Below are 254,545 nucleotides of genomic sequence, written 5' to 3' on the forward strand. Positions count from 1 at the left end.
CAAACAACTCAGTTCTCATCCTTTTTACGTCATTATGCTGACCTATAGATAACAGGTTACACAGAATACATATTATTTTGGGGAAGGGGATACAAGAGACATCTGTTGTGGATACATTTGTCATTTTGAAGGGAGAACAAGGTACATCCCTTGACCCTTTGCACTAAATACCTTGGGGATATATGGGAAAGCAACTGCAAACTAACTATCTCTCTCTGTTCCCTCCTCCTTATCTCTATTATTTCTGCTAGTGTGAGTGAAACTGCAGCCATCTGCCAGAAACGTTGACCAATACATTTCTGCTTCAGCCTGCTACAGATCCTGTAAAGCAGTTAGCACAGAAGTAGATGAGAGTTCACAAGATGGAGTCTGGAGGTTTCAGATAGGCCCAGAGCAAAAGAGTTTCATCGGCACTTTGGCTTTCCACTCTCCCGAGTTACCTGGTAGCTATGCCTAGTGGATCCCAACGCTATCTTTCAGGTATTCTCTGTGGAAGTCTTCCACCTGCACCCTCATTCCTCTATCACTGGTTCTGTCCTTTCGTCTTTTAAAAAAAAATTTGCTTTTTCCATCTCAGACCTAAACATTCTGTGAGTTCCAGTTCCTCTTCAGATTAACAAAAGTATCTGCTCTCGTTTTCAGTCTGATTTCCTTGTTGAAATAGCGGGAGGTCTCTTCTGGATGCCAGATCCCTCTCTTGACCTGTGATGGCTTTGGTGTTGTAGTTCACATCAAAACCAGGCTTATTAATGATACAAACAACCCTTGGAATAACAAAGAGTATGATTTAAAAGCAAATATTCTTGTGTACTTGGGGATATAAACCAACACGATCTTAAATTCAAAATACAGTTGGAGAGGAGGTTTGCATTAATGGCTGAGTGGGAACAATGAGTGCAGAAGTGGGGAGGGTTGGTGAGTAGCATGCAGGACAATAAAAATTACACATTGTAGATGACAAGCATCTCAACCATCTCTGTGCTGCGAGTTCCATAAAGGGAAAGGAAGGCAATGTCACACTTCTATAAATGGAGTTTCAGAATGAATAGGTTTCACTGTATTTTGAAATTGAAAGCAAATAGAAACTGTCCAGGAAACCGAGGTTCCTTCTTTCTTTGTGATTTCTGATGCAGCTCTAATATTGGGAATTTCAAATGCATAAACTGTTAATGTGGTATTATTTTAGGGTTATTGACTGGTTTTTTTTCCAGATGATGTGGCGGAAGCAAGAAGTGCATTAATGTAATTCAGTTTTACTGAATCACTGTGGAATTCAACTATACTTTCTGGAGCCTGAAGCAGATTTCCTCCCAGATTGACAATGGTGTTTTGCTTTCTCTTTTTGTGTTGATTTTTTGCCTGGGAGTATTTTTGCCCTTCTCAGAATCAGGTTTTTTAAAATAGCTTTATCTAAAAGCTTAAATTTTGAGAAATTATGTAACAGACTGCAGGATTATGGCCAATCCATTCCAGATGTTAAAGGCCCTTGGGCAGTGTCTAGTTCTTCACTATGATTTATCTGTATTGTGACTAGTCCATCGGGAGCTTCTTGTAGAATATTAGCCAGAACAATAGCATCTTGATTTTGCTGAATAGCAAAAGCATAAGTAATTCTGGAGACAGAAATTAAACTTATTGCTCTAAATGTCTTTTGTAACAAGTACTGTATAGTGCTGATTCCACTCCAAAATCTTAATAGTTTTTCAGATATTTAACTTTCTTGGTTTTTGACTGTTTGTTTTTTTGGGGAGCAAAATGCAGAAATACATGTTTTAAGACTGAACCGTCAGAGAATTCAGGGAACATTAATGAAAACGGAAAGCAAGGGGATTGGACAAGAAGTTTTAAACTCATCTAACTCCTAAAATGCAAGACATTATGAGGTAAGCTTCTTTTAACTGTTTTGCTTAATCCAGAGGAAAGGAATGTGAAAGTGCAGAGACACGTCTAAAATAAGTAAGTCAATTTAGTGCTCTGGCTGGAAGAGACTGGGAACACGAGATTCCTCATTCTCCAGTAGTAAATAATGTTTAGAGTGATCTTAATAGCTACTCTAGTTAAAATGAGAATTAATTAACATAAAGAGGACTAGCAAGTGTTGTATTAAATCCTATTTATACCTGTATCTGTGCCTCTAAAGAGTGATGCCTACATCTTTAGGAAAAAGAACAGGAGTACTTGTGGCACCTTAGAGACTAACAAATTTATTAGAGCATAAGCTTTCGTGGACTACAGCCCACTTCTTCGGATGCATATAGAATGGAACATATATTGGGGAGATATATATACACACATACAGAGAGCATAAACAGGTGGGAGTTGTCTTACCAACTCTGAGAGGCCAATTAATTAAGAGAAAAAAAACTTTTGAAGTGATAATCAAGATAGCCCAGTACAGACAGTTTGATAAGAAGTGTGAGCATACTTACAAGGGCAGATAGATTCAATGTTTGTAATGGCTCAGCCATTCCCAGTCCTTATTCAAACCGGAGTTGATTGTGTCTAGTTTGCATATCAATTCCAGCTCAGCAGTCTCTCGTTGGAGTCTGTTTTTGAAGTTTTTCTGTTGTAATATAGCCACCCGCAGGTCTGTCACTGAATGACCAGACAGGTTAAAGTGTTCTCCCACTGGTTTTTGAGTATTTTGATTCCTGATGTCAGATTTGTGTCCATTAATTCTTTTGCGTAGAGACTGTCCGGTTTGGCCAATGTACATGGCAGAGGGGCATTGCTGGCACATGATGGCATATATCACATTGGTAGATGTGCAGGTAAAAGTACATCTTTAGGGTTAAACCTGCTGTTGTATAGGCATGTTAAATGGCATGCATCTCTAGTGTTTATTCTTTGCAGGTCTCCCACAGAAAATACTTGACTGATACAATAGTAGACAAATGTTTCCTATCTTCACGTTCCTCTCCCTCACTCTTTGCCATGACTATCTTCTCTTTTCAGTTACTCTGATTCAATACTAGCCAAAAGATATCACATATCTAGTTTGTTCAATAAAACAATTGCTGGTTTTGTATTTTCATTATCTTCTCCTTCAGATGCCCATATGACTAACATGACGTCCTAACCTCCTGCTGCCATTAACCTCTGCTTGAATCTATTTGACCTTTGCAAGACAGCAGTGCTCGCTCTGCAGTTTTCTTCAAACAGATTGGTGTATGGCATGCCTCGCTTTGGCTGGTTATTTGACCACTTCTTTACATACTGCCCCCAAATCCGTTTCAAAATACTGCCAGTTGTTCAAAGCTGAGAATTCTAAACTGAAAGGAAACGGCAATCTTCATATTATAATTTGCCCTCATCTCCTCAAGAGAATTGCAGAAATAATCCCTAATACTTCAATTCATAGCCTTGGGCAGGAAGCTTTTTGTAAACTTTTAGTTAAAAATGAATTCAGATACGTGCTGTCACTTTTTTGTTCAAGCAAATCTATACAGTAAGACCAGAGGCACCAACTTAATCCTAAAATATCCTTCAGGCCTCAGGGAGAAGGGGCAGTGCAGGGACAGGGCCTTGGTTTGGGTGTGGATGGCCCCCCGCCATTTTTAGGAAGCATCTGACGCTCCTGGATTGAACACATAAGCAGAGTGTACTATAATGGCAGCAGATGTTGTGTTAGTTCCACAATATTTTTTGTGTGTGGTCTCCATTAGAAGGAGGTAAATTAAATGGAAAGAAAAGTGAAGGAAGGGACATGGAAGGAAAGGGGAATAGGCGGGATGGGACAGAAGTGGAATGAAGCAGAGGTGAAGAGAGTGTAATGGAGGGAGAGGATTGGAGCAAACAACTGATCAGCACAGGGCAGTCTATTTTTTTTTTAATCTGTTCTTATACTGTTCTCAACTCCGTAGAATCTAAGCACCTTCCAGTAACTTCTGCCTTAAATAACAAGACAATACATCTGTCATGTTGTGGTGGGTCTCTAATCCTCTCCCCAGAGAGAGAAGCATGTACAACAAAGTGTGTTGTTTTGGTAGGGTTTTAGGTTTGTTTGTTTGTTTTTTGTTGGAGAAGACATGGTCAAAGAAATGTGTCTTGCACTTGAAGCAGAAGGTCCTTGGTTGCTGAAGGAGTTCATTCCACAGGCTTGGCGCAGCCCCTGAGAAAGTTCTATCTCTTGCACAGAGAAGCTTTACCCATAGTGTAGAGAGTTCCATTGTGACAGAAAAGTGTAGTTGTCAAACACTGTCTTCACCTCTGATCATCATCTTTAGATCTTTCAGATATCCTGGGCCCAGGCCATAGAGCTCCTAAAGATAAGGATTAAGACCTTGAACTTGATTGAAAATTCTATAGGGAGCCAGTAGAGAGTGTAGAATAGGTATGATGTGCTTGCTGTAGCCTTTGTTGATGAGATGTGCTTCCCCATCTGTACTAGCTGGAGTTTATTAAGCGCTGAAGGCTTCATGCCCAGCTACACTGCATTGCTGTACTCCCACCAAAAAGTGCCAAAAGGTGTGAACAGGCCAAGTCACCATGATGGGATGTAGTCTCTTAGGGTGACCAGATGTCCCAATTTTATAGGGACAGTCCCGATTTTTGGGTCTTTTTCTTATATAGGCTCCTATTACCCCCCACCCCCGTCCTGATTTTTCACATTTGCTGTCTGGTCACCCTATAGTCTCTTAGCCAACCAGAGATGATAGCCGCTTCTGCAAGTAATGCTTTCTATGTCAGAACTTAGTGTTGGCGAAGAATCCAAGTGTGCTCCTAAACTGCAGCCCAAATTGATTGATTGTAGGTACTGTATATATCCTCAACCAAAGGAGAGTGCACTGTACCTGCAAACTCTTCAAGTCCAGTCAAAACTGTAGAAAGTTTTCTAGATGTCGGCTTTGGTTGCTCCTGTAGCTGCTTGTACCAGCTAGACTCTAGTTGGATCTTCTGCAGTTTTTCCCCAAGGCCACATGGCAGGGGTTCACCACCTGGTCCTAGTTTCTCCACAATGGAGGGTGGGTCTCCACTGCAGTTTTGGTTCTTGGAGGATCCTGGCTGTTTCCATTTTATCCCCTCATCCCCAGTGCAACATCCTTGCTGCTATGTTAATGCTTGGCTTACCTCCTGTTACATCAAACCCCAGTCTTTATGCTGTATGTCTTGGTGGTGGTGGTGAACTTTTTGAAGATAGTACTTTTAGACAAAATAATTTAGACAAAATGTCTATCAGGGATGGTCTAGACAGTATTTGGTCCTGCCATGCGGGCAGGGGACTGGACTCGATGACCTCTCGAGGTCCCTTCCAGTCCTATAATCTATGATTCTATGATTCTATGATTTCAATATAAAGTGTAACTTGCCAATTTCTTTTCTATGGCATTGTTCTGAGGAAGGCAATCACAACCTCTTGTGCACTCTAGTCTTTTATAGTTGTTAGCCAAATGGGCTCGTTTTCCCCCTGGAGCTGCCCAATTACCCCAAGGAGGCACGGGAGTCTAGAAGACGGCTTCAAGTCCTTTATTGATCAGTCAGCTGAGCGGGTGTCCCCCTCGACTCATGCCAGAGGGAGGAACACACCTTACAAGCACAACTGGGCTTCTTTTATACAGAGAGACAAACAACTTAGCGTGTCTAAATTCTGCTAACCTATGCATTGTTTGAATTCAGTTCTAGTAGTAATCAGGATACATCTGTTTAGCTTCCCGTCCTTCACATTCCTTTCCCAGGGTCCGTCCAACCCCCTCCCCTTTTCCATATATCTTCTATACATCCTGTATACGTGCAGCTTCATGCATGGGAAACGACAGTGAGAACTGAGATAAGCATGTTTACTGGGATAACAAGCAGAAGCCGAGATAAACATGTTTTTCGGTTTTTGGGCCTAACATAGTCAATGTCTCTACTTGCTCCTGATTGTACCAACCCTCAAAGGCAATGGTCTTCTGATACTCCGTGTCACAACTACCTGTGCTAAGACTCAATTCATTTAGTCGTTAGACTATTTTACTGACAATTTTTGGAGAGATTATAAACAAACTTGCCTAGAGGAATGTTATAGACAGCACCACCGGGCTTCCCTAAACCTAATTATGGTACTGGCATATGTAGCTGGTGCCTCTATTGATTTCTCTGAGCCTTTGGCCAAGGCTTGAGGTCTTTGTCTATGTCCCACGTGCAACCATTAGTGTTACCCATTCAGTGAATCAGACTAATATAAACCCCGGGCCTAGAAAGGCACCATTTGTTCCAGGCAGGGGTAACTGGGAGGAAAGGGTTGGATGCTCCTCTAGGATTTCGGAGAGAGGGGTTTGCGTCCAGCTTTGTCAGAGGCTTGCTGTATGACCTTGGTCAAGTCCTTTATTCGGTTTTCCAGCTGTGCAAGCGGGCTAACAGCACTTCTCTGCCTCAGAGGGGTGTTGTGACCCTCTGAGGATAAATGTATTAAAGACACACCAATACTCTGGTAACGGGAACCACACAAGCACCGTAAATAGGCCCCTGTGGACTTTGCAGTGGTGGCTGGCTCCCAAAGCCCCTCTTTACACTAGGTCTGTGCACCCCACGTTTGAAGACCCTTGCTCACAGGAGCTTTGTTTGCACAAGGGGACCCCACTACATTGTTCCCCTACTACAGCTGACAGCACAGGGCTGGCTGTGTTTAACTTTGCTTGCGGCCTATATCGAGGGTGGGTATCCGTGTAGTGATGGACGGCGGTGGGAGAGAATGAGGCTGCTCATGGGACGGGGCAGTCTGAGGGACTGGGGCACTGGGTCTGGGCCCCTCAGAAGGGGGGGGGGAAAGGGGGCTGACTGGAAAAGGCAGCAGGCTGGGCTGTCAGGGCAGGGCCCAAGCAGCGACTGAGCCGGCGCGGGGGTAACTCCCCTCACCCAAGGACGGAGCCTCGCCCTCGCCCTCGCCCCAATCGCTTTGTGAGGCACAGACGACGCTTCGCGCGCGCAACAAAGGGAGCGGGGCGAACTTTTCCCGCGCGCAGTGCACGGACCAATGGGAAAGGGGGAGGCAGCACGGGGCGGGGTCGCCAGACCTCTTCCCTCCCCCCCCCCTCCATCCGTCGAGAGGCGGAGCCGGGGGAGGAGGCTCCCGCTCAGCGCCGCTCCCCCGCGCTTACAGCCTAGCGGCCAATCGGTCTCTTGCCCCCCCCCATGCATCTTGAGAGCCAATGGGAGAGGTCGCGCTTGCCCATGAAGCCAATCAGAGCCCCGCACGCAGGAGGGGCGGTGCCGGCAGCGGCGTCGCTCACGGCTGGGCGGTGCTATGGGGAAGGGCGCGGGCGCGGGCGCGGCCCTGGTTTCCTCTGGCGCCTGGACGGAGGCCTCCGTGCAGCCGGAGCCATGACCCGGCACCTCGGCGCTGGCTCCTCCGCGCAGGGCTCGCCCGGCCGCCATTTGAAGCCGGCGGCCGCAGGGCGAGAGGGCGCCCGAGACTGCAGGTACCGCCGGGCAGGGCAGGGACATGGCTCTGGGGCGGGGAAGCAGGTGTCGGCAAAGGTCCTGGCCCGCCCCCTGCCGGCGGGGGGTGACACCCCCGGGAGACCGCAGCGCCCAGCGTGCCCTGGGGGTGTGTGGCGCCCCCCCCCCGGGAGACCGCAGCGCCCAGCGTGCCCTGGGGGTGTGTAGCGCCTCCCCCCCCCCGGGGAGACCACAGCGCCCAGCGTGCCCTGGGGGTGTGTGCCCCCCCCCCCCGGGAGACCGCAGCGCCCAGCGTGCCCTGGGGGTGTGTAGCGCCTCCCCCCCCCCCCCCGGGGAGACCACAGCGCCCAGCGTGCCCTGGGGGTGTGTAGCGCCTCCCCCCCCCCCCCGGGGAGACCACAGCGCCCAGCGTGCCCTGGGGGTGTGTAGCGCCTCCCCCCCCCCCGGGGAGACCACAGCGCCCAGCGTGCCCTGGGGGTGTGTAGCGCCTCCCCCCCCCCCCCGGGGAGACCACAGCGCCCAGCGTGCCCTGGGGGTGTGTAGCGCCTCCCCCCCCCGGGAGACCGCAGCGCCCAGCGTGCCCTGGGGGTGTGTAGCGCCTCCCGCCCCCCCGGGAGACCACAGCGCCCAGCGTGCCCTGGGGGTGTGTAGCGCCTCCCCCTCCCCCCCGGGAGACCGCAGCGCCCTGCGTGCCCTGGGGGTGTGTAGCGCCTCCCCCCCCCCCCGGGAGACCGCAGCGCCCTGCGTGCCCTGGGGGCGTGTGACGCCCCCCCCGGGAGACCGCAGCGCCCAGGGTGCCCTGGGGGGGGGGTGCCTCCCCCCCCCCCGGGAGACCGCAGCGCCCAGGGTGCCCTGGGGGGGGGGGTGTGCCTCCTCCCCCCCCCCCGGGAGACCGCAGCGCCCAGGGTGCCCTGGGGGGGGGTGTGTGCCTCCTCCCCCCCCCCCCGGGAGACCGCAGCGCCCAGGGTGCCCTGGGGGGGGGGGTGTGCCTCCTCCCCCCCCCCCCGGGAGACCGCAGCGCCCAGGGTGCCCTGGGGGGGGGGTGTGCCTCCTCCCCCCCCCCCGGGAGACCGCAGCGCCCAGGGTGCCCTGGGGGGGGGGGGTGTGTGCCCCCCCCCCCCCGGGAGACCGCAGCGCCCAGGGTGCCCTGTGGGTGTGTAGCGCCCCCCCCCCCCCAGGGAGACCGCAGCGCCCAGCGTGCCCTGGTGGGGGGGTGTCATCCCCCAGGGAGACCACAGCGCCCAGCGTGCCCTGGTGGGGGGTGTCATCCCCCAGGGAGACCGCAGCACCCAGCGTGCCCTGGGGGTGTGTGGCGCCCCCTCCCCTCCCGGGAGACCGCAGCGCCCAACGTGCCCTGGGGGTGTGTGGCGCCTCCCTCCCCCCCCCCCCAGGGAGACCGCAGCGCCCAGGGTGCCCTGTGGGGGGTGTCGTCCCCACAAGGAGACCGCAGCGCCCAGGGTGCCCTGGGGGTGTGTAGCGCCTCCCCCCCCCCCCCCCCCCCCGGGAGACCGCAGCGCCCAGCGTGCCCTGGGGGTGTGTAGCGCCTCCCCCCCCCCCCGGGAGACCGCAGTGCCCAGCGTGCCCTGGGGGTGTGTGGCGCGCCCCCCCCCCCCCCCGGGAGACCGCAGCGCCCAGCGTGCCCTGGTGGGGGGGGTTGTCATCCCCCAGGGAGACCGCAGCGCCCAGCGTGCCCTGGGGGTGTGTGGCGCCCCCCTCCAGTCCCGGGAGACCGCAGCGCCCAACGTGCCCTGGGGGTGTGTGGCGCCTCCCTCCCCCCCCCCCCCCAGGGAGACCGCAGCGCCCAGGGTGCCCTGGGGGGGGTGTCGTCCCCACAAGGAGACCGCAGTGCCCTGGGGGGGGGGTGTCGTCCCCACTAGGAGACCGCAGCGCCCTCCACCTCCTAGGGAGACACCAGAACTCAGTATGTGCTGCTGCATCTCAGTTTTTCTAGGAGGATTCGCCCGTATATACATTTGCAAGTGCCCAACTCAGAGGAAAATAAGTACTGTAGTGTGCTACTCTCCTAAGTTCCACCCACTTGAGACTGTCAGACAGGTGCCTTCTGGGCTTGGTTTGGCCTTCGTGGGGTGCAAAGTATTTCTTGTGGTTTAGGAGGGTTGTTGGACTCGCCTCTATGGCGCTCCTGGTTGTTGCTTATGCAGTTCCTGTGTTCATGTGCGTGTTGGTGCTGCTGTTTGTTTTTCTCACAAGCAGGTGAAGAATTGATAGTGTTGTGTTGCTTAATAACAGGTGCTGATGGCAAATTGATCTCTCCACTCTTTGGAGAGTTGTAGGTCGGGGTAGGCAACCTATGGCACATGTGCCAAAGGCGGCATGTAAGCTGTTTTTCGGCGGCACTCACACTGGCCACCGGCCCGGGGGGCTCTGCATTTTAATTTAATTTTAAATGAAGCTTCTTAAACATTTTAAAAACCTTATTTACTTTACATACAACAATAGTTTAGTTATATATTATAGACTTATAGAAAGAGACCTTCTAAAAACATTAAAATGTATTACTGGCATGCAAAACCCTAAATTAGAGTGAATAAATGAAGACTTGGCACACACTCTATATGCATCCGAAGAAGTGGGCTGTAGTCCACGAAAGCTTATGCTCTAATAAATTTGTTAGTCTCTAAGGTGCCACAAGTACTCCTGTAATTTTTGCGGATACAGACTAACACGGCTGCTACTCTGAAACACTTCTGAAAGGTTGCTGACCCCTGTTGTAGGTGATGGGCTAGCTCTTTCTTTACTTTTATTTGGTGCCAGTGGTTCTGATAACAGTAGATGGCTGAATGGCAGACTTGGGAGCAAATTGAAAATGGTGGCTGACCCAAAAAGTACTAATTCAGCAAGTCAGTCATACTGGAGTCCTACCCATGTGTGCAGAGGTTGCAGCTCTCAATATGTACTAGTCTGTTTTGAGTCCAGCAAGAACTGTAGCTAATTTGAGAGAACTGGTTTTAAGAGCTCAGATCAAAAGAGAGAACTTCTGTTTATCTTTAACTCTAGTTGGCCTGTCCCAGATATGATTAATACCAGCTCATGATATTGAAATCAAATCAACGTGAGGGTGGCACCAAATGACATTTTTTTATATCATCTGGGTTCATCTGTCCAGCTGTTCATGTAACCCATGCTTGCTTGGTGTGGTGCTGTGTCCTCCTCTAGTGGCACCTAGCCCAACTAGAGATTGATGAGTCAGCTACAGTCTTAGGTAAGAGCCATATGGCTTTTAGCTCATGCAGTAGAATCTCGTACACTAAGCTTCAGAGGTCTCGGGTTCAGTCCTGACCACCGATGACCAGATTCTATTGGTGTTACACTTGCAATCAGATGAATTCTGCTGATGACTTGGTCAGCTCCATCCCAAACTTTCTGTATGTGACAGGAGGCTTTCTCCTACATAGTGGAACACCTTATTTTGCCCTTCTATTTCCTTTGTTTTTCCTCCATCTTAATATTACCTGTTCTGGAATGGAAACCGGTATGGTTTCATTGTCCTCTCTGTACGACTTCCTATTTGGGAAAGTGAAACTGATCTGTGTGGCTTTTGTTCTTTGTGAAGCGTTCAGATGAAAGTGGTTATTTTGAAAATGTCTGTTGGCCAACTTGCATCCTGGTACTTTGCAGACTTTGAAAAGACTGTCATGAGATGGTAGATATTAAAAAGCTTCCAGAGGGACAAAACAAAGTCATCACTCCTGTAGATATATTAGTTTGAGATGCTATTGTGGCAAGGGCAGATATGTTTGGTACCCTGCTCCCATTTTGTGTAACTGCTTTGTTTGATGGACTAGAAATATTGGTGCTGCTGCAGATTTCTTTAAAGATTAAACATGGATCTGAAGAAGATGGATATAGATAATAAACACTTTGGAAGGACTGTGGGCCCTTATGTTCTTAGGGTATTAAACAGATTAGTTTCAGTGGTTAAAAGTACTTCTTTATAAGGAGCTTTTATTAAAAATAGGCTTGTACTGTTATTTCCTGTTTTATGAGATACAAAGAAAGCTTGAAAAGTGTGTTAGATGGGTTGTTTGCTCTTTTTTTTTTTTTTTTTTTTATTTGAAGGATTTTGTTTGCTGCTTGTCTTATTATCAGGAATGTCGAGTAAGATCATCCCAGTTGTGTGTGGGGTCCCCCTGAGTCCTTTTTGGTGGTCTCGGATGTATTGTGTACTCGCACATTATTTGAAAGATTTAGTAAAGGCTTTTTTTCCCCCTTTAAAATGTTTTTGTCAACATCTTCCTCAATTTACGTTTTCAAGTCTGACTGAAAATCTTTCCCCTCTCAATTACTTACTTTCATTCTTTTAATTGTTGTGACACTGTCACTTCACTAGTTCTCCATCTTCCAGGGCTGATGGCCTGGATTTTCAATTATCAGAGGGTAGCCGTGTTAGTCTGTATCCACAAAAACAACAAGGAGTCCGGTGGCACCTTAAAGATTAACAGATTTATTTGGGCATAAACTTTCGAGGGTAAAAAAGGTGCCACCGGATTCCTTGTTGTTTTTGTGGATTTTCAATGTTTGTTTTTAAAGGGGAGGCAAAAATGCACTGCTTCCCAAAATACACACAAACCTATGCATCCTTTTAGGTTTTTACCCCTACAGAGTTATTTGTCTGTGTTGTGTTTGCCTTTATCTGAAGTATCTAATACCCTCTCTCAGACAATGGAGTATATTAGTCTTGAGTGATCATTGACCTATTAATAGGACAGCTACTATCGCCCATGGTTACAAAAGGCAATGTGTCTTTAAGGTCTGTCCTTCTACCCTTTCTGTTCTAAATTTTACAGTGACATTAAAAAAACAAAAATTGATGGAAAGAGCAAATATCAAATAAAATTGCATACCATTTACTATTTTAACCCTGAAAGAAAGGCATATATACTCAGGTTTTTCTGTCCCTTCTTTTGGACTGAAGTTTCTGACCACTGTTGCTTCAGAGTGCAAGGGCTGGGAAGATCCTACTGCTGTGGGCCTGCTGGGAGAAGGCTGGAGAATAGAGCTTCCTCCAAGAGCCTTTCTTCTCCTGCTGGGTGAGGCAAAGGTGGAAGATATTTAATTATCACAATAATGATGATCAGGGCTTTTTATGTACTATTCATGACTTGTCTATCTTGATAATATGTAAAATGATTTTCTCCTAAATATGGATTTTCCCCCAAGTGTGGCTGTGATGTTACATCTACCCTAGATGTTAACAAGAATACATAGTTAGTTTTTATATGGTCATATAGTCTGGTCACAGCACACGTTTGTTGCAATTTTGAGTATACTCTGAAATTCAAATTTTAATTTAACCCATTTAAATTAACATTAGGTGCAGGAAATTTCCTGTGTGTGTGCGCCTTAAAAGCAAGGCAATCAAAACTTAGTGTTGTTTTTTTTTAAAGATAAGGTTTCTCCTCCAGTCTTTTTTTTTTAAATCAAATATAAAAATTAATATATTAGTACTCTTAAAAAGTGACTGAAAAGTGCTTCAAACTCAAGCCTCAGTTCAGCAGGGTACTTAAGTTTGTTCCTAACTCTAAATATGTGAGTACTGTAGTCACATTGACTTTCTGGAGGCATGTGCTTAAGTCCCTGAATTGAGGCATTTGCTGGACTTCTAGATACAGCGCTAACCGTCCTTTTCAGGCTCAGAGCTAAAAGTTTTGTAACATGTCTCTCATAGCTTGTTTTATTGGAATTAAGTAATCACTTTAATCTGTAAAAGCATAACCAAAATATGGGTAATTGGAGATCTTAGACAGTCCTCAACAAATAAAGCTGGTCTTTGTAATCTTCTGCTTTTCATCTGCATACTAATTCAGCTTGACTAGAGTGTTAGAAAAAGTACACTCTGGTTACATCACCCTTAGGAAACTATTTTAATTAACATGCATCCAATGAAGTGGGCATTCACCCACAAAAGCTTATGCTCCAATACATCTGTTAGTCTTAAAGGTGCCACAGGACTCTGTTGCTTATTTTAATAAAGACCATTCGCCGTACATCAGACTCCTCCTTTCAACATCATCTGTTTGGAACCTAAAGAAACTTCCACAAATAAAAATAGGAACCATCATGCGAGTCAGCAATAAATTCCTTCTCTTCTGGGAAGAGAGTGTAGATGGTGCTCGTTCCATTACTTTTGAGTTACTGTTATGGGTTCTGCCTCCAGTGGCAGGACTTCAGGAGACCGACTGTGGGGCTTCTGGCCCCCCAGCTCTGGCTGCTGGCCCCTGGCTCTGATCCCAGGCTCCTGCTGCTGACTTCCTGGTCCCGGCTGCATAGCAGTGGGCTCCAACCCCCGGCTTCAGCTGTGCAGACCCTGCTCTGACGATGCAGCAGTGTGCGCTGACCCCCGGCTCCGGCCATTCAGGCTCAACCCTGCCCTTGCCCCCATTGCCCTGGGCCCTCGCTGCCTTTCCCCTCTGACCTCCCCATCCAGGGCTTAATTTTCCTGGGGCTTGCTGAGAAAAGTAATATTAACAAACACTTTTCACAGCAGACTTACTAACTAGCTGGGAGGCTGTGGTAAGTGGTACTTATATGTTGTTAGTATCACATATCATTTATCACAGCCTCCCAGCTAGCTACTAAGTGTGCTGTGAAAAGTGATATTGACAAACATACAGATATCAGCAAAAACAACGAGGAGTCCTTATGGTACCTTAGAGGCAAATTTATTTGGGCATAAGCTTTTGTGGGCTATAACCCATGTCATCAGATGCATGGAGTGGAAAATACAGTAGGCAGGTATAAATACACAACACATGAAAAGATGGGAGTTGCCTTACCGAGTGGGGGGGTCAATGCTAATGAGGCCAATTCAATTAGGATGTGGATGTGACCCATTTCCAACAGTTAACAAAAAGGGGTGAATATCAACAGAGAAAATTACTTTTTGTAGTGCTGACGAGGCCAATTCAATCATGGTAGATATGGCCCATTCTCAACAGTTGACAAGAAGGTGTGAGTATCAACAGAGGGAAAATTATTTTTTGTAGTGACCCAGCCACTCCCAGTCTCTATTCAGGCCTAATTTGATGGTGTCAAGTTTGCAAATTAATTCTAGTTCTGCAGTTTCTCGTTGAAGTCTGCTTTTGAAGTTTTTTTTGGTTGAAGAATTGCCACTTTTAAGTCTGTTGTTGTGTCAAAGGAGATTGAAGTGTTCTCCTACTGGTTTTTGAATGTTACAATTCTTGATGTCTGATTTGTGTCCATTTAGTCTTTTGCGTAGAGACTGTCCGGTTTGGCCAATATACATGGCAGAGGGGCATTGCTGGCACATGATGGCATATATCGCATGGGTAGATATGCAGCTGAACGAGCCCCTGATGGTGTGGCTGATGTGGTTAGGTCCTATGATGGTGTTCTTTGAATAGATATGCGGACAGAGTTGGCAATGCAGTTTGTTGCAGGGATTGATTCCTGGGTTAGTGTTTCAGTTCTGTGGTGTGTAGTTGCTGGTGAGTATTTGCTTCAGGTTGGGGGGCTGTCTGTAAGCGAGGATTGGCCTGTCTCCCAAGGTCTGTGAGAGTGAGGGGTCATCCTCCAGGATAGGTTGTAGATCCTTGATGATGCGCTGGAGAGGTTTTAGTTGGGGGCTGTAGGTGATGGCTAGTGGCGTTCTGTTACTTTCTTTGGGCCTGTTCTGTAGTAGGTGACTTCCACTAAGGGCAGGTCTACACTTAAAACAGTGCGACGGCGCAGCTGCAGCGCTTAAGTGAAGATGCTTCTATGCCAGTCAGTGTAGTTAATCCACCTCCTTGAGAGGCAGTGGCTATGTTGATGCAAGAAGCTCTCCTTCCAACGTAGCACTGTTTACACTGGGGGTTTGGTCGATAGAACTATGTTGCTCAGGGGTGTGGGTTTTTCCCACCCCTGCGTGACCTAGTTATACTGATATAAGTGTAGTGTAGACCTTGCCTAACAGTAATATGTCACTAATTTTTATATCCTGCTTTACAAGACACTCTTTGGCTAAATGTTCTGACAAGTGTGTTGGGTGCGCCCTATGCCAGTTGGCACAAAGGGGCTATTAGGGTCAGAGGTCTCAGTCCAAATGGAGCCCCATTGAGCTAGGTTCTGTACAATGACATGTTAAGAGAAAGTCCCTGCTCCAAAAGATTACAATTTAGGTAGATGAAGGAAGGGGTAGAATGCGAAACAGACAGTATGTGACTTGTCTAAGATCACAGAGCAGGTCACTATCAGGGCTGGGACAGGAACTCAGTTCTCCTGAATCTAATCCATTGTTTTATCCATTAGACCACACTGCTTCTCGTTTTACTATCATATTTTTTTTTCCTGATTAGTGGCTAAGATTTCTGTTTCAATTAAAGGATTTAATCCTTGATCAGGGTAGAAAGCGTTGCTTGACTGGCTCCTTTCTGAAAGGACGCAGAAGTTAGAGCTGGCCAACTTGCCTATCTTGAGTCTCTCTTGTGTGGGTTTTCACAAGATTTAATTGTCACCCCTTTTGATAGATAGGTAGTTGGGTGATTAATGCAGCAAAAGCAACACTCTCTCATCACTGCACTGACATTGAGTTTTATGTCATCTGATCCAAAAGGGGAGTCTTTCTGCTTCTGTACTGTCTAACTGAGTTTGGAGTCTGAAAAAGGGCTACGTGGCTAAAGCACAATCCACAGAAGATGGAGGTGATACTGGATGATTTGGAGTGACCTCTAGAGAAAATGGTAGAGTTTTTATCTATCCTCTTGAAGGTGGTTTGGTTTTGGTTTTGCCAGCTTCTTATAGTAAGATATACAACATATAGTTCATGTTGGATTGCAGTTGTTGCACATAATGTCAAATAGCAGCAGTGCCCAAACATTTGCTTTTGAGGGAAAGGGTGCGTACATTTGGCAAAGAGATTCCCCTTGAATGTATACCTGGTCAGATAGAGACAAGGTGGGTGAGGGAATATCTTTTATAGGACCAACTTCTGTTGGTGAAAGTGATCAGTTTTTGAGGTTATTCAGAGCTTTTCTTTCTGGGAAACTTACTCAGGCCAGGACTACACTATAGACCTATATTGGTATAACTAGGTTGCTCAGAGGTCTGAAAAATCCACACCCCTGAGCGATGTAATTATACCAACCTAACCCCCTGTGTAGATAGCGCTATGTCAGTGGGAGAGCTTCTCCTATCAACATAGCTACCGCACGTTGGAGAGGTGGATTAACTACACTGAATGGAGAAGCTCTCCCATCAGTGTAGTAGTGTCTTCAGTAAAGTGGTGCAGCTAAGCTGTAGTGCTGTACATGAAGGCAAGCCCTCAGGGCGGGTCTACACTTAAAATGCTGCATCTGATACAGTTCTACATGGGAAATTATTGATGATGGGAATTAATATGAAAATTGAAAGGTGGATAAGGAACTGGCTGAAGGTAAGACTACAGTGGGTCATACTGAAAGGTGAACTGTCAAGCTGGAGGGAAGTTACTAATGGAGTTCCTCAGGGATTGGTCTTGGGACAAATTTTCATTAACATTTTTATTAATGACCGTGGCACAAAAAGTGGGAGTGTGCTAATAAAATTTGCAAATGAGACAAAGTTGGGAGGTATTGTCCGTACGGAAGAGGACCAGAATATCATACAAGAAGATCTGGAGGACTTTGAAAAGTCTAACAACAAGAATTTTTGCTGTAAGCTGGGGACCGATCATTTGGAAGAGACAGAGGCGGAGAAAGACCTGGATGTATTGGTTGATCACAGGATGACTATGCCAATGTGATACAGCCATGAAAAAGGCTAATGCAGTCCTAGGATGCATCAGGCGAGGTATTCCAGTAGAGATAGAGAAGTATTAGTACCATTATACAAGGCACTGGTGAGACTTCATCTGGAACATTCTGTGCAATTCTGGTCTCCCATGTTGAAGAAAGATTAATTCAAACTGGAACAGGTGCAGAGAAGAGCTACTAGGATGAACTGAGGAATAGAAAACCTACCTTATAAGAGGAGACTCAAAGAGCTTTGCTTGATTAGCTTAACCAAAAGAAGGCTGAGGGGAGGTATGATTGTCGTCTATAAATACATCAGAGGGATAAATACCGGGGGGGAGAGGAGTTATGTAAGTTATGTCGCCAATGTAGACACAAGAACAAATGAATATAAACTGGCCATCAATAAGTTTAGGCTTGACATTAGGCAAAGGTTTCTAACCATCAAAGGAGTGAAGTTCTGGAACAGTCTCCCAAGGGGAACAGTGGGGGCAAAAAACCTGACTGGCTTCCAGACTGACCTTGATAAGTTTATGAAGGGGATGTTCTGTTGAGACTGCCTACAGTGGCATGTGACCCATCTGCGACTGCTAGCAGCAGATATCTCCAATGGTTGGTGATGGGACACAAGATGGGGAGGGCTCTGAGTTGTGACCGAGAATTCTTTCCCATGTGTCTGGCTGGTGGGTCTTGTCCACATGTTCAGGGTCTATCTGATTGCCATATTTGGGATTGGGAAGGAATTTTCCCTCTGGTCAGATTGGGAGAGACCCTAGGGGTTTTTCTCCTTCCTGCGTAGCATGGGGCATAGATCAATTGCAGGTTTAAACTAGTGTACGTGGTGGATTCTTTGTCACTTGAAGTCTTTAAATCATGCCTTGAGGACTTCAGTAGCTCAGCCAGAGGTTAGTGGTCTATGACAGAAATAGGTGTGTGAGGCTTTATGGCCTGCAATGTGCAGGAGGTCAGATTAGATGATCACGATGGTCCCTTCTGGCCTTAAAGTCTGAGTCTGAGAAGCATCGCTGTAGCGCTTAAGTGAAGATGCTCCTGTGCCGATGGGAGAGACCTCTCTGGTCGGTGTAGTTAATCCACCTCCCTGAGAGGCAGTAGCTACGTCGATGGGAGACGCTCTCCTGTACATTGTTTTGTGTGTGTATAGTCAAGGTGAAGTGGCTTGAAGTGGCATTACCACCGCTCTAGTTATAGGGAGGAAAAGAAGCCGGGGGGGGGGGAAGCAACTTGGGGGGAGGGGGGGTTGTTAGTGGATTATAGATTGTTGTAATAAGCCATAAATCCAGTGTATCTATTGAGTCCATGATTTTTAGTGTATAGCAAAAATTTTAATTTATGCTCCCAGGCTATCTTTTGAAAGCGGCGTGCTGGTTTCCTTTGACGATTAAGACTGATAGGTCAGAGATAGTGATCGCTTTGTGAAAAGCGTTCACCCACATGTGATGTAATGTTTTTTGTCTCTTATCACTTCCCTGTGTGAGTACATTTGACAGCGTAGTGATTGTCTGGTTTCACCCACATAGTTGCTATTGGGGCATTTAGTGCATTGGATGAGGAACACCACATATTGTGCTAGGCATGTGTAGGAACAACGGATCTTGAAAGGTGTGTTGTGCGGGTGTTGATCATTTTACAGTAGAAATAGATTATTGGATAACAAAGAGCAAAGGCAGTGTGTTCAGAGAGGAGGAGGTTGCAATTGTAAATCCGGGATGTTTTAAAAACTATACCTAAGTATCTCCAGAGCTTGATCAGCAAGACTGGTTAATTGAGATTTTCAGAGTCGAATGCAGGGGTTTTAGCCACACAGGTTCAGTCAAAATTAATAGAAGCAGTGTGGCTAAATCCCCTCATCAGCTTTGAAAATCTCACCCTTAAAAAATGACCACTTAGTACCAGTGTTCCCTCGAATTTTTCCCACCCATGTGCGGAATGAATTTTGTTATGTGCACCATTATAGACGTGATGTGTGGCACATCACCTTCATATCGGTGCACATAACAAAATCCATATTGTGGGGTGGGGCCAAGAAGTTCGGAGTGTGCGAGGGGGCTCTGCTGGGGCAGAGGGATGGGGTGCAGGGGAGTGAGGGCTCTGGCTGGGGGTGCAGGCTCTGGGGTGGGGCCAGGGATGAGGGGCTCAGGGCTGGGGCAGAGGGTTGGGGTCCAGGGATGTGAGGGCTCTGGTGGTGCAGACTCTGAGGTGGAGCCGTGTATGAGGGGTTTGGGGTGCAGGAGGGGGCTACGGTGGGGAGAGAGAGGACTCCCTCCCCCCCCAGCTCTTTCTCCCCACAGCAGCACCTGGGCTGGGCGGGGGCACTTCTCCCTGCCGCAGCAGCTCCGGGGCTGGGGCCACAAGATAGGTGCCCCTCCCCTGGCCCCCACAGGTCTGGCTGGGGCTGGGTTTGGGGAGGGGGTTCCCCACGACAAGTCCAGACTGGGGCCAGGCCGTGCTGTGCTTCGCTGGCCGCAGCTGGGGCCGGGCCGTGCTGCCCCACCCAGGCCCCGGCATATTTGGGGCTGGGGGGCCACGCCGGCCACGGCAGGTCTGGGCCTGTGGCATAGTTGGGGCCGGGGGCTGCCCCGGCTGTGGTAGGTTGGGGGCCAGGCTAGGTTGGGGCGCCCCCTCTCCCGGTCGTGGCAGGTCAGTGAGTAGGTTCCCTGAGTGCCTGCACAGCGCTAAATAGACTGCTGCGCGGCCGCACAGCTTACAGAGAACTTAGCTTACTACTTTTTATAGTTTCTCATACCATTCGGAGTAGGAAAAGGAATTCTGTCATCTGCTTGTTTTTTCAAGGCTTTATACTGGACAGAATGCTATTGGAACTTAGTTTTAACACTTACAAAATTTTCTGTAACAAATGGGTAAAATATTACAGGATTTCAGTTTTATCTGTATTTCCTACAGCAGCATTGATATTGTGAAAACTGTATATTTAGGCTATAATACTTCTGTTTCCTTTTCAGAAATCAGTCTATTACAGATTTCTTCAAACCAGCTCCAAAACAAGGTAAGTTAATCATTGTTATGGAAGATCTTTCATACATGAGTTTTCCTAAATTATACAAGTGCAGAAATCTAACTAAACTTATTTCCAGTTGTGAAACTTCTAACCTATAGAAGACCTTAGCTGTATAACCAGATGTTTAAGAAATGTTGCTGATCAGTTTCATTTTTATGTTTTGGGCATGAAAATACTGTTTGAAATAATTTACATAGTGCAAGTGAACATTGAATTGCTTAATAGTCTGTTTGGCTGGTGAGAGAGAAAGATGGAGTAAGAAAAGGTGTGTTCTTAATTCGGGTTCGTTAACTAAGCTAGCAGTAAAGAGACAGCAACTCAGTTTTTAACTCTGGTTAGCAGGTTGAGTTAGTCTCTAGGGGCATGATGTTGAACTCAAGCTGCTAATCCAAATTAGTTTTTAACTTGAGTTAACAGCTTGAGTTCAACCCCACATTCCCATAGAGGCTTTAACTCAAGCTGCTAAACAGAGTTAAAAGCTGAGTTGCTGTGTCTTCACTGCCATATTACCCAGAGTTGGCTAACTCTGGTTAGTTAACCTGAATTAAGGACATAACTTTTCTTTATTTGACAGTAGGTTCTGCATTGTTACTTCATATTTTGTGTCTAAAAGCTTCTTTATTTCTCTTTGTAATAGTGTGGTGACTAAATTATGCATAATTAATTTTTATATTTTGTATCTTTTTAAATTTGGCAATAAAGACAGAATTGTATTGTGTTCTCCGGACAAAAGAAATGTAAAAAATGGGGATGTTGAACTGTCGGTCATACGTACAGAACGATTTGAAAAGAAAATATCATCTCAGAAGAAAACTAGAAGGGAAAAGATTCCAGTCCAATCACCAAACAAGAGTCCTGTAATGGATGACTTATTGAGAGGAGCTAACAGAGAGAAAAAAGACAGTCCAAAAGTTTTAGAGAACAATAGAGCATGCCCGGTGCTAAGCACAAAGTATCCGAAGGTTGTGGTTCGAAAACTCCTTATGTCTGCAGGCCCTCCCAACTATTCCTTGACAAAAAAGGATACGACCAGTAAGAGAGAACCGGGGAGGAATGAAAAGTGTCCAATTAAAACAAGAACACAGTTGTTTTATGAAAATGGTAGGGAACAGCGGATTGACTGTATGGATCTAGAGGAGGCCAGTTCAGATGCCAGCAAATGGGTTTCAACATCAGAAGCTGATGTCTTAAAAAACTATGCCAGAAGTAATGGTAATGTGAACAATAAGCCTTTGTGCCAAAAAGCCGGGCATTCCACAAAGCTCCAGTACAGCCCTGGTGAGTCTCAATATTGGTTACCACTGGAAACTTACTGCAAAGAAGGAGAGCAGAAGAGACACAGAATGGAACAGTCTAAACTGCAGCCCTTCAGTCCAGTAAAGGTATTCTTAGGAACAGGTATATCAAACCAGGTATGTCTGCAAGTGTCAATAAGGGCCAAACCTCTGACCAATATTTTAGGTGAATGTGATTACGTAGGGCATATATTACATAGTATTGTCTTTTTAAGCAAAGCATTGATAAACTGATTAATAGCTATTTTTAGGTTAGTCAGAAATAACTAGCTTAAAAGTTATCTGCTCAAAACACAAGACTACCCAAGCTAGGTAGAAGTTTACTTTAACACACCAAACCTTGAGGACCCATCTGATAATTCATAACCTTAAGTCATAACCATTGAGCAATAGGAAGGGACGTTAGCTCTCTTCCTGGAAGCAGTGGTCTCCTTTCATTCTCAATTTTCAGTGTAAACAGTGCTTTGATGGAAATTGCAGTCCGCCTCCCAGTGGTAAACTTAAATGCAAAGGCAGATGTACTGATGCTGGAAACCAGTACAAGTATGCAAAAATAATATAAAGTGAAGATATTGATTTAACTGATGGCATTTTATTTAAAAAAAAAAGCTTGTTTTGACAAGGTAATTTTAGGTGAAGCAGTGATCCTCTCTCCCTGTATGCCGCTTTTTAGGTATTTACAACTTTAGAATTAAGGCAGCGGTTCTCAGACTGGGTGGGGACCAAAGTGGTCATGACCCCATTTTAATAGGGTCACCAGTGCTGGCGTTAGACTTGCTGGGGCCTGGGGCTTCATCCCTGGGCGGTGGGGCTCTGGCTTCGGCTTTAGCCCTGGGCGGCGGGGCTCAGGTTACAGGCCTCCCGCCCGGGGCTGAAGCCCTTGGGATTGGGCTTTGTCCCCCCACCTGGGGTGGCAGGGCTCGTGCGCACCCAGGCTTTGGTTCCCCCTCCTGGGGTCATGTAGTAATTTTTGTTTTCAGAAGGGGGTCACGATGCAATGAGGTTTGAGAACCCCTGAGTTAGATGTGAACCTTACACTCAACAGAAACAAAAAGTAGTTTTAAATAAATGGAAAAGGCATTGGTGTGTTTTTTCTAAAATTTAATACGGCATTTATTTCACCAACCAACGAGACCTGTTTAAAACCACTGTCAGGCTCAAACAAGTAACTTCTTTTTCATCTTATTAACAGGGCAATGGATGTCTCTTAAGAAAAAGATCAAGCTCTGCTTCATGGGAGACTGCCTCAGGTAGAAACAGTGCTAATGATGTAGAATTAGTTGGAGCAAACAGGTTACCTCATTTTAATGATTAATAAATGAGAATGGCTAGATTCCTTTTGAAGTTTGAATACTGCTTGTATGTGCATGGAGATGAATTGAGACTCATAATTTCATAGAGGCTCATCAGTAACTAAGAAACTAAACCTGAAACTTTACCACAAATATTTTTTTTTTTTTAAGTAATATCAATTAAACAAACCTAACTGTTTCAGTATTGCAATGGTTTGGTCTGTTGTGGCAAAGTTTAAAAATGACTTGGAGCTGATGAAAATATTAAAATACAGTGTATAATTAAATGGTGCTGTAGCCATGTTGGTCCCAGGATATTAGAGAGATGAGGGCTTTTGTAAACTTGAAAGCTTGTCTCTCTCTCTCCAACAGAACTTGGTCCAATAAAAGATATTACCTAACCCACCTGGTCTTTCTCTAGTAGATAATTAAATCAGGCTATGATGTTGCAGAAATGACCCGTGTTATCAGTTTGCTATAAAAGGATTAAGTGTGAATTCCTAAAACTTTTAAACATAGAAACCACAATACTGATTCAAGACTAATTTGGAAATGCCACCTTTACTGTTGTTGTTTTACAATTTTTGTCTTTTCAATATTTAGGGAAAAAAAGTGGTTTTACTTTTTAATTAGGGCTGTCGATTAATCGCAGTTAACTCACGCATTTAACTCAAAAAAATTAACTGGGATTAAAAAAACTAATCGCGATTCATTGCACTATTAAACGATAGAAGAATACCAATTGAAATTTATTAAATAGTTTTGGATGTTTTTCTACTTTTTCTAATATATTGATTCTATTACAACACAAAATACAAAGTATACAGTGCTCACTTTATATTTTTTATTACAAATATTTGCACTGTAAAAATGATAAACAAAAAATGGTATGTTTCAGTTAACCTCATACAAGTACTGTAGTGCAGTCTCTTTGTCGTAAAAGTGTAACTTACAAATGTAGATTTTTTTTTTTTGTTTTTGTTTTTAGTAACAAAAAACAATGTAAAACTTTAGGACCTACAAGTCCACTCAGTCCTACTTCTTGTTCAGCCAATTGCTAAGACAAACAAGTTTGTTTACGTTTACAGGAGATACTTCTGACTGCTTCTTATTTACAATGTCACCTGAAAGTGAGAACGGGCCTTCACATGGCACTTTTGTAGCGGCATTGCAAGGTATTTATATGCCTGATATGTTAAACATTCATATGCCCCTTCATGCTTCGGCCACCAGTCCAGAGGACATGCTTCCATGCTGATAATGCTCGTTAAAAAAATAGTGCATTAATTACATTTGTGACTGAACTCCTTGGTGGAGAATTGCATGTCTCCTGTTCTGTTTTACCTGCATTCTGCCATATATTTCATGTTATAGCAGTCTTGGATGATGACCCAGCACATGTTCGTTTTAAGAACACTTTCACAGCAGATTTGACAAAACGCAAAGAAGATACCAATGTGAGATTTCTAAGGATAGATACAGCACTTGACCCAAGGTAGAAGAATCTGAAGTGCCTTCCAAACTCTGAGAGGGACAAGGTGTGGAGAATGCTTTCAGATGTCTTAAAGGAGCAACATGCCGATGAGGAAACTACAGAACCCGAATCACCAAAAAAGAAAATCAACCTTCTGCTGGTGGCATCTGACTCAGATGATGAAAGTGAACATGCGTCGGTCTGCACTGCTTTGGATCATTATTGAGCAGAATCCGTCATTAGCATGTCTTCTGGAATGGTGGTTGAAGCATGAAGGGACATATGAATCTTTAGCGCATCTGGCATGTAAATATCTTGTGATGCCAGCTACAACAGTGCCATGGGAACACCTGTTCTCACTTTCAGGTGACATAACCAAGAAATGGGCACCATTATCTTCTGCAAATTGCAACCAAACTTGTTTGTCTGAGCGATTGGCTGATCAAGAAGTAGGACTGAGTGGACTTGCATTTTCTAAAGTTTTATATTGTTTTATTTTTGAATGCAGTTATTTTTTGTACATAATTCTACATTTGTAAGTTCAACTTTCATTATAAAGAGATTGCACTACAGTATTTAGGTGAAATGAAATACTATTTCTTTTGTTTTTTACAGTGCAAACATTTGTCATAAAAAAAAAATATAAAGTGAGCACTGTACACTTTGTATTCTGGGTTGTAACTGAAATCCATATATTTGAAAATGTAGAAAACATCCAAAATATTTAAATGGTATTTTATTATTGTTTAACAGTGCGATTAATTACAATAATTTTTTTTAATATATTGCTTTCTTTTTAAACCATAATTTTGTACTATTCAGTATACAGAAATTGCATAAACTGAATTAAAAAAAGATGATTAAACCAAATCAGTAAATCCTAAAGTGATTCCATTGAAGTCAGTGGAATTATTTTGAGTTTACGTTAGAATTAAGGCTGCGAGTCTGTCACAGGTCACGAAGTCACAGATTCCATGACTTTCCATGACCTACGTGACTTCTGCAACCTGTGCTACAGTTTGGGTGTGTGGGAGGGGGCAGGGGGTTGGGTGGTGTGGGGGCCACTTACCTGGGGGTAGGGTGCTCCCCGGCTCCCACTGGCGTGGCCCTGTAGCCCCTAGGCAGAGGAGGGGCCAGGCACCAGGCGGCTCTGCTTGTTGCCCGTGCCCGCAGGCCCCGCCTCCGCAGCTCCCATTGGCTGTGGTTTCTGGGCAATGGGAGCTACGTAGCCAGCGCTTGTGGTGGGACTGGGATCAGCACACGGAGCCCTCTGCCGCCTAGGAGCTACAGGGACTCACGGAGCTGGGTAGGGAGCCCCCGCCAGCCCTGCAAAAAACCCCAGCACACCCCTCCTCCTCCCCCCATGAATTTTTGTTTACTGCCTGTGACCTGTCCATGACTTTTACTAAAAATACCCATGACTAAAATGTAGCCTTAATTAGAATAAATAAGAGCATAATTTCGTTCACTTTGTGCGTAGGTCACATCACTTGATCTGTTTTTTAAAATGCAGAGATTCATACTTACCTAAAAAGTGAACATCACAAAATTAATTCATAGTTGACCATGTGAGATATTGTCTGTTTACTAAATATCAAAATATAGCAAAATACACAGTTCATGTTAGAGCACCAGTTTACAAAATAACAGTGCTTTTGCCCAGCTCTCTGTCTCAGGTGTCAAACTTAGCTTTAGAAGAAGACATCCTTGGGTCTCTTTTGAAGTTGGATGGACTTACCGCAAATAGCTTTATATATGGTAGCATTTTCTAATCTCTTCTCTTCTTCCCCTCCCTCCCTCGCCCCCCCGGCTGCCAGAGGTGATAATGCTTAATTAGAAAGTTGGAATTGGACCAGGAGCCAGAAGATCAGTACCTATATTTTAAGAGAATCTTTATCCAAAAGGGAATGGGATTTGTTAAGTGTGTGTGTTACTGTCATACTTTTAATTCTGTTATTTTCAAAATCAGTTTTCAGAAACCCCGATATAAATAAATGTATTTAAAATAAACTACTTCAGACTTATGGAAACTTTCCTCTGTTCTCAGACATGATCCCTCTTCCCTTAGTCTGGGCTACTATCAGTCCAACATATTTTAATTCTAGCATATGGAGCAGGTGCCCCAATATGATACTGAGCTCCTTTCTTAAAAGAAACTGTTCTTATTTCATTGCCAAATTAGTTACAAGTAGTAATGCAACTGTATAATCTCAACTGATCTTAGCCTGAATACTGTGCACTAAGTGAGAGAGTTGCACTTTGTGCCCAAACATTTTGTCAGTTATGTCATTAATGAGGAACTAACAGTTGTCTTAGTACTTTTTAAAAGACTGTTGAGACAGTTTCACATGATACACTGAAATTTTTACAAAATATGAAACTTTTTTCAAACTTTTTCCACAGATGATTCATCTCAATCAAAGCAGGTTTCAAAACCTGAAGTTTCTTCTCCAGTTCTATCAAGATGGTCATCTGAAAAGGCTGTTAATATATGGAAAGATCAGTCATTCCGCTTTAACTCAAAAATTTCTTCAGCACTGTCCAAACAAAAAGACTTTACTGGAAAAAGAAAAAGGATATCTATGAATAGGGACTTGAAAAGTTCAGGAAAACCTGTGGTACAAATTTTGAATGAACCTCATTTCAGCAGGTCATCTGAAAAATGCAAAAATAGAAAGTCTGAGTTCATTAAACATGTTGTAGTAGTCTCTCCACGTGATGGTGTTCTGCAACTAGAGGATGCTGCTATGTCACGTAGAGAAGACTTGTCTCTTTCACAGGAATATTTTGACATAAGCCACAAAAAGGAAAAAGATAAACCCACATATGTGGGTTTATCACCTTTATATTCTGGACACTGTGCTAATAAAAATGACCAAATCTATGTTGCAGATACCAAAGAAAATCCGTTGCAAGCAACCTGCTCACGTTTCCTCTTAGAAAAGCCAACATCTCTTTCTCAGGAAAAAGCTACTGTAAAGACTAAAACTCAGTCAAACACAGTGTGCACAGAAGAAATGAAATGCTTACATTCTTCTTCCCACATTCAAAGTGCTAGTTTATCTCAGGTATTAGAAACTAAGAGAGAGCAAAACAGAGTGAGACAGACTGAACCTATCTTTTGTAAAGATGATAATGTACAGCTTCCCTCAGATTCTCACAAGAATTTTACTAAATCAAAAGAGAACACTGGAAAGACTTCAGAAGATAATTCTAACTTGCCTTCAGTGGAAATTTTTGAGAAGCCTGTATTTTCAGTAAAGATTGGCAAAGTTGTTGCACGTTCACTGTATTTTGAAGATGGATGTTCAGCTAATAGCACTAGTTCTTCACAGATTTCAGATGAGTTGAACATTGAAAGCTCCAAGATAACTTCCGTGTTGAATAGAAAATTAAGCAACAGTTCTGATAGTGAAGATGAGAGTTTTGACTGTAATCTGGACAGCGATGAAGAAGAAATGCTCTTGCCACTGCAAGATATCCTGTCCTCAAGTTCAAAATCACATGTTGGAATTCCAGAGGGAACTTGTCTTAAGGATCTTTCACAGGACACCTTGACTCCATCACCCAAACTTCCTGTAAGTGGCTAAAAAATTTTTCATCTGAGTCAAATTTGTCAATGTTTCTGTTTCTTCTGACACTTCAGTGTTTCCTATAAAAGAAGAATCTCTTCTAAAGTCTTCAGAGTAACAGCCGTGTTAGTCTGTATCCGCAAAAAGAAGAACAGGAGTACTTGTGGCACCTTAGAGACTAACAAATTTATTAGAGCATAAGCTTTCGTGGACTACAGCCCACTTCTTCAGATGCATATAGAATGGAACATATAATGAGGAGATATATATACACACATACAGAGAGCATAAACAGGTGGGAGTTGTCTTACCAACTCTGAGAGGCCAATTAATTAAGAGAGAGAAAAAAAAAAAAAAAAAAAAAAACTTTTGAAGTGATAATCAAGCTAGCCGAGTACAGACAGTGTGATAAGAAGTGTGAGAGTACTTACAAGGGGAGATAGTCAATGTTTGTAATGGCTCAGCCATTCCCAGTCCTTATTCAAACCGGAGTTGATTGTGTCTAGTTTGCATATCAATTCTAGCTCTGCAGTCTCTCTTTGGAGTCTGTTTTTGAACTTCAAAAACAGACTCCAAAGAGAGACTGCAGAGCTAGAATTGATATGCAAACTAGACACAATCAACTCCGGTTTGAATAAGGACTGGGAATGGCTGAGCCATTACAAACATTGACTATCTCCCCTTGTAAGTACTCTCACACTTCTTATCACACTGTCTGTACTGGGCTAGCTTGATTATCACTTCAAAAGTTTTTTTTCTCTTAATTAATTGGCCTCTCAGAGTTGGTAAGACAACTCCCACCTGTTTATGCTCTCTGTATGTGTGTATATATATCTCCTCATTATATGTTCCATTCTATATGCATCCGAAGAAGTGGGCTGTAGTCCACGAAAGCTTATGCTCTAATAAATTTGTTAGTCTCTAAGGTGCCACAAGTACTCCTGTTCTTCTTTTTTCTAAAGTCTTGTGTCTTTGGGTGTAAAACTGGGTAGTCAGTTCTGATCCTATACCTTCCTTCTATTGTGTATTATACCACACTCATACCTATGCTATCTGAGCATTTGCGGAGATTACATAAAGTAAATAAGCTCCTTTGGCTCTCTTCCACTAGAGCATATTAGAGGTTTCAGGAACTTTGTTTTCCACTTACCCTTCCTGTTAAAACAGAAATAGGCTTTACATTTTTCCTGTTGTCTTGAATGTGGCAAGATCCTTCCTTGGTCAACTTCAATTCTTTTGGGAGTTCAGTATTTGTTGGGCTGGCTGCTGAGTAAGCTGTGCCCCAGTCTCAAGAAGTTCATCCACCTTGATGAATTTAAAAGGAGTTGCGGTGTTCCCTCTAATTTTTCCCACGCATGTGCGGAATTAATTTTATGTGCACCAATATGGAGGTGATGTGTGCCCTATTGGTGCACATAACAAAATTCATGTGGCGGGAGTGGGGCCGAGGGGTTTGGAGTGTGGGAGGGGGCTCTCAGGGCTGGTGCAGAGGGTTGGGGTGCAGGGGGTGAAGGCTCGGGGTGGGGCTTGGGATGAGGGGCTTGGGGTGCAGTCTGCCCTGGGCTACAGTGGGGAGAGGACTCCCCGCAGCAGCGCCTGGGTTGGGTGGGAGAGGCACCTCTCCCCTTCCCGGCTGTGGCAGGTCCCGGGCTGGGTTGGGGCCGGGGTTGGGGCCTGGGGAGGGACACCTATCCCCTGGCCATGGCAGGTCTGGGACTGGGGGAGAGGCATCTCTCCCCACCGCAGCCCTGAGAACCTGCGCAGTGCTTAATAGGCTGCTGAGCAGCCACGCAGCTTAGAGGGAACTTGGTTAGTGAGCTCTGAAGGCTCAGGAGGTTGACCTGTGAGCAGGAGGTGTTCTTTGAAGTGTATCAGACCATCCTATTGAGGGAGCCTAAATTTCAAGGAAGCTGAGAATACTTGGCAACTTGCAAGAGGGGCCAGGACTCGTCCTGCAGTCACTTCTCCTTTTTTCCTTAGTCTGTCCGTTAGGATGAATCCCATCTTACAATTTACATGGGTATAATGGGGATAATTTTACAAATTATTTGTTCAGTAGCACAGCCTGGCAAAAAAGCTGCTTTTTTTTTTTTAATTTAAAATTTTATAATAAAATATAAAGGGGGGTTAACTTTAAGCACTTCTAGCGTAAGACTTTCCTAATGTAGTGCTCCTAACAGAAGGCTAATTACCTTGAAAACAGCTGATTTTTTTTAAAACCTTATTTATAAGGCAACTTTGACTATCATGACTACATAAAAAATTTTATTCTGTTTCTAACTCTTGAAATAATGGGGGGAGGGGAGGAGTGTGCTGTTTGCCTTTTTTCCTGAAAAAACACAAATATAATACATGTAATGACCATTAATTAGAGGCACATACTAGATCAGATGTTTGGTTGCATACATTTACTGCAAACATTTTTCCTAGTATGTGTCTGTAGAATTAAATGGACACTACAGATAAATTGTATGTTACTCAGGAATTGCCATGACCATATCTTTTGTGGGATAGTCTCCTGTTTTGTTTTGTTTTGTTTTTTTAAAAGGGTGCGCACACAATACAGAACAAAAATCAGAAGAGGGGGAAAAAAAAAGGCTCCTGAATTGTGCTAAAGCTATCTCAGGCCAAATTTCTAAATGCTAATCAAATGCAGGATCTGGTAAAAATGCGTCTTCGTTCCCCACCAAAATGTTCCTTTGAGCTTCTGTGATTGGACCCACCTAGCTCTGCACCCTGTGCCCAGTGTTTTAGACTCCTCTGTTTTATTGACTAGCCTTAATTCTCTTCAGCCCTTATTTGGTAAAACCTGGCATCGCTTCCTTAAGGAGTGAGCAAGTGTATTTGCTTAACTTTTATATGGTGGTGTTCACTGCAGTATCTGACGTGCATTTTACATATCGGTTAAATGAGGCTTAGAGGTTGTGATTTTTTTGCCCAGTATCACCATAGGAAGCTTGTAGTAGAGCTGAAAACAGAACCAAGATCTGAGATGGTAAGACCAATGTTTCATCTGCTGGTCGGTGCTGTCTGTTGGAGAGAAAACGTTTCTGCTCTTTGCAATTAGTTGTGTAATCTGTCAAATGGGGCTCTTTGGCTTAGATTTTATTTTTCAGGATCTCCTGTATGTTTCTAAATGCAAATTCATATAGTATGTCTTCTTGAGCAGATGGATTAAATTGTCTAGCCGTGAATCCTCTTAAGAAGACTGTTTCCCCTTTTATAAAAAAAACTTCATACTACTTCATTACAGCTTTCTAAGATTCCTGTTGTGAGTCAAGTGTCTTATGTGAACAGCCTAGAGCATCTCTTGAAGGAGAAGGAAGAATCCAAAAGGTTAGCATGTTTATTATTTTAAGGTAAATCTAATAATACTTGTGAAAAATGCTAAACTTGCTTGTGGAATCATAGGTTCTTTATTCCTCCCAGAACTGGCACAGCATGAGCAGTGGCAAGTTCAGATTTGGCTACTGCTGCCAATGTGCCTCCCTCTGTACCTAGAGGAACCACCTGAATGTGTGTTAATGAGACTGTCAGTAAAGGGACATAGTGTTAGTTGTGGCTTTTGTGATGTTTACTTGTCCTTAGTCTCATTCAAGTTCCTATCAACTCCCTTATTGTAGGCCATCAAACAGCTGCTAGGCAGGCATGAAATAAAATTACTTGCATAGACTTTTTACTGTAGCTGCTTCTTAGCTGGTTGCTGTTATAGAGGCCGGCCTATCAGACTCTCAAATCTTTCTTGCTGCCTACTAAGATCACAGCAGCCAGTTTGGTGGGTGCAGTCAATTAGCATCCTTCCAAGATGTCCTTAAGGCAAAGGCTGGAATGTGTAGTGATGCTAGTTTGTAATGATGGGAGGGGGTACTATTGACAGTCTAGCTAGTAACGAACTTGCTCCTAGAAGTAAATTCAAAAGCTGATTAAAGTAACAGAGTATTCTTCCCATTGATCTTTTACCTGTCAGTAATAATTTCTCGATATTATTTACAAATAGGATCATACAGCTATAGTAGTCTTCATCAAATTTTTGTTTTAAACTGATATACTCAGAAGAGTATATTCAGCAAGTTTTATCACATTATAATGTGCTTCACGTGATGCTTTAATCCAAGAACTGAACTCTAATCTACAACGGAACATACTTGTTTGTTGTAAAAATGGACTAGCAATAATACAGTGTTCTGCTCTTGCCTCCACTGCAGGGTAGATGAACTAGAGAAGCAACTACAGGAAGACATACAGGAAATTGGACTAAATTCGTCAACTGGAGAGGAAGAGCAAGAAAACTCTGATGAAGATAGAGATCTGTCAGAAGAACACAGGTTTTTCCTCTTTAATATCACCTAAATCTGTTCTTTAGTTTCTTTAGTCTCCCACATGGGCATGCATACTCAGTGTAATGTTATTTATGTCAGTGGTTCTCAGCCTGGGGTCTGGGCCTTCTGTGGGGCTGCAAGCAGGTTTTAGGGGGGTCCACCAAGCAGGGCCAACATTAGACTCACTGGGGCCCAGGACAGAAAGCCAAAGCCCTGGGCTCTGAGCCCTGACATCCAGGGCTAACGCCGAAGCCTCAGCAACTTAGCTTTGTGGGGCCCCCTGTGGCGTGGGGCCTTGGGCAGTTGCCCTGCTTGCTATCCCCTGACGCTGACCCTGCTTTTTATATGCAAAAAAACCAGTTGTTGTGTGGCACAGGGGGGCCGTGGAGTTTTTATAGCATGTTGGGGGTGACTCGGAAAGAAAAAGGTTGAGAACCCCTGATTTATGTGGCTGCTGTCACCTTATCCCTGTTACCTCTTTGTTTTTTAAAATGCAAGCTCCCTCTTTGTCTTCAGGGTCCTCCATAATTACTTGGCAATAACTGTATTGAATCTAGGCTAAAGAGGCTTTTCAGTTTAAGGCTGAAATGTTCATCAGCCAAGGATTAAATTTTCTTAGACAGTAAGTACCAGTTATCTAAGTTCACAAGAATAATTGTGTGTATTACAGGGCATTTATAAAGAGGTTTTCGGTAGTATCTGATGCCATTCCTGATTATCATCCCGGAGAAGAAATATTTCACTTATCAAATTCTGGGGAAATCTTCAATCAGCATAACCTTGATTTGAGGAATTCTGGTTTCATCCCTCAAAATCCTATAGAAAAACTTCTTCTTAGGTAAGGATATCTTTTTTCTATGTTGTTGCCCTTTATTTGGAAGGCTGTCATAATGGCTAACTCTTTCTGAAGAGTAAAAAAAATACCTTTGGATGTAAGTGAGTTCTGCTTTAACTTGGAAAACAGTGCTAACCTCTTTATTTGGAACTGAGGTTTTCCCAGAGGGCTTTACAAAACAATTGTACCACTGCTTGAAAGGAAGCTTTGCTGTTTCCTCCTGTAGGTGGGAACCTGGGTCTCCTGCCTAGTGGTTAGGGCTCCAGGTGGCAGCTCCACCTCGTGGGCACAGTTCCCGAGTGGCAGCCCTACCTTGATGCAGTTCTCAAATGGGGTAGGGAACCCCAGGCCCCCCCACTTCACTGGGTTCTGATCCAGGGCCCAGGCGGTTGGTTTGGCTTCACTCACCTGGTAGTGCCTTGCATCAACCTCAAGCCAGCTTGGGTCACTTCCTACCTCGCTCTGCATCCTCGTTGGCTGTCCCTGGGGAGTGCTGCCTTCTGGCAATTCTTCTGACTTCTTGCTCTAGTCCGAGTCTATGGGTGCTAGGGTGCCGTGGCTACTCTGTTCCTTGACTTGGTGCGGTATTGGGTCACCTCCTTCCCTAGAGCTCCTAGAGTATATCCTTCTCCGTGGCCTGCCAGCCCCAACTATGCTGTCTGGCTGCCTTTTCAATCCCATCTCCGACCCAAGAATGCTGGGCACAGGCAGAGGTGCAGGGCCTCCTAAGCCCAGAGTTGCTCCTTAACCCCGCCTGTCTAGTGAGGGGTTTATAAACCCAGTCACACCTCCTCAAGGCTCATTGAACAACCTACCTCCATTTTTCATTAGCATGGATGAAGGATTCAAGATGGAGGGCTTCCCCCTGTTTTTGTTGGCTCTTGGAATCCTTGGCCCATGGAATCCTTCACAAGCTTGACAGTTTGCCAAGGCAGAACTGAACAATACAATACAATGAATGAAGAAAGTTAGCTGCTTGGGTATGGGAAGACCAAGAAGATAGGGTCTCATAAAATGGACTCTGAGCTGTAGTACTTGTTGCACACGTTTGTAGAAAGATTTCCATGCTAAGGAGGATTTAAACAAAATTTTTACAACTTAATCATTATGTTCTGGGATGACATGAAACCTAGAATCCTTCGTGTATCTAATCACGCAGCCCATCAGAACTAGTTGAGTCTCATTGACAAAAACCCTAGGACTGATTTAAGCCTATGGGTGTGTCTTGTCATGAGAAAATTTGGAAGAAATGGTAAGTCAGTCATGGCAAACTTCTTTCATTCTCTTTCCCTTACAGGGAGGTGGCACTTTATTCTTTATTTGTTTTACATTAGCGTTTAGAGGCCCCAACTGGATCTGAAACCTAGTTGTGTCAAGCACTGCACAAAGATCTAATGGGGACAGTCCATGCCAAGGAGAGCTTGACATCTCGATAGACAAAACAAACCATGTTGTAAGGGAAATAGAGGCACAAAGAGGTGAAGTGGCCTGTCTTAGGTCACATAACACATCAGCTGCAAAAAGAACCCAATTCTTCTGACTTCTAATCCAGTTCCCTATCCACTGGACCATACTGCCTTCCAGAGGAAGGGGAGGGAAACCAAGGCTCCAGCAGCTTCTCTTCATTCCCTTTTGGGGAAATAAACAGAAGTGGTTTCTCTTCACCTACCCTCAGAGGATAAAATTAATAGGGACCTAAAAAAGTTACAATCTATGGCATCCCTATCCCTGTTATCAAGGCTTAATCATAGAACTAAGATCCTTTGTATGCCTGTGTAACCCACAAGAGCAAAATTTCCTCATACTTTAAATGGTTTCGTACACATCACAAAAGCCACAGCTGACACTATGCCCCTTTGATAGTTCAATAAAGGTCAAAACTCAGAATTTTAAAATTCTAACGTTTCATTATGCATTTCTCTTAGCTTGGGCGGGAAATTAGACTATGCTGCTGTCTTTTTTTATTCTTTTTTAAAGTTAGTTTCATTTCCAGAATCTCTTGTTTTATGATGCTGTGGTATTTGGCTTGTAACCACTGTAGGAAAATATTGGAATGCAAGTAGTTGTCAATCTTTTCTGTGTGTTTTTTTTTTTTTTTTTTTTTTAATTTTATGAAACCATTTCCAGAATAGAGGCTGAGATGATTGGCCCTTTCAGTTTAGAGAAGGGATATGGATAGATATATATATAGATATATAGATATAGATATAGATATAGATATATATATATTGGGGGGAGGGATAGCTCAGTGGTTTGAGCATTGGTCTGCTAAACCCAGGGTTGTGAGTTCAATCCTTGAGGGGGCCATTTAGGGATCTGGGGCAAAATCAGTACTTGGTCCTGCTAGTGAAGGCAGGGGGCTGGACTCGATGACCTTTCAAGGTCCCTTCCAGTTCTAGGAGATGGGATATCTCCATATATTTTAAATTTTTTAAATTTTTTTTTAAATATAAAATGACAGAGGTATACAAAATGATGATTTGGACATAGGATAAATAAGAGCATCTAGTTTTTCTTCTTTCTCATAATATAGGAACAAAAGATTCAATAGGATTGTAATTCCACAAGTATAAAACTGATGAAAGGAAATACTACTATGCATAATTAACCTGTGAAACTCTTACCACAAGTTGTTATAATTGAGGCCAATGATTCAGCAAATTAGACACTGATGATAAAAAATACATGGTTATATTAGATGGTTGCTTAGAAGGGGTAAAAACACACATGCTTCAAGGTATAAGCCAGTATCTAATTAGGAAAACACTTCATCTATGGGCTTATTTCACAAGTGTTCACTATAAAATTTCTTCTGTTTTTCCACTAAAGGAACTGGTAGCACTGACTTTCAGAGGCAGGGTACTGGACTAGAGAGGCCACTGGTTTGATCCAGATTAGCAGTGCATATATTTGGTTATAAAAATAGAATCCAAATTAGTTTTAGAATTTGTTTCTTTATTAATAGAGCTAGTACACTGTTTAAAAAGTAGTGCTTTAAAACAGCCATATCTTAACAATTTTGCCTTTTAATGAAGACAAGTGAATATTTGAAAGCAAATTATTCTTTGTTAATCTTAAAATTTTCAATGTATATTATGACAATTGAGAGAAGACTAATTGCTTTAACATTTGTCAACTGCATTTGAAAAGTTTTTTATTATGAATAAGGCTTTGTCTAAACTGCACAGTTTTGTCAACAAAAGTCAGCAAAACAGTAGCAGTATACACACTGAAATGTTTCTCCTGCTGATGTAATTCCCCTGCTATGCTGACATAATAAAACCACCTTGAGGAGCGATATTATTGCGATGTAGTTAGAGGGATGTAGCGTCACTTGATTATGTCTCCCTAATTTGCCTCCAGGAGGTGTTTCACAATGCCCCTCATGACTGCTCGGGTCACCAGTTTGAAGGTACACAGGTATGCACCCCTCCCCCGTTTAAAGGCCCAGGAATTTTTGATATCCCCCATTTACTTGGTGTGCATCATCCCAGCTGACCATGCTGGCTTTATGCAGCAGATGCGTTCCTGCGTGGAGCACGCAGGAGCTGTTAAATCTGCTGAATATATGGGGAGAGGAGGTTGTGCGGTCGCAGCTTCGCACCAGCCGTAGGAATTTCAGTACCTATGGGCTGATTGCTGATGACATGCAGGAGAAGGGGCACGAAAGGGACATGCAGCAGTGTCATGCTAAAATAAAGTGCCTGAAGCAGGCGTACCAGAAGGCAAGGGAGGCTACCCGTAGCTCTGGTGCAGCACGGAAGACATGCTGTCAAGGTTCCTGGTGTACGGCTTCATGAGCCATGGGAGCTAAGGGGTATGCGGAGTCTCCAAGGATCACTATGGGCATTTGCACATCCCTCACTGGAATCTTCTGGAAAGAAAGTCCCAGCATGCAGCTGTCTGTTCAGTCCAGTGTTCCGAAAGATCCATGCCTCATGCACCTTCTCTGACCACTCCACATTGATGTCCGTGAAACAGCCCGTGTGGTGCACCAGTGCCTGCAAGACCATGGAGAAGTCGCCCTTTTGGTTGATGTACTCTGTTGCAAGCTGGTCAGGGATCAAAATTGGGATATGCGTTCCATCCATTGCCCCATTGCAGCTAGGGAATCTCATTGCCTCAAAGCCATCAATTATTTCCTGGACATTACCGATAGTCACAGTCCTTCATAGCTGGAGGCAATTAATGGCCCTGCACACTTGCATCACCGCAGCACCTATGGTGGACTTTCCAACTCCAAACTGATGTGTGACTGACCGGTTGCAGTCTGGAGTTGCCAGCTTCCACACAGCAGTTGCCACTCATTTTTTCCACAGTGAGGGCAGCTCTCATTCTTGTGTCAGTCTGGGGCGAGCTCCGCCCAAGGTTCCAAGAAGGTGGCTTTACGCATCTGAAAGTTCTGCAGCCACTGCTTGTCATCCCATACATGCATCACGAGGCGATCCCACTACTCAGTGCTTGTTTCCTGAACCCAGTACCGACAGTCCACCCTGGCAAGCTGTTCCGTGAATGCCAGCAGCAATCTTGAATAATTTGTTTCCATGGCAGACTGCAGGGCGGGCATCACCGATTCACTCTGTTCTGCAGCTCATGAAATACTGCAGGACCAACTGCATTGTGTTCGTAATGCTCATCACCACAATGGTCAACAGCTGAGGATCCATGCTGTCAGGAACAGGTGGTAGGCACGCCGTTTACAAGGGCTATTGAAAAATCGTGGGAAACGAAGTAGGAAATCCATGGAATGATGGGACAGAGAGAATTGCATCACAGGATGGCGAGCACATCCCCATGATGCACTACAATCCATTTCCAGAGCTCCCAGCAGCAGAGGGTGACAAAGGGTGGTGAGTTGCACAGTGGAACAGCTATCCACAATGCATTGACTGTGGACATGCTCAGCTGACACAAGTAACGTTGCATGGACATGCTCCACCAATGTTATTAAAGCAACTTATGATCGTTGACAAAACTTAAGGTGACTTAACTCTGTAGCATAGACATGGCCTACAACTTGTATTCATCAGGAATGTAGTGAAAAGAATATCTGTAATGGATGTTTCATAAACTCAAATTCTTGTTAAGTGAGATCTTGGAAAAAAATATTGGTTTTATGGTTTTGGAGATATCAATTTTATCACCAAATTGATTCCTGTTCTCTTTCTTATCATTTTCTCAGATCAGAAGTAACACAGCAGCTTTCTTTAACAACTCAGGGTTTCCTCAGTTGTGCTTACAGTTGTACACCGTGCCCCATACCAGTTTTAAAGTGGCTGTTTCAGGTAAAATCATTACTATTTTCCACTTCTCCTATATAATTATATTCATGATTAGTTTATTTGGGGACCAAATGTGATGCGAATGTCATACAGTTAGAATACCCAAGATTCTGAATCTACTAGATCAGTTTCTAATTTTAAACCTAAATCACCCTCTCTTTCTGGATCCTGATCTGTCCTCCAATCTGAAATATTTCAGCTGCATCTCTCTTCCTGCAAACACCAGAGACATTTCAGACATTGTGGGGTTCCGGGGCTTGGCCATGCCACTTCTGTCTTTTCATCTTCCTGGCATTACAAACAGAATAGGACTTCGGCAATCCTGCCTTATTCTTTAGAATCCTAGTGTCTTAAATCTTATTTTAGGGGCAACAGAAAGCTCTCTTCCGTTTTCCCATACCTGCTATCTCTTTTAGGAGATCAAATTTCTTGTACCCAGTCTGTCTAGTCGGACCACCTGCCAAAATTCTTTTTTCTCCTCTTCCCTCCCCAATCAAGGCAGAGCAGGCCAAACAGAGCAAGTGAAAGACCAGTAGGTGCTCCTTCTGTCAGGAGTCGTAGAAGGGTTGGGGAGCTCTGCCACACCTGCTCCCAGTCCATAGAACCTTATGCTGGGGAAGGGGTTCTGACTCTGGACAGCAAATCAGGGTTTCCATTCCCTTGTGACCTTTCCACCATTACCAGCAGGCTTCTGTAGAGACCCTCAACACAGGGGTGGTTCTGTCCTGAAAGAGGCCTAAGGGTGGAATATCTCGTCTAGCATGTGGCTACTGTTGACTTCAGACATGTGGGTACAGGAGTCTGTACAGCATAGATGTTCTCTGGAGCTCCTCCACGCCCTTCATTCCCTCTTTAGACCCAGAGAAATGTTAAACCGACTGAAGGAGACCTTTCACTTCTATAGTTAAGGGCCTTAAAGCCTGTCTTTCGTGATAAAAGATGCTCAAGGCTGTAGTGTATATTCTCCACAGTAAAGAACAGATTATGAAGAGTTTGAGCTGTCTTAGACCTCAAGAGAATGAACAGGTAGATGAAGGCAAAGTTCAAGATTCCAGAAGGCAGGAGCCCACTTACCACATTCCACAGTGGCCTTAGGAAAAGATGTGAACCACCATTTAGGAAATCTTCTTCAGGGTTGTCTTTATACCTTTTAAAAAATAAAAAATAAAAACTTACTCCCCAGTTCTCAGCAACAATATTCAGGAAGATGGTCCCCAAATGGATTATTACAGTACTTCTGGTTTTAGGAAATGCTGCTCTCCCACCTTACCAATTTTTCTTTACTGTTTGCTACATCTCAAATGTTTCTGAGAGAAGAGGTCAAGATTCAGAGAGCAGATCTTACTACTGCATTTCCTTTCTTTTCCCCCAATCTGCCTGACTCAAAATAAGTTCTTCCTCTACAATCGCCTCTTCAAGGGTCATGTATATAGTTAATACATTTGAATAAGGTCTTAAGAGTTTATCTACTGAGAATTCAGTGTTTCAGTACGGTCTTATGGATGCTTATCTGGCCAAGAGTTGAAGTCAAGTCACAACTGCCTTCACTACTGGTTAGAAGAGAGACTCTGTCCAGGTGGCTTGGCTGGGGGAGAAGTCCGTTCCAGAAGGAAAATCCTCATGTGACATATCTCACATTGAGGTTGCCGCTACTAGAATGAATCTTCTCATGGACTGTTGAGACATTGGGATGTAGGATTCTGACCTTATCCTTTGCAAGAATGTAACTTTTTATTAAACATTCACAAGATAAGAACTCTGAATGACGCAAATAGCCTGAATACCTTGTGGTATCATGCCTCACACTGTTCCTTGCTTAGGAGGCTTTGGCATTTATTTATTTTCTGTTACCTGTTTGTTCTCTTAACAAGGATTCAGATTATTTTATTAATAAAACCTCAGTGTAACTAATATGTAACTTAGTTTGTAATGCTTCTTTCAACAGATGATGTCAGTTCATTCAGACTACTATGTTTCAATGCAGATTTTGGATACTCTGATGGAAATAACAATTAAAAATGGTGAGTCTTTAAACAAGAGACAGTTGTGATTGACTGTGGATAATGGTCATTAGGCCCAAATCTAGAAAGAGGAAAAACAGAGAATTCTCTGGTTCTCTGATTACATTGCCACTGTAGATCCGCATTGTGAGTTTAGGTCCCTTCACTGGGTGATATGGCGCACGTTTCATAGCCCCTAGTCTTTCAGTGATTGTGTGCAAGCCATATAGCTGGTCACGATCTCAGTGTACAGCCGCAGAGGCAATACACCAATACAAAGATTACTCTGGTCAATTACCTTCCATCCTTGCCCAAATAGCATTAAAACTAGGACATCTGTCCAGTATATCAAATAGATCAGAAGTCTTTACCTTTTCCTCTGCATTTATTTTGTGAGGTATAGGCAAACAGTCCCTAGACTAAAAACTAGAAGGAAGTGTTGTTTTCAAACGGTTATAACCAGGACCCTAAACAGAAAACGCTGCATGGTTTTCCTTCAGGATTAATAGCAGAAGTGGTAACAGAGGGCCCCATATATGGAAATTGCCTTCGAGCATCTGCCTCTGCTCTCATTTCCTGCTTATCCTCCCCTCTCTCATTTGCAGTCTCAAGGACTTCTGTCTGACCACTCCATATATTCTCCAGCTTTTTTTGTTCATTCAAATCCCTCAAAACTCACTACTAATTGAAGCCTACCAGCTAATTCTTTTAATTAAAAATGCAGTCACTCACCCATTTCATATAAACTTTTACAAAGCTGGTATGGGTTTAGAGTTTCTCTTAACCATCCTATTTATTTTGTACTTGATTTCTGTTGTCTGTTTAGATTGTAAGCTTCCGGGACAGGGAACATGTCCTCCTTGTCTTGTACATCACTGTGTGTATCTTTGTCTCAAATGTTGTTCAATAGGAGTAGGGTTTGATCCTGCCTGGGGCACTCAGTTCCCACTGTTTTCAGTATTCCTCGCAGTAGCATCAACTCCCAGTTTACAAAAACTTAACCCAATTCAGAGCTATAATCCTGATTCTTTTTGTTTTCTGAAAAATTTTGCATCCAGTTTCTATCGTCCCTTCTTAACTTAGCTACCCCTAGACTCTAGAGCATCTTCTACAATTATTGTGTGTGTGTCAGATGGTAAACCAATATCCCCTAGGCTTTGAGCATCATCTCTTTGTTAACTTACTCATGCTTGATGGCAGTTATTACCTGTACAATGCTTTCTGGTTTAGAAATTGTGTCCGTTCTTAGAGCCAGGCATAACCCTTCCAGTGTTGTTATAGTAGGCCCACTGGCAGTTTATGTGATCCTCTGAAAGTAACTCTCACTCCACATATCATGCCCTGGATTGGGCAGCAACTTCAAAAACTCACCTAAATCATAAACTGCTCTCAACTGGACAACCAATACCACCTTTCAGTGTCAAGCTCCACACCTTGGTGCTACAGAATTATCCTGGTGGCTTTGAGGATAACAGGCCTCCACTTCGATGTACAGAAGATCCTCATGTTAGTAGCGCTTAGCACTGGCATCGCATAGGGCCATTACACGTATTCAGATTCTTTAAAAGCAACAAACTAAAATTAACTTTTTAAACATTAATTTCTTGTTTTGTACTTGTAGCTTCCATCAGCGATGCACAGTCTAAAGTGTGGATTCCCTCACTGTCTGATATATCGGCTGTATTTATCAATATGGGAGTGCCTTTTAGATCTTTATTTCCTCTGCAGCATCTACAGCCCACCTTTAGTGAAGATGATATTTTGTAAGTATTTTGCTCTTGCTTTCTCTGTTCTAAACAATAAATATCCTCTCTCGTGCTGGAATGTAGACTAGAAGCTGCTTCCTTGGTTTTCTTCTGTCATGCCCACTCTTAACAGTGTACAACAGCCTGTTAACCATATAGTACATAGAACACATACCACTATAACAATTTCTGCCAATTAAATGTTCAACGAACCAGAGGGTTTATCGGTCCTTGGCTCTTCCTGCTTTAACTTGAGTTTTGCAAAAAGCACAACCTAGGAAATTGGGTCAAACCATTAAGAGTGCTTTAGAACAGTGGTTCTCAACCAGGGACCTGGGGTCCCCTAGGGGGCCTCGAGCAGGTTTCAGGGGGACCTCCAAGCAGGGCCAGCATTAGACTCGCTGGAGCCCAGGGCAGAAAACCGAAGCCCCACTGCATGGGGCTGAAGCCTGGGGCCCTGAGCCCTGCCGCCTGGTGCTGAAGCTGAAGCCTGAGCAATGTAGCTTCGTGAGGGCCCCTGTGGCGTGGGGCCCCAGGCAATTGTCCTGCTTGCTACCCCGTAACTCCAGCCCTGGCTTTTATTTGCAGAAAACCAGTTATTGGGGCACAGGTGGGCCGTGGAGTTTTTATAGCATGTTGGGGGGGCCTCCAAAAGAAAAGGGTTGAGAACCCCTGTTTAGAGAGACCCAGACCTTGTTCCCTATGACGCTTTCTAAGAAACGATGCAAAGTTTTCTTAAATTGAATCAAAATGGTTTTGGAATATCTCTTTCTTTTTTCTGTTAGATCTGAAATGCAAATAACAGTGGGAAAACAAACAAGTGGAGACACCTCTGCAGGTCCTGCTTTTTCTTGTCTGCCAGAAACCAACCTAATGAATGTGGTCAAGGTGAGATTTCCCAGTGCTGTTTTTTTAAGGGAGATCTATGTCTGAGTGTAGTACTGGGTATGTCCTGTGAAGGGAATACTATCCTGGAGAGCTCTTCTGAGTAAAAATTTAAATACAAAATTTTTAACTGGCTTCAAAAATATCTTGTGGAAATACTTTAATTGTCGTAACATATCATTTTGTGTAGGGAAAGCGACAACTTTATTGATAACATTACTGTTTATAGGAAATATTTAGAGCAACATTCCTGAGAAATCCAGAATAATGTGTGTGTCTCAGGATGTCGGTTAAGGAATACATATATTTTCAGAAGAAAGTAAAGTGAGATTAACCCATACAGTAGTACCTGAAAAGTCTATAATTTTGACTAGGTGCTCTCAAGAATTGTTTAGCTGGGACGGTTGTCAGCAACTCACCACCATATATAAACAGGATGAGTGTTCCATGGGGGGTCACCACCACTGCTACAGCACCTTTTCCCAGCCTCTCAAGGGAATATTGTATTGGAATCAGCTGAAAAGACACCCTGTCTGAATGACAGAAAGGAGGGAGTGAACAGCTTAAGAAAAATGTGCGACTGTAAATGAAAGAATTCTCCCTTTCAGTCCCCTTGTATGATAGATGTTGCAAAGGAAATCCGTCAGTTAATACACATTTAATATGCCTGCTGACAAATTTAAGCTCCTACAATATATTTTAAAATACAGCAGAGTCCTGTTTATCTGGTCTCATTGGGACCCCTTGCTAGATCCGATAAAGAATGGGAAAATGCAATGCTGTATCGCCATCTAGTGGCCACAGGCGAGATCACCTGCTGTGGAGTCCTGGTTGTTCCGTAAATGCAGAGAGCCGGTTAAGGAGGGGGTCGGATAAATGGGGTTCTACTGTAGTCATTTAACTAAAATCTCATAATTTAATGTTTGGTTTTTTCCCCCAAAAGTTTCTTGGTTTTTGTACAACTATGTATCCGGATGGTTATGCGGACCAAGAAATATTGCTGCTGCTGTTACTGCTATTTAAAATTAGCCTGGAAAAACTATTGAAGCAAGTTCCATTGATAGATTTTCAGTGCCTGCTGTTAAAACTACTGAAAAATATCCGAGACTGGGATGCCAAGGTAACTTCATAACTAATTGTATAGTGCTAGGTATACAGAGTTACAGCTTGAGTCCAAGGAAATCCTCTCTTGTTTAAACCTTGGCCCATATTTAAGTACATTCACATGGTCATCCTGATTTGTGTGTTTGACTTAGCAAAAAATTTCTTAACGTAAATAACAAAATTGCTGTTGGAAAATTCAGTATAAGCAAGATGAGTTTTGGATCTCTCCATGATTCCAGGGGGCAGTGACTGAGTATGTGGGGGAGCGGGAGAAGTGTAAATATTTCTTTGCCATTGTGCTTGTCTGTCTTTGTCAGTGAGTAGTATATTGACATGTACAAGAATCTGACTCAACAGAATTCTTGTAAATTTAGAATGTCTGCTTGAAAGAATGAAGCAAAGCATTATCCTAAATGTAGCTGGCAAGCGAGATTTTTGGCATACAACCTCGACTGTCCTGCTGTAAATTAATAAACCTGGAATATCCATGGCTGACTAGCTACAAATGCAATGCAGAAAATAGCATTGACATACTCTCCCTTCTTTCTGCACAGCTCCAGGGAGGGAATAATCTTCTGACTGTAGATATGTGGATTTTCTGACAACTTTTCATACATGTGACAGCTGACCATTGTAATATAATCCATTCTTAGTAAATCTTTCCTTTCCTTTTTAAGATGCCTCAGCTCTGTCTGACAATAAGTGAACTTTCCAGTCATCACCATGATCTCCTTTGGTTAGTTCAACTGGTCCCTAGCTGGGTAAAGCGTGGAAGGTAATAAGTGTTGCATTTATTTGATGATAAGTTAACAGTTTATGTAATATCAAAATTGTGTTAAGCACATTAGACATATCTTGAAATACACACAGGTTTAAGGAAAGAATCCTACAAAGAGTGGAGACATTGGAAGAAATTGCTAAGAGAAGTATAAAAGAATAGCATAATCATGTAGGTACTAAATCAAAAAGGCTAAGGCACAAAATGCGTCCCTTCTAGTAAGGGACATAAAAGGCAATACAAAGAGATTCTTTAATTACATTAAGAACAAGAGAAAGACAAAGGAAAAGTGTAGGTCCTTTGCTTAGTGGGCAGGAAAAGATAACTGATGACATCCAGAAGACTGAGGTAGTTTTGCTTCAGTCTTCACTAAAAAGGTACTCCACATAATATCAAGAACAAGGGGGAAGGAAAACAAACCGAAATAGGGAAAATAACAAGTTAAAGAATATTTGGGGAAGTTTGATATCTTCAGGTCAACAGGGCCTGATCAAATTCATCCTCAGTTACTTAAGGAACTAGCTGAAGCAATCTCTGAACGGTTAGCAATGATCTTTGAGAATTCATGAAGGACGGTTGAGGCAAAAGATTGGAGAAGGGCAAACATGTGGAACAAAGAGGACCTTAGGCTGACAGGTCTAGAATTTCCCAATTTCGATACCTGGAAAGATTCAGGAACAAATTATTAAATAATCAAAATTAAATTTATTAAACAGTTTGTAAGCACCTAGAAGATAATAGGATTATAAGGAATAGCCAGCCTGGATTTGTCAAGAACAAATCCTGCCAAACCAACCTGATTTCCTTATTTGACAGGGTTATTGGCCTAGTGGATGTGGGGGAAGCACTCCAACTTTTGACACAGTACCACATGACTTTTTTTCATAAGCAAACTAGGGAAGTGTGGTTTAGATGAAATTCCTGTAAGGTGGGTGCACAACTGGTTGAAAGACCATACTCACAGTAACTACCAGTGGCTCTCTGTCAAACGGTGAGGATGTTTCATAGGGGGGCCGGCAGGCATCAATTCTGGGTCGTGTGTGTGTGTGTGTACGTACACATACACGTACACGTGTATACACACACACACACTCTATTTTCATTAATGACGTGTATGATGGAATGGAGGGTGTATGTATAAAATTGGCAAATGATGCCCAGCTGAGAGGCATTGCAAGCACTTTGGAGGGCAGGATTAGAATTCAAAATGATCTTGACAAATTGGAGAATTGGTCTGAAATCAACAAGATAGAATTCACTAAAGACAAGTGCAAAGTACTTCATTAAGGAAAGAAAAATCAAATGCACAACTGCAAAATGGGGAATAACTGGCTAGGTGATGCTGCTGAAAAGGATTTGGGGGTTATAATGGATCACAAATTGAATGAGTTAACAATGTGATGCAGTCCCAAAAAGGGCTAATATTCTGGGGTGTATTAACAGGATTCTTGTGTGTAAGACCTGGGAGGTAATTGGGTCCCACAGTACTTGGCACTGGTGAGGCCCCAGCTGGAGTACTGTGTCCAGCTTTAGGAAAGATGTGGACAAATTAGAGAGTCCAGAGGAGAGCAACAAAAATGAGGAAAGATTTAGAAAACATGCCCAGCTTTTTTATCTTGAGAAAAGAAGACTGAGGGGGCACCTAATAAATCTTCAAATATGTTGAAGACTGATTAATTGCTCTGTGTCCACTGGAGGTAGAACAAGAAGCGTAATGGGCTTAATCTGCAGCAAGGGAGATTTAGGTTAGATGTTAGGAAAAACGAGCTAACTATAAATGAAGTTAAGCTCTGGAATAAGCTTCCCAGGTTTTTAAAAACAGGTTGGACAAACTCCGGTCTCAAGGATGGTCTAGGTTTACTTGGTCCTGGTTCAGCACATGGGGGCTAGACTTGATGACTTCTCGAGGTCCCTTCCAGCCCTACATTTCTATGATTCAATAATTATATATGTAATTTGTGATTAACTCTTAGACCACAAGCTTAGTTTTAGTACATAGGCTTAAGTACTTGGGCTTGAAACACACTTTAGCTCTATTGCAAGGGCTTAACTACTTGAGATTCTTTCTGACATCAATTTTTCAATCACTCTGATGTCTGAATGCTCTCTGAAAGTAGTAATGTCAGTTTTTTCCCTATTTATTTTTTTAGGAAGTATTAATAGGTTTACAAATCCTTGCCATATAAATATTGGAAACAAAACAATTATTACAACAGTGTTTTTGTTTAGAGAGCTGTTTATACAGTAACACGGTGTTACCATATTGTAGAGTATCAGGGGGTAGCCGTGTTAGTCTGTATCTACAAAAACAACAGGGAGTCTGGTGGCACCTTAAAGACTAACAGATTTATTTGGGCATAAGCTTTCGTGAGTAAAAACCTCACTTCTTTGGATGCATAGCGTATTGTAGAGTGAGCATCATTACAACGCTCATGCCTAAGGCTATTTTTTAGTCATGTGTATTTTTAGTAAGTCATGGACAGGTCACAGGCAGTAAACAAAAATTCACGGGCCGTGAATTGTCCATGACTTGTACAATATACCCCTGATTAAATCTTGGGGAGGAGGGTGACCTGGGGGGTGCCACAGTGGCAGGGAGGCGGTGGCCTGTGGACCCCCCCCCCCCCCCCACTGGTGCTGGGTGGGGGGGGGGGTGTTGGCGGTGCTGGCAGGCTCCCTCCCCGGAAGTGACAACATCCCTCAGCTCCTAGGCAGAGGCGTGAGTGCACAGCTCTGTGTGCTGCCTCCTCCTCGAGCGCCAGCTCCGCAGCTCTTGTTGGCCAGGAACTGTGGCCAATGGGAGCTGAAGGGGCAATGCCTGCAGGCGCAGGCAGTGCGCAGAGACCCCGGCCGCGCCTCCCCCTAGGAGCTGAGCGATGTTGCCACTTCCGGGGAGACCCCGCCCCCCCCCCCCCCGGAGGTAGGCGCCACCCAGAGCCCTCACCCCCTCCCGCGCCCCAGCCGTGAGCCCTCCACCCAAACTCCTGCTGCTGGGAGGGGGAGGGGAGGTTGTGGCTGCTGCTGAAGCCTCGGAGGTCACGGAAAGTCACGGAATCCGGGACCTCTGTGACAAACTCACAGCCTTACTCATGACACATCATTTTTAGTGATTTCATTACATTGAGTCAAGTATCAGGGGGAGCCGTGTTAGTCTGTATCCACAAAACCAACAAGGAGTCCAGTGGCACTTAAAGACTAACAGATTTATTTGGGCATAAGCTTTCGTGGGTAAAAAACCACTTCAGATGCATGGAGTGAAAATTACAGATGCAGGCATTATATAATGACACATGGAGAGCAGGGAGTTACCTCACAAGGGGAGAACCAGTGTTGACAGGGCCAATTCAATCAGGGTGGATGTAGTCCACTCCCAGTAATAGACGAGGAGGTGTCAATTCCAGGAGAGGAAAAGCTGTTTCTGTAATGAGCCAGCCACTCCCAGTCCCTATTCAAGCCCAGATTAATGGTGTTAAATTTGCAAATGAATTTTAGTTCTGCTGTTTCTCTTTGAAGTCTGTTTCTGAAATTTTTTTGTTCAAGTATAGCTACTTTTAAATCTGTTATAGAATGTCCAGGAGGATTGAAGTGTTCTCCTACTGGCTTTTGTATGTTACCATTCCTGATGTCTGATTTGTGTCCATTTATTCTTTTATGTAGGGATTGTCCAGTTTGGCCAATGTACATGGCAAAGGGGCATTGCTGGCACATTATGGCATATATAACATTAGTAGACGTGCAGGTGAATGAGCCTCTGATGGTTTGGCTGATGTGGTTGGGTCCTCTGGTGGTGGTGGTAGAGTAGATATGGGGACAGAGTAGGTAACGAGGTTTGCTACCGGGATTGGTTCCTGGGTTAGTGTTTCTGTGGTGTGGTGTGTAGTTGCTGGTGAGTGTTTGTTTCAGGTTGGGGGGCTGTCTGTAAGCGAGGGCTGGCCTGCCTCCCGAGATCTGTGAGAGTGAGTGATCATTTTCCAAGATAGGTTGTAGATTGTTGATTGATGTGCTGAAGAGGTTTTAGCTGGGAGTTGTACGTGATGGCCAGTGGTGTTCTGTTGTTTTCCTTGTTGGGCCTGTCCTGTAGTAGGTGATTTCTGGGTACCCATCTTGCTCGGTCAATCTGTTTCCTCACTTCCCCAGGTGGGTATTGTAGTTTTAAGAATGCTTGATAAAAATCTTGTAGGTGTGTCTCTGTCTGAGGGATTGGAGCAAATTTGATTGTATCTTATTGAATTGAGTGAGATCTGTCAGTATTTTAATGTCTCAACTAGCCAAGGATCCATAAATAGAAGCTGGTATAACATTCCTGGAGAGAGAGGGCCTGTGTCCTGCACTGTGGGCTTAGAGGCAAGCCTCTGAGATGACATCGACATGTGCATGAGCAGGATTGCAGCAGCAGGAGGGAAACTCCTGACAGATGTTTACCCACTTGTTTATTTTGGGGCCTTTTACCCTTATTTAGTGAAGCTGGAAGATCTGCACTAGCTATGCAAAAAAGCACATGCTAAAATACTTTAGGGAAATCATATTTTGCCCAATATGCAATGTAAAAAGCACTTACTTGAGATGTTCCTTTTTTTAAAAAATCTTCTCTTTCAGACAAATAAGACGACACCTTAGCCTAACGATAATTTCAAAGCTTCTTAACAAAAAGTATACAAGTTTACCTGTTACCAGTGACCTGCAGGTACGGTATACATACCTTTTGTTAAAATTGTGTGTGTGTATGTTTGTGGGTTTTGTTTCATTTTGCCATTTAGTGATTAACTGGGTTTAATTTACATCTTGGTCTTGACTCTCTGAGGCTGATATTTGCTATGTTTTAGGAGCTCTGCAAGATGACAGATTTCTAAAATTCTGTAAATCACTAGTGATGTATGCTGTTAAATATAGCTTTTCATTCCCTGACTTATTCCACAGCTTATCATTGCTTTATTCTGTAATATGTGATTTTTTTTTTTAATATTAACCCCTTAAGATCAATTTTTCTGACAAAAATGGTACCCTGCCCTTTGCAAATTTCTCCTGCTTATTGCTTCTCATGCAAAAATCAGCCCTTGGTTACTAACATAGTGTTGGCTTAATGGTGGAAACACACAAGAATTAACTTGTTGTTTTGTGAATAGAGTAAAATTGCCTATTATTTTAGATGTTGTTTTCATTTCAGTGGACAAAATAATCTCCGACTGGTGGTGGTCTGTTGTTTATACTGTATTGAGCTGTGCAATGTCAGTAAACTATACTAATTCCTAGAATGTTTGTTTGCTCTTATATAGATGTCTCTTCTGTATCAGTATCTGGTGCAGATGAAGCCTTCTAACTTGTTAAAGAAAAAGATAGAAGCAAGAAAGGAGCAGCAGGATGACCTCACTGGAGAGTGCGATCATACAGAACTAGAGCAGCAGGTATATGTGTAGGACTAGTGATTTGCATTCCTCCTCCACATTTATTTTGTAATTTGGAACATGCTGACTTTCATAATTTTAGAGTTGAGGGGTTCTGTGTATGGAATGCCTTGCAGCATCTTGCCCATAGTATTTTTATCCATTCATTTGAGCTATTTATTTATTTATTTATTTATTTTTCAAGTTATGGTAGTGCTTAGAGGCCAGATGAGGTTGGGTTTGTATTTGCATGAAAAATGCTTTGCACATAATAAGGCACTTTGCACCCCAAAGAGCTTACATAAAAGTTGACTACTCTGCATTAATATTATTCTTTGCCTATATTGGAAGACTAGAGATTGCGTAGGATGGCTTTGTCTGAAAGCCATTCCTTCAGGATCTTGGTATACGTGTTTGTTGTTGTTGGGTGGGTAAGAGGAGAGAGAAACATAGCTACCCATTTTATGCATCCAGTTTGTTTTAATTATAATTGGAAATACAGAAGACCTTTCAGGTCATGTAGGGACCCATGTAAAATTGTTCCTAAATTGTATTTTCCAGTGCTCCTGCTCATACTGTTTCAAATTATTTATTTAGGCAAACTTTCAGATATACATGTTTGATGATCTGGCTTTCTTGAGGGCTTAAAACTAGATATTATAGCGCTAAAATAAAATGATCCTAAAATCAGTTATCAGTGGTGTAGTTTCAGAGGAGGGTGGCTGCACTCTGAATTTAACAAAGATTCAAGTTCATACTTGTAATATTAAAAGTATTAATTATGTTGGCTTCTTTCTAGGCATACTACCTGACCTACAGTCTTCTTCACTTGGTCAGTGAAGTTAGTTGTTTTGACGTTGTGAATTCTAATCAAAGGGTAAGTAACTGGCTCAAGTGATTGGCTGCTTATGATGGTGTTTTTTTGTATAGGGACACAGTTTAAATTCTGTTAAATATTAGAGGAAAACATTTCTTACTTGTGTAAGAGATCAGTGGAGCTGGCTGGAGAACAATTGTGTTTTTTCATTCCAAAGTAGAACAGAGGCAATACGACTTTGGAATTGGTGCATCACCAACAACGTAGAGATATCTGCATCCTATCTTCCTGGACGTCAGAATACAATAGCGGATGTACTAAGCAGGGATTTCTCACAAACCCACGAATGGGAGATGGATCCTGGAATTCTCAAGTCCATATTCAAACTATGGGGATTCTCCACCATAGATCTATCCAGATGTGCTACCAAAACAAAAATGTACCATCTCCAGTGGGAGTTCGTACACACTCCACCAGAGCACTGGCAGCATCTGTGACCTATCACTGACATTTGTAGAGCAGCTACCTGGGCGTCAGTCCATACTCTCACTAAAAACTATGCTTTAGAACAACAATCAGCATCAGATGCTCACTTTGGATTTAAGATGTTATCCAGCATCAATAGACCAACTCTGAAGCCTCTCCCGTCCATTGAGGGGCACTGCTCAACAGTCACCTAAAGTGGAGCACCCACAGGAACACTCCTCGGAGGAGGAGGAGGTTGTTACTCACCTTGTGCAGTAATGGAGGTTCTTCGAGATGGTTGTCCCTGTGGATGCTCCACTATCCTCCCTCCTCCCCTCTACTTCGGAGTTTCATGCGGATTCTCAGGGGTAGAAAAGAAACAGAGGGACGTTTGGCTACGCACCACTATGTAACCACTCGGAACAGCGTGAGACGGCTACAGCACGTGTGCGGCCCAGCCAGGCACTGCTACCACAAATCTCCAATTCCAAGCGCAGGGCATCAAGACACCTAAAGTGGAGCATACATAGGGACAACCTTCTCGAAAAACCTCCGTTACTGCACAGGGTGACAGGTTTCAGTGGTAGCCATGTTAGTCTGTATCAGCAAAAAAACCAAGGAGTCCTTGTGGCACTTTACAGACTAACAAATTTATTTGGGCATAAGCTTTTGTGGGCTAGAACCCACTTCATCAGATGCATGAAGTAAAAAATACAGGAGCATGTATAAATACATGAAAGGATGGGGGTGCTTTACCAAGTGTTAGGTCAGTCTAACAAGATAAATCAATTAACAGCAGGATACCAAGGGAGGAATAACCCTCTCTTTCAAACACTTTCACGAAACAGAATTGTGTATGTCTGTTTTCGGATGAAAAAGGTTAGATTTTTGTTTCAGGTCTCTGTAAGTGACGTGACAGTCCACCTGGACCTCGGAAACCTTCGCGCCAAACCCTTTTTGAAATCGATACATCTTAGCAAAAGTTTCAGCTCTGAAAAGGCACATTTTGACAAATAAATATTTAGTCAAAAATGTTTTGACCCACTCTAGATATTGCAAAGTATTTAACAGAGCAGAGTTAAGTACGGGAGTGCAGCAACTGCAGGCTAATAGAGCAGCCCTTATAGGCTCAGTAGCAATAGCTCTTTTGGCCTAGGAGGTTAGAATCCACTTATTGAGGGGATATTGACCAGGAGACATCAGTTATCCTATACAGTAATTTGGTCTTTCTTTATTCCTTCCCATTGAATTGCTTACTGTAAAGTATCTGAACAGTCTTATTGCTGATGCCGTTGCCACTCCGTGGATCTTCCACATGGTCGCTAAAGAAATCTGACTATCACGTGACTCCCTTAAGACGGAGAATGTCATTCTTGTGTCTGCTCCAATCTCTTGCTAATATTTGTATGATTGTGCCAACTACATAGGATTGTGTGATATCTTTGTGATACTAGTGAATGTCCCTGAGCAGTGGTTCTTTACTGTGGATCAGCAGTGGTCCACAGAATGAAACTTTTTGATAGCGATGCACTGGGAGATTGAGGACAGAAGTCTCTTATGAAGTGGTCCACAAAATGGAAAAAAGGTCGGGGTACTACTGCTGTGGAGAATAGGATGTTGTCAGCCTGCTTCACTTCTGATGACCTTGAGTCAGAGATTGGAATATGCAGTTTCTAGAAGTGAAAGGCCTGTGCATAACCCACTAGTATGTTTTGCATTTAAATTATCTACCTTGAGATTCAGACCTTTCTTGGTTTTTCCATTTTTATTAATCAAAAATAAAAGGTCCATGCTTCAAGGTGCAAGCTTCCCTCCTCCAAGCACACAATTCCAGCCTCCACAGAGGAAAGTCAAGTTCTGTTTTTTTGAAGACTTGTTTAGGAAGGAAACAGAATTCTCCAGTGAAGCATCTGTTGGATATGGGAACCAGCTCTCATTGTCCAAAACTCCTGTAAAATAGGATCCTAGTTCATATTTAGCAAAAGGATGTTGCCAGAAGATTAATCATCTTCTAGGAGAGCTGCCACAAAAATGAAAAGACCATTAATTCCTCCAGGAAATGCCCCATGATTACCTGACTTGTCTGCTGAAAAATTATATTTTGACTATTGTAGTTTCAATGCTTTCCGTGAACATTTGTTCTGAGTGGCACCTTTGGTCTTATTACTTCTAGGGCATTGAAGACTCAAAAAACTAGCCAGTTAGAATTAATTTTCCATTGCATAATTCTGCTAAATGAATATAACTTTGGAACTACGGTTTTAAAAAATGTTTAGTCATGAGTTAAGTGGTGTTAATGGTGCCTAACAGCAGTGGCCTTATGGTTCTATTAGTAGTACTCCTGGGTCATCCAAATGTGTGTCTTGGAGAAAATGCTTCAAATTAAAAAACAAACAAAAAACAAAACAAAAAACAAAACAAAATGAAAAAGCCCTGCAAAAACTGTAGGTGCTTTTCCTATGTTTGCAATTTTTCTGTTTAGGATTTAGATAAAGTTTAATTTTGAAGTGATGAACTTAAACAGTTTTGAATTTGTGTTTGTTTAGAAGTGCTTACTGAGGCTCTGTGGCGCCTTAGAAAAACATGTGAAGTGTGATATTCGGGAAGATGCAAGACTATTTTATAGAACTAAGGTAAGCGGATGTGTGTCTTTGAAATGTGTTCCATTTCCCTGCTCCAGCTTAGGAGGTTCTAGAAGTACTGATGATTCCCTTACATTTCCTTGCTGGCTTTATATACGTAGGCCCTAATCCTGCCAAGACTTGCACATGTGGTTTAACTCTATGCCCTGCAAATAGTCGCATTTGCTGTCAGAAGGACTCTTTAGTACACGGAGTCAAGCATGTGAGTAAGTCACTGCAAGATCAGGGCCACGTTGCAGCTATCTCTTTTTCTGGCCAAGGATCTCTGGATACTGCTGCATTTTCCTGCCTAGAGACGTCACTGATTGTTGATGGGGGAGGCACTCTTTTGGACTAAGGGAACTAACCAAGCAGCACTTGCAGAGAAACAGAGGACTGGGAAAGTAATCTGATTCTTTTGCACAGTGATCCATAGCTTTTATTTGAATTAACAAGTAACTTACATACATACATAATTAATTAAGACACCAAAAAACCCAAGGTGATGCAGAATTACGCCTAGCTCACCTATTTTAGAATATGTTGTAGTGCTTTACTTATGAGGGTCTCAAGTTTGTTCCTTGAGTACTTGCATGTGCTTTAGTAGCAAGCCACGTCAGAGCAGATGAACGGCATGGCAGTCCTTACCTGTCAAAAGCCTTTTGTTCAGTTAAGTCAAACCTCTATATTTTTATGCTGTTTTGCACCAGCTTAGAGACTTCACTAAATTCCTATCCTTCAAAAAGCCTCTTTATTGACAATTGATTCTATATAGAGGTGTTATTTGGTGCAGTTAATACTGCAGACCCACTTTAACTATATTTCAAGTTTAAACTGCATCCCCACCACCCTACATGTCTTTTTGTGTGCTGCTTTCGCTTACCCTTGAGGTGGGAAGGGGTTATTGTGTTCCTGTTTGACTGCTTCTCCCCACCACTTCTGCTTGTATGTAGTGTCATGAAGTAGCTCTTGGGGGGTACCAGTGTGTTGGGTACTGTACAAGCAGAGTAAGAAATAATGTAAGCTCTTCAGAGCAGAAATTTAAGTGCATACTCAAGATTGGTAGCCATGAAGTATGGCCTTATGTATGAGGAACACCTTTTAGAAGCGGTCTGTGCTGCTGCTTATTGGCCTGAGTAATTACTGTAACAAGATAGTCAATCCAGTGGCAAACTGCAAGACTTGCATTTTACACCCTGCTAACCCAAAAAGAGAGACACTGGTATTATCAGGCAAATGCTTTCACTCTAATCTCTAGCACTGATATTATCCATGTGTTAAATTGAGATAATTAAGTTCATCTTGCTTGTAAAATTGTCTATCACTACAGTATCTGCACATGGAGTATAAGCATTAGATTGAGCTCAAATGCCGTCACCCCAAAGCCCTGCTGTATCACAGCTTTAAAAGGGATCTTCATATGCTGTCTTTATAAGTCTCACGTTTGTTTTTATTTCTATTAAATTGTTAAATGAATTAATTTTTGTTTATAGGTCAAAGACTTAGTTGCTAGGATATATGGCAAGTGGCAGGAAATGATACAAAATTCTCGGCCTACTCAGGTACTGTTAAACCAATTTTTCTTATTGCTAAGTGCATTTTACTAATTTCTGTGTTACTTGAAAGTATAATGTAGCAATTGTAAAAAGCAATTTCTAATTAGTAAATGAGTCAGTAGTAAAGTACACTATCTACTAGCTGTGCTTCTATAATCCTTGGGTGAAATCCTGCCTATGACTTCAGTAGGATTTCAACCTTGTTTTTAACGCATGGCTTGAGTGACCAAGTAAACTATAGTATACTTGGGTTGCATTTTGTAAGTGATATGCCTTCAAGATATGTAGGTGATCTTGTGTGGAATGTACAAATATCCAAGTTGGATATCCAAGATTTGGGGCTATTTCTCTCAATTTCTAGGTTAGTATCTCAGTAGGATGCCATGGTATCGGAGTACCTGTTCTTACTATTTTAATACTAACCAGGGATATAAAAATTATCTTAAAGGGAAGTTTGTTTAACTTAAACCAGTAATCTGAAAGAGGCTTCTTGGATTGAGTTTTAAGCATGTATAAACACTTAAATCTATTTGAAATAATTATTGAATAATTAAACATTGGCATAGTTAGCATCTTGATAACTCTTGCAATCTTGCTGAAAAGTCGACATAATTGTAACATTGGTAAAATGAATGGAATCCCTACGTGTGAGAGAAAATGCCATGAAAGGAAAGGAACTAGAGGGTGATGCACTGAAAAAGCTTTCTATAAATCAGTTTGTGGAAATATCTGATGATGCAATTCTCAAATTGTTTTTTTAATTAGATGTGTTTGCCTGTTGCCTAGGAAACTTGCTTTTCCTTGGTAGGCTTATTGCTTAAAATAAGAAGATTATATGGATTTACAGGTCTAGTTGCAATACAGGTAGCTCAAGCTAACTCATTTATCTACTCACTTTATTACTCTCGAAAATAATGTGTGTTTCTCAATTTTTTCCTGTGGTGTGTTTTTTTTTTTTTTTTTTTTTTTAAGGGGAAGCTGCATGATTTCTGGGAGCCGGATTTGTGAAACATAAGCCAGGTCAGAGAAAACAACGACGAAAGAAATTGAACAAGAACTTCTTTTGCAACTGCGGAAGACTTTCCAAGAGGATTGAAACTCTAGCCTGGCCAAAGAACAGACTGAATCAAAACGTCAGCTTGGTGCAGGCAACTAGAAAAAACATAACCTCTGCAATTGATTTCTGACTTTTTGATAGATGATAGATATACACAGTTTTTCAGGAATGTTATTGTATGTGTGTGCAAGATTTTTAAAAAAACTTCTCCAGTATGTCTATCTGAATCGGCCACTAGTGTTATATCCTATTGAAAGCTGAGAGAGTTTTCTCATTTCCCTTCCCTTGCTAATCACTACAATGTAAAACTATGGTGATATACTTCTTTTGGTCTGTTGCCCAAATGCATCCATAAGTATTGCTGTTGCACAGCTAGAAAACTAATAGCCATGAATTGAGTGCGTGAAGTAGGGAATGGTGGCCCCGCAATGAAAGGGATGCGGGCTGCAGTGTAAATCGTTGTCGCGGCAGATTGATGGTTGAACTTCTCTTTGCTCCATGGCTGTGCTGTACCAATAAACAAAGGAGAATTTAAGAGGTCATTACAGTGATGTATTAGCTTCAATTTAAACTTAATTTTCCTCCTTGATGCTTTACCAAGTCTGTTTAATTTATATATAGTGACAGTGTGCAGAAAATTAACTTGTATGTAAGACCAATATTACAAAGAGAAATCTTGCTGCAACATTAGTATCTGCTGTCACAGTATCCAAAACACACCTTTCACCTGTTGATGTATGTAGTCTGACTTCAGCACCTTTCTGTAAATGGCCAAAATATCAATTTTAAAATGTCAGCTGCGATTTGGGAAAATGAGAACTTATTTGACTTTGCCAGCATGGAAGTAGCTGTAAAAGTCATATTAGACGTGTCCAAAATCATTTGTGCTAAATTTTGCCCTTAGAGGTGTGCTCAGAATTCTTGTTGAAATCTTTGCACTGTATGTAATATTCTAAGGACAAAATACCTTTGTTTTGTGAGCAAATGTTGGCACTCACTACTTACAGTGTGCTTAGCATACCACTTCATCTACGAAATACATGTGCTTAAATAGATATGTTCAAGTATTTGGTAGAAACATCAACAAAGAATCTTTAGCTAATAAAGACTTAAGCTATGTCTATATGGGCTTCCAGTTCAGACTACCAGAATGTGAACTGCAGTATGCACTGCCCCACGTAGATGCTGCTGGTGCAAACTAAAAGGTGTACCTAGTAGGTGTGAACGTAGTCCTCTTTTAAACAGGACTGCATTAATGTGAACTAAGTACCTTTTCGTTCACGCTCCCAGGGTCTATATGGGGAAGTTATAGCATAGCCTACTAGTGTGGGCTGCACGGTTGTGTAGGCAAGCCCAGAGATTCTAGTGATATCAACATAGAATACACACGTCCTCTTTTTTCCCTTTGGTTTGCAAGTATGAATTGTACTTATGGTTGTATAATAAAATTCATATGCCAAACTCTTTCCCAGAAAAAATAGGCAAAAAAGACTCAATTTTAAGGAAAGCTCCCACATGTAAATATGTAGAAGAAACTAATATAAAATTGTGGAGTGACCTATAAGGAGGAGAAAAGTATCCTTACCTGATTTTATTTGCTTTTGACGCTCGCTGCTAAATTGCTTTTAAGTGACTGGTTCTTGTCCTCCATTTCAAGCGGTGTTGTGTGAATTTATTAATAAAGTTGAAAGCCACAGCATCTTTGTGCCTTTCACAAGGCGAAACAGTCTGCATATGTTAGAACAAGATTCATGCTGATGGCACTATTAAAAACAAAGACGAAAAAATCTTAGCCTGTCACCAGGAGTTGGAGAAGTCTACCTCAAGGGTATTTTTTTGTTTGGGTACAGAACTATTTAAGCCTAAACATTACAGTGGTAATGTAGGGTAGGGGACTGCGCTCTCTCTCTCTCTCTCTCTCTCTCTCCAGTTTGTCCTATATAAATGCTTCCTTTAGTGTCAATTGTTATTCTGTGAATATATTATTGTACATACTTTTATTAGTGTTTATATTTTTCTCACATTGTGTAAAGTTTAAAAAAAGTGCCGAATATATTGGTTTTTATTTACTGTAATTAATGTGTATATATTTTCTTACTATGTGAAGAGGAGGCTACTGTCTTGTACATTTCTGAGGAATGGTAGGTGAGGGTTTGGACAGCCAGTCTCGTTTGTATTGCAGTTCAAAGCCCATTGAAACTGCTGATTTTTTCAGATTAAATAGCCTCTTTGATAATTTGCTTTTTTTATTTAATAGCTCCAATGGAAAATAAAGCTAGAATTGTTTTTTAATTAAATGTCTCTGCACATAAAACAGGCAGTCATGCAAATATCAACTTTGTGAAAAATTGCTGCACATCAGATTTCTGTCTTACTGCAATGCCTTACGAGAAGTTTTGAAGTAACAGCACGTGTACGCCTGCACTTTTTTCACTTAATTCCTTTTGCCTTTTTTGTAAACCCTGGCATTTTTCCTTTCTCTTTTAATTTGTACACAATCACTTTCAACTCTCCCGTGTTTGAAGGAACTGCTCACCGGACAGTGGTTCTGTGGGAACCCATCAGTCATTACAGAGATAGTCCCAAAGCTTTGCTTGAGTGTCATGCCAGGAATTCCTTCCATTCCCATCATCTGTTCTGAGCTCAGTACTGCCTCCAGTACTGCTGCCTGTTGCCAACTTTGACCAAACCCGGGGCTGTTGTGCTTTGCTAGCCCATTGTGCTCCTGCTAGCCCCCTATAATGCTAATGCTCCTGTGGAGAAAGGCCAATTGCACAATTAATGTCACACAGCGTCTGCTGTCTTCAAATAAGCACTTTGCACTGAGGCTTATCTTTCAAAACAATGCTAGCTGCACCAAGAGCCACTTTATCTCATTCCGTGGGTAGTTAGGTACACGTTGCTACAGTATCACAGACAGGAAATGAAAGGATGGCTACCCGATGTACATTCAGGCTTCTACACAACATTTATTTTACTGACCAGCATTGTTTGGTTTACAAAACTAGATCAATGAAATGTTTTTAAATTAAGAAAATCTGATGGCACAGTGGCAACACACATTTGTACTCTACTGTCTTGTCCCTACTATTGTGCTTTGGTCTTAGGTATGTGAGTTGGGCTTTTCAGCAATGCCAAAATGATTTGAGTTCAAGTCCCATTGAAAAGTCAATGGGGACTTGCACTCCACAGGTGCGCTTGAAAGCCTCATTCAAGGTGACAGTTGTGAGCACTTTTTGAAGCCTATGAAGGGAATTCAGCTGAGTTGTTGAGTTTAGTGGATCTCAGGTGACTAGAACATCAGGGACATATGGCGCATGTATAACTTGGTTGCATATCTATCAAGATCAGTACAATAGGTGGGTCGTGGAAGTAAACATGTTTTTAACAGAAAATGCTTTTTGATAAAATTATTAACGGGTAGTGCAATTTTAGCTATTCAAGCTCTTATACACTTGGAGTATGGAACTAATGAATCTAGATATTATGTTTTATAGAGGTTCTTATACCATGCTTGTTACTGTAGTATCTGAATGCTTTCATTACCGCATTAAGCAAGGTGACTATAAATCTGCAACATGTGATTTGTTCTCTCCTTGCAAGGAGAGAAATATGTATGCAGTACAGTGCTTGTTTGATAGGGGTTTTTTTAAATGTACATACTGCTCTGTCAGAAGGCAGCTCTAAGTTGTCTTGCACTCTAAGTCGGAAGGTGCTAAGGTTCGTGATGGTCCTTAGTTCTGTGGGAGTTTATTCCACAGTCTTAGACCAGCCCTACTGCACAGATAGGGCTTTATCCTTGTGGTAGAAAATTCTGTTGTACCAGAGGAATAGAGCTCTTTACCACTGTCTTTATTGAAGAGCATTAACCATCTTCTAGGAGCGCTGGGCCCAGGCCACTGAGTACCTTGAAGAGAAGGACTGAGACCTTGAACTTAGTATTCTATGGGAAGTCCATGTAGAGGATGGAGATCAGGCTTGATGTGATTGCAGTAGCCCATGATGCCAAGGTGACATGCTGCAGAGCTCTGTACTAGCTGGAGTTTCCTAAGAGCTGAGGGTTTCGTGCTCTGATGTATTGCATTGCTGCAGTGTGGATAGGCGGTGAAAATAGAGCGTATAACCAAGGGCCCTGCCACTGTCAGGCGGGATGAGAGCGTCTCCTAGACAATTTATATGTTCCTCCCATCTGCCAAGTAGTTAAAAATAGAAATAAAAAGAAGTCTCCCATCTTGCCCAGCCTGTAAGAGAGCTTGGTTAGTTTATAAATTGGTGATTGTTTCTCATTGTGAGAAGAATTTGGATGAGGGGCAGGGTTTGCAGGATCTAAATGCAAAAACTTCCTCTGACTTAATGTAGCTGATTTCTGTTGTCGCTTCCATGGTCTAGGCCTAGCTCCTGAGGATCTTCTGCCTCCAGCACTCATGAACCTCTTGTTTACCACTTTATTTTTCAGTGAAATGTAATAATTGGGGGGGATTCTGGTTGCGGAGGGAGTAGCAACCTCTCAGGAAGCCAAGGCCGATCCCATGGAGGATTTCAAGAACTGCTTGAACTGAAATCCCTTTCTATGGTGAAGGAGTGCAGAGAGCAGAGCGTAGGGGTGATGTGTTCAGTGACGTGTGTTGCTGAACAGATGGGCTCCTGTGTTTTTGTATCCGTGGGAGCTTTTTTAGGCTCTGTGTCTGCATGTCTAGCTAAAAGTTTTTCAGTCAAGCCTGGACGTTATTGTGGCCAGATGTATGCCCAACGTAATGGGATATAAATCTGGTTGGTCACAAATGGAAGTAGGCATGTTCTGCCCCCATGACTCTTGGAGCACCCAGGAGCTCTGTGGCGGTGAAATAATTTGAAGGCAGGTGCCCTTGAAAATGGGGGCTGTTAAAGTTCTCCAAAGTGCTTCCCTCTTCCTACCAGCAATGCTTTAGTCTTGCCTGAGTTCAGCTTTGGGCGTCTCCTCTTCGTCCTCATGGTGAGAAAGTTGAGGGGTGATGCAGAGCTGGGTGTCTGCAAGTTGTTTGGCACTTCGCCCCCATTTGTCTCACTGATTCTTTCGTGACAGGTGTTGAATAGGGACCAGTGGAACTCCCCTGGGTTCAGTGTGGGAGAATAGAGTTGAGGCGTCTCAAGGTGGTTACATTCACCCCTGTCACAAAGAGGTGGATAACCTAATTGCATATCCATGCTGCAGAGAGATCCAGCAGGATGATTATGGCTGTACTTTTTGTCTAGGAATGGGAGGAGGTCAGTCACCAGATCTACAAGTGTTTCATCCCAGGTCCTGGTCTGAAGCTTTACTGAGGGATCCCAGGGGAGGGTTTTTTTGGTTTACTAGTTTCTCTATTTAGCTTGCTTAGAAACGAAAAACTGACTTTTGTGCTCTTGGATTAATGGCAGGTGTTCCAGCTTCTCACCTCAATATATAAACACCATGTTTAGGATGGCAAAGAAAGAACTAGGTAGCAGGTGTTTGAGTAGTCAGGCTTTTGGGGGCAGGTAGAGGGAAGGGGTCAGCAAGCATTGATTTTTCCTGTGTTGGTCAAACTGCAGATTTTGTAAAAGCAGTGTCATTTGTGTTACAGCTGTGAGCTTTTCACAGAGGGCACTGTTCACAATGGTCTTTCTGCCACTATTCTGGTCTATGCACTGAAAGAACAATGTCATTCATATGCTTTGTCTTATGCAAGCTGTGGGGAACAAAATGTCAAGGATTTATTTTGTGACGTTGTATCTTTCGTTTGAATGTCTAGTTCTGTATATTAAACTTGTTTCAGTATTGTGGGCTTTGGTGTTCTGTTTTTTTATAAACTTCAGTGTGATGTGTGTTTCATTCCAATTGACTTTTATATCTCACACGCTCTTGGGCTCTGCTTTTCCCTACAGTACGTTAGCCTCCCCTGCTTGCTGAGAACTGCTTGAATCTAATTCCTATGGTAACTCTTTGGCAGGAGCAGTGAAGGCAGGCACACTCTCTGGAGTTTTCATTTGTTGAGTCAAAACTACAAAGACTCATTAAAATGTAGTTTGTTGCAGCATAGATTGGCATTGGTGGGTCAAGAGGTGGTGGTCTTCCTATTGAATCAGCACAGTGCTATGGAGCTGTTGTGCTCCTGAAGGGGCTGTGGTATGAATGAGACATAAAACAGTTGGTTCATTAGAGCCCATGGAGGTGGATGTTAACCCTGGTGTCGTGCCTAAATTCCAGGTATTGATTGTACTGTAGTGCCTAGGAGCACCAGTCATGGACCAGACCCCATTGTTCTAGGTGCTGTACCGACACAGCAAACAGCAGTTCTCATCTACTCGTAGACTAAGGTCAGAAGGGACCATCATGATCATCTAGTCTGACCTGCACGTTGCAGGCCACAGAACCTCATCCCCCCCACTCCTGTCATAGACCCCTAACCTCGGACTGAGTTACTGAAGTCCTAAAATGATGTAAAGACTTCAAGTTACAGAGAATCCACCATTTACACTAGTTTAAACAGGCAAATTATCCATGCCCCATGCTGCAGAGAGAGGCAAAAAAACCCTCCAGGGTCTCTGCTAATCTGACCTGTGGGAAAATTCCTTCCTGACCCCAAATATGGTGATTAGTTAGACCCACCTGGGCAAGAATTCTCTGTAGTAACTCAGAGCCCTCCCCATCTAGTGTCCCATCACTGGCCGTTGATGCTTTCCTTTTCAAAAGGGGTGGACTTACTTATCCCGATCTGCATCCCATCCCCTTTGTTGTCTATGATAACTTCTCTAGTTGTCTGGTTATGTTATATTTTTGTGAGAAGACTGAAGCAAAGTAGGCACTGAGCCGCTCTGTCTTCAATCATCTTCAATTACTAGCTCGCTGCCTTCATTGAGCAGTGGACCCACACAGTCCTTGATCTTTCCTTTTTTTGTCTGACATATTTGAAGAACCCCTTCCTGTTTGGAACATTTCTGGCCAGCTGTAACTCATTCTTTGAACAGATGAACTCTGAACAGATGTTTTCAGAGAACTATCCACAATTACTCCAAGATCTTTGAGTGGTAACAGCCAATTTAGAATCCATCGTGTGTGTGTGTGTGTGTGTGTGTGTTGGGCTTATTTTTTCCTCTGTGCATTACTTTGCATTAACCCATATTAGACTTCATTTGCTGTTTTCTTGCCCAGTCAACCTGTTCAGTGAGATCCCTTTAATTCTTTGCAATCAGATTTGGACTTAATACAAAATTACTCAAGATAGTTGTCTGCAAATTTTGCCACCTCAACATTCACCCCCTTTTCCAGATCATATATGAATATGTTGAACACCACCGATCCCAATACAGATCCGTGGGGGACATTCATTCTGAAAACTGACAATTTATTCCTACCCTTTCTTTCCTGTCTTTCAACCAGTTACTGATCCATGAGAGGACCCTTCCCTCTTATCCTATGACCACTTACGAGCCTTTGGTGAGGGATCTTATCAAAGGCTTTCTGAAAGTCCACGTACTATATCCATGGGATCAGCCTTGTCCACATGCTTGTTGATACCCTCAAAGAATTCTAACAGATTGGTGAGGCATGATTTCCCTTTACAAAAGCCATGTTGGCTCCTCCCCAACCTATCATATTCATTTGTGTCTGATAATGCTGTTTGTAATAGTTTTAAGCAGTTTGTCTTTTGCTGAAGTTAGACTTACCAGCCTGTAATTGCCAGGATCACCTTTGGAGCCGATTTTAAAAATCAGCATTATATTAGCTATGCTCCAGAAACTTGGTCCAGAGGCTGATTTAAGCGATAGGTTGCCATGCCCCAGTTGATAGCTACAATTTCACATTTGAGTTCCTTCAGAACTCTTGGGTGAATACCATCTGGTCCTGGTGACTTATTACCATTTAATTTATCAATTTGTCCCCAAACCCCCTCTACTAACACCTCAATTTGGGACCGTTCTTCAGATTTGTCCCCTAAATCATTTCCCCCGTATCCTCTTCATTGGAGACTGATGCAAAGAATTAATTTAGCTTTCTGCAACAGCCTTGTCTTCCTTGAACGCTCCTTTAGCCCCTCAATCATCCAGCTGATTAGTTGGCAGGTTTCCTACTTCTGATGTATTTCACTTTTTTCTCCCTTTGATTGAAAACTGCATGTGCACCTGTTTCCAAATCGGCTCTGTAATTCAACGGCACCAATCCACTATGCTGCCATCAATTGTCATGTTAAAGAAGAAGTGGCACAGTAAGTGAGTATTTAATCACAAGCAGATTGCTGGTTGTTCTCTCAGAGCTGCAGTGACTAACTGCCTGCTTCATTCAGAGAGATAAAAACAACAATCTGCAGCGTATTGGCAATGGAATTTCAAAGTGTTCCCCCCCCCCCCTTCATAAATATAACACAGGGAGGGATGTTGGATTTATAGCAAGTCTGAACTCTGTCTAGTGCCAGATCACATATATGGGGCATAGGTGGTTATGGGGCAAACTCTCACACACAGGCCTACTAAGGCAACTCACTGTAGAGCTGGGGCTCCACTTAAAACGCTGCCCCAGTGCAGCTGTAGCCTTTTAATGACGATGCTCTAAGCCAATGGGAGTTAATACCCGCTGGCATAGTTAATCCATCTCTCCGTGAGGCAGTAGCTATGTTGATGGGAGAAGCTCCCCCACCAACTGAGGGCTGTCTACACCCGGAGCTAGATAAGTACAACTCCGTTATTCAGGGGCGTGTGGATTTTTCACACCCCTGAGCAACGTAGTTGTTCTGATGTAGCTCTGTAGCGTAGACCAGATCTAACTCTCTGTGGTTCATTCAGGCCTTGGCCTCTTTGCTGCAAGTGTCAGGGCGGGGCCTAACGGAGTCAGCAGTGAGGGTGTGGACACACGCCCACTAGGAACACAGAAGAGAGAGGCTGTTCATCCCATCACCAAACACCCAATAGGCCTTCTCCCACAAGTCTGTCTCCATAGAAGTGATCTCTGCGATGCGCTCACCCACCATGACTAGCAGTGAAGGGACTTGCCCAGAGTCATACAGCACCTCAGTGGCAGAGCGTACAATGCTGGACTTCCCAATGTCCAAACCCTGCTTTCCTTCCTCTAGACTGGCCCATCTTCCGTAGCCAGGCATATATATTTTAGGCCATCTTACTTCAGCTTTTCCTGGTATGCTTTAAGCTGCTCCAATTTATTTGGGGGAAATTTCCAAAATTGAGATTTTAAAATTGATCTCTTTGAAATGCTGCAAACTCCTTCACTACATGAAGAAGATCATTTAAAAAATGCCCTGAAATAAATCCAAAATGAGGGATTCTCCCTCCAAATGCATGAGATTTGGACAATCTGCATTTTTTTATTGTAAATTGCACTGCCAGCATGACCCGTTTGCAAACCACTCAGGCTGTGCATTACAAGTTTCCTTTAAAAGAAAAATGTTGGTGATCCAATTAACTATGGTTTAATCCCTCTAGTCTGTGATAACATAACCCTTATCGCAGGCAGAATGTGTCCTATCACTGTTAATCTTATTGTATTTATTTGCCTATGCTCCCTTAATCTCCTAGCAATCCATGCATATCAAGATTGGCGTAGTCACACATGGGAACAGAAGCTCCCTTGTAAAAAATCCGACTACATGTAATTTTGCTACATCATCTTTAAGGCAAAGAGATTGTATAACTACTAAAGTCACATGAAGGTCAGGGAGACCCAATGCAATATTACACACCTGGAGCTTTACAGATGTAGTCTCGCTCTAGGGGAACCTTGGGAGTAAATTGATGGAAAATATTCTATGTTAATATTGATTGAGCTTTACTGCCAATAATCTCAAAGCAAGTATTTATTTGAACAGATGAAATTAGTGAGCAATTTTAATTTCAGGCTTAACATTTTTTTTCTTCTGAAGGTATGTGCGCAAACGTATTGCTGATGAAGGATGCTAAATTGGTAGCCCTAGAAATGGAAGTGCGCGCTCTACAGAAGTGGTACAGCATGAGTGATATGTACCAGATTCCACACATTGCCTGGATAGCAGAGATACTCAGTGATACCTAGACCTCAAAAAGAACAGGAGGACTTGTGGCACCTTCGAGATTAACAAATGTATTTGAGCATAAGCTTTCATGGGCTACAGCCCACTTCTCAGTGGTTCAGGAGCCATTCCCTTAAAGAGCCACCGTAGTGTGAATTCATGGATTCATTTACTAGATATGATTCTCACAGCAAAATGACTGACCAAGTATTATTATTTTATCAAGTGCAATTGGTTAATAAGATGGTAAAAGCCTCCTGATTGGTTAATAACTTAGACTGGTCACTAATTAAATCACACTCTGGTTTAATATCACGTGTTGCAAAGAACCCCAGGAGGCACAGGAAGGCGCCGCAGTCTGACTATCGTTGCCGTGGCCCCACTCAGTCTTTGATCTCCCTTCTGAGTCATGCTGCCATTTAGGTTGTTGGTTTTTGTGATGGAAACACCTGTCCACTAGGAACTGGACTAAAATTTATCGACTTGTACCACAACCAGAGGTGAAAGTAAGCCGATACGCCCCGCGACGGTGTATGGGCAAGAGCCGGTGTGCCGTAGCAGGGCAGATCGGCTTCCCCTGGTGGCAATTTAAAGGGCCTGGGGCTCCCAGCAGCGTCTGGAGGCCTGGGCCCTTTAAATTGCCGCCAGAGCCCTGCTGCCAGAGCCCTAGGGAAGCGGCGGCAGTGCTCAGGTGGCTATTTAAAGGGCCCGGGGTGCCTGCCGCAGCTACTGCCCGAGCCCCCGGCTGCTGCTACTCTGGGGCTCCAGGGGCACGGCTTGGGTGGCGATTTAAAGGGCTCGGGGCCTCCCACTGCCGCTACCCTCCGGGGCCCTTTAAATCGCCATCCGAGCCCCGCTGCTGGAGCCCTGGGGTAGCAGCCCTTTAAATCGTCCCCAGAGCCTTGGGGTAGCGGTGGCGGGGTTCCAGCGGCTATTTAAAGGATCTAGGGCTGCGGCAGCCACTACCGCCCTGGCCCTTAAAATAGCCGCTGGAGACCCGCCGCTGCCTCCCCAGGGCTCCGGGCCCTTTAAATCACCGCCCAAGCCCCCCAGTTGCCGCTGCTACTCAGGGGCTCCAGCAGTGCGGCTCAGGTGATGATTTAAAGGGCTCGGGGCTCCCACTGCTGCTACCACAACCCCAGCCCCAGGCCCTTTAAATCCTGATTAAAGTGCTTGGGGATTTAAAGGCCCTGCCTCTTCTGGTAGAGGACACGCCTCTTCTGGTTGAGGCCCCTCCCCCTCCTAAGGACTCTGGCGTACCGGTAAGTCCTTTGTTACTTTCACCCCTGACCACAACCACCCAGTAGCTGGTAACTCTTGCTCTCCACTGACATGGGCTTTGTTTATCTTTCTCAATTAACACATTGGCATTAGTGTATCTGTCCTGATGTTGCTATTTGTTGGTGGGGGGTGGGTTTCCAGCTTACATCTAGCAGCTTCAGGTACCCAACATAAAATATTTTGGGGTACAAATGCTACATTAAATGCTATTCTATGCAAATAGATACTGTAGTCTGAAGTTTCTCTGGTGGTTTTAGCAAAGGTATCACATCACCCTACTACCTGTTACCTTGGTCAGATTCTAAATTAGTTAATATATACAACCATGTACTTTAAAAATGAATCCGGTTTTTGAAAGGTGTAAGCAGACAATCTGCAATCAGACTCTGTCCTTAGATTTCCATACTGGACTGCACTTGGATCCTGGTTTTATAGCACTTCTACTATCACTGGAGTTTGTACATGCAGATTTACAAAGAGCCAGGAGAACTTCTTTGATGTCATGTTCTCACACACCCATGCAGCTACCTAAAAACACCATTAGAAAAGGACAGGGTCCAAGCCAGCACACCAACTGCTGGGTGGAGCCATCGGTCCCATTCCTAGGAGGGCTGACTCAGGTCTTTGTCATTCTGGGTCAGAAAAAATGGAGCTCTTTGCAGATTCCTGTCTCGCTTTAGGATGGGACCTAAAATTCAAGGTCTTCTCTGCTCTGTCGTGGCACTTTCCATAAAAGATTTGTTCCCGTGTACCAGGATTTACCCTGTCCCTACTGTTGTGCAACCCAGTCTGTGCTTGTTGATTCCTGCCCAGGCCATAGTGCAGACAGGCGGATGCCTTTCAGTGGGGCTGCATGGGGATGCTTCAGGGTGAAATGTGAAATGTTAATACTGATAAACTGACCTGCTTACGTGTGGCTCTTTCTACAGTCACCCTCTTCTCCTGTCTTGTAACCAGAAGAGTTGATGGTTTCTTTCGTACGACTCTAGTAATGTTAAACTGCTGGGTCCTAGGACACTTGCAAGGTGAGGGAGAATTACGTTGGTCATGATACTGTACATGTGCCTCGGAGTGTCCTTTCTGCCCCCCAAAGCAAGCATCTCCTAGCACCCCCTAGACCTGGAAGGCCAGTGATCAGTGTAGGGTTACCTAGAGAGGAAAGTTCCATTAATAACACCACAGGGTATTAATTCAGGGCTTTAGCCATCCATAGATTACAATGCCCTTTTAAAAGGTGGGTACTGTCCCCTTTACAGCGAGGGAAGCTGAAGAACGGATAAGTGGAGTGACTCAACAAGGCAGTGAGGCAGAATTGGAGTGGGAAATAACCCTACATCTCTCTCTGAGCTATGCGCAATCTATTAGGGTTCAGCTGTAACAGCCTTTTCTCTTTTCAGAGCGGGGGACAGGCAGCAGGTGCAATGGAATAAGGATGTAGGAACTGGGAGGAGACATTCTGAGACCTTGTCTTGTAATTTTTAAAAGCTTTAGGTAGCATTTCAGCCCCGTCAACCTTGGCTGTGTCCCCTTTTAAGCCTTTCAGCAAATAACATCTATTGCCAAAAATGATCTTGTCTGTTTTGTTCCATTATCAGCTGACTCATTGGGTAAGTGCATATTCAACTCCCTTGTCCTTTGCAGTGACAAAAGCTATACGCTCAGCTGCGGCGGGGGAAGGTTGCCCTCAACAAGCAAATCCTATACAGCAACTTTAGCTGGAAACCAGTGAACTCAGCTCTTAAAATGTGACCTACAAAGGATTTAAAAAAAACCAAAGAAACCGGTCATGTGTCCTTATTTTTGTATCTTCAGGAGGGAAAGAGAAGGGGAAAGGAAGAGGGGTTTGGTTTTTATATTTAAAAATGTTTTTCCTCCGCTTGTTTTTAGAAATCTTAGATGATAACCTAGATAATGTCAGACTTAGAATACAACTAGAGCTATCAAGACTGCCCTCAAATCTGCCTGGGTTATGCTGACTCGTTTGATCCCATGGCAGTTCATCCTAAACTGGGCTCAGCTCGCTGGGCAAGGACTTGCATGAGAAGTCTTTCCGAAATCACCCCATGCTTCAGAAAGAGAAGTTGGAAATGCAGTAGGTCAGTGGTTTCCAACCTGTGGTCTGCAGACCCCTAGGGGTCCGCACACAATGTGTAAGGAGTCCATGAAAGGTTGTCATTACCGTACAACAGTGGTTTTCAACCTGTAGTCCACAGACCCCTGAGGCTCTGCAGACTGTCTAAGATTTCCAAAGGGATCCGTGCCTCCATTCATAATTTTTCAGAGATCCACAAATAAAAAAAGGTTGAAAACCACTGCTGTAGGTGTCCCTCCAAGTCACTAGTGACCCAAGGGCTGATGAGGGAACAACAAAATGAGGCTCTTTTGGATGAGATGTAAAAATTGAGCTTTTGGCCAGTGGTGGGAGACTGCAGTTTGGTTTATTCACATCCTACTGACCTAATTGTTTTCCTCCCTAGAGGTGGCTGCACTGGTGGTAGATAAAATAATCTATACACATGGCCAAGATCTTCGGACCAATTTGAATGAATTCAAATCAGCAGGGCCAGATGCTATTCACCTGAGATGCTGAAGGAATTAGCAGAAGAAATCTCAGAGGCACTGGCGATAATATTTACAAACTCATGGTCACAGGAGAGGTCCCGGAAGCCTGGAGAAGGGCTAACGTAGTGCCTGTCTTTGAAAAGGGGGGAAAGGAGGAGCTGGGGAGCTATAGACCAGTCAGCCTGACTCCGATACCCGGGAAGCTATTAGAGCAATGGATAAAACATTCGATTTGCAATCCCTGGAGGATGAAGGGGTGATCGCAAGCAGCCAGTATGGATTTACCAAGAACAAATCACGCCAAACCAGCTTGATTTCCTTCTTTGACAGGGTAACTGGTTTGGTGGATGAGGGCACGCGGTAGACATAATATACCTGGACTTCAGCAAGGCTTTTGACGCAGTCCCATACACCGGCGCCAGCTTTCCTTGGTGCTGGTGGGTGCTCGCGCCCCCTGGCCCTGCCCCGACTCCGCCCCCTCCCTGCCCCTATTGGACCCCTCCCCAAATCCCCACAAGTGCTGGGAGGGAGAGGGGAGAAGCAGGACTCGGCGGCGCGCTCAGGGGAGGAGGCGGAGGTGGAGGCGGGGCAGAGGTGAGCGGGGGCAGATCGGGGAACTGCCGGTGGGTGCAAAGCACCCACCAATTTTTCCCCATGGGTGCTCCATCCCTGGAGCACCCAGAGAGTCGGTGCCTATGGTCCTACATAACATTCTGATAAATAAGCTGCAGAAATGTGGTCTTGGCAGAACTACCATTGAGTGGACACGTCATTGGTTGAACAACCACTAACAAAGAGTAACTATTAATGGAACGAGGTCAGACTGGGGGGAGGTCTCAAGTGGGATTCCACAGGGATCTGTTCTGGGTCCAGTGTTATTTAACAGCTCTATTGATTACCTGGATGTAGATATACAGAATAGTGATCAAGTCTGCCGGTGACACAAAGCTAGGAGGGGTTGCCAATACTTTGGAGGATAGAACTAAAATTCCGAGGGATCTTGATATGGAGAACTGGGTTATAGACGACAAAATGAAATTCAACAAAGACGAATGTAAGAAGGTGTTACACTTAGGGAAGAAAAACCAAATACACAAATGCAGAATGGGGGATAACTGGCTGGGCAGCAGCACTGCTGGAACACAACCTCGACATGAGTCAGCAATGTGATGTTCGGTTGCATGAACAGAGGCAGAGCATGCAAGTCACGGGAGGTGACGGTACCGCTCTACGCGACGCCGGTTAGGCAGCAGCTGGAGAACTGTGTCCAGTTTTGGTCATCGATGTAGAGAAAGGATGTAGAGAAACTGGGAAGGATCCAGAGATGATCACAGGGATGGAATGCAGCCGTGTGAGCAAAGGCTGAAGGAACTGGGGATGTTTAGCTTGGAAAAGAGGAGATTAAAGGGGGATATGACCGCGGTCTTCAGATACTTGAAAGGCTGCCAGAAAAAAGATGGAGAAAAGTTGTTCTCTTGTTCCAGAGATCAGGACAAAAGGCAACGGGTTCAAACTCCAGCAGAGCAGATTTAGATTAAATCAGAGGAAAAACTTCCCAACTGTAAGACCAGTAGGACAATGGCACAGACGCCTAAGGAGGTTGTGGAAACTCTTTCGCCGGAGGTTTTCAAAAGGAGGCTGGAACCATCTGTCGTGGATGGTTTAGACAGGGCCGTCCTTAGGATTTAGGGGGCCGTACGCCGTATTGTTAAACGGGTGGCCCTATACCCGAATTCCTCTTAGCAACACAAACATAAGCTGACAGGATTGGAAAACTTGCCACATGCACTTTATTAAAAACAGGTTAATTGTGCTGCCTTCATCCCTAACCTCTGCACTTCCCGCCCACCTGTGGCCCCAACTCCAGCCCTGCGCTCCGAGCGTGCCCTGCCATACCGGCCGGCTGAGGGACCACAGGGTCCGGTCGGGGAGAAGCCTGCTGGTCCAGCGCAGGGGAGGGGCCAGAGAGGAGAGGAGTCCGCGCTGCAGCCCGCGAGGGTGGTGCCCCACATTTCCGGGTGCCCTACACAGCCGCATATGCTACGTATGCCTAAGGATGGCCCTGGGCTTGGACACAGCAAATCCTGCATCTTGGCAGGCGGTTAGACTAGATGACCTAGGCGCTGACTCGCTGGATGCTCCAGCCATGGAGCACCCAGGAGAAAAAATGGTGGGCACCCACTGCACCCCCATCAGTGCCTCCCCCAGCACCTCCCGCCCCCCATGGATGAGCTGTTCTGTATCGTATAGGAGGCACGGGGGGGAGGGAGGAGTGAGGGCAGGGTATGCTCAGCAGGGGAGGGGGCAGAATGGGGTGGGAAGAGGTGGGGTGGAGCAGGGCAGGGGTGAGGACTTGGGGGGAAGGGGTGGGGGCAGGGCCTGGGGCAGAGCCTGGAGGGAGCCCCAATCCCCCCCACCCCCGGCATATTAGAAAGTCAGCACCTCTGCTAGGTGACCCTTGCGGTCCCTTCTAACCCCATGGTTCCTTGATTCTGTGTGTGTGACTGATTAGGAAAGGAATAGATAGTAAGACAGTAAATATCATATTGTCACTATATCAATCCAGGGTGCACCCACACCTTGAACACTGTTCTGGTCACTCCATCTCAGAAAGACATCTGAGAATTGCAAAAATGACAGAGAAGGGCAACAAAACCGATCAGAGGGATGGAGCAGCTTCCATAGGAGGTAGGGTGACCAGATGTCCCGATTTTATAGGGACAGTCTTGATTTTGGGGGCTTTTTCTTATAAAGGCTCCTATTGCCCCCCACCCCCTGTCCTGATTTTTTACATTTGCTCTCTGGGTGTGGAGAAAGTAAATCAGGAAGTGTTATTTACCTCACCACATAACACAAGAACCAGGAGTCACCCAATGAAATTGATAAGCAGCAGGTTTAAAACACACACAAGGAAGTATTTCTTCACGCTGCACACAATCAATCTGTGGCACTCCTTGCCATCAAGGCTGAAAGTATAACAGAGTTCAAAAAAGAATTTGCTAAGTTCCTGGAGGCTAGGCCCATCGATGGCTATTAGCCAAGGTGGGCAGAGACGCAGCCCCATGCTCTGAGTGTCCCTAAACCTCTGAGTGTCAGAAGCTGGGACTGGACAACAGGGGATGGACCACTTGGAATTGCCCTGTTCTGTTCAGTCCCTCTGGGACACGTGGCATTGGCCACGGTCAGAGACAGGACACTGGGCTAGATGGACCATTGCTCTGACCCAGTGTGGCCGCTCTTACGTCTGTATGTAAAGTTTTGCTGGGGAAGGCGGGGGATGGGAATCTAAAGCAGAGGGAGGACGGTTCGAAGACATTAGCTTGGTCCTGGGAGACCTGAGTCAGTTGCCTGCTCTGCCACAGACGGCCTGTGTGACCTTGAGCATATCACTTAGTCTCTCCATGCCTCAGCTCCCTGCCTGGGAAACGGGGATAAAAGCCCTGGCCTGTGTTGTGAAGAGGAACACATCAGAGAGTGGGAGGTGCTCGGATATGCTGCTCACGTGGCCCATAGAAGGAATACAGGTAGAAAGTGAGAAGAGAAGTTCCGCTGCTTTTAAAAACGATTTCTGTCCCTCTGACGTGGCCAGTTTGAAGCCAGCCGACATTTCCCTCGCTTCACCTGGAGCAAGCAGCAGGAGGGGAGTGTTATGGAGGGGAGAACACAGAGGGCTTCCCATATGATAATTCAGTGCCAGAGTTTGTTGCTGCTTTGGCCAGCTGACAGAGACAACCCACTGCTTCCTTGAGTAAGGCTGAAGGTAAACTCGAGCAATTCCTAACACCTGCTAATCCCATTCACCTGTGGTTCTCAATGTGCTTTGTACATGCACCATTAATCCCCATGGGAAGTAAATAAGTCTCACGATCCCTGTTTTTAAGGCCACGGAGAGAGGTTTAAGGACAGGCTCAGGGTCACACCGCAAATCAGTGGCGAAGCTGGGAATAGATTCCAGTGTTGTGTTCTGACCACCATACCACAACCCCCCCACCCCCCACCCCGCACACACACACTTGGGACGGAAAGGCAGCCTGCACACTGCTCACAAGGCTGTTTCTCATCCAGCCGGCAGTTTTAATGTGTCTGGGGGGAAAGGCTACTGTCCTGATTTACCACAGCTTTGTGATTGCAGTATCACCCACAGGCCAGCCAGGTCCGGGCTCCTTTGTGTTAGGTGCTGGACAGACATGGCCACTGGCAGTCTCTGACTTGAAGGACGATAAGGTGTTCTTTGCAAGGTGAATGACGGTGTCCTATGCCTATCACGTGGCAGCGATTGCTGCTTTTCGTCCCGGTGCATCTGAAGGAGAGGGGAGAATTGAGATTTAGGGCCACTTAGGATTTCAGCCTGGCAGCTGCACAGGGTAAGTGCAGGAGAGGACCCAGCCCTGTATATCTGTTTATCAAAGCAATCGCAACTCCCATTTCCTGCAGCAATGACACATCCTGAGCCAGGGAAGTTAGTCACATTATAATGCAGATCTAGGTTCTGAAAAAGGTAACGAACCAACCAGGCTCCCGATCCAAACTCCTGTCCTCCGTGAGCCCCGAGCTTAATTTACACGTGGGAACAAATCATACGCTGCCATGAATCACCCTCCTGAGAAAATCCAGGCTGGCCTGGCATCGCACTGCACGGCTGAGAGTCACACGGCAGGAGCCTGGGTGAATGATCAGCCTGAGGCAGAAAATCCCAATTTTCACCACCAAATGGGGCCAGCGGAGAAATACAGCGTGTGATCAAGAAGCTGGGTGAAAGTACGGCTGCGTTATGTAACTCGGGGAAGTGACTACAGTTGTTATTGAGCATTAGGCGCTAGCGATTCAGCACTTCGCAAGAGGAAATGAAAACCGAGTCCATTACAGCAGCTACAAAGAGGGTGTGCTTTAGGGGTGAGCCCCAGGTTCTAATCTGACCTCCCCTTGTCAGCTGGTTATAAGTTTCTCCTCCACACATTCCGCTGGAACTCAAATTTTCCCTGCTGGCTCTCGGCCAAGAGTTAGTTATTTTGAAAGTTAGCTTCAGCCTTTCCAATAAACCAAAAAACTCTTTCAGCCAGAAACGGTGCTTGGTTTGCTTTGTAGATCTCACTGAGATCTAAAGAAATAAGCCATGGTTGATGAAAATCGGTTCAGCAGCTTGAAAGTAATGAGCATTTCTATGGGGACCTTTTGCACGTGTGCTTTGTTATCGATCTGCTTGTTAGCATTTTATGAAATGTTCCATTGCTGACAAGCCTGGATCAACTGGCCACTGCGCAGGAATAAAAGGTCTAACTCACTTGGAGTGAGCTGTGGTTCGTTACAGCAGATAATGCTGAAATCCCTGTAAAGTATGTTGCCATAAAGCCCTGGAAAAAGATTTGCAAAAACATCTAGGGGTTTTAGGTGCCTTGATTTTTGTGGTAGCCAATCTGACTCCGAAAGGAGGTCTGATGGTCAGGAAGTGCTGAAAACCAGGTCCCTTTGAAACTGGGTCTCCAACATCACTAGCCACTTTTGAAAATCTTGGTGTGATGGGGGGAAACCCCCACGCCAGCACTGAAGAGGTTAAGAGGCGCTAGAAAGCCCAATAAGTGCATCTAGTTGCACCTGGATGAGGGGTCAGGCGCAATTTGTGATGAGACCCACCTGGCGAGGACTGCGTGGCTACTCCAAGTGTAGAAGAGGGGAGGCAGCCCTGGGAGTGTTTGCTGAGAGGAAGCTCTGGGAAAAGGTCAGGAAAGCTGGGCTGAAGGGGAAGTGACCGGGACTGGGACCATCCCTGGGCAGCAGGCAGGACTGGGCCAGGGCTTTGAAAAGGGAGCTGAGCCCTGAGAGAAGGGCCAGGCTCGAGAAAAAGAGTCTGCGGAGGGAAACGGGCTGGGAACAGCGCGTGCCAGTCCCCGAAGGGCGGCCTGGCGGCCTGCGGGGGAACGGAGTCGATGGAAGATTTTAAAGATGTTCTAACCCTGAAAGGAGCCAAGCGCTAGAGAGAGTCTGTCTGGAGGCTCAGGGGAAAGTCTGAATAGGCGTTATCCTCCCAAAAGGGGCGGACACAAACCATGAGGTGTGGGGAGGGTGGAGGCATGAGAAGACCGAGACCATGGCAGGACTGCAGCGGCCATTGGCAGGGCAGGGCAGAGGAGAGGAGGCCTGCTACCCCTGGCCACACCGGAGTGCCGGCAGCGAGCGAACGCCTCCACGCTCGGCAGGATGGCGACTGGCTGTGAGCACGGCGCTGACATGCGGACTCTGCTCTGGGCTGTTTCATGGAGCAGCTGACAAAGAAGCCCACGTGCAAACCCTGCAGAGTGCCCGGCATTCTGGGAAGTGCGGGTGGGCCATGCTGAGTATTCCCACTGTTTGGTTCTGGAGACGTACTTGCTGCTCGTTCACCCTGACGAGCGATTCCAGCAGGGGAGGGGAAGGGATTGGAATCGATTTCAACCCATGGGCTGCCCCAGTATGTTTCCCAACAGGATCATTCAGCTATTTAAAAGTCAGTGTCGGAGACCAGGATGTGGGCGGTCGTGCCTCGTGGTTGGCACAGGAGGCACTGGGCACTGTCGGAGGACAGGATACTGGGTTAGATGGACCTTTGGTCTGACCTAATATGGCCGTTCTTATGTCCTTGGGGTGAGAAACCTCGTGCCATCTAGGATAACAACACGTGGGGTGCATCTCGCCCGTTCACAGTGCCGTTACCCAGCATGACCTTTGCAGAACGGTGAGACGTTTAAGGACCTGGTTTAATGCCTTTCAGGAGATGTGGGCTCTCATCTGGCAGGGCTGCCACAGGTTGCAACGAGTCTGGGGGTGGCAGCTGGTTTCCTTCGGGGGCTGATGCACGTCCCAAAGCTACCATTGAAATCTGGCATTCTTCAGCTTGACAGTCTGGGCGGTGGGGGTGCCCAGCCAGTTAGTCTAGCAGCCGTGTGTCCACCCAGGGTTGAGGGGCCTTGGCAGGGCAGACAATGAGATGCTTCTAGGGCTGGAATAAGAGGCGGGGCTGCAGATGAAGAGGAGATGCATTGGCATAGAGGTGTGCATGGAGTCCCAGGGGCTGCTGTGGGTGGGATTGAGGGGCATCAGCAGAGGTTCGTGGGGTTGGGGGTCTGCCAGGGAGGGGACCTGAGTTCTGCCGGCCGGAGGTGCTTCCTAGGCAGGAGTAGATCAATGTGGAGGAGGTCTCTTGCCTCGGTGCAGGGGGCAGGAATTAAACGCAAGTGAGGGCATGTACTCCAAGCGGCTCGCGTTGCCAGAAGGAGGGGAAGCTGCCCTGGGTCTGCTCTTGGCTGGAGGATGATGATGGGGAGCCGGAAGGAAAATTCGAGTCATAGAGGCCAAGACCAGAAGGGACCATTGTGATCATCTCGTGTGGCACAGGCCAGAGAAGGGTCCCAAAGCAATTCCTAGAGCAGATCTCTTCGAAAAACAGCCCATCTCAATTGAAAAACAGTCAGCGATGGAGAATCCAGCATGGCCCTCTTCCCCCAAGGCCCCGCCCTCGCTCTGCCTTTTCCCTCCCCCACCCCAGGCCCCCACCTGCTCGCTGCTCTGCCCTCCCCCAGCCGCCCAATCATCTAATCGGGGGCGCCACCAAACACCAGTGGCTGGTGGGTGCTGAGCCCCCCCTATTTTTTTTTCCTGTGGGTGCTCCCAGGAGCCTATGCCATGGGCTGTTTGTGGATTTGGGGCCAAGCCCAGAGCGGGTGTAGGGACGTAGGCTTGTTTATACCAACTGAGGCTCTGACTTGCAATGTTTCCCTCCTCGGGAAGTGCAGAGAGATGCTCCTGTCTGCCTAGACAAAGCCAGGCCGTCTGCACAGTCCCGCTCTGCTGACATGGCAACGCTCTTTGGAGAGACGTTCGTTGAGGGAGAGCTCGGCCCTGGAGCGGGGGAGCCCGGGGCTGGCACACGAGGGGTCGGGGCAGGGCTGAGGCAGCGTGGGTAACTGAGAGCGAAGGCTCCTCTCATCTGGGCATGAAGAGCCCTCGTAAACGCAGGCGGACTAATGACGCAGCATGAGCCTGGCTCTTCCTCCTGCACCGTGCAGCCAAACAATGGAGTTACTCACGCTGCCTTGATACCAGAGAACCTGCCTTTTGTGCTCGTGTACCGGGCTGTCGTCCCACTTCTCCGGGGCTAAAAGTGCCTGGTTTGTCATTACCGGGGCAATCGCAGAGGTGGAAAGGCTTGTTTGACGTCGTTCATTTGCACTTGTCATTGTCCACAATGCACTTCCAAATGCCTGAGCTGTGGGGACGCTCCCGAAGGGCCGGACTGCGATGGGGTGGGCGTGGGCACGTGCCATTTGCATGTGAGCTTTGCAGAAACCTTTCCCCACTTTTCGTTCCCAGACCTTCGCCCCTGTAGTCACCGGACCAGGGCTTGGTTGAGGAGCGAGTGTTATTCATTTCTCTCTGGTCCGATCCTGTATTGCTTTGCACACCCAAAAATCTACTTGAGTCAATGGGAGTTTTGGGGGTGCAAGGAATGAGGACCTCATGCTTGATAGCCACCCCATAAAAACTCCAGGGCTGGAGCTACAGAGGCCCAGAGCTTGGGATCTACCAGCCCGCACACTCAGAGGACAATGCTAGCTCTGCAGACTCGGAGACTTCCCTTCCTCTGCAATCAGCCAGGGATGGGCAACCCCTGTGCGCTTTGACATAGGGGGCTTTCTTTTAGGGGTTGAATGGTGCAAAACCCAGCGGTGGTTCTGATGGAGCTGAGCTGCTGGGGAGCCCCGGGGGAGGAAAAGGGGACCTTGGTGTCAGTGCAAATTTCAGGGGCTCTGAAGTGGAGCCAGCCTGCTGCCACAGAAAAGGTAACAAAATTTTGGGGGAGATTTATATAAAGCAGCGTCCGTGACCTCTCAGGCTGACGTGGGTTTGCTGGCAGTTGACTCCGATGTCAGTGGGTCTGTGGGTGGGTCGGGAGCTCAGATGGGCCGAGGGAGGTGACAAGTCTCATTCAGATTTGTTTCTTGGGGACAATTGACTTCTTGGGACCTCAGCTGTATTTCCCAGAGATGGTTTGGTTTCTCTCTTAGTAGCCACATAGCATGGCCCTAAATCCATTGATACATAGCTCACAAAGGCCTTCACACACTTGCCTAGCCCTAGGGTTAGGGATAACTTTCCCCATCCACCCCCACAGACAAATTTAGGGTCCTTTCTATTTTCCTCAGTAGGATTTAACGTCCAATTTTTAAAGGATGTCTTTTTGTCTCTGACTCTTTGACTCTGTTTAGCCATGGTGGCATTTTATTTTTTGGTCCTCTTGCTGTTTTTATTTGGGGTATACATTTAGTTTGAACCTCTGTTGTGGTGTTTTTAAAACATTTCCATGCAGTTTGCAGGCATTTCACTCTGGTGACGGCTCCTTTTTTTCTTCCATTTCACTAGCCTCCTCATTTTTGTGTAGTTCCCCGTTTTGAAGTTAAATTATGCTGTGGTGGGTTTCTTTGATATCTTCCCTCAGTCTCGGCCATTGGCGCGGGGGGCAGCCTCACTTCCTGCAGCTTCCCTGGCTGTGTCCCCCCATCCAGGTAGTGATCAGGTCCATACCTGCTGGGGGCGTGACATCTGAGGAGCTGTCCAGCCCCGACAGTCACTGCTCAGCTTAATTTTCCCCAGAGGCAGCGCTTCCAACAGCAGCTCTCCCATCTGCTCTCCAGAGACGCCGCTCCCACTCCAGCCATGGGCACGGGAACGCGGAGCTCCCCACGGCTGCTTTTTGCATAACTACGCAAGTGACTCTCTAACTACACGGCCAGCTTAGTTTCAATTGAATGCGGCTGGTTATTTGATCCCGCTAAGCCTCTTACTGTTTGTGTTTACACTGCTGACATCTGCAATTAAAACTTCCTCCCGTCTAAATAAATGTACCAGCTCCCACCTCTGTGGGGCAGCAGGGCTGAGCTCCGTGCTGCTGGAGAGTGCCTGGCACAGAAATCTAGTGGGGCGGGGCATTGCTCTATACAGGAAACAATTCTCTGACCTGCTTCTCTGGCTCCTGCCCCTGAAGCACCTGAGCAAAGCACAATCAGTGACGCATTTACCCCATGACACCTCTATGAGCCAGGGCTGGGCTGTTGTGCCCATTGTACAGATGGGGAACTGAGGCAGAGCGGGTTAAACACAGAGCCTCAGTGGTATTTAGGCTCCTAATGTCCTCTGGAGTTAGGAGCCTACGCTGGGCCCTGGGTCACCCAGGAAGGCTGGGGCAGAGTAGAGCAATAGAGCCGGGCCAGGGCCATGGTCTCAAACCCAGGGCTGATGGCTCCTTGGGAAGCAGCCTAGGCCATTGTGCCTCGCTGACTCATCCCATCACTAGGGGATTCACAGACATGGGTAGGCCAGCTTCCAGGGTTCTGCCACCGGCTTCCTGATTGGCCACATGGGCTTGACCCTGATTGGCTGGTGACCATATATATATATAACGTCCCACTTCCTATCTGGCCTTGTCTGAGCAACAAGCTGTTGCCTGCTAGTCGCTACCTGGACCCTGCCGCAGGCCCTGCTGGCCGGAACTTCGCGCAGCGCCCAGCTTCACAGGCTCCCCCAGTGGAAACCCAGCCTGAACTTCCCGCTGGCAATGCAAAAGTGTTGGCAGCCTAGAACCCCCCTGGCCCCAGATTCTTATACCGGCTCACACTGCTTCTGTCTGCTTTGGGATTCCTTGCCCTCTCTCACAGCCGGCTGTGGCCAAATCGTCCTGGGAAGCAGCTGGGGAGGTTGTGATGCCTCCTGAGGGAACCCAGGGTTGCGAGGCACCTCACTACCCCCTGCCCTTCATGTGAGGAAGCTTTGTCAGTGGCCACGAGGCATCAGCTCCACTAGCAACGCAAACCCTTCCCTTCAGGCCCCAATGACACTCTAAGGTTAGCGATTTGCACACCCCGACCTCCTTGCCCTCCGAGAATCTCCACGGAGTGTTTAGCCCTGGGACGCTGGCACTATTCACCAATCCGTTGGTTCCAAAGACCCCAGCTTACCAATTCCCCCCGCGGATCACCAGTCTGCTGAACACACAGCACTGAGATAGTGAAATCACGTACAAAGCATGGAGGTTCAAGTGAGCTGCCAAGTAGACGTATTGGAAGCACACGGTTACATAGAGAATCAAATCATAACACGCATCCTAGAGCCTAGAGTTAATTAACAAGATACTCATCTGTCTAACCAAGTATTGCTCACCCCAAATCCTTGCAGTGCTTTACAGCTGGGCTGGCTGGAACCCTTCTTCCATGAGGATGAGTTCTGTCAGTTTGCCTCTACGTGAAGGATTCAGTGTGTCCCATTGCACTCCAAGATATTCCAGGGTAATCTGATGTCTTTATTTATAAATAGGACACCCCCTGCTCTTTGTGTCTTCCTATAGATTTACTCTCTCAAGGAGATAAGTCTTAGTTATTTCCTGCCTGAAAGGAACACTTCTGAGGTATGCCACTGCCTGGTGACCTGCCTTAACTCCAAGATCTTAAGAGCATAATTTTTAGTGTGGAGACATAATTCCTTAATGATTATCGATACATACATTTCTCAGTGATTATGCTCATGGTGGAGACCTCACGTGCCACACTTGGGTGAACTATTATGCAATATTTGACCCAGGGATCCCTCTTAAACCATATGCATGCCCTGTGCCCACTGCCAATTGGCACCAATGCGTCCCTGGGTCACAGAGATGTTATACAAAAATGATTATACTGGCATCTGCTTCCCATCCACAGAAACTGCCGGGGGATAGCTCAGGGGTCTTTCTCGATGACTGAATCTCAATTCACAATGAGGATCCATTTAGTCTCAGACGCTGCATAGCCAGGAGAGAAGGGCCCCTTTCTCGTATATATCACAACCAAATAGAAACAACTGGCAAGCCAACCAATATGGCCAGATTGAATGTCTCCATTCTGATTGGCTGAGATAGATTTGTTTGCATGGGCACGCATAAAGAAATGTCCTGGTTTTAATGAAAAATTCATCCCCCCACAGATTCCTTGCAATTAGAACCAATGTGTGTGTACGTCCGCGTAACCCAGGCCTGCTGGGTGTGGTGCTCTGTCCCCACCTAGTGGCACCTGGACCACTTAGAGATTAATGAGTCTGCTACAGTGAGACTGCACTCTCAGCAAGTTTGCAGATGACACTAAACTGGGAGGAGAGGTAGATACGCTGGAGGGTAGGGATAGGATACAGATAAATTAGAGGATTGGGCCAAAAGAAACCTGATGAGGTTCAACAAGGACAAGTGCAGAGTCCTGTACTTAGGACGGAAGAATCCCATGCACTGCTACAGACTAGGGACCGAATAGCTAGGTAGCAGTTCTGCAGAAAAGGACCTAGGGGTTACAGTGGTCGAGAAGCTGGATATGAGTCAACGGTCTGCCCTTGTTGCCAAGAAGGCTAACGGCATTCTGGGCTGTATAAGTAGGGGCATTGCCAGCAGATGGAGAGACGTGATCATTCCTCTCTATTCGACATTGGTGAGGCCTCATCTGGAGTACTGTGTCCAATTTTGGGCCCCAGACTACAAGAAGGATGTGGAAAAATTGGAAAGAGTCCAGTGGAGGGCAATGCAAATGATTAGGGGTCTGGAGCACATGACTTATGAGGAGAGGCTGAGGGAACTGGGATTGGTTAGTTTGCAGAAGAGAAGAGTGAGGGGGGATTTGATAGCTGCTTTCAACTACCTGAAAGGGGGTTCCAAAGAGGATGGATCTAGACTGTTCTCAGTGGTGGCAGATGACAGAACACAGAGTAATGGTCTCAAGTTGCAGTGGGGGAGGTTTAGATTGGATATTAGGAAACACTATTTCACTAGGAGGGTGGTGAAGCACTGGAATGGGTTACCTAGGGAGGTGGTGGAATCTCCTTCCTTAGAGGCTTTTAAGGCCCGGCTTGACAAAGCCCTGGCTGGGATGATTTAGTTGGGGTTGGTCCTGCTTTGATCAGGGGGTGGGACTAGATACCTCCTGAGGTCCCTTCCAACCCTGATATTCTATGATTCTATGAAGAGTCACGTGGCTTTTAGCTCATGCTGTAGAGCAGGGATTGGCAACCTTTCAGAAGTGGTGTGCCGAGTCTTCATTTATTCACTCTGATTTAAGCTTTCACGTGCCAGTAATACATTTTAACGTTTTTAGAAGGTCTCTTTCTATGAGTCTATAATATATAACTAAACTATTGTTGTATGTAAAGTAAATAAGGTTTTTAAAATGTTTAAGAAGCTTCATTTAAAATTAAATTAAAATGCAGAGCCCCCTGGACTGGTGGCCAGGACCCGGGCAGTGTGAGTGCCACTGAAAATCAGCTCGCGTGCCGCCTTCGTCACACGTGCCGTAGGTTGCCTACCCCTGCTGTAGAGGCTCATACACTAAGCTTCGGAGATCCCAGGGTCAGTCCTGCCTGCCGACGCCCAGGGTCTGTCTGTGTTACACACGCGTGTGCTAATGCCAACAAAAGGACCTCTGCAGCATTACAGCTTAACTAACAGACAACTCTCTGCTTTCTACTTTTGGCCACGGTAACTCTGGAAAGGGAAAGGAGCCTGAAATGTGTGCACCTTCGGCCGCCTTGTTCCTGTCGAGAATCATACCAGACGGAGGCAGCTTTGCCTGCTGGCTTTTACTTTTAATGAGCATCTTTGTTTCTTTTTTTAAACCAACCTTGGCATCGTGTGATCCCCCGGTGCGATGAACCCTGCTCAGGGCAAGCCCTGTCCCTGCTTTTGAAACAACGCCGAAGCGCATCCGTACGCAGGAGAACATCAGGCAAGGGCTGGACCAATCAGTCAGTGTTCTTATTTATAGAAGAGCTGATCCCATTTTCATCCCATTAATATTTCTCTGGCTGGCATCGCTAATTGCCTTGATAGAGCTTAGCTGCCTCTGCAGTTCGGAGTCGCAACAGTCTCGCTGCGCCACCAAAGTGTGATAATTACACACTTCATCTAGCACACCAGCCGGGGAGAAAAAGCATCTATTGGTGATTGAAATGTTTGAATGGAGCTGGGTTTAACCTAGATTTCTGGTATCAGAGGGGGAGCCGTGTTAGTCTGAATCTGTAAAAAGCAACAGAGGGTCCTGTGGCACCTTTGAGACTAACAGAAGTACTGGGAGCATAAGCTTTCGTGGGTAAGAACCTCACTTCTTCAGATGCAAGAAGAAGTGAGGTTCTTACCCACGAAAGCTTATGCTCCCAATACTTCTGTTAGTCTAGATTTCGGTGTCTGAAAGGCAAACCGGCCTCGTTCCGTGTGTAAATAGAACAGGAGTGCTTCGTACGTCACACGCTGAATGACGTTTTGCACTTGCTGGATGTTGCAGATTTCAGCAGAGGATCTCAGAGCCCCCCCCCCGCAGACAATCAAAGGCCTGATCCTGCGCGGTCCTGAACACCCTCACTGCCCATCGCCTCCATTTGATGTTGGGAGTGTACGAGGGCTGCCCTTTCGGCCGACACACCAGGGCTTGAACCAGGCACCTCCAGCGCTAAAAGCAGCAGCAGTTACGAGCTTGAACTAAAGCTCTGTAACGAGGGCCTTAGAGCAGGCTCCTCCCCCTGTAGATCAGGCCCAGAGAGGGAGTCCCATAAAACTCACTCCCCAGTGGTCACAAGTGCTCATTGTCTAACAGGGACAGGTGCAAGCCCCCAGTGAGGCAGCCGGGGCAAGGATTACTTGGGGATTTTCTGTCCAGTGTGTACTGCATGGGACCCCAGCCCCTGTTCTGTTCTATTCGATGTGGGTTCTTACATCATGCCTACCCCTGTTGTATCTGTGGTTTGGGGCCCTGGGGGCTCGGCTACACAGGACATTTATACCGGTGGAAGCTACAGGAGGAATGTAAGTCAGTACCTTCCTATGGGGATCACTCCCTGTGTGAACACTCTTATTCTGGTATAAGAATGGCCTTTTGTTAGGGTACATCTACACTACAGGGGGGAGTCGATTTAAGATACGCAAATTCAGCTACGTGAATAGCGTAGCTGAATTCGACGTATCGCAGCCGACTTACCCCGTTGTGAGGACGGCGGCAAAATCGACTTCTGCGGCTTTTTGTCGGCGGCGCTTACTACCACCTCCGCTGGTGGAGTTAGAGCGCCGATTCGGGGATCGATTGTCGCATCCCAACGGGACGCGATAAATCGATCCCCGAGAGGTCGATTTCTACCCGCCGATTCAGGCGGGTAGTATAGACCAGACCTTAGTGTTGCTTACGTCACTGTGGAAGGGATTTAAGGTAAACTGAAAAAGCCGGCACATCTTCACTACCCGCCGGATCGGCAGGTAGCAATCGATCTATTGGGGATCGACTTATCGCGTCTAGTGAAGACGCGATAAAATCGATCCCCGATGGCTCTGCTGTCGACTCCGGAAATCCACCGCGGCAAGAGGCGGAAGTGGAGTCGACGGTGGTGTGGCAGCGGTCGACTCGCCGCCGTCCTCACAGCCAGGTAAGTCGTCCTAAAATATGCAACTTCAGCTACGCTATTCACGTAGCTGAAGTTGCATATCTTAGGTCGACCCCCTCTCCTCCCCCGTAGTGTAGACCTAGCCTAAGGCTGGGTCTACACTACCCGCCTGAATCGGCGGGTAGAAATCGACCTCTCGGGGATCGATTTATCGCGTCCCGACGGGACGCGACAATCGATCCCCGAATTGATGCTCTTACTCCACCAGCGGAGGTGGGAGTAAGCGCCGTCGACGGGAAGCCGCAGAGGTCGATTTTGCCGCCGTCCTCACAGCGGGGTAAGTCGGCTGCGATACGTCGAATTCAGCTATGCTATTCACGTAGCTGAATTTGCGTATCTTAAATCGACTCCCCCCTGTAGTGTAGATGTAGCCTAAGAGTGTCCACACGGGGTATAATTATACTGGTATAACTTTCCCATGTAGACACACCCTTAGTATCTGGCACAGGGTATCCTGGCCCACCACTGTTTACCGCTCTCCATTCTGAAAACTGACCATTTATTCCTACCCTTTGTTTCAGGAGCGCCACCAGCTTTTTTGCCGCCCTAGGCGGCGGAAGGTCCCGCCCCGAAATGCCGCCCCCCACAGAGGCAGCGGAAGGTCCCGCCGCCGAAATACCGCCCCGGTCCGCTGCCCCCCAAATTGTAGTGCCCTAGGCAACCGCCTAGGTTGCCTAATGGGTTGCGCCGGTGCTGCTTTGGTTCCTATCTTTTAACCAGTTACCGATCCAGGAGAGGACCTTCCCTCTTATCCCATGACAGCTTACTTTGCTTAAGAGCCTTTGGTGAGGGACCTTGTCAAAGGCTTTCTGAAAATCTAAATACACTGGATCCCCCTTGTCCACATGCATCTTGACCCCCCTCAAAGATCCCACTAAGTTCTTGGCCTCGTCAGTGGCAAAGAGTATGTTAGATTCGTCAATGAAAATGATACGGTCATCTTAAAAAAACCGGTACGTTGTACACTAGTGCAATGTATTTCTCTAGCTCACTGACTCCATCTTAGGCCAGATCTACAGTGGAGACTTCTGCTGGCATGCCAGTCGGGAGTGTGAGGATATGCTTTCTGACTGATACAGCCTGAGTGGCAGAAGTCGCTAGTGTAGACAGAGTTATACCGGCAAAATTGCACTATTGTTGTTTTGTCCCACGATAATCAGATTAGGCCATGGGGTTCAAGAATGAATTTGGCAGCTCATCCAGGGTCCTTTGTAAAGGTTTGCTCCAAGGTGTCCAATCTGAAAAGCTTCACTTTCCTTACAATATTACATTCAAAAGCGTGGGCCGGTGTCAAAGCCAGCTCCCAACACATCATGCAGAGATGGTCTTGGTCCCATCTCTGTTGGTTTTCAGTCCTGCAGTGTGCCCTGTCCTCAGGCTCACAACAGTGGAAGTTATTTTCTGAGATGCTTTGATATCAGTCGGAGGAGCTTCCATCTTGTGACCATTTATTTCAGCTAATATTTCCCTTTTAAGGGTGTCAATATCCTCAACCATTGTCATTTCAGCTGTGTTTCCAATCTTCCAGTTTTGGCCATCAGCTACTTCGTAGACTCACAGACTTTAAGGCCAGAAGGGCCCTATACATTCCCATATGCATCAAATTATGATGGAATCCATTGAAAAGTCAACATATTGCCTTGCTTTCCGAGTCCTTTGATGAACTGCGTTGTCGTTGGGATTCTGGTTTCTCCAAAAGGAACCAAGGATTGCCACCTGCAAGTTAACAAACATCACGACATCCACCTCTATTTCTGCTCTGTGTATTTCTTGCAGTGCAGTGAAGAAAGCTTTCAGTTGGGCCATATAGTTCAAGCTGCTATGTCCTGAACTTGGTCTCCTTCCAATAGGCCACTGCATGAAGACACCACAACCACCATTCTTGAAGGATTTATCAGATGTGCCATCAGTGTGCACACGAATCTGTTTGCCTTGTGACTGATGCTGTTGGATGGGCTTTTCTACAATATCCCTTACTGTGGCCAAGTCTGCGTGTCCCTTGGAGCAAGGTTCCAAAGGAGGAAGACATTTACTAAAGCAAATAGGTTAATGTGGAGGAATTACTGGGCATACAAACTTCTTCACACACTCTACCTTCCTAGTATCAGGGCCATCCTTTAGGCATACACAGTATACGCACCTGCAAAAATTTGGGGCACCACTGGGACCATAGGCACCGACTTCTCATCTTGTTGCGGGGGTGCTCAACACCCCCACTCCACTCCAGGCCCCACCCCCACTCCACCTCTTCCCCCAAACCCCCACCCCACCTCTTTCCGTCCCTGCTCCACCCCTGCCCCGCCTCCTCCCCCGAGCCCACCCCGTCCCCACTCCTCCCCCTCCCTCCCAGAGCTTGAATGCCGCGAATCAGCTGTTTGCGGTGCTCTGGAAGCGCTGGGAGGGAGGGGGAGGAGTTGGTAAGCGCAGGGCCACTGATGCGTGAGAGGCAATTTAGTGGGTGCAGAGCACCCACTGGCGCCAAGCTCCCCTCCTCTACCCCCCTCCCTCTCATGTGCGATGCGTGAGAGAGAGGGGGCAAGGGGGTAGAGGCGGGGAGCTTAGCACCAGTGGGTAAATTTTCCCCGTGGGTGCTCCAGCCCCGAAGCACCGTCCCACGGAGTCTGCACCTATGACCAGGACAGCAGGTAAGAGCGGGTCAGCTCTGGCACACACAGCATGTGCTGCAGTCTCCTTACTAGGCAGAAGGTATTCACAGAGCCGAATGCGCCGGCACGGCCCATGCTGCGTGGGGGAGAGAGTACGGGGGTCGGGTCTCTGTGGGGAACTGTGACTCTCCGCATCATTCTGTCAATAAATCAGAATTTTTTTTATAGCGCTACTTCTTTAGTGCAAGCGGAGTCCATCAACATTACACTGGCTTCGTTTGTTTCAACTGTTTTTAATCACGTGCATGTGGCAAGTTTTCCAATGCTGTGAGCTTATGTCTGTGTTGCTAAGAGCAAGTCAGGCATAGGGGAGCAGTTTAATAATACTGCGTAGGGCCCCATAAACCCTAAGGACAGCCCTGTCTAGCATCACCAGGAGCTTCTGTTTCTTCAGTAGCCTTTACCCACCTTTCAGAGCAAGATGAGCTTTTTGGCCTTGGTTTGGTTTTTCCAATTTCTGAATAACGCTGACATTCAGGTCGAGAACAAACACTATTTCCAGACCAAATGAGCTGCGCCTTCCTACGCGCCTCAAGAGGTTGAACATCAGACCCTTGTTCACAAACGTCTGTGTTCGCTGGTAGATGTTGTTTCACGTGGGGAGGGGGCCCTTTACAGAGTGCAGCTTTTATGGGACAGCTCCAGCCACACGAGGCGTGCTTTGCTGGTGTAGTTGACGGGTATTCCTGGGCCGTACAGCACTCCTACTAGAGACATTGCCTGTGATTAACAGGGAAAACATTCAGAATCCAAGGAGGAAATGTTCCCCATCATTGTCCCGCTCCTGGTACAGGCCTTTGTTGGAAACAAAATATTGGACACAGGAGGGGCAGAAGCTTCCTAAAAGTGGGGGGGCCACCGGCACCCAAACCGTGGCCCCGCCTCCACCCCTGAGGTCCTGCCCCCAAGTTGCCCCTTCTCCCAAGGCCCCGCCCCCACGCCACCTCTTACCCCAAGACCCCGCCCCTGCTCACTCCTCTCTCTCCCCTCCTCCCCATCACCCTTATAGCCGCTCACCCTTACAGCCACTAAAAAGTTGCAGGACATAGCCCTCCCGCTTTATAGCCTCCCCTGGACCCCCTGTTCTGGCGCCCCTGATTGGACAAGATGGATGGTGAGACTGATCCAGTCTGGCGGTTCCTCTCTCCCGTTATCCTTGATGCTGGAAATGCTCTTTAGTTACTTTTATTTCTCTGGCCTTGGACAATGACAATCATTTTTGTTGCTAAGTCCCTGTCAGGTTCTTGGCCCTGCAGTCTCGGTGTTTCAGCCCCTGTGGGGGAGAGTTTGTTGTTATATAAATGGCTGGTTTTACTGGAATGTTTTAAAAAACGTGTTGCTTTTGGCTTTTATAAAAGCATTTCTTTTCCGAAATGATGGGAGCTGAATTTAAGTGGATGGTGTCTCTTTAAATTCTCTCCCTTGGACCAGTCTAAGTGGCTGTTAGTAAAAGAGGCAAGGGCTTTTCAACTACTGGATATAATCTCACACCTGACAACGTCTCTTTAATTAAACCGCTCCATTTTTGGCTTGTGAATGTGCAGCGTTTAATGCACAAGGTTGTGATCTCTCTTCTCTTATGTGATAATTATTTCATTACAGGGTATGTCGTTAATGAAGCTAAATCCATGAAGAGTCCAGTTTTTAAGCCAGAGAGGTAGCTGGCATGAGGAGTGTGGTACGAAGTCATACCAATTACTAAGTAAGGGCTGAGCCTGCAATTGACTGCACCTGCTTGGGGCCTGCGATTCCAGACCACACGCAGCCCATGTGGTCACACCAGTGAGCAGGTTATGGTGTGTGTGTGGTCCCCCTCTAACTGGCTAAGATCATTTCCATGGTAGCTGTAACATGCACTTCACCCTGACCGGTTTTAGAGAGCAAATTGATTTTTGCAGTGGAGGAAGGTTACCCAGATCGGCATGCGATGAACAGCTGTGATTCCCTGCCCAGACCTCCTCCGGGCTTCATTCACTAGCTCTGTCTGCAGCAAACAGGTGTTCCTTCACAGCCATGGCCAGGTAACGTCTGGGTTCCCCTGTTGCCCAGCATATTGTTTCTCAGGCCAGAGGCAGCTGCAGGTGAGAGCGGGGGCTGGGTGTATGTGCGCCCCCATGATCCAGGCTGTTTCAGAGTCGGGGGCAAGGGGCTCTCTTGACGCTGCAAGAGAGGGGCCGGTCCTGCCAGGTGGGCTGGATTTGGTGATGTCAGCCCCTGTCCACAGAGAACTGGGCAGAGACCCACCAAACTCATCACACACGAGGCCAGCCATTGCATTCAGGGCCGGCTCCAGGCACCAGGCAACCAAGCACATGCTTGGGGCGGCACCTGGTAAGGGGCGGCCAATCTTGGGGTGGTGGTGGGGGGCAGTGCGGCACGGCATTCTGCGGGGGGGGGGTGTGCTCCGGCAGCGCGCGGCGCTCGGGGGGGGGTTCTGGCGGCTTGGCGGGGGGCGGGCTCCGGCAGTGCGGCGGGGGGGCGGGCTCCAGCGGCGTGGTGCTCGGCGGGGGGGCGGCGCGGGGCGCGGCGGCGCTTTTTTTTGCTGCTTGGGGCAGCAAAAAAGTTAGAGCCGGCCCTGATTGCATTGCCAGCTGAGCAGCGCGTGGGTCATTTCCATTTCCTCCCTCCCACCCCCGTTCCTCTGGGGTCTCTCTGAAGCACCTGACACTGCAGCAAACCAAGAATGCTGCTTAATGGCTGCTTGGATGGGAACAGCGATGCGTAAAACGCCCTTCCCACGCAGGCCTTCTCCAGGAACAGCGAGGTGGCAAAGCAATCCAGTGAAAACAAACTTCCCAGGGATGAGAACTAATTAGAGCAGCAGATGGCAGAGAGAGAGAGAGAGAGAAAGCGACCCCAGCAGGGGGGCGAGAAGGCAGCATCCAAGGGGGTTGTCTCAAAAGAACCAGGCCTGAAAAGGGTGACATTTTACATGGATTTGTTCAAGGTAACATTAGTAGAACACGAGAGGCAGTGTGACCTAGTGGGTAGAGCACTGGTCTGGGGTGCAGGAGACCGGGCTCTGTTCCTGGCTCTGACACTGGGCTGCTGCATGATTGTGGACACGTCCCATCGCCTTTTGCCTCAGTTTTCCCTTCTGTAAAATGGGGCCAGTGAGCCGGGCCCACCTTTGTAAAGCGCTTTGAGATCGACTGGCGAGAAGCGCCACGGAGAGGTTGCTACGGAACTCGCCCCTGGTACGATTATGCAGGAGGGGTGGGACTGCAAAGCTCCAAGAGCATCCGTAAGTGATCACACACGGCTGCTAATCTCCCCCCCCCCGCCCCATTTCTCCATAGCTCAGGGTCAGCAACTCCTTCTTCATGAGCTTCCTTCCCAGGGTGACTTCCCTCTGGGGCGCTGTCACAGGCACAGGTGCAGCAGGCATCCCGGGGCAATCTTTTACCCTCCATTCTGATGCATTATCTTCATGCTTGGTTTTGGCGCCCTTTTTGTAGTGTCCCATTTTCGATTGGTTAATGTAATCCTGCCCAGCAACTGAGCAAAGGCGGGAAACTCAGACAAAAAGAGCGGGAAAGGGTCACGTGGTCCTAAGTAATCCGCCTGGTAACAGGACAGGATATAAGGGACTGACGTAATGTGACAGGTTGCTGTCTGCCCGGGAGGCAGCCCGTGTTCCTATGTTCGGGTCGCGCGGTTCTTCAGGAGAACATCAACCACCTGCCTGCAATCCTCCCGGCGATTGTGACCCGCTCCAGACATCTGCGGGTCCTGATCCCTTGGTGGCGTGGTCCTGGAGTTTCCCCGGACTCTGGTCGTCTAACTGTAACATTCAGACTATTCGTTCAGTAGCCAATTTATTCTCGTTGGGGGTCTGGCTTAATGCCCATTTGTTTGGTAAACCACCGAGCTGTTTTATATCGGTGTATACCTGGTTTATATCTGTATATCTTCTTTGTTAATAAATCCTTTTAGTTCACCCTTTAAATATCTTGTTTTACTGCCACTATAGATGATAGACCTTAATTCAGGGAAATCGAACTTGCTTTAGAAGCAGGGATCCTTAAACTTCTCTCTTAAGTATTCTTCTGGTAACATCAGGATTGTGGAGCACAGTTGCCTATGGGGGTGAAGGAACAAACCCCACCACCAACAAAACAACCCTCTAATGTGTCCTCCTGACTCCATGTGCAGCAGAGATGGTGTGTCTGGGGGCTCAGACCTTCCTAAGAACGGCCGGGCTGGTCCATCTAGCCCAGTAGCCTGTCTCTGACAGTGACCAGTACCAGAGCTTCAGGGGGAGTGTACAAAACCGCGCAGTTGGAGTCATCCACCCCTGGCTTCCCCTCCTGGCTTCTGGCAGTCAGAGGTTTAGTGTCGCCCCAAGCATGGAGTTGCATTCCTGATCATCTTGGCTAATAGCCATTCATGGACCTATCCTCCATGAACCTACCTTGTTCTTTTTTTAACCCAGTTATACTTTTGGCCATCACAACATCCCCACGGCAATGAGTTCCAAGGTTCACTGAGTGATGTGTGAAAAAGTACGTCCTCTTGTTTGTATTAACCCAGCTGCCTATTCATTTCATCAGGTGCCCCTTGGCTTTTTGTGTTGTGAGACTGGGTAAATAACACTTCTCTATTCTTTCTCCACACCATTCATGATTTTATAGAACTCTACCATATCCTCCTAAATCATCTCTTTTGTAAGCTGAAAAGCCCTAATCTTTCTAGCCTCTCCTTATATCAAAGCCGTTCCGTACCCGTGATCATCTTTGCTGCCCTTCTTTGTACCTTTGCCGGTTCTACTACATCCTTTTTGAGATGGGGTGACCAGAGCTGAACACAGTATTCAAGGTGTGGGTGCACCCTGGGTTTCTATAGTGGCATTAGGATATTTTCTGTCTTACGTTTTATCCCTTTCCTAATAGTTTTTAACATTCTGTTAGCTTTTCTGACTGCTGTTGTTCATTGAGCAGATGTTTTCAGAGAATTATTCACAGTGACTCCAAGATCTTTTTCTTGAGTGGTAACAGCTAATTCCAAACCCATCATTATATACCTGTAGCTGGGGTTATTTTTTCCAACGTGCATGACTTCGCACTTATCGATGTTGAATTTCATCTGCCTTTTTGTTGCCCAGTCACTCAGTTTTATGAGATCCCTTTGCAACTCTTTGACAGTCAGCTTTGGACTTAACTAGCTTGCGTCATTTTGTATCTTCTGCAAACTTGGCCACGTCTCTGTTCATTCCCTTTTCCAGATCATTAACGAAGATGTTGAACAGCACAGACACCCTGTCTCTCTCTCTATATAGCTATTTCGTCAGCAAGCTTTGGAAGCTCTGCCATCTAATTTCCAGCTAATAAGTTTTTTCTTTAAGGGAGTTCAGTGATTATGCAGGGGGTGTTTCCAGCCTTATGGACGGACATCTTCTAACTATCTCCCAGAGCAGGTATGCTATACAAAGCTGTAGAACAAGCATTCCCCACCTCACTCCCCCTCCCCAGCTACTGGGCCATCGGCCTGGCCAGGAAAGACCAACCCTTGGAGTAAGAGGAAGGTTTATTCTCCATGGACCCCTTGGTCATAGATTTTAAGGCTAGAAGGAACCATTATGACCATGTAATCTGACCTCCTGCATAACACAGGTCCGAGAACCCCACCCAATAATTCCGGCCTCTATCTATACTTCCTGGTCTCCGTCCCCATGGGACTCTCCCAGTCCCAGCTTAGCACGATGACAATTGCTGGTATAGCTAGAGCCTCTCTTGTAGGCAGATATCCAATCCCTGTGGTAGACAATCCATTGCCGCTGTTGGGAATCTGTCAACAAGGGAACCAGCGCACTGTGAAATGGCCTTAAATCCATCCACCAAGAGAACACTGTATTCCCCTCTCCATCCCTATCTCCTTTGATCCCTGCAGAGAAGCTACCATGATTATTTTGAGACAGCCATTTCCATGGCAAAAACCGGATGCAGTAAATATAGATGTAGCTACAGGATGGAGAAGGAGGAGCACCAGGGGGTGGGAAACTACACAGGAGATGAAGGGGAAAAGCCGTCCCCATGGTGCAGGATATTCTGAGCACCAGCGAGGTCAGCAGCAGCCGGAGCGGAGTTAGAAGAAGGCTGAGAATGGGGAGATCGCTGGTGAGCAATGGGAGACACGACATCTCCTTAAAGCAAATGCCTGAGGTCAAAGCACCATTTTCAAACGCACTGGTTGGAATAAACTCTAGTCCTGGTGCATAACTGCAGGGCTGACAGGCTTAAACAAGCCCTGCATTGTTGTTGGTGTCAAAGGAGTGACGGGAACGCTGGGGCAACAGGCTAAGGGAAATGGACACGTCGTGGGAATTCAATTTACCATCTCGGCCCCGAAGTATATTCGTGCTATGTGACGTTGGTGCCTAAACCTGGCATTAGGGGGCGCTGTTCTTCTGGAGGTGCTGTCTTTTGGATGAAATGTACAAGGGAGCTTCTGGCCCGGTGTGGTCATTAAAGAACCTACCATGCATGTTTGCAAGGGTGTTGGGTTGTTAGGCCGGGCATCCTGGCCAAACTGCATGCTGGGTAATCATGTCCCACCTCCCTCCATTCTCCCTGCAGTGGGAGGAGCTGCGGCTATTAAAGGTTGCACAACTGTTTTCATTCCACTCTCCTGCTGTTTTCAGTCGCTCACAGCGTCTACCTTTTGGGCTGATGTTTTTCAGGCTCCATCTCTGCCTGAAAGTGGCTTGTATTTGGAAAGTTTGGGCAGACAGGGAGGGGTCAGCCATCTGGGAACAGGAGGAATCAAATGGTCTAATAGTGCCTAGCTCAGCGGGGTGAGGATGGCTGGAGTGTGCTCTGTATCCAGAGGCGTGCTAAGCATTAGACGCAGACAAGTCTTAACAGGGCCCTGCATCAAACACTTTGCTCTCTCGTCTGAGTTCAGACGTCAAGTAGCTGGCTCCACATTCCTTTCCCCTCCTAGTGAAAGTGGCTCGGAAAGAACACCACTCACTCATCCTGCTTAAAGCTACCGTCCCAGCAATTCAGGAGGCAGGAGTGCATTTCAGTGGTTCTTATGGAACAGGTAGGGTGACCAGACAGCAAATGTGAAAAATCAGCACAGGGGGTGGGGGGTGGGGGGGGTAATAGGAGCCTATATTAAAAAAAGACCCCAAAATCGGGACTGTCCCTATAAAATTGGGACATCTGGTAACAGGTTGCCTATAGGCGTACATTCGTCTCGGTCTTTGTAGGCTCCTTCCTGAAGGCTTGCCACAATGTCAATGACTGGTCAATTTAGAACAAAAAAGGGATAATATTTTCTCACACAACCTGTGCAACTCACTGCTGCAGGAGACATTGGCTCAAATGTGGTGGCTGGGTTTTGTCAGGGGATGGATAGTCTCACGACCCATAATAACAAGCAGCTTAAGAGCCAAATCCTTGCTCACGTGAGTTGTGGCACTGACTGAAAGCATTGGAGAAGGGCTCTTCCACTGTGCAGCCGCAATTCCCCAACCCCTAGTCCTGCTGCCCCACCTCCCATCTGGAGTGACGGCCTCTAGGACCACTCTAGTCCAATCAGCGTCTCCCCTGAGTCTGTCACTTAGGGATCAAGTTAATGCCGACATTTCCCAAATCCCTCCCAAAACAGCCTTTTGATTGCAGCCACTGTCAAGGGTACAAAAGGTGTTTCAGGTGCCCAACTCCCATAGGAAGTCAGTGGAAGTTGTGCGCCTCCCACTCCTATCTGTGCCTTTGGAAAACTTCCCCTCCGCCATTGTGCCCTGGGTCTGGGTTGCAGCCAGCAACTTAGAGGTGGAAGGCTCTGTATCTCATTACCAAGGCCCTGGGCCATCCGTGTGAACAGAGTTTCTCCTAATCCCCATTGTGTTTGCTTCCCTGTGAAGCCGGCTGCTTGATCTAACCTGTTGTTCCAAACAGCTGAAATCCTGTTTGAAGTTGTTCTGTTTCCCTTAAAACAGACCTTCCCTGCCCTTTGCCCCGCCTCCCCTGGCTCCCAAGAAGAAGGGTGTTGTTAGCCCAGGTGGATTTATGCGCGTGATTTATTTTGGGGGAGCCGTCCCCCTTTGCCAGGCCCACGTCCCAGTCTGCGTTGTGGGATTGTGTGGGCTAGAACAAGTCAAAGGGAAGGAGGAATGGCCTTGGTGGAACATCAGGACCCAGCACGTGGTAATCCTGACCCCTTCAAGTCAAGGAGAGTTTTGACGTTGGCTTAGTGGGCACCATGAAGTTGGGAGGCTCTGGGACCAGTTACTGGTCAGGAATAGAGTGAATGGGAACCTCCAGCCCAACTCTGCCTTGACGCCACATGTGCTTTGGGGCTGGAGGCCAGGTTTGAACCCATGCTGGTTCTGAGGTGAGCCCAAACACAGAAGGGGCCTGTTTTCCGGATCCAGCTCAAGATGACAGCCATCTCCCAGGAGCTGATCTCCTGGGATATCTGCTACTCAGGGTGGTGAGAAATCTTTGTGGGACTGCAAACCCTGGCCTACACCTTGATCTAAACATCCCTGGCTCCACCATCTGCAGTCAGAAGCTCCAGCAGTGGCACGTAGACTCCTAGTCTGGAAGCAGGCGACAACTGCCCAGCTGACTTGGCTGTCCAGGTAATGGGCTGGTTCGTTGGCCTTGGACTGAGGAGCCCTGAGCCATCAAGAGACATAACCAGGCCCCTTTCTGCCTTAATGAAGATGTGAAAGGCTCACGGTTGTGTGTATCAGAGAAGCAGCACTATACTCAGTGTTCCACAACGCGCTCCCCGAGGGCCATGCACTCCAGCCTACAATGGATCGGCTCCTCTCAGCTCACCAACGGCACGTTGGCTGCTCCCCGGAGATCCGTGTTTGGATTCTTCCATTGGTAACGTTGACAACGAGGTCTGCGGAGCAGGATGGGTTCTGTTATGGGGCGAGGTTGAGGGGAGGGCATCTCTGGTGTGGAACTCTGCAAGCACCTGGGATATTTTGTCTGAGAACTTTGGGAACAGGGAAGCCAGTGTTGGCCCTCAACTGAGGGTTCTCATGCTGGGGGTTATGAACAGGCATCAGGGGGTAACGATGACGCTGCCCTCCCTACATATCTGAACGGACGGGCAGTCCGAGCTCCATCCTGGCGAAATGGGAGGGAAATCCCAATCTGGAAATGTTGAGAATGAGCCACCTCCTTCCCCACCTGCATCCCAGTGATCCATGAGTCCTGTGAATGTGCCACGCTCTCCCAATAGCAAATCTCCGCTTTGGGGGGCTCCGGGGAAGGGATTGAACTGGGGGAGCAAATACGGCATCTCCTGCCAAGAGGCTGGTACACGCAGGCCGCTCCAGATCTCCAGTGATGTCAATAGGTACAAGCTCAGGTGCCGTAGGTCATGCTCCCAAACACGCAGCATAGTCTGCCGGACCCATAGACCGGGTGTTGGCCTCCTCCGGTAGCTCTATCGGCTCCTAGCAGTGGTTGCAGCGCCCAGCCCTGCCGGTGGGGGACGGCGCCGACGCGCTGCTGCCACTTAGCTCTGCGCAAAACATGACCCTGGACAGTCTGCCAGTGTCTATGTTGTCACCGAAGGAGAAAATGGGAGATTTTGTGCCATCCCGACTCCTCGCTCCCTCAACTCCCCATCTGAACTCAGAGCCGCAGTATATAGGAATTGGGTCGTATCCGCCCCTTTACAAGGTTTGGGAGCTCTAGTGGGCCTGGAGCCACCAGAGCCCTCCCAGAGCGGCTGTGTGCATAGGTAGCTAGGCCTGGTATATTTTATGGTATACCCGGTCTAGCTACCTAGAGACTGTAGCAATAGAAGACAAAGAGGGCTCCCAAACTATTTAAAGGGACACGACCCAATTTCTATACACTGAGAGTTGGCCCTAATTGACAAAGTCTTCAGCAGGCTCCCTTATGGCCCACACACTTATCACCCACGACCACGGTGCTGCCCGGGGCTGATGGGCCTGGGAGCCTCGGCGTTAGGCTCTCCGGAGGCAGCATCTTCTCAGCAGCAGGGCGCCGGCCAGGGAAACCCTTCCTGGGAGAGATCAGATTGGCTGAGCACAGGCGAGGCCTAGAGTGACCAGAGGTCCCGATTTTATAGGAACAGTCCCAATTTTGGGTCTTTTTCTTACATAGGCTCCTATTACCCCCCACCCCCATCCCGATTTTTCACATTTGCTGTCGGGTCACCCTAGCAAGGCCCTGCCTCATCAGCAAAGCGTCCCCCCAAGTGGCGTGGAGCGCCGCAGGGTGATCTAGTGGAGAGGGAGCTGGAGTGGGTGTCAGGAGCCCTGGATTCTGCTGAGTGACTTTAGGCAGGTCTTTGAGCCTTTCTGTGCCTCGGTTTCCCCTCCCACTCTTTATCTGTCAGATCTCCAGGGCACCGGCTGTCTTGCTATGTGTTTGTACCGCGTTTAGTCCTGCTCTCAATGGGGGCTGCTGAAAGAACAGTCTGGGTTAGGCTAAACCTTGTTGAAAGGGGTGGGTATAACCGCCACCCTTCATTTGGAATAAATGCAAGATGCAGCTCCACTCCTTTATGGAGCGAGGGAGCTGAAACAACAGCAGCCTCCACCAAGACAAAGGCACGTGTGGGCGGAAGGTTTCGCTGGCCATTGTTTTGTGAAGGTTTGTGTGTGTCTGTAAGAGAGGCAGAAAGACCGGAGAAGTAGAGAGAGGAGGAAGCACCAGACACAGCCACAGAAACACTGGTCGTGTGACCCTGAGGAAAAGCTGAAAGCGAGAGCTTTTGGGTTGTGTGCTGGCTAGAAAGGGGCTTGGAATTGTGAGCAAGTAAACCGTCGCCTGCTGTTCGATTCCTCCTGTGCTCAGAGAAACAGGAATTTGTGCATTCTTGGTAAACAAACAGGAGTGCATCAAAGAATTACCTGATTCCACCATCAATTTCTCCTCCTAACCGAAATAACCTGCAACACCCTGAATTTTGGCTAATTCCTTGGGTCAAAAAAGAGTGTGACCAAGTTCCTCCTCTACCTTGGTGGGTCCTGCGCTTATTGGCGGATTTGCTCCTTCACAGATTCACCCTGTGGGTCAGGAAACAGTCCAGAGACCTTCCTCTCTAGTAGAAGCTATAGTCCAAGTCAATTCCTCTTGTGTTTGATCAGGAGTTGGGAGGTTTGGGGGGAACCCGGGCCCGCCCTCTACTCCGGGTTCCAGCCCAGGGCCTTGTGGACTGCAGCTGTCTAGAGTGCCTCCTGGTACAGTTGCACGACACCTACAACTCCCTGGGCTACTTCCCCATGGCCTCCTCCCAACACCTTCTTTGTCCTCACCACCGGACCTTCCTCCTGATGTCTGATAACGCTTGTAGTTCTCAGTCCTCCAGCAGTACGCCTACTCACTCTCAGCTTCTTGTACACCTCTTGCTCCCAGTTCCTCACACGCACTTCCTCTCCCCTAACTTCTTCTGGCCTGACTGGAGTGAGCCCTTTTATAGCATCAGAGGGGCCTTAATTAGTGTCAGGTGCTTAACTGCCTCACCTGACTCTTAGCAGGTTAATTGGAGTCAGGTGGTCTATTAGCCTGGAGCAGCCCCTGCTCTGGTCACTCAGGGAACAGAAAACTGCTTATCCAGTGGCCAGTATATCTCCCTTCTGCTACTCTGCTGTTCCCAACTGGCCTGGGTCTATCACATATCCCTCCTCCCTGCTCAACACCAAGGGACTGGGCAGCTTGGGACGCCAGACAGTGCACACGTGATAAGCCATCGGTGTTGCCATGGCGACTCCCTGCTCTGTGCTGTATGCGGAACTGGAAAGGTTGGAGGGATAAGAACCACCTGGTCACCCTTGTGTTCTTCTCCTTGTTCCGCTGCATCCATTGAAGAGGGGCATGGTCAGTCACGAGGACAAATCTGCGCCCCAGCAGGTAGTAACGCAGCGTTTCCATGGCCCATTTTACGGCGAGGCATTCTCTCTCTACCACTGCGTATTTTTGTTCCCTCGAAAGGAGTTTCCTGCTGAGGTAGAGAATTGGGTGTTCCTCTTCCCCAGCCATCTGCGACAGGACAGCCCCTAGCCCCACCTCGGATGCATCTGTCTGAAGGATGAATTCCTTGGTGAAATCCGGGGCTATCAATAGGGGGTTACTGCAGAGGGCAGGCCGTAGATCTGCAAATGCCCTCTCTGCTGTGTCGGACCATCTGACTGGATCCAGACCACGGGCCTTCACTAAGTCCATTAGGGGACTTGCCCTTGTGGCAAAATGGGGAATGAAACGCCGGTAATACCCCACCACCCCTAGGAATGCTCGGACCTGCTTCTTACTACTTGGTCGTGGCCAATTTTGGATGGCCTCTAACTTGTTCAGTTGAGGTTTCACCAGACCTTTTCCTACCACGTAGCCAAGATATTTGGCCTCTGTGAACCCCACAGCACACTTAACAGGGTTTGCCGTAAGGCCAGCTCGCCTGAAGGTATCAAGGACCGCCCCCACCTTCTTCAAGTGGGTTTCCCAGTCTGGGGTATGAATCACCACGTCATCCAAGTAGGCCGCAGCATGGGGGCGTAATAACTTGTCCATGAGGCGCTGAAAGGTAGCTGGGGCCCCATGTAGTCCAAAAGGAAGGACCGTATACTGGAAAAGACCCTCTGGTGTAGAGAACGCCATCTTCTCCTTTGCATCTTCAGCTGGGGGAATCTGCCAGTACCCCTTTGTCAAGTCTAGGGTCGTTAAGTACCGGGCATTCCCCAGACGGTCTACTAATTCGTCTATACTGGGTATAGGGTAGGCATCAAACTGGGATATCTCATTTAGTCGCCGGAAGTGACTGCAGAACCTCGTGGTGCCATCAGGTTTGGGCACCAACGCTATTGGGCTGGACCACTGACTGTGAGATTCTTCAATGATCCCCATCTCCAGCATTTTCCTGACTTCTGCTTTTATTTCCTCCCTTTTGGATGCAGGCACCCGGTAGGGCCTCATTGTTACTCTGGCCCCAGGGTTCGTGATGATGTGATGATATGTCCCAGTTGTGCGACCCGGCTTTGTTGAGAATACATCTTGATATTGGGCGATCATCTCAGTTACCTCTTTCTTCTGGGCTGTCGTTAGATCGGGAGACACCCTCACCTGTCCAGGGTTTTTGTTCCCTGGGTGTAGGTCTTCCCGAACCACTGTGCACGCTTCTCGGGTATGCCAGGGTTTCAGAAGGTTGACATGATATATCTGTTCTAGTTTTCGACGCCCCAGTTGTCGCACATTGTAATTTACTTCCCCTACGGGTTCAACTATTTCATAGGGCCCTTGCCACTGGGCCAACAGCTTACTTTCGGCCGTGGGTACCAGTACCATTACTCGGTCACCGGGCTGAAACTGACGAACCTTGGCTTGATGATTATAGTAGGTTTGCTGGGCCTCTTGGGCCTTTTCTAGGTGCTCCCTCACTATGGGAGTGACCCAGGCTATCCAGTCCATCCTCGGTAGCACATGCTCTATTATGTTCTTCCCCTCACTGGGTTCCTCCTCCCAAATTTCCTTGGCTATGTCCAGGATGCCTCGGGGGTGACACCCATATAATAACTCGAAGGGGGAAAACCCAGTTGAGGCCTGAGGTACCTCGCAGATAGCGAACATAAGGTAGGGTAGTAGGGTGTCCCAGTCCTTCCCGTCCCAACTTACCACCTTCCTTATCATAGCCTTGAGGGTTCAGTTAAACCTTTCTACCAACCCATCAGTCTGCGGATGATAGACTGAAGTTCTCAGGGTATGTATATGGAGCAGCGTACATAGGTCTTTCATTAGCTTCGACATAAATGGGCTTCCTTGGTCTGTTAATATCTCCTTTGGTAGCCCCACTCGGGCAAAGATCCCCACCAACTCCTTAGCTATCGTTTTAGAGGCCGTGTTTCTCAGGGGGATGGCTTCTGGGTAGCGAGTAGCATAATCCAGAATGACAAGTATATATTGGTGGCCCCGGGCTGTCTTCTCCAGGGGTCCCACTAGGTCCATGGCTATTTGCTCAAAGGGGACCTCTATGATGGGAGGGGGTACTAAAGGTGCCCTCAAGTGGGGACGGGGACTGTGCAGCTGACACTCCGGGCAGGACGCACAGTACCTCCACACTTCTTCATGTACTCCGGGCCAGAAGAACCGTCATAGGACCCTGGCCAGGGTCTTCTCTACCCCCAAATGCCCCCCCAGAAAGATGACTATGGGCAAGACTTCATACAGCATTCTGGTGTTTTTGAGATACTAGGATCTGCTGTACCTTCTGCCCCTGTACTGGTGCAACCCGGTATAAGAGATCCTTCTTCATTATGAAGTAGGGTCCTGGTCCCTGGGTTTTCCCTTCCACGGGGACCCCATCTATTTCAGTCACCTCCTTCCTAATGTTGTCGTATGTTGGGTCTTCTGCCTGGTCCCATCCAAAATTTCCTCTCCCGGGGCTAATCTGCCCGAGATCTAGGGGGCCAGTCTCTGTTGCCTCTACTGGTTCAGAAGTGTTAGGGTGGGGGTCAGACTCCGGTGCTTCTCCCTCCTGGGTGGCCTCCTTTTTAGCTGCTCGGGTCCGCCTACCTACGAGAGCGATTCTCTGCTTTGGGTCAGTATTTGGGTTTCCAAGGCCTTAGCTGCCCTCCTTTCCCTTTTTGTCTTTCTACCCTGTCTGGGAGTGGAGAACAAATCTGGGGATATTTCAGAGAAGATTGGGGGTTGCCAGTCTACTGTGGATGCCTCACTAACTTCAGAGTTTCCCCCTTTCTCCAATCCCCTTACCGGGAGTAAGTCTCCAAACCCTGGGAAGTCCCTCCCTATGAGCACCGGGTATGGGAGTTTAGGGACTACACCTGCTGCTACCTCAGTAGTGTTCCCCTGAATCTCGATTTTTACTGGGATGGTAGGGTAATAACCAACTGATCCATGGACACAGGTTATCCCCGTATGCTTAGCCCACAGCAGCTGACTACGCTTCACGAGCTTCCCCGAGACAAGCGTGATAGCACTCTCCGAATCAACCAGTGCCGTGTTCCCTACCCCATTTAGTTTCACTGGTCTGGTATACATATGTGGGGTTAGTGAGACCCCCACAAGGTGGATTAGGGAACACGGATCTGCCCAGTTCCCCAGGTTACCCTGCATAGGCTCCTCAGCATTGGGACACTGTGCAGCTATGTGTCCCCACTCCCCGCAGGCATAACATCTGTATGGAGCCCTAGGCGTTCCCCGGTCTCTTGGTTTGGGCAGTCTAACATCCCGATCCTCTTCTCCCTCAGTGCTCCGACTCTTTGTGGCCTCTAGTGGGCCTTCAGCCCCTCTCTTTTTCCACCTGGGCCCTCTTGGTGGCCCAGTCACCCGAGCTTTGGGGCTTGGTGCTGCTAATTTAACCCGGGGTGCCTCTTCCTTAACTGGTCGGGTCAGCTCCCTCGCCGTCCTTCGCCTCTCTACCAATGCGACGACCTCGTCGTAGGTGCAGGGTTCGTTCTGGCTTACCCAGGCGCGAAGGTCTGGCGGTAGTCCCCTCATGTATTGGTCAATGACCAGAACCTCTAGTATCTCTTCCAGATTCCGGATCACTCAGGGAACAGAAAACTACTTATCCAGTGGCCAGTATATCTCCCTTCTGCTACTCTGCTGTTCCCAACTGGCCTGGGTCTATCACAAGAGTAATAACACACACTGATCTGCATCCACCGAGAGAAGAAACCCCTTTGTGTCTTGTCAGGAGCTTTTTCTGTACCAGTGCTCGGGCACTTAGATATCAACATAATATGTGCCTCCTCTCCCCAGTGCCAGTCTGTGTTTGCAGGAGAAATCCCTGATTTTCCATCTGTCCTATTTTACTCTTAAAAAGCAGGGTCTGGTTTCACGTCTAACGAGCAGGAAAGTTGCTTTCAGGCTCTCTCTGGTCTTCATGTCTTGACAGGCCAGGAGGAACTTTTATTGCAGCAAACTCACGTCAGGGAGGATGTGCAGGCCGGTGCAGACTTGCCAGCCAAGCTAGGGAGCACGGTCGTGAGGCTTCTGGTATGGACAGAGGAGATGAAGCTGTGGAATGGGCAATGAACTAGCCTTGGCTGGTCAAACCTCCTGGTATTTGAACATAGAATGAATGATGCAAAGAGCCTGGCCTTCCAGTAACTCTACCAACTCCCTGGCTCTGCTCCCGGCTGGCTACCAGATGGCTAGCTCCTTGCCTTTCCTTCCAGGGCCCCACCTCCTGAGAGAGCTGAACATAGAGTTAACCCTTTGCCTGCTGGGAAGCACAGGGGTTGGGTCTGCCACTTCCATCTTTCCCCAGTTGAATCAGAACCTGCAACCAGAGGAGGGTAGGAGTTAAGCAGCTCGGGCCCCGTCCTGCAGGGCCCTCTGTGCATGCGGAAGCCTGTAGCCAAACACTTCAGAGTGGAAAGAGCACCTGGCTCCCTCTGTTGGTGGAAAGGGAAAAGCATGGCTATAGAGCACCTCATTTACATATGTTACATACCCACAATCCACCAGTAGCACTTGGCTCTCACCCTAACAATACCACTCTTAGGTTATATCTGCACTTGCAATTGAACAACAAAACTTTTGTCTTTCAGAGATGTTAAAATCCAACCCCCCACTGAAAGACAAAAGTTTTGCCATGACAAGTGCCAGTGTGAACAGCGCATTGTCTGCAGGAGCGTTCTCCTGCTGACAATGCAAATGCAGCTCGTTGGGGGTGGAAGTTTTTTGTTGGCAGGAGAAGTAGGACTGGAAGGCACCTTGATGGAGACTGGATGAGGATGAGATCTCCAAGCAAAGGGATTGGCCTTTGAAATATCCAGATATCTGGCCCAGTTGGGCCTGGGTTTTGTTTCTGTGGGTTTTTTTTATTTTAATGTAACAAACTTCCTCAGCAGCCTTTGCAATCCAAATACAACTCCAGGGGTAGGCAACCTATGGCACGTGTGCCGAAGGCGGCACGTGAGCTGATTTTCAGTGGCACTCACACTGCCCAGGTCCTGGCCATCGGTCCGGGGGTTCTGCATTTTAATTTAATTTTAAATGAAGCTTCTTAAACATTTTGAAACCTTATTTACTTTACACACAACAATAGTTTAGTTATATATTATAGACTTCTAGAAAGAGACCTTCTAAAATGGTTAAAATGTATGACTGGCACGCAAAACCTTAAATCAGAGTGAATAAATGAAGACTCGGCACACCACTTCTGAAAGGTTGCTGACCCTGGGTTAGTCTAAGGCAGGAGAACCAGAATGTGAAACTGACCAGAGACAGAGAATGAAACTGACCAGTCTAGTATCACTGCCGGAGTGAGTCCAGGAGGGCTTGCACATATCAGTGGCTCTATCTCCATCGCCAGGCGATGATGAACGATGCAGTGGAACAAAGTCACCTCCTACAAGATGGAAGAACAGTTTGGATGATGCGTGAGCCTAAGTGAGGGATAAATCCAGGGCTTTGACAGACAGCAGGCTCTGCACGTGGACAGGAGTTAACCATGCCCTCTGTTCTCCTGGGGACCCCCTTGGCACAATCACACTGGGTTGCTGAATTGATCTGCACTGCCCATGCCTGCCACAGCAGAATGCCAGCCTTGGAATATAACCACGAGTTAGTCACGTGATTTATTTTTTCTTTTTGCATGGTCTGACTACTGGCTGCATTGTGGGGGGAAACTCTCTTATCAAATGAATGAAGATCCTGGCGGTTATGTGTTGACAAATAACAGGCTAGAGGAATAATGAAGAGGCAGCACTGGACTGGGACGCAGGAGGTGTGGGTTCGATTCCTGGCTCTGGCAGGAATGGGAGGTAGAGGATCTGGGCCATAATGCGCTGCAAACAGGTGAAAGTGGGGTTAAAGCCTCACCTTGGGGAATTAACGGGTAAGCCACCATTCCTGGAGATCAAACCTATGATCAGCCCTCAGGCTCAGAGCAGTAAGCCCCCCTTTCCTGCTAAATGTATGTTCATAGATTATCTATATCGAATCCTGCTTCTTGAGGCCTCAATTCTGCCCTCACTGAAATAAAAGACAAAACTCTCCTTGACTTGAAAGGAGCAGCGTCAGGTCTAAGTGAGAGTAAAGAAATGCTTGTTTAAATCTATGGTTAAGATCTATGCTTTAAACCCGACCCCCTGGAAGATGCTGCTGTTTCCATGGCGATCAACTGCCCTTTGCCTCTTCTGCAGAGGCTTTAACTAAAGGGGAGATTTGCAGAGGCGCTAAGGTTTGGCTTAGAGAGCAGGAGTCTGTAATTACCTACCCCTGAGTCACAGACAATCAGTGGGCTCTGGAGGAGAGCCGGGCGCCCCCGCCTCTGAGAGTCAGAGGATGATGACCACAGGCAGTTGCCTAGAGAGCGGAATCTTGTGGTTAGTGGTTTCTGGAGCAAGTGTTGATTTTCATCATTATACTGACCCGTAGGGCTGGGGATGGAAGGCCGCAGAGCCCCTGACATGACCTGTCACTGGGCTGGCTCGGTCGATCAGTTGTTATTGGCACCGGCATCTAGGAACCTCAGCTGAGACGGGGGACCTAGAGTGCCAGGCACCGGCCAGACTCCTGGTAAGAGTTAGTTCCTACCCTTAAGAGCTTACAGTCTGAGTAAACGAGACAGAGGAATCATGTCTTGGGGGAGAGCTCTTCCTAGTACTCAGAAATGCTGTCCACACAAAACTGCGCAGTGAAAGGGTTTCCGCTGGCTACTGAATCAGTTTGGTAATGGACACTGAGTAGGCTCACCACTGCCCTCTACTGGCTAGATTCAGAACTGCTCATCTGTGTGTCCCAAGCCCTAGACTGCCTTTGGCTTCAGAGGGCCTTTTGGAGAAGAGGAAAATGGCTCCGAAGGCTGGGGAACTTACAAAGCTGTTGATTAAACTCATGTGAACGGTTTATTTCAGTGTAATGGCATTGTTACAGCATAGCTAGTCTCCTGCCCTGCCTTTCCTACCTGGTCAGACCTGGCCTGGGTTTCCTTTGCTGCACCACTCAGCACTCCAGTTACGAGCCCAACTACATCTTCGGCTCTTCTACAATGTGCTGGTTGGAAAAGTGATCAGGGGACCAACCCAACAAGGGGCTGAGTGCAATTGGCCCCCACTGATGTCGCTGTGTGCTCAGTGCCTGGTGGGACCTGGGGTTTGCTCACCTGGCTCTATCTGCGTGGCAGAGTGTCTTATGAGAATGCCGTTTCCTTTGGAGTCTGTGTCTGTGCCGTGGTTTTGTGAACAAGGCTCAAGCATCCCGTGTAACAAACCAGGACGCCTTTTATGCAATGCCGGCTGGGCCCCTGCTCTGATTGCAACACGCTTTCCTTGAACTCTGCTCACCCAATAAGGTGATTCAATGGGGGAGCTGAATGCCACCTGTCTGACATAGGAGGCTGCAATCTCTCGTGTGTTTACCTTTGCCTTGAACTAGTCACGTGGCTGGGTCACTGTGTAATCTGCAGATGAGGGGGAGAGGTCAGCCACGTGATAAGAGGGGGAGGAATTGCACAAAACTTCTTCCTCATTAAACTGAATAACCTTGGTGGAAAAGGCAGAGCAGCTCCCCCACCTTGCTGGGGATGGGCTGTGCTACCAGCTGAATCGGCACAGCTGGTGCAAAAGCAAAGGAAATCTGCACACTCCAGGGAAATGACCCGAGTCAGGTTGGACTCCCGCCCCAGCCCTGGAGCCTTCACCAGGGCTGTTCCCAATTGCCAGGCGGAGGCCCTGTGAATCTGGGCCAAGTGCTAATCTGCTGCAGCGCAGAGGATGCCTGGCACGGATACCCGTCCGGCTGGCATGAGCCAAGCCGCATCAGGCTATGTGGTGCAATGGGGTTCGAGCCATGGACTGGGAGCTGATCTAAAGAGAACAGATGTGGATCCAGAGGCAGACGCTTTGCCGATCAAGGAGAGTCCCTGGTGGCTCGGTGGCTGCTTCACACTGAGATCCCCTTCCAGTTCCATACTGCCTGGGGCGCCCTCCAAGAGCGTCCATTATCCCAAAGCACTGTGCACATTCGAGAGGAATGGATTCTCCCGTTACTAAAATGCAGCCACCGCTGGGGTAGAAAATTGCACTCTGCTTTAAACAGCTGCCTAGAACAAATGACGATTGAGGTGAAGTCCAAATTTCTGTGCTAACTTCCCCACTAGCCAGACACAGGCATTCTTAGCCCAGAAAAGTGTCTCATGTCGTCAAGATTAAAAAAAAAAAAGAAGTATTTCTTATGTCACTGAAGGTGTCCTAGCCTGCGTCGCCCGGTGACATTGCAAATGCAGTGAAATGCAACACCGCTTCTGGTGACTGGCGTCCCATTCCAGGATATTTACGGTGAGCTAGGAAATGCCAAGGGAGGATTTCACAGAGGGGGGAGAGGACTTTTATTTTATTATTTTTACTTCTCCCTCACCGTGGCCTGGCTAATGGGGATATTCAGCCCAGCAATCTACACATTTGCCAGCTCCTCTTTCCACCTGGATGGGTCAGACATGGAGCAAGTTATACCAGCCAGATGGAGAGAAGATTTTTCAGGCCAGAAGGGATCATTATGATAATCTATCCTGACCTACTGCATAGCACAGGCCAGAGACTATCGCCCGCTGATTCCTGTATTGAGACTAACAGCCGGGACTTGGTCATTCCAGTTTGACCCTGTTCATGTTTGATTCTTTAGCTGAATCTCTAAGCCCTTGCATCAGCCTGTAGTGTGTAGGTGTCGTACTTCCTGGCTTCCAGTGGAGTGGGAGGGAAGGCAGGTACACTCAGTCTAGCTCAACAGGAAATGCTAATCTGCCCTTGAAATGGAGGGGAATTTTGGGAGCCAGAATGCAGCCACCCAGGAGAATAGGACTAACATCCTCTGTGGCTGACCTCCTTACTCTCCTGAAAAATGCTGCGGGCTCTCCAATGATCTCGTGGCTGGAGATCTCAGATCTATGGCACCTCCAGCAGCGGGGGGCACCCTGGCACTGAGCTCGGCACTGGCTCAGGAATCCATCCGGGGGACGCTAACCAGTTGCAAGAACCAGTGAAAGAGCAAATCTCGTTTGCGTGAGGCCAAAGGCGCCCGGCGCCAGGATCTGAGAACTCGGCGTGATGGAGACAATGCTGCTGGTTAGGCCGGGGGGAATGGACCAGCCTTGCCACGAGGTGGCTGGCAAAGAACAGTTGCTTTGCCGGGTCTGGAGGGCAGCAGGATGTGTGACGCCTTCCTGCAGTTGAACAGCCCCATAACAATTGAGCGTTGGTCGGTCTCCCTCACTCGTGGTGATGGCTGGACTCTAGGATCTTAAATACCAGTGAAGAGCGGTCAGGACTCCATGTCTAGAACCGAACCAGAGAAATAACCGATCCGTCCAGAGTCCAGAAGATGTTTGCTGATTCTAATTGAAACGGCACCAGCAGCCCGGAGAGGCAGAACTGCAATTCTCCTGCGTCCACAGCAGCTCTGCCTGCAGAATTTTTAAATGTGGGCTTTGGCCAAGCGTGCCATCACAAATGCCAACTCTGCCCATCCTCTGAGAGCAGGGCACTGCCGCTAGCTGCCTGGTGCTTGCAGGAGATGCAGAAAACTCCCGCTAAGGAACAGCTGCGGTTGGATTGTTTAGAGTTAGGAAGAGCCCCATTCTGAAGGGCCATCCCAGTGCTCCTGTAATGCCTGCGTAGTAAATACACCACAGCAGGGCTGCTCCCAGAGCTCTAACTCCCATCGCCTGTAAACCAACGGGGGAAATAGCCATAAGGGTCCAGAAAGGAACAGCAGGGTTTGACAAAGGAGAGGAACCTTTAGAGCAGTCGTCAGCTGCCAGCCAAACCTGGCCGTTCCCTCCGATAGGATTCACAAGACTGCTAGCTGAGGGGGAAGCGGGCGATCTGAGGCTAGTTAAGCATTGGAACAGGGCGGTTATGGAATCCCCATCCTTGGAGAACAGGTTCAACGAATGCCTGCAAGGATGATCTAGGTCTAGGACAGGCAGTAAGGGATGGATTAGATGGTCTCTTGAGGTCCCTACATTTCCATGATCCCATGGCATTCTGTACCTGCACTTGATACAGTATCTCAGTCTTACACGTGAGATTAATTCAACTGAATTTGGCTATGAACATGGTAATCAAACCGAGCTTTTGTTTATGATCTGTGAGTTGACTTCCAGTGCCTGGAACGAAGGGTGGGGTCTAGGTGCAGCAGGGATCTGGGCTGGGTTGGATTTGATTAAATAATTGGGACGAGGAAGTAAACCTAGGAATGAAACTAGCAACTGATATTAAACAGGGAGGAGCTGCAAATGCCACTGAGGACAAAGATAGGCTAGTAAGAGCTCCAGAGAGACTGGAAACATGGCCAGGTACTGAAAGAAACAAGATTCCCTCTAGAACCACAGAGAAGTAGGACTGGAAGGTACCTCTCCAGGTCATCTAGTCCGACCCCTTTAGGGTAAATGCACAATAATCTGACGTTCAGCTATTTAGTAGGCAGGTAAAGTGGAAAGCAGAGATGCTGAACGAGACCTAGGGGTGGTAGCAGACAGCAAGTTGAACCCAAGTTTGCAATGTGATATGGCAGCAAGAAGGGGCCGATACAACTGGGTCTTGGGGGGAGTCTATGCAGAGGCATTGCAGGATGGGGAATGAACAGACCCATCTCTATGGGCACGGCTACAAGCCCGCAGCACCGAGGCGACGTTGACACTAGCATGGAGCGTCTACAGGGGAGGTCTTACAGCTGCAGAGGTACAGCTGTGCTGCTGTTAAGAGCTCTAGTGTAGACATGGCCTGAGTCTCAGAGCCCAGCTCAATTGACTCGAGCGTGCAGTGCAGGGGAATGTCTCCATTGCTATTTTATAGCCCTGCAACCTGAGCCCCGCAAGCCCGAGTCAGGTGACCTGAGCTAGCCGTGGCCACGCTGCAGGGCTTTTCGTGCAGTGTAGTGCATAACCTATATGGCTCTGGTGCAACTGCACCTGGCTAGGCTGGTCACGGCAGGCCCTCAGTTACCAGAAATGCATGGACAGACCGGAGGGAATTCAGAGCAGATGAACAAAACTGGCTAAGAGGGCTGCGGGACTGGTCTCCGGGGGATGATTGAGAGGGAACAGGAGGTGAATCAATTCAACACCTGGCTTTCTAGCTGCAAACTTCCTCTTGCTTTATAGTTGCAAGTGAGGATGGCCACTAAACTCGCAAAAAGAGGCACAAAGGTATCAGCCTTGTTCGCCAAGACCTGGATGGGCCATCCAGTCTGAACCCCCCTTTTACCCCCCTACCCAGACACATGCTGGCTGGGGCTTGTGCTGCCGGCATTGGGGGCATTCTCAGGAGGCCAGACAAAAGGATCAGGATGGTTCCTTCTGGCCTTAGATCTCTGGACTGTACCTGCTCCAGGGATGAATGGAGGGTAGGCCGCCGTAGCGGGTTCCTTCTCCCCAAATAGTAGAGCAGGGTGAAATGTTTTGCCTGAAACTCCTTTCGGTGAAAAATGCAGATTCGGTAACACCAAAACATTCGCCAAGTCAGTCATTGGGAAGGGAAAATCAAAGTTTTGCTTTGCCAGCTTGAAGTGACATTTTATCGTGAAATTCCCTTTACTTTTATTTTTTTAAAAATCCCCAAATGGTCATAAAAAAACGCTCTTCATTTTGGCTGAAAGGGTGAGGGGGGAATTCCTGCCACTGCAATAAACCCATGTGCCCAGTCTGGAGGGGAGGGGGGACCTTGGCATGGATGCATTGCATGCCCATGGCCTCATGGTCCTGCCCCATCATCAGCCTCCAGGCAGGGGGACAACCCCCATCCTCATCCCCCCGGCCAGTCCCCACGGGGACCCCAACTACTCCAGCGTCTGTGGGAATCCCAGCCCCCCTTCAGTGGGAGCTCTGACTCCCCTCCTTGCCCACTCCAGCCCCATCAGGGAGCCCCATAGCCAGAAGAATCTCAGCCTCCCAGCATCAGTGGGCCCCCTCCTCAGTTCCCCAGGGCCAGATCCACATGTGGGAGTCCCCCAGCCCCCACAGCCAGGGGCCCCAGGGCCCAAGGACCCCCAACCTCAATAGCCAGGAATGCTTGGGCTCCCAAGCTCCCTATATGTCCCCCACTCCTCCACTGCCAGGAGCACCTGGGCCCCCACCCCATCAGCCCCTCCAAACCCCACAGCCAGGCCCTCCATGAAGTCCCCCACCCCCCCCTGCCAGGAGCCCATCAGCCCCCTGAACCCCACAGCCAACCCCCCATGGGGCCTCCACCCCCCATTCCCAGGAGCCCCTTAGCCCCCTGAACTCCACAGCCAGCCCCCCATGGGGCCTCCACCCCCCATTCCCAGGAGCCCCTTAGCCCCCTGAACCCCACAGCCAGCCCCCCATGGGGCCTCCACCCCCCATTCCCAGGACCCCCTTAGCCCCCTGAACCCCACAGCCAGCCCCTCCATGAAGCCCCCCACCTCCCATTCCCAGGAGCTCCTCAGCCCCCCCCGAGCCCCACAGCCAGCCCCCCATGGGCCCTCCACCCCCCCATTCCCAGGAACTCCTCAGCCCCCCCTCGAGCCCCACAGCCAGCCCCCCATGGGGCCTCCACCCCCCATTCCCAGGAGCTCCTCAGCCCCCCCCCCCCCGAGCCCCACAGCCAGCCCCCCCCATGACCGGGGACCCCCGGATCCCCGCCCGCAGCCCGTGCCCGGCAGCGGCCGCTAGGTGGCGGCGCGGTGCCCCGCTGGTGCCCGGCTCCGCGGCGCTCGGCAGCGGCTGCGGCTCACTCGGCTCCGGCAGAAGGAACCTGCGCCGGCCCCGCCGCCCGGCCCCGGTGCGCAGCGACCCCCGCCAGCCCCGAGCCGGCACCGCGGGCAGCGCCACAGGCAAGTGCGGCAGAGCCGGGGCCGGGGGGCAGCACCGGGGACTCGGGCGGGTTGGGGGGCAGGGTTGGGGGGGTGGGGTACGGGGGAGGCTCTGGGGGTTGGGGGACAGTTTCGGGGGGTGGGGTATGGCCCGGGATCCGGGGAGCTATGGGGTCTGGGGGGCAGGATTGGGGGCTGGGGGTATGGGCAAGGATCTGGGAGGCAGGAGTGGGGGGCAGGGTATAGGGAAGATCTGCGGAGCTTCGGGCCATGGGGACTGGGGGGCAGCTCAGTGGCCAGGGGAAGGATCTGGGGAGCTATGGAGATCTGGGGGGCAGGATTAGTGGGTGGGGTGCAGGGGGACGATCTGGAGAGCTACGGCGCCATGGAGTTGGGGGGCAGGATCGGGGGTGGGGTATGGCCCGGGATTTGGGGAGCTGGGGGGGCTGGGGGGCATTATTAGGGGGTGGGGTGTAGGGGGATGATCTGGAGAGCTATGGGGGTTGGGGGGCAGGATTGGGGGCTGGGGGTATGGGCAAGGATCTGGGAGGCAGGTGTGGGGGGCAGGGTATAGGGAAGATCTGCGGGGCTTCGGGCCTGGGGGGCAGGCTCAGTGGCCAGGGGAAGGATCTGGGGAGCTATGGAGATCTGGGGGGCAGGATTAGGGGATGGGGTACAGGGCGAGGATCTGGAGGGCCACGGTGCCATGGGGGTTGGGGGGCAGGATCGGGGGTGGGACTATAGGGGGAGGATCTGGGGAGCAGGATTGGAGAGTGGGGGTGTGTGTGAGGATCTGAGAGGCTACAGGACCATGGGGGCTGGGGGGGCGGGATATAGGGAGAATCTGGGGGACTATGGGGCCATGGGGATTGGGGGGGAGGCAGGATCAGTGGCCAGGGGAATAGGGGAAGGATCTGGGGAGCTATGGGAGTCTGTGGGGCAGGATTGGAGCGTGAGGGTATTCAGGGCAGATCTGTGGGGTTATGGGACCGAGGTAACATCCATGGGGATCTGGGGGGCAGGATCCAGGGGGCAGAGATATAGGGGGAGGATGGAGGGTATGGGGCAGGAGTGACATCCATGGCGAACTGGGAGACAGGATGGGGGCTGGTATAGCCGGAAGATCCAGGGTGTACAGGGCAGAGGTAATATCCTGGGGGTGAGAGGTATAAGATGGTGTCTGGGGGGAATTTGGTGGGCAGAGGTCTGGAAGAGTGATATGTTGGGGGCTGTGGGTGGGGCTGGATTTAGGGGAACAGGGGTGACGTGCTGGAGGCCAGGATCTTGGGGGTGCATGATGTGGGAGTGGGTTTAGAGGTGCAGGGGGGAGTAGGAGACATACTGTAAAGTGTGAGACGCCGGTGTCTGGTCCTGGGGGCATGGTGGGGTGAGGGGTGCCTCGGGGCGGGGGCGTTTGTGTATGTTGGGAGCTATGGGTCAGGGAGTGTGGTGGATGGGGATGGGCTGGGAGGCAGGGGTTACGTATGGGGATGGCCAGGTTTTGGTGTCGGTAGCTCAGGGAACGTTCAGTGCGTGGGTGAAATCCAATGGAATATTGATGCCTTCTTCGCCTCCGCACCCACATGAGTGCCCTCATGGACGGGGGAGGGGGGGCATGGGGAGTCACCTGGATTGAAGACTAGAGCCCCTTAGGGGGGCTGGCTGTGAGGCTTGGGGGTTTCAGGTTCATAACCAATTGCAGGCCAGTGACACTTGGGCTGGGGGCTGGAGGGGGATGCAGCTGATTGGGATTGTGATGCTGGAATGCAGTTGTTTTTCTCTGCCAGCTGGGCACTTTCCCTTCTCCCCCTTCCCTGAGTGCTGGGCTGTGTGTGATGCAGGGATCTTTTACATGTGCAGGACAATCTTCCTTCGCTGGCCCCCTCCTCGTCTCCACTGAGCCCTGCGCCTTGGCTTGGCCTTTCAGAACGCGAGCTTGAAAGTGGGGTAACGAGGAGACGCCTCTTCTGCTGCTGACAAAAATAGTCTTGCAAGACAAAGAAACTGTCCAACAAGGCTGAGGAGCGCAGGTTCCCCCAGAGGCAGGGAAATTATTATTAACAACGATGCCATTTTTCTGTGCTCGTTGGAAAGTGGCTACCCTCCCAGACCGGCTCCTTTATGTCCCCCCTTCACCCTCCCTTAACCAGGAGCTTAAGGGTTGCCCTGAATAAAGGCCCAACTCTTAGTGACTTCGGTGGGACTTAAACTTGAGCGTGGGCTGAAGTGCTTTGCTGAATCAGGGCTGTGGGGTTCTGGTGTGGCCACATTTCCCTCTGGTTTGTTACGGAGCCATGTTTAACACAGTGGATCTCTGCTCATCTTGGCCTGGTTGCTCTGGGGAGGGCAGAAAACCAGTGTTTGTTGTGGTCCTGAATTTCGGTTTAATGACTTAGGGGCTTCTCGTGTCTGGAAAACGTGTTTCTAGCCCGTTGGAAATGAGGGATTTATGAGCGCTGAGGTTTTTTTTTGAAGTCCATTCGAATCGTTTCCTCCCTTCCCTTTAGGAATGTAATGGGTTCTTGTAGCTGTGAGATTTATTCAGCGATTGTGGCAGATTGAATGGAGGGAAAAACAACCAGGAGCACTTGGAATAATTGATGTCTAGTCTGTGCTCTGGAGGGGAATAGCTGCTTATAGGTGCATTACCTTACTTCATAACTATGCATGGAGCATCTGTATTAGCAGCTCAGGTGAGGATCTGAGCACGGGAGCTGGTGTTAAGATAATTACAAAGCTGAATGGGATGGGGTGTGTGAGGGGTGGGGAGGGAGAAGCTCTCCCCTGGGTTTCTGGAGTTTACCAGGGAGGCTGAAATTGACAGTTTGATGCAACTTGTTGTGTAGCAGCTGTAGCTTAAGGTACAGGGAAGAACGGTTTATATCACTAATGCTTTGTAAAGCTGTTTGAGCTGACGGAGTGAAAGCTGCCGTAGAATTCAAATAGCAGAGGTGTGCTGAGAGTCCCCCAAAAGACTTGGTATCTGCTTAAACGATCAGAGAGTGCGTGTGTCTATCCAGCCCCCGTGGATAAAATAGTCAGGGGAGAAGGCTGAGTTTGGCTTCCCTTTGCTTTGCTGCCCTTCCTCTTGTGTTGAAAACCCTGTGTAAAATATTAGGGGGGGGGGTGTTTGGCTTGAAGGTAGGGTGATGCTTGCTGGTGCCTCTTCGCCCTGTTACTTGCTTTGGAAATCCGTGTGATTAGAATTTCTGTTTTTGTTACTCTCGCTGCTTTGCGACCCCTCGTCACATTTTACCAGTGCTGGGACGCTGCTGTAACCAGGTCATGGCGAAATCCTCGGCATGTGAATTTTCTGAATAAACTCTCTTTCCCCCCGTGGCCCTCCCAGTCCCAACCCTGCAGCTAACATGAAAATAAAACCTTCAAGCGGAGCATTCAGGCAGCCTTGTAATAAGATGAAATCAGAACAGAAATCAGCTATTAGACTTAGGCTTTGCTCTAGTTTGTCTCTTAAAAAAGAAAGAGAGCGAGAGAGAGAAAGGACTTTAGCAGAATTAAAATATCTGATGTGCCTTCTGGGGGCAAGCAGGACTGTGCTTTTAATGTAGGTCCTATACAAAGCTGTGTATGTGCAAATAACTTTGGATGGGACAAAGTGCTGTGCAGCGCTAGTATTCTTTTATCCAAGGCAGAAGTAATTTTCTTCTAATATTCATCTTGAAAGCTGAGTTAAAGGGGACATCAGCTTAAAGTTAAGCTATGGGGAAAACATAAACCAGGTTTTATTCAACTTGAAGCCAATAAAAATGCTTCTAACAACTGTTTTAATTGGATTTCTTAAAGAAAATGTATCTTTGAATAAATAAAGGGGAGATGATTCAGTCTTGGGGTTAAAGCACTGGATTGAGACAGTTTGGTTCAATTCCTGGCACTGCCACACACTTCTTGTGGGACCTTGAACGAGTCACTTGGCCTTTCTGAGCCTCAGTTTCCCATCTGTAAAATGGGGCAAGTACAGCCTACCTCACAGTGCTGTTGCGAGGATAAATCCACTCCTGTTTGTGAGGCGCTCTGGTAGTGTGGTGATGGGGGGCCCACGTAAGCAGGTTGCCAGTAAGGGTTTTTGAAACCCAAACCTTGTGGCACAAAGAAACCAGAAGTAAAACTGGCACAAAACACACACGAAACTGACTTAAATGGTCTTTCATTGTTCGAGCCCAGTGAAATGCAAACCGTCACAAAGAGCACTAGGGACAAGCAGATTGGATCTATAAATAGTGGAAAACTCTTGAAGTCTGCGGTATTGCTAACAACAGCAGGGGAACTTGTCAATGTAAATAACGTGTAAAGAGTCTCTCTCCATTTGGGGCCCCTTTTTCTTCTCAGGGTAACTCTAAAATTACACTTCTGCTTCTAACCTGAAAATAAAGCCCTTGCACCACAAAGCCTGTTAAGGTTTAACTGCAGGTCACATGCAGCACGTTATGTTGACCCGTACGGCTTTGTTTGAAAGAGAAGACAAATGCGTGCTGCTGGGAAACTTTGACTTAGCACTGTCAGCCTGGAGTTAGCTCCTGCGTAGATGTCCTGTGGCAATGTTCATTTCCCAGCCCCACGCATGAGCTTTCCAAACGGACTTAACATTTGAGGGGTTGGTTGTTTCCTTTCCTTGTGAATGTTATCTCCAACCCCCTGGTGCTGGCTCTAAAGGGAGAGCATGCCCCTCTGAGCAGGGTTTGGAGGGGCTGGAATCTGACTCAGTGTGGGGGGATTGTTGGTACTGTATATTTATGCCCTGTTCTTGATCTCTAAGGTAATGGGGCAGAGACGTAGAGCTGCTTGGGGAAATGGACCTACACCGATGGGTCTGTCTTCACTGCAGAGTTCACTCGATCTTTATGGTTGTTGCCCCTCAGCCCATGCAAAACTCTCACCTGAGCTTGGCGATTTAAACCCTGGCTAGCTGGGGGAGCGGGGTTAGAGCCCAGGTCCCACTTTCAGTGGGGCTGGTTATCTGCCCACTTTGCAGCGAGCACACAGGCTAAACCATCCCCGGGCTGCTAGTCCTCCAGTGCCTGCCCACAGTTCCCGCCGTGTGCCCAGGAGGTCAGACAAGTTCTCCCACGATTTGGTGGGAAGGAATCAGAGCGGCTCATCTCACCGCAGCTCAGAGCACCCTGGGATGGGCCCCCAGAAGTCCTAGCGATACACACAGGGGAGCGCAGCGCAGCACAAGTGAGGACACGGTCACATGTGCTGGCTTTGCCACGTGGCTTCTTGCAGGCTCAACTTGGCTGGTCGGCACCTGTGTCTAACTCTGTGCAGCGAAGACATCCCTGGTGTGTACATTGCAACATAAGGAAAATAACCAGCCAAAGCATTTGAGGGGAAAACTGGGGAGCAGTATGGGGAGAACACCCCTCCTGTGAAGGAAAACTCTCATGATAAAAATTGCATTTCTTTGGGTTACCCAGAACCTTGGATTATGAAAACTGAGCTCTGTAATCGCCTCTCACATAAGCTCTTGAAGCTGGACGATTTCCCTGGGGGTGAGATCCGAATCAAGCACTCCACTTGCCAGTTTCACTTTCAGGTTCTCATATGCCCTAGCATGCCTCTCCTTTTGTCCTTTCTGGTAAAAGGTCCTCCCCCCACCCCCGGCCGTCTGGCGTGTCACTGTGCGGCCCTAAGGTAGGAAGGCTCCGCAGATCGCTGGTGGTCCTCAGACCACAGAACTAGCACCGGGCTGCTTTGTTTGGGTTTCTGATGAATAAATAAAAGAGAAGATTCGTGGAAATTGCTTGCACGTGTTCTTTCACGGGAGTCTCAGAGGTGGTAAGACAACTCCCACCTGTTCATGCTCTCTGTATGTGTGTATATATATCTCCTCAATATATGTTTCACTCTATATGCATCCGAAGAAGTGGGCTGTAGCCCACGAAAGCTTATGCTCTAATAAATTTGTTAGTCTCTAAGAACAGGACTCCTGTTCTTTTTCATGGGAGTGTCTTGCAAAGCTAAATGTCTTCCAGCAAACCCTCCGTTGTGCGGCTAACTGATGCGAATTGTCTTGGCGAGGTGTAGGGGTGTTTTACCCCGGAGTTGAGGGACAGGAGCCAGGTAGACTTGGCTTCTGGCTTCCCCTGCTGAATGAATGGGAGCCTGCCTGTCTCTCCCCACGAGTTCTGAAAGAGGGATCACTCCCCACCCACATCCCTGAGTCCTTCAGGATGGTGCTGCTTTCCGGTTGCGTGGCAGGAAATCCCACATGCTCACCGCCTCCGTTCTGAGCTAGCTACCTGCTGCTGCCTCCCAGGGAGAGGCAGGGGCCAGTTACACTGTGCAGGCTGGTGGAGAGACTCCTGGTGTATCAATACTAACTTCTTCCACAGCACCCCGCCCTCCTGCCTCTCCTTGTGCCCCCTTCTGTCAAGCCCAGAGCCCCCTTGAGGTTTGCCCTGAAGGAGTCAAAATCAAATCCCTACCACCAGAGGAGTGAGGGGGCAGAAGTCGGGGGGGATTTGTGTCCCGTACCTGTGTTCTGGGAGCACCAATTGTGTCTCAGGTGTCCCCAGGCTTGTCATCACTTGTTGTGCATCTGCGTTCAAGCCCTGAGCTGAACATGTTCCTCTTTCTAGCATGTCCCATCAGCTGTTGCTCTGTAGTCCTCTGAGGTGTGACTGGCTCTGGAGGGGGGCTACGTTTGCTGGCAGGAAGGAGTCTGTGGGCCCCATTGTCTGGGCCGGGGGATGTTGCAAGTTGGTTGTTAGTTATTAACTTATTGGAGTGATGGAGCGAGAGCTGCTGGAAACTAGACAGCTGAACAAACAGAACCAGCGGACCCATGCGGCTCTTCTTCCGCTCCGTAGCAGTCGGAGAGGAGCTCCAGCCAGGGGGGTTTGAGCATGTCAAATCCTGAAGTGTGTGTGGGGGGGAAACAGGGATACAGCAGAAGCCAGTTTATAGCCTGGAGTGCACAATATGCTGTCCCCAGCTCCCATTAATGTCCCTGGACAATTCTCAGCCATGGGACTAGGAATACGCTTGGAGCTGCTGAGGGCAGATAACGCGACGCTCTGGAGATTGGCCTCTGAGTATGACTCTGTACATTTCACTTTCTGAGCCTGATGCATTGGCATGAGATGTTCTTCCTGATTCTAGCAATTCACTCATTTATTCCCTCTCCAGATTAGGGAGGTAACGAGCTAGATCAGCTTTTGGCCCTAAATCTAGCAGATATTTCAGCCCTCTTTTGATAGCATCTGTTTGACTAATGACCAGTGCGGAAGAGTACCAGTTTTCCCTAGAGGAGTGGAGATGCGGGTCTTTGGGCCTGTGTCCCAGTGAACGGGGTGCCCTTTCCGAGTGTGTGTAGGTGTAGGGGAAATCTAACAACTGCCTGGGAGGGCTAAAAATCAGCTGATGTGAACTACCAAGGGAACTGATCTAATGTGATCCCTTCTGAACTTAAACATTGTGAAACTGTAACGAGTGTGTGAGGCACAGATGTAATCAGTTATGATAACCTCACGTAGCGTAACCCTCCCCGTTTAACGTCTGCGACCCATACCTAAAACCAGGAAATTCACTTGAGAACCAAGCTGTCTCCACTACAGACTGATGGCCAGTGGCTAATGTAGTTACTGTCCATAAGCCAAAGACTGGTGCTCTGGGGAGAAAGTCCCAGCAGACCAAGTGTCTCTAAATGGATGAAGAACGCTCGTCTGAAGTTCACCGTTAGTCAGCACCCCATGCTGGAGAAGCCTTGAGACACTGAGGCATTGCCAGTACACAGCCGATGGAGAATGTTTCTACACTCCAAGAGCTTGTTATTAAAACTGTCTAAAAGTGGAATGGAATTTCATCTAGTTCTACTGTCCAAACTGAGTGAGATGCAAAAAGCAACCAGGACGAAGAGTGGAGAGAGACCGTTACGCAAAACATGGTTTTATCAGTAATCAGTTTTGCCAAGTGCATGTGTTTGAAAAGCATGAATCAGGGCCCCAAAATCAGGAGATTGTCTTGAAAATCAGGAGATTTTCAAAGAGCAATCTGGGCTTTATTTGCTTTTGGATTTTGAACCATTAAAGTTTCACAGGTTCATGCTTTTCTCTGCAACTGTGAGGGCTAGAAAAAATATGTTTTAAAAATGAAAGCAGTGATTCTAATGGAATAACGCGACTCCAGCAGCTGGGGATTCAAAAAATGTATTGTGAGATTGGTAATAAAACCACAAGAGTGGACAGTGCTGAGTAACAAAGGGAAGGAAGAGTTTTATTGGTCGACAGTGTCCCTTTGTTGTTACCATTTCTGAGTGTGATCCTTCAGCTAGAAATCGTACGGCTTTACTTCTCCCTTTTTTGGACGCAATACATATTAATCCATCCCTTGGTTCTTGTTGGCTTTTTTAAATGGGAATGCTGCGAGATCTGTTTTGAAGTACTGAGTGCCTGTGCTGTCATCCATCACTTTGTTTTTCTGTTTCCCAGTAAGTTCACCTCCCTCCCCCTTCTTCTCTCCTGACGTGTGCAGGATCAGAACATGAGACGCTGTTTGCACTCCGGACGTGCCTGTTCTGAGGGGGCAGGTTAAAGGGACACTACACAAATACACAACCCAGATTAGATTTTGAATTTGTTCCCCATTCTTAACAATCAAAGGGGGTGTTACATGGGCAACTCCTGGTTTTAAAGCTTTCAAGCTCCCCACAGCAGCCAGGTCTCGGCTCGGGTGCTGATTTTGATGCAGTAGACCGCTCTGGCCTGTTCCTGTTGTACCATCTCCCTGATTAACTGAAGGGCTGATGTGTTGCTCTCTCTCAGGTCACTTCTCCCAGGTTTTGTGCAGGGACGTGGAGAGCAAGGGAGCTGTTTGGAAGGAGTGGCGCTCTGATTTATTGGAAGACGTTCTGTATGTCTCTTTATCTTCTCCTATTTGGCCATCCCTTCCTGAGGTTTTTTTGCATGGCACATTCCAAGCCCTCTGCCAGTTAAGAATGGAGGAAAAGCGTTTCCCCCTCAACCCCAGATGGCTCCTATTGGTGCTTTAATACGTGAGCCGCCCGCTCCTCCCAGTCACCCGCTGACCAGCAACGGTTGGTTGTGGGAGGGTGTGAGTGCGCTCGCCTTTCCCTGCCTATCTGACCGCTGCAAATTTAACACGAGGCTCTGATGACTTCCAAAGAAAACCAGCACCGCAAAGCTCCCACCGGCTCTGCACAAGGGAGGTGTCCTGGGCTCATGTAGTAGAGTTACTCCCTAGGCGTCGTAGAGCTCCTGGCATTAGAACTGGGCAGAAAACCATTTTCTTGTCCTGGGAAATTTTTCACTATTTTGAACCCTTTTCCTGGCTCGAATTAGTCAAAATCTTGCATCTTTTCACAAGCTGCAACACTCCGCCCCCCCCCCCCCCCGAATATTTTGCATGGGATCAATGAAAACGTTTTGATTTCAACCTTTTTAAACGTCTTTTTTTCTATAAATTATCGTACATTTCCAAACGAAAAGCCGCTTGGAGCTGAAGAGAACATTTCGTTTGGAGAAATGCCCAAACAGGATGCGCTGGCAATTTTCACCCCCCCCCCCCCCACTCCCCAAACAGGGAAGTCACCAGACCATGCCCTTTGTTTTTGACAATTCAGCATTTTCCAGTGAAAAAATGGTTTCATTGACGAATTCCCAGTGAGCTCACCTGACAGTGCTGGCTCCGTCTGTGCCCATCCCCCAGAGGCGAGCAAGATCATTGTACGCTCACTGCCCTAGGACGCTCCATAGTAAGCAGCAGGCTTCCTTCTCCCTCCTCCACCCCTCGTCCTTAATATAGTTCCCCCAGCTCTTCTCTTAGGCTGGGATGTGCCATTGGATCCTGAAGCCACCATAGTCCCCCTCTTTCCTTCCTTCCTGCTGCTCTCTCCCCAAAACCAGCCTTTGGGTACCTGCTACGTGGTCACCTTGAGATGAATGAATTGTGGGCCACACACTGTATAGGAAGGCTGCAGTTGTAAATGGTTAATTATATGGTCCATGACGGGGGCTTCTAGGCACTAAAATAATACAGATGACAATAGAAGCATGTTACAGGCGTTAGTTTCTCTTTTTATAAGTCACCTGGAGCAGGCGATTAATAGAAGGCCTATAAATGGGTTAATTTTGTATAAACTATTCAGAAGAACGTTCAGACTGCAAGGTCAGGATGTGGCAGGTTTAAGATGGCCCCCATGCAACCCTAATTCAGCCCCCTCTTGGGCATATGCATTGTGGCATTAAAGATGGTTGAATACTATTCCCTCTACCCCTTTAGTACAGATCTGCTCTAGGGACGAATCAGGGTTGGGGAGCGAAGGAGGCTACCTGTGCAGGACCTGTGCCTCTTTTGCATAAGGCCCCGCGGGTCTAGAACCTGGGTCTGAAGAGCTGCTAGCCAGCTGGACTTTCCGTGGTCCGCTGTGGACACAGACCCTGGGACGTTCCGCCTCAAGGATTTGACAGACAGCAGCCTCGTGGCTTCTGATTGACTCCCTGCCCTATGTAAACCCACGGGGCGTTCCATGAAGTGTCCCACCACCAGTGTGGCTCTCCTGTTGGTGCCATGATTATTCCTGCTCCCGAACGCCTGGCTTTGACCTCAGCTTAATTTGGACTTTGCCTCCTGACCTGGACCCTGAAACCTAACTCGGAGTCTGACCGTTGGTATCTACCCTGGCCTGGAACCTGACTACGAACTCCTCTGCTACTCCTAGGCCCAAGTTTGCCCCTGCTCTGACCCCTGGTCCTGACCGCCCATGTTAGGATCCCGACGGTTTGTTGCAGAAGTTGGAAGGTGTGTAATGAACGAAGATGGTCTCTTGGGTAAGGCAGCTGAATGCTGCCCTGGCAAATTGGATTCTTTTCCTGCCTCTGCCACCGAGTTCTTATGGGGTGCCGGGCAAGTCACAGAAACTCAGCTTTTCCCAGTGGCCACTAACTGTGTGTTCCTCATTTTCTGGGTGCTCAGCACGAAACACATGGGGCTGGATTTGCAGAAGTGCTGAGTGCGCACAGCCGCAGCGGAGGTAGAAGGAGCTGTCCTTTGAACTCGTGCTATGACGGCGCGAAGGACTCTGGAAAACCGTGGCCTTGATGTCCCAGAGTGGGCACCCAAACTTAGTGGGTGCTTGGCCTTAATCTCTGTGCTTCACTTCCCCGTCTTTAACAGAGGGTAATAATCCCACCTACTCTCGGGTGTGGGATGCAAATGAATGCCTGTTTGTAAAGCACTCGGATGCCATGGTGAGAGAGCAGCATAGAAATGCCCCAGGAGGAAGTTAATAATCTTGTACTCAATGCAGGGTTTAGAAGAGCTGTGCTTAAAACAGGCCTCGGGCCACACACTGAAGGAGGAAGATGGAGAAAAAATAGCGAATAACTCTTCAGTTACTGAACGAGGCAGGGTCCTGTCGGGGGGTAATAGTCTGGGATCGTGTAATTAAAGACTGTGTCGTAACGCATGTGCCCAAGGGGGCTGGATCAACCTCAGACCTGGCGGCTTTTAACGTTGGAATGCTGGAACGTTAAGACAGTGTAAATGTGTTAATTCAGGTTTCTTTGTGATTTCCTAAGTTTTATTTTTAAAAGCCCCAAATTCATCTGGAACCATATTGATCCCCAACTTGGTCAAGAGCAGGCTGTGGACCTTTTGATCCACAGCACAGACGTCTGCCACTTGAGCTAATGGAATAATAACAGCAGTAGTAGGCTGTCATCCTCTACGCAGGCTACGTCTACACTACCCGCCTGAATCAGCGGGTAGAAATCGATCTCTCGGGGATCGAATTATCGCGTCTCATTTGGACGCGACAATCGATCCCTGAATCGACGCTTGTACTCCACCAGCGGAGGTAGGAGTAAGCGCCGTCGACGGGGGAGCCGCGGAGGTCGATTTGCCGCCGTCCTCACAGCGGGGTAAGTCGGCTCCGATACATTGAATTCAGCTCCGCTATTTGCGTAGCTGAATTTGCGTATCTAAAATGGACCCGCCCCGTAGTGAGGACGTAGCCGCAGAGTCACCACTAGAGGGGAATGAGACACACACTTTCCGGTGGGCTTTGCAGATGTTTGCTGACAGCAGGGGAATGGAGAGATTCAGGACTCTGGGTACAATTATAGGTTTTGGAGGGGGAATGTGCTGTAGTGGTTCCGCTTCCACCCCAAACCCTGTCTGTGTCCCCCAGCTCTCTCTCCTCCTTCCCACTCCCACCCATCCTGGCTCCTCCTCCCCGACTTCTAGCTCCTTCCTCCCACTTCTTTGTCCTCTGCGTTTGAATCAGGTGCTTCCTCTGTCTCCTCCTTGTTGCCTGGATGCCAGAAGGGGGAGCATGAGAGTAGACAGTCTCCCTTGGCTCAGTTCTGGTGCCCGATGCCACAGTGGCCACCAGCAGCGAGAGGAGCGATTGCAGGGAAAGTCCTGCTCAGCCCCTGCGGCCCTGGGATGGAGCATCTCAGTTGCTCTGTGGGGATGGCGTAGTTGCAGTCCAGTTGCATGTCGGAGCCGTGAGGGGCTAGAGCATGCTCAGTGCAGATGGCATCTTGGGAGAATTTAGCTGCCAAACTTTAACAAGTCTGTCCTAGTGTGTGTGAACTGAGAGTCCATCTGTGGCTCCCTCCCCCCCCGGGCTTATAATTTGGCCAGATTTGGGTGAATTTTCAGAGGGATGGCAAAAGACACGTCCCTGGCGCCAGGGTGACACCTCCCTCCCCGCCGCCAAGTTTCAAGTCCTTGCTCCAAAGCAGAGGCACCAGAGCTTCTCAAGAAAACACGGGGAAGAATTTATTTTTTTGCATGGGCAAAATGTATTTAGCTGCAACTTTCAAACAATAATTCCGCCTGAGGTGCGGATGTAGGACACAGCCTGGAAGCGACTTCTGGGGTCATCAAGACCCCTCCCGTCTCAGGGGCAGGGAGCATATCAGCCCGAAGGATTTAAGTTTAGGAAAGTTACAAGCAACTGAAAACTGGGTCTTATAGTGCAAAGTGTTGGGCAGCTTTAACTAGAGGTGGCACTACCAGCTGTGCGTATGATACCCTGAGTATAAAGTGTGACCAAACTTACGTGAGTGATGGAATGAAAGAAGACGGGACTTGGTTGGCGTACTTTTAGTTTTAGCCATATTAGCGTGCAAGTGTTTTTGAGCACTTGTATGTGGCCGTCTTTGAATGTACTATCTTGTAGTCTCCTGCTATTCTGGTTTGTATTTTGTTAGCGCTTTCACGACTCTTAATACAGAAGAGATGTGCGCATAATTCCAATTTATTTGCTCGCATGTAGTGGAGGATAAAGAGCATTCATCTGTTGACACAGGGAGAAGGCCCGGCAGCGTTTCAAGGGAGTATAATTGCATTTGATTAGTGCAGAGAGCTTGGCAGAGCGGATCTTCTGAGACTTCACCCTGGTGCTGATCTTTCAGAGTCAGAGATCAGGGACACGAGGGAACATCAGAGGCCCGACTCTGCAAATCTTCACACAGTTCTACAATGTAAGTATAATTCCCTGAAATGCTGGGGCGGCTCATTACCTTGCAGCTCGCACTCCAGCTGTGAGTCTAGCATTCGGTGGGTTTGTTAAGGAGGAGCTGAAGGCGCAGAGTGGCACCTCACTGTCCTTCCACATCTTATGTACTTTAAAAAAAAAGTTTAGCCTGTTTTTCTTAACTTAGAAGATGTTGCTCATAGAAAGTCCCTGAAGAATGGATTGAGCCGCTATGTAACACAGAGAATAGAAGATGGGACCTGACGTTTTCCTCTGGACTATCCTCTTTTTTTTTTTAATTAATGCTAAAAAAAGGGGAGCTGGCTCTGGTTTCAAATAAGTCTCCAAGCTGGGTTTGAGAAGCCCTTGAGCTAATTCTCGGGTGCACATTGGCTGAGTTGATATCAGTGGGGATTGGTTGCGGTTGGTCCTGCTTTGAGCAGAGGGTGGGACTAGATGACCTCCTGAGGTCCCTTCCAACCCTGAGATTCTGTGATTCTATGATTAATTGATTCAGTGCTTCTGGCCTCTGAACGTGGGCACGTTTGGGTGTTGGAGTTCCAGTTTGGCTGCCCTCCAAGTAAAAAACCACTTTTACTGGAAAAATGAAGTGAGCTACGCAAGATGGGTCCCGGTGACATCACAGGTAGATGCGAGGTGATTGGTCATCCCTGAACTAGAGCCACATGTGGTGATGTGCTAGGCTCTGGAGCCAATCTGCAAGCCAGGAGCGGGTCTGGTGACTCTCAGGAGAGGTATATAAGCCTTGCAGGAGAGGTAGCAGCTCAGTCTGCCCAGTGTCACTTCCTGGGTTGGACCTGTCCCCGGCCTGATAGTGGTGACAGACTCTGCATGCCTTTGCCCGCTCCAGCCCTACCTATGCCTTGTTCCGACTCTGCTCTTGACTCCTGGCTCCGGCTCCAACCTCTGGTTCCCGGGCTGGCTGCCACCACACTGACCGCTGAGCCGGACTGCCGCTGCTCCAACCGCTCCGCCTGACCCTCCATGTCTCAGGTTCTGGCAGTAGGGTCGCAATCCTACGCATAGAATTACCCATGGTTCCAAGTAACTAGGGGTGAGGGGAAGGTAGATCTACTGGGAATCACCGCAGGTCCAAGGGTAGCCTGGTGATTAAGGCGCTGGAGTGGGATTTAGGAGATTGGGATTCACTTCCACATGTCACTTAATCCTACACCTCCATTTCCCATCTTTGAATGGGATCGTATTCCCTCTGGCTGTTTGGACTGTACGCAAGGACCATCTCCCACTCTGTCTCTACACAGCGCCTAGCCCAATCTCTGAGGCCTCTGGGTGCTACTAGAATATTAATGCTGGTCCCAGCGATATGATGTAGGTCCTCAAGTGTGCATCTAACCTAAACAGCAACTCCAGGGGAGGGAAGTAACTCACGGACTCTACCATTAGACTGGCTTGCTAACGTAGAGGAATGTTCTACCGCCCGCTGATCACTGCGTTATAGACCTGCCATTTTAAAGTGATCTGTGACCATTAGCATTTTAGCCCACAGTGATGGAGTTCTGGGGAATGGAAAAGCCGCTTGGGGCAAGTCTTGCCTGCTTTAGAGTTAATGGAAAAATAAGCTGGTTAGCCTTCGGAATGTAATTCACAGCCCCTTACAGGGCAGCTGTCTTCAGGTATGTATTGTTGCAGTGACTGTCGGAAAGAACAATACAAAGAGTTCCCATTGTGGGCGGACGCGGTGCATGGGCGGATTGTGTTTGAGCTGAGTCAATGTCACATATGCTAATAACAGTGGTGTGGGAGACGGTTTCCAATGGGGAGCATTCACTCTGATTGTAAGAGTTGCGGATATACTTATGAATGAAGCTGCGTAGCTGACTGGCCTTGCAAGGTTTTACACTTGGCTTGATGGCATTTCTCTGCTTGTAATGCAATAACGTTTGAATGCCACATCCAATTAATTCCAAAATTTAAGGGAATGTTCCAGGCATCAATGGCCAGAACTCTAATGACATTTTTGGGGAGGGGAACTGAAAGTGGAAAATGGGGGACATCCGGAGGAGCCTCTGGCATTTAGCTATCAGAGCTATTGGCTTCTGCCACCTCTGTAATTATTGGTTGATGGCAACCATTAGCACATTCCCACATAACAACCTCTCCTTTTAGCCTTGCCGATTCTCCCAATAGAACCTAAAAGTGTTGACACTTGGTTGAAGAGAACGAAAGAAGAATAATATCTAACAAATGGAAGAAAGGGGAATTTGATAGTAAGGAATATAAATCAGAAGTTAGGACTTGTAGAAAATTGATAAGGGAAGCAAAGGCACACAAGGAGAACTCTATGGCCAGCACAGTTAAGGACAATAAGGAGTTTTTTTGAATATATCAGGAACAATAAGAATCCTGACAATGGTATTTGTCCATTACTAGAGGGAAATGGTAGAATTAACAATAATAATGCAGAAAAGGCAGAAGTGTTCAATAAATGTTTCTGTTCTGTATTTGGGGGAAAAACAGATGATATGGTCTCATCCTATGGGGATGATAACACTCTTTCCATTCCAATAGTATCGGTGGAGGATGTTAAACAGAAGCTACTAAAGTCAGACATTTTTAAAGCAATAGGTCCTGATAACTGGCATCCAAGAGTTTTTAAAGAGCTGTCAGAGGAGCTTGTTGGACCATTAATGTTGATTTTCAATAAGTCTTAGAATACCGAGGAAGTTCCAGAAGACTGGGAGAAAGCCAAGGTTGCACCAGTTTTTAGAAAGGGTAAACTGCATGACCCCAGGTAGTTCATGACGTGATAAAAAACCTAGAATGCTGTCAAATTACCATAATACACATTAAATGGATTTAAAACTGGCTGATTGATAGATCTCAAAATGTAATTGTAAATGGGGAATTGTCCGCAAGCAGTGGGGTCTCGCAGGGATTGGTTCTTGGTCCTACGCTATTTAACATTTTTATTAATGACCTAGAAGAAAACATGACATCACTAATAAAGTTTGCAAATGACTCTCAAATTGGGGAAGTGGTAAATAATGAAGAGGACAGGTCATTGATTCAGAGCGATCTGGATCGCTTGATAAACTGGGCGCAAGCAAACTGTGTATTTTAATATGACTAAATGTATACATCTAGGAACAAAGAATGTCGGCCATACTTACAGTATGGGGGACTCTAACCTGGGAAGCCGTGACTCTGAAAAAGATATGGGGGTCGTGGTGGAGAATCAGCTGAACACGGGCTCCCAGTGCGACGCTGTGGCCAAAAGAACTAACGTGACCCTCGGATGCGTAAACGGGGATCTTGAATAGGAGTAAAAAGGTCATTTTACCTTTATATTTGACACTGGTGCTACTGTTCCTGGAAGACTGTGTCCGCTTCTGGTGCCCATAGTTCAAGCAGGATGTTGAGCAATTGGAGAGGGGTCAGAGAAGAGCCATGAGAATGATGAAAGGATTGGAAAACTCACCTTACAGTGAGAGCTTCAAAGAGCTCAATCTATTTAGCTTAACAAAGAGAAGGTTAAGGGTTGACTTGATTAGTCTGTAAGTATCTGCATGGGGAACTAATATTTAATACTGGGTTCTTCAGTCCAGCAGAGAAAGGTGTAGCACAATCCATTGGCTGGAAGTTGAAGCTAAACAAATTCAGACTGGAAATAAAAGGCACGGTGTTAACGGTGAGAGTGACTAACAGTTTACCAAGGGTCATGGTGGGTTCTCCATCACTGGATTTTGAAATCAAGACTGGATGTTTTCCTAAAAGCTCTGCTCTAGGGATTATTCTGGGGCAGGTCTCTGGCCTGTGCCATACCGGGATCAGACTAGATGCTCACACTGGTCTCTTCTGGCCTTGGCATCTATGAGAATAAAAATGGTGGTGGGAAGGGGGCACACAGATCCCCTGGCATGGGGCAGAGCGGGAGGGCTGCAGGGAGTCCCTAAAATAGATGGGGATGAGAGGATGACAACAGGGAACCTGTGTGGGGTGGGATGGGGGAATTGAGGGATGTAAGGAGCCCAGATGGGCTTCTAATGGAACAGGTGACAAATATGGGTTCTCTTAAAAGCTTATTCCATTCCATAGCTCTTAGTGAATAAGAAAGCTGGGTCTAGCGGTTTCTGGACTATCCTTGCCTGTCCCGAGGCAGTACTCTTGTGAGAGTGCCTCGAATCCTCAACCGGATTGGTCTCTGTTCAAACCAAGGTACAAACATGGCAAATGGCCTTCCCTGTCCTACAGCGCTTACACTCCTAGAGTAACACAGAAAGCTACGGTCGGTTAAAAACATTCCCATCCAGCTGGTTGTTCCAGCTAAAGTTATGGTGTGGTGTGAACCAGTCCCAAAACTGAATGCAGGTTTGCTGGGCGAAGTGTAACAAAATACATGAGAAAAATTGAGGGGCCCCTCCCCTTTTGTTTATAATCACGGAGCAAGTTTTAGTTTGATTTCTGATGTCTAAGAACAAAGGAATAGGATTTGATTGAAATTTGGACTCTAAAAAAGCTGCAACATTTGCAACGTATTGTGTCTCTGGCTTGATACCTTTAACTGCTGATATGGTGGCCTATAATGTGGGGAGAGAAATCTATTGATTGTGATTTGAATTTATTTTTCTTAACCAGGGCTTGCAGGTTAGCCAGGCAGAATATTTTCCGTAGAAGGCAGAATATGTATTCCTAAGTATCTGAGTGTTTCTGAATGAGAGAGCAGGATTGTGGGAATGTTCACAGTGAATTTCAGCCTACTGGATTTAAGGAAATAAATGTATACCCCAAAATCGGTGGCGTAGGGGATTTCTGTTGTCCTCCGTGGCAGGAAGAGATCTCAGCTTTTGACACAAGTGCTTTGTTTGACATGCTCAGTCGAAAACTCTTGGGAGCGCTGAGTATATTGCTGGCACAAAGGCTTGTTTGGGAAAGTTTTTGATCTGTGTAAATGCCTTGGAACTCTTTCAAGCCACACAATTTAATAGCCAACAGCAAGCACAAGGGCAAAAACTGGGAGTGGGAGGAGGTGGGGCAGCCTGTGATAACTACAACGCGGTGGAAACAGGGGCTGTTTTTTCCCCAAGCTGGAGTCTAGCTTTCAGAGAGCTAGGTAGTAGTTTCATTTAAGATGTTCCTACACCAGTGCAAGAACAGCCTTCTGCATGCAGGCCCACTCGACGGGATCATAGGCTTTTCCCACATGCAGTCCGGTGATTGTGAGGACAGAAGGAACTCAAATGAGGCTTCCTGGCCCATTAAAATAGGTTATTTTAAGTAAAGCTTTGGACAGTTGGCAGGTGGGACTGTGGCTTCTTGATTAGAATACCGCTCTTTAAATGTAAAAGGCTGTGCGTTGGGCACTGACGTTCCGGTTTGATGCCCACTGATTTGAACAGAGAGTAAAAACTTAAAGCCCCCACACAACTTATTCTGATGTGGAGTGACGCAGGAGTGTCTTGGCTGGCGGAATAGCATGCAGCCCATGTGGACTTAGGGCTGTGTTATGGCTGAGCCACTCTCTGCATTCCCTTCGTGTGCAAAGCTCATCACTTTACGAGAAGTATTTAGATGAGCTCAGTGTTACGAAACTGTGGTCTCCTGGGGTAAAATCTGTTTATGACAATCGGACACAGCAATGGCCAAAGTGCAGAACTACGACTGTTAATTTTTAAAGGAAGTGAACTGAGATGAATGCAAACTGTGTCAAGCTGCAGCTAATCTTCCTGATTCTCCCTTATAACTGAGTTCACACCACTCAGCTTCATGTTTTGCATGGCCCATGGGGACTGATTTTACTGTTTTCCCCCCTAGGAACAGAGACATTGTCATGGCTGGAACAGATCAATGGCCACCTCTAGCCTTGTGTCTTTTCTATCCCTGTGATCCCCCCCAAAATATAGCCAGGCCGGAAAGGAGAGGGTGGTATGAACAATGGCGGCAGGAGAACACAGTCGGACACATCTCATGCGTGGGGGCTGAGTGCACAGCCCTGTATCACACAATACGGGAAACCTGAGCCACTATCACTCGTTAATATCACTAGTAACTGCTTGGATGATAGGGATCAGGGAACAAGTTTTAAAAGTTAACAGACGCTTCGTTTTCCAGCAGAACAATTAAGCGAGGGTTACATCAGTGTAAGAATCGAGAACAACTCCACCGAAGTGAACAGACGCCTGCGTAAGCAAGATCAGAATCAGGCCCCCAGGAGCAGTCAAGGCACATTTCCTGCCTGCTACCCAGGGGGTTCTTTCACGCTGTGATTGGGAAACACCTCAAGTGAGCACTGAGAGGACAGCAGTAAAAAGGCGGGGACCACAGCAGCCAACAGCCCAGGCTCTAAGACCTCATGAGGTGGGACAGTCCCAGACCTCAGGCAGCAGCCCCAGGTGCAATGTCTACACCACAATTAAACAGCCCCTCAGCCGGAGTCCCTCGAGCCCTGGTCAGTTGGCATGGGCCAGCCACGGGTCTCTACTGTCAGGGTATGTCTGCACTGCAGTTAAAGTACTCGTCACAGCTGCATGCCACAACTGGGTTCTTGGGAACACTCCTTTTCCTTCTCAACTCCCAGCAGTTTGACACAAGGTTAAGAGCCCTCTGCGAAGACAGCAAGAGACCCCACTGTGTAAGTGCAGGATCAGAAGACAGATAGGATTTCAGCTCCTGTGTATTGTAAGTCTCCCCATTTTTTTTTTCAAGGAAGCTTTTAAGTTAGAAGCAGAAAAATGTAATTAGGATCAGAAACTAAGCAAGGAGTTTGCCCCGGGAAAAAACAGGCTGACAAGAGGAATAAGCTTTGCTTTAGCCAGGAGTCCTATGCTGCCAGCTTAAAAATGTCAGGTTTAAAAAAAAAATAGCCAAAACACATGCTGCTGCTGAGTGTGTTTTCAGACACTGAGCTATTGGTTATGGTGTGAAGGTCCGTGTAACGGCAGCACCTGGAAATATAATGCCTCTGCACAGGCCCTGGCCAGGAGATTTTCAAAAGTCTGTTCGACGCTAACTTATTTCTCTGCACTATTTTATCTGGAGAGGCCATAATAAGTAGAAAAGTGCATTATTAACATAGCAATGCAATTTCACCACCTAGAGTAAAAGTTAAAGGGGTATCTATTGTCATGCTTCAGGGCACAACCTAGACTTGCGGAGTAGGGTCAGGAAGAAAGTCGCCACAAATACAGCCACATAATGGTATAGTCCAGTTCAGCATTGACTTTTGAAGTGGAACCTTCCCACCTGATGATCCTGCTCTCTGTTGGCAGCGAACTTGATGTGGCTTTGGCGAAGCCCATTTCACAGCAAAGCATTGCCCTGTTTCTCCAGGAATGCTGCAAAACTCCCCCGAAAAAGGGCCCTGTCAAGATAAAAAAATCACATAGGGTCATGCCGTTTGTGTATGGGACTTTCTTAACACCCCTGCATGTTGGAATGAGAGTTATAATGCCCTTGTTTATCTTGTGCTGTCCGTTGACATCTGGGCTCCATGTGATTAGCATGATGGTTCTGGAGACTGGTTAGTTTTGCTCTCCAGTTCTCACGTGTTAGAACAAGACTCTCTGGGTTCCCAGCTTGGCAGGGGAATGCTGGAATGTAAATAAATTGTGTAGAATCTTTTTTTTCCCACGCATTATTTTTTTTTTACTTGAGTAATTTAAATACCAGGGGCTTAGTCTCCTGAGAGCTATTATACTTTGGTCTAATCGTGAACTCTGTGAAGAAAGTGAATCAGGAAGTGTTATTTACCCCTTCCCATAACACAAGAACCAGGAGTCACCCCATGAAATGAATAGGCAGCAGCTTTAAAACAAACAGAAGGAAGTTCTTCTTCACACAACATCCAGTCACCTGTGGAACTCCTTGCCAGGGGATGCTGCGAAGGCCAAAACTAAAATGGGGTTCAAAAATAACTAGATCAGTTCCTGGAGGATAGGTCCATCAATGGCTATTAGCCAGGATGGGCAGGGATGTAACCCCAGGCTCTGGGTGTCCCTAAATCTCTGATGGCTAGAAGCTGGGACTGGACAACAGGGGATCAGACACTCCCCTGTCCATTCCCTGTGAAGCATCTGGTACCAGCTGCTGTTGGAAGACAGGAACCTGGGCTAGATGGACCATTGGTCTGACCCACTCTGGCCATTCTTATGTCTTAATTCCGGTCGTTCGCTTGGTGGCCTGTGATATGCAGGAGGGCAGATGAGATGTTCTGGCGAATCTTTCTGGCCTTGAACTCCGTGGCTCTGGAGAAAAATCTGGGGCAGACCAGGGAGTGCCCAGGTGGCTTTGGGCCTCCCTAATTTTGGCCTTCTCCAGGAACCAGCGCAGCCCCGAAGTGAATTGGATCCAGCTGCCAGTCGGCTGCTCTCCCTCCCGTCCCGACCCCTACGTCAGGTGGGCTGAGTTGGGCTGCTTACGTTGGCCTAGGATGGGGAAAATCTCCAAGGGGCTGTTCCCCCCACCGGGACCCTCTTGCTGAACAGAATTGGATCGATGTTTGGGGTGGCAAGGACCGGCTTATCCGGCTTAGACCGTCTGCTTGGGGCTGCCCAGTGCACCGTAGCTCACATTGTTGTGGCCATTGATAACCGGTTTCTTTCATCCTGTAGCTTGTCCCCTCCCGAGCTGCGGCGTGCGTGGACATCGGTGTTAGAACGCAGGCTGGCACGTTCTGTGGCAGACGCGTCCTGGCTAAGGCCTGAGAGTGACCTGCAGAGCTGAGATACACCTGCCTGGTCAGATCTTGTAGTTCTGTTTGTTTCTCTCTCCCATCATCCCTTTCTGGGATGAAGGGGGATCAGTCCAGGTAGGAGCAGAGGTGGGGGCGTCATGTACAGGCTCAGGGAGGAAGTGCGAGGGGCCTCCCAGGGTATCAAACTTCCAAAACCAGGTGAGTTCTGAGGCTGGGACCGAATCTTGCCTTCCCTCCCCGGGGGAAAGCCATGCACCTGTAGAACCTGCAGAACAAACCCAGCTTCCTCTGGGTGTGAAATGCCAGCCAGCCAGTCCCCTAGTCCGTGTGGGCACTTCCTCCTCACTGCACTGCGAGACTTGTATTGCCCCGGCTTGAACTCCGCCATGTGACTCTCTGATCCTTTGCTGAGGAACCGGGTCGAGTTTCTCCCGCCTTCCCCATGCCGAGGGAAGGCCTCTGAGCACCCGGGTTTGCCAGGGATGAGTTAATGTCCCCTGCTTGCAAAAAAAAAGAAAAAGAAAAGAAATTCAAACCGCAGCAGTTCCTCCTTCTGTATCGACTGGGTAAAAAATTAACCAGCTTTTACAGCTAATTGGATGATTGTCCTACAAGACAAAGCTACCCACTGATCGCAGGCATAGGAGTGCTGGGAAGGAGGTGTAATTACTGATCTGCAAACCCCCCACAAAGCCCTACGTTGGGAAGACGGGCACGCACTGCCATTAGCTTTTGCTTTGCCCTAGCTGGTTACGTTTGAGCAGAGTTTGCTTTGTGATAAAGAAAGGCCCAGCGATCTTTCCCCAGGGCGGGCTTGGCCGGCGGTCTGCCAGCTTGCTAGAGGAGGACATGGCAAGGAAACAAAGTTCAGGGCTTATTTATTTTTGGAAGACAAACTGTGCACGCCTGTCTGTAGCCAGGCAAATGGCATGATTTTTATTGATCTGTTTTTCATCTGGTGCACGGAAGAGAAGTAGCCTTAATATTTACCAGCCCAGATATACAATTGACTTGCACGCCTTTTTGGGGGCGGGGAGCGATCCGCTGGCTCCGGACAAATGATTTCATGTTCTCGCTTCTGCTCGATGCAGCATGGTCCAAGCGGTGCGCAGGGCTCGTACATAGGAGTCCCAGGGATCTGTTGCTTGGGTGCCCGAAGCCGGCTTGCATGAAAGCCCTTTGGTGTCGCGGCCCCTGGCAGCCTGTGACACACCGTGTGGCCGCATATGCCGGTGCTTGCAACGGTACTCAGATAAACGCCACCCTGGTGCTTGCCCTTGGCCTGTGCAGAACTGGGTGCTGTGTCCTCCATTGCTGGCTCAGCGACTGCTCAGTTAGGGGCGGTGCCGGTCCAGTTGGTCCCCCCCAGTGAAATTCCCCGCATCCTGCCCACCCTTCAGGGACTGCTCGGAGCATGGGCCCCGCCTCCTGCCAAGCCCCTCGCTGGCTAGCTGTATGCAGGCCAGAGAACGGTCCTGCCCCACACTTGGGTTGTCCATCGTCCAAAGCAACGAAGAGACACCAGTACAATGACATTTCCACTGCATGAGCAGAAACTCTGTGCATCCCCCTCGGGTTCCTTGCAGCGTTGTTCTGGGAAGCCTCCATTTGGATCCATCCCAGCTTTAGCCCCTCCAGAAAAACCCGAGAGAAGGAAACTTAGCGAAGATCCAAACCCAAATCCTAGAAACAGATTCCAAGGCCCGCAGGGATCATTGTCAGCATGTAGTCCGACAGCCTGTACAGCACAGGTCAGAGACCTGCCCCTAACAATTCCAGGAGCAGAGCTTTCAGAGAAACATCCCATCTTGGTTTAAAAAGCCTCAGTGACGGAGCCTCCACCATGACCCTGGGTAAATTGTTCCCAGGATGACTTATTCTCACCGTTAAAAATGTACACTCAAATGCCAGTCTCTGGTTATGAGCAAGGGTGTGCCAACTGCATGCAGATCTGGCTGCCCCATCTCAAAAATGTCGTATTAGATTTGGAAAAGGTACAGAGAAGGGCAACCAAAATGATCAGGGGGCTGGAACAGCTTCCATAGGAGAGATTAAGAAGACGAACTGTTCAGCTTAGAAAAAAGATGACAGGTGGCAGATGATAGAGGTCTGTAAAATCATGACTGGTGTGGAGAAAGTGAATAAGGAAGTGTTATTTACTCCTTTCCCATAACATAGGAACCAGGGATCAACCAATGACATTAATAGGCAGCAGGTTTAAAACAAACACAAGGAAGTACCTCTTCATACAACCCACAGTCAACCTGTGGAACTCCTTGCCAGGGGATGTTGTGAAGGCCAAAACTGTAACAGGGTTCAAAAAAGAACTAGATAAATTCATGGAGGACAGGTCCATCAATGGCTACTAGCCAGGATGGGCAGGGATGGGGTCCCTAGCCTCTGATTACCAGAAGCTGGGAATGGGTGACAGGGGATGTATCACTTGATGATTCCCTCTGGGGCCTCTGGCATTGGCCATTGTTGGAAAACAGGATATGGGCTAGATGGACCTTTCGTCTGACCCTGGATGGCCGTTCTTATGCAACAGCCCTGCAGGGGGCGCTGACTTGCGTACTGATTGATCACCATGTATGCTGTTGGCTTTGGCCCAGTAGCCAAGTTCAGAGCTGTGGTCTCCGGATCCCCTGAATCCTGCGGTGATGTGTTTCCAAATCTAGACTTTGGAGGGTCTCTTACACCCAGCCCCACCTGTTGGTGGTCTATATAGAGCAGAGGGAAATAAGACTTAAATGGGCGGGAGCCGTTCTGAGAATCAGCCCTGGAGTTGTGCTGCATAGGCCGCCATACAGCAGTCGGATGGCTTGGGCCACTAATCAGCGGGGCTGATTTAAAATCAGTGACTTGGAGGGCGGAGGCTCTGTATACCCTTTTATCAGTCTCCCACGCCAGCCGGTTCTCCCTTTCCTGTGCTGCACCCAGAACTTGCACCGCTCTGGTGAGCTTTAACAGAATGAGCAAACTTTCTGTTGTAAAAACGAAAGGCGGCCGTGTCGGGGGGGGAACGCGGGTTTCAGGCAGGCTGGGAAGCGCACTGGCGTCTCTAAATAGATGTGAGAAAGTTACAAGCCATTAATAAGCGGAGCCGAGATGGGAACGGATCCCACAGGGGCATCTAAGCAAGGCCACTTTCTGTGCGTGCCTCGCAAATGAAAAACAAGTTCATCCGTTTCTCGGTGGGCTGCGGCGGTTTTCGAAATGCTTTGTGGGAAAAGGAATCCAGAGGGGAATATTCGGGCGACTTGTTGTTGCAGGAGGGGAACAGTGACAGCTGCATTCGATATCCACACGCAGAGCTAATGAGGCGCTTTTTAACGGCCGCTGGCGTATAAAGGAATGGGAGGAAGTGGCAAGCCTGAACACTCTGTCGGCAGCTCCTGCCATTTGGGAACGGATTGCTACGGGAGAGGAGGGCCAGCGTGTTACAGCTCCCCCTTGATCCTTTCGAAGCCCTGAATGCAGCATCAGACCCCAGTGGGAGTAGCAAGAACTCAGCATCTCTCGCAATCTCAGGCCAGAGACTTTTGACCCCTGATGCAGCAAAGCACGTTTAAGCACGTGAGTACTCCCGTTGGCTGCTCAGAGAGCCACGGGACTTGAAACAAAGAACGTGCTCTGCTGGGCTGGGTCTGCAAATAGCTCCGCTGATGTAATCGCCGGCCCGGAGCAACGGGCAGCGACACGGGATGGTGTTTTAATTTTCATGGCCATATAGGAAAAACTAAAACGGCTCCCACTGTTAGCTCCGCAAAGGAGGCCAGTGCTGGGGACGGACGGGTGGCGAGCGGCCGTCTGGCTGGTGGGGGTTTCCTCCTGAGAAGCAGGTTGGCCCGTGTAGCGGGGAAGAGAACATCCCATCAGGATGCCTGGGGAACCTGAGCTTGTCAGATCTGTCAGCGCTAAACTCTGCTTTTTTGAGTAGGCTCGTGGAACGGAGCGGAACCCAGACCCCGTGCTGGGGCGAGGGAAGGAATGCCCGGCCAATTTTTGCTCTGATTACTGTTAAATAAACACTTGAGTCAACCAGTAATTAAAAAATGTCTTGCCACTCTAGAGTAAACGGAGAGCTTAGATTCTTCAATGTCTTACCCTGCCCTGTCGGGCTGTCAGCTACAATAGGGGCTTCTGGTTCAGTCCTTCATCTGGTCTTCTACTGGAGAACAGGTTTGTTTCCAGTGACCAACTCTCCTCCTAACGCAGCTGCTATAACACCTTCCTGCTTTACGTGCGCGGTTCCCACCAGTCGCCCGATCCTGAGGATTTGTACCCATCACTCTTGGAGGCTTCGCTTGGGTGTCTCAAGGTAGGCCGATAAGTGCTAGTCCCGGTAGGGTGTGTGCAGAATCGGGCCCTTTACTCTCCGCACCCAGCTCTCCTGAAGGGCTGCGTGCATTGGGCCTGGTTCTCCATTGCCATCCAAGGAATTTCAAACAAAACGAAAACACCTTAGTTCCTTGCAAAATATTTTGTGAAATATACCCCCCCCCCTTACCCTTCCCCCCTAGCTCTGGTGTGCTTCCTCAGAAGCATATTGCATTGGTCCCAGAAAGACACCAGACTAGAGACGCTGCTGGTCTGAAGTAGCTCAGTGATCATGAGGTGGAGGAGTGCTGCCAGTGATGGAGAGCAGAGATCTCTCTTCTTTGTGTAAGTTTAAAACAAAAAATCCACACAAAGATTTTGCTCAACGCGCTTAAAATCCAAACTGCCCCTTTTTGCTCCCAATTGCAGGGGGCAGTCGGTGGCCCAGCAACTCTGATCTCAGAGGTTCCAGTTACCGGAGTTAGAGATGAGTTCCCCCTTTGCACTCCACGCAGTCATTTCCCTCCGTGACCCACGTCTGAGTCAGCCAGGCCCCTGCGCGCCCCTCTGTAACGTGGGAGGGTGCTTGGGGGGAAGACTGCACTCTCGTCTGGGCTTGGGGTAGGGGACAGAACAGGCTTCATTAGCAAAATGATGGTGCCACTCCCAAGAGGTGGCTTAATGTGACCCTTTTTGGGGGGGTGGGGGAGTAGCAAAACTATATAGAAATGTTATACTGAGAGAAAGAGAATAATAGAGAGAATCCACTTAGTGCTATCAAGGATTTAAATCATAGGTATGCACAGAACAGGTCCAGCAGAGGCAGGAGAGGGGCTAGATCCTTCCTTCCTCTCCTATATCCCTCTAGCCCCGTTCACACCTGCCGTGGTAGTGTGCCCCAGCTCGTGTCTGGATAAACTGCACCTCTTGGGATAATTCAACAGCCTCCATGGCTCTCACGGGACTGTCAAGGAAAGGAGAGACAACAGTGGCAGCTCTAATGGCAGGTGTCACCAGGTGGCGCTGTCCGAGTCATCCACGTTCTTAGCATGTGAGCAAGTTTTGACTCTTGGGGAGACATGCTGCCATGTTATGTTTTGGGAAGTTTCTGTGTAGAGGCAGCCTGGGGAGAGAGGTTGCTATGCAAGCAGGAGAGTTTGCTTTCTGCCTTGGTCTCCGATGCCTCAAGGAGGAACAGGGCGCTGCTGTTGGGCCGAGATTCCTGGAAGAAGGGATGGCTTTGCATGCTCCTTTGACCGCCTCTGTTCCAGGACTGGTGTGTGTGTAAAATCAAGGACTTACTCTGGGAGTGTAGCCGGATTCTTTGACTTTAATTTCGCCTCCGCTGGGAAGCTGACCAGCAAGACTCCAGACATTGGTGACTGCTCAGCAGAGATGTTGTAATGGGACGCTGGGCAACACAGCCGTCCTATGGGACTGGCTTTTGATCAGGCCTGTAAAATTCACCCCTCCAGCTTCTCTCTCCAGGCCTGGAATCCCGTTTAGCCTTTTAGAATTTGTTTGTTCTCTGTTTCAGATCTGATGAAATATTTGCTCTTGGGAAACCATCTGCAGCAAGCATGTTTGAACAGTGTTCTAGAGGGCTAGGTAGTCGGTGTGTGTATATATATACACACCATATAAACAATATATGTATAAACAAAATCTTAAGCAAACAAATCCACATTAGTTGCTTTATCAAAAGGTCGTCTATTCAGCGTTCTTGGCCCATCTCTCCTGTTCTCATTAGTTCCTTTTAAAATTAGCAGGCAGCTTCTGCTGGAACGGCTATTCCTGTGACGGGATTGGAACTAAACAGCTTAGAGGAGATGAGGATTTTGTTCATTGGAGCCCAAAGCGGAGGCAGAAACGCGAAAGCGGGCAATAAAGAGACATCGGCTTTAAGGTTTGGTTAATGGCCTTTAAAACCCACCTCCCCAGAGTCTGGCCTGTGCTGCTTTAAAACAGGCCCCAGGGCGACGTCGAGGATTTTTTGGTAAATTACAAAGCTCTCGATACAGATCAGCTTTCTCCACTCGATATTCTGACTTCCCCTGCTTGAGACTGGCAAGCGCTTTGAGAAGTAGCTCAACAGCTTATCCCAGGGCGGCTGCTGCTTCTGTGAACGCCTCTCTGTCCTCTCCCGAAACCGAAGAGCGGAACGAAGGGGGGGGGGGGCAGTGGGAGAGGCTCCGGGGGGGTGTTTAAAGCTGCTCGGTGCAAGCACAGAAGCAATGGAATGAAACTGTGCAAAGAATGGCTGAGTCGTGACCCAGGTGGGCATAGGGAGGCCTTTCCATTGTTTGCTGCTGATCAAACCCTGCGGCTGGAAATCGCTTCTTTGCTCATGACTCTTCATCAGGCGCTGCTCTAATGTTTTGGGTTTTGTGCGGGGGGAGAGAGGGCTTGGTTTCCATTGCTGGGCCCTCCTGGTTTGCAAATGCGCTGGTGTTTGCTAGCCCAGATGTGTCTGTAAAGGTGACGGCGCGGAGTTGGAGGCAGAGCTGTAGCTGTCTGACGTTCGCCCTCTCTGATGCTTTTCCGGTTGTGTTTACTTGAGCCTGTCGCCTCCCGACTGGAAAGGAGAGGCCCGTCCTGCTGTCGGTTACGTGCGTGCACCGCGGTGAGCAGGACTTGGCTGAGTCTCATTCCCACCCCCACGGCCAAAGCACCGTTGCAAATAGTTAATCCTAAAGCTGTGCTTCTAATGAGCTGGCCCACATAAGTGGATCTGAATCGTGGTGAGTTCACTAGGGTCGGGTATTTCCTCCCTCGCTGGCTGTTGGGGGAGATGCTGCATAAGGGGCACCTGACTGTGAGGACAGTCCTAGCCACGGGCCCCCCTTCTCCAGTGCACGTGAGGCCTGGTCCTCTGAACGAACATGCACGAGCCTGGGTGTTATCGGTACGCGCGGCTCTGTCTCGCTGAGCGGCTGCTTCTCCAGCCGTAGCACTGCCAGCTCTGCCGCTCACACACTCAGTCCCAGGCCTTGCCCACCCTCTGCGTTTTGCTCTGGTATCGGCCGGCCTAGGGGGAGACAAGCTGGTGGGTCCCCATCAAGTTTCTGATGCAGCAGCTCGACTAGCCCTCGGGACAGAGGGACCAGGACTGGATGGGCACGCAGGGCGAGTCCGTGCAGGTGCTCTCGTAACAAGGTTGAGGTTGTTGGTGGGGTGGGGAGGGGTAGGCCGGCCCTGGTGCTGGATCTGCCTTGGGATGGCTGGTCTCTGAACGTGGCCCCGTGTGCATGGAGTCCAGGGCCAGGCGTCCAACCCCCTGGAGAACAGGAGCCTTGCATGAATCGTTCGGCACTGTCTCGTGCTGCCAGGGGTCTTACCCTGGGTGTTTCCACGAATGCATCCTCCACTGGCTTATGATCGAGGAGCCGTGTGAGCAGGGAGCATTGTGCTGGCAGAGAACGGAGAAGGGCCTGGGAAACCCATTCACTCAGTCTTCCTCTCCCCCCTCGCCCCGCGCTTCAAGTCTCCAAAGCCCAGCGGCAGTGGGAAGCCAAGCCAGCTGGCACCGTGCCGCTGGGAAATGCTCTTTGCTGGGAATGTCTCTGCTGCCTTCCCGAGAGCCGACGGCTCCAGCCCAGTGCTGGGCTTGCGCCAATGAGGCCGGGGCTGCAGGTAACTCCGCCGAGGAGACTGTCCGGGTCGTACCAGGTGCCAGCACAGGCTGGTGAAAGACGTTCCTGAGAAAGCCGGGGCGACATAGGGGCTGGGGAGCGCAGGGGACTCTCCCAACCAGCTCTCCCTTTCTGGGCAGGCGGGGGTGCTCTGCGACGCCTGACACCGGGCAGTGCCTCTGAGCCTGAGGAGTCAAGCGTAGGACAGTATCCAGTCAAAGCTACGGGGGGGGTGGAACATCAGGGGGCTCCATGGCCCCTCGTCATGCAAAACGTGCCCTGCAATCTTCCAGGACCACGAGTGTTTGGAGTCTGGTTTGCACCCCCGGCGGGATGGCCCAGCCCGGCGCGTTGATTTGTGGCTCCCTCTCAGAGGGGAGGAAAGCCACCAACTGACTCACCGTCCCCACTGCCTGCCGTGTTCTGGCTTCTCCTGGGAGGTCTCTCTCAAACGCTGCCCGGACCTGACCCTGCGTAGCTCAGGCCGCTTCAGCCAGGCGTGGGGTTAGACTCACCCTCGTTTATCAGCAGCGTGGTGCTTGCAGTGTCTCTGAAGCCCTCGGTGTGGGGTTCTGGGGCCCTTTCGTTCTCCCTCCCCAGTGCCCTGCTGGGAAGAGCTGGCCCCAGGCCCTGCAGAAACCATCGGCACAGCTTCCAGTTCACCCAGTATGGAGCAGGATGTGGGGGGACAGCTCTGAGCCCAAACTCAAGCTCAAGGGTTGAGTGGAACAAACATGTTCCCGTATCTCGGCACGTGAGGAGCCCACGTGTCTTTTCCGTAGCGCTGACGGGCAGGGCAGGGCTCATGGGCGTCCAGGCTTCCAAAGCTAACCGTGGCTACTGGGGCGGAAACGGGAGCTGGTCCTCCAGGCAGTCGCCTGCCCTGGGGATGGCTGCGTTGGGCATGTTAGCAAGAGTCTGATTTTAAATCTCTCTCTAAACGGTGGGCGCATCGCAGGGAGGGAAACCCTGGGGAAAAGCAGAGGCTGCAGAGATGACCCGAGAACCCGAGGTGGCTTCCTTGGGTGTGCTTTGCTCGGAGGCATCTGAAAGACTCCAGCTCCCTGAAAGACAGTGCCCTGGCAAAGCCCTGTGGAGAACTCTCCACCCGGGCTCTGCCCCTTGGAAGCCGGGCACTGCAGTGACAGCTCACCTCACCGGCCATCTCTCGGAAAAGCTTTTTGCTCCTTCTGCACTGGGAGCAAAGGAAGTCAGTCATGCCCACAGGCACAGGAAGGGAGTGCGGCTGAGTGGTTAGAGCCAGGCACTGAGCTGGGATGGCTGGGTCCATTCCTGGTTCTGGCAGACTCTCCATATAACCTTGTTCGAGCCACTCTAAACTGGGTCGAACGGCCACCTCACCGGTGGGTGATGCTTGTGCCATGTTTGTGACGCCCCTCGGGCCCGCTGGCTGACGTGTGCTATACGCTGGGACTGCAAAGAAGCTATTAACGTGAGGGTCCGTTTAAAAGGCTGGGAGCTCCCTGCCTGTGTGGTGCAGGGTCAGTGACAGGACTGGGCCCAGTCTCTCTCGGTTTCTCTCTGATGGTGTCTTTTCCCATCAGTCGCGTTGGCCCGACTGGACTTCCAGACGCACCCGGCCGGCGGGGTTCTGAGCTCTCGAAGCTCCAGCCCGTTATTAGGTATCTCCTGGCATTCCCCTCCCCACTGGCCGTGCCCCTGGTGGATATTTAAAGACATCTTTATATCGTGGAGCCAATTTTCTGCTTAACAGGCCCCGGGGATGAAACCAGAAGCTGGTGGTTTATGATGCAACATAGGCACGATCCCGGCCATGGAGCCGATGGAACGAGCTGAGGTTTTGGGGGATTGTCTCGACCAGAGATAATCAGGGTTAGACTTCGCCCCCGTCTATGCTGGGAGAGTCGGGAAGGTTGGAATTGGTTGTGCCACAGCTTGTGTGCGAGGACTAAGGATTCACTAGAGGCCCCTTAGAACACAACATAAGAGCCTCAGAACGGCCAGACTGGGTCAGACCAAAGGTCCATCTAGCCCAGTGTCCTGTCTTCCAACAGTGGCCAGTGCCAGGTGCCCCAGAGGGAATGAACAGAACAGGGAATCATCCAGTGATCCATCCCTGTCGCCCATTCCCGGCTTCTCACAAACAGAGGCTAGGGACACCATCCATCACTCCACATGAGTCTCCGTTAGCACCTTGATCCCCCAGTAACTTGCATCGTCCTGTCTTGGTGAAAGAACTTCATTGTCAGACTCTGGGTCAGACCCCAGACCTTGCCCTTTGCGCCTCTCCCAAGAAAGGAGCTAACAGCTGGCACGATTGTCCGAGATAGCAAATAGAAGGATGGACGGAAGAGCCCCCTAACCTTCAGTCCTGTGTGGGGTTGGGGGGACCCTGTTATTTCACACTGAGCTTCCTATAACCAGAGAAGAGTTGGAGACTCAATGAGGTTCATTGGGCACCTCAAGATGGCAATCTAATTTAACCTGGGAAGTGATCAGACGCCGTGGGTGTGCAGCTGGTGTGCTGAGACCACTGCCTGTTCTGCTGTGTGCTGACCACTAGCACCTGATTGTTTCCTTCTGCTTCCCCTCTTGGAGCAGGGACTGTCTTTCTTCTGTGTTTGTACAGCGCCTAGCACCTTGGTGCCCTGCTCCACAACCACAATACATATACTGACCGTGGTGATGACAGCTATTGCACTCCCTCTAAAGCAGTGGTCCCCAAACTGTGGGGCATGTCCCCCAAGGGGAGCTGAGGAACATTCAGGGGGACATGCAGCGAGGCCCGGGCGTGAGGAAGTGCCACACCCCCAGCCTCGCTCCTCCCCCAGCCCTGTTCAGCCCATGTCCTGCTCAGTCCAAGGCTTGCAGATGGCAGCCCCACTAGGGTTGCTTAGCCTTGAAGTATCCCAGAGAAATAATTATCTAGCTGGGAGCCTCGAGGGCATGTCATATGGGTCAGGCCCTGACCTTTAGTGTGAAAACAAGGGGTCGTGTAGTGCAACACCAGCATCAGACACTTGGGTTGCACAACGTTACGGTGCTGCAACCCGCCTCGCCCCCTTTCCTTGCACGCCGTGCTGTGCTCCCCGCCCCGGCGGCCGGCCGTGTAAGCTCTTCGAGGCAAGCACCTGTGTTTGTAATGTATCTCATGCCCTGAGCACGTCGGGCACCTAATCACATCACCCTAGTTACCACTAAACCGGCTGGAGTTCGCCGCTGCTGCAGGTCAGCAAGTTCAATCTTGTGTGGCTGGATTGTTTTAATCCTCCTGCCTTCTTTGTGGACAGCAGTTCAGGTTTCCCCTTCTCGTGGTGTGTTGAACTCCATACTTCGGGGGTGTAAACTGATCTACTGTGGGAGGCCAGGAAGTGGGCTTTTCCCTACACACCACAAGGCTTAATTGGCTCCCTCCATTATGGTTTTACACCCTCCTCTGAAACACAGGGTATCAGGCACGGCCGGATTAGACGGGTTTGCTGGACCGGATCAGGTCACTGGCATGTTACGTGGGGGTTTGGCCGGAATTTCCTCCCTACTGGAACGGAATCCAAGACAGATGCTGAATTTCCAGGCAACGTATGCTGAAATCTAGTGGAATAATGTTGGGAAACCCGCTCACCCTAGAAACAACTCAGCTAAGGTGCCAAATTGCTCCTGTATTCTCCCGCCGCTCCTTTTTGTTTCTGGTTCTCTCGTTGTGGTAACTGCCTGAAATGGCTTCACCTGAAGGCGCTGTCCGCTCAAGTCTCCCCGCTGTGACTTGCAACTTCAGAGACGCCTTCCCCGTCCCGTCTCAGCACCCCTCCGTAATCTGAAGGCATAGGACACAGCCGCGTCAAAGCTGAACAAGTCTTGTTACGAGACTCCACGTGTTCATTGCAAAGAGGCTGGGGGCCAGTAAAGGATATTGCCTCCCCTTCCCTTGTCTCTCGCATGAATCCAGCTGTACAGGAAAGGGCTGCCTTTGTGAACAGATGCTGCCTCATGAAAGGGGGCGTCCAGCTCCCTCGGGCTGCAGGAGGAGGTAGGGAAATTGAAAACATCTGGATCTTTTCACTCTCTTCCCCACCTGGTCAGGTTTGTTCCTGGCTAGCTTTTCTCGTCCGAAGAGGCTGGCCCAGGCTTTGGTTTTGAAATGTACAATGCAGGGAGCTACACGCCTGGTGACTTGGTTGTCCACTTGCATCACATCCAATAAATCTTTCAGCTGAAGGGGAAAGTGTCCTTCTGGGTTTGGGAACACTTGCTGGGTTCTTTGTCCCTGTCTGGAGAGGAGTCTTAGGGCAGGTCTACACCACGGAATTACTTCGGTGTAACTACGCTGCCCCAGGGTGTGAAAAATCCCCCCCCCCCCCGAGTGACGTAGTTACACCGATCTAAGCGCCCATGTGGACAGCGCTGACATAGCTACCGCCTCTCGGTAGGATTAATTACACTGACAAGAGAGCAGCTTCCTTAAAGCACTACAGCTGCGCCGATGCAGCATTTTAAGTGTAGACCCGCCCTTCGAGTCTGTCTGCACTGCAGTCGGGAGGTGCGATTGCAGCACACGTAGACGTAACCAAGCTACCTTTGGACCCCATAAGCTGGCGACTTGGAGCACCTTCTTGGGCTTCAGAGAGATACTATGACAGCGGAGCCCTGACTCTGACTAGACAGGAGGGAAAATTGCAGAATGAGCCGTATGGGACGAGCGGCAGCCCCCTCTGTCTCTCTCCACCGGACCCAGCTTTGTCATAGCCTGAGGGTTCTCTCTACTTCTCCCTCATGCCATCTTCCATTCAGCAGGGAGATTGGGCCTTCCTGGCTGATGATGCTCTGCCTCTCAGGGAAAGGGCTGAAGCGTTGTCCTGGGGGGGGAGCGGGGTTCCTCCTGCCTCCGCCCACCTCCAAAACCGCTATTAGCTGGCCAAACTGGCCGAAAAGCTCTCCTGCCCCGGGTCCCCTTAGCCCCAATGGCCTGAGCTTCCTCTGCCGCCGGCCAAATGGGCCCTGCCCGTGGATGCATTTCATGGGGCGTCGCTAGAGTTATGTGGGTAAAATGAAAAGTCTCCTCCTCCCCCGTTCTGTTACTGTGGCCCTCCGCCCTGCTCTGCTGCCGACGCCGAGCGTGCCACACACTGCCGGGAAGCGCCTGGGCTGGGGTCTAGAACTAGGGGTTGTGGAGGTGACCTGGTGCGTGTGAAGCACGTGTGCTGTGTTAAATCCGGCCTGCTTGTGTTCCTAGTGCTGCTGGAAATTTATCCTCCGTGCCGTAAGGGACATGGACGGTGGCTCTTCTCCCATTCCAGGGCAGACAGGGAGCAGGGGAGACCTCCTGTCTAAACGCTCCTTCCATCAGGCTGAACAACCTTAACGCGGCTCTTCCCAGGAAAACCCTCCCCTCCGATCCAATTCAGCCACCTGCCTTCCCAGGCCCCGGCAGGATGTGAGAGCGGAGTGGAAAGTGACTAACTGAGCAGGCAGAGATGCACCCAGATTAAAGCTCACATCTCTGTCCTAGATTAGTTCCGTGTGTGTGTGTGTGTGTGTGTGTGTGTGTGTGTCTGTCTGTCTGTCTGCAGCCCTCTCGCCTCTGGAAGTGCCGATCTCTGCATGCAGAGGTGGTGAGCAAATCAGCAGAAATCCCTTCACGTGAGCCGATACCGTTGGCAGTTCAGACACCGCATCAGCTCTAGGCCAGCCAACCACGGCGGATCTGTTCTCCGACTTGCTTCTTTCTTAGGCCAAATGCAGCAGGGAGCAATCTTTGCTGATGTTCTCCGGAAACGGCCTGTTTGTTTTTTTTATCTTTTCATTGGTTTCATTTTCAGAGCCAGCAATTCCCTCCTTTCCCCCTCCAGCTCTGCCGCGGGACTACGATCAATTGTTTCTCCTACACAGTACTCTTCACGCAGATCAGCTGTGCAAAAAATGGCCTGAAGGCAAAGGAAGGAAAAGTTTAGGCCAGACCTTAAAGAAGATAATTCTCAGCCCCCAGAGCCATCAGGCCAGAATGCCTAGGGAAGCTGGCAGAGGTACCGTTGCTGCAGATCAAAGCAACGAGGAATGATGTTGCAAAAGGCGGCTGATCCGAGGGCTGGCAAGCCCCTTCTGCCCTTGCGCACAGCCCGTCACCCCCTCAACTCCCACGGTGCTCTTGGGGTGCGCAAGGAATGTCGGACCAGATGCTACCCTCCCTTGAGTCAGGAAGCAAGGAGAGCAGCCCAAGTTCCTCCAGCCATGAAATAAGCTCTACTTTCCTGAAACGTTGCCAGGTGCAACCTTGGGTCATGGGTGATAACGAATTTGGTGGCTTCTCCTCACTTCTGTGCACATGCGCCACCTGTGTGATGCAGTGTTCCTGGGTGGCCTGGATCTGGACTAGGGTGTGAGGGGGGCCTGTGACTCAGAGTGGAAGTGAATTGTCCTCACCCTGTGTGAGCCCCGGAATGGGAATAACACCAGGAATGCTCTGGACCAGGGCTGGGTGGGAAGGTTGTCCAGGACCTCCCTACCTGGCATGTAACTCAAGCTCCCGTTATGACTGGTACAACGTACTTAACTCCGCCCACTGAAAACACAGCTCGCTGCTGGTTTACCTTCCAGCTGAGCCAGGTGCGTGCTGCTCCGGCCGATCTCCAGTTAGATCCCTCGACGGAGACCAGCCTCCCCGTTATCCCAGGCACGGAGACGTTCTTGCTGTGAAAGTCAGGCCCCTGCGGCGCGGCCCGGAGCTTGTTGTTGCATAAACACGGCCGTTTGTGTTGGTACAGCCTGGCTGTAACGAGCGACAGTCTGCAAATATCCGCCCTCGAACGCCGATGGCTGGGTGGTCTCCAGCACGCACTGGCAGCACGGGGGGCCCGCCAGCGAGACCAGTGCCAAGTGGTGAGTAAGCGGTGGCAGCTGGTCTCCTCCAAAGGAAAGCCGCTGTGTGCGTGTGGGGGAGAGAGAGCCGAGCAGTTCCTGTTCCGCGCTTTCCCCTCTCCGTGAATCCCTTCCAGCAGCCCCGGCTCGAGTGTCACAGAACCATCCTCCATAGAGCCCTAGGGTTAGAAGGGCCCGCGAGGGTCGGCTAGGCTAACCCCCTGCCAAGGCGACTTGGTACTTTCCTGCGGTAGCTCTCGAAGCTGTGGGCACGTAGCCCGGCTTCGGGAAGCAGGGAAAAGGCTCCCGTGGTGAGTCAGTGGTGGAACGGGGAGTAGACCCCAGCCTTGTGCTCCGAGCACGAGAGCCCAGCAGCCTCCACGAAGCAGTTGGGTAGCCACTTACAGGCTGGAGGGGCAAAGCCTCAGGCTTGCTGCCTGCCATAGGGCTAAAGTCAGAATTCCCGTGCACGACGCAGCGGGTACATCTGGCCCCTTGGAACAGGATTGTTACCGTAACCCCCCGTGCACAGGCCAGGTGCCTGTTCCCACAACCGCTGCCTGTACCAATCGGTTGTTTCCCTGTGCTTCCCCTGGCAGTCACTTGTCTCTTACTCAGGTTGTAAGCTGTTTGCGGCAGGGTCAGTCGTTTCAGGGTGTGGGGGATATACAGTGCCTAGCGCAGCAGGGCCTCGATCCAGGATCGGGTCCCTAGATGCTAGTGTAATAGAGATTATCACGTCACCTTCCCACAGCAAAGGGGTTCCCAAACTTTTTGCCGGCACAACCCCATTGTAATGAATTATTTCCTGGCCCCGGCAGCATGGAGGGCACCATCGTGAAGAGCACCAGAGCGTGTGAGGTCACGCTGGGTGGAGCAAAATGGCATCCCCCGTGCACTAGGGCTTGCGGTGATCCCAACAGCGGAGGGCGTGATGTCATTTGGGTGCATGGCCCACGGTTCGGGAACCACTGCCGTAGCACCAGTCATCGGCGGCTCTTGCAAAGCAGCAAGTCTCCCAGTGTGCTGGGCCGTGGCATTGTCCCGGCTTTACCTCGACTTGTTGATGTGCCCAAGGGCAGTTAGTGGCGAAGCTGAGGGTAGGGCCCACGAGTCCGACTCCAAATACCTCCCCTGCTCTGACCACTGAGCCGCCCTTCCCAGGCAGGAGTGGCACCAGTACAGTGACTCACGGCCTGCCATGAAAGGAACCTTGTTGGTGTGGTTTCCAGGGAGCCTGCTGCAGGCAGGGCTGCCCAGAGGATTCAGGGAGCCTGGGGTCTTTGGTGGCGGGGGGCCCCTGCCGCCGAAGACCCGGCACTTCGGCGGTGGGTCCTGGGGCAGAAGGACCCCCCCGCCGCGGGTCTTCGGGGCACTTTGGCGGCGGGTCCCGGGGCAGAAGGACCCCCCACCGCTGAATTGCCGCCGAAGACCCGGAGCGGAAGACACTCCGGGAGCCCGGGCGCCGCGAGAGTTTTCCGGGGCCCCCGGAGCGAGTGAAGGACCCCGCTCCAGGGGCCCTGAAAAACTCTTGTGGGGGCCCCTGTGGGGCCCAGGGCCTGGGGCAAATTGCCCCACTGCCCCCCCCCCCCCCCGGGCGGCCCTGGCTTCAGGGCAGCTCGGAGCAAGGTGCTGCGCTGAGGCACAGAGTTTACGGCCAGAAGGGACCCCAGACCCAAGAGGAAAGCGATACCTTGTAGGGATCAGTCACGGGGAGGGACCTGAAAGCCAAGCCTCTCCTGCTTCCCATTCTGAAGCAGATGGATTCCCAGCCGGTAATGGGAACAAACCCCTCCTGTCCCATGGGCCTCCCCTCTGCTCCAGAGGCTGGTGGCAGGCTGAGAAATCTTTCTCCATAACACTTCTTGCAGGGGGTGAAGGTCTCTAACCTATGCGTAAAATCTCTAGAGACTGTAGGGTCTGGCCGTGCCGCCCTGGTTTGCAAGCAAAAGCAGGGTCCGACCGAGCGTGCCCCAGCCTCCTGGCAGCGGGGGACTATAGACGGGGACAGAAGACTGGACGGCTGAGCATTGTACTGGGAGCCAGGAGCACCCGCCCCGTGGCTTTGGGAGATTGGTGAATCTCTCTGCCGCAGCGTCTCTGTCTGCGAAACAGGGACAGAACCTCCCAGAGGCATGGAGGATTCAGGGCTGAACTGCTCTGAAAGGGGGAAAGCCCTGTGCCTGGGCCAGCGGTGTCCTGATGCTGCCACGGGGCGCTGGGCTGCCGGTGCCATCTGCTGGGCAAAACTTAAACCCAAGCTTCTAACCACGTGCAGCCATGATATATCCCAGTGGGTCTGAACCAGGGATCCGGGACCCCGTGAGCAGGTTTCAGGGGGTCCACCAAGCAGAGCTGACATTAGACTCACCGGGGCCTAGGGCAGAAAGCTGAGACCCAGGTCCCTGACCTCTGCCACCTGCGGCTGAAGCCAAAGCCTGAGCATCTTAGCTTTGTGGGGGTCCCCGTGGCGTGGGGTCCTGCTTGCTGCCCCCTAACGCCGGCCCTGGCTTTTATATGCAGAAAACCAGTTATTGTGGCACAGGTGGGCCGTGGAATTTTTATAGCATGTTGGGGGGCCTCCGAAAGAAAAAGGTTGAGAACCCCTGTTATATCCCACATGGCTACGCAGGAGGCAGGAGTGGTCTGTCCGTGTGTCCTGCCCGAATTCCACCCAGCCAGTCACTTTGTCTCCTTCAAATTCCTTACCAGTGTCAGCTGGAGGTGGCACTTCTCACTTCCTGTCCTAATGTCCTGTGCAGTTGACACAGCTGCTGCATTGTCAGTAGTGGAGGTGTGAATCTCTCTCTCTCTCTCTCTCTCATTTTGAAAGGTGCTGGTGAGAGATTAACCTACATACGGCCAGTGCTTTCGAACCACATAAGCGGAGAGAAAAATGGCCTGGCTACGAGCCAGCGTAGCAGGCCCGTGATGTTCCAGGGGAACGTCTAACGTGCGCTTCCCTCGCTTTGAATCATTAAGTGACCGAGTTCCTGCTGTGACCGGTGGCTCGCAGAGAAGCTAAATGCTAGCTCTGTCTCTTTGTGATCCTTTGGGACGTGTCGGCATTGCTCAGAACTCAAAAGCTGCCACGATAAAAGCGTGGAGAGTCTCGCTGACTTACTCGCCGTGCTGGAGAGCACTGAAAAGCTGGCAGGGATCAGAGGCGACGGCTTTTATTGGAGTCTGAACAGCTCGGAAGCTGTGAAATAAAGAGAACGGAGTCTGGCTGCCCGACTTGGCTACCGCTCCTCTCTGTGCCCACCCCTCCTGGTGTGAAAGAGAACCTGAAATGTTTGCAATCGCTCTCTGCCTCCTACAGTATCTCGGCCTCCCTCTGAGCTCTGCAGCTTCCCGTAAGCGGGTTCGGGGCTGGTCAGTGAGACCTGTAGGGGGAACACTGGGGGCAGCTGCAGGAGGTGCCAGTCAACAGGCCGCAGCCTTCCCTCTGGGCTGCTACTGGACGTATTCCTGCAGCGTGGCAGTAGGGGGCGCCGTCTTTCAGGTGAGACTTAACCCCCAGCCCTCCTATCACAGGATTGTCTTCCATGTGGGGCTCACAGCTGCCACGTCCCCTGCTGCCCCCTGCTCCCGATTTAGCTAGCTAGAAGCTTAAAGCTGGAGCAAACGGCCGGCCCTGCCAAGTCTCTCCTCCCTCCTGCGTGTCTAAGTGGCTTTGCTCTCCCTTGGGACGGCTGGGTAAGTTTCTGGATGATAAGGAAACTGCAGTGCTATATCCTTCCTTTCACGCGGCTGGAGCAATGTGACTGTTCAAGCCGGAGGCATTGGGCAGAGCTGACTCTCTTTGGTGTCACTAGCTGTCTGCTGATCCTTGCTCCCCACATGCTTTCAGCCTGGGCAGGTGCACCGGAGGGCCCTGTTTCTTGCCACAATATTCTGAATTGGAAGAAGACCAGCTGCAGCAAAACTCCAAGGGATCGGGAAGCCGGCGCGCCATGCACGCCCTCTGCTTTGGTGTTGGCAGGAATTCACACCTTTCCCTAGACTTGCTAGAAAACAACACGGCACTTGGGGAGGGCGGGAAGATTTCTGCTGATGGTTTCCACCTCTGGCTTACGGTTTAGCAAATTACTGCAACTGGTTTGGCTTAACGAATGCAGCGTGTTCCGTTAACGACGGCTGCTGTCTGGAAACGGCGTCACATGTCATGAATCAGAGGCATTGCACCTTCAACTCCATGGTGTGGCTGTGATCACAACTTGGAAATGAGCTACCATTGTCAAAGGGGTTTTGCTCTGGTAACCTTGCCTCACCTTGCACAGACGCAGTTGAGGGCTTGTGCAGGAGCCTGGGACCCACCTGGGTTCTCTTCCAGTGACCTCCCCAGAACCTTAGGCAAGTAACTCTGCCTCTAATGAGATCTATACTGTAGATAGATAATAAGACAGAACATATCATATTGTCTCCATAAAAATCCATGGTATGCCCAGATCTTGGGTACTGCCTGCAGATCTGGTCGCCCCATCTCAAAAAGGATCTATTGGAATTGGAAAAGTTACAGAGAAAGGCAACACATATGATTAGGGGAATGTGTGAGGGGAGATTAAAAAGTCTGGGACTGTTCAGCTTGGAAAAGAGACGATTCAGGGGGGCTAGGATAGAGGTCTATAAAATTATGACTGGTGTGGAGAAAGTGAATAAGGAAGTGTTATTAACTCCGTCACATAACGCACAAACCAGGCTCGCCCAAACAAACTAATAGGCAGCGGGTTTAAAACAAATAAAAGGAAGTATTTCTTCACACAAGGCACGGTCAACCTGTGGAACTCTTTGCCAGAGGATGTTGTGAAGGCCAAAAATATAACAGGGTTAAAAAAAAAATTAAATAAGTTCCTGGAGGGTAACTCCATCAATGGCTATTAGCCAGGATGGGCAGGGATGGTGTCCCTAGCCTCTGTTTGGCAGAAGCTGGGAATGGGCGACAGGCTGGATCACTTGAAATTGCCCTGTTCTGTTCATTCCCTCTGGGGCACCTGGCATTGGCCACTGTCGGAGGACAGGATACTGGGCTAGATGGACCTTTCGTCTGACCCAGTCTGGCCGTTGTTATGGTCTTATGTAATTCTCTTTTGCCCCCGTTTGAAATCGGTTATCCGCTACCCATCTCCATAGTGTCTGTGTGCCTCCCGAGCAGTTAAAAATAGACCTCACCCTAACTCTGTCTCTTCCTTCCCTGCCTGTAGAAGCAGTTTGGTTGGTTCCCAGGGTCTCCTGTCTGGGGTGAGCGGGTGGGTGGCATATGGAAAACACTTGCAGGGACAGTTAACTGTAAGAAGCGGGTGAGGTTTTTAGTCAGGGAGGTCTCTTGCAAGAGCGAATGAAAGCACTGAAATTGTCCAGTCCCTGGGTCGATTCTGTCTGCTGCCTTTCTCCCCGCCCCCCGCTGGCGTTGTCATTGTTCCTGTAGTTCAGAGCTGTCCTAGGAGATTGTAGTGGTAGAGGGTGTGCCGATCTCTCTGGGAACCGGCCCAAATGCATGGAGGGATAGCGAGACCTTGAACTGGAATCTATAGTGGGTGAACCTGGCAAATCAGTAAATGCAGTTCACTGGAGGAGTGACTCCCCCTAGTTTGCTGTCTGAAGCATGAAAGCTCAAATGCTCCTCAGCTTAGATAGGTCCAAAGGTTACTAATAAATGCATTGCATCTTCTAAAAACTCAGACCCTGGATCAGGCTTCATGACATCATGCAGCAGGGAGTTCCGCAGGCTGCCCACTCCCTCAAGTGTTTCCTCTTGGATTTTTTTGGCTTTAATTTGGTCCTAGATTAGCTTGTTCTTTCCGGTGGGGCAGATTAGTACAGTAGGAAAACAAGAACTAGCCGAAACGAGACTGAAATATTGGCCCTAAATGTCCAATGCATTCCATAGGACTCTGTGCTGGATGCAGAATGCAAATAGAGACTCTGGTACCACAAGGACGGCTGGAAGTCCCACTTCTTCTTTTTAATTACGTTTATTACCTCGGTTATCTAAACAGAAGTGCTCGGATTGCAAGGTGTAATAAAACACAAAGGATCCCCTCATTCTAGATTTCATTGCATTGTTAAACGTGAAGTGTTTGTTCATCTTGCATAGAAAAAACTGGGGGCGCAGGGATACATCAGTTTATTCCCATGCCGCCTCTTCCGGAAATGGCTGCACCGAGCCTTTCAGACGCTGTATTTATGATGCAGATAGAATGAGTAACTGAGCTGTTACCCAGGTGTACGGCATCTTCCGATTTCTGAACTACGTGGGCCACCGTTTGCCTATGGGAGAATGTAGCGATGTAGATCTTTGTGCGTTTGGATTTAATGAGGATAGCAGGCTTCTGGGGTTTGGTAAGGTGTGATTTCTATTGGAATGTTTTTCCCATAGGCTGTGCATGTTTATTAAATTTAGCAGATTAATACCGTTGAAAGAGGAGAACCTATCAGAACAGAATCCCTAGGCAGAGGGAGTGATATGTAATGGCTAGTGCAGGGGACGCTCAGAGCTATACTTACTTCTATACTTACCCCTGCCACTGACTCATTCTGTGTCTTGGAGTAAATTGTGTCCCCTCTCTTTGCCTCAGTTTCCTCATCTATCAGTAGGGGATAATACTTCTCAGAAACAAACTAGGGAAATGCAACCTAGATGGAGCTACTATAAGGTGGGTGCAGAATTGGTTGGAAAACCGTTCCCAGAGAGTAGTTATCAGTGGTTCACAGTCATGCTGGAAGGGCATAACGAGTGGGGTCCCGCAGGGATCGGTTCTGGGTCTGGTTCTGTTAAATATTTTTATCAATGATTTAGATAATGGCATAGAGAGTACACTTATAACGTTTGCCGCTGATACCAAGCTGGGGAGGGCTTGCAAGCGCTTCGGAGGATAGGAATGAAATTCAAAATGATCTGGAGAAATGATCTGAAGTAAATAGGATGAAATTCAATCAGGACAAATGCAAAGTGCTCCACTTAGGAAGGAACAATCCATTGTACACATACAAAATGGGAAATGACTGCCTAGGAAGGAGTACTGCGGAAAGGGATCTGGGGGTCAGAGTGGATCACAAGCTAAATATGAGTCAACAGTGTAATGCTGTTGCAAAAAAAGCGAACATCATTCTGGGCTGTATTAGCAGGAGTGTTGTAAGCAAGACACAAGAAGTAATTCTTCCGCTCTACCCCGCGCTGATTAGGCCTCAACTGGAGTATTGTGTCCAGTTCTGGGCGCCACATGTCAGGAAAGATGTGGGCAAATTGGAGAAAGCCCAGAGAAGAGAAACACAAATGATGAAAGCAGCAAACAGTCCTGTGGCACCTTATAGACTAACAGACGTATTGGAGACTCCTATATGTCTGTTAGTCTCTAAGGTGCCACAGGACTCTCGGCTGCTTTTACAGATCCAGACTAACACGGCTACCCCTCGGATACAAATGATGAAAGGTCTAGAAAACATGACCTATGAGGGAAGATTGAAAAAATTGGGTTTGTTTAGTCTGGAGAAGAGAAGACTGAGAGGGGACATGAGAACTGTTTTCGGGTACATAAAAGGTTGTTACAAGGAGACGCGAGAAAAATTGTTCTTAACCTCTTAGGACAGGACAAGAAGTAATGGGCTTAAATTGCATCAAGGGCGGTTTAGGTTGGACATTAGGAAAAACTTCCTAACTGTCAGGGTGGTTAAGCACTGGAATAAATTGCCTAGAGAGGTTGTGGAATCTCCATCATTAGAGATTTTTAAGAGCAGGTTGGACAAACACCTGTCAGGGATGGTCTAGATAATACTTAGTCCTGCCATGAGGGCAGGGGACTGGACTAGATGACCTCTCGAGGTCCCTTCCAGTCCTGTGATTCTATGAGTCCCTGTCTCACGGGGCTGTTGTGAAGCTTAATGTTTGGGGAAGTGCTTTGAGATCCTCAGATGAAAGGATCGGCATGTTCCGCTCCTCAGCTTCCACTCTGTATTTCAGGAGCACGATCGTGGTTTGCCGTGAGACACGCAGGAGCTGGTGGGGCTATCTCCAGTGAGCTTGGCTCCCGTCCACTGGTAAAGAGTTTGTCGGCAGACCAACGACCTTGGTCACCCGGGAAGATGAGAAGACGTATGGCCTGGTACCTGTTGGTCCTGTTGGCGGCCGCGACAACGGGCTACCTCTCTCGACGATCCGCCGTGGACTTGGACGCGACCCCAAGGACAACGATCACCTATAAGGGTAAGGAAGCTTGGTTTTACCCCTGCCCCTGAGAGAGCAGCCGGACACCGTGTGTCATTGGTGCATGGTGCCTGCATGGCCGGGCGGATGTGAAGGCCGCCTGGCTACGGGGAGTGGAAGGTCCTGGGCAGAGGTCCTTAGATCTGTGCTTAGCTCCTGCAGTGAGCACTATGCAAAGCCCAGGATGCACAAGAAATGGGGTCTGGTGTGTAACAGCCAGTGCTCTGAGCTCGCGGTGTGCCCCCTCCTCCTCTCTCCGATGGCTCCCTGGGGATGAGGCCGATGATTTCCCCCTCGCCTCTGGTCCCCTTGTGTTTCGGCTGTGAGAGAGGGATGGGGCGTAGGGGGAAGCGGGGAACCTGCTCGGAGAGCCATCAGCCTGCCCTGCGTGCTGTCTGGGAGCTGCTGCCGATTGCTACGTGCCAGATTGGAGCTGTTGGCACAACAGCATCTGCATGTCCGATGACATCAGTGTCTCCGCTTTCCCAGGCTCCTGCGGCACAAGGACATATGGCCGCAGCTCCTCGAGCACAGAGGCTCTTTGGCGAGGCCGCCTGTGCTCAGCCCCCGAATGCTAGAGCTTCCCAGAGCAATTGCATTAGACTGACCTTCCCTGTGACATCCCTACCTGCTTCCTTCCTGGGGGCTTGAAGGGAGGATTTTGTCCCCTCTGCAAAGGGGGGCCAGCCTGGGGTCCACAACCCACCCCACATAAACCCCAATTCAGCTCATAAGGTGGTGCGTAAGCTAGGGTTACCATACGTCCGGATTTTCCCGGACATGTCCGGCTTTTGGGGGCTCAAATCCCCGTCCGGGGGGAAATCCCCAAAAGCCGGGCATGTCCGGGAAAATCGGGAGGTCAGCCGGGCCCGCGGGGAGCCGGTCAGCCGGTCGCCGGTGCCGCGGGGAGCCGGGTCGGCGGGGAGCCGGGCCGACCGGGCCCGCGGGGAGCCGGGCCGGCGGGGAGCCGGGCCGGCCGGGCCCGCGGGGAGCCGGGCCCGCGGGGCCGGGAGGTGCGCCGGGCCGCCGGGGGCCGGCAGTGCTGGGCGGGCCGGGGGTGGTCGGCCGGGGCCGGCACCCCAGGGCCCGAGCCGACCCAGGCTGGAAACGCCGGGGGGCCAGCCTGGGCCGCGCCTCCTCCCCCCACACCCCCCTTACCTGCTTCAGGCTTCCGGCGAATCAAATATTCGCGGGAAGCAGGGGAGGGGGTGGAGACTTTGGGGAGGGGGCGGGGTTGGGCGGGGCTGGGGGCGGGGCCGGGGGCCGTGGAGCGTCCTCCATTTGGAGGCACAAAATATGGTAACCCTACGTAAGCCTTGTCCTGGCCCCTCTGCCTAGGGATGAATTCCGCCTGTGGTGGGCTGGAGGGTGGTCAGATAGGTAGTTCCAGGCCTGCCATGCCATGGCTTTCTTGGCAGGACTGGTTTATCCAGCCTCCTGCGTCATCTTCCCCGGCCCATGGACTGACTCCTGGTTGCACTGTCGGAAAGGAGTGGGAGTCTTGCAGTTGTCTTTGATGGACAGAAGGGAGCTTGGCCTTTGCCCTGCGGGCTGGCTTGGTGACATCTCACCTGAGATGCCGCTAAATACTTCAAGACAGTTTGGAAGTGAAGCCAAGGCCAGAGCCTCTACCGGACAGGGATGATGAGAGGGCTGATTAATTAATGGCTGCACAGTGTTCGCTTAAAGGCTGATGGAGCAAGGAGAATTCAGTTCTCATGGAAAAATGAAACCTTCATGTAACTGCAGCAATTTCTTTGCAACGGCAAAAGTGTTGGCTGAAATATCGCTGCCGAATGCTCAGGAGAAGCCGAGAACTTGGTTAAAAGTTCACATTTGAGATGAGTAGATGTCCCATGAGCGCCGTGAGGGCTAGCGGGTTTAGCTCAGGGCTCGGAGCCAGGAGGTTGGTCCCAGCTTCTTCACACATCCACCGCTGAGGGCATGACTGCTTTGAAAACCAGCGAGCTCTTTATAAACCCTTAGCCACGAAGCAGTTCGGTGTCATTGTTCCATTTTACATAAGAACGGCCATACTGGGTCAGACCAAAGGTCCATCTAGCCCAGTGTCCTGTCCACCGACAGTGGCCAATGCCAGGTGCCCCAGAGGGAATGAACAGAACAGGGAATCATCCAGTGATCCATCCCTGGATGGCTAATAGCCATTGATGGACCCATCCTCCATGAACTTAGCTCGTTCTTTTTTTAACCCAGTTATAGTTTTGGCCCCACAACATCCCTTGGCAACGAGTTCCACAGGTTGACTGGACACTGTGTGAAGAAATACTTTCTTTCTTTGTTTTAAACTTGTTGCCTGTTAGTTTTATTGGGTGATAACTCGTTTGTGTGTGTTATGTGAAGGGGTAAATAACACTTCCTTATTTACTTTCTCCACACCAGTCATGATTTTATAGACCTCTGTCATATCCTCCCTTGGTCGTTTCTTTTCCAAGCTGAACAGTCAGTCTTTTTAATCTCTCCTAATATAGAAGCTGTTCCATCCCCCAGTCGTTTCTGTTGCCATTCTCTGTACCTTTTCCAATTCTCTCATACCATTTTTGAGATGGGGCGACCATATCTGCGCGCAGTATTCAAGATGTGGGCGTAGCAGAGGCAATCTGATATTTTCTGTCTTATTATCTATCCCTTTCTTAATGATTCCCAACATTCGGTTTGCTTTTTTGACTGCTGCTGCACATTGAGTGGATGATTTCAGAGGACTACCCCTCCAAGATCTCTCTCTTGAGTGGTAACAGCTAATTTAGACCCCATCATTTTATATATATAGTTGGGATTATGTTTTCCAATGTGCATTACTTTGCATTTATCAACATTGAATTTCATCTGCCATTTTGTTACCCTGTTTTGTGAGGTCCCTTTGTAACTCTTCCCAGTCAACTTTGGACTTAACTATTTTGAGTAATTTTGTATCGTCTGCAAACTTTGCCACTTCACGGTTTACCGCTTTTTCCAGATCGTTTATGAACATGTTGAACAGCATTGGTCCCAGTACAGATCCCTGGGGGACCCCGCTATTTACCTCTCTCCATTCTGAAAAGTGACCATTTATTCTTACCTTTGTCTCCTGTCTTTTAACTAGATATCGATCCATGAGAGGACCTTCCCTCTTATCCCATGACAGCTTACTTTACTTAAGAAGCTTTGGTGAGGGACCTTGCCAAAGGCTTTCTGAAAATCTAAGTCCACTATATCCACTGGATCCCCCTTGTCCACATGCTTGTTGACCCCCTCAAAGAATTCCAATAGATTGGTGAGGCGTGAGTTCCCTTTACAAAAGCTGTGTAGGCTCTTCCCCAGCATATTGTGTTCATCTCTGTGTGTGAGAATTCTGTTCTTTATTATAGTTTCAACCAGTTTGCCTGGTACTGAAGTTAGGCTCGCTGGCCTGTAATTGCCAGGATCGCCTCTGGAGCCTTTTTTAAAAATCGGTGTTACATTAGCTACCCTCCAGTTATCTGATACAGAGGCTGATTTAAGCGATAGGTTGCAGACCCCTGTCAGTAGTTCTGCAAGTTCATATTCGAGTTCCTTCAGACCTTGGGGGTGAATCCCATCTGGTCCTGGTGATGTAAATTACACAGTAATACCAGTTTGTTCCAAAATCTCCTTTGTTGACACCTCAATCTGGGACAGGCGTTCAGATTTGTCACCAAAAAAGAAGGGCTCAGATACGGGAATCTCGCTCCTATCCTCAGCCGTCAAGACTGATGCAGAGAATTCATTTAGCTTCTCTGCAACGGCCTTGTCTTCCCTGAGTGCTTCTTGGGCAGCCCGATTATGCAGTGGGCCTAATGATTGTTTGGCAGGCTTCTTGCTTCAGATGTACTTTAAAAAATGTCAAGTATCAGAGGGGTAGCCGTGTTAGTCTGGATCTGTAAAAAGCAACAGAGGGTCCTGTGGCACCTTTAAGACTAACAGATCTGTTAGTCTTAAAGGTGCCACAGGACTCTCTGTTGCTTTTTTAAAAATGTGCTGTTAGTTGTGCTAGTTGCTCTTCTGTTCTTTTTGGGCCTGCCTAATTATGCTTTTACACTTGACTTGCCAGAGTTTAGGGTCCTTTCTATTCTCCTCAGTAGGATTTGGCTTCCCGTTTTGATTGGGCTTCTCGTCTTTTTGCTTCTTACCGCCTCTTTTACCCTCTTTAGCTGTGGGGGCGGGTTTTTGGCCCTCTCACCGTTTTTTGGTTTTCTTCGGCGAAGCCTCTGTTATGGCGGTGTTTTAAACGTTGCCAAAAGTTTATTGATGAGGAAATTGAGGCACAGAGAGGGGAAAGGAATAGCTCAAGATGGTATCAAAGCTTAAACCACTACACCCTAAAATCCTTCGCCTCTTCCTGCAGGAGGGGAAGGTGCGGGTGGGGGAGGGCTCCCTTCTGGAGCTGCTGTTAAGAAAAGAAAATCGGAATGCATTATCTCTTACCAAGGCTTCAGCCCAAGTGGGCTGGGCTGCGCCATGCAGGAGCAGGTTGTTCGCTAGATGATGGCGGGGCGCGAGAATGTGCAGGGGTGAAGAATAAGTTCTGTGCCTGCTCAGTGGGTATCGGTGGAGCTTCCGAGCAGAACCTGAACGAGCTCCCTCCCCCTTAGGACATCTGTGCGCTTTGCCTGCCTGGCAGCTGGCGCGACTCGGGGGGAGAGAACACTTCACTGCTGCACGCAGAAGAGTCCTTCCTGGCCAAAGCCCAGGACACCCAGGAGAGCTGGTGAAAAGCCCACGCACCCCAAAGAGCGAGAAACCTGGGGGCTACCTCCACTCCTACCTTTGAAAAGAAATCCTAGGAAATGCAATGCCAAAAACTTTGCTAAGATGGCCCAGGTCGGGTTGCCGGTGACCGGTTTTCGACTGGAAAGTCCGGTCGAAATGGGGACCTGACAATGTCCAGTCAGATCTACTGACCGGGCACCCAAAGTCTGGTTACTGTGGGCAGGGGAGGCACCCAGTTGTCACCTGTGCCATCCCCTACTCAGCTGGGGCTGTCTCCACCTGCATTAGTTACCTGCAGCTCCCAGCCCCGGCTCTGCGGGCGAGTCTCTCCCAACCTGGGGTGGGGTTGACGGTGGAGGGAAAGCAGCAAGCAATGGGGGGAGGGGAAAGAGGAGCGAATGAGGGGTGGGGCCTTGGGGAAAGAGGCGGGGCAAGGATGGGGCCTCAGGAAAGCAGGGCCTCGGGGAAGAGGCGGGGGAAGGGAGGAGCCTATTGGGAAGGGGCGGGGCAGGCAGGTTCCATAGGCGCTGACTTCCCTTCTGCCTGATGGGTGCTCAGCCCCACCCCTGCACCGCCCTCGCCCCGCCCTCATTCCACCCCTTCCCCAAAGTCCCCGCCCCTGCCCTGCCTCTTCTCCGCCTCCTCCCCTGAGTGCGCCGCATCCCCGCTCCTCCCCCCACATCCCGGAAAGTCCTAAGCGCCGCTAAACAGCTGTGAGGCGGCGGGACACGCTGGGAAGGAGGGGGAGGAGCGAGGACGCAGCACACTGGGGGAGCTTGGCTGCCGGTGGGTGTGGAGCACCCGCTCATTTTTCCCCGTGAGTGCTCCAACCCCGGAGCACCCGCGGAGTCGGCGCCTATGGCAGGTTCTGGCATTCCTGCTTGGAGCGTCCAGTTTTTCAATATTACAAAGTTGGCAACCCTAGGCCCAGGGTCCAACAGCAGCACCGACTCTGGCCCCGCTGCGCCCAGCTGCCCCGTAGACATATCCATAGAGGCCCTGAGCTGACGGGCCTGTGTCTCTTGCCCCTGGCAGTAGAGGCGCATGCTTCGCCGCGCGGAATCAGCTGGCGACGTCGTTAAAAGTGGTGGCCCAAGGTCGCCTGTGTGTCGTTTCTGTTTCTTTCCAGCTAGCCGAGCGTTAGTATGTTCCTTGCTAATCTAGGCTGCTGAGTTGATTCTCCTCTCTAGCAGCTGGGAGAGCATCTCTCCATGGCACCGAGACAGCGCGGGCACGTCACACACACAGATTGGCAATTAATAGTGTTTGCATGGAGCTCTGGAGGCTTTTCAACTAAGCCCAGCACACCAGGTGATTAAAATCCACTTAGCGCGGGCCTGTCAGCCCAGCAGAGCCCGGGTCGTGCTTTCATGGTCTGGGCGCAAGCTTGCCAGCTGTGGGCAGTGCTTGGGATACACCAGCGCTCTCTGGAGCTGTGGGGGGTGTTCCTGCCTGTGTGTGTTGTGTTCACAGGTAGCATTGGGCAGTATAGCCTAGTGGGGAGGGCACCGAGACTCAGGAGACCTGGGTATTATTCCTGGCTCTGCCATTGGCCTGCTGGGTAATTGCTGGCAAATCACTGCACTGCTCTCTGCCTCGGTTTCCCCATCTGTGAAATGGGGATAATGCTCCCGCCCTCCTTTGTAAAGCGCTGTGAGATCTGAAGAGGGACAGTGCTATAAGAGCTAGGAATTCTTATTATTAGACAGTCCCCTCCATCGCCTAGGCTTTGAGCAGATGGGCGAGTGTGGGCACGAATTGGAGAGCGGATTCTGGGGCGCTCACCTCACGTCTGAAAGATTGTTCCAAGCGTCCCTGCTTTGTTTGAATTGTTGGTCTCTATGTGGCTCTCAGTCCACCCCGCCCGCCCAGTGAGGTTTTCCTCAGGCTGTCTTAGGGTGACCAGATGTCCCGATTTTATAGGGATATCCCAGATATTTGGGGCTTTTTCTTATATAGGTGCCTATTACCCCCCACCCCATCCCGATTTTTCACACTTTCTATCCGGTCACCCTGGGCTGTCTAGAGATCTCTGTACCTGCCACAACCCCAGAGCAATTGACAAAATCAGGACATTTCCTTCCCAGGGAAGTGTGCGGGGGTGCGTGTGTTTTGGGGTCACTTTTTATTGCAGTAGCCTCTAGAGGCCCCACCGGCGCGAACAGACCAGAATCCGGATATTCCTGGAGCCCCTTTGCCAGTTGGCTTTAAGACAAGGGGAGGGGATGTGACTTGCCCACTCAGGATCACACAGCAGGTCAGTAGCAAAGCTGGGACTGGAATTCAGGTCTCGGTGCAGTGGCCTAACCACTAGGCTACACTGCCTCTCACTGCTCTAGCTTGGCCCTTCCGTTTTTGGTTGTATTTGGCACTCCATGAAATGCAGAACCTGGGGTGGTGGCTGGAGCTAATCGTAGCACAAGCTGCCAAGCACCGCCGGCGCGATCAGAATTCCAGGCCGGTTGAACACGGCCCTTCGGTTTGGTTGGAATAGGCTTTGCCCTGGGCCAGCAGGGGAAGAAGCGTTTCATGGTGCAGGTGACTGCTCCCCTCCCCGCCCAAGGGATGGGAGCAGATAGCTTAGTGGAACCTCTATCCACAGAGGTCACTGTCCCCCCCAGAATGTCACGTCTTATCCGTGTGAAGCATGTCTCTGGGTGTCCCCAGACCGCTGTGAGCGAGGGGACAAAGGGTTCTGGCTGCACACGGGAGCCACGCAGGGGTGGGGGAGGAAAGTGGTGGTTTGTTCCCACACCATGAGACTGCACCTAGATCTTCCTGCCCCGGCCATTCGCCTCCTCCCCTGCATGCTCTACCCAGCGGCGAAACAGAGACAAACAACAGTAACACTGACACATCGGCGCTGTGCGCTGACACCTCGTCTCACTGTACCTGCCGGTGCTGCGTGCTCCAGCTGGCGTCCCTGCTTCCGTTCCCATTTTTGAAGGCTTTTTTGTGTGTGTGACCTGAGCGCTGGAGACAAGACGTTAACTTCCAAAATAAAAGACTGGCTTGGTGAACCGCTGAGGACGGAGCCAGTCCAGTCCCTAGATGTGTATGTGTGATTCCTCCCACACACACCCTGTGTGCGCCTTTGCATGCACACACAGGGGTGGGGGAAGAGACTAAGGGAGGTGCTAAAATATTCTTCACGCTTCTTCAGAACATTCAGCGTCTTAAGATGCAAATCTGCAAACCACGGGTGTGTGTCCCTGTGTCAATTGACGGCCTGTGAATAGCGGTGCTTGTACAGAACATGTATCTGCAGAATATAAACAGCTGGAGATCACACGCTCCCCAGAAACTGCTTGTGTTGGGGTGTTTTGATCTCCCTGTCTTTGCCCTCTCTTTCTGACAGCTGCAGGGGCCACACGGGGAGGGGAACAGTGCGGGGCAGGGCTGAAGCCACCTCATCTTACATGATTTGGTTCTATCCCTGGTGATCTTTGGAATCCCAGAACCACTCCCTGAATCGGAGCACCGTGGCTCCACACTGGCTTGGTGGCGTTTCATGGCGGGATAATGGTTGGCAGCTTTGTACCGGGGCGGCTCCTTACCCCCATACAGGGACCTGGCTAGATGTTGGAATAGCCCATTACTGTGGATTTGTGCATCCATGGCCTCTTGGCCACCCAGGCGTCTTCACACCATCTGGAATCTGCATAATCTCTCTTGAAACAGAAGCCCTGGGGATCGGGGACGTGGTCACTGGGGAGGAGAGAAATCCAGACCCGTTTGGTCCATCTGGGGTTTTTCTCCGTAGTGCGTGTGGAGTGAGTACTTCCTTCCGTGCCCTTTGGGTGCGGGGAACCCGAAATCAGGGCAGAGGGGTGGCTCCTGAAGGAGCTGGGTCATCAGGCAGGAGCACGGGGACCATTCCAGGAGCACTGTGGGTGCGGCCCACAGCACAGCGAGATGCACCGTGCGTCACGAGGGACCTGAGCCTGCTCTCCAGGCTCGGGAACGGTGTAACGAGGGCCTTGAAACAATAACGGGGTCCCGACTCATCTTGGCGGGGTTCCTCTCGTCTCACGACTCTCTCTTTTGGTGCTAGGGCTTCTCTCCTCCGTCTTGTTTGTTCTTCTAAGGTTCCCGGGAATCCACCTTCTCCACCAGGAGGGATCCCCCAGGGCTAGTCAGACCTCTGCTCTCCCTGCTTTTCAGTTTCCTTCTCCTTGCAGCTACTCTATGGTTGTGTGACAGCCGCTCGCACCCGTTGGGAATCTTCCGCCGCAGGCCCAGGCCCCAGCACGGTGTTGCTGCTAGACGGGGCCAGCTCTCCCCAGGCACCGCCAGCGTTCCTGCTGCTTGACTGTTGAAGTGAATTCTGTAACCGCACACAGAGCATAGTGTCTCACACGCGCTGCGTTGAGCAGCAGTATCCCATCGGGGAGACGGGCCAAGGGAGGCACAGAGAGGGGCGTGACTCGAAGTTCACCCAGCGCGGCTGTAAGAGCAGGGACTAGCGCTCCGCTCTGATTCCTAGCCCTGCCTCCCAAGGTGCTGTGTGATGAGCGCATGGTGCCCACACCTGCCCTCCAGGATCTCCCCACCGAGGCGAGTAGCCCCAGGTGGGAGCAGGAAGGCATGAAGCCCTGGGGGGCAGCTGGCCTCCCAGCAGGGTTGGAAGGGATCTCAGCCCCCCGCACCGCCCCTCTTCAGTGGGTGGAAGCGCTGCTGGGGTGGACAGAAGGAGGGTAGTGTGACCATCAGCCACCGAAATAATTACTGCGGTGGCTGTTAATCGACCTAACATCGCTTATAGTGCAGACGTGCCCTGTGACACATAAGGAGTTGCAAGAGACCATTCAGAGGGAAGTGGGCGGATAATCCCTTCTGCCGCCACGGGACAAAGGAGAGTTAGTGAGTTACGGGTTGTTGTGATGAGCCAGGAAACCAGTGTCTCCACTGAGTCCATGGCTTCTGGGGCCTGGCAGAGTTATAAAATTCCATCGACCCAGCCATGGCGCTCAGGGGGGTGAAAATCCACCCCCCTGAGCGAAGCAGTTAAGCCGACTTAAGTCCCCGTCCGGACAGCACTAGGTTGACAGAAGAGTTCTTCCGTCACCCTGGCTCCCTCCTCTCGGGGAGGTGGATGACCTAGGCTGCTGGGAGACTCCCCCCCCCTTCCCCTCACAACCCCGTTGGTGTAGGGAGCATCTCCACTCAGCACCACAGCTGGGCCGCTGTCGCGTTTGAAGTGTGGACGAGGCCTGAGCTCCCCAGCTGGTCTTTAGAAGGTGCTGCACGGGTTTCCTTTGAGGAGAAGGTTGGAGAGAGGGTGTGAAAAGTTAGTTGCCCTCATTCAGGTAAAACCAGTGTATGTGTTTCTTGAGGGTCAGGGGCTTCTGCACCCCACCCCCTTCCTGCCTCCCTGAAGGTTTTGCCCCACTTCCTCCAGGGACGGCTCCATTGTGTAGCCACCAGCTTTCTCGACCCGGCTCTTTGGCGCTGTGCCTTGATGCTCACCAGCATCATCTGAAGCCCCTGAGCTGAGGGTTGAACGTGTCAGTCTCTAAAAACAGCCCCCCCTGGGCTGGCCCCCGTCACCTCTGCACTCTAGAGCAGTTGGACGGGCTTGTTTCAGGCGGGAAGCCCAAGGGGAGGTTGGCAGCTGCAGTCGGAGGGGAAGTGGCTTTCCAGCCCTGTGTTCGGCCAGGAGTCCCCCTGTGACGCAGCTAAGTGTGTTAACAAGCCATGACCCCATCAGGCAGCCTCCCCCAGGGACCAGGAAATACTGGTCTAGACGAAACATCTGGACGCCGCGGCTGGTGCTGCAGATGTGACCAACTCTACGTAAAGTATCCTGTGTTAAACGCAGAGGGGGTCAAGTCATAAATTCTGGTCCAGGAGACGCTGGGATACATCCAGAGTAAATGAATTGAAGTCAGAATTGAGCAATGCTGCGGTAAATTTGTAACAGATCAGAATCTGGGTTATGGGAGGGGAGGGGCTACGTGCGCCTCAGGCACCGGAAATATAGCTGCCCTAGCACGGGTTCAGGGAAGAGTGAGCAAGAGAATGCGTTACCTAGGGAGGTGGTGGAGTCTCCTTCCTTGGAGGTTTTTAAGACCCGGCTTGACAAAGCCCTGGCTGGGATGATTTAGCTGGGAATTGGTCCTGCTTTGAGCAGGGGGTTGGACTAGATGACCTCTTGAGGTCCCTTCCAACTCTGATATTCTATGATTCTATGATTCTAATGCAACACATAAGGAATAATATTCCTGGACTTCCCTGTAGGGTAGGTCTGGCACAGGACTCACGGTTGCTTCTGACTTTTCCCATGGCGTTCAGCTGTGTTGGGCAGAAGGATGGATGGAAAGCAGGGCCCTTTGTTCCATCTGTCCCAAAATGGGCCTCTGTTTGCACCTGCAGTCAAATGCATCAAGTCGGCACGGCAGGACGCTAATGCTTCAGCACCCGGAGTCAAGAATCAACGAGAAAGGAGGCTGAGGGTCACATATACTCTACCTGACCCTGCTGGGTAGGTCACCCATTGCGCACTGGCCTACCTGGTACATGAACCGGTACCCATTCCGCACCAACCTACTTGGTACCCATTGAATGGCTATTAGCTAGGATGGGCAGGGACGGTGTCCCTAGTCTTTGTTTGCCAGAAGCCGGGAATGGGCGACAGGGGATGGATCACTGGATGATTCCCTGTTCTGTTCATTCCCTCTGGGGCACCTGGCATTGGCCACTGTCTGAGGACAGGATACTGGGCTAGATGGACCTTTGGTCTGACCCAGTCTAGCCATCCTTATGTTCTTATTCCACACTGGCCCACCTGGTACTTGGACCGGTACCCATTCTGTGGCCAGTTACATTTTAGGCCTTCACATAACACAAGAACCAGGGGTCACCCAATGAATAGGCAGCAGGTTTAAAACAAACAGAAGTACTTTTTCACACAACGCACAGTCAATCTGTGGAACTCATTGCCAGGGGATGTTGTGAAGGCCTAAAATGTAACTGGGTTCAAAAAAGAATTAGAAAGTTCATGGAGGCTAGGTCGGTCAATGGCTATTAGCCAAGATTGTGCTCTGGGTGTTCCTAAACCTCTGACTTCCAGACGCTGGGATGGGATGACAGGAGCTAGATCACTCAGTAATTTCCGTGTTCTGGTCATTCCCTCTGAAGCGTCTGGCACGGGCCACCATTGGAAGGCAGGATACTGGGCTAGACGGACGATTGGTCTGACCCAGGATGGTCATTCTTATGAAGATCATAGGGACCGGGGGCCAGATCCTCCGCTGGTGGGCATGGTCCCAGCTCCATTGCAGCTGGGCTCTCTTCACCAGCTGTGGTGTCCAAGCCCCCTGGGCAATGACTTGGCGCAGAGTCACCACCTAGCCCCGCTGTGGCGTCTGTCCTGCATCTCTGGCTTGCAGGACCAGCGAAGCCGCCTGCGATGTATGTTTTGGGCCTCCTGCGCCGTCATGGCAGTGCGTCGCCCAGCGCTGCAGCCCAGCTGCCATGTCACCCCCAAGTGCATTGCAGCCGTTGTCTGCCTCTCCTCGACCCCCGTGCTGCCCCTCCTCCCCCCAAAGCATCCGTTCACCCAACGCTTCTCCACTCTCTAAGAACCGGCGTCCTCCCATTGTGTCTCCTATCTCTAAGGACCGGCGTCTTCCCGACACTTCTCCCCTCTCTAAGGACTGGCGTCTTCCCGACGCTTCTCCACCTCTAAAGACTGGCATCTTCCTGTCGCTTCTCCTGTCTCTAAGGACCAGAGTCCTCACGATACTTCTCCCCTTTCTAAGGACCGGGGTCCTCCCGTCATGTCTCCCGTCGCTAAGGACCGGCATCTTCCCGACACGTTTCCAGTGTCTAAAGACCGGCATTTTCCCGACACATCTCCCCTTGCTAAGGACCAGGGTCTTCCTGGCGCGTCTCCCGTCGCTAAGGACTGGGTGTGACGAACTGGGACTGTTCTTACTGTGGTCTGTGAATGCTGACAGGGGAGTGTGGTTAGGATAGTCTGCATTGGGGGATGGGAGACTGACCTACGGAGAATACCTGAGCATGTAACATGAGAACCCAGGAAGGGGTTAGAGGCCAGGTGACACCTCTGACCGGGAGACTGAACAAAGGCTGTGGGAGGGGTCGCTGAAGGAGAGTTTCAGGAGCTGGCTGGGGGGCAGACGGGGCTCTGACCTCCCAAGGGGGCTGGGGCGCCCTGGGACCCCAAGATGGACCTAACCGAGGGGGGTCCTGTTGTCTGTGCCTGCAAGACCTGTCTTGGACTGTGTTCCTGTCGTCTAAATAAACCTTCTGCTTTACTGGCTGGCTGAGAGTCATGGTGAATCGCAGGGCCCTGAGTCCCCCCACACTCCGTGACACTGGGGTCTTCCCGACGCTTCTCCCCTCTCTAAGGACCTGGGTCTTCCCGATGTGTCTCCCGTCTCTAAGGACCGGGGTCTTACTGACACGCCTCCTCTCTCTAAAGACCGGGGTCTTCTGTACGGTCTCCCATCTCTAAAGACCGGGGTCTTCTGTACGGTCTCCCGTCGCTAAGGCCTGACTCTGGCAGAGCCCCCTAGTGTAGATGAACTGCTGGCACAGCTGCCCCCCCGCCCCGAAGTCAGGCCGCTGCTAGAAGTGCTTTTCTGCTGGTCTAGTTACGTCTCCACTGGGGATTTTGCCAGCACAGTTATGGTGGTTCAGGGAGGCATTTTCCACACTCCCGGCCAGCAGACCTATGGCAGCCGAACTCTGTAGCATACACCCGGCCTCAGGTGTGTGACCAGCTACCCGCTGTCCTGGGCAGGGAGGGGCACTGCTCGGCCGCTTTCCAGGACAATAACACTCAAAGGCTCAGCAAACCTGTCGGCTGGGCGAGCTCCTGCGCATGGGATCTGTGCTTCTCCGCTCACTTGGGGCGGCACCATCGTTTGACTCCATCGGCAACTGCGTAAGAATCCTTATCACGGCCACATGCAGAATGTGTGTGTGCCTGGTCGTGCCGGAGCTGCTGCCCCACTGCGCCAGCTCTCTGCGCTGGCACGCAGCCATTACCGAGACCTCGTTTCGCTGCAGAAGGCAAAACTGGGTTAGGCTGGAAGCTGCTGAGAAAAGAGTCCTTGCCGATTCCTCCCTCTTCTCCACTGCTGGAGTGAAAACCTGCTCCGCTTCCCTCCCCTGGGACAGGCACAGCACAGACACACACACACACCCCCCTCCGGGCAAGCTTTCCTCCTTCCCCCATGTCCTAGCACCAGGGGCCAGTCTTTGCAGGGAAGAGGGGACGATAGGCTCCAGGCCTTCTTAGCCATGGTCTCTCTGGGGATCCGTCATGATGGAGCCTTTTGTGCTATGGTCACCCATCCCCCTGGACCCATCATCAACCTGTTTTATCCCCGGCCACAGAGCCTGGCCAACCTGGGGCGGATCCAAGCCAAAGGCTCCATTGTCCAGCTCTGATCTCTGAACCCACTGGGCGTGTTATCAGCAGGCAGACAGGTTCCTGGGATGACAGCTCCTTCCCGGTGCGACCGCCTTGGTACCAGGCCAATGGAGTTGTTAAAAGGCGCGCTCAGATCCGCCAGCAGAGACCGTCATCCCAAGTGGAAAGAAGGTGTCAGTGTTTAATAGTCAGAGTAATTAACCATTGGAGCAATTTACCAAGAGCCGAGGCGGATTCTCCAGGGCTGGCGATTCTCAAATCAGGCCTGGCTGGTTTTAGAACAGAAGCTAGGTTCTAAGAGATCGGCCCTAGGGATTGTTCTGGGGCAGGTCTCTGGCCTGTGCTAGACAGGAGGTCAGACGAGATGCTCACACTGGTCCCTTCTGGCCTCGATAGCTGTGACTCTGCGGCAGGGGGAGGAGGGCTGGGTGCTGCCGTTGGGGTGGCCACAGCAGCTGGGAGGCAGGCAGCGGAGCACAGAAAGGGGGGGACGTGGTTGGGTTTAGATGGCTCTGGGATATTACCCGGGCCGAGCTCCACCCCAGACCTGTACTTCCCCCAGGCAGCACCTGCCCATCCAGCCCTGTCTGCTCCCCTCCCTCCGCGTCCATCTTCCCAGCTCCCAAGGCTGGGGGAGGGCGGGAGGAGGTGAAAACCGTTTCAAAAGCTTCCGCTTAAGAAACGAAACTCGGAGGATCTCACAAAGATCGAAACCTGGGCTCCAGGCGGCCGCTGGGGAATTTATGATGCGAGCGATTTCTGCTCTCCACGCCCACGTGCCAACGGCATCTCTCCCGCCTGTTCCCAGGCCTTTGTGCCAGCACATGTATCCTGCTGTCCGAACCCGGAATCGTACACGGCAGGGCCCCGGGCAGGGAGGACAGAATCAGGGAGCGGAGGGGGCTTGTCCAGCTCTGGGTCCTTGGAGCAGAGCTGGCTGGTTACAGAGTGGGCTGTGGGACTGAAGTAACACAAAACGGGCGGGTGTCGCAGCTTGGGCGCGGAGTGGGGCGAGAGACCTGTGGTTGTGAGTTCCAGGATCTGGCCCCCCAATGGGCCTGGGTCCCCCCAGCTTGGGGAGCGGGGAGGTAAGTGACCATGTGTCTGGCCAGCACCCCCTCCCAGCTCGTTTTCATACTAAAAGTCCCCACATGGGGGCAAGGGGCTTTTTTGAATGCTGGTGAAAGGTACCTGGAGCCCCCCAGCCCCTACTCCTCTGTTCCCCCCCCTCCCCCAACGTTGCTGAGCAGTAGATCCAGGCAGACACCTGCACGTTGGGACCTGGAAGGAGAGAACCCCGCCCTGGTTGGGTTCACACCGGGAGCTGAACTACTGGGATAAGTCTGCATCCTCTCCCAGGCGCCCCCATCCCCGATCCCGTAACTAGCCGAGAGACGATCTGTGTGGTCCCAGCTTCCAGGCAAATCCAGCCAACCCAACCCAGGCCGCGAGCGCAGGAAGCATGTGGGAGGGTCTCGATCCGGAGCGGCCCCATGCTGCCAGCAGTTGGCATCCTTCCATCATGCTGGAGCCTGGAGGGCATCAGGCTGGCTGGGGACGCGCCGTGTTAGAAGAGAAAAATCGCTCCAGGGGAACGCGGTAATGTGACAGTCTCTAAGGCAGGGGTCCCCAACGCGGTCGCCCGCCACACGGAAAGGTTGGGGACCATGGCTCTAAGGCATCGGCAGCAGGTCCTCCTGCCCTGTTCCTCTGGCAGTGCTCCGGCAGAACTCTTGGTGCTTTAACTGGGAGGCTGCCGGAGAGGAGACCTCTGGCTTTGGGCCATTGTCACGATCCACTGGGTGGGAAGCTACGTAGAACTGGGTTCCCCCCGGTTGTTCCCTCAGAGCAGAAGCACACGCCTTGGCAAGGCAATCAAAAGCCAGTCTCTTCCCTGTGCCACGTCAGCCCGACCTTCTCAGATCCGGCCAGGAAGGGTCTGATGCGGGCTCTCCAGGGAAGCAGCGGTTGCCGGGGTGCAGTGGGTTTTGCAATGTATAGCGCTCCAGGGACCTTCGGGGAGAAAATGCCGTTGCCTGGCGCCGCGTGAGGTGCACACAACGCACACGCGGCGACTGCTTGCAAGTGCCTGATTTCCCACGTCGCAGCAGATAGCAGCCGGGGTCCTATGGGTTGGGAAGTCACCTGGTTAATTGCAGCTCTTGGCCTAAGTTACCTTCCCTCCCCACGGCCGGAGCCTAGAACGTCTCGTTCGTTTCCTGGCCGCTTTGGAGAGTCGCTCTGCTGTTGTGCATTACTGAAGCAGCAACGGCATTTCAAAGGCAGGTGCCTGCCAGCTGTTCCCACTCCCCTCAGCTCAGGTTCCAGCACCCTGGAGGTCAAGATCAGATGGTTTGTGCTTTGCTTGGGGGGTTTCCTTTATTTACTCTGCACAGGCCGGTTTGCTCATAAAAGTTTAACGATGCGAATACCTTGCCTGTCTGGATGCCGGGTCGTTTGGGCGGGCGATTGTGCACCTCCATTGTACACACTGTCACCGTGATTGCATGTGTAGTCTGTCAGGCCAGTCATTTCGTGGACTGGAAGCTCTTTGGGGAAGGGACGTATGTACAGCATCGTGCACAATGGGCCCCCCAGTCTTGAGTGGGGCCACTGGGCAGGACTGTACAATCAATATTACATGTGCAAAATAATAATACTGGCGTTTCTAGCAATCTTCAGCAGCAGATCTCAACATGCTTTACAAAGGAGGGTGGTATTATTATCCCGATTTTACAGATGGGGACACTGAGGCAAGGTCATCCAGCAGCCTCGTGACAGAGCTGAAGGATCTCAAACCCCCTCCCAACCATTTCTGGCTTTTCATGTAGGACGGGGACACACACAGACACACACACGTCTCTGTCTAGCATTATCCGCATTGTGCCAACAAAACTGACGCACAGAGAGGTTAACTGACCCGTCTAAAGTCACGCAGTGAGTCCGAGGCAGCGCTGGGGATAGATCTTTGTTCCTTGCTCTGCTGTTTGTTTAGTGTGTTGTTGTTAGGGAGCAGGGCCCCGTGGTGCTAGGGTTGCCCGAGGCTTTTGGTTAGTTACCTTCTTTCTGCAGGCCCCTCAGGATCGGGCCCAGACGCTGTTCCCAGGCAATGGCTCCTTGGGGACCTGTGTGAAATTAGCGTGGCCCAGTCGCCGTGCAGGGAGCGCCCCCGCCCTTGCTGGTGGGCTCCATTGTGCCCCCGGTGAGCAGCTGCAGCGGGGGGGCCATGTCTCGGGTGGGCCACAGAGGCTGAGCCCCACTTTCGGCCCTAGCAACTGACTAAACCCTGGGAAAGCTCCCTCTGGCGTGGACCTGGGCCCCGGGAGCACCGCATCCTGTGTCCCTTCAGTTTCGAATCGCAGCTCCTGTGCGCGTTAGCCCCAGGAGCAAGACACAAATCTCTGGGCACCTGTAGGGAGATGGCACTGCAGTGTGGAAAGGTTTGGCTCTTTTCCCTACAGCCACAGTCAGGTTTCCGTGCGTCCTTCCTTTTGTGTCTGGCTCTATAACTCCTAGACAACACTATTCCTTGATGAATTCCAGCCGTGCTCTGTACACAGCCCTCAGCCGGGCTCTCCGGGGATTCATTTTCTTCTCCTGCCAGCAGTGGAAGGACACCGGTGTCATAAACGGTGTGATTTGTTGGAGCAGGACCCAGACACTAATGGCTCCTGAATCTAAAGAGGGATTTTAATTAGTGGAGAAAACTTTCCAGCAGGAGACTGAAAGCAATTAGGGCCTTTCGCTTTCCACAAGACTGTCCTCTTCATTTATTTCTTTTGTCCTCCTCACTCGTTAGCCGAGCTGTTTAAATACTAATACTTGGTGCACACCTTCAAACACTGGTTAACCTTCACGCCTGGGGCTGCTTTCAATTTCTTCAAATGAAAAGGGGCTTTTTCGGGGTGGAAAAAATCCCAACCTTTTTAAAAATAAAATTGGCCAAAAAAAAAAAAATGGTGTCACGTTTGTATGGCAGTGTTTTGTTTCCCCCAAACCAGGGCTTTGGCCAGTGGAAATGGAATGTTTGGAAGAATGTTTTCAGTAATCTGCGGAGTGCAAAGTGGATAAATGTCACCCACAAAACTTAAAATTGGCTCATTCGAACACTTCTGAATGAAGACCGTTTTTAAGTTGTTCACTAAACAGGTTTCCAGGCGGCTCTGTCCCAGCCCCTTTCCTGGGCTGGGTAAGGACCCCACGGTTCCTCTTCTTAAACCAGAGCAAAGAGAAGGTGACGTGGCAAAGGCCGCAGAGGGAAGCTGTGGCAGAGCCAAGATAAGGCGCTGGGGGTTCCCGGCAGTTAGTCCTTCACCACTACACTAAAACCCTTCCTAGGCCATTGGCTTCGGTTTTAATTTTTCCCACCATGCTGTGAATCTAGTGACCGCACGCATGTGAAATGTCACAGGAAAACATTCACTGCTTTGCCCAGCGACACGTGCTTCCCGCGTCTCGCTCCGTGTGTTGCTGTGAAATGCAGCCAATCGACCCGTCTCGCCGTCTGACTGGAAACGGGCCCCTCTTCCGGCCCACCAGGCCCAATCTTCTGGCTTAAAACCGGCACGATATTGCAGACTCTGGCTCTGTCCGTCTCCAGCTCGTGAGCAGGGAGTGTGGGGAAAGCCCTGGAAATCGCACTGAGGCCTGGGCCCTGAACCGAAGAGGCACCAGTTTAACTAACAGACACAAACACTCATAGGGCTAGCCCAGTGCGACCGCCTGTGTGGAGACCGTTTCATGCAGGTCAGAGGGGCTTAGCCGAACTCAGTGAATGTACACGCGACAGGCCTATCGCCAGTATTGCATCGGGCTGGCTGCCTGCCGCGGGACTAACCAGCTTTAAAGTTAGTTAAACCAGTGCTGGGGAAAAGGTGCCTCATACAGGCCTAGCTTCTCCCCTTTCCTGCGTAGGAACAGCGATAGCGCTGCTGTTAAAGCACTCCGGGTGTAGTTACACTGGTGGTTACAGTCGTACGGCTCCTGTGGCTGTACACCAGGCCGGCAGTGCAGAGCCCCGTCTCCCTGCGGCGTTTGTGACGTCACAGCCGCTTCCCCCGCCACAGCCCGGCAGCCGGACGAGGCTTTCCCACTTCTGCTTACAAAACCCCAGCTGGCCTCGGCCCCCCCCAAGGGAAGCAGCAAGCCGCCAGCCAGCCCCCACTTCCCGTCCATCTGCCTGTCTCTCCCTGCCCCTGGCCATGAGCCAGGCTGGCAGCCCTAAGGGGAACTGAACGTACCACACCATGGTCATGGGCAGCCCTGCCAGCTGGTGCCGCTTGGAAAGGTGCCTCCTCCCAGCCATGTGGGTACTTGGTGCAAACCGATGTGGGGAGGTCCTGTAATGCCCTAAAGCCAGAGGGCAGGGGAGACGCTCTGAGCAGGGACTCGCTTGGTCTGGCTTTGGGCCCATCTGCTGCCTCAGTTTCCCTCTAGGCTCCAAAGTCTCCCTGGTCATTTTTCAGGGCTTCCCCTGGCTTACAGCCTGGCCTGCAGCCTGCCTTGCCTTCCCTCCAGCCACATGACTCTTCGGTGGTCTTCCACGCTGGGGGTTTTCCCCCAGTAGGCTACTGCTCCCTGCATGGCTCTCCCCCTCTCCCCGACCTCAGGCTGCCCTTCTCTTCCCCCTCAGGCCTGGTTTCTAGTTCCCTGCTGCCCCACACCTATTCCGTCCACCTGGGGAGGTGGCTACACCTGGTCTGAGCCCCCAAGCCCCTCAGAGGGCCAGCTCAGCTTGTGAGAAGCTCCCTTTGCCAAGTGGGAATCGAGAAGGTATAACAGTACGAGGATGGGGCTGAGGGCTGGGCTCCTGGGAGTCCCCGATTCCCCGGATCCCCTCTCTAGCTTCCTTCCTTGTTAAGCTCTGGTTGTTCCTGCATGTCTCTGCTCCTGTTCCCTCCTGCTCTCTCTCTCTGCTCCCCCGCTTCACGCTGCCGCCTGTGCCCACGTGCTCTCCCTAAACCGGTCTCCCTCCTGAAACCTCTCCCCTGCCAGGACGCCCCAGGCCCAGCATGCAGGGACCCACTTCTCCACCGACCCCCATCTCTGGGATAGAGGAGCAGCAGCTGTGTCACCGCGCAGTCCGTTGGGCAAAGTCTGGGGGGGAGCCTGCGTCCCCCGCACCAGCACCTTCCCCACCCAACTCCACAGCGGCAGGAGTTTGCTGTTCCCGTCTGGCCGTAGAGCACAGGTTCACGTTTGTTATGGACCCCCTTGAGCCAAGGCAAAGGTCCAGATACGAGCGTGAAATAAACCAGCTGTGCGGCCCGGGGGAGTGACAGCCAAGTGCCTGGTACAGGCAGCGCTCAGAGAGAGGTGAGAGAGCGGGGTTCCCCGGAGCTGGGGGACCTGATACAGCAGCCTAGCAAAGAGCAAGTGCTGAATCAGATGGACCAGCATGGACAGCTGGTGTGCGGCTCGCGGCCTCCAGAGCTGGCTCCGGGGAAGCAGCCTTGTCCATCAGCTCCTCATAAATGCAGCCCGGCAGCAGCAATCGCATCTGCCTGCGTGTGCCCTGGCGCCTCTGCAGAAGGGCATCGGTTCCTCTGCCCGGACTCATCCGGACGCTTGGTTTCCTTTTCCCGCCCCGTGGAGATCGGCTGGGGGATCTCTCAGGGTCCCTTCCAGCCCCGCCTTTGTGTGAGTCTGCGAGATGGCTCCAAAACCCGCGCTGCCGACGCTGAGCGCTGTCCGCAGCTCCTGCCCCGCTTTGCCTGAAGGAGTGACCATTCCGATGCAGTTTAGTTCTGCCAGGCCCCTCGGCGCGCCCACGGCCAACAGAGCCCCAGCTCCGTCCCCTTCTGCGAAGGATTTCCACGTTGTCAGGGCCGGCTCCAGGCACCAGCCCACCAAGCTTGTGCTTGGGGCGGCACCTGAAGCGGGGCGGCGCGGTGCGGCGCTCCGGCTCCGGGGAGAGCGGGGCCACTGCCGGGCTCGCCGCCCTCCCCCCGCGCCCTCCCGTGCTGCACGGGGGAGGGGGGGGGAGTCGGAAGCTTTTTTGCCTGGGGCGGCAAAAAAGCCAGAGCCGGCCCTGCCCGTTGTGCACAGCCAAATCCTGAATCCTTCTCTCCCCTTTGAAATCTCACAATAGCACCCAGGAACCTCCAGCACGGGCCTGGGAAAACGTCCGCTCGTATAGATCTGCGGATACAAGAAGTGGATTTCCCTGCTAATGCCAGGGAAGTTATCCCCACTCCCGTCTCATGCAGGTGCATTAGAGGACAAAGGGCTAGTCCCCGTTTGGAGGGCGAGGACAAAGGGCTAGTCCCAGAGACCTAGATCCCTCTGGGCTGGAGTGGGACCTTGGCCTTCTTGTAGGGGCAAATTTCACCCTAGATGAGCTGAGCCAACTCGCCAAGTGTCCTGTTCTAACACTGCCCTGGGCTTCTCCCCACACAGAGTTGTCCGACGTCCGGCGCTTCAGCAGCCACGCCCTGAACTACACCACCCTGCTGCTGGAGGACGAGAAGGGGATCCTCTATGTGGGAGCGCGAGGGGCCATATTCGCCTTAAACTCCAGCAACATTGCCGACGGCTCCCAGAGGGAGGTGAGCAACGCCCGGCCTGGTCTGGGCTGAGATTCCTGAATGGCCAGTTGATTGGTTTGGGTGCTGAGCGTCAGGCGTCTGCAACTGGCCAAAACCGAGTCGCTGGTCACTTGGAATCTTGGCCTTGGCTCCTAGCTACCTTTTTTTTTTTAAATGACATATAGGGGTCAGATTGGTGGGGGGGGGAGGGCAAGGTGGTGGTACTCTTCTAAGCTCCACCCACAAAAATAAGCTCCGCCCACGTGTCTCCCCAAAACGAGGCCTGGCTCCCAGGACACTGTGCAGATCGGTGACCTTCCCTCTGCTTTCTCCCACGAGCAGTGACAGAATTAACCAGGCTGGTGTTTGCATTGGTGTCCCTGAGTGTCTGAGCTAACCCCTAGCAGAGCTGAAGGAGGCCGTTTTCACCCCTTCTAGCGATTGCCCCAGGCTCTCTGCCTCAGTGACGCTTGTCGAGAGCCTCTTCCTAAGTAGGACAGCTAACGATGTTTTAGTTTGTCGTACAAGCTGAGATTCTGGAGAGCAATTAACAGCTCCAGCTGGATGCCCGTTCGGGCTGGGTGAGACACGGTTTTCTAATCCCAGGAGAATTTTCAGTGTGAAAAATGTTCCTCTCCCAAATTGCGGAAAAAAGTCAAAATGTCAAAACTGTTCAAGAACCAAAGAGCCACTGTCCAGGTCAGTCCGAACGTAACGTTTCGACCCTTTTAGCCTCCCCCACTCCCTTTTGGTAGTGTAAATTTACAGACATTTCTGAACTCAAGTAATTTTGACGACAACCCGAAACGTTCCAGTTCGACAGTCTCTGGTCTCTTTGACCAAAGAGAGTCTGGTGTTTCGTTGATCCTGACCTAGTTTCGTGAACAGTTTCGGTTTCGATACATCGGCTTTTTTTGAGGGGGAAAAACACCTGTTCATCAGAGAGTTCCCAACCTGGCGGCGCAGGGAACGGGGCGCGTACTGGCTGTTTCTGAAACCTGGACTTAACGGGCAGAAATGGGCCGGGTTCCCCTAGCGGTTCCCAAAGCTCCTTGTGTTGCTGCCCACGGCCATTGCTCACAGCACCTGCCCTCTCTCTGGGGCAGGAACGAGAGCTTGGCATGCTAGTGGACGGCTCGAGGCTGACAGCCCCAGAGGGGACGCCCTCTACAGGCGCAGCAGCAGCAGTGCAAGCCGCTCCGCTCCCACCCACAGGGCCAGGCGGCTGAAGGGGGGTGTTCCTTGGCAGAGCAGGCAAAATTGACTCTCAAGTCCATGAGAGAGGGAGGGTGGGCGGGCGGGCAGGCAACTAAAGCACAGGACTGGGACCCAGAGGATCAAGGTTGGTTTCCCAGCTGTGCCTCAGGATCCCCACGTGACCTTGGGCAAGTCACTTCTGTGCCTCAGTTTCCCATCTGCAAAACAGGGCTAGTAATCCTTCCCTTGTTTGCCTGGCTGTGTCTATGGTGAGCTCTTCAGGACAGGGAAGGGACGTTCTCTTGTTATTCACAGCCCCTAGCACCCGGGGGCCCGGATCTCGGCTGGCGCTGCCGTGATTCCAGTCATTAGTATCAACGACCAGGCTCCGTCATCTCTCCGTGACCTCCCTTAGCCGAGCTAGTTCTTGGTACCAAGTGAGTTTGCTCCCAGCATCCCCCTCTGCCTGACCAGGGTGCAGTTTGCTGCTCCTGTCCCCACCTGGGGCCGGTCCATCACCTCACGGCCATTTCAGGTACCGGTAGCTGCACTGGAGCCGTGACTTGCGGCCGCTCCTGCGTATTGGGGTTGGTCCATCTGTCCTCCCAGCTGATGCCCCCAAGTGCTTCTCCCGCAAAGTCTCAGCTGCTTTACCTCCTTCCTTTGGGGTGCATGCCACGCCCCCCGGCAATGCCGGCTGCTGTCCGCTGAGCAAGCCGGGCTGGGGAGAACGCCCTTCCCGCAAATTCCTCCCTGGGCCCTGGCACCCCGCAGCTGAAACCAAACCAAACCCGTGGTGCTATAAAGCCCAGCACGGTCTGGGGGCACAGGTGTTAAGGCGAGAAGGGGCCCCCCAGTAACCTAGCCAGACCTGTTCTCCCGCACCCAGCAAGGAGCCCAGGAATCTGGAGTAGGCCAAAGACCAGGCTGTTTGCCCCAGGCAGAGAGTCGGGGGGGATCGGGGTGCAGGAGGAGGCTGGAGGGACCGGGGCGGGGTGTCCTCAGCAGTCAGCCCTCCCTTGGGGACTCTGCTGTTCCCCAACCCAAGCGCGGCCACTTGGAGGAAGCGCTGCAAGCCGCACTCTCCTCTAGCCCCAGCTGTTCATCCTCCCCTGGCGGCTTCTTACGGCTGAGGCGGACGGGGATTGCGGAGCACTGGTTCCCTGTGCAGCGGCAGAGCCCTTTGCCCATCGCAGCCGCGGGCAGTGCCTCCAGCCGGGACGGCGACGGGCACCAGGCAGCACCTGTGCCCATCTCGGAGAACCCCTTACCCCAAACCCCACGTGGTCAAACACATCTGGCGCCCAGCTCCTCCTCAGAGGTGACCTTTAACCCCCGGGCCCACTGCCTCCCCTCCCCCATGCCATGTTCCTGGGCGCCATTGCAAACACGCTCCATTGAAGTCCCTGCAGCCTCCAGCTGCTAGCTCCCCGGTGCCCCCCTACGGCCAGTTCAGTGTCTCCCCAAAGCTGGACGCCTCACCCCGTCCCAGCTTCTTCTCCGCCCGCAGCTAAGGATACGCGCCCACAGATCAGACCGTTGCAGGGTAGAGTTAAGGTTTTCCAGCCATTAAGTCCTTCCAGATCCTGTTGTCCTGGACACACACACGGTCTTTTGTGTCCCGATTTTAAGATCCCCCCCCCCCCCCCGGCTGACGGGCGCAGCGGATGCGATTTTGCAGCCTGACAAATTGGCTGGTGATGAATGTTGTCTCTGTGCCAGCCTCCGCAGAGCTGTCCTCCCCCGCGAGGGGCCAGTCCAGCCGGAGGTCTTACTGACAGCAAGGCCGTTTCTCTGCCAGCCCCGCTGCATGGGCAGGACGGTGTCGCCGGGCGGTGGAGGGGCATTTTTGCTTCCCGTCTCTGTCTCTCCGAGCCTTTCCCGTGAGGGGCCCTGGGCTTTTGTCACGATGGCAGCAGCGTCCCAGTTGCACGAGCGTTTTATGATGTGTATTATGGTGGCACCGCGAGGCCCCGGTGTGCCGGGCGCTGCACAGGCAGAGGGACCGTCCCCTGCCTCAGAGAGCTTTGAAATAGGTAGGGCGGAGCCTGGGCAGCAGACAAGAAGAATTGTGACCCCAATGGCATGGAGAGATTAAGTGGGTCTCCCAGGGCAGCAGAGAGAGGGTCTGATGGTGCCAATCGCAGCCCCCCCCAGGCGCTACGTCACTCAAAGCTTGGGGGCGGGGGAGAGCAGCTTCAGGCATTGGTGCAAGGTCCTACGCCAGCGGAGAATTCGGCACAGCGGAGTCCTGCCCTCCCTGTCCCTGTCTGGCCCAGGAGGTGGTGGGTTTGGGTCCTACAGCTTCACATCGGTGGGCAGTGCCCCTCGTGGGGCGGATTCTCCAGGGCATAAGCTGTGTGGTTTAAGTTCCTCCGGTTCTGTTCAATATCTTCATCATTGAGTTAGCTAACGGCATCGAGTGTCCACTCATACAGTTTCAGAGTAACAGCCGTGTTAGTCTGTATCCGCAAAAAGAAGAACAGGAGTACTTGTGGCACCTTAGAGACTAACAAATTTATTAGAGCATAAGCTTTCGTGGACTACAGCCCACTTCTTCGGATGCAACTCATACAGTGTGTGGACAATACCCAGCTGGGAGGGGTTGCAAGTGCTTTGGTGGATAGGATTAAAATTCAAACTGATCAGGACAAACTGGAGAAATGGTCTGAAGTAAATAGGATGAAATTCAATCAGGACAAATGCAAAGTACCCCACTTAGGAAGGAACAATCCGTTGTACACGTACAAAATGGGCAATGACTGCCTAGGAAGGAGTACTGCAGAACGGGATCTGGGGGTCATAGTGGATCACAAGCTAAATATGAGTCAACAGTGTAATGCTGTTGCAAAAAAAGTGAACATCATTCTGGGATGTATTAACAGGAGTGTTGTAAGCAAGACACAAGTAATTCTTCCGCTCTACTCTGCGCTGATTGGGCCTCAACTGGAGTATTGTGTCCAGTTCTGGGCGCCACATGTCAGGAAAGATGTGGACAAATTGGAGAGAGTCCGGAGAAGAGCAACATGATTAAGGTCTAGAAAACATGACCCATGATGGAAGATTGAAAAAATTGGGTTGGTTTAGTCTGGAGAAGAGATGACCGAGAGGGGACATGGTAACAGTTCTCAAGTACATAAAAGGTGGTTACAAGGAGGAGGGAGAAAAATTGTTCTTCTTCACCTCTGAGAACAGGACAAGAAGCAATGGGCTTAAATTGCAGCAAGGGCGGGTTAGGTTAGACTTTAAGAAAAACTTCCTAACTGTCAGGGTGGTTAAGCACTGGAATAAATTGCCGAGGGAGGTTGTGGAATCTCCATCATTGGGGATTTTTAAGAGCAGGTTAGACAAACACCTGCCAGGGATGGTCTAGCTAATACTTAGTCCTGTCTCAGTGCAGGGGACTGGACTAGATGATCCCTCGAGGTCCCTTCCAGGCCTGCGATTCTGTAAGTGGGGCCAAGTGAACTGGTCAGGCTGGACGCTCTGCCCCTTTGCTTTGTGCGGGGAAGGCAGGGGAACGCAAAGCAGTAAAAGCCCAGTCTGTGATAGGCATGGTCCAGCGGAGTTGGGCGCTGCTGGTGCTCAGTGGGCCCCAGCCAGGGATTAATAGCCGCCAGGTCCTTATTTGAGTCACGAAGCGTGGAAAGCAAATGGACCCAGGCGTGGGGCTGTTCCTGTGCCATTAGCCTTCACCAGCCGAGCTGGCTCTTTAGGGGCTTGGGTGACATCACTCCGGGGCGTTGCGGGGCAGCTATCGTCTCCACAGCCGGGAGGCACCAGTGAGTAACGACCTTTTGTCCCTTCGCAGATCCAGTGGGAGGCGTCTCCGGAGAAGCAGAACGACTGCCTCCAGAAGGGCAAGAACAACAAGGTATTTGCGGCCGGGTCTCTGCCCGTGCGGGGGATGGGCGGGCGCAGGAGTCGGGCCCCCGTGTGATGCTCTTTCTTCCTCTCTGCAGACCGAGTGCTTCAACCACGTCCGGCTCGTGCAGAGGCTGAACGACACCCACCTGTACGCCTGCGGCACCTACGCCTTCCACCCGCTGTGCGCGGCCATCGTGAGTGCGATCACGGGGGAATTCACGAGGAGGGAGACCCCGGATGGGTGTTGGATGCTCTCTCCATCTTTGTTCATCACTCCATGCTTCCGGCCCCATCACAGGCTTCTGTCGCTCTTCGCTGCTCTCCCTCCTGGCCGGCAATATCTTCCGCAACAAGTTGCCACCAACCCTCGTGGTTGATCCATGGACCGTTCAGCGTGGGGAGCAGGGCATTGTTAGCTGGCAGGGGGTGCTCCAGAGGGCCCTTGTTTGGCAGGGTTACGGGCCTGTCATGCAACCTGAATCCCCCAGCCCAGGCCCCGCCGCACGACAGTCACGAATTAAATGTGGCTTGCAAGGAACGTGGCTGGATCTTGGCCTCCGCCTCAGGCTGCCCCACCCAGTGTAGGGAGTGAAAAAGTCCATTCTGGGCTTTCTGTTCTTCACCTTAGTCACCTCCAGCCTTCGATAACCAGGAGAGGGCACATTTTAAACCAGTGTGTGGGGTTTCAGCTGAAGGTCCCTTCGCTGATGTCAGATGTTGTGGCCACGGGCATATCAAATATATAAAAATAGGCAGGGCTGGTGGAAGGTTGCCTGACACTTCCCATTATAAGACCCTGTTTTCAGTTGCTTATGACCGTGTCTGTCTGGTAGCCGCTTGGTCCGTTAGTTAGCTAGTCTAGCCGTCTGGTTGGAAGAGCCGAGCCCTGGGACCCGCCATACTCCACCGTGTTCCCCAGACCGCCGGTAACAGGGGCACATCCCGGCGGGCTGGCTTCCAGCAGTGACAGCATGGCACGCCCTGAGACTGGCAGGGTGGGTGGGGATGATGGCTCTAGCGCGTGGCCTGCAGGATGAGCTGATGGGCGCTGGAGCTCTGCATCCCTAGGCTGCCAGCTCCTGCCCAGCCCAGGTTGGGCGGCGGCTGACGATCGTAGCCATTTGGGGGCTCTGTGATTTGCATTGGTGGGGGGCGGTCTCTGCCCACTTGCCTGGTCGGGCAGTGCCCACATCCCAGGACATCGGTGTGGTTGTCTGCCCCTGGAGGGGAGTCCTGCCAGCTCACAGCCTGGGGAACCTCACCCAGCAGCTGCCACTCCTGTCCCTGGTCCGTGGCTGCATGGAGGCCCCTGGAGCTGTGGGTGTTGCCTTCATGCCGTCCTGCCCAGCCCAGCGGCTCCTCACCCCCTCGCTCCCTCTCTCTGCAGGATGCCGACAGGTTCGCGCTGCCGCCCCACTTGGAGGAGGGCAAGGAGAAGTGCCCGTACGACCCCGCCCGCGGCTACACCGGCCTCATCGTAGGTAGGTGGGGCCGGAGGCCGACGGGGCCGCTCGCCTGGGGTTCCCCAGGGAGGTCACGGCTTGATCTGGCTCTGGGCTGTCACTGAGCGAGTTGGAGCAGCCCAGGAAGGTTTTCCCCCTGCCCCTGCCCAAATTTCTGTGCACCCCTCAGGGGCTAGAGCCAGCCTTCCCTGCCTCTCCTTTCACAGCCAGTCACCTCCCCACAGTGCCCACCTGCCCCACGGCGTGCCAGTTCCCTTCTATCCCGAACCCTGCCCGAGCCCTACACTGCCTGGCGTGGTGCAGCCGCAGGAAGGAGAAATCCCCCCCACCTCCTGACAGGGTCTCTGCGAGGGTCCAGCCAGGCCCCGATGCGATCAGGGCTGGGGAGCAGTGTCCACGGGCACACGTTACACAGGAATCCCCGAAGTGGGTCCAGCCTGGCCACGTGGCTTCCCCTTCCCCCGCCCTCCTCCCCCGGCCCCGGTGCTAAGTGAGTGGGATGTGGGTTGGGCCACAGGTGGCTAAACAACGGGGGGACCCTGACCTGTCCTTCCCCCCGATCTCAGACGGCGGGTTGTACACGGCCACGCGGTACGAGTTCCGCAGCCTGCCAGACATCAGGCGCAACCTGCACCAGCGGCCCCTGAAGACGGAAGAGTCCCCTGTGCACTGGCTAAACGGTAAGATCCAGCGGCCCCAGGAGAGACCTGACCCTCCCCCTCCTTTGCCAGCTCCGAGCGCCCCTTCAGCCCCTCCGGGCTGAACCCTGCCGTCCTCGGGCAGAATAACGCCCAGGGGACATTGAAACGGGCGGAATAGACTCGTCTGAGTCGGCCCCGCGACACCCGGGTCTGAATCTTGGCTGTACGTTTCATCCGCAGCCTAGCACCTCCTCGCTGCCCATCTGGCAGGGGGCACAATGCGGGGTGCTCGGGGGGGGGGGTGCCTTGCCCACCCCCAGATCAACAGGCCTGGCAGTGGGGCAGAGATACATGTGGCTCTGTGGGGCTGCAAAGTATTTGCACGAACGTGGCCGGCCAAAGGCAGCCGAAAGGGCGTCTCTGCTCCTCATGCCACGCCTTCCCCTGTGCCATGGAGAGGGCAGAAGCCGGGGCCTTCTCCATTAGCAGAGAGCAGGGCACCCATCGCATGATGCACCCAGGACCATCCTCGGAGCCTTGGCACTGATCCTAGCGACCCGCCTCCATGCCCCTTTCCTGGGGAGGGCATGGCACTGGCCACGGAGCGGGCAGCTCTGCTTTGTTCATACGGCTGAGTTCCTTCCTCCTCCTCTTGTTTGTCCCATCAGTCTTTGCCCCCCGCCTCTTTTTGGGGGTGTCCTGGCGTTGATCACTCTCCGAACCTTTTCACACCCTGGCCTCATGTTGAGTGGCAGCCTGTCCCGCTGCACACCCTGGCGAAAACCTACTGCCGGGAATCTGGGTCACTCCGGTGATGGGGCACCCTGAACATCTTGCCATGTCTGGGCGGGCGGGGTGCCCCAGATCACTAAGAGTTGGGGGGTTCGCTAACCAGACCAGCAGTGGGCACAGATGCCAGCTGGAGTGCTCACGGTGGGGGGATGAGACACAGCACGGATCTCAAAGCTCTTGTCAGGCCCTGCAACAACCCTGCAGCAGAGGGGCGGGCGGTATCGTCCGTCCTCATTTCAGGGGAAGGAAGCTGAGGCATCCAGAGGGAAAGGGACGTAGGCAGCGGCAGAGCTGGGTACCGATCAGACCCACCACCCGCCCGGCGGCGGGGCGCGTCTGACGCCGCTGCTGTTTGCAGATGCGGAGTTCGTGGCCTCTGTGCTGGTCCGGGAAAGCGTGCACAGCCCCGTGGGGGACGACGACAAGCTCTACTACTTCTTCATGGAGCGGGCGGCCGAGGAGAGCGCCTCCTTTGACAAGAGCCACGTGGCCAGGGTGGCCAGGGTGGCGCGGGTGTGCAAGGTAAAGAGACACTGCCGATACTCGATCCGCTCCCTCCGCATGAGTGCGGCACATCAATGCCCGCGGGACGGCTCTGCAACAGGGGAACCCCCCAGCGGAGCTAGCCGTCATCTGCAGGGCGTGCGGGGGGCGGGGGAGGGCGCAGAAGGGGCTCTTGAGAGAGCCTCCCAGGTGTGTGCCTGCTGCTGCAGGATGGTGCGAACGCGAGCCGGATTCAACTCACAGCCAGCCCAGAGCCGGCATCAGCCGCCATCAGCCGGCAATGCAGAGTAGCCCCGCCCATGTCCATGCAGGTGAGGATTGGTTTTGTGGCTATCCTGGGAGCCTGAGGCACGGGCCAGGACCCCGAGGTGCTAGGAGCTGTACAGACACAGAACAGAAGGACAAGCCCTGCCCCAGTAGCTTGCAATCGAAAGGCCGGCTGCAATGGGGTTTACGTCTGGGGAGCCCCCTTCCCTGGCCCGTCTGAGGCCCTGAGCAGCTGCAGGGGTCGGGGGGTTGGGAGCACCCCGGTCCCGGGGGGCTCAGAGGCTGTGACGGGGCAGCCCAGGCGACAACCTCGCCCTCTCCCAGCGCTTCCCTTCCCTTCGCAGAGCGACCTGGGCGGGAAGAAGATCCTGCAGCGGAAATGGACGTCGTTCATGAAGGCCCGGCTGGTCTGCTACATCCCCTACTACGAAGTGCTCAAGGGCGTGCACAGCGTGGACGGGGGCAGCTGGCCCAGCACCATCTTCTACGCCACGTTCACCTTGTCGGCTCAGTGGTGAGTGGGATCCTGCGGGGCCCACAGACTCGTCCCCAGAGCAGGGTGCTGGATCCACTGGGGGGTCGTGGGCTGGAGCAGTTCAGCAGGGTCGCCTGGTCCCCTGTGGACGACCCCGAGAGCTGAGAGAACGGCTGATCCCAGGCTGCAGGGCGCCTGCCCCTGGTCAGAACAGCTGGTTCTGCCTCCCCCTTTGCGTCCCGCCGGCCGTCCCCAAACAGGTCCTCTTCCACCCCGGGCTCTCTGTGCTTTGTCCACTGCCGGCGTCTGACCCGTTCCCCCGTCACCACCCTGCTTGGCCAGCCAGGCTGCCGGGCCGGGTCCATGTGCTTTCAGCTCCCTGATCTGTGCCGAGTCCGGCCCTGCCTCTGGCTCTCTCGGCGCGCTCTGGGCGGGCAGATCCTCCTCCTAGCACCCCGCGCTCCAGCTGCCTCAGCCCTGGAACCCCCTTCCTGGAGCTCGAGCCTTGGGGCTCTCTGGGCTACGGTCCACCCCAGCAGGGACACGTGAGAGCCGCAGCGCCCAGCCACAGGCTGGGCAAACAGCATTCCCAAACCAGTCCCTCTTTCCTATAGACAGCACAGAATATACGCAGCTCCGGACAACCCACTAAACCACCCGGATGCCATCCCCTGCCTCAGTTTCCCCCCCACTCTGCAGGATTTGGGTCAGCGTCCTTTCAAGGGTCCTGGACCCCTCTTCCCCTCTCCGTCACTCTGTGTGGGTCTAAAGATTCGGATTGACTCCGGGCCTGTGTTTTCCCCTTCCTGGGGAAATTCCACTGCTCCAAATCCTCCTCGTGGCCAACCACCTGGGGAGTTCGGGTTCCTCCAGCGCAGGCAGCCTCTTTAGCATAACCATTGTCCTGTCACAGCGCAGACGTAAGGTTAACAACTTCCTTGGTTCATTCAGCTGCTTCTTCCAGAGCAGGGGGTGGTGATAGAGTAAGGGGCCCCCCACGGCTGACTCACGCCCCATTGAGCCATTCACTGATACAGCAATTTCACCCAGTGACCCAGACTTCGTGAGTTGTACGTAGCCAGATCCCCCAAAGCGTGTCACCCCCACCCCCCCAAGTGACGATCTACCTTAGCGCGCGCAGATCTGGCCACGCTCCGCAGCACGGGAACGGTACGTGTAGGGACCGTGAGAAAAGCCGAGAGCATCATGCGGTTTTAAACAAGCTCTTCGTTGCGCCGTTGCATGGGGCGGCTCGGGGCTGTTGATGGCCCTGGTGTCACAGCTGACTTGTTCCTGGGAATGGTGCGAACAAGAGGCAGTGTATAAACGTATAACTGGGAAAACCCAGTGCCCGGAGCTCAGGAGGAAGACACAAAGCCCAGGTTACTGGGACCGCAGAGAGAGATGGTGGTTTTCCTAATTTGCTGGATTATTTCCCAACCTCAACACTCCTGCTCCACAGGGAGCTTTCTGCTTTCACCGTCCATTCCAAACGCATCGGGTGTTACAAACGTTTGGGCCCCTGTTTGCAATGCTCCATTTGTGTGCAGAGGGCAAACCTGGACAGCAGGGGATCAATGGGGCACAGAATCATAGAATATCAGGGTTGGAAGAGACCTCAGGAGGTCATCTAGTCCAACCCCCTGCTCAAAGCAGGACCATCCCAGGCAGGGCTTTGTCAAGCCGGGCCTTAAAAACCTCTAAGGATGGAGATTCCACCACCTCCCTAGGGAACCCATTCCAGTGCTTCACCACCCTCCTAGTGAAATAGTGTTTCCTAATATCCAACCTAGACCTCCCCCACTGCAACTTGAGACCATTGCTCCTTGTTCTGTCATCTGCCACCACTGAGATCAGCCGAGCTCCATCCTCTTTGGAACCCCCCTTCAGGTAGTTGAAAGCAGCTATCAAATCCCCCCTCACTCTTCTCTTCTGCAAACTAACCAATCCAGTTCCCTCAACCTCTCCTCGTAAGTCATGTGCCCCACCCCCCTAATCATTTTCATTGCCCTCCACTGGACTCTCCAATTTGTCCACATCCTTTCTGTAGTGGGGGGACCAAAACTGGACGCAATACTCCAGGTGTGGCCTCACCAGTGCCGAATAGAGGGGAATGATCACGTCCCTCGATCTGCTGGCAATCCTACTAATACAGCCCAATATGCTGTTGGCCTTCTTGGCAACAAGGGCACACTGTTGACTCATATCCAGCTTCTTGTCCACTGTAATCCCCAGGTCCTTTTCTGCAGAACTGCTGCTTAGCCAGTCGGTCCCTAGTCTGTAGCAGTGCATGGGATTCTTCCGTCCTAAGTACAGGACTCTGCACTTGTCCTTGTTGAACCTCATCAGGTTTCTTTTGGCCCAATCCTCCAATTTGTCTAGGTCACTCTGGACTCTATCCCTACCCTCCATCGTATCTACCTCTCCCCCCAGCTTAGCGTCATCAGAGAAGCCCGGAGCCCGAAGGCTTCCCACAGAACGGTTAATTGTCGCTGCATGCATTATGTTGCAGGTGGCAGGGGAGGGAGTGGAACAGTTCTGGCAGGCTTCCTATCTCCACCTTATCTGGTGGAAACGCAGCCCAGTTAAACAGGAGGAGGTTTAGCAGGAACCAGAGCTATCAAGGAGCCGGGGCGTATTTCACTTGGGCACATCTGGGCCAAGCTCCAATGGCCGTTTTAATGGAAAGGGGCGTTTCCTGTTGGTTATTGACATTGATGTGAATTCTAATGAATCGCTGCTTGGCTAATTAGCCGGGTCTGTCGCTAGAAGCCTGACACTGATGGTGGCTATTTATAGCACAATGGCACAGGGAGAAGGACTGGGCTTGGATGGTTTCTATAGAGAAATTCATTAATGATCACTCAGGGGACTCGTTAACCCCCCAGGAGTGGGTCAGCCTGGGGAGTGTGCAGGCAGCCGGGAAGAATCCAGGTGTGAGAGGGTTAAATTAAAGGGAAAGCGGCGATGGCACCATAGCCTAGTAGTTAGTGCACTCCCAGGCAGGGGTCCTGATCCACTCTCCAGGGCACCAGCCTTCCTCGCACGGCCGGTAAGGGGGAGGGTGAAGATGAGCGGGGAAGGGAGGGAGCCTCTCGAGGCGGCAGCAGCAAGCAGTAATCCATCCCGCTCCTGATGACCAGGGAACCGGAAACCACCTCCTGAGCCGGGTCTCACCCAGACACCCCCCCAGGGCCAGCTTCTCGCATTGAGCGCACCGGGCGAGGAAGGGGCAGCAGCCCAGGGCAAGTGTCTCCAGGGATCACAGGGCCACCCCGCTACCAAGCACGGAGCCGGGCGTTCACCCTCCCACCTCCCAGCTGTACTGTAAGCTGGGCAGAGGGCGCTGGGCCGGGGCTTAGACCTCCTCTGTGACCTTGGGGAGGTCAGCGACTGGGAGGTGGGAATAGTGCCGGGCCAGCACTGAGGAAGAAGCCCCCTCTCGCTCCACCCCGCAGTGGGGGCTGGATGCCAGGCTGTCTGGGGTTGGGAAGGAATTTCCTCTGGGGTGGGGCACAGGGGTTGTAGGAGCCAGCGGGCCGTGAGAGCCAGCAGGGGTCCCCCAAGCCACGTGCTGAGGGCTGGCCGCTCGCCAGGGGCTGCCCTTCCTGGGCTCTGTGTGACGCCTGGGGTCACGGGGTAGGTTTAACAGAGTGGGGAAACTGAGGCACTCGGGGCTGGGGCTCGTTGTGCACTGGGTCAGTGGCTGAGACAGGAATAGAGCCCTGGAGTCCTGACTCCCGGAGTCCTCGAATGGCTGCTTCTCTCCACCTCCCGTCCTGCTCACGTGCCAGCGTTCCCCTCTGGTGAGGGCATGCTGCTCTCAACACCTCCAGCAGGCCTGGTCTGGGGCCCCCTCGGGATCTCCCCAGAGAGCCCTGGCTTGGGAAATCGCCAGGCTCCCAAACTTGGGGGCTCTTCCCCGACCTGCGGGGCCTCCGCCTGGCACTCCCCCGCCCCCCGCTGAGGCAGGAGACGTGCGGCGGGTGACCCTGCTATTGAGTCTCCGTTCCCTACCAGCTCATCTCCGGCGCCTTTGGAGCTGATCTGTCCACGCTGCTGCGGGCAGGGGGCTGGCAAACAGCGCGGGGGCGCAGCGACCTCACTGCCGAAGCGAGGCAGCCGCTGGGAGCAGAACCGGAACCGCCTGGGCTTTTGCTGGTTCCTCTAGCCCACCTGGGAGACCAGGACCGGACCAGCAGGGGGGCTGCGGGTCGGGATTGAGGGGCGTTGGCAGAGCTGTGTGCTGCCCGGGTTGGCGAGGTTGCCCATCTGCTCCCTGTGCTGGGCTTGGACAGTGGCTCTGTGTCATTTGTGGACGCACTGTCCATCCCCCCGTCCCTGCTAGGGCCTGTTGCTCCCACGTCCCATCCTGCCACAGCTCTGCCAATGCCAGCTGCCGCTCTGGCGTTTGCCAGCCGGTGCCTGGTGGAGCCGTTTTCCATTCCCTTTCCCTGGAGAGACACGTCTGGGTCTCAGGAGACTGGGGTTCACTGCCACTGCCTTGCCGTGTGACTCTGGGCAAGCCTCTTCCCCCTTTGGGCCTCGGGTTCCCATCTGTAAAATGGGCATCATGCGACAGATCCACTTTGCCACCTGCTTTGAGGTCTCCGGCTGCCGGTCCATGGGACGGTCCTGTCGTTATTTCAGAGCTCCTTGTCCTCCTCCAGGAAAGCCTGGGTGTTTGGGGCCGTTTCGGTAGGATCCAGATCTCAGTGAGGGAGAGGGCGGCGTGGTCAGTGGCTGGGGCGTCTGGCGGACGGAGCAGAGGTGCGTGTAGCCCTTGGGGGGGCCTGCGGGTGCTGATCCTGTCGCTCTCTCTCCTAGGAGGAGCATGGAGGCATCCGCCGTCTGCCAGTACAACATCTCTGAGCTGCAGAGGGCTTTCGAGGGCCCCTACATGCAATACCAGGACAACACCCGCAAATGGACCCTCTACGACGGGGAGGTGCCGGCCCCGCGGCCGGGCTCTGTAAGTGACCTGGCAACGCCAGCGCCCCCTGCTGGCCTGCAAACATGCCCTCGGGCTTCATCCCCAGGAGGGATGGGCGAGGGGCAGCAGGGATGGGGCTGGGAGCCACGACGGCCTGGATGCTGGTCCCAGCTCTGCTGGTGACTCACGGCCAGGCCCACCGGTTCCAGCCTGCATGGCTCCCTCCTCGAGGTCTGGGGGGCAGGGGGTGGCGCTCACACCCCAGCCACCAGCCACTTCCCGAGTTTTGGAGGGTTGCGGGGGAGGAATCAGCTGAATGTGAGCTAATGCGATCCGGGGATGTATAAACGGGAATCTCGAGGAGGAGTAGAGAGGTTATTTTAGCTCTGTATTTGGCCCTGGTGCGACCGCTGCTGGGGTCCTGTGTCCGGGTCTAGTGCCCGCAGTTGAGGAAGGATGTTGATCAATTGGAGGGGGTCAGAGAATGGTTCAAGGACTGGAAACCCCGCCTGGTAGCAATAGACGCAAGGAGCTCAGGCTAGCTAGCTGAACAGAGAGCAGGTGAAGGGGGGACTGATCACAGTCTGTCAGCACCGAGGGGGGGGACAAATATTGGGTAATGGGTTCCTCAGTCTGGCAGACAACGGTCTAACACCATCTGAAGCTGGACAACTTCCGACCGGAAATAGAGTAACTAACCGCTGGAGCAATGTACCAAGCGCCTGGTGGAGTCCCCGTCACTGGGCGCTTGTCTGAACTCTGCTCTAGGAGGGATTTGGGGGCAGGTCTCTGGCCTTTGCTATGCAGGGGATCAGACGAGTTGGTCAAAGTGGTCCCTTCTGGCCCTGGCATCGAGGAAAGCCTGGAGGCCGAGGCGGGAAGGGATCCCGTGTAACACAGAGCAGGATGTTTCACCCCATGCTGAGGCCAGGTGCAGTCAGCCCACAGCACGTCAGTCGTCAGGACTGAAAGGAACAGCAGCGCCCATGCACCGAGCCCCATGCAATGGGTTAGGTGAGACGTGCCCAGGTGATCCCCACAGATCCTAGCCTGCCAGGCGCTGTTCACCAGCTGCTGTGTCCCGCCCCAGAGGTGGCCGCATTGGCCCAGCGGACAGGCTGCGTTACCGTCCCTAGCCACCTCTCCTCCCCCGTGCAGTGCATCACCAACCGCTCCCGCGAGGACGGCTACCGCTCCTCCCAGGACCTGCCCAACGGCGTGCTGGATTTCGTCAAGCTGCACCCGCTGATGTTCGAGGAGGTGAAGCCGGCGCGGGGGGAGCCCCTGCTGGTGAAGAAGAACGTGCTCTACACGGCCCTGGCGGTGGACAGGGCGCCGGCCCTGGACGGCCAGCAGTACGACGTGCTCTTCATGGGGACGGGTGCGTCGGCGCCGCCCCTCCCCCACGTGAAGGGTTGGGGGGTCAGTGTTGTCTGGGGGCCCTGAGTCGCTCGCCCAGGCTGAGTGGGACGGGGGACCCCAGTGTGGCTGGGGCGCCTGGGCGGACGCTGCCACCAGAGAGGGGACCCACAGAAGGAGGGGGGGTAGCACAGAGTCCTACACCCCCACCGGGGCAGCAGCCAGGAGCTGCCGTGCCCGGGCCAGGGGGGAACTTAGCTGTGCGGTTGCCCGACCCCAGTCCTGGCCTGTGGGCACAGCGCTCGCCCGCCCGGCGCTGCCCTGACGGTGCCCCTCTGCCTTTGCCCAGGTGACGGCTGGCTGCACAAGGGGGTGGTGATCGGCTCCGCCGTACACATCGTGGAGGAGCTGCAGGTCTTCGGGGCCCCCCAGCCCGTGGAAAGCCTGGTGATCTCCAAAGGCCAGGTGAGACGCCGCTCCGGGCTGCACCCCCACTCCGCCGGGGGGGACAGAGTAGAGCCGGCCCCCAAGGGGGAGGCACTGCAGACACGCCGCCCCTCCAGGGGCCCTTTCGCTTGTAGATGGCAGAACAAAATGGGCGTGTTGAAGCCCTTGGCTGCCATAGCCCGCAGCCAGGCCCATCGAAATCTAGTGGCGCATCGGGGTGCCCCCCTGAGGGGGGATCGGGGCCAGGGCGACGAGCGAGGAAGGAGAGGCAGGGACTTCTGCTGGCTGGAGCAGGGGGCCGGGCATCAGGACGCCTGGGTTCTATTCCAGAGTCTGCCACTGACTCCCGCCCATCCGCGGCCCCTCTGTACAGTTGCCCGGGCGGGGGCAGGAGGAACAGCCGCCTTTGTGTCGTGAGCTGGGCTGCCAGGCCCTGGCGCTGCAGGGCGGCAGTGAATGGGGCCCCCGGGGCCTGTCTCCCACCCAGCCACACTTTAACCTCCTTCCTGGGCAGCTGGCTGAGCCGAGAGGGCTGGCGGTGGGTGGCCGGCACTCCCTGGGGCCCGTCTTGCCCAGAGAGCTGGCCGCACTGCAGGGCGGCTCTGATTAGCCAGCCTGGCCCCCTGCCCACGGCAGAGGCGTGGCCTGGCACTGGCTGACCCCAGCTTGGAATGCCAGAGCTTATCGGAGCCTGGGCGCCCTCGGCTGCCTGCCAGCCTGCCCGCCCCAGGGCGGGGACTCAGAGCTGTGCTGTGGGGCAGGGCACCTCCCCACGCCCCAACGTTAACCCCTCTTTGGCAAGGCGCTGGCTGGCCCACGTGGGGCAGGGGGCTCTGCTGAATGAGAGGGGCGTCCCTGGGGCCCCTCCCTGCCCTCGGGGGTCTCAACCTCCCCTCTCCATCCTGCTGCCCTTATCCGAAGCCCTGGGGAGCCCCCCCGCCCCGCCGTGCACCCCCGCTGGCCTTCCAAGCACAGGCCTCAGCAAGCCAGAGGAGGCAGCAACAGCAGAGCCAGGCCCCACCCCCCGCCCAGTGGGGCAGGGCCTGGGGCTGTTCCCCCACGGCCATTGTTACTGGGGCCTCTACATGGGGGAAGGGAAACCCCCCTCTTTGTAGCGCCCCCATCCCAGCCCCTCAGTTGGGGGGTGCAGCCCAGAGCCTAGGAACCAGGAAGCCAGGAACCGTACTGATCCCCTGGGTGCCACCCAGCCCCGGGCCCCGATCACTTCCCCAACACCACGGGAGTGAGTCGATTGGGGGGTGAGCCCCGTTCCATGGGGGGACTGAGGCAGTGACCTGCCCAAGGACACACATAGGTCAGTGACACAGCTGGGAGGAGAACCCAGGAGTCCGGGCCCTCAGCCTCCCGCTCTAACCACTAGACATGCTGCCTCCCAGAGCTAGGAATAGAACCCGGGAGTCTTGACTTCCAATGTCCTGCTCTGTGCCCAGCGGAGCCGCTGCCTGGCTGGGGCTAGTTTCTGGGGGGCAGATTCTCTTAGGCCTCGGTTCAGGTGTGTGTCTGACGATGCCCTAAGAGAAGGCGCGTTCCCACGTCGGTGTGATCGAGTTTCACCTCGGCCCGGACCAAGGTTTCAGCCGGCTCGTAACACCGGGGTCTCTGCTCTTCGCCTACAGAGAAGCGTGTACGTGGGGGCTGCCAGCGGAGTCCTGCAGCTCCCCCTGTGCAGCTGCGCCAGGTACGGCTCCTGCTACGACTGCATCCTGGCCCGGGACCCCTACTGCGCCTGGGACGGCGAGGGCTGCAGGGAGGTGGCCGGCGCTGCGGACAGGTACGGAACCGCTGAGCTTCTCCCTCCCAGCGGGGAGGTCCCGGCCCCGGCCCCTGAGCGGCCTGCCGCACCCAGCTCCTGCTGCCTGGGTGAGACACGGCCGTGGGGTTCCAGGAGCTGCCGGCCCAGCCTGGGCTGGAGGGATGCTGGACTCAGCCAGCCAGAACGCCGTCTGGGAACTGGAGCGCTGCTGGGTGTGGAGGGGGGCACCGCAGCCTCCCCCAACGCTGCCCGGCAGGACAGCTCGCCCTGTGCAGGGTGAACCCCCCTCCTGGTGTCTCCTGCTGGGGACGTGCGCCGGGACATTGGGACTTCCCTACGCCCCGGCCCACCAAGCAAACCGCCCCCTGCCAGCTCCACCGCCGGAGGGGCTGCGGTGCCAGCTTAGCTCTTCGTTGGCATTGGTGCTCAGGGAGCCCCGACTTCTCACCCCGGCTCCCACGCTGCCCCCGGGTGCTTCCTTCGCCCAGAATGGCACCGTTAACCGGGCTCTGGTCAGAGCTGGGATGCTGGGGACCAGCTGGCTCTGTGTGCGCGTGTCCGCAGGCAGAGCTGTGAGCATGTGTACCTGCCTGTAGGCGGGGCAGGGTGTGCACGCGTGTGCGTGTCTGCGGGCAGGGTTATGTGTGTGTGTCTGCGGGTGGGGCTGTGTGTGTGTGTCAGCAGGTGAGGTTGCGTGTGTGTGTGTGTGTCTGCAGGTGGGGTTGCGTGTGTGTGTGTGTGTGTCTACGGGCAGGGTTGCGTGTGTGTGTCTGCGGGCGGGGCTGTGTGTGTGCGTCAGCAGGTGAGGTTGCATGTGTGTGTGTGTGTGTCTGCGGGCGGGGTTGCATGTGTGTGTGTCTGCGGGCGGGGTTGCGTGTGTGTGTGTGTGTCTGCGGGCGGGGTTGCGTGTGCGTGTCTGTATGTCTGCAGGCGGGGTTGCGTGTTCGTGTGTGTGTGTGTGTGTGTGTGTCTGCGGGCAGGGCTGCGTGTGCGTGTGTGTGTGTGTGTGTCTGTGGGCAGGGCTGCGTGTGCGTGTCTCTTAGGGCCGTCGGCCCCCTGCTGACACGGCCCGTCTTGCTCTTCACAGGACCCAGCTGACCCAGGACGTGCAGCACGGCAGGGAGGGCTGCTGGAACGGCTCCGCCCAGGGTAAGGCTCCGCCCCGCCCCGCCCCGCCGCTGTGAACTCAGGCCGGGACCATCCAGCCTCCGCTCCACGGGAAGCGTCTCACTGGCCCCCTCACAGCCCCCACCTTCACCCCCAGTTCCCCGGGAGGGAGGAGTCATCGTCCTGCCCAAAGCATTCTGGGAACTCTCACAGCTCAGCCATTGCCTTACCATGGCAGTCCCTGTGGGGGGGGAGGGGGCGGGCAGTCCCAAGGCATTCTGGGAACTCTCACGGCTCAGCCATTGCCTTACCATGGCAGTCCCTGTGGGGGGGGAGGGGGCGGGCAGTCCCAAGGCATTCTGGGAACTCTCACGGCTCAGCCATTGCCTTACCATGGCAGTCCCGGGGGGGGCTCCCGTCCCAAGGCATTCTGGGAACTCTCACGGCTCAGCCATTGCCTTACCATGGCAGTCCCGGGGGGGGCGCTCCCGTCCCAAGGCATTCTGGGAACTCTCACGGCTCAGCCATTGCCTTACCATGGCAGTCCCAAGGCATTCTGGGAGCGCGCTCTGGGCTCACCACGGGGCGCCGGCCGTGGGGCGCTGGTTGAGCTCCCCCTCTCCTCTCTCTCTCCCCCAGCGCCCCCCGTGCAGAAGAACCGGACGGTGCTGCGGGGCGACGACGTGCTGCTGCCGTGCGAGCAGCGCTCCAACCTGGCGCGGGCCGCGTGGCTGGTGAACGGCACGGCCGGGCTGGCGGCCGGGCGGGGCCACTTCCGGGTGGGGGTGGACGGGCTGCTGGTGACGGACACCCTGCCGGAGCACAGCGGCGACTACGGCTGCTACGGGGAGGAGAACGGTCTGCGCTCCCCGCTGGCCGCCTACGCCCTGACGGTGCTGCCGGAGCCGCCCAAGGAGCAGCCGGCACCCAGAGCCCTGCCGCCCCCGCACACCGACCGCCTGGCCTCCCCCGACATGAAGTTCGTCTACATCGCGGTGATCGCAGTGCTGGGCGGGCTCTGCCTGGTGCTGAGTGCCGTGCTGCTCCACGTCTCCTGCTTGCAGCGCCGCAAGGGCAGGTACGTGCTAGGTGAGCCCCGCGCCTCCTCCGTGGAGCTGCAGACGGTCTCGGCCAACTGCCTGGGCAGGGGCCGGCAGGAGGAGGAGCTGAGCCGGGAGGACGGCTGCCTGCAGATCATCCCGGGCGAGGCCCCCACGGCGGCGTCCCCGGCCAGGGAGACGCCCCTGGCGCCCCCGCCGCCGCCCCCTCCGCTCCCGGCCGAGTTCACCAACGGCATCGCCGCCCTGCCCAACGTGGTGCGCAAGATGAACGGCAACAGCTACATGCTGCTGCAGCAGGAGGAGCCCAGCCCCTCGCCCCTCTACAACACCTCCTTCGCCGAGGAGCTGAGTAAGCTCCTGGAGAAGCGCAAACACACGCAGCTGGTGGACAAGCTGGACGAGAGCTCCGTGTAGGGGCCCCCGGACGCCGGTCGGATTCAATCCCCCGCCCCCGTCCCCCCCCCCACCAACCAGTGTTACACAAACCCCCTGGGAAACTACCTCTGGAACCGAACCGCTGGGCCGGGCCTCGGAGCGCCGGGATCCCGCCTGCCGGGGCCCGGAGCCCGTTGTAAAGAGACACTGATTGAAATGGGAAATCTATTTCTGTACAAAAGATGACAATCCGGAAAGAGGAGCCAGCAATACGGCGGTGTCAGGGTGGGGCAGGAGGAGACGCCTGCCCGGACGCTGGCCTCGAACCGCTCCGGCAAGGCCTCTGCCCAGCCCTGGGAGCGGCAGCCGGGCCGGGGAGAGGTGGGAGCTGGCCCCTGCGTGCTGAGAAGAGGTAGGTGACAAAGGCAGCAGTTGTTAAAGTCCTACCTGCGAACTGCTTTCTGGTGACAGCTCTCACGGAGCGGCCCCAGCGCCGGGTCGGGGCCGAACGCTTTGGCCGCTGCTTGCCAGGGGCTTGCCCAGCCCTGGGGCTTTGGCACTTCATCGGCTGCCGGTGCGGGGTTGGTTCTGGTGGAGCAGTGTCCAGCAGCCCCAGCTGAGATCGGCGCCCCGTCGAGCTGGGGCTGGCCGGAGACAGTCCCGCGGTAAGCAGACAAGACAGACCAATAGGGGGAGAGAGGGAGCACCATCCCCACCGTTCGGAGGGGGGCTGAGTGACTCACCCTGGGAGTTGAACCTCGAGCTTCTGCGGCCCAGCTTAGTGCTTGAACCACTAGGCCAGCCTGCCTGATGCCAGCTGGGCCCTGCTACGTGGGTTTGTTTGCTGAAGAACCTTGGAGCTTGTGTGTGTGTGTGTGTACAAGGATGCGGAGTGCACAAGGACAGGGTGTGTGTGTGTGCGTGTGTGTGTGTGCACAGAGGATGGGAGGGGGAATGTGCACAAGGACAGGGGAGGTGTAGGGGTGCAGAGCCCTGTGACATACGTGGAGGTGTGGGGGGAGGGATGTCTATGGATACCTGGCTGGCAGGGCGGTCCAGTGGTTTGACCAGCAGGCACGGGGTGGCTGTGTTGCTCACACAGGGTGACCCAGAACCCTCTCCCAGGGGGGGGGCCCTCCTCCCCTGCCCATCATGTGCGTGGCACTTTAGGGACAGTTGTCAGAGTCTGAACAAATTACAGTGGGATTATTTTCTGTCTCCCTCCACCTGTCCCGCCAGGGGCCGTCGTTCCCTGGCTCCCAGTGCCCAGGGGGGAGGAAGTCCCCCCCATGCCCCCAGAGTGGGGCAGGGATCCCCATCCCAGCGTGGTGAGGGATCGGCCTGCAGAGCCCTGGCGTTTGTCCTGGCAGAGAAGCGCTTTGTGATGCCCATCCTGGCCCTTGGGGTGATTTGGGGGGTGGATTTCCCATGGCAGGAGGGGGTTCCCCATCTGAGGGCTCTTTGAGCTGCTCCGAGGTGGGGTGCTGGGCTCAGCCTGGGGGTGACAGGCGAGGGGCAGCGATGCACTGCAAGGCGTGCGATTCTTGCATGGCTCTTTCCTCCCTCCACGTGTGTCATGGGGCCCTGCAATTCATCACGCGGATGCAGATGGGGTGAGGCGCAGAACCCTCCCCCCCCCCCAGCTCTGTGCTGCCTCGCCCTAGCCTGGCTCAGCCCTGAGCTGGTGGCCAGCGGCCGCTTCCGGCCTGGGCTGTGTCTGTTTGATGGCCCTGGGCAGAGCACGTGGCCCCAGCCAGCCCCAGGAGGGATCCCTAGTGCGGGTTCACTCCTCCGAGAGCGTTGGAGATGCCAGCAGATGGGGCGATGGGAGAGTTGAGTTGGCACCGGCCCGCAAGGACCTTGCCCAGTTCCTGAGGCGTGTGTGGCTCACTCCTCTATACCTGGCGGCTCGGCTCCTAGGGGTCCCGCTCTGCTTCTTAGCTGGGTTCAACACCCGTCTCGGCCCTCGCAGGCTCCCGCCCTGCTCCCCTGAAGCCCGTCTTGGCGAGAGAGACCTGCCCTGGACCATGAGAACTGCTGCTCTCTGGGGTCAACGGACCATGCAAACGCAGAAAGGTATCCAGGGGCACAAACAGCCCAACTGGCCCCTGAGTGCCCCCCGGCCTGGCATCCGGAGGAGAGATCCCCGGGAGGATCTGGGCCCTGTCACTGAGGCCTGGAAGCTGCTGGCTGGCTTAAGAGCATCTTTGTGTTCGGTCAGCAGAGGTGCCAAGCTACTGGGATCGTCCCAGACATCGGGCACCCATGCTTCGCGGGGAGCCAGGCTGCAAAGGAACAGGCCAGCAAGGTGGGTTGCAGGATGCGGTAGGGCTGGGGTGTTAGCCAGAGAAATGCCCCTCACACCTGTGCTGGGGAATCGTGCTCTGAGTAACCACCTGGCCCAGCTTTGCCCCTGACGCCGGGCTGTGGGTGCGCTGCCGAGGTATCCTGGCTTCTGCTGGGGTTTAGTCAGTATGTGAATTTCGGTAGGGCCTGGGAAACCCCAGGCGAGGATCAGGACTCGGCCAAGCTGGGCCATCTATCTAGCCCAGTGTCCCATCTTCTGACGGTGGCCAATGCCAGGTGCTTCAGAGGGAATGAACAGAACTGGGCAATTTATCGAGTTATCCATCTGCTGCTGTCCATCCCAGCTTCTCGCAGTCAGAGATTTAGGGATATCCAGAGCACGGGGTTGCATTCCTGCTCATCCTGGCTAATTGCCGCTGACGGATCTGTCCTCCAGGAACTTATCTAGTTCTTTTTTTGAACCTTGTTATAGTCTTGGCCTTCACAGCATCCTGTGGCAATGAATTCCCCAGGTTGACTGTGCGTCGTGTGAAAAAATACTTCCTTTTGTTTGTTTTAAACCTGCTGCCTAGTAATGTCTTTGGGTGAGCCTTGGTTCTTGTGTTAGGAGAAGGAGTAAATAACACTTCCTGATTTACTTTCTCCACACCAGTCATGATTTTACAGACCTCTGTCATATCCCCCCTGAGTCGTCTCTTTTCCAAGCTGAACAGTCCCAGACTTTTTAATCTCTCCTCAGACGGAAGCTGTTCCATTCCCCTAATTATTTTTGTTGCCCTCTCTGTACCTTTCCTCATTCTCAGATACCATTTTTGAGATGGGGCGACCAGGTCTGCATGCAGTATCCGAGATGAGCACATTGAGGTCCATGCATGCAAAGATCTTCCCCCCGCACAGCAGAACCACTTTAAAGCAGTTAAACAATTGGATCTGGTGTAGGGACCAATTTGGGGTCTGGGATGGGGGAACCTTCATGCACTCAGGGCCGGCTCCAAGCACCAGCCAACCAAGCACGTGCTTGGGGCGGCACCTTGGGCCGGGGCGGCGCTCAGGTTTTTATTAATTTATTTATTGGGCGGGGGCTGGTGCGGCGCGGCGCTGGGGGGGCGGGGGCTGGCGCTCGGAGGAGGGGCGGGGGCTGGTGTGGCGCGGCACTGGCGGGGCGGGGGCTGGCGCTCAGAGGAGGGGCGGGGGTTGGCGCGGCGTAGCGCTGAGGGGGCGGGGGTTGGCGCTCAGAGGAGGGGCGGGGGTTGGCGTGGCGCAGCGCTGAAGGGGCGGGGGTTGGTGCTCAGAGGAGGGGCGGGGGTTGGCGCGGCGCTGGGGGGGCAGGGGATGGCGCTTAGTGGAGGGGTGGGGGTTGGCGCTCGGAGGAGGGGCGGAGGCTGGCGCGGCGTGGCGCTGGGGGGGCGGGGCTGGGGGCTGGCGCTCGGAGGAGGGGCGGGGTTGGCGCGGCGTGGCGCTGGGGGTGTGGGGGCTGGCGCTCAGAGGAGGGGTGGGGGTTGGTGCGGTGCTCGGAGGGGGCGTGGCTTCAGGTGGCGTGGCGTTCTGGGGGGCAGGGATTCAGGCGGCGTGGTGCTGGGGGGCGGGGATTTCGGCAGCACTGGGGGGGGGTACGGCGGCACGGCATGGCGCTCGCAGGGGGGGCAGCACTCTTCTTTTTTTGCATGGGGCAGCAAAAAAGTTAGAGCCGGCCCTGCATGCACTCAAGTGTCTCAAACACATTGATGCCTGTGTGTATTCCCAGAGCCCAGCCTCCAGCACCCACTGCCTGCTTACAGGGAGTTCACAGGGGCATGCTGGGTATGAGCATATGCAAAGTAGTCACCCCAAGCCCCTCCACCCCCAACTTGCTTGAGAATTTCACCCCCTCTCATCAGAAGCTGTGATTTGCTCAGCGATCAAATGGGGGGGCTGCCTCTGCAGCGCCCCCCATTTCCTGTGCCACAGACACGGCCCCTGGGACCCACCGGACCGAGAGACAGAGACGGGGAACCTGGCGTGGGAGAGAACTGGGAGGCGGCGGGGTGAGGAGCGGGCAGTGGCTCAGCGCGGGACGGCGTCTCAGCTCCAGCGCTGGGCACGCAGCCCCAGGTAGGATCCGTGTGGGCACTGCAGAGGGTCTCAGCAGGTTGGTCCCTGCCTGGAGAGCTGAGGGTGTGGGAAGGGGAGCCTGTCTGCAGGGAAACAGGGGTGGGAAGCTCGGGGTGGCATTGGTGGAGGGTGGGCAAGGGAGAAGGGCACCCGCGGCAGGTGGGTGGAGCTGGCAGAGTATAGGAGTGGGTCAGGAGCTGTTGAGAAGTGGGAACAAGGGACCCACGGCCCCCTCCTCAGCTGCTCCTCATAGTAACCTGTCTCCGCCCTGCCCCGGAAGGACGCCCTCTGGTGGCAAAAGCGGAGACCTGCCCGCAGAAGCCTGTGACGAAGCCAGGGGGCCGTCAGTGATATTGGGAGGGGGCATGTCCACCTCTCCAGGAACCAGCCCCAAAGCACTCAGCAAGGCCCTGGGTCCTGGCCTTCTTTAGCAGCGGGGCCGCACCGCTCGGCATTCGGGACAGGCCGGGCAGCCCAATTGCAGATTCCAGTTCCGAGAGCCCGGGGTGGGGGATGGAATCACCCTGCTGGAATTCAGCCAGGATGCTGGGGCCAGCACCCCCACCCGCCCGGGGAGCTGTAGCGACCGCAAGCTTAGGGGCTCATTTACTTCTCTTCTGCCACCTCCCAGCAGCGCGGGGCCTTGGCTGGCACGGAGCTGCCTGAGTGATGGGCATCTGATAACTGTCTGCCATCTGCATCGGCAGGACGTGCCCAGGAGCTGACGTGGGAGGGCGTCCGGTGCCACAGCCCGAACCCGGCTCCTGAGGAGAGGGGCTGGGGCCAGACCGGGCCCTGGAGCTGGAACTGGAGAACCCAGCTGGTTTTACGGGTGGAACTGAATGGCAGGGGGTGTCCTGCTCTGCTTAGGGGGTGCCAAGGGGCATCCCCATTCTGCTTGGAGGATGCAGGGGATGTCTCAGCTCAGGGGGTGCAGGGGGGTGTAGCTTGGACTGGGGACCCTGCTGCACATTCTGTGCAAACGCCGTAACACAAGCCCTTGTCTGTGTCTCTCAGCAGGAGCCCGTTAGTCTGTGCAGAACGACGACGCCGTGGCCGTGAAGGGGCTGGCTCCGACACAGGGCCCTGAGCTGCAGCACCGGGGGACGCCGGCTTTCAACGCAGCCTGACCTGGTGGGGAGAGAGCTGTGCCTGGCCCCTCCATCAGCTGGAGAAGCGGCCCTGAGCTATCCTAGCGATGCCAGGCTGCAGCCAGGGGGTGGGCAGACAGTCACAGCGGAGTGAGTGCGTACGGGGGTCACTGTAGCGTGGGTGTGGAGCGGTATGCGTGGGGGTCACTGCAGCGTGGGTGTGGGTGTGTGCCAGGGTTCACACCCAGCCACAGCTGCACGGGATCTCCCCACTACCCGGCTCCCGCCCAGATGCCCTGAGCTGCATCCGACCCCGGGCGATCTCGGTGTGTCCTGCCCCCCAGCTGCCACTCCCCAGCGCTGGCGCCCAACCTGCGAGACCAACCACTGCGGGTGGCAGCTCTCGACACAGGCAGACCCCGGCTCTCTGCTCGTGGCCTGGCTTCTGCCTTGGCCTGCCCCACGGGCACATACCCTGCTGTATTGGAACAAGTTGAGTTCACAATGGGGGAGCCACCTGGTCTGGGGTACAGCTTAAAGCACTCCCTGTCCCGAGCCTATGCTGGACCAACCTGGAGCCCCGAGCTTGGCCCGCTCTGGCCTGGGGATGCCCGGCTCTTCGCCATGGAGTTGCCCTCCGCCCCGTGGCACTGTAGCCTGCCTGCCCTGTGGCTGAAGAGAACGTGTTGTCACGGATGCACCCACCACAGCCCCTCGGTTTTCACCCCTTCCCTATGGCAGTGCCCTCCTTTTGCCAGGCCCCACCAGCCATTGGGGACCAAGACCCCAGGATCCAGGCTCAGCAACAGAGGACGGGGCGGGTGAGGGTGCAGGGTGATGTGGCACTCAAGCAAACAGCCTCCTTCGTCCTCACAGCCGGGGGGGGGGGGGCCCATCCTGTGCTCTGTCCCAGTGCAGGACTCAGGTTACACTGGTGTAACTGGGAGCTGGCGTTGGTCCCGGATTCCAGCTCCTCTTGGCTTCCGTTGTCTGTCTCCTGGGTCTTTCCCGCCCCAGCGCCACCTTCCTGCTTATCCGGCCCCAACGCCCCCTGCCTATGTAAGGCCAGAACAAAGCTGGGCAAGGGAGGGCATTGTGACAGGCCCTGCTGTGTGTGTGTGTGTGTGTGTCTGCATGCGTGTGTGCGCGCGTGCACTCAGCTCCATGGGCTAGATTGGCAGACACACGCCGTGCGACCGTGCCCGCTCACTAGCACGCCTGAGTGCAGCTCCGGGGGGTTCCCCTTCAGCTCCAGCAGCAGGGGCTATGTTTTAGGGGCACGAGCTGCGGAGTTCTGGCCCCCGCCGTGCACACAGCCTGGGTTTATTCCAAACACTGACCCCGGGAGCGTGCGGGTGTGCGACCCGCGCCAGAGACCGGTCCTCTGCTCAACTTGTTCTTACGGCGCCTGGGACTGCGCTCGGCTGTCCCGAGAGAGGCCAGCTCCCAGCTGAGCTCCACAGCCTCCTCCGTCCGTCCCCGCTCGGCCGCGGCTTCACCCCTGCAGAGCTGCTGCCCGGTGTAAAACGACCGTGGTTCAGTAACAAGAGCACTCGGCGCCCGGGCCTCCAGTGCGGCTTGGGAATGGCCGGCGACAACCGTCGCTTCAAACATAGGGACAGTCGGCTCCGGAATGGCCACAGGCAGATGTCCCCGAGCGTCCTGGCGAGAGAGAGAGAGACTGCATCGCTAAGGCAACGCGCACACACCTGGCTCCAGTGGTACCTGGCCAGGCCGCTAGGCAGTGCGAGTTACTGCATCTTCTCCTAAACATCACCGCCACTGAGAGAGAGACCAGGCCTGTCCCGCTGTCCGCCCTGCCCAGCCAGCGTGGTCTGCCAGTGCGGCTGGAAGGGGCCCAAGCCCTGGGGCTAGCGCTGAGTCCCTCGGGACAACGTTCCCACAGCCTGGCAGAGCCCCGGCCTGCTCTCCTCCTCGGGAGGCTTTTGTAGGCTCTCACGCCATGGGAGTTTGGCACCAGCTCTCCCTGGCTAATTGACTTTGGCCTTCGCTCCATTACCAGGCTGCCCTGGTATTCGGGGCGGGGGCGGGTGGGGAGAACCACCCATGAAGCCGCCTCGAATCCCTGCTGTGGCTGGGAGCAGGCGGCTCCCGAACAAGCATTTCCCCCACCCCACCCCCACCCATCACCTTGTAACGAGAGCAGTGGGGGCCTATGCAGGCAGATCTGCTGGGCAAACACCCCTGCGGCTCCACTGCTTCCAGCTGTGGGCGAGCTCTCAGGGTGGGTGGATCTTCCTCTCCCCACCACTCAGCCTGAGACGCTCTGGCAGAGCAAACAAGCTGGCTCTTAGGCTGTGGGCCAGCCCCTAGAGGGGGATGGGAGCTGTGGATGCCCCGTGCATCCTCCCGTAATCCTCCTTTGTAGCATCAGGGGCAGCATCAAGCAGCATCCGTCCCCTTGCCCCCAGCCTCTCCCTCTGCATGGAACGGGCGCCCCAGAGCACAAGGCCCGCAGCCCTGGGGTAGGAGAGCTGGCGTCAGGCCATGGTATCTCACATGCTGCCTTTGCGGCATGGAGGTTAGTGACAGAGGTGGTTCCTCTGCCTCGCCAGGGCAGGACAGGCCCCCTCCAGCACCTGTGCCAGGCCTGTGAGGGGCTGCCAGGCTGCCCACTCCAGTGGTCTCTGAGCACCCACCTGCTCTAGCTTTAAATGGCCCAGGCGATGGGGTTCCCACAGCCACATCACCCTCCTGGGCTGAGCCCTCCCGCCTGCCTCGCCATACAGTCGCAGGGGAAAGTTGCGCTCTCCAAGGGGTCCCTCGCTGGCACCCCCAGACCCTGCCCAGCTGATGTGGATTGCTGTGAGCTGCAGCTGACCCTGGTACTGGCTGGCCCCAGGGGATGTGCTGCCCAGATGAGTGGAGGAAGGGCTGGGTGGCGCCTCACCTGGGGCAATAATGTCGCAGAGTCTGCATGGCTCAGGCTGTCCTCTGCTGGCCTGCCATGCTGCCGAGCCATTCTAGACCTGGCTATGCCCGGCCCAGTGCGTGGGAATTGGGAGGTGGGGAGGCGGCGGCGTGTACAGAACATCCCTTGTGTGGAAAATATTTCAGTGGGAGGGTGTCTGGGCCAGTGATAGGCTCTCTGTTCCCAGCTCTGGGAGGGGACTGGAAGTCAGGACGCCTAGGTCTATTCCCAGCTCTGCCACTGACTCACTGGCTAACCTTGGGCAAGTCACCGCCCTGCTCTGTGCCTCAGTTTCCCCTCCTTAAAGCAAGGGTAATTTCTCCCTCCCTGCTGTTGGGAGGTGCGTGGGGGGGCACTCTGGCATTGGGACAGTGTGGTAGAAATGCAGAGCGAGCCGGCTGATGATCCAACAGCATTGGCCCCAGGCGCTGCTGTAGCCATCCGAGGCCATTGCTGCGGGGTTGGTAAGGCTGCTGCTGGGCTCTGCACCCCAGCATTGTGGGGCCTCGCCCATTCCCCAGCCGTGCCAGGGAAAGCCCCCAGTCAGCATGGCTCGGGGAGCGCAGCGCAGCCCCAGGGCGGTGTGTGTGCACCAAGGGGTGGTCTGTGGGGACTTATGTCCTTTGGCCCTGCTCCTGCGCAGATCGTTGGCCAGCCTCGGTGCCTGGTTCCTGGGATGGGAAGGGGAGGGAGGAATCGGCGTGGCCGGGGCTGAATCGGTGGCTGATCCCCTGGGAAGGGGCAGGACTGGAGCCCTGCAAAACGGAAGCACCTCGTCTCCAAGACAGCTTGATCTAAACCCTATGTACCAACCCAGCTGCCCAGCGGCCTGGCTCGTCCTCCGTGACATTCCACCATGGACAGTCATAGCGGCAGCGTACAGCACCGTGCGCCTGGTTGCGTCTGCCCCTTGCTGCTCAATAAACCTGGATCTGTCTGAATGAGCCGGTGTGGTGTGAGTCTGGTCTCTGGGATCCATTTTCTGCTAGAGTGTGGCACTGCTGGGGTGGGGTGCAGAGCTGCGAGGGTAAAGGGGCACCGTTCACTAGGGCACTGCAGACCCTACGGATTCAAACCAGGGAACCCATTTGGCCTCAAGAGCTCTCTCTGGCCATTACACTGGGACAGCCCCGGGGTCACCCCATGAGGGTCCATTGGACCATCTCTGCTACAGTATAAGAGGGCAGTATGTGGTTGTTAGCTACTGGTATGAGCCCCCAGCACTGTAATTTCTAAGTGCCCTCAGTAGGTTCAAGGGTTAACGACAGCAGTGAACTCCGCTAGTGGAGACTGGCTCAGCTGCGTTGTCCTCACTGGAATTGTGCTGATTAGCACCAGCTGAGGATCTGGCCACCGGCTGGGGCCTCCCTCCTATTCAGATTCTGAGACCGGGCCCGTCACCATGGCATCTGGCCTCTTTGATCTCACAGGCTGAACCCAGCCCAAAGTGAACGGTTCTGCTCTGATGCTGAGGTGGGTTCCAGGTGTGAGGGTTTGGGTCAGGAGAGGGGGCCAGGATCTAATATTCAGATACCTGCCCAATTGCCCCTCAGCTGCTGGGAGCTCCATACACAAGATTGGGTTGGGCGTTGTCTCTGGAATGGCTGGGAGCTGTTACCACCTGGCTGGTGGGCTGCCCTCATGCGATGGATAGTGTCCTCCGCTCAGCTCCTAGTGCACAAAGGTTTACCAAAGCAGCATTGCCAATGCTCATGATTTTCGGTGCTTCTCCTAAACCCCCAGCTCTAGGAGTCCTGTGACTAGGAGAGACTCTCACCGAAAACAGGACCCAAGTGCGATTGAAATCCAAAAGGCAAAGAAAACACCCCTCAAATGTATTAGGGGTGCCCCTTTTCTCCCACCCAGGAGGCCAAAATCTGGGGGTTCACTGGGTTGCTTCGGTTAGGCTGAGACAGCGACCATATGAATCAGGGTGTTCTTGGTGTAAACTCGGATAGTGCACCCTGGCCTGCTTCTCCGGACAAGCAAACAGCAGCTGGCCAGTCCCTGGCTAAGAAACCCCCATGCCTGCCCCTCCCACCAGCCCTGTGCCCAAAAAGCCATGGCCCTGCTTCCCATCAGGGACATGCTAACAGCTGCCACCCCCACCCCCACCCCCACAGCCTGCAATTGCCCTCCAGGGAGCGGCCCCAGAGCCGCGCGGACATGCCTGCAGTCTGTTCCCGCGGGCGGCCCGGCCAGTGCCTGCAGCTGGTCTGTCCCCATGAAGGGGTTTGAGGTGCTGTCTGCTGATGAGCAGGGTGCTTGACCGCCCTGGGGCTTTCCTGACGGCTATGATGGGCTTTGGGCCCAAGACTCCCGCGGCCGGCAGCCATCGGCCCCCTCCGGCACAAGGGGAGTTTTCAGAGGCTGACGGTTTTAAACCAGCCTCGTGATCGTTGAACGCTAAGGGTGGGCCAGGCCGAAACCAGGCTCAAGAAATGCCTCCTTCCCCTCTCCCGGCCCACCACCCTTTGGCCCAACGCTGGCACGGGCAAGCCCCTGCCTTTGGCTGGGGGGAGCGTTCCAGCCAGCAGGTCTCAGCAGCACCATTCAAAAGAACAGCCTCCTCTGTGGGGGTACACTGCCCAGATGTCAGCTGGGCGCGCTGGACCCTTCCCTGGGGGAAGACCCCCGTACTCTGTGGTCCCCCAAGCGATCCCCAGCCACACCTCCAGCTTTGCCTGGGGATCATGCACTGGCCCAGATAGGCCCGTCCTTGGGGTTGTGACAGCAGCTGCTGGGGGGGTTGGTTGTAAGCCAGCCCTGTGGGGTTGTGTGTAGGGCACAGGTCCTGCCCCCCCCTTTGAGTCCGACCCTGATGAGGGGGCATCTTGTGATCAGAGCCCTCCCACTCGCTGACCCTACCAACCTGCCTGACAGCAGCTGGCCCTAGACCCGCCACCTCCTGAGTAGCGCCCCACGGTTGGGTGTGATGGAGCCAGTGAGGAGCTGGGATAGGGGGGTTAGCTCAAGCTGTTACAACGCCAGCTCATAGCAATGTGGGGTCAGTCACGGTGGTGTGGAGCTGGGGCACCTCCCCCCCACCAGCTTTGTTAAGGTCTGCACTTGTGAGGCCTTCAGCTGGGCGTTGGCATTAGACTGCGCCCTGCTCTGGAGAGGAGCACCTTCACAGCTGAGGTTAGCAGCCACCATACAAAAAAATGATGGAGCTTTGTTCTTTGGGGGAGGCAGGACTCCTGGGTTCTCTTCCTGGCTCTGCTGCTGAATCGCTGCATGAGGTGGCACCTTTCAATTTCTCTGCCGTTCTCCCCGGGCCGCTGTCGGGCAGGAACAGCTGGGTTTAATCAGCCGAGCAAGGAGCCCCGGGAGGCGACCGGCACAGGAAATTCCACTTTGCAGAGACACTGATCCCTTAGTAACCTTGGACAAAATCAACCCCCCCAGCAAATGGGGCTGCGCCGAGGGCGGCAGGGTGCCAGGATGGCACACGCTTGGGCAGAGGAGTGGGGAATGAGATCTCAGTCCCCCTCCCCATGGCCACTGGCTGCTTTTTAACACCACCGAACAGGGACTAGCCAGCGGGTCCCGGCCCAGCGAGGGCTGCGAGCTGCGGCCGGGCGCGTCCATCCAGAGCCAGTGCTGGGGACGCAGCTGACTAAGCCCTTGAGGACCCCGCATGTGTGGGGTGGGGAAACCCCTCAGCCCGGCCCCAGTGGGGACAAGGAGCCCCAGAGCCGGAGTCTGGGCGCAAGGGAGTTGGTGGCTTCCTCCACCCGCCCACAGGAGGGGCAGAGATGCCAACGCTGGGAGATCGGTGTCCCCACATGGGCTGGGTGCCCCCCTCCTGCCTCATGCCGGACATCCTGCCCAGCTGAACTCCAAATCCGCCCTGCCCCAGGCTGGTCTGCACAGGCCCAGCCAGGGAAGGGTTAAGGGGCTGACCCTGTGAGTGGGACAGCTGGCTTATAAACCCCAGGGCTTGGGGGCAGGGAAGCAGTGTGTGCTGGGAGGAGATGGCTCAGAGCATGGGGCCCTGCACTGGTGAGGCTGGTTTTACCCCCCTGGGGCTGGGCTGCCCCAGGTGGTCGGGGTGAGGATGAGCTAGTGCATAAGTTCTCTTCCTCCTCCTCCCCAGCTGGCCTGAGGAGCCAGGAGACCTGGCGGGAGGAAGGCAAAGCAGGATTGCTACCTGCTCCAGGGCAGCGGCTGGTGCCAGGTCCAAGACCACTCCCACTCGCTGGCATGGGGGTGAACCCTGGTGTCCGGGCCATGCTCTGACTCGGGCCATTGCCCCCCCCCGGCGATGGAGCACGGCATGACTTCCTGGCCTAAGCTGCGGAGCGGTGTTAAAAGTGGCAGCCACGGCCTGCCCCAGAAGTGGTCGCATTTCAGCAGTGGGTGGCGTGGTCCTGCTCTGGGGCCCTGGGGGATCCTGCAGGATGAAAGACGCTGGAGATGTCTGTTAGCGGGGAGGGGTGCTTCAGAGCTCACTGCCCCCCATCTCTGTGTGTACCCTGCTCTCTAGCAGGGGCTCTCAGCAACTCCCCACAACTCCCCCTTCCACGAGGGGTTCTGTGTTCCCCACGTGCCAGGTCCCCCAGTCCCCTCCCCGCTGGCAGGGGCTCTGTGTGCACCCCCAGCCCATCACCAGCATCATTTCTCCCGCGGGAGGCTCAGCCGGGGGTGCTAATTGGGGGCCAGGCCCCAGCTGTTTGGGCTACAGCCCTTTGCAGAGGTGCTTGAAGCTGTGGCCGTACTAAAGAGTTGGCAGGGGCTTCCCGCCCCCAGGGCCTGGAAACCTGGCAGGGCTGCCAACCCCTCACCCCATGGGCTGCCCTCTGCCCAGCGCTGTCTAGCCATGCTGGAGGCAGCCAGCTTCCTCCCAGGGCAAGGGGGTGTGGGCCCCCTGGAGAGAGGAGGAGCCGGGCGCCCCTTTAGCCAGGGAGGGCAGAGCAGGCCTGGGTGGGCCGGTGCTGCAGGGGACAGAAGGAGCTGCCGGGGAAGGCCTGGATGTGCCAACCTTGGCCAGGCGGGAGGCTCAGTCCGGACGCCTGCCCTGCAAGGAGGGGGCTGGGTTGGCGCTGCCCAGGACCCCCCAACCAAAGGGGGGGGGGTTGGCGTGGGTCTGCCCAGAGCCATGCTCAGGCCCTGTGGGTGCCTCCTGCTAGTGATGGGGTGTGATAACTGTCTGACACAGCGGAGCAGGGCGTGACCACCCCGCTGGGCCCAGGGATGGCTGGGGGCGGGCCACAGGGCAGGAGGTGGATGGGCTGGTGGGTGGCACAGCCCTGGGCCGGGGGGGGGGGGGGGCAGGGCATCATGCTCAGGGAATAGGGGGGTAGCAGGCTCCTAGCGCTCTGGTCAGTGGCCTTTGCTAGTTGTTGGGGTGAAGGCCCTGGCTCCTGTCTGGTCTCCCCCTTCTGCCCCCCCCCACCCACAGGAGGGGGCCAGGCATCTGGCTAGCACAGGCTGGGGAACGGGGGGCAGGAGAGTTCCAGTCAGGACTCCCCACCCCAACCTGCAGCCTACAAGCCCCCCTCCTCCCTAGCACAGCTGTCCAGGGGCAGCAGGGGAGGGGGCCCATCACTCCCTGGGGGAGGAGGGAAGGGCTGCTGGCCCATACAACTCATGGTAGTGCCCCTGCCCTGGCTGGAGCTGGGCCCGTCCTCCCCCCAAGACAGCAGCCAGGTTCCAGGTGCTTCAGCAGGGGGGGGCGGGGGCTGCACCTCACCCACCACTTTCAGGGGAGCATGATACAGTCTGCTTGGGTGCTGCCCCCGCCCGGGAGGGGCCTGCGGGGTCCATGTCCCGGGCACCGCTCAGGGCTGGTGGGTGGGTGGTGGTCCCTGCCCCGTCCATGTGGCAAAACCCCCCATCTCTGTTCACGCCGACTGGCCAAGGCCCCTCGCTGGCACGAAATCCCCTCCAAGGTGCATAAACACCCCCCACCCCTTAGGCCAATCTGCTTCTCGTCTGGCCGTGTCTCGGGGGGCGGGGGGGAGGGCAGCCGTCGCTCTGCAGGCCTGCCCGATCTCGCCGTCACGGTGAGAAACGCTGCTCAGTGCTTCCTGCAGCAGGAAATCGGCAGCGACCCCCGAAGCAGCGTGAAGAATCAGGCGGAATGGCCTGGCTGTGGAATTCCCCCAGGGCAAGCGTGGGAGGGTGTGGGGGGGGAACCACATCTGTTGGGAACTTGAAAACTCTGACAAGAAACGCTTCCGTTATCCCCCATGAACAGCCCACCTGGGCCCAGGCCTGGGCGGTAACGCTGCAAGGCCTGAAAGCTGGGATGGGAGAAAAGTTCGGGACTTTGCCAAGGTGAGTGTGGGGGCTGGGACTGAAAGAACAGCTGCCTCCCATAGCTCCTTGATCCCCTTGTGCTTTACAGGCTCTTGGGAAAGAGATCCCCCCACCCCCTGAAATGCAGCTGTCTCTGGGGTGGAATAGGGCAGCTGACTACTAGACACAACAGGAATTAGGACTCCTGGTTCTATTTGCTGCTGAGTGACCATGGGGAAGCCTCCTCCCTTCTCTGTGCCTCTATTTCCCCATGTGCAAGGTGGGATAAGGGGTCTTTGCATCCCAGGGGGTTTAAGTGCTTGGAGACGTTCAGTTGCAAGGCCCCTGTAGTGTTACTATTAACGATGGGCTGGGTCAACGGCTGACACTTCTGAGAAGTATTTCACCCATGGATCTGAACCTGAGAGGTGGGTTGTTTCCTCCTCCCCCCCACATACACACAATGCCTGGTCACATTCTCTTTCCAGCAGGTCACACTTTATTAGGCTGCTGTTCCAGTCTGCGCAGGCTCTGAATGGGGAGGGTGCTCGGCTTGTTGGTGAATGGGTGCCACTGGCCCTGGATGCTGGGGTTGTCCGTGTGGAAGGGCTTGCGGATGCGAATGATCTCCAGCCCCGACTGGTTGGCTAGCTTCTGGACCAGCTGCGTTATCTCAGCCACTGTCTTGTCGGCGATGATCTCTTCCCTCACTGCTCCGTTCACTGGAAGGAGAGAAGAACCCAGGGAGTTAGCCCAGACCCGCTCCTATCACCGGACAAGCAGGCTACGCAAGGCTAGTAATAAAGCACATGTCTGGGATCCCTTTAAATGAGGCGCTGCAATGTGAGCTACATGGACTCTCCACCCTCCTCTCCCCACTGCTGAAATGCAGTCACCTCTGAGGTGGAACGTGGCAGCTGTTTAACCGCGCGCAGCAACACTGCACAAAACTTGAGGATGGGATGCAAAGGAGAAACAATTTAAACTGCAGGGGGCTTGGGGCGGTAGATCACCCTCCCCATTTGGAATTTGGACATTCAAATATCGCCCTGATCCACGCCTGCTTAGCTGTAGGTCTGGGCGCGTGGCTGCAAGCCAGACCCCTCTGTCCTTCCCACCCAGCTACCCCTCGGAGGGGGATGCAGGAGAGATTCCTACACTTCTGTTAGCTTTGGGCTGAGCGGGTGTCTGGCTGCTCTGCCCCCAGCGGGAGGCACAAGGATCTGCATCTTGTCGGCTGCCTGAGTCATCCAGCGCCCCCCCCCCCAGGAATAACAGGCCACGTGCTCCTGTGGGCTCCACAGGAAGACCCCTGTCTTGGCACTGTCGGTGTGTCTATGTGCTGGCACAGCACAGCGAGGGGACCGTCTTCACTTCCCTCTGGCCTCCCACCATCAGTGCGCCTGGCCCTCCCAGGGAATCAACGCAGCCCCGGCCCAGGCAAGCCCCCTTCCCGCCAGGCCCCGGGGCGATTCCTGTGCAAGCCGGGGAGAGGGGCCGCTGCTATTCTTAGCCCAGCGTGATGCGATCGGCAGCGGCAGGTCCCGTTCCACGAGCCTGCGCTAGAACCTCCTGCGGTTCAAGGCCTGGGTTTTAAAACCCTCCGCAGCCCCCTCTGCTCAGCCAGTGCTGTCTGCTCCGCTCTCTAGCCGTGCTGCTGACAGGGGCTGGGCCGGCTGTGGGGGGAACCGAACAGGAGAGCTCCAGCTAGTGCCAGGGCGGGCTCTCCCCGCACCAGGGCGCCTGCCTCCGCTGAGCGTCGGAGAGCGGTTCTGAATGGGCCAGTTACCGGCTAAAGGGAGCGCGGCGCTGGGGGCGATGCAGCGGAGACCCCGCCAGCTCAATGCACCCAGGCTGCAGGACTGCTGGCCTCAATACCCTGCCAGCCGCATCCAGAGGTGTCAGTCAGGATGGGCAGGATTTCTGATCGGTGCCCAGGCACCTTACCAAGAGCCCAACAGGAAACCCCACTGGCCTTTTGGCTTAAAGGCCAGCAAAGGACTCCCGCTTCCCCCTAACAACAACCGCGTCCCTGCGGTGAACCCCACAGCCCCTCCGGCCTGACCAACGTGCAGCGAGGCCCCGGCGGGAGATCCAGGGCCAGGCGTCTTTCCCGAGACCCCCCCACCAGCTATGGAGAGTCAAGGGCACTTGTGGCCATTAACCCCTTTGCTGCTGGGGGGAGAGGCCTTGGCCTTTTCCAGGATGGGAGCGATCTTACCGAGTGCTCAGTGAATGGCACACAGCCGGGTAACGCGCTCCCAGCAGGAGCCTGCCGGGGGGGGAGGGGGGGGGGCGCAGGAAGGGGCAAGTTCTCCTGTAGGTCAGCACTGGCGGGTTTCAGCTCCTCTTGGAGCAGCACATGCAGGGACTTGGTGTCAGATCGTCCCGGCGAGGACGGCCCAGTTCTCTTCCAATCGCTCCGGGTGTTCGGAGCCCACTCTGCGGGCAGGGGGACGCAGGGCTGGGGAAGGGAGTTCCCTGGCGGGCATGGGGAGGGTTAAAGTGCCAGCAGGAAACTGCATGTTAGACAATTGCTGATCCTTCCAGAGCTGCTTGGGTTTGCCAGCTGGGATAGCCCCGCTCTGCGGGGTGCCCAGGTGGCAGCCCGGCTAAGGGGACTATGCGAGGGCACTCCTGAATGGAAGCCGGCAGGAGCAGGGCTGCACGCAGGCTGCAGAGAGCTACTGCCTTCAGTCGAACACCGAGCTCCTGAACGCTTCCTCAGCCAGAGACAGGAGACAACTGGCCATGGGGCTGCAGGCCCAGCAGGGCGGGAGAGGGGGAACCTGACTGGGGGGGCCTCAGGGGGGTTGCCCAGTGACCAGCCCCCTCTTCTGCCCCTGTCCCGATTACATCTACCTCCTCCCCTCACCCTGCTCCAGCCCATCCTAAACGCTGCCCCTGAACATCACTTAGTCCTGCACCCTCACCCGCTGCGAACCACTTCTCTGGCTCTCCAAACTGCTCCCCTTTTGCCTTCAGGGCCTTGCTACATCTCTGCTGGCATCCCTCCCCCTTTCCGCTCTCCCAGGGACCCCAGCCTCCATAACTGCTCTACCACGTGCCTCTGTCCTGAATGCCTGGGATACCCTTCCCTTCACAAACCTCCTGGGCAAATGGCAGCCCTCCCCTGAGCCACATCACTCCTAAAAACTTGCTTCTGCTGCATCACCTGCAGGGAAGTACTTACCTTCTCTCCCTCCCCTCCCCCCCCAGACGTGACTGACTGTGTCATCTGATCAAGTGCTAACAGGGCTCTCCTCGCCAGATCATCTAAGCAACTAAACTGAGTCATCCTCTTTTAGCAGTCTGGGTCCCTTCTTACCACGTGTTATATCCTCCCTTGTCTGTCTAGTCCATCATTCAGCCCGTAAGCGCTTTGGGACAGGATCCTGTCTTCTGCTAGCAGCCTAGCTGCCTGGGGGCATCATGCAATTATCTCACCATTTCCAGTGAGCAAAACTCCAAGGCGGAAGTGACTTTCTGTACAGCTACCCCAAGCTCTGAATTGCCAAACAAATGGCCTACTGCCAGTGAGAGCTGATTCTAAGAGGACATGTCTCAGATCAATGCATTTCCACATGTGATTCCATGTCGATACCTCTCTAGCCTTTCCAGCCACAGACAAATACTGAGTGCTTTACTCTGCTTTTTGTCTTATTTGTGCATCTGAGAAATCTATTCTAGGGAGACGGCACCACCTACCCTTCAGAAGGCATACTGCGATGCTAAGATAGTACTCTGGCAAGACGTTAAAAGCCCATTGAAACTGCCTAGATTTCAAATTAGCAGTGTTGCTATAACCACATACCTGCCAGGAAATGAGACAGACAAGGTGGGTGAAGTAATAACTTTTATTGGACCAACTTTTGTTGGCGGAAGAGACAAAGACAAACTTTTGTGCTACACAGAGCTGTTCCTCAGGGCTGAGCTCTGTGTAGGCTGAAAACTTGTCCTTGTCTCTTCCACCTACAGAAATTAGGCCAATAAAAGATTCTCACCCATCCTGTCTCTCGTGGATTTCAAGCTGACAAACAATGACTTAAATATAGTTGCAGGTCCTACAGCTGGTCCTGACCAACTGCTGCGGTCTTACAATCACATTTTTAAATTGTTTTTTCTCTTCTTTGTTGCTGCAAGAGACCCAAAACAGGGGAATTGGAGTACATGAGGCATATGTGCTGTCAAAAGCAAGATTACACAAACTTCCTTCTAGTTTCTTGTTAGTTCTCTTTGTTGCTTTAACAACAGATGCATAATTTTCAGACTATGACTAAAACTGGGTGTCCATTTAACAAAAGCCAGCATTTTCTTAGGCACTTTGACAGCACACTATGAACTGCACTATACTTCCAAAAGCTTAGTCCCTGAATCCAGCCATCAGTCTGGTCTGGGTATAGTTTTACTTGGTGGAGTTTGATTCTCTCCATCCACAAAAGACTCGCAGCTCTTCCGCCAGAGAAGTCTGCTGTCATAAGTCTAGAAGCTGGGGCTTGTCTATGCTTGAAAATTAATTCAGATTAAGATAGCATGTAAATGTAAAGCACTAGCTAGTCCTGAATAATTCCATGTGTGGACACTCTTATTCTAGAGTAAGAATGCCTAGTTCTGGTTTAACTTAAACCCACTTTTAAAGTGGGTTTATCTTTTACCTTCATACAGCTCTTCCCTTTAATTCAAGCCTCTTTGATCTGGGAGGAAGCATCCACCAGCGTGATGCTTTAAACCCCCTGTTTTCCGGGGGAAAATAAATAGCAGGGGAGTTCTCCACAAGTCTCCCCTTCAGTTAAGGTGGAAGCAGCATTTTTCATACTCACAATATTCTGCAACCACTGTGGGAGTTCGGCATTTCTGTGGGGTCACGTACACCACAATGCCAGGGTTCTGCTTGGCAAAGTCCAACACCTTCTCTTCTATGTAGCCTCTACAACAAAAAAGCAGAGAAATCAGAGGTGAGGGTCAGTACTGTACCGCCTATGTGTGAGCTCTGTGACCCACCTTACAGAAGGCGTCAGGGTGCAGGTGTGCTCCCCCCACCTGGCACCTAGCAGCCTGCTGAGTGAGACACTGGAGCCAGGAATGAAGGTCTGAGTGCAGGGAGTAGGAGCTTCGTGCATAGATCTTAACGTGTCCTTTGTGAGTGGTCAGAGCGCCTGGCGGTCAGGGATTGGCTGTACACACCTATTCCCCCCCCCCCACCGGGTAGAGGTCAGAGTGCAGGGGTCGGGATACCTGCCTACCCACAATAGAGGCCAGAATGCTGGGGTCACGGGACCTGTCTGTCCCAGGCAGCAGTCAGAGTGCAGGGGTCAGGGGTCAGAGCACCTGCCTGCCCTGGCTAGAGGCCAGAGTGCAAGGGTCAGGGGTCAGAGCACCTGCCTGCCCTGGCTAGAGGCCAGAGTACAAGGGTCAGGGGTCAGAGCACCTGCCTGCCCCGGTCAGAGGTCAGGGTGCAGAGGTCAGGGGGTCACGGCAGCTGCCTGCCCTGGCTAGAGGTCAGAGTGCAGAGGTCGGGGGTCACGACACCTGCCTGCCCCCCCATGGGTCAGAGTGCAGAGGTCAGAGGGTCACAGCAGCTGCTGCCCCGGTCAGAGGTCAGGGGTCAGGGGTCGGTCGGGACGCACCTGGCCCCGCGCGAGGTCTGCCCGACGGGGCTGAAGGCCAGGCTGAGGCGCTGCAGCTGGCACACGTAGCGGCCCAGCCCGTTGCGCAGGACGCTGCCCAGGAAGCGGCTCGGAGTCCCGCGCGCGGTCATGGCGCCGGACGGCTCTTCCGGCTCCGGCCCCGGCCCCGCCCCGGACGTGACGCGGAGCTGTTGTGGTTCCGGGGTCGGGGGAGGATGGCGCCTTCCTTGCGGCACGTGGGGGGCCCGAGAGCGGGCGGGGGGGCGCCGGCCTGAGGGGCGGGAGCGGGGTCAGCGCCGCTGGGGGGGAGGGGCCCCGGGGCAGGAGGCGGCGAGGGGTTAGGGGGCGGAGGCAGGGAGGGGGCTGTGGTAGGAGGGGGACTCCGGGGGGAGCGGGAGCCGGGGGGAGGGTGCGGGGGGGGGGCAGGAGGCGGCGAGGGAGTTGCGCGGGGGGAGGGGTGCAGGGGACTGCGAGGGGGGTTAGGGGCGGAGGCAGGGAGGGGGTTGTGGGAGGGTATTAAGGGGTGTAGGGGGACTCCGGGGGGAGCGGGAGCCGGGGGGAGATGCAGGGGGGTAGGAGGCGGTGAGGAGGTTGCGCGGGGGGAGGGAGTTGCGGGAAGGGGTTGTGGTGGGAGGGGGTGTAGGGGGACTCCGGGGGAGCGGGAGCCGGGGAGGAGGTGCGGGGGGGTAGGAGGCGGTGAGGAAGTTGCGCGGGGGGAGGGAGTTGTGGGGGAAGGGGGCGTAGGGAGACTCCAGGGAGTAGGCGGGAGCCGGGGGGTGGGGGCGGGAGCCGGGGCTGCAGGGCGAGCCTGGTGAACTTGCGGTGCCCTGTGCGGGAAGCTGGCACCGGCCGGATGATGGGGGTGCCCCCCTGCAGAGCCCCCCTGCGCCTGCTGCCTGCGCTCGCCGGCTGGGCGAGGGGCCGGGGTGCCCCGCTGAGCACAGGGGCCCTGACTGGCCCCTCCCGGCGGCACTACAAGAAGGAGACGCTCCCTGCCTCCGAGGGCCCCATCCCGCCCGTGACCGTCACCGAGATCCGCCAGTACCTGCGAGCCCAGGGCATCCCCTTCCACGACGGCTACAGCTGCCTGCACGCGCCCAGCCTCTTTGTGGAGGGGCCGGGGGAGCAGAAGCCCCCCGCCGGCAGCGCCCGCTACAGCCTCTTCATCGACAAGACCACGGGCAGCTTTGTGTGCACAGCCACCCTGGCCGAGGGCACTTGGCAGGACTTCCAGGCTAGCGTGGAGCTGAAGCACAAAGGAGTCCCTCAGGCTGGCCTGCAGCAGCTTGACGGGGCGGACCAGGCTGGCGAGGACGCCCGCCATATCTGGGACCGGGCGCTGCCACTCTGGGAGCTGCTGGACGAGGAGGAGACTCAGACGGCCAAGGCCATGTTCGGCATCTCCAAGGTGTCCGACGCCACCCTGAAACGCTTCGGGGTGCGCTACCTGAGGACTGCCCGCACCCTGGTCTTCCCCTGGTTCAGCCCCCGTGGCACCGGCTTGAAGGGCCTGAAGCTGCTGGGGGCCGAGTGCCAGGGGGACACGGTACTTTACGTGGAGAACACTCTGCCCCGGCCAAGCGCCTATTACAACCTCTTCGGGCTGCCCCTGATCGGCCGCAGAGACACAGAGGTGGTGCTGACAGGCCGGGAGCTGGACACCCTGGCACTGTACCAGGCTACTGGCTTGCCCAGCTTGTCCCTACCCCGTGGGGCTACCTGCCTGCCCCCGGCCCTGCTTCCCTATCTAGAGCAGTTCAAGCGCATCACCCTGTGGCTAGGTGAAGACCTCCGCTCCTGGGAGGCCGCCAAGCTCTTTGCCCGCAAACTGAACCCCAAACGCTGCTCCCTGGTGCGACCCGGTGACCAGCAGCCCCGTCCACTGGAGGCTTTCACCCGCGGCATGAACCTCTCCAAGATCCTCCGCTCCGCCCTGCCTGCCGGGCACAAGTCCATCATCTCCTTCCGCCAGCTGCGAGACGAGGTCTTCGGGGAGCTGTCCAACGTGGAGCAGGTGGCCGGGGTCAAGTGGGCCCGCTTCCCTGAGCTCAACAAACTCCTCAAGGGCCACCGCAAAGGGGAGCTCACCGTCTTCACAGGTGACTGGCTACTGGTGTGAGGGAGGGGGCTGGGAGAATGGGACTCCTCTGGCAGCTTCAGCCTCCATCTTTGAGCACTTCATCCCCCTGTCTTTCATTGGCCTGGTGGGGAGGGGGGCGTGGGGAAAGGTCTCTCCATTCCTGCAGAGGAGCTCTGGTCACTCCCCTTGTCATTGATAGTACTCCTATAGCCAGGACTCAGTCAAGATGGCTGCTGCAGACTGGTGGGTTCCTGTTTAATCCTCTCTTCCCCACCTGGAATTGGTGGTAATGTCATGTCCTGCACCGTAACAGCTGACTGTGATGTTACCAGGAGCCAGTCTGATTTCCAGTGAGGAATGAGCGGCAGGATCTGCCAGACATTGAAGAGATAAAGAGCCTGTTTTCATACCATTGGCCTTAGAAATAATATTCCCCCTTGTTCCCGCCTCCACTGGAAAATGTAAGATACCTGCCGAAGTTTCTCAAGGACTCTTGGGCACAGTTGATCCTGTTGAAGTGCATCCAGATTAACGTGGCCCGGTTTCTTTTTTCCAAGCTGCTTTAAGTGATGTGTAAATTCCCTGTGCGGCTAGCCCGCCTGTTACTGCGAGCATGGTCACGAGAGGTCGCATGCTAGTCCCGCATCACTGTTCTCATCTGGAGAGCCCTCTTGTGAGATTGTCCAGCAGCGTAACTCAGCGCAGAATCTGGCCCTTCGGCATTAGAGACAGAAAAGACCTGTTGGGTCTCATTGAGTCCTTGACCGGGGGAGGGCTGGGCCCTACAGGATCTTCCCCAGTGATTTCCCCACCCCAGATAAGTGGCTCCAAACTAGCGAGGTTCTTCCCTAGTCTCTATTAGGAAGAGTTTCCTGATGTTCAGCCTCCCGCAGCATTCTCTGGCTGGCAAGGCAGGAGAACCCGGGGGCTCTAGCTCTCATTTAACCCTATTTCCGTTGAAACAGGCCCAACGGGCAGTGGGAAGACGACCTTTATCAGCGAGTACGCCCTGGACCTCTGCATGCAGGGGGTGAACACCCTGTGGGGAAGCTTTGAGATTAACAACGTGCGCCTGGCCAAGATCATGCTGACCCAGTTTGCGGTGAGGCGGCTGGAGGAGCAGCTGGACCAGTTCGACGAGTGGGCAGACAAGTTCGAGGACCTGCCGCTCTACTTCATGACCTTCCACGGGCACCAGAGCATCAAGTAACGTATCTGCCAGCAGCCCCGCTCTTGCACATCCGCCCTCGTGAGACCTTTGCACCATGTTCACCGTGGAGGCAGTGACCTGCCCCCAGAATATTTCGTATTGATATAACGCGCTGTGGGGCAGCCGGGGGCGCAGGGACTTCCCCAGGGTCACACAAGAGCTGCCGGTAGAGTCGGGATTAGAACTAGGCACTTCTTGGCTCCAAGTCTCGTGCCCAGTCCACTGGACCACACCTCCGAGAGGGATCTAGGGGGTCCTGTGTTGCTATGCAGTCTGTGATCTGGGGCGCTTAGATGGGCCGGATGGAATCACCAGAGCCATTTAGTACCTAATGCCAAGTGTAGGCCCGGGGCTCAAAACAGGTCAAAGACTGGCTGCAAATGCTGCCGTCTGTTGCGGGACACTAGAGGGAGCACACCCTTGCCTCTGGGGGAAGAGAGCAGCAGCTTTACAGACAAGGAAGGGTCAGGCCTTTGGTTTGGCATCATACAGCCAAAAGTGTGTCTGTGATGCCTTCTGTCCGAAGCACCTTGTGAGTGTCGATTTAATTAACCACACAGCCCAGCCTGTAGATCGGGTGCCAACCCCTGATGTAGCCGGTAGGCTGAGGTGGTGACTTGCCCAAGGTCTTGCAGTGAGTCAGTGGCAAGCTGGGAATGGCTCTTCAGAGTCCCCATCCCGTGCTTGAACCACAAGCCCGTCGTTCCTCCTCTCACCTTCACAGGAACCAGCTTCTCTGGGGCCTCATTTGCGTGTGACTGAGGCAGCTTCTTCTCCTTTCCCCCTCAGGACGGTGATAGAGACCATGATGCACGCGGTGTACATGTATGATATCAGCCACGTGGTCATTGACAATCTCCAGTTCATGATGGGGCAGGAGCAGCTCACTGTGGACAGGTGACCCTCTTCCCTCTTACTTGCTATGTTCCACTCACGCTTCCTCTCCCCGGCTTCGAACCTCCTCCTGCAGTCCTCTCTGGTGTAACCGGTGAACCTGGTTCCTTTGGGCCCCAGCTCACTCGTTCCCCTTCTTACCTGGACCCACGTGTCCCAGGGAGCCTTTCCTCATCTAGAGGTGCTGCCTGTATAATGTATTTAGGGAATCTGGTTTTATTACCATCTGCGTTGTGGCAGCACCTAGGGGCCTAAGTTATAGACCAGGCCTCGCTGTGCCAGGCGCTTTACAAACACAGGACACAATGGCAGTGCCTGCCCCAAAGAGCTTCCAATCCAAGTCGTGCTTTTCGGTATCAGTCGATAAAATACCTTTGAAGAGAACATCCTGTTAGTCAGTGTCTGCAAAGTGAGCTCTGGCGTTCACACCGTTTCCGGGGTTTAGATTTTTTGGTGCAAAGTGTTTTCTCGGCTGGGAATTTTACGTGACAAGAAGATCAGGGCAAAAGGGAGGGGGGAAATTGCTGCAGGTGGGTTTGTATTAGGAGATGCATTAAAAGCTGTTTTATCCGGCATGTTGGGGGAATAGGAGGTGCCGGTAGGTGAAAAATGCCAGTTAACTAAGAGAGAGGGAGTTTGGGTGCGGGAAGGGGTGGGGGCGCTGGGTGCAGGGGGCGCTCATCTCAGGCAGCTCCCCGCAAGCGGTGACCTGTCCTGGCTGCTCCTAAGAGGAGGCGTGGCAAGCGGCTCTGCACGCTGCCCCTGCCCTTCTGGATGGAGAGCGGCATGTTTGATGCCACACTTCTGGCTCTTGAGCAGGGCCCGGTACCCTGCAGGAGCGGAACTTGTGAGTCCCCAATGTTAGGCTGTCCCCTGGGGTGCCGTCAATGCCTATAAACTGGAATCGCCTGACTGCTCCTGTGAGAAGGGCTGAAGACTGGCTCCGGGGCTCTCTGGATTGCAGGGAGGCTGGTCTCTGTATTCTGCTCTCAGATTTCAGCCCGTCCAAACCCCTAGTTTATTGCTGAGATGGAACAGTGGGGGCTTGATCTTGTAAAGAGCTCTACTTTTTAAAACCGGAGACAGCATGGCCATGCCTGTAAGAGGCATTTTTTTGTTCAAAGTTGGTAACAGGTGTTCTAGGCTAATTAGGGTGTGCTGAATCCAGATACGGTTCTTCCTAAGCTGTATGTTGTGTACAAAGGCCTCTACAGAGAGGACGAGATAGCCCATGGAAATCACTGACGGTTCAATCTTTACTACCTTTGCGTTTAGGATTAACAAACTTCAGTTGGATTTTACTGAGCTGCAGGATGTAATAAAAGCGAGCAAACAATAGGCACAATCTTTGATCGCGCTATTGAGTTTCAGTTTTTATTTGGCAACAGGTACTCGGAATATTTGACTGTAATACCACCAGGAAAGAGCGTGTTTACGCGGCTCTTCTATATTGAGCATTAGCACCTTGAAACAAAAGTGTGCAAGCTGATTTAACTATTAGAAACACAACCCCTCATCCGAAAACACCTGCTTTGAAATCAAGTGAAAGTACTTTCCTGACTGAACGTTAAGAGGACATTTGAATGCACGCGTGTTAATGTTGTACTCGATCAAGAAACTTTGGGTCTTGACGGCGGCGGATTGAATCAACTTCTGTTTAGGTCTCTTGTTATGACACAGCTACTCATTTAATGCAACCATCCTAAGTGTCAGAGACGTTGACACAACCTTGTTCCAGTTCTCTACGTTTGCATGCTCCTGCCACAGAATATGGTGGTATTGGTGGCAGTGATATGAGCTGTGGCACCGGACTCTGTCCTCTTGTTTCCAACCCATTGTATTTGGTAGAGGAAGTATTGGATTTGGGCAGTGGGCCTGTTTCCAAACTAGTGCATGGTAATGAACCCGCTGTATGTGGAAGAAAAGAGCATGACCCGTTGTGGGTAGAGCTTCTGATGACTGATGTGTTGTCAGTGCTGTGAGCCTCTGGCAAGCCAGACACTTCACAAACGAACTCTTCTGCCCTGAGTCCAGCTCTCCCTGCCCAAGGTGTGTGAGAAGCTGATGGTGTCACGTCGTCTTGCCGTGGTCAGCAGTAAAGGAGGTTGAACCACAACCAGGCAGGGCATGAAATGGGAGCAGAGATTCCAGAACAGTGGGTCTGTAGTGTCGTTTCTCACATGAACAGGAATGGGAAAGTACTTCGGTTCCTTGGCTATGCCAGCGTTCATGTGGAGCTGCCTACATGTCCTCGTGCTATAGTAAGCCAGCGAAAGGCTCTGCATTCCTGCCTGTTGCCATTGCAGTAGACAGTGTACAACCATTCTTGTGTCGTCTTCTTCCTGATGTGCACACAGCCGACTGGTGTTGAGCGCCATGCTTCAGCCTCACCCAGAAAGCCACCAGCCAGAACGATGGTTTTATCACACGGCGCTTTTGTCTTTAGTGGCTCAGATAAAAATATGGCGAAGTCCTTCTTATTTTCTGGAAGTGCAATGAGATTTCACCCTGTTACTTGGAAGCGGCATGTATCTGCCTTCCACCACTTTTCAGATGAGTCTTGTACCTCTTGACCATTTTTGCCTTGTACCACCCTTAATAGATTCTTGTCCTCCCTGTGGAAGTCTGCTCCTGTCCTACCTATGTTTTTACACATGTCTCTACAAGGTCTCCAAATATTTTGGCTCCAGACAGCTTTCCTGTGGCTTGTACATCTACCACAAGACATCTTCTCCCAACAGGGGCAACAGTTGGTGGGAACTGGACATCAGCTGTCAGTACAACACCCAGTGATGCTTCTGTGCCTGTTCTGAGACGGCCATGTGCCTGCTAATGCCAGAAGGAAAGGCATTAACTTACAATTCAAAATCTGTGGCAAATTCACAGTCATGGCTTCATAGCCACCAAAACCTGAAGTTCACACGACCTTGACCGTGGCTCGTTACAGAGGTGGAGGTGAGATCTTATGAAGTACAAACTGACGTGAGCTCACCATAAAAGTGTGACCCGTTGCCTCTGTGCTTGAAATGTCAGATTGTGAGCCTGTGTCGCCCTGGCATGTGGCTTGCCATTCAGAGCTTGTTCTGTTGAGTTTGGTCCAAGAACTCCACTTCCCATCCAGGCATCTGCTGGCCCTGTGTGTGCCGACCTGTGTGTTTTTGAAAGTTTATTGAGAAGTGGAGGCCTCCTAATCCTGATGTAAGCCGCTCTCTGTTCTCTGGTGTGGCCCATTTTAGTTCCATCAGTTTACAGTACAGAGCTCAACAGAACCCCGTACTGCTGCCCAAGCGCTGACGACACGGTTGCATCTCTCCAGTAGTCGTTAGTTCTGGGTCTGTTGTCATGTGCAGTTGGTTGAAATGTGTCCACCTGGAGTTCTCGTTTGGATGTTTAACGATAAAGCCCATATCAGAAGCTCTTTCCTCCATTGCAGGTTTGCCGTTTTCTTCAGATTCAGAGCACCACGCTTTGCAAACACAGCCCTTGAATGGACTGGTTTTGCTTTCCCATTTCATACATTGGCTCGTACGATTGTGTCGATGGTATCAGGAACACGGAGTGTGCTGCAGTCTGTAGGATTTGGGTCAGTCAGTATCGGATACGGGGCAGGTTGTCTCTGCCAAGCGGCGACTTGGGTTGCATGGAATGAGCGTTTGCCATCCAGAGAAGAGCATTTATGTCAATTTGGCTGGCTGTGTAGTGAACAGACTTCCTGGGAATCGGGTTGGGAGAAGGAGCAGCACCGTTCTCAGCATCCATAGTTCGGAGGGTTTTCTCTGCTAGGGCTGTGTCCACCTTTGAGATTCCTTGGTAACTAATGCAGTGGCCGGTCTTATGGCCTACGACTCCTACCACTGATGTAGGAGTGTGGAATTTCAGGACCAGCTTCCTTTGCAAAATTGCTGTAACGCTTCCCAACCTCAGATTTCTCCAGAACGTGGCCTTGATTGGCCACAGGCTGAAGCTCATTCTGAAGCCAAAGCGTTGCTGTGTCAGTAATTTTGCTACCCTCACTCTTTGTCATCACAGACCCCACAAACGAGATGTAACCAAATCAAGTGGTTCTTACCTTTACGGCAGGTAAACGAACTCTTGTTTTGTGGCCAGACACCACCTCCTTCATCTGTTCATTCATCTTGAAAGTAGTTACAGAGACGAGCCTCTGTTTAAGGGGCACTTCTTGACAAAAGGTGCAGCATCTCCAGTCCATAGGTTTCACAGAACTAGACTGGCTTGTAATACAGACACCGGTGTCTTTATTGGAAGCACTACAGTTTGCCACATACCAGTTGCAGATCCTCTTGCTTTGCGTAACCTCTGGGTTTTGTCAGCGTATTGGGCACGGCAGTTTCTGTGCCATGGGACTGATACCGTCTGCCCTGAATGAAAGATGGACTCCATTCTGTCAATGGCCGCTCTGTGTTTGACATCTTGCGTCTTCTCTTTACTGGCTGTGCCGCCGCCCCTCCCCCGTTCACCTGCTTTACGCACATCTTCCCTACTTGATTCCTGGCAAATAATCTACAGACTAGGAAACTCAGGTGGCTCTATTCAGACTTTCAGTTCCATGTTTTACTGACAACTGTGATCAATAGGAGTGTCATAAACCACCGCCCCTTCTAACTACGGTTGCTGTATTTGTAAAATATATCATCCCCACCACTTCTGTGTTAATTCTCCCCTAACCACAAAGCATGATGGGCTATGAAACCAAGGCCGAGCATCCGAGAAAATGATTTCATATATTACAGGAAAAATAACTTCTGAGTTATGATTAACTTATTGCTAATATTAAGGTCTATGGATGACTGCCTATTGTACAGAGTTGAATACTAGGGTGCAAAAGGTGTTAAAGCCATGATGTGTGTCTTCAGTTCTGTTCTTAAGAGAATGAAAGGGAATTTTGCCAGACAGTGACAAGTTCAAGCACACCCAGTTGGTATATCAAACCTTTCTAGGGAATTTTAACAGCTGTGTTTGCTTGAGGGTCTAAGCGTCAGAATTCAGCTTGGTGACAATCATTTTCAAAGTCAGCAGGTTCCAGTTATGGTAGAAGAAGTCGGTACCAGCTTTTAACAAAGAGTGCGACGAGACCCGTCTAGAGGATGGACTGAGATTTCTGTCTAGTCGAATGGTCCGTTTGTTGGAGACGACTCCTGGGTACTAATCCTGCCTCTGCCTGGTTGTGTGAACGTTGGGGAGTCACTCCCCTTCTCCCTGCCTCCATTTGCTCATGTGTTAAGTGGGGATAATGGTCCTTTGAACCCGCCACCTCCATGGAGCTGTAGATGTGCAATGTGTCTGAGCACCTCATAATCATTAGCATATTTATCCGCACAGCACCCTTGTGAGGCAGGGTTGTTACCCCATTTCGCAGATGGGGAACTGAGGCACAAAGAGGCTAAGTGATGTGCCTGAGGTCACCCAGTCTGTGGCAGAGCAGAGATTTAAACCCAGCTCTCCCAAGTCCTCAGTTCGCCCTCCAACCATTAGACCATCTTCCTCCTCAATTGTTGCCTGTATGTTGGAAGCACTTCCCAGAGCCATGCCACAAGCAATTTCTCTTCCTCATCAGCCCCTTGCTATCTTGCTGTTCTAGACTTGCCGTCCAAGACTACATCGTGGGCGCCTTCCGGAAGTTTGCCACAGACAACAGTTGTCACGTGAGCCTGGTCATCCACCCTCGGAAGGAGGACGAAGAGCGAGAGCTTCAGACGGCCTCTATATTTGGGTCTGCGAAGGTGAGCGGCTGTTGGGAATAACCCCAGGCTTGGATCTGCTCAGGCTGTGTCAGCAGCTGGCCAGCCGTCGTGTGTCGAATGGAGCAATTTACAACGGCCTGTCTTAAAAGAGATGGTGGCCCGTGCGGACTCCATCTCCCAGAATGCAGTGCTCTGTTGTGATGAGTCTTCCTGGCTGCGGGGGCCCTTGTATATGGCTTTGCATAGGATAGAAACGAGCCTGTGTCCGTGCGGGGCTGATCCCTTCAGCACTGGTAGTGGTTCCTGCACTTGGGTCACTGATAACGTCTGGTCTCAGCCCAGAGAGGAGCGGGTGTCTTGTAAATTGTGAGTAAAACTGGTTTAGGCAGATCCGGATCTGGCACCTTCCCCTAGTATCGAGAATCCGCTCCCATAGCTCGGGCACCTAGGAGTGAAACTTCCAGTGGGTTTGTTTTGCAGTCCTGGTGGTAGCGCTTTCTCCCTTTGGGACCAGGGCGGGTTGGGAGCCCTCTTCAGGGAATACAATAAAGAGTTAACAGTGGGACGTCAGCTAAGGGCATGCTCTGGTGAAGGAGAGCCCTGCAGACACTGCAGTGAGGGAGCCAAGCGCCTGGGAAGAGGACACAGTCTAGAGGGGATTGAGCCTGATTCTTCATTTATCTTTCTCGCTGATGCTAAACTGGTGTTTGCTGTGACACCCGGAGCGCTGGAGCTCTGCCGGCTTAAGCCCCGGTGTAGACGCAGCTAGGGCGACAGAAGAATTCCCCCATCGACCTAGCTCCTGCTGCTTGGAGAGGTGGGTTAACTGCGCTGGCAGAAAATCAGGAAGCTACAGCACCAGAGCCGTGCCAGCGTAGTGCCCGTAGTGTAGACGGACTCTTAGTGGGGAGACGGGGGCGACGTGTGCATGAACAATCCTCCCTGAGCTGTATGGGGCTCTCTAGGCGAGCTGGGAGCGCACAGTCTCTCTTAAAGGGGGGGAGATGTATATGAAGGCGAGTCCCGACACACAGCGGGGCATGGGGGCCACGCCAGGCTGCAACAGGCTCCTGCGAGCCATGGTCGTACATCTCGGTTCAGTGGGTTTGTCCTCGCATTGCTTTAAACGGAGAGCCTTTGAGCTCCTAGTTTAACCCCTTCTGGGACAGCGTGGCAGAAAAGCGAGCACAGGGGCTTTCCCAGCCACTGGAGAGTGACAGCTCATTGCAAAACCAACATTCCTGAGACATCCCTCCCACCCCCCCACATGCACTCCTCTGAGTCAGGAGTCTTGTCAGCGTGTCAGGCCAGGCAGAGCCCCTCCTGCCTCCTCTCTCTCTAGCCTGGGCTGCCCCCTCCCGTGGTCTCTTCCCCCTTTTGCCAGGTGCCCAGGGTGAGAAACTCCAGCCCTTTCCCCCAGCCAGGCTCCTGCCTAGAGAGACTTCATTGTTCCGTGGGGTCGGGCCAGCAAATCCAAGCTGATGGGCCGAGGTTGCTCTGGGACGGTTTCCCAATCCTACTCATTCAGCCCTTTCCCAGCCCGGCACCTGTTGGGAATGCAGCCCACAGGCTGCCCTTGGCGAGGGCTGGCAACTTCCAGCGCAGAACCAACTGGGAGACAGGGTACAAACAGAATCTGACACAGGCACGTCCCTCTCTGTCCCACTCACAGTTCGGTCATTGCCGATCCCACCGTGCTTTCCCCAAGCGCCAGGGGCTAAATTCCAATTGAGCGAGTCATGCTCCGCCTACCGTCTCCTATAGTTTTAATTGACCGTGGAATTCTTCACTTCCTATCCCCTAGTGTTGCTGGGTGCTGTTAGATGTGTGTTCCACCCCAGAGCTGGCTGCATTTCCCAGGCGCACGAAGCATTTATGTTTGCATAGGCGCTGTCTGAAGCGCTCTGGGACCCCTCAGTCTGACAGGCGTGTGTCCCAAGTCCAGGTACCTCTCTCCCCATGGCCTTCTCCTTTCTGTCTCTCGCACCCAGGCCAGCCAGGAGGCCGACAACGTGCTGATCCTCCAGGACAGGAAGCTGGTGACGGGGCCAGGGAAGCGGTACCTGCAGGTGTCAAAGAACCGCTTTGATGGGGACGTGGGGGTCTTTCCCCTGGAGTTCAGCAAACCCTCCCTCACCTTCTCCACCCCTGTCAAGGGGAAGGCCCGGCTGAAGAAGGTGAAAGATGACAATGGAGCGCCGCCGAAGCAGGCTCCGGCTGGGGGCAGCGGGGCCTCTAAGAAGCAGTGACCCAGCCCGTGGAATGGGCTGCTCTGGTGCAATCCCTTCCCCGGGGCACTCGGCCAGTGTGCACACCAGGCCTGAGGGGAAGGGGCTGGTGCTCGGTGCTGGGGCAGAGGAGATTGGCTGTGTTGCGTCCCCATCTCCATCGGAGACTCTCAAAGCCCAGGAGTGTTCCCTGTGCTGCTGCCAAGGTTTGCTGCAGCTCCTCGCCCCTCTGTGGGGCACCTCGGGCGCGTTGCGTTTGGGGAGGAGGAATCGCACCCTCTGCGTTACAGTCAGACGATAAGCTATAAATGGGCTCTTGGCTTAGAGCCTGCCGGGGGCCCACGACACCCCGGCTGACGGACGGCGAGATGGATACAGGCTGGCGCACAGGGGGAGTCCTGTGTGTTATGCCCCGTCCGTTCGCTTAGCACGGGTCCCCGTCGGTTTGTCCCTGGGGAGCCGTATGTCCGGACGCTGGGGTGCCGAGTCGGTGGAGCCTTCAGGCTGGATGTCCGTTTGCCGGACCCTCTCGCCTTGCTCCCGTCCCTTTAGTATTTCAGCCAATGTGGGTAAATCCTGACCCCAGACCCTGGCACGGAGCAGGGCACGGCGCGGGTCACAAGCCAGTGTGAGTTTGCCGGGGGCTTCTCCCCTCGGTCCCTACTGCACTTCTGGTGTGTGTCATAAAACCGCTGCTGAAGTAGCTCCGCTTGTCTCAGGAGACCTCCCTCCCTTCCCTCCAGGACCGGGATGGTGGGTTCTGCAGGCCAGTCTGGAAGGGCACCAGCAGAACTGGGCAGGTCCTGGGGCTGGGATAGCAGTGGCTGCGGGTCGGGAGTGAGGGGCACCGGCAGAGCTCTGCAGGGCTGGGCTAGCAGGGGGCTGCGGGTCGGGAGTGAGGGGCACCGGCAGAGCTCTGCAGGGCTGGGCTAGCAGGGGGCTGCGGGTCGGGAGTGAGGGGCACCGGCAGAGCTGTGGGGGGCTGTATGTGATGAATGAGGTGCATAGCCAAAGCTGTGGGTTGAGGGATACACAACTCCAGCCCACACTGTCCCATGAATCCCTCACTTCCACAAGCCCTGGGAGAAGGCAGGAGGGGAAGGGGGGTGCCCAGTGACTTGGGGGCTCATGGCAGAGAAGCAGAAGTGACCCAGTTGATGGCACTTGTTCCTGCCTGGTGCCCTTAAGGCAGATCGTGGGGTAATCACCAGCCGTGCTTCCGTAGCGTGAGTGGAGATTGTGAAGTTCCTGTATGGCAGGTCAGGAGCCAGGGCGCCCTACCATCGTGACACCAGCGTCATACAGTTGTCGCATCTGGAGCCTGCGGGCTGCACCTACTTTGCGTACACAATTATTTTAAAATAGCAATAGGCCCAAACCAGCAATGTGCCGAGAGCCCTTCGTTGCCATCGACCGCTTCTGAGCTCACGTGGCTGGGACCCCTTGTTACAGGATTCTCTCGGATTCGAATTGCCCCACAATCTGGGGGAGAACAGGCCTGTGTGAATGCACCAGCAATAAAATCCCAGCTGTTCAGCTCTGCCCTTGCCCTGCAGCAGGCCACGCTGTAGTGACCTCTGCTCCGCTCAGCTGGGCTTGGATTCCAGCCCTCACTGCCCCAGCAGCGCTGGGTTTCTTTGAAGGTCAAATCATGCTGCTTGTGTCTGAGGCGGGGCATTGTGAAGGAAATGGAGCCCTCCAGTGCATGGGATGGGGGATTTCTGAGAGGGTTTTATAGCCGTGGTCCCAAAAGACATTTCAGAGGACAGTTTGGATTTATTCCCTCCTTCCCCAGGGTTTGGAACCCAGACATTGCAGCCTCGTGCTGGTGCGTGGGAACTGGACCCTGAATCTGACTTCACTCTCAGCTGACTGGAGCTCAGAAGGCAAAGGGAATTCATCATGCAAAGTGAATTAGGGTTTTATAAATCCCTCTGGCTAGGCCTGCCGTGCTGGCTGGTCTCTAATGTGACCGTGATTATGAAATGGTTTGCAGAGTTCTCCATGTATGGCCGTCTGCAATCCCCTGTGTGCGTAGGAAGGGAGACTCCGGGGGGGAAGTAGTTTTCAGTGTCGAATGCTGAATACTGTGATTTGGGGTCCCATTGCACTGGGAGGGAAAAACCTCCACAGTGATTGGCTCTCTGCAATAATTTTGTACACATGAGGGTGTGAAAAAGATCATGTTGATCAGATATTTTGTCTACAGCTGGTCATTTGATTAAAAACAAAGGTGGCTTTTCCATGCTGCTTTGTCCTGGTTTTGTCCACAGGGTGTCAGTCTGCGTTAGACTTGAATCTTCTCTTTCTTTCCAAAAGGAAAACTTGATGGAACTTTCCTCAAATTCCCAGGCTCAGGGGCAGTTCCTCTGCGTAGCCCTAAGCGTCTTGATTTTACGCTGAGCTCAGAAACCTCCATTCTCACGCTATGGCTGCTGGCTGAGCCAGCACTTTCAGAGCGTGGGTTTGCTTTACCTTTGAATGACCCTTTGAAATTCACGCAGGGCCAGATTGTGAGAGCCCCCCCCTCCCGGTGGGTAGTGCGTGACTCCACGTCCATGGAACAGCGAGTTCACAGCAAGAGTGAAGGTGCTGGAGAGAAATCCAAACGCATCCCTGGAATACCACTGCTGGAAGGGTGTCAAGTGATCGACATCTGCTGAGTACAATGTCAGTCGACTGCTCCTGTAGGTGCAGTCTGTGGGCATACCCAATCCAGCCGCCCGCCGTCAGAGAAAGGAACCCTCCTGGATGATAAACACTCCGATCTCCATTACTTAGGAAGACGAGGGGTGTGCATTGCATCACACGAGGATAAGTACCGTCCGCATGGGAATTGGAGAGGTGTACAGCCCGCAATCCCTAGTAGGGCTCCAGAGGGAGGAGGAGAGACCTCTCCCCAGGGTGCCTGGGCTGTCTTGGTGCACGCGCTGGGTTAGATGCTGAACCAGAGAGCTTTGTACAGACAAGTCCAGGGATATGCCCGTGCCCAGGTCTGGGGTCGGCACCGATCAGGAGCAGGCCCAGGCAGGAGGAGGCCAGGTGCCTGGACAGTTGTGGGACAGGAGGGTTGCCATGGTATCTCCTAAACATTGCCCTGAAGAGCCCATATGGGGATCCCGCCTGGCCTCCGCCTGGCTGCAGGAGCCCCTGGAACACAGAGGCTCTCAACAGGCTGAGGTGTAAGCTCTGTGGGTCACCTCCAGCCCCCCTCACCGCACCCCAGTCACACGCCCCATGCGTCCTGCAGCCCCCCCACGGGCCTTTGCCCTAGGGAGGGGGAAGAGATGGATTCCACTGTCCGTCTGTCTCTGGCATGTTCTTCCCTCTAGTTTGAGAGCTCCGCCCCCAAAGGGGCTCCCTGGAGCCAACATCCTTGAGCTTAGAGGTGGGGGAGGAGCACCCCTAAACCGGACACGGATGGATTGTGTAACGAGCAGCACCAGAATCGAACGCTCCCTTGCACCCCCAAACGTCCGGCTTGTCCGGGGTTGGGGTTCTGCAGCTGGGCTCCGGCTCTGGTGCGAAGAGGTCTGTAACCCTGGCAGAAGCAGAGGGGGTCCCAGCCCGAAGCGATTTTCAAACACCCTTACGAGGCACTACCGCCTGGTTCCCCCCAAAGCGCTTCACTCTGATCTAGCGTGTGTCGCTAAGGGAAGAAACCGCTGCTGCCCTTACTGAAATGCAGCCACCTCTGGGCTGTAGCCTGGCAGCTGTTTAACAGTGTGCACACATCCCACATGTGACTGAAACGGCCGGGGGAATGCAGGGAGGAAGACTGCCCTGCCCTAAGCTGGGATCTGACTGATCCCCGCAGATACCGACAGCTCTTTAACAGCCCCGAGCGGTCAGGGCCTGCAAACGTAGACAACCCGCTGCTCCCTTTGCACTTCACGCCCTCTGCCATGAAGGGCAAGCTGGTTTTTCATGCAGTGAATTACTCCTACCACTGGGCACCCTGCTAGCCACAGACTTCAAGGGCCTCCTCTCGAGCATCTCTCGAGCTGCTGCTGCTCAGAGACTTGGAGGGAGCGAGGGCCAGGCTGGGGCCCCGGTTGCTGGTGGGCTGGGAGAATAAACTTCCCCTGGGCGCGCTCTGCCGCCTGCCTGCCAGATTTCTGTTGCTCTAGTCCAAACAACAGCCTGGCCATGTCCCCTTCTGTACACGGTGGGTGGAGCTCGCTGCCTGCCCTGCCCTGCCCTGCCCAGCCCTCTGCCCCGGGCTGACCCCGATCAGCAGAACGCTCTCACGCTATGAGCTGGGACGTGCCAGAGCGAAATGCCATGGGGGAGGTGTATGCACTGTTGTGGCAGCCGTGTTGGTCCCAGGCTATGAGAGACAAGGTGGGGGAGGTAATATCTTGCATCGGGCCAACTTCTGATGGTGAGAGAGACAAGTTTTCACGCTACACAGAGCTCTTCTTCAGGGCCAGGAAACTTACCCAGAGCATAACAGCTAAACACAAGGTGGAACCGGTTTTTAGCAGAAGTTGTTAACACACATTTCAAGGGACTATTTAAGGTGAAGTGGCCCATTAACCTCCCCCAACCCCAGTCAGAGGGGGGGGAGAAAAAAACTGGGGGCAGGGGTTGAATTTGGATGATAGATTGTTGTAATAAAACATAAATCCGGTGTCTGTCAAGTGCGTGGCATTGGGGCTCTAGCAGAGTTATGAATTTAAGCTCCCAGGCTCGTCTTTTGAAGCTGTCGTGCGGGTTTCCTTTGAGGATGAGGCCCGAGAGGTCAGAGACAGAGTGATCGCTTTGTGAAAAGTGTTCACCCACAGGTAATGTGGTGGTTTTGTGTTTGATCCTTTTCCTGTGTGAGTTCATTCGAGAGCGTCGAGATTGTCTGGTTCCACCCACAAAGTTGTTGTTGGGGCATTTAGTGCACTGGATGAGGTACACCACGTGTTGTGATAAGCGTGTGTGGGACCCATGGATCTTGACAGGTGTGTTATGGAGGGTGTTGATCATTGTACCAGTGGAGTCTGCGGGTTTGGCATCTGTTGTTCTGGCAGGGTCTGGTGCCGCTTTGAGTTGGTGTGTCCTGGTCTCTAACTAAATGCAGGTAAATCTCACCCTCAGAGATGTTCCAATAAACTTCTTTTACAGACTAGACTTCCTCCTAGTCTGGGTCCAGCAATCACTCACACCCCTGTAGTTACTGTCCTTTGTTCCAGTTTCTTTCAGGCATCTCTTTGGGGTGGAGAGGCTATTTTCTGAGCCAGCTGAAGACAAAATGCAGGGGTTTTCCAGGGCCTTATATAGTCTCTCTTGTGGGTCGAAACCCCTTGTGTTTTCCTATGCGGAATCACAGCTACAAGATGAAGTTTTGGAGTCACATGGGCAAGTCACATGTCTATGCATGACTCAGTTCTTTACAGGCGGACACTTGAACGTTCCCAGGAAAGCTCAGATGTGGATTGGCGTCTCTCAAAATCCATTGTCAGTTTAAGTGTTTCTTGATTGGGCACTTACTGAGAATAGTCTTTTCTCGAGAAGCTGGCCAAATGTTCCACTGAGGCTACTTAAAATCAAACAAGTACACAGCCAATATTCATAACTTTGAATACAAAAATGATACATGCATACAAATAAGATGAATAGATTCAGTAGCTCATAACCTTTGCAGAGAGATGTTACGTGGCATATGTAGCATAAAACGTATTCCAGTTATGTCATATTGACACTCATGAGCATATATCTATAAAGCATTATGAGGTGCCACATCACAGTCCGAATGCCAGCTGTGCCACTCATGCAGCATCTCATGCCACAGGTGAGTCCAGCAGGGGACTTGGTAAGAGCTGGCACCCTCCTGTGGCTGAGCTGAAGGCAGATCTTTGCTGGGGTGTATAGTCAAGTGACTGGGAGGAGAAGTGATCCGTGTCCTGCACCTTTCAATGCGCTGCCTGTTCTGCTCCAGTTCAGAGGCTGACTGCTAGAGTGCGCCGCTGGGTGCTTTCTCACCGAAGGAGACTTTATGTTGGTTCTTTCTTGGCCGGATTTTCCTTAATCTGAAATAAATCACCTGGAAATCCCTGTGGGCAGGACACCAGCTCTGTGCTCTGCCTGGCCTGGCGTGATGGGAGTTTGATTTCCCCGGGGTGCTGGTTTGGGTGGGGTTTGCACCACCCGCTTTGCCCTGGGAGTGTGGGTTTGCACAAGGGTTGCGTTGCCCTTGGGGTGCCAGTCTGCATGGGGTTCGTGCCCTCTGAGTTTCCCATGGGAAAGGGCCATAAACCCAAAGCAAAAAGCAGCAGGTCGCCACTGGTTTCCTGCTGAAGCTATAATTCAGCCTGTGCTAACCCCAGAGCTGGCCAGCGGGCCCCCTCAGAAAGCCAGGCCCCGTGTGGAGCTCTGACTCCTCCTAACATACAGGGCCTTCTGGGGAACACAGCCCCCAGGCTTTCTCTGAGCCACGGTGCCCACCTCCTGCCAGGGCCCTGTGCCGACAGCAGTCAGCCAGGTGCCACCTTGCCTGCCCCACGCTGCCCGTTCCAAATGCAGGGCCTGGCTCCCAGCGACCCTGCTGTCCCCTGGCCCTGAGGAGGTGGACAAGCAGCAGGTGAGAAGATCCAGCAGGAGGTGCCACTTCAGGACCCCGTGGGAATCACGGCTGGCGTCATCAATGGTCTCCCTCTGCCTTGGGACCGAGGAACGAACCCCAGTGCCGAACCGCCCATGCTCTGGTGGGGATCATCTGACTGGCCCGGGACAGGCCCATCTAGGTAAGGATCTGGCTGGTGGATGGGGATGTTGCTGGCTAAAGGGTGAGAGGGACAGGGATAAGGCTGGGAGACGCGTCTCTGAGCACCCTACTAGCTCCCCATCCCTGCCCCAAATAGTGGGCTGCTCGCCTGGCCCTCTGTGTCTGTGTCATTGCTGCCTGGGCTCACCCCGTATCCTGGTAGCTCCGGGTCCCATGGTACGGTGCTCAATGGGAGAGACAGAGACCCCTGCTCCATGCCAATGTTGGTTCCGAGGGTGTGAGCCCTGTTCTGCACAGGGGAAACTGAGGCACGGCGCGGTGAAGAACCTTGACCAGACAAGAGAACCCAGCTGTCCTGCCACAGGAGCCCCAGCACCTCTCTTGGAATCCCTCGCTCAGTTCCCAGGCAGCTGGAGAATGGGGAATTGGAGCAAAAGAGGGGGGCCTTGCTGGTGTCTTGGCGCTGCAGACTGTCTGCATGAGGAGGGACTTCTCCCTGAGCCCAGTCTGCTCCTGCTTCTCTTTCCTGGCTAGGACCTGGTACTGCACGTGCCTCACTGCAGGCTGCGGCTGGATCGCTGCAGAGGTCACTGCTTCTCCCCCTCCCCGCAGCTGTCTGTCTGTCCCTTCTCACCACAAAAACTCTAACCCAGGAACCAATCCCTGCAACAAACTGCATTGCCAACTCTGTCTGCATATCTATTCAAGGGACACCATCATAGGACCTAACCACATCAGCCACACCATCAGGGGCTCGTTCAGCTGCATATCTACCCATGTGATCTATCCCATCATGTGCCAGCAATGCCCCTCTGAATGTACATTGGCCAAACCGGACAGTCTCTACGCAAAAGAATTAATGGGCACAAATCAGATATCAGGAATTATAACATTCAAAAACCAGTAGGAGAGCACTTCAATCTCCCTGGTCACTCAATAACAGACCTAAAAGTGGCCATTCTTCAACAAAAGAACTTCAAAACCAGACTCCAACAAGAAATTGCAGAACCGGAATTAATTTGCAAACTGGACACCATCAAATTAGGCCTGAATAGAGACTGGAAGTGGCTGGAAAAAGTAACTTTCCCTCTGCTGATACTCACACCTTCTTGTCAACTGTTGGAAATGGCTGACGTCCACCTTGAGTGAATTGGCCTCGTTAGCACTACAAAAGTAATTTCCCCTCTCTTGATATTCACCCCTTCTTGTCAACTGTTAAGAATAGGCCACTTCCACCTTCATTGAATTGGCCTCATTAGCACTGACCTCCCACTCGGTCAGGCAGCTCCCATCTTTTCATGTGCTGTAATATATATACTGCTTACTGTATTTTCCACTCCAGGCATCTGATGAAGTGGGTTTTAGCCCACGAAAGCTTAGGCCCAAATAAATTTGTTAGTCTCTAAGGTGCCACAAGGTCTCCTCGTTGTTTTTGTCCCCGGAGCTGGCTCTTCGATGGGTGTGAGCGCTGGGCTGCAGCGAAGGCCCCTTTCTCGCTGCCTTTTTTGGCTCCTGGGGCCTGAATTTCCATGGGATAAAGGGGCCCAATGAGTCAAAGGGGTAACATAACCCAGGCACCGTCCAGCATTAAACAGTGTTAACCAAGGGTCAGGAGTGGGCATCCAGAGACCTGCTTAGCACCTCTGCAAATGCTCCCTTGAAAATCCTTCCAGCTGTAGCCTGCTCTATGAATCGGATATTAAGAATGCCCAGTTCTCGCTCTCAGCATTGCCGGGTGCTTGTCCCCAGATCAGGCCCGGTGTTAGTAAAAGTGTTGTTCAGTTGGGACCCTCCCCTACCCCGGACCCCTTCTGTATTTGCAACAGTTGGTGTGTGACTTTGCCCAAGGTGTGAATATTCTCACCCAGCCCGGGAGAGATGTGAAGAGCTCAATAAGGTTTTACAGGAACAGCCTCCGGTGCCCCTTTCCCTTTAGCTGGGGAGAGTTTTTAGAAGGAGCCCCCCAGTCCAGCCCCCATTTGATGGTAATCCCTGTTCTGTGGGGGGGAGATGGGAGCTGAGCTGGGGGGAGCTGTCATCCGTTCCATCCCCTTTCCTAAAAGACATGAGCCAAGGCAGAAAACGCAGCTTCTTTCTCTGGTTGACTCACTTGCAGCCTCCCTGCTGGAAACACACGGGCCCGGCCCCCCCAGTCTGTTCAGCCCCCCTGTGACCGGGCAGACTTGCACCAGCGCGGGGGCCTGGAGGATGTAGCTTCTAGCTGCCTTTCTCTGGTCGCAGGCTCGCAGGGGGATGAGCCAGGCCCTGGCTAGAAGGCACAAGGAGAGAGACAGCAAAGGGGAGAAGGAAAAGGAGCCAGTGGGGTGACAAGTCTCCCATCCCAGGTGCTGTTCGGGATAGAGCCGGAGCTGGATGGACAACTCGCTCCTTCTCTTGTCTTCCAGCCAGCCAGTGTCACTCCGTTCCCCATCAAAGTCTCCCCTCCTAAGGCCCCCACAAGGGAGTGGTGGTGGTGGTGGTGGGGGGAAGACTAGCCCATCCCTTCCTTATTTTGTCCATAGGTCTAATTTCCGGCACACCAGCCTCCTCCCTCCTAGAAGCTGCGTGAAGGTGCCGGGAGAGAAAGGCCGGTGTTCTGGGGAGGAACCGCGCCAACACAGTCAAACTGCCACAGGGGGAAAGGCCAGAGCGGCTGGAGAGTGAGATAGACACGCTGGAGGGCTCGCGCTCCTGTGTCGTGCCTCAGTTTCCCCATCGGTATAATGAGGAGCCTGATCTGCCTTCTGGGAGGGAGGCATTTGTGTGAGATCCTCCAGCCCGTCTCCCTGCGGTCAGTCCCCGTGCTGGTGGATGGGCTGTAGGGCAGGGAGCTGGTTGGGATATAGAAATATTGGCCTTTTTGGACGTTTCCCCCCCCAAGTAAATGATTTGATTTCCCCACAAACTTTCCAGATTTTTTGATGCACATCCCCATTGTCAGTCGTCAGTTTTAGGGTTCATCGTCCCCCCCCACTCACTCCCAATCACCAGTTTGGTTGGCTGTCGCATGCTGGGAACTTCCAAAACCAAAAAGGAAAGGGGAATTTTCAGGGCTGCAAAACTCCAGAGCTGTTTGTCAGAGTCCAGGAGTCGTCAATGCCCCGTCAGCAGCAGCGCTCCCCTGGCTCAGGCCCTGAGTTCTAATCCTGTCTGCGTGGGAGAGTCCGTTGAGCTGCAAACTCCAGAGGGATTTCTTTGCCTAGGATGGTTTTATTTATTTTCCAGCCATCCCTATCTTAGGGGATGGTAAAATATTTACCAGCCCCCCAGCCTCAGTTGTTTTGCAGCACCGGGGGCAGCTAAAATGCAACCTTGTTAGCCAAGGGAGAGTTTTACACTATAGACTACAGATCCCAGCGTGCAATGCGCTCGGCTCATCAGAGCAGTGCATCCTGGGACCTGTAGTCTCTGAGTGCTGGCTGGGAGCTGCCCTGGGCTTTATGCTGGGAAGATGCTGTGGGTGAACGACCAGGGTCCGATGGTGCTTGCTGATGTCTCCCCTAGCTAGGTACATGCATGCGCCAGGCGCTGTGTAAAGCTCTGCCACGCGGGGCTGTGGGTAACAAGGGGCGAATGGTGACTTTTGTCCCGCCCCGGTTCCCGCGGGGCACCGCGGTCCCTGCCCTGAAGAGAGCGCAGGGCAAGAGGGCTAGAAGCTCATGTTGTTTTAAATGAGAGCTGAGCATCTCCCGGGCTCCCCTGACTCCAGGAGCTGGGGCTTAGCGAGAAGCAGGGAACGTCCCGAGACCTGCAAGAGTCAGTGCCACTGCTCCAGGTACTGGCCGAGAGTGCGGGAAGGCAGCCAGGGGGAGATGGAGCGGGGACCAGGAAGGGGAGCATTGGAGGGTGGGTGGGGGGAGCTTGCCCTTCTTTTCTCCCAACTGCAGCGTGGCCCCACATCTCTTCCTGCTTTCGGTGAGTAACAGCCCCCTGCCCTCCCACAGCCCCGACCCCAGCACACACAGCAAATGAGAGCAGCGCGGCCCTGCAACATCTCCCCCAGCTGTGGCATCGCGGGCAACAGAGTGATGGGCACAGTGCCTCCATCCCTGAGATCGGTGTCTCCCAGAGAGCGCCAGGCAGATCTCGCACACGTACACACGTGTGTGTATTTGTGTGTGTGTGTGGCAGAGGCTGGCACAGAGATGCACCCAACACCACACAGACTCTCTCCCCCTGTAATGCTGCCCGGGGCCGTGCAGAGAGGTTCTCTCTGGCTCGTGCTCTGCCCTGGCGCGCTCTCCCTTCAGCTGGGTTTTAGGCCTATCAGACAGGCTGGAGCCGGCCGGCACTCTAATCCAGCTTTAATCATTTCCAGCAGGAGATTGCACCGATTCCGGCTCGGCCCTCCGAAGCGAGCCCCAGCCGGCAAGACGGAGCGGCGTGGGGCAGGGGACCGCCTGGCGCTGGGGGGCCACAGATGCTGCTTGGCCCCTGAACCTGCCCCTTCTCCAGCTCCCCCCGCACGTCTGGGCCCTTCTCAAGCAGGTCAGTTACTCTGGGTGCCCCCTTTATTCCACTTGGCCCTGCCCCTAAATCCAGCCGCACCCGCGGCGAGGACCCTCTGGGGAGTTTGGGGTCCAGCTCCTGCCATCCCCACCGAAGTTTAGTGACCCCCAGGGCCTGCCCCACCTCACCCTACTGCCATAGACTCGGGGGTGGGGGGCAAGGGGTCCTTCTTGCTGGTGCTGGCGATTTCAGGTCGTGCATCCCTGTCTCCCTTTGGCCACCCCCACGCGTGCTGGCGCTAGGCCTGCATGAGCTGCCAGAGCACCCCCAGGAGTCCTGGCTCGCTGTCCCATGCTTCCACCCATTAGGTCGCACTCCCTCCTCCAGCGGAGCATAGAACCCAGGCGTCCTGCTGTCGGGCTCCTGCTTCCACCACCGGATCCCTGGTGAGCAGCCGGGTGCGTCTGCCCGCTGTGTCTCGGTGCCAGCCGGAGTGCCCGCCCCAGTGCACAGCACTGGAATGCCTGAGCCCCACGGCCCTCAGCCCCGCCCTGCTCCCACAGCCTGGCCCCCCGTCGTCTGCCCGCCTGGTGTGTCTGCTTCGTGAGCCCCGCGGTGCTGCTGGGTTAGCGGGTCAGCGCCCTCCCCTGCCCGCCTGCAACTGCCCTAACGAGGGCCCAGCAGCGAAGGCCAGTGAGCCTAGAGGCTGGGGTGATGGGCACAGAGCAGGAGCCTGGTCTGAGCAACTGGATCTCACCCTCCCTGGGGTGCTGGGGGTTTGCTTCCCCTGTTGCACAGGCACGGAGCAAACTGCAGGGCTTTGCCTGCACCTCCCCAAGCGAGGGGCTGTTTGGCCATGGGGGTGATTCTAGCTCTTCTCGCCTGCAGTGCTCCACACGCTGTATGAAGGAGGTCAGGCTCATTAGCCAACATCCAGATGGGGAAACCGAGGCACGGAGACTTTCCCCAGGTCACCCCGTGGCAGAGCAGGGCATGCCCCAGCCAGTGCTTTGCAGTCATGCCCCCTTCTCCAGCATGTTGGCCGTGAGGCACAGGATGGCCTCCTGGCGTGGGGCAATGGGGAGGTTTGGCCTTGGGGCCTGTGACACCAAAGTGGCCCGTTAGATTCGGCGAAACCCTCAGACCCGTTCGCTCCTGGCACTGGGGGTCTGTGGCATCGTCTTCCAGCGCTGGGCACCCCGTTACGTGGGATGCTGAAAACGGGCCTGGCTCTGTGGGAGAGGCCTGCTCAGGTCCCCCGCGGACGGGCTGGCTGGTCTAACAGGCCGGAGTCAGCCCCACGGGCTGAGTCACTGAGGATCCCGTGATGAAATGTGAACCCCAGTGGTCTGGTCACATTCCAAGTGGCTACAACCTGAATTGCCCTCCTGATTCAACAGGATGCATTGCTCATCTCAGCGTGGGATGTGAGCTCTTAGGGGGTGTTGCCAGGCAGCTGATGTGCCACACCCCAGAGGAAGTTGCATTTCATTGATGGATCAAGAGATTCCTTTGTATAGGGAGTTCATAAAGACTCTTGGATTCTTTCAGAATGAAAGTAGCTATCTATCAATCCCCAACCCCCACCCACCCACCCACCCAGCATCTATCAATCCCCAACCCCCACCCAGCATCTATCCATCCCCCATACCCACCCACCCAGCATCTATCCATCCCCATCCCCCCATTCCGACCCACCCACCCACCATCTATCCATCGAGCTCCACCTCCATCCCCACCCACCTATCATCTATCTATCCATCCCCACCCCTCTCTATCTTTCCCCCCTCTCTCTCAGGTTTCCTTGAGGTGCCTGTCACTGCTATGTCACATACGACCATTGTTCGGATTCCCGGCTGTGCCCTTCGCCAGGCACATGGTACATTGATGCCACATCACCTAAGCCCTGGCTTTTCCCGGAGATGTCCGGGTGGTGGACCGGGCTGTGTGTAGGGTTGCCAACTTTCAACTTGCATAAAACTGAACACCCTTGCCCCGCCCCTGGCCCCCCTCCTCCAAGGCCCCATCCCGGGCTCACTCCATACCCCACCCCCTCCGTCGCTCACTCTCCCCACCCTCACTCACTTGTTCATTTTTACCAGGCTGGCTCAGGGGGTTGTGGTGCAGGAGGGGGTGAGGACTCCAGCTGTGGGTGTGAGCTGTGGGGTGGGGCCAGGGATGAGGGGTTTGGGGTGCAGGATGGGGCTCTGGTCTGGGAGGGTGGAGCTGAGGGGTTCGGAGTATGGGAGGGGCCTCCAGGCTGAGGCAGGGGGTTGGCGTGTGGGAGGGGGTATGGGCTTTGGGAATGGGTGTGGGTTCTGGAGGGGCAGAAATAAGGGGATCAGGGTGTGGGAGGGGGCTCTGGGCTGGGGCAGGAGGTTGGGGTGGAGGGGGTGAGGGATTTTGGGTGCAGGAGGGTGCTGTGGTCTGGGACTGAGGGGTTTGGAGGGCAGGAGGGGGATCAGGGCTGGGGCAGGGGGTTGGGGCATGGAAGGGGGTCAGGGGTGCAGGATCCAGGCGGCACTTACCTCAAGCAGCTCCTGGAAACAGCGGCATGTCCCCCCTCTGCTTCCTCTGCAGAGGCGCGGCCAGGCAGTTCCGTGTGCTGCCCTGTCTGCAGGCACCGCCCCCTAGCTTCCATTGGCCACGATTCCCAGCCAATGGGAGTGCCAGAGCCGGCGCTGGGGGCGGGGGCAGCGTGGGGAGCCCCTTGGCTGCCCCTACACGTAGGAGCTGGAGGGGGGACATGCTGCTGCTTCCAGGAGCCGCAGGGAGCCTGCCTTAGCCACGCTGCGCCGCCGACCAGACCTTTAATGGCCCAGTCAGCAGTGCTGACCGGAGCCACCAGGGTCCCTTTTCGACCGGACGTTCCAGTGGAAAACCGGACACCTGGCAACCCTAGGTACACAGCCTGCGTGGTCAGGCCTGGAGGTGCCAGACGAATGTGTTGCAGTGTCCGTACCTGGGCTCAGGCGTTGGGGGATGTGTGTGTGCTTAGACTGTGCTGGGTGCACAGGATTGGGTGGGGGAGTGGCTGCCTCCCCGTGGGGTCTCCTCTCCTGTCTCCTGCGCCCCACGCCCAGGGTAGGAGCTATGCTGAGCGGGCCCCTGGGGGAGCAGGCTGGGCTGAGCCTGGAGCTGGGTGCCAGGCCGAGCATAGACGCCTGCTTCTTCTCCCCACCCAGCGGGTCAGCAGCCCGCCCGACACCCCTCACTGAGCCTGCTTCCCAAAACAGTTGCTTTGTTGCAGTGTCACCAGCTGGACTTCCTCTGGCTGGGGCCCGGCTGTCTGAGCTCTGCCTCCCCTTGACCCTGCTGCCCGGAGTCCAGGCCCAGCCCAGGATCACCCACGTCGGTGGTGTCTCCTGCCCAGAGCAGCTGGGCTCCGGCGCGGCGCCAGGGCTCACAGATCGAGGAAGAGTGGAGCACTCTGTTCCCCCACCCCCGGCTGGCAGAGAAAAGTTGGCGCTCTCTGGGGAAAGAGACACAAACCCGGATTGTCAAGCAGACCCAGGAACGCGGAGGCCTGTACTGAGACAGCCCCAGTGTGGCCTTGGGGGAATGCACCCCGCTCCCAGGGCTGGCACGAGGCCGAGGCACCAGCTGTGACTCCCTGATCCTGAGCTGCCCAGCCCTGGCAAAAAGGAGAAGCTCTAACCTACCCCAGTGGCAGACAGGGTATAACGGAGCTCTGCCCCTGCCCTACCTGCCCTCTCCCTCTCTGGATGCGAAGGGTAGATGACTGGTGCAGGAGGTGCCAGCTGTCCAGTGGTGGGGAGTTCCCCTGCCCCCCAAGAGGGAGTTTTCCCCTAGCCATCTCCAGCTGCTTTAATGCCACTCTGTGCTGTGGGACTTGGCTGCCTGGATAATTGGGTTCGTTATTTTTGCCGAGCCCTGATGAGCCCCGTGGCTGGCGTGGTGGGCAAGGCTAATCAATGAGCAGACTGAAGGTGAAGCGAGGAAGGCTGGCCTTGGGGATAAGGCACTGAGCTGGGACCCAGGAGATCTGGCTCCAGTTCCTGCCTCTGACACAGACACTCTGCGTGATCTTGGGCGAGTCATTTAAGCTCGGTGCCTCAGTTTCCCCATCTGTAATTTGGGGATAACAAGCTGAACTGTCTGCTTAAGCTACCAGCCCAGCAGGGACTGTGCCTTGCTCTGCCTGTCCAGCCCCTAGCGTGATGGAGCCCGGCTGTAATACAAACATTAAATAACAATCCAAGGGCCCCCAAGGAAGATTTCAAGCTACACAAACCTGTTGCTGCCCCGGGTCTGCACTCAAGAGCGCGAAGGAGACCGTGGTGTCTTTCTAACCGCCCTGGAGGGCTGGGCATCTCCTTAATAACAGCCCTGTGCTGGGAGCAGCTCTGGCTTCACCCCGGCATGTGCAGTTCTTATTAACCTCTGGCTGCTTCATAGTTTGAGGATGAGCCCTAATTCGGGAGACGGGCCAATAACAGGGTGAACAGAGGTAATTGCTGCTTCCCGGGTGCATTCGGTGTTGGCGCACGCACAGCCGAGGGAAGCAGAGCGTAGAGCCGGCCTGGCCTGGCTCTGAGAAGTCCTGAGATAAGGCAGAGGAGGACGATAGAGCCTGTGGCTGAGGCGCTCTCGGGAAGGAGAGGAAGAGGACGGGGGGCCCTGCCGGATCAGCAGGTAATTCCTGGCCCCGCTCGCTTTGCCATCGGCTGATGGACAGGAGGGGGGGGGGGGGGGAAGGGCAGGGGATGGGATGCTCCCAGCCTGTAGGCAGCCGGGTTGGGGCCTAAGCCCTGCTTTCTGGGCTACTTTGCTGCCACCTGGGCTGTGAGCACTGGGGTGAATCCGTGGCTCTGGGGAACAAGGGCCCCCCCATGGCTTGTCACGGCTGAATGTTTCCACTGTCATTCTCCTACCTCCAGCCACTTGCAGGACCAGAGGTACCTTCATGGGCGGGAGGCAGGGCTTAATTTGTGCCAGGTCAGAGCCCTGGCACCTCCGGGCCCGGCGGTTCAGAGCCCGGCACCTCCGGACCCGGCGGTTCAGAGCCCCCGGCACCTCCGGACCCGGCGGTTCAGAGCCCCCGGCACCTCCGGACCCGGCGGTTCAGAGCCCCCGGCACCTCCGGGCCCGGCGGCTCAGAGCCCGGCACCTCCGGGCCCGGCGGCTCAGAGCCCGGCACCTCCGGGCACGACGGTTCAGAGCCCCGGCACCTCCGGGCCCGGCGGTTCAGAGCCCCGGCACCTCCGGGCCCGGCGGTTCAGAGCCCGGCACCTCCGGGCTCGGCGGTTCAGAGCCCGGCACCTCTGGGCCTGGCGGTTCAGAGCCCGGCACCTCCGGGCACGATGGTTCAGAGCCCGGCACCTCCGGGCCTGGCAGTTCAGAGCCCGGCACTTCCGGGCACGATGGTTCAGAGCCCCGGCACCTCCGGGCCTGGCAGTTCAGAGCCTGGCACCTCCGGGCACGATGGTTCAGAGCCCGGCACCTCTGGGCCTGGCGGTTCAGAGCCTGGCACCTCTGGGCCTGGCGGTTCAGAGCCTGGCACCTCTGGGCCTGGCAGTTCAGAGCCCGGCACCTCCGGGCATGATGGTTCAGAGCCCCGGCACCTCTAGGCCTGGCAGTTCAGAGCCCCGGCAACCCTGGGCTCGGCAGTTCAGAGCCCGGCACCTCCGGGCACGATGGTTCAGAGCCCCGGCGCCTTCAGGCCCGGCAGTTCAGAGCCATGGCACCTCTAGGCCTGGCAGTTCAGAGCCCCGGCACCCCTGGGCTTGGCAGTTCATAGCCCGGCACCTCCGAGCTCGGCGGTTCAGAGCCCCGGCATCTCTGGGCCTGGTGCTTCAGAGCCCGGCACCTCTGGGCCTGGCGCTTCAGAGCCCGGCACCTCCGGGCATGGCAGTTCAGAGCCCCCGCACCTCTGGGCCTGGCGGTTCAGAGCCCCGGCGCCTCTGGGCTTCCTGCGTCAGATATGAATGTAAAGAAAATTGCTTGAGCCCCGGAACATCTTTCATTGCGAATTAAGCCCTGGCAGGAGGGGGGTGTTATTGACACGACCTCGTTTGGGTGCTGGTTTTATTGATCACCTCCTGGGCTGGGGGGTGGCAAATTGCTGTGAGGGTCCAGGGGCTGCGGCTTGGGGAGTCACAAAACACAATCTCACGCTGCGCCGCTGTCCTGCTTGTGTTCCTTCCAGAAGCACCCAGGCAGGCAGGGGTTAATTCCTGACTGAGCCTCGCCCCCGGGCACAGAGAGCAGGGTGAGGCCTCGCTGTTTGTATTGTTGTTATTTACTAGGGGTGTTGTGGTTGGTACCCTCGTCCTGGGCCAGGACCCCGCTGTGCAAGGCGCTGTACAAACACGGGCACAGAGACAGCCCCTGTTCCAAGCAGCAGGTTCCTCCAGCTTTAGCTCTGACTAGCTGGCTCGTTATGTGAAACAACTGTGCAGCCTCTGGGCTGCTGCGGCCTGTGGCTTCCAACAGCCAATCGCTGATGTGTGCACTGGGTGATTGGTCATCTGAGTCACATGGTGTGATTTCTTCTGCCTGATTGGGTGACTCATGGGGGAATTTAAAGATGGCAGTGGGCAAGGGGCTGAGACTCGGGAGACCGGATTCAATGCCTGGCTCTGCTGCAGACACCTTGGGTGACCCACTTCAACTGTCTGTGCCTCAGTTTCCCCATCTATAAAGCGGGGGCAATGATCCCTCCCAGCCTTCCAGGGATGTTGTGAGGGGAAGCCATGGACTCCCAGACTCGACAGCCATGGAGGCTGAGTAAGGACCCAGACAGACAGACGTTCTTGCTTCTCTGGTGGTACCCAGGGCTCTCCAAACACCTCGAAGACTGAAGGGCTGTTGTGGTTTTGCTGTTTCCTGTTGCTGACCCACCATTGGTGCCCACAGTGGGATTCCATCCAATGAGCAGCATGGCGCCTGAGACCCTCCTGATTGAAGCAGCAGCAATTTATGTGGCAACAGCAACCCCACCTGCAGCAGTTTACACGGCTGGCATTCATTCTCCCTGTTTCATGTACCACGGGCCGCTAATCCCAGAGATCTGCTGCAGCTGGCATTGTATCCATGTGTACACAGACTGACTGCCCGGTTCCGCCTCCAAACGCCTCCCACCTGCAACCTGTGCTTCTCCCTCTGAGTTCCAGGCAGGTTTCTCCACTGCCAGGCCAGAGTCTCTCAGGAAAGCAAGGACCGTGGGGCTGCCCAACTCTAGAAGCCGGAGCAATGGGCCCCACTCAGGCCCTTTGATTGCCTTGGGCGGTGGGAGCTGGTAGTGCCAGGGGATGCCATTAGATATTAGTGAAAGAAAGTGGTTCGCCTTGCCCACCCAGTGCCCCAAGGCCACCCCTGTTGTGGGACAGATTGGCACAACTCGGGGGGAATGAGTTACTTGCCGCGTCCAGGTGGGCATCCCCAAGGAACGCCAAACCACCAAGGAACTTACGTCTTAAGCGCGGCTTGTTTCCTTCAGCACGCTGGGGGTTAACGTAGCTCCTTCCTTGGGCCCCTGAGGCGGGAACAGAGAAACAGCCCCCGTTACCTGGGCCTGTGGAGGGGGAAGGGCTCGCTTATTTGCTTAGACTTTTTGTGTTTTCCCCGTAACCCTTCATTGTCTGCAGCGGCTACCTTTTTCTTGGGATAGTTCTACCTATAATTGTCTGCGGTCTTTAGCAGCTAAATAGCATCTGGATATGAAGGTAATCGAGGCTTTTAAAACGACTTTCAATAAACCCTGAATTTGTATTTGCTTCTTTCTAAGTAGCTGAAATCCTGCTAGTGTAGGTTTCAGAGCAGCAGCCGTGTTAGTCTGTAGCCGCAAAAAGAACAGGAGTCCTTGTGGCACCTTAGAAACTAACACATTTATTTGAGCATAAGCTTTCGTGGGCTACAGCCCACTTCTTCGGCTGCATAGACTGGAAGACACAGAAAGAAGTCGTGTATTCGTGCTTGGCTGGTGCGAAGCCAGCGCTGCGGATTTATACCAGCTGAGGATCCGGCCCTCTAATTAATTCAGACTTGAGAGCGTGCGGCTAATTTGAAGCAAATCATTTGTTCAATTGATTTCCCCTTTGGTTCCCCTATTAGTGGACTGTCTGTGAAGAGACTGTGAAATTCGTTAATTTATTTATTGTTCAAAATTATTCAAATTTCTCCGGCCGATAATTTTGGCAGACTGGTCCCAAGTTGCCAGTTGCAGAGGTTTGTTAATTGCATTGTGTGAGTTAATTACGGGATAACTAATCACAGCGCTTGGCGCTCACTTTGCCCTCTTCCTGCGTGGAGCTCAAAGTTCTGGCTAGAAAAGGGTAGAGACCATTACCCCCATTTCATAGATGGAGGAAACTGAGACACAAAGAGGCAAAACAATTTGGTGAAGGCCAGGCTTTGAGTCAACGGCAGAGTCCTGCAGCGCTGTTTGTGTAGGCTTATGTAATCAGCCACCCCCGTGTGAAATGCAGTTTGCAAATATGACAACTGCACATACGATCTGACATTCCCATTGGGCGGACTGGGTGATGAGCAGCACTAATCTCGAAGACAAACAATCCCGCGTGGTTTAGGTAACTCGCCACAGCAGCCGGCATGTCCAATTACAGCCTTGATTGTAATATTCACAAATTTGTATTTCACGCTGCGTCGGTTAGTTACATAAGGCCTCCAGCCAGCGAATGCAGACGAGGACACGTGATTTGTGAAACCCCGGTGGGAATGTGACAACTGAATGTCGACTTTGAAATTCACCTTCTGAGAATAGTCAAGATTAAAAATGGCTCGTTGGAAGCAGAGCTCAAGTGTTCGCTCTTGCCAGGGATGAACGCAGCAGCATCACACGGACGATTGAAACAAGATTCACTTCTGAACTCAAATGAATATTTGGGGAGTTGAAAATGTTCACTGTTTATAGGGCTGTGCACAGCATGGCTACTGGTAGGTAATAGACATCCAAAAGAGCATCTCTCTACCACTCCAGATCGTGGAGGCTCTCCATTCGCCGTGTGCAGTATAGGGCTTGTGCCACACAGGTGAGCAGTTCTGATTCTATCCAGCAGAGGGCAGTAGGACTAATACATGCAGGTCAGTCCTTATCTATCTCACAGGTGTGGTGTGTGGATTGAAGTTTTCCTCTGGTGTTGGCAAAGTGTGGAATAAATTCTGAATATTATTAGTGCTCAAGGTTCAGACCATCACATGCAATACGATACTGGGACAGGGACTTCTTTGCTGCCCAGAGATGTGATCTCTGCCCCAAAGCACTCACAACTCATTATATTCATGTCACCAGCGAGCAGTGGTGAAAGTAGATTTTAATTCTTACTGGTACACATAGGCGACTTATGGGAGGGACACAAAGGGAGGCACCAGCTAAAGGGGAGGCATGTGACCTCCCCACATGACCCCCCATGGGACTCCTCCCTGCCCGGGGCTCCCACGCTCTCCCCGTCCCTTCCCCATCCCATGTTACTGGGCGGGGGTGGCTCTGTCCTCCCGCTGCAGCGGATACCGATTTCTGAACCACAGGGCTCTCCCGGGAAGCGCAGAGTTGAAAGGAGCAGAACCCGGGGCCACCAGCAGCTCCTCCGGCGCAGCTGTACTGCCGCCAGCCCTGTCCTGCGGCGGGGCTGTACAGACCCCAGACAGGAGACGCAGCCATGTGGAAGGGCTGGCAGCGGGGCGGGGCGCGGTACCAGCGCACCGGAGGAGCTGCCGGCGGCCCCACGTTCTGCTCCTTTCGCCTCCGCGGTTCCCGGGAGAGCCCTGTGGTTCTGAAAATGTGTCTTTCCGGTACAGCATCCTGGCAATAAATATCTTAATGGTACGGCGTACCTGACCGCACCGGCTTCCTTGCCCCACGGCCAGCGAGAGTCACAAACAGCAGGGGTTTCCTATGCCACGCTCCTTCGGCAGCAGCGACGTGTCTCGCTGGGCCCAGCAATTGCTTCGGATACCTTGTAAGCTCGTATTGTTCTTGCCCTGCTTCCCAGAGGCCGCAGTCAGAATCCGGGCCCAATTGTGCTGAACGCTGCACATGCAAAGACCTGGGGCTTGAGTCCGCAGCATTACAAGTTCTGTAGCACCCGCCCGCCCTGCCCCAGAGCCATACGAAATCTCGCAGCGTGCAACGGAGAAGCAAGCAGCAGCGTTAGCCGCAACGTTCGGAAGCGCCCAATGACCATTCCATTGGAAACCCTAGTTAATTAATGGCACGCCCAGCCTCGTGCTCCGGTTCACCTGGCCCGCTCCAGGGGCTGCAGTCACAGAGGACACAGGGGTGCACCCCGCAGCCGGGCAAGTTAGCTTTGCTTCCTCGCCCCCCGAAGTGCATGTGGCTCTGGCCTTGGGCTGATTGGCAGCAATCCCTGACAAGTTATTGTTTTTCTACTGGGAACCATGCAGCTATAGCATGCCCCGGTACTACCGTGTGCTGGGATCCTGTCAGCTCTCATAAGCTAAGCAGGGTCAGACTGGCTTACTGTATGGATGGGAGACAGACCGGACCTTGACAATCATTCAGGAGTGGTTGCTGACCAGTAGGGTGTTTGGATGGGTGACTCAGTAGAGGGTGCTGTTCCCTTGGAGTGCTTGCCCCAGTGTTGGTACTAGGGGGTGCTTT

At 52.2% G+C, this 254,545-nt stretch overlaps 4 protein-coding genes and 2 long non-coding RNA genes across 24 annotated transcripts; 3 read left to right on the forward strand and 3 right to left on the reverse strand.

The window, feature by feature from the left end:
* The first annotated feature begins 1,266 nt into the window (after window positions 1-1,266).
* Window positions 1,267-62,402, forward strand: SLF2 (SMC5-SMC6 complex localization factor 2). Of its 2 annotated transcripts, none has more exons than XM_042845193.2 (20): window positions 1,267-1,883; window positions 20,093-20,136; window positions 20,851-21,560; window positions 22,636-22,693; window positions 26,613-27,787; window positions 31,035-31,117; window positions 31,987-32,106; window positions 32,771-32,938; window positions 38,118-38,220; window positions 40,163-40,238; window positions 41,839-41,980; window positions 42,748-42,850; window positions 43,791-43,967; window positions 44,629-44,726; window positions 49,326-49,413; window positions 50,003-50,131; window positions 50,910-50,987; window positions 53,939-54,025; window positions 55,507-55,575; window positions 56,542-62,402. In XM_042845193.2, exons 1-20 carry the CDS (start codon window positions 1,867-1,869, stop codon window positions 56,575-56,577), a joined length of 3,561 nt encoding a protein of 1,186 aa, XP_042701127.2. In that variant the 5' UTR covers window positions 1,267-1,866; the 3' UTR covers window positions 56,578-62,402. The 2 variants fall into 2 exon arrangements, with proteins under 2 accessions (XP_042701127.2, XP_008178007.2); XM_008179785.4 differs by lacking the exon at window positions 1,267-1,883 and adding an exon at window positions 7,182-7,400.
* A 42,776-nt stretch (window positions 62,403-105,178) lies between these two features.
* LOC135972812 (uncharacterized) lies at window positions 105,179-107,761 on the reverse strand. Its single transcript, XR_010589350.1, has 3 exons — window positions 107,664-107,761; window positions 106,776-106,864; window positions 105,179-105,905 (listed from the first exon to the last, which is right to left on the reverse strand). It is a non-coding gene; the product is annotated as an uncharacterized LOC135972812 (long non-coding RNA).
* Window positions 107,762-113,158: 5,397 nt separating this feature from the next.
* SEMA4G (semaphorin 4G) lies at window positions 113,159-209,738 on the forward strand. 15 transcript variants are annotated; one of them, XM_065552650.1, is made up of 17 exons: window positions 113,159-113,350; window positions 158,212-158,454; window positions 179,984-180,132; window positions 185,120-185,182; window positions 185,271-185,369; window positions 186,563-186,656; window positions 187,205-187,318; window positions 188,430-188,593; window positions 189,187-189,356; window positions 194,145-194,289; window positions 195,409-195,631; window positions 195,959-196,074; window positions 197,694-197,848; window positions 198,918-198,979; window positions 199,577-200,785; window positions 204,628-204,771; window positions 205,789-209,738. In XM_065552650.1, exons 2-15 carry the CDS (start codon window positions 158,334-158,336, stop codon window positions 200,410-200,412), a joined length of 2,511 nt encoding a protein of 836 aa, XP_065408722.1. In that variant the 5' UTR covers window positions 113,159-113,350; window positions 158,212-158,333; the 3' UTR covers window positions 200,413-200,785; window positions 204,628-204,771; window positions 205,789-209,738. The 15 variants fall into 15 exon arrangements, with proteins under 15 accessions (XP_065408722.1, XP_042701128.2, XP_065408721.1 ...); XM_042845194.2 differs by lacking the exon at window positions 113,159-113,350 and adding an exon at window positions 126,475-126,801; XM_065552649.1 differs by lacking the exon at window positions 113,159-113,350 and adding an exon at window positions 127,404-127,440.
* Window positions 126,115-136,328, reverse strand: LOC135972813 (uncharacterized). Its single transcript, XR_010589351.1, has 2 exons — window positions 135,191-136,328; window positions 126,115-134,133 (listed from the first exon to the last, which is right to left on the reverse strand). It is a non-coding gene; the product is annotated as an uncharacterized LOC135972813 (long non-coding RNA).
* Window positions 209,739-215,513: 5,775 nt separating the features above from the next.
* On the reverse strand, window positions 215,514-220,840 carry MRPL43 (mitochondrial ribosomal protein L43). Its single transcript, XM_005303473.4, has 3 exons — window positions 220,665-220,840; window positions 219,858-219,964; window positions 215,514-215,759 (listed from the first exon to the last, which is right to left on the reverse strand). Exons 1-3 carry the CDS (start codon window positions 220,793-220,795, stop codon window positions 215,530-215,532), a joined length of 468 nt encoding a protein of 155 aa, XP_005303530.1. The 5' UTR covers window positions 220,796-220,840; the 3' UTR covers window positions 215,514-215,529.
* A 547-nt stretch (window positions 220,841-221,387) lies between these two features.
* On the forward strand, window positions 221,388-235,021 carry TWNK (twinkle mtDNA helicase). Of its 4 annotated transcripts, none has more exons than XR_010589352.1 (6): window positions 221,388-222,763; window positions 223,710-223,950; window positions 224,744-224,851; window positions 230,448-230,589; window positions 232,542-233,598; window positions 233,657-235,021. XR_010589352.1 is itself a non-coding variant. In XM_005303523.4 (5 exons), the coding sequence occupies exons 1-5, from the start codon at window positions 221,518-221,520 to the stop codon at window positions 232,797-232,799; spliced, it is 1,995 nt and encodes a 664-aa protein (XP_005303580.3). In that variant the 5' UTR covers window positions 221,388-221,517; the 3' UTR covers window positions 232,800-235,021. The 4 variants fall into 4 exon arrangements, 2 of the variants coding, with proteins under 2 accessions (XP_005303580.3, XP_023956250.2); XR_010589353.1 differs by having other exon boundaries at window positions 233,715-235,021; XM_005303523.4 differs by having other exon boundaries at window positions 232,542-235,021.
* Window positions 235,022-254,545: the final 19,524 nt, after the last annotated feature.

The sequence above is a fragment of the Chrysemys picta genome, chromosome 7 (genome assembly GCF_011386835.1).
Source record: "Chrysemys picta bellii isolate R12L10 chromosome 7, ASM1138683v2, whole genome shotgun sequence".
Taxonomy (NCBI): Eukaryota; Metazoa; Chordata; order Testudines; family Emydidae; genus Chrysemys; species Chrysemys picta.

Coding starts and splice junctions, on each gene's coding strand:
- SLF2 (XM_008179785.4), top strand. CDS start 7,303: ATGACCCGGCACCTCGGCGCTGGCTCCTCCGCGCAGGGCTCGCCCGGC. Junction 20,137..20,850: donor CAAACCAGCTCCAAAACAAG/GTAAGTTAATCA, acceptor TTGGCAATAAAG/ACAGAATTGTATTGTGTTCT. Junction 50,132..50,909: donor ATACAGAACTAGAGCAGCAG/GTATATGTGTAG, acceptor GCTTCTTTCTAG/GCATACTACCTGACCTACAG.
- MRPL43 (XM_005303473.4), bottom strand. CDS start 220,795: ATGACCGCGCGCGGGACTCCGAGCCGCTTCCTGGGCAGCGTCCTGCGC. Junction 219,965..220,664: donor CAGACCTCGCGCGGGGCCAG/GTGCGTCCCGAC, acceptor TTTTTGTTGTAG/AGGCTACATAGAAGAGAAGG. Junction 215,760..219,857: donor CACAGTGGTTGCAGAATATT/GTGAGTATGAAA, acceptor CTCTCCTTCCAG/TGAACGGAGCAGTGAGGGAA.
- TWNK (XM_005303523.4), top strand. CDS start 221,518: ATGATGGGGGTGCCCCCCTGCAGAGCCCCCCTGCGCCTGCTGCCTGCG. Junction 223,951..224,743: donor CACGGGCACCAGAGCATCAA/GTAACGTATCTG, acceptor TTTCCCCCTCAG/GACGGTGATAGAGACCATGA. Junction 224,852..230,447: donor GAGCAGCTCACTGTGGACAG/GTGACCCTCTTC, acceptor TTGCTGTTCTAG/ACTTGCCGTCCAAGACTACA.
- SEMA4G (XM_065552642.1), top strand. CDS start 150,206: ATGGCTGGGTGGTCTCCAGCACGCACTGGCAGCACGGGGGGCCCGCCA. Junction 180,133..185,119: donor CCGACGGCTCCCAGAGGGAG/GTGAGCAACGCC, acceptor GTCCCTTCGCAG/ATCCAGTGGGAGGCGTCTCC. Junction 194,290..195,408: donor CGGCCCCGCGGCCGGGCTCT/GTAAGTGACCTG, acceptor TCCCCCGTGCAG/TGCATCACCAACCGCTCCCG.